General features: G+C 41.7%; 5 protein-coding genes across 14 annotated transcripts in view; 1 reads left to right on the top strand and 4 right to left on the bottom strand.

Moving 5' to 3' along the window:
• The window catches only part of trpm6 (transient receptor potential cation channel, subfamily M, member 6), a 118,893-nt gene extending 44,145 nt beyond the window's left edge, over positions 1 to 74,748 (bottom strand). Inside the window, exons 1-24 of the mRNA XM_078396261.1 lie at positions 74,712 to 74,748; positions 69,813 to 69,892; positions 68,510 to 68,548; positions 56,620 to 56,800; positions 54,941 to 55,154; positions 53,610 to 53,734; positions 51,344 to 51,515; positions 50,222 to 50,396; positions 48,987 to 49,110; positions 46,698 to 46,770; positions 46,509 to 46,609; positions 41,612 to 41,746; positions 40,747 to 40,800; positions 38,580 to 38,720; positions 32,086 to 32,220; positions 29,663 to 29,943; positions 25,118 to 25,346; positions 20,770 to 20,925; positions 16,059 to 16,202; positions 15,507 to 15,635; positions 9,074 to 9,325; positions 7,455 to 7,629; positions 5,525 to 5,639; positions 2,906 to 3,105 (exon numbers count right to left, since the gene is read on the bottom strand). Coding sequence (XP_078252387.1) covers positions 2,906 to 3,105; positions 5,525 to 5,639; positions 7,455 to 7,629; positions 9,074 to 9,325; positions 15,507 to 15,635; positions 16,059 to 16,202; positions 20,770 to 20,925; positions 25,118 to 25,346; positions 29,663 to 29,943; positions 32,086 to 32,220; positions 38,580 to 38,720; positions 40,747 to 40,800; positions 41,612 to 41,746; positions 46,509 to 46,609; positions 46,698 to 46,770; positions 48,987 to 49,110; positions 50,222 to 50,396; positions 51,344 to 51,515; positions 53,610 to 53,734; positions 54,941 to 55,154; positions 56,620 to 56,800; positions 68,510 to 68,548; positions 69,813 to 69,892; positions 74,712 to 74,714 — 3,433 coding nt within the window. The 5' untranslated portion in view covers positions 74,715 to 74,748. The remainder of the gene's footprint in view (positions 1 to 2,905; positions 3,106 to 5,524; positions 5,640 to 7,454; positions 7,630 to 9,073; positions 9,326 to 15,506; positions 15,636 to 16,058; positions 16,203 to 20,769; positions 20,926 to 25,117; positions 25,347 to 29,662; positions 29,944 to 32,085; positions 32,221 to 38,579; positions 38,721 to 40,746; positions 40,801 to 41,611; positions 41,747 to 46,508; positions 46,610 to 46,697; positions 46,771 to 48,986; positions 49,111 to 50,221; positions 50,397 to 51,343; positions 51,516 to 53,609; positions 53,735 to 54,940; positions 55,155 to 56,619; positions 56,801 to 68,509; positions 68,549 to 69,812; positions 69,893 to 74,711) is intronic.
• A 26,387-nt stretch (positions 74,749 to 101,135) lies between these two features.
• On the bottom strand, positions 101,136 to 107,772 carry LOC144592416 (uncharacterized). The gene is made up of 2 exons (XM_078396994.1): positions 107,318 to 107,772; positions 101,136 to 102,759 (listed from the first exon to the last, which is right to left on the bottom strand). The coding sequence occupies exons 1-2, from the start codon at positions 107,660 to 107,662 to the stop codon at positions 102,583 to 102,585; spliced, it is 522 nt and encodes a 173-aa protein (XP_078253120.1). The 5' UTR covers positions 107,663 to 107,772; the 3' UTR covers positions 101,136 to 102,582.
• Positions 107,773 to 115,674: 7,902 nt separating this feature from the next.
• Positions 115,675 to 167,242, bottom strand: carnmt1 (carnosine N-methyltransferase 1). Of its 2 annotated transcripts, none has more exons than XM_078396249.1 (8): positions 167,073 to 167,242; positions 158,714 to 158,918; positions 156,667 to 156,833; positions 148,778 to 148,918; positions 148,037 to 148,215; positions 143,021 to 143,134; positions 127,940 to 128,043; positions 115,675 to 120,840 (listed from the first exon to the last, which is right to left on the bottom strand). In XM_078396249.1, exons 1-8 carry the CDS (start codon positions 167,198 to 167,200, stop codon positions 120,700 to 120,702), a joined length of 1,179 nt encoding a protein of 392 aa, XP_078252375.1. In that variant the 5' UTR covers positions 167,201 to 167,242; the 3' UTR covers positions 115,675 to 120,699. The 2 variants fall into 2 exon arrangements, with proteins under 2 accessions (XP_078252375.1, XP_078252376.1); XM_078396250.1 differs by lacking the exon at positions 115,675 to 120,840 and adding an exon at positions 142,495 to 142,556 and having other exon boundaries at positions 127,938 to 128,043.
• A 9,263-nt stretch (positions 167,243 to 176,505) lies between these two features.
• On the bottom strand, positions 176,506 to 212,675 carry LOC144592039 (nicotinamide riboside kinase 1-like). Of its 9 annotated transcripts, XM_078396260.1 has the most exons (10): positions 212,213 to 212,532; positions 202,920 to 202,966; positions 197,644 to 197,737; positions 190,164 to 190,254; positions 187,805 to 187,853; positions 187,226 to 187,373; positions 186,772 to 186,843; positions 185,563 to 185,669; positions 185,360 to 185,442; positions 176,506 to 177,317 (listed from the first exon to the last, which is right to left on the bottom strand). In XM_078396260.1, exons 3-10 carry the CDS (start codon positions 197,670 to 197,672, stop codon positions 177,303 to 177,305), a joined length of 594 nt encoding a protein of 197 aa, XP_078252386.1. In that variant the 5' UTR covers positions 197,673 to 197,737; positions 202,920 to 202,966; positions 212,213 to 212,532; the 3' UTR covers positions 176,506 to 177,302. The 9 variants fall into 9 exon arrangements, with proteins under 9 accessions (XP_078252386.1, XP_078252384.1, XP_078252385.1 ...); XM_078396258.1 differs by lacking the exon at positions 176,506 to 177,317 and having other exon boundaries at positions 184,917 to 185,442; XM_078396259.1 differs by lacking the exons at positions 176,506 to 177,317; positions 202,920 to 202,966; positions 212,213 to 212,532 and adding an exon at positions 212,542 to 212,675 and having other exon boundaries at positions 184,917 to 185,442.
• A 120-nt stretch (positions 212,676 to 212,795) lies between these two features.
• On the top strand, positions 212,796 to 287,546 carry ostf1 (osteoclast stimulating factor 1). The gene is made up of 10 exons (XM_078396993.1): positions 212,796 to 212,967; positions 241,328 to 241,374; positions 258,273 to 258,323; positions 258,419 to 258,482; positions 262,830 to 262,883; positions 263,614 to 263,721; positions 266,331 to 266,380; positions 268,375 to 268,453; positions 270,179 to 270,277; positions 285,525 to 287,546. Exons 1-10 carry the CDS (start codon positions 212,934 to 212,936, stop codon positions 285,581 to 285,583), a joined length of 645 nt encoding a protein of 214 aa, XP_078253119.1. The 5' UTR covers positions 212,796 to 212,933; the 3' UTR covers positions 285,584 to 287,546.
• Positions 287,547 to 288,358: the final 812 nt, after the last annotated feature.

The raw sequence follows: 288,358 nt of genomic DNA, 5'->3' as shown, positions 1-288,358 counted from the left end.
ACCTCACATGCACAAAAATTCCCATTTTCAGCACCACATAAACCTTGATGTCTTATGTGATGTTCGATATCTCTATCAAGAAGTGGAATGTCCCATGGCCAGTTTTGGCATTACCTCCAACATTGAACTCTATCCCACTTTGATTTGGCCATAAGTATACTGATGTTAAAGTGAGCTCAATGCAAAAGACAGCATCATTCAAAGTCACAAGTTTTCTCTCTCTTTAATTGATATATTTAGATATCTTTGAGATTCTATGCAGTCTAAATAATCATCAATCAACAAATTGGGGGAAAAGGATTTCGATATTTCCAGGTTATGTTTTTACACAGACCCATCCATTCATGAAATATCCAGTGGAGGGCAGCAAAGTATCATAACTGGTGAAGCAGTGGATTGGCAAAACCTTTCAGAATTCTTTAAACATTTCAATTAAACATTAGAATCACAGGTCAAAAATATTTGCAGTATCCTCTTGATGAACTTCCATGGAAATCTTACTATTAGTTTAGAGATACAGCGTAGAAACAGGCCCTTTGGTCTATCGAGTCAATGCCGACATCAATCACACCATACACTAGTTCCATGTTATCCCATCTTCGCATCCAACACACACCAGGAGCAATTTACAGAAGCCAATTGATCTACAAACTCACAAGGTAACAGGGTCAAAGTCCACACAGATGACAGCTCAGGTCAGGATCGAACTCGGGTCCCTGGCGCTGTGAGGCAGCAACTCTACCCGTTGTGCCACTGTGCTGCCCATCTGACCTGAAGAAGCAGTCCAAAATGTGGCCTATCCATTCCCTCCACACATGCTGATAAGTTACTTCAGCGCTCAAGTTGTTCAAGATGCCTAAACACAACAGGTTCCACCCTCACCCAGAAATACCTGCGATAGTCTTATGTGGGAGAACTATATCATCACATGCCACACCACATGACCACCATATACCAAGTCTATAAGGAACCCAGCAGCAGATTGGGGGAGATGTATTTGGTTAAAAACTGCTCAGTCTCATGCTTCATATGTGATAGGAGCAGATTAGACCATTCAGCCTTTCAAGTCTACTCCGCCATTCAATCATGGTTGATCTACCTTTCCCTCTCAACCCCATTCTCCTGCCTTCTCCCCATAACCCCTTACACCCAAACTAATCAAGTATCTATCTATCTCTGCCTTAAAAATATCCATTGACTTAGCCTCCACAACCCTCTGTGGCAATGAATTCCACAGATTCACCACCCACTGACTAAAGAAATTCCTCCTCATCACCTTCCTAAAATAACATCCTTTTATTCTGAGACTATGACCTCTGGTCCTAGACTATCCCATAAGTGGAAACATCCTTACCACATCTACTCTTTTCAGGCTCTGCACTATTCGGTAAGTTTCAATGAGGTGTCCCCTGATCCTGCTAAACTCCAACAAGTAGAGGCCAGTGCCGTCAAATGCCCATCATATGTTAATCCACTCATTCCTGGGATCATTCTATCATTCTCGTATACCTCCCCTGGACCCTCTCCAGCACTAGCACATCCTTCCTCAGATATGGGGCCCAAAATTGTTCACAACGCTTGTAGCCTGGTCAGGGACCAGTTGTGGTCTGAGAATATGATCATAATTTGGGCCCTCAAAATATTTTTGAAAGCTAAAATCAGATTTACGAACAGGGACAAGAGGGACAGATGTGATCATCTCTGGCTAGGACCCAGGTACTCTTCCTTCCCGAGGTGAAGCTTTCTTTGGGGTGAGGCTCCTGCTCTTTGCCTAGCACCTCCCTGCAGAATCATGGGTGTGACTTGCACACTGGAGGAAGCTGCTGGCTGGGGATTGTCCACCTGATATTCCTCTCCAATGTTGCAACATTCACAGGTCAATGCCATAATGCAGCATTTCACATACTGTACACTGTGGTGTGTACACCATTGGTTCTATTTACTAGTTATGTACATCTGCACTTGATGTTTAGTTCAATTTAGAGGCTCAGCATGGAAACAGGCTCTTCGGCCCACCGTCCACATTGACTATCGATCACCTGTTCACACAGGTTCTATGTTAATCACATCCACTCCTGACAAGGGGAAAAGGGCAATGTACAGCGGTCAATTAACCTACAAGCCTGCTCGTCTTTGGAATATGGGAGGAAACAGGAGCACCTGGAGGAAACCTATGCGGTCACAAAGAGCATGCAAACTCCACACAGACAGCACCCGACATCAGGATCGAACTTAGGTCTCTGGTGCCGTGAGACAACAGCTCTACCAGCCGTGACTATCATTTTATTTCATGATCCCAAGGCCACCTTCAAACCAGAATGCAGACCGGATTGAACTCATTATGAACCCTGTAATTATTCATGCTGCACTGCATGTGAAACATTATCAAGACTCCAACTGCTGTGATGGGAAAAGAAGCATTGAATGCACTTTACTGCCAATGCAGAGAAAAGCACTGCGCGTTCTCAAAAGTAAATTTAAAATTGTCATCGTCCTCAGCATAACACATGGCAACCGTAAAAAGTAACCTGTGCCGTAGCTCACCCATGGAAACCACATTATGCAAACCACTAAATGCTTTCACTAAAGAAAGACACAAAATGCTGGAGTAACAGAGAGACAGGCAGCATCTCTGGAGAGAAGGAATGGGTGACGTTTTGGGTTGAGACCTTTCTTCAGACTGAGTAAAGTTTAAAGTTCCCTCAGTCTGAAGAAGGGTCTCGACCCGAAACGCCACCCATTCCTTTTCTCCAGAGATGCTGCCAGTCCTGCTGAGTTACTCCAGCGTTTTGTGTCAATCTTCAGTGTAAACCAGCATCTGCAGTTCCTTCCTACACAAATGCTTTCACTAGTCGTATTATTCGTGTTGTATCGTTGAAGCTGGAAGAAGAACACATTTACTCACTTAAACCAAAGGCTTCTTCCTCTTGATCCACCTCAGTTTTTGCTCGATGTTGATAAATTCGACTCAAAAGCAAAGCCACATGACTGAAGATAATAAGTGGCGGCGGCAGCCATGGCTTTTCACGATAAGTCATAATGTAGCGGTAGCGATTATATTTCCACAGTTTATTCGATATGGATTTTATTTCGTAATACACATTGCTGTAAAGAAGAAAATAACTTCAACTCTTAATGCTATTAAAATGAAAGTCTGCCCCAACTACCCCATCCCCCCAGCCATTTCTTAACCCCTGCTTATCCTTCCGTGGAAACCATTGACAGACTAATTCTTGCCCCAAGCTTCGGTCTCTGTCAAAATTGTAAAGTTTTTACAAAACTTCTGTACGTCCTTTAAATATAAAGTAATTTAAAAAACACTGAAAATGGATTGAACAATTTTTAAAAATTAAATATTAAATATTTAAGGGAAAAAATCAAGTCAACGCTGAAAAAATAATTAATAATTATGTAACAATTGACTACTGATGTAGAATTTGAGAGCATTGTGGTTAAGTTTAAATTTTAAAGTTGGAGTTTAAATCCCACCATAATAACAAAAAGTTTTAAATCCAAGTAGAGTCATATGGAAATGAAGCACAGAAATAGGTCCTTTGACCCAATGAGTCTGCACCGATTATCATTCATTTACACTAATGAATTTGCACCCATGTACACTTAATCCTATTTTATAAAATTCTCCCCATATTACCATTAGAAGACTATAAAATCATGAGGGGAATACATAGGGTAAAGTTACGAGTCTTTTACCCAGAGTAAAGGTAAAAAGAACCAAAAGACAGTGTTAAGGTAAGAGTGAAAAAATTTAATAGGAACCTTCGGGTCAAATTTTTTTGTGATAGGTGATAGTTATTGTGAGGGTGATAGTTATATGGAACGAGCTGTCGGAGGAGGTAATTGAGGCAGGTACTAGAACAACATTTAAAAGACATTTGGACAGGACAGGAGAGATTTAGAGGGATATAGGCCTAATTCGGGCGGGTGGGACTAATGTTGATTAGGCATCTTGGTCAGCATGGGCTAGTTGTGCCAAAGGGCCTGTTTCCATGGGCTAGTTGTGCCAAAGGGCCTGTTTCCATGGGCTAGTTGTGCCAAAGGGCCTGTTTCCATGGGCTAGTTGTGCCAAAGGGCCTGTTTCCATGGGCTAGTTGTGCCAAAGGGCCTGTTTCCATGGGCTAGTTGTGCCAAAGGGCCTGTTTCCATGCCGTATGACTGTATAACTACCCCAGATTCCAACAGTCAACTACATGCAAGAAGCAATGTATAGCAGCCAATTAACTTACCCAACTGCACTCCTTTGAAACATGGAATGCTTAATAAAGTGACCATACAGTCACCCAGAGATCATGCAAACCCCAGCCACACTTAACAAAGGTCAGGATTGAAGCTGGGGCTCTGACACTGTGAGGCCATAGCTCTACTAGTTGTGCTGCTATGATTCCATTAAGTTGTGTGGAACTAAAGTGTGGAACTAAAACTTTATATGAGTGGTGACCAATGAACTTTTGGATTGCTGTAAAATTGATTAGTTTGGCTTTCAATAAAGGAATCCTGCTGCCTTTGGCTAATGTGGTTTACTTCACTACCCCGTTATACAGTCTACCAAGCAATTAGTTTCAGAATAATCAGGGATGGGCAGGTTTGTTATGATCATATCTTCATAAGTTCATGTGCTAGGGGCAGAATTAGGCAATTCGGCCCATCAAGTCCACTTTGCCGTTAAATCATGGCTGATCTATATTTACCTCTCAACTCCATCCTCCTGCCTTCTCACCATAACCCCTGACACCCGTACTAATCAAGAATTTGTCAATCTCCGCTTTAAAAATATCCACTGACTTGGCCTCCACAGCCAACTGTGGCAATGAAATTCACAGGTTCACCACACTCTGACTAAAGAAATCCATCCTCATCTCCTTTCTAAAGGTACGTCCCTTTATTCTGAGGCTGTGGCCTCTGGTCCTAGACTGTCCCACTAGTGGAAAGATCCTCTCCACATTCACTCGATTTAGGCCTTTCACTATTCGATAATTCACTTGTAAAAGTCATTTTTGCCAGAATTTTCAGAACCAACATCTACGTTATGCACTAGATGGCGTATAATGGCAGAAGGACCTCAGCTATCATAGACTATTCTCATCCTTGCCAGATTACTAAAACAAGAGATACTTGTCAACCACAAGATTGTCAAAACCTTTTCACAAGGAACTACAGAAGCTGGTTTACTAAAAAAAAAACAAAGTGCTGGAATAACTCAGTGGGTCAGGCAGCATCTCTGGAAGATATGGATAGACGAAGTACTCCACCCACCTCTTGCCAGGCTATGTCGTTTACAGCTATCTCTCCCCCTGCTAAAATCAGTCTGAAGAGGGGTCCCGACTCGAAACATCACCTATCCATGTCCTCCAGAGAAGCTGCCTGACCCACTGAGTTACTCCAGCACTTTGAGTGTTTTATTATCAAAATGTTTTATTGCATTTTAAGATGTTCTCTATAAATTAGTAAGCTCTTCAATTTTACAGAAGAGGGAATGTAGTACATCCTCTTATAAAAAGGTTCTTACTTGAAGAAAGCGATGAGTAGATTGACCAGTATAATGTATTGTACAAACAGGTAGACTGCCTGAAGAAATGGATTAAGAAATGAACCAGGAGGACAATCTGTACTTTCTTCACAAGCTGCAATCAAAACAGAACAGCAGTTAAAGATAAATCAGAATATGCAAAGCCTTTTGCTGCTGATATAAAGTTAATTAATTGGACCTTGAGAGTTTACCATCATAATACATATTACCGGTTACATATAATAATAGAATGCAATCTTTCATTGGGCGGCTTACAACCTAGTGGAACCTAGTGGAAGCAAAGAGTGAGGATAAATGGGTCCCTTTCGGAATGGCAGGCAGTGACCAGTGGGGTACCGCAAGGTTCGGTGCTGGGACCCCAGCTATTTACGATATACGTTAATGACTTAGATGAAGGGATTAAAAGTACCATTAGCAAATTTGCAGATGATACTAAGCTGGGGGGTAGTGTGAATTGTGAGGAAGATGCAATAAGGCTGCAGGGTGACTTGGACAGGTTGTGTGAGTGGGCGGATACATGGCAGATGCAGTTTAATGTGAGGTTATTCACTTTGGAAGTAAGAATAGAAAGGCAGATTATTATCTGAATGGTGTCAAGTTAGGAAGAGGGGATGTTCAACGAGATCTGGGTGTCCTAGTGCATCAGTCACTGAAAGGAAGCATGCAGGTACAGCAGGCAGTGAAGAAAGCCAATGGAATGTTGGCCTTCGTAACAAGAGGAGTTGAGTATAGGAGCAAAGAGGTCCTTCTACAGTTGTACCGGGCCCTGGTGAGACCGCACCTGGAGTACTGTGTGCAGTTTTGGTCTCCAAATTTGAGGAAGGATATTCTTGCTATTGAGGGCGTGCAGCGTAGGTTCACTAGGTTGATTCCCGGAATGGCGGGACTGTCGTATGTTGAAAGGCTGGAGCAATTAGGCTTGTATACACTGGAATTTAGAAGGATGAGGGGGGATCTTATTGAAACATATAAGATAATTAGGGGATTGGACACATTAGAGGCAGGAAACATGTTCCCAATGTTGGGGGAGTCCAGAACAAGGGGCCACAGTTTAAGAATAAGGGGTAGGCCATTTAGAACGGAGATGAGGAAGAACTTTTTCAGTCAGAGAGTGGTGAAGGTGTGGAATTCTCTGCCTCAGAAGGCAGTGGAGGCCAGTTCGTTGGATGCTTTCAAGAGAGAGCTGGATAGAGCTCTTAAGGATAGCGGAGTGAGGGGGTATGGGGAGAAGGCAGGAACGGGGTACTGATTGAGAGTGATCAGCCATGATCGCATTGAATGGCGGTGCTGGCTCGAAGGGCTGAATGGCCTACTCCTGCACCTATTGTCTATTGTCTATTGTCTATTGTCTATAATATTGACGTCTAACTTCAAGTAACCCTTCCTCTCCATTCCTCCCGTCTTCCCTGTTCTCCAATCAGGCTGACTGTCCTCGATTACACTTTATCTCTATTTGCTTTGTTGTTACCTTCTCTTAACTAACAATGATCTATTTTACATTTTCCTTGAACTTCATCCCCTTTGTCTCATTTTCACACCTTACATTTCCTTATCTCTGTATCTCCCTCTCCCCTGACAGTCTGAAGAAGGGTCTTGACCAGAAACATCACCCATTCCTTCTATCCAGAGAAGTCCCGCTGATTTACTCCAGCATTTTGTGTCTATCTTCAACAAATGTATTTATTATTCCTGTAGAGTCCAAGAGGAGCATTCAATATCTGCTAGACTGCATAAACCATAATCCCACACTTTTTTCTTAGCACTTTTGTTGTTATTTTACATGGTAAAAATGGATAGAGGATGCACAGCGCAACATCATCTTTGTGGGTTGTGAATCTTTGTAATTTTCTATCCAAGACAATTTGAGGGTGGTGTTATTGAATATAAATGTAAGTTTTTGAATACATACGATCAATTTCACTAGCGTAGACTTCGCCAAATATCATCCAGTAAGGCTGGAACACTATATCCCGAGCAAGACGCCAGGAAGGTTGTTCTGATGGAGAAAGTATAGCCTTTCTTGATACCCCAAAGCTCAAGAGGACGATTGCCATCAGTATCACTATATAGAACATGTTAGCTGTCTAAAGAAAAATACAATATATTTATATTCATAAAACTCTTACATATATAAAATCTGGAATGGGTTTCTAGTTAGTGTAAGCCTAAAACTAAAGGAGACAAAATTTTCGATAATCTTGTTATTTTACATAATTATCAAGAATTTTAATTTCATTTATAGAAAAATGTTGCAGTGGAGTCAGATTATTTATTCAGGAGTCAGGTTCCAAATTAAGATCCCTGTTGGCATAGCAGAATGCTCCTGTAATCCAATGCAGATATGTGTGGTGCACAATTATGGGGCTTCACTCAAGTGTAACCTTACTATAGGTAAACACAGGATATCTGTTTCTTCAAAGTGTTGATGTGCAGGTGTGAATTTCTGGGAGGAAAGCTGCAAAAGTGCTCCCATAATTACAGTGATACTGAAGTGTCCAAGCTATAATTATAAACAAGAACAATTCCAATTCTCATTACAATTTTTTTTTAAGTGTTAGTTTTAGTTTCAAAAGATAATGTGAATTTGTAATAATCAAATATCTCCCTTTTCACAGTTTTTGGGTTAAGCCTCTTTCATAACAGATTCTGAGAGGTTGAGTCACCTTCTTGAACTATTATAATAGAGGTCAAGTCAGGATGGTGCATAACTTGAAGTGAAATGTACAAAATGCAGTGTTCCATGCTTGCCGCCCTTGTCCTTGGATATGGTGGAGGTCGCAGGATTGCAAAGCCCTACCAGAGTAATCTTGGCAGCTTGTTGCAGTTCATTTTGCATATGGCATAGGTACTGCAATTACAGTGTCCTAATTGTTGAGGGAGTGAGCTTTTAGGATGATGTATCAGGTATTGATCATGCACCCAACTTTGATCTTAATGGTGTCGAGTTTCTTGTGTTATTGGAGCTACACTCAGAGGCAAATGGAGTATTTTCAGTCACATGTGGGACTTGTTCCTTGTAGATAAAGGGACATTTTGGGGCAACAGGAGGTCAATGCCTGTCACAGAATACCTAATCTGCAACTAACTTGAATATTCACTGCAAGCTTAAAACTAAAGGAGATGAAATTGACACTAATATTGTTACTTTGCATAATTATCAGGAATGTAGTCCAAGCCCAACAAGGCAGAATATTCATGCAGCTGCAAAAAACACAACCTGTTAGAGGAACTGAATAAGTTAAAGCAGCATCTGTGCGGGCAAAAGGATAATTAAGGAAGACCCATATGAGATTCTGGTCAACGTAGATGTCTAGCCCTTTAACCCAATTAGACTATGATTTATTTAATATTCTAGCTACTGTAGAAAATTGTAATGAAACATGATAAAAATGTCTATTTTGTGATATAAACAAAACAGCTGGCATAATTGCAGGCATAATATAATGTTTGCATTATATCTACTTAACACTAAAAGATCACATTTATTTGTAAGTAGAAATCACACAAAAATAGATTTTTAAAACTTACCATTTTTCCAATCATTGTCAAGTACGGTCCTGCATGCTGATTAACTGCAAAGAAATCCAGAAGCCTCACAAACCAAAATATAATATCTAAGGAGTATATAATCCTTCCAGCAATTTGCAATGGCTGGTTAGCCCAACGTAAACCAAATCCAACAGCAAACAGAATTATAGCCACAGAATCATTAAAGTTCCAGTATTCTTGGATCCAAACTTTAATCTTCCGGCTGAATTTTCCTGGTTCTGATATTAAGATCTGTGTAAGCAAAATCAAAGATGAAGATGAGGTCAGGCAAGTTCAATACTACCTTTTAATAAAGTTAATCCTTGCAGACAATTTATCTCTTTCTTTGGAATTAAAGTGCTGCCGTCAACAAGGAATCAGTCAGAGGTAGATATCAAAAACCTATCATATGTAAACACTACTTTATTGAGCAGGCAAAATCCTTTTGTAAATGTTTTAATAATTATTAACACAGAGAGTATTAGGACAAAGAAAAACTTCAATATATTGCCCGAACAACAATTCAAGGATGTAATTAATCACAACAGAAGGTTATTTATTCTGAAGAACTCGTTGGCCTTTCTGCATCAATTTAGTTGTACTGACAAATTGATTCAGAGTAGGTCAATTAACATTTATGAGCTGTGAATTCCCATTAGATTTGATGGCTGCAATAAGTAAAGCAAAATTATGCAAACTGCAGACAGCAATGTTGAAAAGGCAGAAATAGCACATGAAAAAATGGTGATTACCGCTGAGAAATATTGTTGATGGTTCATGGATAAACATAAGGGTTGTAATAAGGGATGAGTGGAAAATAACTGGAGAAAGTCCGTTTCCTTAATTTAAAAAAGATAAATATTAACTCTCTGGAACGCTAGTCATTTAATTATTGTCATCTACCATCTGAATATTATGTTTCCCATACTTCTCTAATAAACGTGTTCTCATTATTCCCTTGTGCTACAGAAACGTGAAATCATGGCATACTTGATCACTGTTGCAGGGAACTATTTTACATTGTAAAGGTCAACTCAGCCTCCATCACTCTACTCCTGTGGTGTAACATCTCAGCCAACAGCAGGAGCAACTAAAGACCATTCTTATAGTCTGCAGAGCCATCGATAAAGGCAAGGTCTACAAATGTAACTGGTTCTGGACTCGGACTTATCTTTTCTTGTCAGGCAAAGGAATTTGAGCTCAGTGAATCTTACATTTTCATAAATCTATACACTAAAACTTGCGTTTGTTTGTTTGTTCCTGAACTACAGCCAAATTGGTACACGATAGCGCGTGAATTGTAGTCCCACCTTACTCACCCGTCATCCCGTGGACCTATGGAAGAAGTTTCAATGAAATCCGTGTTATATTTTTAAAGTTATTCACATTTTAAAGTTTTTAAAACCACGCATGCGCAGTTGGGGCCCGTTGATCTCGGGACGAGCAGGGTTCGGCCGCCTGTCTCTTGGGGGCGGGTTTGCCGGCTCTGAAGCGGCGGGAGAGCCAGGCCTGGTTCCGGTGGAAGTAGCCTGGGCCTGGGCCTGGACGTGACCGGCTAACAGCGAGCCTGAGGTGGGCCATGGGGAAAGGCAGCAGCAGCAGCGGTGAGGCCGGGCGTTGGCATTGGTGGAGGTGGAAGCTGAGGCCTGGGTCTGGCACTGAGCCTGCCCGCGGCTTCCCCGTCTCTCCTCGGCCTCCTCTCTCCGGCCAGTTCAGCGCCTTCCCCACGCCACCCAGAGTCCAGCGGCATCAGTGGCCGTCCGGGCCGGGAGGTGGGGGGGGGAGGGGAAGGGGGGATGGGGGAGGGGGGGATGGGGGATGGGGGAGCGATTAAAATGATATTTGACTCTCGGTCAGATTTAGGAAATGCAAGTGAAGAATCTAAATTTTTTTCTCATCAATTATACCCATTATATCACTCCACTTTTAATTCTTTTAATTTAGAATATTTCTTTCTAAATCTGCAATACTTTCCATATCTATTGCACTCCAAGATCTTTGCTGGTCTCCAATTCTGGCCTCTCAATGATCCCAAAATTAAATTTAATGGCCTTTGCAAGTTCAGAAGTTCAGATGTTTGGAAATTTTAAGAGCAGGACTAGGCCATTCGGCCCATAGAGACTACTCTGCCATTCAATCTTTCTATCGATCTATCTTTCCCAGTCAATCCCATTTTCATGCCTTTACCCGTTTGGTTTGATTGTATTTATGTATAGATTATCTGATATGATTGGATAGCATGCAAAATAAAGCTCTTCACTGTACCTCAGTACACGTGACAATAATAAACCTAAACCTAAACCGAGGACACAAATCATCTGCCCAATGGTGTTCGGTTTGGAAAAACCCACTTGTGACTCCCTTCCCCATCCCTGGAAACACTAACATGCCCATCTCACATTGGCAACATTGGCAGCACTAGTAGTGATGGAAAAAGCGAGAATTTTATGTGAGATACAAATTTCTTCAAGTCAGCATTAGAGCCAGAGGAAATGTGTGGGAAAGAACTACAGACGCTGTTTTTTACCGAAGATAGACACAAAAAGCTGGAGTGACTCAGTAGGACAGGCAGCATCTCTGGAGAGAAGGAATGGGTGATGTTTCGGGTCGAGACCCTTCTTCAGAGGACTACAAAGAGGTGACGGTGAGCTTCACTGCACAGCCCACACATACATAGGGGACAAAATGGGAGGAATTCAAAAGTGAACAATTGGCACATCAAGCAGTCGAGGGCTTAGAGGTTGCAGAGCATGAGTCAATGCAATGTTAAAACTGCAATATAATTGGCCAATTAATGTCACAGTGGTTTATTCCTACTTCAATTATGAATACTAAGGACAATTTAGTCCTACAAGCCCATGAGAGAACATTTGCAGGTTCAGTGAGCAAATGTGGCGTTAACATTGATGACCCTCTTCTGTACCCTTGAAACAAGGTGAACAACCCCTAATTTAGTAGCTAAATGCACGATTGAGTTGAGCAGGAGCCTAAAGGTGTACCATTACACACCATTTGCAACTCAAAGGCATTTGATAGCAACAACATGAACACATCTATATGTGTCTAGCCAGAAAGCAGCAGTTACAAGGCAACAAAATGTGAGGGACCTCAAGTCATCCACAGCTGCTGGCATCAGGCCACTATCCTCAGGGTATTCCTGCTCATTGTATACAGTAATAAAATATACTTTTCTCATTGTGCCTTAGAGTGCAAATACCAGGATCTCGTAAAGAACCTCTGAGAAAAATGTCCTTTCACAGCACATCTGCTGAAAATATTCCATTCCTACACAAAAGGTCAGTTGGAGCATTTTTAGTTGAATCAAAACCAATTGGGATATGTAGACAGAAGCTGGATGAGCAAGGAACAGGATTAAATGAAGAGTGGCAAGATGTTTTTCCATCTGGATAGAAGTGTATAATGATGTTTGCCAGGGATTAGTGCTAGGTCTATTAATTTCTTCAATATATATTAATAGCCTAAAGACAGAGCATAATTTCAACATTCAAAGGTTGCATTGAATGTGTAAATGTTGTAAGAAGGGTGGGCAATAATAGCAGACAATAACTAGGAGATGTAGATGTAAATCAGTCTGAAGTAGGGACTCGACCTGAAACGTCACCCATTCCTTCTTTCCAGAGATGCTGCCTACCCCACTGAGTTACTCCAGCATTTTGTGTCTACGGGAGATGTAGATTGATGAGATTGTTCGACTCAAGGTGGATGGAAATTTACTATATTGGAGTGAAAAAATACACTTTGGAATAATTCAAATTAAATAATAAGAACTTTATAAAGAGATCACAAGAATAAAGGCCCGAGGGTTAACAAACATAAACTTTTGAAGGTAATAGTATGTAATCGAGGTGTTCACAACTACGATACAGAGAATTGATTTTACTGAAGGATAACAGGCCATAGAATTAAGATCATTGGTGAAAATGTAAAGAAAAGTTGGTTTATTTAACAAGCTGTTATCATCTAACATATATTATCTTAAAAAAAGTCGGGGAAGTATTGTCAAGGTTAAAATTTTGAGACCAATATTTAATTTAGTTTATTTTAATTTAGTTTAGAGATACAGCGCGGAAACAGCACTGACCGGCGATCCCCGCATATTAACACTATCCTACACACACGAGGGCCAATTTTTACATTTACCAAGCCAATTTACATACATATCTGTTCGTCTTTGGAGTGTGGGTGGAAGGCAAAGATCTCGGAGAAAACCCACGTGGTCACGGGAAGAACGTACAAATTTCGTACAGACAGCACCCATAGTCAGGATCAAAACCAGGCCTCCGGTGCTGCAAGTGCTGTAAGACCGCAACTCTACCGCCGTGCCATCGTGCCGCTCTTAGTTTAGCTCAGAGATGCAACATTGAAACAGGCTCTCTGACCCATGGAGTTCACGTCAACTATTGATCTCCTGTTCAGACTAGTTCTATGTTATCATGCTTTCTCATCCACTCCCTACACATTAAGAGCCTTTTTTTACAGAGGCCAATTAACTTGCAAGCCCTCACGTCTTTGGGATGTAACCAAAGCAACCAAAGGAAACCCAGATGGTCACAAACTCCACACAGACAGCATCTGAGGTTAAGATCAAAGCCGGGCCTCTGGTGTTGTGAGGAATCAACTCTACCAGCTGTGCCACCGCGGAGTCTGAGACCGATAGAATAAGAGCACCAATGACATGCGAGCAAGTTCACCTTAGTAGTTTCGGGAGAAGGGTCTCGACCCAAAATGTCACCCATTCCTTCTCTCCAGAGATGTTGCCTGTCCTGCTGAGTTACTCCAGCTTTTTGTGTCTATCTTCTATCTATCAATTGGGCATTGTCCTTCCCCCACCTCTTCAATGAGTCTGAAGAAGGGTCCCAACCTGTAATGTCATCTATCCATTCCCTCCCATAGCTGCCGCATGACCACTGAGTTATTCCAGCACTGTGTTTTGTTCAAGATTCCAGCATCTGCAGTTCTTTGTGTCTCCATAATTAACCTAATGCTGAGGTCAATTGTTATTTCTTAAGGACCCAATTGAGATCAACAAACCCAATAATGACAAAGGACTAGATATGAACATTTTCTTCACACTATTTTAATCGTTCATTAGTGTCAATAGACAATAGACAATAGACAATAGGTGCAGGAGTAGGCCATTCAGCCCTTCGAGCCAGTACCGCCATTCAATGTGATCATGGCTGGTCATTCTCAATCAGTACCCCGTTCCTGCCTTCTCCCCATACCCCCTCACTCCACTATCCTTAAGAGCTCTATCCAGCTCTCTCTTGAAAGCATCCAACGAATTGGCCTCCACTGCCTTCTGAGGCAGAGAATTCCACACCTTCACCACTCTCTGACTGAAAAAGTTCTTCCTCATCTCCGTTCTAAATGGCCTAAAAGGCATGTCAGATAAGGAACCAAAGAGGATTCTATATATAGAGAAAAGGCTAATTAACCAAGTTTGAAGAAGGGTCCTGACCCAAAATGTCACCTATCCGTGTTCTCCTGAGAAGCTGCCTGACCCGCTGAGTTACTCCAGTACCTTGTGTATTTTTAAAACTTTACTCCGAGCTTTAGAAAACATAAATCATATAGAATAAATGCAGTTTTGGTCTCCAAATTTGAGGAAGGATATTCTTGCTATTGAGGGCGTGCAGCGTAGGTTCACTAGGTTAATTCCCGGAATGGCGGGACTGTCGTATGTTGAAAGGCTGGAGCAATTAGGCTTGTATACACTGGAATTTAGAAGGATGAGGGAGGATCTTATTGAAACATATAAGATAATTAGGGGATTGGACACATTAGAGGCAGGAAACATGTTCCCAATGTTGGGGGAGTCCAGAACAAGGGGCCACAGTTTAAGAATAAGGGGTAGGCCATTTAGAACGGAGATGAGGAAGAACTTTTTCAGTCAGAGAGTGGTGAAGGTGTGGAATTCTCTGCCTCAGAAGGCAGTGGAGGCCAGTTCATTGGATGCTTTCAAGAGAGAGCTGAATAGAGCTCTTAAGGATAGCGGAGTGAGGGGGTATGGGGAGAAGGCAGGAACGGGGTACTGATTGAGAGTGATCAGCCATGATCGCATTGAATGGCGGTGCTGGCTCGAAGGGCTGAATGGCCTATTCCTGCACCTATTGTCTATTGTCTATTGTCTATCTCTTTTTCATCTCTAGCCTTTGACACTTCACCCATTTGCCAATCAAACCCCGTCACCTGTACCCATCTATCACTTACCTGATTTTGTCCTACGTCCACCTCTTATCCAGCTTTCTCCCCGCTAGTTCAATGTCTGAAGAAAGGTTCCCACCCAAAATGTCACCTATCCATTCACTCCACAGAGGAAACCACTGAGTTACTCCAATGCTTTGTGTTTTATTCAAGATTCAAGCATCTGCAGTTCCTTTCTTCAAGAAGTAAATTAACCCTTGTTCACCTCTCTGCCTTTCTCCACAGCAGTTGTGAAAATGTAAATGATGACCATCCATTCTTGGACACTAGGCACAGGTTCCATTTTCACCAACACTGCATAGGTGAACAGCATTAGGAATATCAAGTAGGCAATCTGCAACAATGAGATGGAAAAAAAATCTTATCCTCTGAAATATTACCAAAACATTTCACGCTAAAATATTTTTTGCTGCAATTTTCAATTGTTTTCCTCTAACAAAGGGGAAAATACACCTAAATTAAACTTAATGCTGTGATATCAGCTAAAAATAATGTGCAGATGTATTTATCATATTCATATCTGTTTCATGTTTTCTGTGGCAGTGAGAAAGTTCAGAATTTTTTTTTAGATGAAAAACATTTCAAATGCAATGAACACAACATTGTATTTAAAGAACCAAAGTTCTCACAAGGTGAAATGACAGGTCACCAAGTCCATTGTTATTGTGAGTGAAGGAATGTTTAAACCTCACCCATTCACGTCAGTCAGCATTGTTGAATGGCTTAATTGCAAAATAATTAGTAAAATATAGCAAACCGTGTGGAACCAGAACTTGACTATTGGTGCGTTGTAAAATTCATTGGCTTTTCTCGTCCAAGGCAGACCCCTTTGTCTTGTACCAATGGTCTCATCTCGACTTCCTTTGGATTGTTCTGTTCCTTTTTCTGGGTCATAATCCATCTTTAAAAAAAAAAAATTAAAAACCACTCTTAAAAAAAGCCTATTGTTGACTAATGAATAGATATTAAAGATATCGGACTGATACACCTCAAAGTGTAAACAAGGAACTGCAAATACTGGTTAACAAAAAAAGATACAAAGTGCTGGAGTAACTAAGCAGATTCCAGGAATACTGCCTGACCCGCTGAGTTACTCGAGCACTTTATTTCTTGCTATATAAACTAGATACTTGCTTAGATGGTTGATTACATTGTGGCGCGTCGAAAAAGCTCGAAATAAAGGCGAGGAGCCGGGTATTTCGGGAGCGATGTGTTTAATGGGTTCTCTAGATCGGTCGAGTCTGCCAGTTAGCGATCGCGCCTAAAACCCTGCCCTTTATACCCGTAGCTAAGGGCCGCCTCCCTGGACCGGTCCATTCCCGTGCCGTGGGGTCGGTAGTGGTATGGCCCGACCCTTGGGAGCCGCCACAGGACCCCCCCCCCTCCCCCAGAACCAGAGGCACGAAACGCACTGGCGGTCGCACAACCCGGTCGGACGAATATCGGCGGATAGAGGGGCCGGCGTAGGCGCAGTTGGAGGGACAGGTGGTGGGACAGGTGGAGGGACCCGCAAAGGGGGGTGACCTCGCGGACGAGGCTGGACAACCCGCACTGGTTGGTCGATGTCCAGGTGCGCCGGCTTTAAGCGGTCAATTGACATGGCCTCCGGCCGGCCCCCCAATGTCCAAGACAAAGGTTGTCTGCCCGTGCTCCAGCACCCAGTACGGGCTCTCATATGGCCTCTGGAGCGGCGTCCGATGGGCGTCACGGCGCAGGAACACGTAGGCGCAGTCCCGGAGGGCCGATGGCACGTGCAGGCGGAATGTCCCATGGCGGGTCGTCGGCACGGGTGCGAGCTTGCCAACACGATGGCAAAGGCGCTGTAGGGCAGACGAGGGTGGTTCCTCCTGCCCTGGCGACGAGGGCACGAACTCCCCGGGCACCGTGAGCGGTGACCCGTACACGAGCTCCGCTGAAGATGAGGCCAGGTCCTCCTTAGGCGCAGTCCGGATGCCCAGCAAGACCCACGGTAGTGCATCCATCCAGTCCGGGCCGGAGAGTCGCGGAGAGTCGCGCCATCAGCGCTGCCTTCAGCTGCCGGTGGAACCTCTCCACCAGGCCGTTTGCCTGCGGGTGATAGGCCGTGGTGTGGTGCAGCCGCATGCCCAACAGGTGAGCCATGGCCGACCACAGCTCAGAGGTGAACTGTGGCCCCCGGTCCGATGAGATGACCACCGGCACCCCAGAGCGAGCGTTCCAGTGCATGGCCAACGCACGAGTGCATGTAGCTGTGGGCTGTGTCGGCCAGTGGTATGGCCTCCGGCCACCGCGTGAAGCAGTCCACAACCGTGAGGAGGTGGGTGATGCCCCGGGATGGCGGGAGAGGGCCCACAATGTCCACGTGCAGGTGGTCGAAACGCCGGGCGCCGATCTCCTGGAGTGGCGCCCGGACGTGGCGTCTGATTTTTGCCGTCTGGCACGGAATGCAGGTGCAGGCCCAGTGGCCAACCTGCTTGCGCAGACCGTGCCACATGAACCGCACAGCTACCAGTGCGGTCGTCGCCCGGATGGATGGGGGAGCCAGCCCGTGGATCACGTCGAACACCCTCCGGCGCCACGCGGCCGGGACGATGGGGCGCGGCTGACCTGCCGACACATCGCACAGTATCGTCGCTCCTCCGGGGCCGAGGGGGACATCCTCAAGGCGGGGGCCAGAGATGGCAGTCCGGTAGGCGGGCATCTCCCCGTACGTTAGCTGGGCCTCCGCTAGGGCAGAATAATCAATGCCGGGCGCCACTTCGAAAACGGCATTGAAGGCGGGGCGAGACACCGCGTCGGCCACCCAGTTTTCCTTCCCCTCGACGAAGCGAATGAGATGGTGTATTCAGCTCTACGCCAACTGGCGCTGCTGTTGGGCGGACCACGGGTCGGAATCCTTTGCCAAGGCGAACGTGAGCAGCTTGTGGTCCGTGTACGCGGTAAACGGGCGGCCCTCCAGGAAATAGCGAAAGTGGCGCATCGACAGGTACAGAGCTAGGAGCTCACGGTCGAATGCGTTGTATTTCCTTTGGGCGTTGTTGAGGTGCCGGCTGAAGAAGGCGCCAACCCCCGTCTGTCAGTTGCTCCAGTACGGCACCAACCACCGACTCTGAGGCGTCCACCGTAAGGGCTGTCGGGGCATCCTCCCGTGGGTGAACCAGCAGCACAGCCCGAGCCAGGGCCTCCTTTGCGCCGTCAATGGCTGTTACCGCCTCATCGGTCCACACAACGTCCTCATGTCTACCCGCCAGCAGCTCGTATAGCGGCCGCATGATGTGGGCCGCGGATGGCAGGAACCGGTGATAAAAAGCCACCATGCCGACAAATTCCTGCAGGCCACGCACCGAGGATGGACGGGGAAACCGGTGGATGACGTCGACTTTGTCCGGCAGGGGAACCGCGCCCTGCGAAGTCACTCGGTGGCCAAGAAAGTCAATCGTGGTCACACCAAAGCGCCACTTGGCGAGGTTGATAGCCAACCCGTGCTCGCTGAGCCGCTGGAAGGGCTGCCGGAGGTGGGCACAGTGCTCCTGCCGCGAGCGGCTGGCTACCAAGATGTTGTTGAGGTAAACGAACAGGAAATCAAGCCCGCGACACACGCCGTCCATCAACCGTTGGAATGCCTGCGCGGCGTTCTTAAGGCCGAACGGCATCCATACAAACTCGTACAGTCCGAACGGCGTGATGATTGCCTTCTTGGGCACATCCTCCAGGTGGACCGGGATCTGGTTATAGCCCCGCACCAGATCCACTTCCGAGAATATTGTAGCCCTGGCCAACTGGGCATTGAAGTCCTGGATGTGGGGCACGGGGTATCGGTCTGCGGCGGTAGCGACGTTCAGCCGCCGATAATCCCCGCAAGGTCTCCAGCCCCCATTTGCCTTGGGGACCATGTGGAGTGGGGACGCCCATGGGCTGTTGGAAGGGCGGACGATCCCCAAGGACTCCATCGTGCGGAACCTCTGCCGTGTCAGACGTAGCTTATCGGGCGGCAGTCGGCGTGCTCGTGTGTGGAGGGGTGGGCGCTGCTGGAGTGACGTCATTCCGGCGCGCCATCCACAGCGCGTCCGCGCGCCTGCCGAGGGCCCGGGTGTCATCAAAGGAGGCATCGGTGAGCTGCAGGCGGATGTTGGCCAGCAGCAGGTGCAGGTACGTATACTCAAACCTCAGGCACGGCCTGTGCCTGTCGAGTAGCGCGACTATTTCCTCCAGGAGGCTTGATGGACGCCGGTCGCCTAGGCCCTGCATATGGAGGAGCCTTTCAGCTCGTTCCATTCTGGTAAGACCATACGTTTGGAGCAGCAGCTCCTTAAGGGCTTTATACTTATCGCGGGCCGGGAGGTCCTTGAGGAACTCTGTGACCTCTTCGGCCGTGTTCTGGTCAAGGGCTCCCACCAGGTGGAAAAAGCGGGTGTCCTCCGTCGTGATGCCCCGCAGATGGAACTGAGCCTCCGCTTGGTGAATCCAAACACGAGGCCGGGTGGTCCAGAATGTCGGCAGTGTGATGGAAACCGCGTCGTCAGATGGGGCCTGGTCGGCCTGTGAGGCAGACGAATGGTCGGCTTTCCATCTTGCGTCCATTATATCAGCAATGGACCGTCAGGGGTCACTAATTGTGGCGCGTCGAAAAAGCTCGAAATAAAGGCGAGGAGCCGGGTATTTCGGGGGCGATGTGTTTGATGGGTTCTCTAGATCAATCGAGTCTGCCAGAGAGCGATCGCGCCTAAAACCCCGCCCTTTATACCCGTAGCTAAGGGCCGCCCCCCTGGACTGGTCCATTCCCGTGCCGAGGGGTCGGTAGTGGTATGGCCCGACCCTTGGGAGCCGCCACAACATCTAGTTTTGGTACACCTAATTAGGTCCCCTTTGTTTAAAAAAAAGTTAAAAAGCTCCTTATGCAAATCTCCTAGGATGTAAATATTCAGTCTGAATTGTTCAGTAACACTGGTGGTTTGGGAAATTATTTAAGAAAACTTTTGTTAAGATTATTTCTCAATATTTTTTCAATTTTGGTAACCAGATGAAATTTTACTCGTGTCGCTAAAAACAGGTTTATCTTTAGGTAAACACATTTTATTTGATAATGTCTATAAATTTGTGATAGATGGAAAATTGAGATGGATACAATTATTAGTTAGAGTAGTGAGAAGATCCAGAGCACAAATAGATTTTAAAGCTTTTAAAAGACGTTAGGTAGCACTTAAAAGTGATAACTTTAAAAATGTATTTTTAGTGGCTTGCTAATAGCACATTTATCAGTAAATCACCAAGATGAGTATTTCAATTAGAGGCATAAACAATTTTGGGGTAAGAATGGATTCCAACATAATGTTTTCAACCAATACAAAATGGCCGCACTGGATGTGTATGGAGCTTGAAATTCTACAATATTTTGCAATGGTTTGTTAATAACAGTTGAAATGAGTAGCAAAGTTCGATACAACCCAACAGAAATTCAAAGCCAAGGTGAAGATAACCCATTAACTTACAGGAGGCTGTTCGTCCTTGCCAGAAGTGGAGTTTTGAAAACTGTACTGCCGAGCGAACTGGTGCGATTCCTGAGACTGGGGGATGTGGGACATTTCAGCCCTGCTCTTAAACTCCAACATCAGTATGCTGGGAGGCAGAAGAATGCTCAGAATGACCTGACAATTAAAGAAGTCACATTAGAAGCATAACACCACAAAATAACCCCTGCATGGTTTGCCATCAAACCCATAGTTACTGGAATTTACTCTTTATTTGATAAATCGGTAATGTCAGCTTTGTTGGAGTGCAGCTAACATGTGTGAAAGCAGACACATCATCAATATCACAGATTAAAAAGAACACATTTTGCATATTGGGGATATTTGCATTCAATCATTATTTTTTTTATCATTAAGTGTATAGTAAATGTTAATAGTTTACTGATTCAACAAAATGAAACAACATCGTTAGAGGCCATTTAACCGATCTTATTGAGTATTAAATTTCCTTACCATTTCCATAATAACATTTAAAACAATATCACACGTAGCCATAGAGTCACAGTCATAGAGTGATACAATGTGGAAACTTGCCCATACCGGCCAACAATGTCCAGCTAAAGACGTACAGGTATGTAGGTTAATTGGCTGGGTAAATGTAAAAATTGTCCCTAGTGGGTGTAGGATAGTGTTAATGTACGGGGATCACTGGGCGGCACGGACTTGGAGGGCCGAAAAGGCCTGTTTCCGGCTGTAGATATATGATATGATATATGATGATACAATGGTCCCACCTGCCTGCACTTGGTCCATATCCCTCCAAACCTGTCCTATCCATGTACCTGTCTAACTCTTTCTTAAACGTCCCAGCCTCAACTATCTCCTCTGGCAGTTTGTTCCATACACCCATCACCCTATAAAAAATTATCTATAAAAAGTTATCTCCTTGACCATAATAGTGGTTCAGATCACATATTACTATATTTTAATTAAAATAAAGAGCATATATGGTTACATAAAATATGAACCATCATAAAAGCATCTGCCAGGAGAATCACAATGTAACCAAAAATCTATGTGAGCTTTAGGCTAATTTATCATTCTGAAGTACATTTATGAAGTACATCAGTGCAATCACTCAGCTATTATGTGACTTTAACTCCAATGGACTAATTTGCATTCTGACATGTATGAGGCAAATAAATGTTATTTGTCTTTAATTTAGTAAGAGCAGCACACAATCGTCAAATCACAGAAAACACATCACAAAAGGAGGCCATCCAGTCATCATGCCATCACCGAATAAAAGATGAACTACCCAGACAAATTCTGCTTTCCAACACAAGGTCGTGACCTCGAAGGCTATGACTCTTCAAGTGCTTTTAAATGTGAAAAGAGTTTCTGCCTCTACCATCCTTTCAGGCAGTGAGAAGGTATTTCTTCTTCTCTAATCCTACTTCATCCATATTTACATTCATGCCACTTTTTTTCTAAACCGCTCAGCTCAGGGAAAGTTTTTTCCATTTACTCCGTCCAAGCCCCCTCCATTAAGTAATTTGTTGTCATAAACACAAGAATTGTGAGGTACTGATACAAGGAAAATCCTGCTTGCAGCAGCAACATAAGCACATAGACTCAGACAACACACAGAAGCATACATTATACATAAATTATACATACGTTACACATAAATTCTACAAAACAACGAAAATAAAAAGACACAAAAAAACAAGACTTTTATGTAAAAATACATTTGGTAAACATCCATGGTAGTGCAAAAGGTCTCTGTAGTGTTCCGTTGTTGAGGTAGAATTAGGCTTGTGCAGGTCGGTTGTAGGAAAGTAGCTGTTCCTGAACCTGGTGGTGTGGGATTTCAACCTTCCGTATCTCATGCCCAATGGTAGCGATGGGAAAAGGCATGGTCTGGATGGTGGAAATTCCCAATGGTAGTGCTTTCTTGAGGGAGCACTTCGTATAGATGGCTTTGATGTGGGGAGGACTATGCCTGTGATGGATTGGGCTAAGCCCACTTCCCTCTGCAACCTGTTGCATTCCAGTGCATTGAAATTGCCGTCCAAGTGCATCTATAAAAGTTTGTTAGAGTATTCTAGAGAAGTTTGTTAGAGTGAGTATTCATTGAGTATTCATTGACTTGCTGTATCTCTTTAAACTTCTAACAAAGATGGAGAGGTACTTGTGCCCCTCAACCTCCTCAGTACCAAAGCAAATAACCGTGCCCTTCCAAATCTTTCCTCATAGCTACAACCTTTCTGTCCTGGCAATATTTGTAAATCCCATCTGCACCCTCTCTAGTCTGAGCAAATCGTCAGTGTGATAGTGAATCTCTCACTATTTCCAGCCAGCTCATCAGCTCTCTCCGTGATTTATTGGATTTGACTTTGTTTTGGTTTTGTTTCGACCTTTTTATCATTTTAGATGCTCAACCTCTTGAATCACGGACACAATCCCACGATTCAATATTTGTTTAAAAACAATGGCCTCCTCAGTATTAAACAGACGTGTGAGGGAAATAATATGGCAGAATAGTTTAGAGCATCAGTAGCTATTAAGATCCGAGGTATGGGACCTCTGATTTGGAACAATGTGTGAAACCAAGGTAAACAAAATTGCTTAAAACTTATCACAATAGTTATGCGTAAATATTTAAGTAAACTCGGCAAAATGGAAGACATCCAAATGGTAAAAGACATTTGGACAGGTACATGGATAAGAAAGGTTTAGAGGGATATGGGCCAAATGCAGCCTGACAAGACTAGAGTAGATGGGGCTTCTTGGTCAACGTGGCAAGTTGGGCCAAAGGCCCTCTTCCATGCTGTGTGACTCTATAGTAATATAAGAAAATTAAAGGGGAAATAGTGAGGAAGAAGCCGCTACAGACATTCTTCACAACTAAATACTGTGTAGAAACACAAGATTGGAAAATTCCCAATGTTTTATCAGATTAAATTAGAAGCATTATCCTGGAAAAAAAATGGCAGATTAGTTTCTTCACAAGGTAAAATATGGAGCACCTTTAGAAAGGTAATAAGTTCTTGAACATTATATGACAGTCTCTTGGAGTCTTTAGACTTTAGAAATACAGCGCAGAAACAGGTCCTTCAGCCCATCCAGTGAGCAGGGAACATCGATCAACCATACACTAACCTACACACATGAGGGACAATTTATACAACTTTACCAAAACCAATTAACCTACAAACCTGGATGTCTTGGGAGTGTGGGAGGAAATCAGAGCACTCAGAGAAAACCCACACGGTCACAAGGAAAACATACAAACTCGGTATAGACAGCACCCATAGTCAGGATCGAACCCGGGTCTCTGGAGCTGTTAGGTATCAACTCTACCATTGTGCCAGTGTGCCACCCAAAAGTCCTCTGGGTTAATAATAATAATAATAATAATAAACATTTATTTTATATAGCGATTTTCCAAGTGCTCAAATACGCTTTACAAAAACAGTCATGACATAAAAACAAACAGACGAACTGTCCTGACGGAGAAGCGACGAACAAATAGCGCCAGCGTCCTCTCACGTCAGGGTCCGGCAGTAGACAATAAAAACACAAGTCATACAATTACAATTTTAACACAAACAACCATCACAGTGATTGCTCCAGGCACACCCTCACTGTGATGGAAGGCAAAGAAAAGTCTTATCTCCTCCTCATTCTTCTCCCGTGGTGCCACGAGGCGATCGAGGCTCCCGACTTTTGAAGCCCCCATCGGGCGATGGAAAGTCCCAGGGCCGAGCCGAGCAGGCCGTTGAAGGTCCTGAGCCCCTACCGGGCGATGGAAAGTGCCGCGGCCAGGCCACGCAGGGCGATGAAGGGCCTGCGAGCGGGTCGATCAAACCTCGCGCTCCGGGGCGGTCGAAGCTGCTACAGCTGGAGCTCCCGAAAGCCGGTCGCCAGCCAGGGACCTGCGAACTCCAGATGTTGCGGTCTACAGGGCCCACGGCCGAAGCCTCCGAGATGGTAAGTCCAGGCCCTGCGACCGGAGTCTTCAAGGTCGATCCCAGCTGGAGGCCGCCGACTCCACGGTGTTAGGCCATAGCACGAACGGAGATACGACACGATAAAGGTCGCATCTCCGTTGAGGAGGAGATTAGAAAAAAAGGTTTCCCCCACCCCCCCACCACCCCCCACATATACAGAGCTAAAAATAAATCAAAACATACATTTAAACGATAACAAAAGACAAAAAAAAAAAAAAAAGACAGAGAGACTGCCGGTGAGCCGCAGCTGCAGAACGCAGCCACGCCCCCTTCGAAATGAGGCTATTTTAACAATATGGTGGACTTCTTTGAGTCTACAAGGCACAACACTAGGCATAAAGAGCAACCTTTACCTTAAACCATGAGTTCTTTCTCATGTTCAGGCGTCCCATCCAGATATCAGTTAGGAGCATTTGAGTGCAGGTGTGGGAAACAAAGGGCCGAAGCCCCGACGACACGGCCAGCTTCAAACAAGTGGAGTTGCTCCAATTCTTCAGCTCGTAGGTCAGCAACTTCATGGCCATCCGCTCATTCTGTTTAAATGCATGGTCTAAAACGTCCACAGCAAGTTGGCCGAATTCCCTAATAGGTGAAGACATTCCCACGAGAAAGAAAATAATAAGTAATTTCATTGCAGCAATTATAAATATTTGCGTCTCTGAAAAGCAATGCAGTCTTTAGAAAAAAGTTAGCATAACACTATTCATGCATTTTTGGCAATATTACCATGAAGGTTTCTTGAAAATAAACAGAGTGTGCAAGACATCACAAGATGGACAAGGATTCTCTGAACGCTTTGCAGTGTTGTTGATGTTTAATATGCTGGCATGGTAGCGCAGCAGTAGAGTCGCTGTCTTACAGCGCCAGACTACAGGTGCTGTCTGTACAGAGTTTGCACGTTCTCCACGTGACCGCGTGGGTTATCTCTGGGTGCTCCGGTTTCCTCACACATTCCAAAACGTGCAGGTTTGTAGGTTAATTGGCTTTGGTAAAATTGTGAATTGTCTCTTGTGTGTAGGATAGTGCTGGTGTACGGGATGATGCTGGTCGGTGTAAACTCGGTGGGCCGAAAGGCCTGTTTCCGCACTGCATCTCTAAAATTGTGCTGGCGTACTTGCTTCCCAACAACTAGCAGGTGAGGAAACTGAAGTCACTCGTCTCAAGATTTTAATCCTATTCTGACATTTTAGGGTTGTCCTGTCAGCTGGAGCTCAGCCTGGAGCTGCAAGACAATGTCATTTCTACTTGTGTAGGATGGAACAGCAGATGCTGGTTTAAACCGAAGATAGGCACAAAAAGCTGGAGTAACTCAGCATCTCTGGAGAGAAGGAATGGCCAACCCTCCGGGTCGAGACCCTTCTTTCTACTTAGAGTCATAGAGTGATCATATATATATATATACAGCCGGAAACAGGCCTTTTCGGCCCTCCAAGTCCGTGCCGCCCAGCGATCCCCGTACATTAACACTATCCTACACCCACTAGGGACAATTTTTTTTTTTTTACATTTACCCAGCCAATTAACCTACATACCTGTACGTCTTTGGAGTGTGGGAGGAAACCGAAGATCTCGGAGAAAACCCACGCAGGTCACGGGGAGAACGTACAAACTCCTTACAGTGCAGCACCCGTAGTCAGGATCGAACCTGAGTCTCCGGCGCTGCATTCGCTGTAAAGCAGCAACTCTACCGCTGCGCTACCGTGCCGCCCCTACTGTGTGGAAACAGGCCCTTCAGCCCAACTCGCCCACACCGGCCAACAATGTCCCAGCTACACTAGTCCCACTTGCCTGTGCTTGTTCCACATCCCTCCAAACCTGTCCTACCCATATACCTGTCTAACTGTTAAATGATGTGATAGTCCCAGCCTCAACTACCTCCTCTGGCAACTTGTTCCATACACCCACCACCCTTTGTGTGAAAAAATGACCCCTCGGATTCCTATTAAATTCTTTTCCCCTTCACCTTGAACCTATGTCCTCTGGTCCTCAATACTCTGACCGATGAAGGTCAAAGTGCCAAAAGCTTTTTTGACCACCTTATCTACCTGCGACTCAACCCTCAAGGAACCATGCACCTGTACTCCTTGATCCCTCTGCTCTACAACACTACCCAGAGGCGTAGCATTTACTGTGTAGGTCCTGCCCTTGTTCAACGTCCCAAAATGCAACACCTCACGCTTCTCTGTAGTAAATTCCATCAACCATTCCTCCGCCCACTAACTTTTGTATCATCAGCAAACTTGCTAATCTTGCCCTGTATGTTCTCATCCAAATCATTGACATAGATGACAAACAGTAACAGGCCCAGCACCGAACCCAGAGGCACACCACTAGTCACAGGCATCCAGTCTGAGAAGCAACCTTCCACCATCACCCTCTGCTACCTTCCATGGAGCATCCTGGCTCCCAAACAGGATTGACTGAAGGGCAAGCCTTCTCCAGCTCTGAACTAACCCAAGGGACCTGAGGGGTTCAGAACTGAATGACAATCACTTTGAATTCAAATGAGGAAACAGACTAGGATCAACGACACAGAAACAGCGAGCAAACTATCGTGATCCAGGAGTATGGCCTTTGCATTCTAATTATAAGCATTGATAAAAAGGGCAAGAAACTGGTAATGTAACCTTCTGAAAGATAGACACAGGATGCTGGAGTAATTCAACAGGTCAGGCAGAATCTCTGGAGAAAATGGATGGGTGACATTTCAGGTTGCGACTTCAGCTAATCTCCATCCTTCAAAGCTGAAGAACGGTCACTACCCGAATCGTCACCTATCCATTTTCTCTAGAGATGCTTCCTGATCGTCGAGTTACTCGAGTATTTTGTGTCTATCTTTGATATAAACTCGCATCTGCAGTTCCTTTTTATTAGTTCAGTTTAGTTTATTTCCACACGGAAAGGATGGGATTGAATCCGGGACTCTGGAGCTGTGAGGCAGCAGCTCTACCAGCTGTGCCACTATGCAGCCCCTTCTCATAATTTCATTATGAACTGCAGCAACGCCAGAAAAATTAGGTCAAGGTATCAGGTGCCCTTCATGTAGATAAGACCTAAGGTTACGTGTTCACGTTGAACTCTAGAGTACTTTAGTGGGACTGCAGGACCAGAGATGCAATCATAATTTAAGATGTTAGATTGAGGCATAATGTTAAGCATGGCACCATTCAATTAAGAGCGGGGCAGTCTTTCCTAGTATTAGTTAAAATCAGTGTTTTTCAGACTTTTAGACTTTTAATACGGAAACAAGCCCTTCGGCCCAATGAGTCCACGCTGACCAGTGATTACCCCATGCACTAGCACTATCTTACTATGCACGAGGGACAATTTACATTTTTTTGCCAATTAACCTAGAAACCTGAGTATCTTTGAAGTGTTGGAAACTGGAGCATCCAGAGAAAACCCACATGGCCACAGGGAAAATGTACAAACTCCATACAGACAGCAACAATAGTCAGGATCGAACCCCGCTGAGTTACTATAGCATTTTGTGTCTAACTTCGGTATAAACCAGCATCTGCAGTTCCTTCCTACACAAATAAAATCCAAGTATTTTATCTATTTCAGATGGGACATAAACTAACTCTGAGGAGACAAGAGACTGCAGATACTAGAATCTGGACCAAAAAAACAAACTGCTAGAGGAACTCTGGGAGTAGAACAGCATCTGTTCATGGGGCAATGAAGCTATCAATGTTTCGGGTCAAGAGACTACATTTGGATAATTTGTCCTGGTGCAGGGTCTTGACCCAAAACATCAGCAATTCCTCCCCCCACAGATGTTGCTCGACTCTGTGAATTTCTCCATCCATTTGTGGGTTTTTTTGTGTTAACCTAACTCCGATGCTGATATTTAGGGGGGAAAAAGATTATGGTCCCAGCTGTTGCAAATTTAACAATCACAGAGGAACCCAGTGAGCTCCAGCTCCATCATTGGGCTTCAGAGGACAAAGAGCTCATCATGGAGCTCATCCAATCTGTTTGAGATTTGCGCAATCGTGCAGCAACCTCAAATCTGTGAGCAATTATGGGGGCAACGCATGGAATTAGAACTTAGAAAAGCTTAGCACGGGAGCAGGCCCTTCATCCACCATGTCTGCTCCGTACATGATCCCAAGCTAAACTAACCTCCCCTGCCTGCACATGATCCATGTTCCCCCATTCCCTGCACACCTATGTGCCTATCTGAAAGCTTCTTAAACATCACCATCCTATCCACTACCACCCCCAACTGTGCGTTCCAGTCATCCACCACCCTCTGTGCAAAAAAAACCCTGCTCCGCGCTTCTCCTTGAAACTTTGTCCCTTTCACTATAATGCTATGCCCCCTGTTCATTAATATTTCCACCATAGTAGACAGTGAGACAGAGTCCCATGTGCCTGGTTGACTACCCTACCTATGCCTTTCATTTTATGTGTTTCTATTGGGTCTCCCTCAGCCTCCAATGAGAGATAACACTGGCATAATGCAAGTTCCTTCTGGATCTTCATCTTAATTCATAGCCATTTCATTACATTAGTCGAGTTGAGTTTAGTTTCTTGTCAGTATCACAAAATGCTGGAGTAACTCAGCAGGTCAGACAGCATCTAGGAGAGAGGGAATGGGTGACGGTTCGGATCGAGACCCTTCTTCAGATTATTGTCACATGTACTGAGTTACAGTGAAAAGCTTTACCTCAGTACACGTGACAATAAACTAAACTGAACTCAACTAATGCAATGAAATGGCTATGAATTAAGATGAAGGAGTACAAGAAGGAACTTGTGTTATTCCAGTGTTATCTCACATCAGAAGCTGAGGGGAGACCTAACAGAAACATATAAAAATATTAATGGCATAGGTAGTGTAGTCAATCATTGAAGCTGTTAAAGATGAAAGTAAAAGAGAATAATCTTACTTGGAATATTGCTTTAGCAGTTCTGAGCTATCCTCCATCATGGTACTCTGCTTAGCCTCATGAGCCATTGTTCTGTACAGTTTGCAGGCCACCAATGCCTTTGCCATGGCTTCTTCACCATGTTGCCAGAAGAACAAGGCCATCCTCTGCCGTTTCATCAGCACTGCCCACACCAGCAGGTCATTATAGGGGTAAATGAAGCTTGCAGAATCGTGATCCTCTGAAACACTTAGATCAACCTTTTGCTTCCTTTTCGACTTACAAAGCGAAACAGATTTATCCTGTAAAAGCCAACATGGCAGCGACAATAAATAAAACTCAGCAAGTTCAGCTGTTGGTAAGGACACAGTTGAAGTACTGCGTAAATTCTGGATCCCTGTTAAGTTCTGGTTATCCTGAAGTTAAAAAAATGTGATTAATCAGAGTTTCTGATACCTCCCTGTTAAACTAAACTAATCAAAAGATGTGGCAGGATTTCTGTAGACGACATATTATTCAATTTGGAACAAAATCCATAGATGTGTTCCTGTTGTTCAAATGCCCAGTAGTAAAAATTTGTTGTCTCTATTTCCAACCTGCTTTTTAATTCAAGATCAGTGGCAATTAATAACAATGATGATTAATAACAATGTAATCTCAGTTGTATGATTGCAGCACTGGTCAGCTGCTCATTAAGCACATAAGTTCTTTCTTTTTTGACCCCTGCAAGCTTGTCCAAAATTTTCCAATTTTTCACTGTACAAATCCAAAATCAGGACCCAGGAATGGCCCAGGATTGATTTCTCTTTCCAGTATTCCAATCATATACTTCACACAAGCATCCAAGTTATTGAGCTTCTCGAGGCAGTGCTGAAAAAAATAATTAGGCACTGCTTCCTCTCAGCTGGCCCATCATGTTCTGGGTGGACAGAGGTTCAAATGTAATTAGGCCCCAGACAACTTTTTGTAGGTGTCTGTACACTTTAGACATTGGAGATACAGCAAGGAAACAGGTCCTTCAGCCCACCGTGGCCACGCCGACCAGCGATCCCCTTAGCCAACCAGCAATATCCTCCAGACAAGGGACAATTTACAATTTTGCGGAAGTCAATTAACCTACAAACCTGTATATCTTTGGAGTGTGGGAGTAAACTTGAGCACCCAAGGAAAACCCAAGTGGTCATAGGGAGAACGTACAAACTCCATTCAGACAGCACCCGTAATCAGGTTCAAACTCAGGTCTCTGGCGCTGTAAGGCAGCAACTTTACCACTGTGCCACTGTGCCACCCCAATTTATCACTACCGAATTCCAGCCCATTTCTTTGGAGGGCATAGTGAACTGCTAACTGACATATGCAAGAAGTAGCTCACTGGCCCAATGAAAATTCATGCACTCTCCATAGATTTAATATCCCAACAGGTTGAAACAGGTGGAAAGCTATAGGGCCAGCTTCAGAAAAACATGTTGCTGATGAAGAGCCTTGCCTATCAAGAGCCTTGCCCAGCAAGCAGTTGCAGAGGGGCTAATAACAATGCATTCAGGACTTTTACACCTATTTAACACTAGCCCAAGACATAACTTTACATGAAGTCAAGGAAGCATAACAGAGAAAATGTTGATAGACACAAAATGCTGGAGTAACTCAGCGAGACAGGCAGCATCTCTGGATAGAAGGAATGGGTGACGTTTCGGGTCGAGACCCTACTTCAGACTGAGCGTCAGCGGAGATGGAGTTACAGAGATAAGGAAGTGTAAGAGATCAGAATGTTGATGTATCCACAACGATTTAACTATTGATATCTGATTTTGTATTTCATAAAAGCATTATGAACACCAGTAGGGTTTGAACTGCACTTGACAAGCGACGGAATTATTAGATATCTGTACGGAATTTGTACGTTTTCCTTTTGACCACGTGGGTTTTCTCCAGGTGCTCCAGTTTACACCCACATTCCAAAGGGATGCAAGTTTACAGGTTATTTGGCTTCTGTAATTTATCCCTAATGTGTAGGATAGACCTAGCGTATACATGATCGCTGGTTGGCGAGTACACGTAAGCCTATTTCCACATTGTATCTCGAAACTAAACTAAAACATGTACTAAATTCACAGGAATGGCCAAATTGATAACGAGCATTTCCATAAAGCAAAGGTTTTACAAAGAACAATGACTCAGTCAAAATTGTCAAGAACACAAAAATCTCTTTACAGATTTTGTTTATGTGATAAAATGCTAACGAACATATTGTCGGAGTTAACGACTTTCTCATTTATCCATTCTATGTCCTACATGAAGATTAAAACTTAAGGAAATAAATGAATTAAAAGATATCCTGAATATTATGATCATTAGCTGCTTATTTACAATTGGAGAAAATTTGCATCTTCATCACAAACACACCCCATAACATGCTTCGAAGTATGATTAAAGAACCGTTGTACCTTGCGTTTGTATGGTTGGGCTGTTCTAATGAACTGGGAGTGTAGCCTCTGCTCACCACTGCCCATTCTGGAAGCTTGTTCTCTGTTCAGGCTCCAGCTTTGAGTGAAGCTGGTTACACCAATCCGGCCAACTCGCTATGGAAAATGTTAATGTGTATTAGTAAGGTTTCTGCAAATAAACTGACATTATTTTTCCACTTTTGAGGGACTTAATGGCTATAACAATTTCCTCCTTAGTTGGTGATTCAGTGCTAATATCTAGGTCATCCTCTGCTTGTTGGGTTTTAGCCTCTATTATGGGTGGTGTTCTATTCAATACTTCATTAAAGTGTTCCACCCAGCGGGCTTCTTGTTCTGTTTCTATTGTTAGGAGTCGGCCCTTTTTATCTACAATTGGTGTCTCAGTGGTTCAACAATGTTTGCCACAGATTAGATTTAGATTTTTTTTTTAGATTTAGAGATACAGCGCGGAAACAGGCCCTTCGGCCCACCGAGTCCGTGCCGCCCAGCAATCCCCGCACATTAACACTATCCTACACACACTAGGGACAATTTTTACATTTACCCAGTCAATTAACCTACATACCTGTACGTCTTTGGAGTGTGGGAGGAAACCGAAGATCTCGGAGAAAACCCACGCAGGTCACGGGGAGAACGTACAAACACCGTACAGATGGCGCCCGTAGTCAGGATCGAACCTGAGTCTCCGGCACTGCATTTGCTGTAAGGCAGCAACTCTACCGCTGCGCCACCGAGCCGCCCTTATTTTGGTTATTTTGGTTATCTTGTAGACTTTCCCTTGCTCTCCTTTCTTATTTGCATTTTCTGCTTGATTGGTTAGATCTTCCAGGTATGCCCATTTGTCAGCTTTGGCTTTCCTCTGAACTGCTTTGTGGAAAAGCCCCTGGCCAAGATAACCTCAATGCAGAACTGTTTAAGGCAGACCCAGAACTTGCAGCCAAAGTATTTGTACCACTTTTCCCAGCTATTTGGGAAAGAAAAAAGATACCTGACATCTGGTCAGAAGGAGTCATCATTAGGATACCAAAGAAAGGCAACTTAAGAGAGTGTAACAATTGGAGAGGGATCACTCTTCTATCAATTCCAAGCAAGATTCTGGCAAAGATTATAATACAACGTACCTCAGAAGCAGTAGACAAACAGCTCAGGAAAGATCAAGCAGGATTTCATGGTGGGAGGGGATGCATTGACCAGATATTTGCCCTGCATAACATTATAGAACAGTGCACAGAGTGGCAGAGACAGATATGCATCAACTTTGTTGATTTCGAGAAAGCATTTGACAGCATCCACCGGGACAGTCTCTGGGGCATATTACGAATGTATGGGATCCCACAGCACATAGTTGAAGTACTTAAGAGCTTCTACGCCAACTTCTCTTGCAGAGTAGGGAATAGTAACCACACATTCCAGGTGAAGACAGGAGTTCAACAAGGGTGTATGATGTCAGCGCTACTCTTCAATATTGCTATTGACTGGGTGATGCGTCAGACAACCGAAGATCAAGCAAGAGGCATACGATGGACCCTCTTCTCAACATTGGAAGATCTCGATTTTGCTGATGACATAGCTCTGGTCTCCCACACTCACAAACACATGCAGGAAATAACATCCCGTCTCAGTGACTTTGCACAACAAATTGGCTTGAAGATAAACCAGAAAAAAATCTGAATTAATGACACTAAACATCCAAAACCCCTTACCAATCCAAATGAATGGAAACGACCTTCCCATAGCTGAGGAGTTTATGTATCTTGGTAGAAAAGTCAGATACGATGGCGGAGCACAAAATTACATTAAGAACCGGCTAAACAAGGCTAGGAATGTTTTCAGAATGCTAAACAATGTATGGAGGTCCCAACAACACAGCACTAAGACCAAACTGAAGATATACGGGAGCTGTGTCCTCTCTACCCTCTTATATGGCTCGGAATGCTGGGGAATGACAGTGAGTGACATCAAGCAGCTGTCAGTCTTCCATACTAAGAACCTGAGAAGAATTCTTAGAATATTTTGGCCAAACACCATATCCAACCAAGATCTACTTGCTCAATGCCAGCAAGAGAGTATGGATCCCATCATCATGAGAAAGCGCTGGAACTGGATTGGCCATATACTGAGAAGAGAACCAGACAGCATCCTAAGAATAGCTCTGCACTGGACACCAGAAGGGAAAAGGAAAAGAGGGAGACCCAAAACCACATGGCGTCGGACTGTAGAGGAGGAAATGAAAACTATGGAATTGACCTGGGGTAATGTCCAGAAACTAGCCCAGAACAGACAGGAGTGGAGGACCTACATGCCAGGAGACATAATGGGCAGTAAGTAATTAGTAAGGTTTCTGCAAATAAACCGACAATATTCATTGACTATATTACTTCCACTTGTAATTTAAGGAAGAAATATTAAAAGCCTATCCTTACTTATGAATTCATTGTTAGTCCCATCTGCAGATTGGGAGGTAGGAATGATGAGAGAATAAATAGATATTCACAGTGATTTCCTCACAAAACTGATACAATTGCGAGTCAGGAGATTGAGTCTCCATAGTCAGTAGACTAAGGGGAAAATCCTGAAGTGGGCACTTTGATTCAATGTTGCCAGTTGCAATCCAAGTTTAAATTCAAATCAAGGAGGCCAATGAACTTGACTTATTGTTTTTATGTGTATGTATGTGCTGTATGTGTACATACTCTATTGAGTTAATTTAGCTTATTATGATCACGTGTGTGCGGTACAGTGAAAAACATTTTTTTGCGTGCTATCCAATCAAAGAAAAGACTACACATGATTACAATCAAACCATATATATATATATATATATATATATATATATATATATATACATATATACATATATACACACACACACACAATTAACTTTTTTGTTGTTTATTACATTGTTACCAAAATACTATGTTCACATCTAAAGCATGTTTACTGTGTTTACATATTCCGTTTTGTTGCTGCAAGTAAGAATTTCATTATTCTACCTGTGACATCTGACAATAAAAACACTCTTGTTTCTTGACCTGCTCACAGGTTTTGCAAGGAGCATTTTCATACTAAGGATATCAATTCAAGAGGATGGTCTGACACACTCAGGCAGTAGCTTTCAAAACGTTTGACAATTTTAAAAGACTTTTCAATTCATTTCAAGTCTTATTTTTAAACTCACTCTTATAAATTGTTAATTTAGTTTGGTGTTAAATAATTGAGCGTTTGGAAAAGTGTTTTTAGCAAGGTTTGAGAGTTTGGGAAAGTTTCCAAATAGAGAATGTTCAGCAGGTCAGGCAACGTCTGGTGAAGGGTGGACAGAGTTATTTTTTTGGTTAGATGCCTTTATCTTTCTTATTGAGAAAGTGAAGGAATTGTACATCGTTAAATTGCAGAGAGGGGAAGGATGGAGAGAGCGTCAAATGTCGGTGAAATGTGACTAAGTGATGCAAGTGGTCACCCCCCTAGGTGTGAGGGGATGATGATGACACCACATTAATCAAAACTGTAAGTAGAAGATGAATGAAAACAGGAAGAAAGTGAGAGAAAAATAAAGTGGAAGAAAACAGTGGATGGTAATTCAGTTTAGTTTAATGTCACATGTACAGAGGTACAGTGAAAAGCTTTTGTTACATGCTTAACCAGTCAGCAGAAAGACAATATATGATTACACCAATCCATTTACAGTGTAGGATTTACATTAATAGGTGTAAACTGAAGAATCAAAACCGAGATGCAGGAAATATTAAATAAAACTGGCAATGCTGAAAATGCTCAACATATCAGGCTTTATATATGTGGTAGAGAAAACCAGAGTTAATACTGATTAATTCTGATATAAATGAGAAAGATTGATTTTCTGAAGTTGTTGAATTCAGCTACATTTGATTTATGGAAGATGGAATGCCATGTTTCGAGATGCAGCATGGAAACAGGCCAATCAGCCAACTGAAACCGCACCGACAAATGATTACCCGTACACTAGTTCTATCCTACATTCTAGGGATGATTTTAAAAAAACAATTAACCTACAAATATGCACGTCTTTGGAATGTGGATGGAGACCAGAGCACCCAGGGAAAACCCTCGCGTTCACGAGCAGAATGTACAAACTCAGCACAGACAGAACCCAGAGTCAGGATCGAACCTGAGGCTCTGGCTCTGTTAGGCCACAACTTCACCGTTGCGCCACTGTGCCACCCATGTCTTCAGCTTACATTGTGTTTCATTAGAATAATGTAAGCACTGAACGTCAAGGAAGTTAGTTTAGTTTAGTTCATTATTATTGTTACATGTATCGAGGTACAGTGAAAAACTTTTTTGTTGTGTGCTATTTAGTCAGTGAAAAGACTATACATGATTACCTCCATGCCACCCACAGTTTACTGATAGAGGATAAAGGGAATAGCATTTAGTGCAAGATAAAGACCTGTAAAGTCCAATTAAAGATCAGCTGCGGGCTGGAAAATCACATTCTGTTTTAATACACATTTACAGTATGCTCTTGACCTCTCTTTCTTCCTAACAGCACAAAATTACTCTGTTCTGGTGCACAGCTTCACTTCATCCATCACTGGCACTTCAACAAACAATGTTTTTGTTCCTTTTAGTACTCAACAACACTTCTACTTCTCCCACGCTTTCTCCTTTACACTTTTCTTAACCATCTCTCTTGCAAGCTACATCCCCTTATATAGCATTTACTCCCCCTTCTATTCTTCCCCTCTCCAATCCATCATCACCTTAATAAATGTTAAATTAGGCTCAAGTGACTACCAGCCTATTCCAGTTGACTGTAGTTACAGGGTCACATCATTAGGTACTAAATAATCCAAGTAATTATCTTTTAGAAAACAAAATAGAAAAGGTTAGACCTATAAATACATGCAAACTCAAAGAGTTCATAGCATAGAAAATCAGAATGTAGAATCAGTATATGTAGAACAACAAATAACAATAGATAATAATGTTTTCTAGGTCAAATGACTGCAATCATAAGGTGGCACAGTGGCGCAGCGGTAGAGTTGCTGTCTTACAGTGCTAGAGACCCGGGTTCGATCCTGACTGGATCAAAAAAAATCAATAAATCCCCAGAACTTGATAGCTTTCATCATTGGGTTTTCAAGAGTTTGATATGGACATCTGTACAGGTACTGGAATTGCAAAGATATAGAATGCCAAGGACCAAATGTGAATGAATGTGACTAGCTTTGATAAGTATAAAGGTAAATGGTGGATCAAAGAGCCTTTTTCTGTGCTGTATCATCACGCAGCTAAATGACTATAATTAATAATTTGATTTTGGTTCTCTTATCATATTCAAAGTGGCAAAATGCGACTTATGAAAGCGACATGCATCAATGTTTGACCCTCAGCTACTTACAATCATTTCTCAACCTTAGTCAAATAGGTTGAAAGTAATATATTAAAGTTTACTGATAATACAAAGCTAGGTGGATAAGTATATTTATGAATGAAAGAGGTCAGGGAGATACATAGAGTTAATGAGTGATGGGTCAGATCATATGAGGAGAAGAAGGGAAGAATATAAAAGCATGATGCCAAATGGAGAAAGATTAATAAAATTAATGTAGGTAAAATATTCAAAGAGCTTCATCCAAAACATTATCAAAGTACTTGGGTGAAAGGGTTATTCCATGGGGATTATTGATTTAAGGTCTAATATTCTCTGGGGATTTAAAAAATAGGAGGTGATCTCATTGAAACATGTAACATTTTTAAAGGAATTCACAGGTATACTGAGAAACTGATTATTGAAGCTTGAGAGTCAAAATAAAGGTCATAGCTGTTTGGTTACTTTGGTGACAAAATTGTCTTTGCTCAAAGGTTGTGAGTTTACAGAGTTTACTACTTCTCATGTTTGTGAAGGGTTAATAATTGAATATATGCAATTAAGAGAGTTCTGGATACTAATGGAATAAATTTCTAGAAGAATTTGCAAATCTTCAACCACAATGTAGCTGACCTTTGAAGCAAATTCAAAGAAATCTCATTGCCCTTTCCTAGGACATCAAAACTCCTTTAATTTTATCACTAATTTATTAACAATCCCCTGGAATAGTTGTAATTAATATTGTCAGATTTGTAATCTCTCACTGTTGAATCTTTGATTGTGCATTCAAACCCAAATACACAGTTCAAATGTGTAAATTGAAATACGTTGACACACCAATCACTTGCAGTGTGACAGAAAAGTCAACATGAACATTACCAACACTCAGGAAGTCACTTCCCCTCCACAATAGTGAGGAAAATGGTTTGATTAAATGTCAAAAGATTTGATTGCAAAAATAGATATTTATAGTTTTAAAGTTATTTTTCTTTCTCCCCTTCTAGAATGAACCACCCCATAGTTATTAAAAAAATTGCTTAACACAACATTAACAGTAATCAATTGATTTGATGCGAGCATTATTACAACAGAACATCCCCACAAAAGTGATGGATTAATTAACCTTGTGTTGTCTGTAGAGGCTGTTATAGAGGAGTCTGAAGGATTTCCGTGTATAGCTGCTTCTGTATGCCCCACCGACCAGATATTCCATCACCAAACCAATATCGATCAAGGTAATCTTGTAACCGGGTGGTAGGTTGCTCTGCAAACAAAAGTTCGTATTCAAATTCTCAATAAAATCTGCATAGTTTTATTGATGCTGCAAATTTCTCTTCAATCATCTCATTGCCTGTAGATGTGATCTACTTAATTTTTATTGGCAGCTCAGCGGCACAGCTGATAGAACTGCTGTCTCACAGTGCTAAAGACCAGAGTCCAATTTTGACCTTGGACGTGCTGTCTGTGTTGAATTTGCACCTTCTTCCTGTGAACATGTGGGTTACCTCAGGGTGCTCTAGTTGCCACATGCATTCCAAAAACATGCGGGTATGTAGGTTATTTGGCCTCTGTAAATTGCCCCAAGTGAGTAGGGAGTGGATGTGAAAGTGGAATAGTGCAGACCTAGTATAGACCTAGTGTGAATTGGTAACAGATGATTGGCCTGGATGGATTCCCTGGGCCAAAGGGCATGTTCCAATGCTGTATCTTTCAATCAATCAATCAACTCCCCCAACCCTAGTGGAATTCTATGCTGGGTGCAAGAAACCCCCAGCGGAAATTCAGCAGGGTTCCGCTGGGAAGGTCACAAAGTCTGCTGTGACCAGCAAGACATAGCTTCTGGGATACGTCAGTGGACACCACGCTTCTGCCTACTCCTGTCAGATGGGGAGTTGGGGCTCAAGCTAGAAACGCTTTCATTCACGAGCCAGCCGTTGAGTCCTGACATGGGATCAATATGACCCACCTGGTCATATCTCACAGACAAGGGGGTAGTGCCTTTCCGCTTACCTGACCAACAGAAGGCAGATGCCGAAGGGTGGTGAATCTGTGGAATTCTTTGCCACAGAAGGTTGTGGAGGCAAAGTCAGTGGATATATTTAAGGCAGAGATAGATAGATTATTGATCAGTACGGGTGTGAGAGGTTATGGGGAGACCGCAGAAGTAGGCAGGAGAATGGGGTTAGGAGGGAGAGATAGATCAGCCATGATTGAATGGTGGAGTAGACTTGATGGGCTGAATAGCCTCATTCTGCTCATATCACTTATGATCGTATGGTGATCTTATGACTTTGCCGTGAGCAGTCACCCTCTTCCCAGCCCAGGTAACTTCAGTGAATGGGAACATCACAAATGGTGTTCCCTAAAGAGTCAAACATCCTCTGGGCATACCTCTTCCTTGTTGACTTATTCCTCATATATTCATCTGTTGTTTTATCTGACCAGTGTCCCAGCAAATGCCAGAATAACCCAAAATTGTGCCTGTCCATTCCTTCCACCTTGTGTTTCATTCCCAACAAATGAAGTGTTTTAAGCAATGCTTTTTTCTCTTCACGTCCGTACATCAATAAGATTTTAGGTATAACAATGACATCCTCCTATTTCCTCAAGAATTCCTTCCCAGTTTCACTCCTGGAAGAAATTTATGGCGACAAAGTGGCGCAGCGGTGGAGTTGCAGCTTTACAGCGCCAGAGACCCAAGTTCAATCCTGACTCCGGGTGCTTTATAATTTAGTTTAGTTTAGTGATACAGTACGTAAACATGCCCTTTGCCCCACCGAGTCCGCACCGCCAGCGATCACCTTGTACACTAGCACTATCCTACAAAATAGGGAACTTTTTTTAAACAAAGCCAATTAACCTAACATCTTTGGAGCGTGGGAGGAAACTGGAGCACACGGAGAAAAACCATGCGGTCACGGGGAGAACGTACAAACTCCATACAGATGGCACCCGTAATCAGGACTGAATCCGGGTCTCTGCTGCTGTCTTTACGGAGTTTGTACACTCTCTCTGTGAGCGCATGGGTATTTTCCGGGTCCTCTGGTTTCCTCCCACATTCCAAAGATGTGCAGGTTTGTAGGTTAATTGGCTTCTGTAAATTATCCCTAATGTGTAGGATGAAACTAGTGTATGGGTGATTGCAGGTTGATGTGGACGCAATGGGCCGAATGGCCTGTTTCCACGTTGTATCACTAAAACTAAACTAAAACTAAGATTTAGGCTTTCATCAAGCACGAGTCACTGAACACTAATTTCTACTGAACTAATTGTCTTTAACCCAACTTTACCTGCTTCATGTCTCGAACCAAGTGATGCAATAAAACTTTAGTTGGCCCTTGTTTCTGTGGAGTAAATTAGTAATATTAGAATTTTTTACATTAGAATGCAATACAAATTAATTTCACATATTGACTATCATCTCAGCACAGATCAATAATTAATGGAGCGATTCAATGACCAAAGATTCCTTGCTCACGGGCTCAAGATAGGATTACAATGAATCCCTCACTTGCCCTTGTGTGCAATTACCACAACAGTGTAAACATTGGCCATCAGCCAAACTGAGCAGATCAATTGACCAGCGGCTGAAAAAAACCCGTCCCTGAATCCGGAGGTTACATCTTCACACTTCTGTACCTCATGCCTGATGGGAAAGGGAAGAAGGGGGAGTGACCAGGGTGAGACTCATCCTTGCTTATGCTGGTGGCCTTACTGAGGGAGCGTGAAGCGTAAATGGAGTCATTGGAAGAGAGGTTGGTTTGTGTGATGGTCTGGACTGCATCTACAATCCTGACTCGGTTTCCTGTTAGTTAATCAATTCTTTACCCATGTCAATATATTGCTGCTAACCTTATGTTGTCTTATCTGGTGAACTGAACGATTATACTGAATACCTTCTGGAATTCCTAATACACAACTTCTACCAATTGCACTTTATCCATCCTGTTTATTACATCTCCAAAGAACCCTTGAAAATTTTTCAAACAGAATTTCCTTTTTAAGTAATTATTTCAAGACAGCTGCTGGGTCAGCCAGGCATGTACAACAGCCATTAATTGCCACTCTGCTTTCTAGTGTGGCTACCCTCTAAAAAAGTCTGAAAGTGTGAAAAAAAAGCAGTATGCATTCAAAGAATATAAGAGGTTTGCAGACCATGTTGTAGAGTTCCTCGAGCCTGAAGATGGTGAGGAATCGATGCATGCTCACTCCACTCTCAATCAATAGTTTCACAAAGTCCACCCGGTCCATTAACAAAGCATCAAGCATGGCCTGTTCCAGTGAACCCACCTACACACAATCAATGCAAAATAACATTATCAGGGGTTAAATATCTCAATAGAACTCCAAACCCAACAATTACACCATTACGATTTCCAATTAAAACTGCAAATTGCTTTATTGGTGTAAATCTGAGCTTTCATATAAATCCAGTGCAGACATAATAATATGCAAGAATGATGTGCTTTATAAACTTCTGATTCATGTTGGCAGGAAAAGTGTAAAACGCCTGCATCAAACCCACTTTCAGTTTAGTACCGATCTATCCATGAATCCCTGAACCTAATCTCATTCAGTTAGAGTAATAAAGAAAGCATACGACATGCTTGCATTCATCAGTCGGCACATTGACTAAAAGAGCCAGAAGGTCATGTTGCAAATCATATACTCTACAACACATTCCAGTAGGTCAGAAGATACAACATCACAACTTCACAATGTTAGCAACAGATTACACGGAGAAAAGAAGCTTATTTGTCCATTCAATGGTTGTCCAGCATGTCACCCTTTCCTTTAATTCCACCCATTGCCCTCCCCTCCTTCTCTGTTACTTAGACTAATTTGTTTTCTCTCTTTCACAGTACTGATCAAGGATCTTCAACCTGGTATGCAAACTGGTTTCATAAGTTCATAAGTTAAAGGAGCAGAATTCGGCCATTCGGCCCATCAAGTCTACTCGAAAATTCAATCATGACTGATCTATATTTCCCTCTCAATCCTATTCGCCTTCTCCCCATAATCCCTGACACCCATACTAATCAAGAATCTGTGAATCTCCACCTAAATATCCATTGACATGGCCTCCACAGCTGTCTGTGGGTTTCTCTTCCCACAGATGCTGCTAATCTGTCTTATTCCATTCACTGTATCCATTCTTATTTCAATGGAATACACACCATTTGGAGGTGACCTTTCTCCAGTCATCCTTTCCAATAAAAGAGAAGACCCAGTTGCCAAACATTTTTAACTCCCCTTCCCATTCCCATACTGACCTTTCTGTCCTAGGTCTCCTCCATTGTCAGAGTGAAGCCAAACACAAATTGGAGGAACAATGCCTCATATTTCACTTGGGCAGCTTACAACCCAGCGGTATATTGATTTCTAGAACTTCAATTAATCCTTGCATCCCTTCGCTCTGCGTTCCTCCCCCACCCTAGTCGTCATACTAGTTTTTTTGTCGTCCTTTTGAGTTTCAGTGTTTGTATAACTCATTTTCACCTAGCCCACAGCCAACAATGGACCATTGTGGGCTCCACCTTTCCTTGATCATCGTTACTTTTTGCATATCTTTCATTCATTTGTTTTATATCTCTCTATATCACCATCTATATCTCTCGTTTCCCTTTCCCCTGACTCTCAGTCTGAAGAAGGGTCCGGATCTGAAAGGTCACCTATTCCTCTTCTCCAGAGATGCTGCCTGCCTCGCTGAGTTACTCCAGCTTTTTGTGTCAGAAAATAACTACAGATGCTGGTACAAATCGAAGGTAGTTATTCACAAAATGCTGGAATAACTCAGCAGGTCAGGCAGCATCTCAGGAGAGAAGGAATGGGTGACGTTTCGGGTCGAGATCCTTCTTCAGACTGGTCAGGGGGGCGGGACAAAGGAAGGATATAGGTGGAGACAGGAAGACAGTGGGAGATCTGGGAAGAGGGGGAAGAGAGGGACAGAGGAACTATCTAAAGTTGGAGAAGTCAATGTTCATACCACTGGGCTGCAAGCTGCCCAGACGAAATATGAGGTGCTGTTCCTCCAACCTGCGTTTGGTTTCGCCGATGTAAGGAAGTTGACATCTAGAGCAGCGGATGCAATAGATGAGGTTGGAGGAGGTGCAGGTGAACCTCTGTCTCACCTGGAAACCAAACGCGAAACATCGGCGAAACCAAAAGCAGGCTCGGCGATCGCTTCACTCAACACCTTCGCTCAGTCCACCTTAACCAACCTGATCTCCCGGTGGCTGAGCACTACAATTCCCCCTCCCACTCCCAGTCTGACCTTTCTGTCATGGGCCTCCTCCAGTGCCATAGTGAGGCCCACCAGAAATTGGAGAAACAGCACCTCATATTTCACCTGGGCAGCTTGCAGCCCAGTGGTATGAACATTGACTTCTCCAACTTTAGATAGTTCCTTTGTCCCTCTCTTCCCCTCCCCCTTCCCAGATCTCCCACTGTCTTCCTGTCTCCACCTATATCCTTCCTTTGTCCCGCCCCCCTGACATCAGTCTGAAGAAGGGTCTCGACCCGAAACGTCACCCATTCCTTCTCCTGAGATGCTGCCTGACCTGCTGAGTTACTCCAGCATTTTGTGAATAAATACCAGCTTTTTGTGTCTATCTTCAGTTTAAACCAGCATCTGCTGTTCCTTCCTACACAAAGGAATGAGCATGCAGATGGAAATTCCAGACGTAGAAGAGATCTACGAAATCTCACTCATGAATTTTCTCACCACAAGTAAACATAAGTGAAATGTTACATGAAAAACAAAGGCTGTTGTGGAAACATAACATGCCACAATTAGCTCTTTCAATTAGTCTAGTCAAGTCAAGTCAATTTATTTGTATAGCACATTTAAAAACAACCCACGTTGACCAAAGTGCTGCACATCTGACCAGGAAAAAAAAGAAACATACAGTGGCAGGCAGCCAAACACAACGGCGCGGCCATCTTGAACAAAATGTTAATTCAATCACCCACAGTCCAACAATAAAAGCACTAAACAGGCACCCAAAATTACCCAACCCCAAAAACCCCCCAAAACACAGTCCAACAATAAAAGCATTAAATAGGCATTCAAATCACACACCCCAAAACCCCCAAAAACACAGTCCAACAATAAAAGCATCAAACAGGCACTCAAACCACCCAACCCCAAAAACACACAAAAAAAGAAACATCCATCTCCTCTAGGAGGAGATAATGATAATAATAATAATAATAATGCATTATATTTATATAGCGCTTTTCTAAACACTCAAAGACGCTTTACAGGGTTTACTAAAACATAGAAAATAAAATAAATAGATAAATAAGTAAACAAACAGAAAAAGGAAAAAGAAGGTGAGGTGACGGTCAGTGATTGAAGGCAGTGCTGAACAGGTGAGACTTCAGTGATGTTTTGAATGAGGTGAGTGAGGAGGATGATGGGGGTGAGAAGTTGGAAATCCAGTCACAATGCTTCAGAGATCCCTATAATTTTGGAAATCCTCTTGATCTTCTCAGTGCAAATCGTCATGGAAGTAACTTTAGTCAGTTTAGAAAGCAAGGATCTCTCGAGAGGGAAAGGGAGGAGAAGAAACAATTTACAGATCTTGGCTAAAATTTCTGAATCGTATTACAAAATCCCTTTGAGGGGTTGATCACATCAGAACTAAAATTAACAAGTTATAAAAACTGATTTTAACTTTCTTGATAAAAAGAATAAAATTGATAAAACAGGTTGTATCTGCAGTGTGCGTTAACAGAGCAGATGTCTCTCCAAAGGTGCTCATTGTTTAAATATAACCTCTGAGGCAGTGAGGGGGAAACTACTGATCCATTGTACGATAATGTCTGGATGTAACAGATTTCCACAAAGACTGGAGTTGTTCAATTAGCATAGTACAGATTGTTCTCAGGAGACTTCAGAGTCAAGACATTTTCTTACAACTGAATGCTTTTTACTGAAAGTGATTAGTTTAGATTCTGCAGGTGTGCTACTTTGAATGGGAATATTCGAGCAATTGTGTGCTTGGAGATTTTTTTTTTTTTTTTTTAAACACACTGACAACCACCAGTATTTGTGAAAATATCTCACAGGAAATTTGCTTACGCTCTCTGTATCATCAACTTAGAAGATTTACTTCACATCACATGATATCCCAAAGCCCTTTATATACTTTATATATATATTGAATTACTGCAGAATTGCTACTACAGTCCTTAATAGAAACTGTAATTACATTTTGCATAGAGCAAAACTTCATAATGCATGAGTGACCAGTCAATCTACTCTTGAGAATGTTGGTCACAGGAAGCAGATTGCCTGGACAACACCATGTTCTTCTTTGCAAACTACTATGACATAAATTGTCCACCTGAAAGGTGGCAACCTGGGAGGCAACACAAACTCACCGAGAAGATGGCATCTCCTACACCACAGCAGTAGCTCACTGGTTTATTGCATCAAAGGGAGATGCTGACCTAATTTGTTTATAGTTTCTGGATCTTGAGAATCACAGAAAAATAGAGCAAAAGGAGAATCACTCAGGCCACGTGAATCTGCCAATGTTCAAAGCAACATCCCAATTAGTGCTACTTCTGTACCTTAACTCAAAGGTTCTGCACCTACTTCCTCAAGTATTTATCTAAACAGTTCTCTGCCTTGTCTGTGCAACTTCTGTCTGTAGAAAACAGAGTTATGGCAAGTGACCAAATTGCAGGTTGTAGATGTTTGGTGAAATATAGATTTTCAAAACCAGCTGTCCTTCGGATCTTAATATGAAGATATTAAAATATTGAAGGCCCTTCAATAATCCAAAAGCAAAAACTGCTGATGTTGGAAATCTGTAATAAAAATTGTTGGAGATACTCAACAAGTCAGGCAGAAATTATGTCTATAATTTATAGAAATCATTATTATCCCCCTACTTTCAGTCTGAAGAAGGATCCTGCCCCAAAACGTCACCCATCTTTTTTTCTCTGGAGATGCTGACTGACCCGCTGAGTTACTCCAGTATCTATCTTTGGTATAAACCAGCATCTGCAGTTCTTTGTTTCTAAAAAAGATGTAGAATACCTTCCAGTGTTGCCCATAAACCAAAATGTTTCTCTTGGCAATGTCCACTCTATCCCATGCCAGTGCCAAACTTAACTGGTCTGATGCAGAAGTATTTGTACCTTCAAAAAAAAAAGAAAAAAGATTTTACTTTAGGATTTGATGAATTTAGGCACAATGCACTTCAAGGAAGCAATTAAACATTAATACCTTTGAGGAGAGCAGTTAAGATTGCCAGGTCAATATCCTGCTGTTCCTCTGAATCTGCATCAAAGATTGTAATCTGTGTTCACAAGAGAAGATGGAGCTGTTATCCTTTCATAAACGAACTTAATAAACTTTATTTATCCGAATCTTATCATTTACTTTCCCTTATGAGGCTATTTTATTCCTACCCATTTCATCTCTAATTCATCCTTCTGATTTATTACTGTTGTTCTTCCATTCTAGGTTTATGGAATGAGCTGCCAAAGGAAGTGATTAAGGCAAGTAAAATCACCATGTTTAGAAGAAAACCGGACAGGTGCATGGATAGGAAAAGTTTTAGGGATAGAGGCAAGCAAATGGGACCAGCTCAGGAAGATATCTTGGTTGGCATGGATGGTGGGCCAAGGAGCTTCTTTCTAAACTGCACAACTCTATGACTTTAGGTTTGATGTTGCTTTCAGAGTCCAGGTTGTCTCTCCTCTTGCCTGAGCCTTGATAATGAACGTTAGTTATAGGACCATCAATGTGAAGTCATCAGTCACCATCAGAAGCTAAACAGTAATTAACAATTTGACTTGCTCATAGGAGCTAAAGCAGACCATTCTGAACCTTCAACCCGGTCTGATGTTCTGCTACACCTTGGCCAATCTATGCTCAGATCTTCTTATCCTCCTTTAAATGACATCCTTTGATACCATTATCAGTTAAAAAATCTGTCACCACAAGACTAGTAATTTCAATTAACGTAGTCTCCACATCCCTCAAAGGGAGAGAATTCCCCATTCACTTTGCCCTTTGTCTGAAATATTCTTTCCAGATTTAAGGCTTAAATGACCTACCTCTAAATTCACTGTCAAACCTCACACTTTTAATATCTCCACAAATAACTTTTTTGAAGTTAGTACTGCTGAAGCTTTATTTTCCCTCTAAATGTGTGAAATAAATCACCTCTTAACCTTCGACACTGAAATGAATATAACTCAAGTTTTGGTCATCTGCTTTGTAACCTAGTGCTTTAAGCACTGATATCTTTTTGTTGTTTCTGAACCCAGTTCATTGCCACTGGGATGCGGTGCTTGTATCTCCTCTTGCCAGCTTCTCTGCAGTTTTGCATCTGATTACTACCTAGGATCTTCCATTGATGTGGTGAATGACACTAAAGATGGTATAATTTCCCACACCAGTGCATGATGACTCACAATTCAAATGTGATGATTTAATTTTATGTCCCATTTTAATAACTCTTCAATTGCAAACATTGTTTAATTATTTTAGTAATATAGTGCACATATCCCATCTTTGCATTGAACACTGAACTACAAATATTTTATTTCTACATATTTAATCTTTGCTTTGGCACTGTCTCAGACAGATATATTTTAATTCATTTAATATTTTAGTTACTACTAATACGATTAAAAAAATAGTGCTCAGAGATGGAGCAAATCAGAGGGCGCACACTTAGAGAAGGGAAGGATCACTTGTCAGCAGCAGCAGATATTGACTCTCCTTCCAAAAGTACAAGCAGGGCACCATATTTGGATGTAGGCAAAGTCAATGTTTCTTGTAGTTAAGACATTAGATTTAAGAGATACAGTGTGGAAATAGGTCCATTGGCCCACCGAGTCCACGCCGACCAGCAATCACCCTGTACACTAACACTATCCTACAAACTAGAGACAATTTACAATTTACAGAAGCCAATTAACCGGTACAGCGTGTAAGGAAACTGGAGCACCCAGAGAAAACCCACGCAATCACAGTGAGAATGTACAAACATAGTAAAGACACCACCTGTAGTTGGGATGAAACCCAGGTCTCTGGCGCTGCAAGACAGCAATTCTACTGCTGTGCCACTGTGCCAGCTCTTGATATACTTTTGTCAACCTTGATCCTACAGAAATCTCCTGTGCACATCAGATACTACACTGTGGTCACAAGTTCAAATCTATTCATACAACTAAACATGGATGAAGTTGCATGTATGCAATTAGTTATTTCCTATTCACAAAGACTGCAATCCATAGCAACATAAAATCCTTCTTTCCTAAATTATTATTTTTTTTAACATAATTTCAATTAAAAAAATAGATAAATATTCCCTTTACTGACATTAACCTTCTATTAATTATTACAAACTCGCCCACAAAAGTATAAACTGAAGTCTCATTTCAACAGAATCCTTTAAAATGTGCTGAACTCCATTCTACTGAAGCACTTGCACTAACATCTTCATAATGTCTTTGGAAAACCTTAGTTCCCACTTTGTGCAGGTGTCTTGAACATACTCACCGATTCTCTGTGCTCCATACATTCCATGAGAATTTTAAATAAATGATCAGATTGCTTCTGTCCAAAATTAAAAGTCTTCTGGATCATCAATATTAGTTCAACTTCTAAACCAGGATACAATTTCCTGCCATAAACGAAAGATTGTGTTTAACTGACAGCTGCCAGTAGATCTGTGCTATATTAATAAATGCTAGAGTCTTGATACATGTAAAGCTGATTGTTAGCACATGCTCTCGTTCTGCAAATAATGAGAAATGTTCTTTGATAAATGGAACTTTGGAAGTTGTGCTACCAAGTGGCCTCCAAAATTTGTCACCAGGAGTGCACAATCATACATGGCCCTGAAATCTAGCACATTTAACAGTTTGCATTGGAAGCTACTTTATCAGAGGGCTTTGTACAGGAGGCAGAGAGGAGAAGGAATGTTCTTTTCCAGTTAGTCAGGCAGGCCTCCAGGTAAATTGCCAGACCGTGTGGGAGAAGGAATCAGCAGTGTTCCATTCCACCTTCACCAGCTATTGAGCCTCAATGACCTAGATGCAGTGTTGGAAAACATCCCATGATTGATGAAGACCAGTGAATACATCCTTAAATCCCATTAGTTATGCCTGCGGTGTCAAACATTGTTCAACGTTTCACATCTCCTTTAATCACTGGCTGTCTCAGTCAATCTAGACTGTCACCCAATATTTATATTCTTCATCTCATTGGAAGCTCTCAACAACATCTCACACCCTGCACACAACATCAGCTATTTAGTCATGACATGCACATGACGATCACTTGTGCAATTTACATTAAAATACATCTATTCTTCTTGCACACTATATCACTGCAGGCAGCAGTAGCTGAGCAATTAGGAAGCACAGTTACATCACCTTCCCCCACTGCTGCCTGACCCGCTGAGTTACCCAGTTGGACTATCTAGTCTGTGTCTGACCTATTCGAGTCCTCTCAATCTGGCATTAGCTCCTTTATAACAGAAATATTGCTGTAGCCATTTTTCGTAAAATTTATTTTCTCCAGGTGTCACTGCCAAGGCTGGCACTTATTGTTCAATTCTAAACTTCCATTGAATTGGGGAGGCAGCTAAGGCTCAACCACATTGGTGGGACTGTAGTAATGCACACAGTAAACCTTTTTGGTTACTTCCATGAAAGATACTAGTGAACCAGACGGCATTCCTTGCATCCAACAATTCACTAAATGTAAGAATAGGTGAGCAAGGAACGTACCCACCATCCGCTGTGTGTTTATGGGTAAACGCCAGGAGATCAGCTGCCCTGCCTGTTCCTTCACACACAACAACAGGCACAGGAGGAGCTTCCCTTACGTATTCCCACACCATCAGGATGACATTTGGATCCCCTTCAATCACCAGCCCCACCACAGGCACTCCTTGGCCCATTCCTAAAATGAAAACCAAAAGGATCAAATGGGGGTTGGTAACATCAAAAGAAAACATTTGCCGAACCATCTTGTGGCTAACCTTGGGACTTTAGTGATTGAAGTGGCAGCTCAAGTCATTGAGCAACCCTGCAAAAGGGTATTTAATGAACATTGTAGCCGAAAGTGATCCAGGGGACTCATTCATGTTGGTGTCGTGTTTCACGGTGCACTGTCCATTGCCACAAGAAAATTAGGTAAGAACTAGGAACATTCAACACCCACATTTTCTATCTCATCTTAAGCTAGAAATGGTACAGCGAAGATTTACGAGGATGTTGCCAGGTCTCGAGGGCCTGAGCTGTAGGAGAGGTTGAGCGGGCGAGGACTCAAGAACAGGAAGATGAGGGATGATATTATAGACGTGTACAAAATCATGAGAGTAATACATTGGTTTGATGCACCGTCTAAAGTGAGGGGGGGAAAGATTTAATAGGAACCTGAGAGGTAACTTTTTCACACAAAGGGTGGTGGATGTATGGAACGAGCTGCCAGAGGAGGTAGTTGACTCAGGTACTATTGCAACATTTAAGAAACATTTAGACAGATATGTGGATAGGATAGGTGTAGAGTGTAGAGGGATATGTGTCCAATGCAGGCAGGTGGGACTAGTGTAGATGGGACATGTTGGTCGGTGTGGGCCTGTTTCCACGCTGTAAGATTCTATGACTCGATCTACTCCCACTGTCACAGAAAAATCTGCAAAATTCTGCTGTAACAGAAATTGAACATGGATGGTGCAAGAAAATATATTTTTAGTTTTTGCATCCAAGGAGCTGGGAGCTGGGAGCTGGGAGCTGGGAGCTGGGAGCTCCTTGGGGCTCAGAATGTTGAGCAGCTATACAAATGTAATCCACATAAATTGGAAGAGGAGCAAGTTACAAACACAATAATTGCCCATCTGTACTTACGAGAATGGATTTTCTGCAGTGCAATGTATTGTTCCAGCTTTCTTCGAAGCTTCACTTCATTGCCATACTTCCCAACAGTCCCATCATCTACCAGGATGAAATGTGAATGCTTGCTATTTAAACTGGTCAACTTGCTCAAAGGATTGCCAAGCATTTGATAGGGACATACCACCTTAAGAAATAAATTATAGAAAACTAGTTTAAGACATCGCAGACCTCTATTTTGCTACATATAAATTATCCATGTGCCTGTACTAAGGAGATTTTTATTATGACATATTGATACTTGCTAAATTATAAATATTTCAATCTAAAAATATAGGGATAACTGATAATGTATTCATTCATTGGCATCCCGGTAAAATTGGTAAAATTATCAAAATTAATCAAGAGTTGTGCACCAGTGTGTTTACAAAATTATCACTTTAAATCTAGAACAATTTACTTTGAACACACATTAATAAATTTGTTTGAATTGATTTTCAGGTTTAAAGGTCTATCTTTGCATAGTCTGAAGCCAAAATAGGTCAGTCTATATTGTTTAGTTGGCTCCACAAATACCAATCATCACTCTCATAAACTGCAAAAGATGCTTGTATTTTCTACCACGTTAAATGTTTAATACAATTTCCTTGTGTATGCCAACCAGTGGGAAACAAAATCACATGCAAATTTAGCAAATCAGTTAATTATGCAGATTTCATAAGCCATTATGCACCTTGATAGGATGCTTTCTTTGGCACATTACAGACGTTAGTAAGATTTGTTGGAGACATGCCGAACTTCAGGCATGCTGAACTTCAATAGTTTTCTGAGAAAGTAGGGGAGTTGGTATACTTTCTTAACTCTAACTTCAGGACAAATTGTTGGTGAAGGTGGTGGACCAATCATACTTATTTAAATTTATTTTTGATCAATAATTTTCAGATGCTTTCATCAATCTGCACCAAGTTATCATTCTTAAATATATTCCGCTTAGGGAAAAATTGCCACATTATCAGGATGGAATTATTACCAGTTATTTAGACTCTGAGGAGTAAGCGAATAAGTTAGAACTGCTCCTTTTGAGAAAGGGAAGATTAAGCAGTGATGTGATAAAGGTTTATAATTTTCTATTATTCATTTACGAGATGTGGGCCATTGCCAGCAGTCAATCTTTCATCCCAGCTGAGAAAGTGATAATGAGCTGCCAATTTAAACTACTTGAAGGTATTTCCATTATGTTGTTGGGTGAGGAGTTCCAGGAAATGGACCCAGAGATGATGAAGATACAGTAGTATAGAATTGAAGAAGAAATTCTGCTCTTGATCTTCTCAGTAGTAGAGATTTGACTAGTGTAGATGCAGAAAAATCTGCCCTCTGGTAACTGAAAAACGGTTGATTCAAAGCCATTGCAAAAAAAGTCTACAGGAAGATGTGAGACATGTTTTATCTCAAAGTTTGGTTAGGAACTGGAATACTCTGAGAAAGCAGCAGAAGCTAATTTCATGAATAATTTTAAAAATGATTGGAACAGGCACTTGGAAAATGCCATACAAAATTCTTTCAAGAATCATCCTGGTCACAGCTTGCCAGCTAACTTCATTCTTTGCAGAGGCGTCTCAGTCAGAGTGGTGAAGGTGTGGAATTCTCTGCCTCAGAAGGCAGTGGAGGCCAGTTCGTTGGATGCTTTCAAGAGAGAGCTGGATAGAGCTCTTAAGGATAGCGGAGTGAGGGGGTATTGGGAGAAGGCAGGAACGGGGTACTGATTGAGAGTGATCAGCCATGATCGCATTGAATGGCGGTGCTGGTTCGAAGGGCTGAATGGCCTACTCCTGCACCTATTGTCTATTGTCTATTGTCTATAATAAGTATCAGGAGACACATGAAAAATACATTTTTCAAATGTTTGCAATTATATGCACAATTTAAACCTTTATTATCCATAGCACACAAAGCAGACAGTCTGCATTTGGGCTCATTACAATATGTGATTTGCAATTAAATGTAATGCAATGGTTGATAAACTACATATTGCAGTGGATGGACACAAAGTGCTGGAGTAACTCAGTTGGTCAGACAGCATCTCTGGAGAAAACTAGCATCTACAGTTCTTTGTTTTTACATGTTACAGTACATTGTTCATTTTACTTGAGGGTGACATATGTGGCAACTGTTATTACAAAGATATTAAATTACATTAATCATGGTTAAGTAGAATTATTGTCACAAGCGCAGTTTGATTATCACATAGAATGGCTCTATTGATCAGACACAGTTTACTTACATCTTTTCCTATCAAATCTCTGTGGTTTTCGATGACTCCCCAAGGAGTAATTCCTAATATACAGATCTTCCGTAAATATGGAGAAGTATGATCTCTTACGGCATCACCAACATGTTTGGAAGTCCCTAAATTAAAACCAGAACATGCTGACCTCGGGTAACGTTAAAAAACATAAGTCTTGTTTCATTTAAATACAATATTTGATCAGGCAACAGCAGCAAAACTATCACCTTTCATGTAGCATCACTCTGCAAAAATGTTGTCAAACTAAATTTGACATTGTTTCATAAAGAAAGATTGGAAGACATAACAAGAAGTTTAGTCGAGTAGCCAAGTACTGAGGAGCAAAATAATGGAAGAAAGAGAGGTAAAGTGGTCTAGTAAGCCAAATCCAAGCTCGGGGCCAGGGTAATTGAAGGCATTAGCAAAAGGAGTGAAATTATTAAAGTCATTGAGGTACAAGAGACCAGAATTGGAGGAATACGGCCAGAGGATTAAAGAGATAAGGAGGGACTAAACACTGCGAATTAAAGTTCAATTCCAAGGTGCTTCAACCATAGATTTTCCAAGGAATCAATGGAATTAAGACAGGAGAATACTTAGAAGATTTAGCCATTCAGTCTGAGAAGAAACCGATAAGATTTACAGTGATTTCCCCATGTCCCCTTCATGCTGCACAATGATCTCACCTGTTTTAACACCCAGGAGTTCTGAAAGATCCTTTACGTTAGAGCTTTCTAAACCTTTGACAACAGGTTATCTGAGTGCATGTCAAGATCACACATAGAATTGGCCTTAATTTTCATCTCCTCAAATTGGTGCTAAACTCCCGTTTCCAACCCCAAACTGAACTAGCTGTCCTCGGCCTTCTCCACTGCCATGTGGAGCCCAAATGCTAATTAGAAGAACAGCATCTCATTCCTTTTGGGAATGAACGTTGAGTTTTCCAGCTTCAAATAATCCACACACCCCTTTTCTCCTCTCACCAGTCCACCCAGTGTACCTCTCCCATTATTCACCATTCCATCCCCGCCCAGCTTGTTACCAAGAATCATCACCATCCCCCACCTGGTTCCTCCTGCCCATCACCCACATACTCTCTACTCGAGCTTCTTCTTCCTTGCTTCACCTTTCCTAGCTGTTCCCCCACCCCTGGTTCTATCCACCCATTGTTCCTCCCTTATCTGATTCCATCTACCACCTACCATCCTCTTTTCCCTTCTCAAAAGGTCTTTAGGTTATGAATTCTGATCCACATCTGTTAATCAGTTCAGGGAACTCAGCCTTTCAATAATCTGCTCTTTAAGTGTGATCAATACAACCAAACCTACCTGTGTTGATGCCCTCGGTAACTATCCATGCTCCTGTGGTCTCTGCTGCTTTGATAAGTCCCTTGCCAAAGAGTTGTTGGACTTTTGAAGGAAGTTTAAAGTTCTGACTACCTCCATGGACAGATATCAGCAGTTTTGGTAGTTCCATCAGCCATTCCTTCAACATCAGATGGAGCAACTGATGCAGCTCCGTATCATATGAGACTCTGATATACTGAAGAGAAGTTATTATGAATGCAAAATAATGTTGAAGGCATTTGCTACAAACTTCCTCTGGGTATTATTTGATATTATTGCAACAAGACATTAGCAGCAGCTATGACAAAATAGCAATCACATCAAGAAAACCATTTAAAGCCAGTGAATGGCGGTGAAAGTTATTTTTTTACTTTCCAAACGCAGCCTTCCATTGTTTGTCCACTTTGTACAGAAAATAAATCACAAGAAACCGATATAATGGTAAGAGATGGAGAGAGAGAAATTGGCCCCAAACTCCAACAGTTATATTTGGCAACACTCACATAGCTGAAAAGCCCGAAGAACGTCTTGGACAATTCTATTGTTAATGGTCCAGGTTGTGAATCTGTCAGTGCATTGAGCCATTGCAATGGCATTGTAGTTTTATAACTGTGGCGTTCATTTTTTTCTAGTCAAACTTTAATTTTTTTTCTGCTCTGATGGGTTGGAGAGGATAAATTGCTCACCTGCTGTAACATACAGCACTGCACAACACCTTATCTTTCTCATCACATATTGAAGAATTAGCATCATTTAACCTTACAGAGGGTGTAGGAAGATGACTTAAGAAGGCAGCCATGTGGGATGGTAAGGAGGAGAAGCAGGAATAGAAAAGCAGAAATTGGTTGCCTGCAAGGTTACAAGATTGCTGTGGATGTTATGATCACTGTGGACATTGGCATTAGAGTAACTCTTTTCCAAGCATCATCTTACATCACCTGTTCCTTATCAACACGAATGCTGTAAATCTTTGACATGCTGGTAAGTCAGAAACAATAATAGTAACAAATAAAAACAGGCATTTCAAACATACTCAGTAAATCAAGCATGTAGACACAAAGTGCTAGAGTAACCCATTGCTTGGCAATGCAGCTTAATTCCAAATGTACATCAGTGGTACCATAGGACTCTATTCTGGGAGAACAAAGCAATTTATCTTGTTTGTTCCTATATATTCCCCCCTATATTCCTCTCCTCAAAATGTCAGATAATAAAAACAAATAAGGGGACTTCCAACAAAAGAGAACCAAGAATTTATCTTGGGCCCATAAGAAAATGTGCAATTAAATTAAAAAAATTATCTAACTGCATTTCTCCAAGCCCACAGTCTCTACGGGTTTAGCCTGCAAGGGAAGCTGTCTTTCTTTGTCCATTTGGGCCGCCAACTAGAATTGCAGCTCGGTCTCAATGTCTGCAGAAAGACCTTGAGGTGTCACCTGCACCGAAGAGCAGGTTAACGTGAACAATGTTAGAAAGATGATAGGATCAGAGATCCTGCATTTGAACCCCCTCCCAGAACAAACCGGGCAGGGAAATTTTAATTAAAACAGATTACATTATTGCAACATTTATACGCAGTTTGAAATGGGAGCAAAAATTACTTTAATAGGAAGCAGTGTTAGCAGGTTGATTTATTTTTTGAACTATTAAATGGAACCAACCTTAGCTCGATAGGAATAAGCTCCATCCTGAAAATCTATGGTACCAAAGGCATCTGTTGGACTCGCAACTGTGTGATTCTCAACACACCACTCCTCCTTCTCATCATTACGAGCTGATAAATAGATTGGCAATTTGTTGTCCAAGCCAGAGTGGTCCCCAACCAGTCGCCCACAGCAACATCTGCATTCAAAGTACAAAGATCAAAGTCAATTTTAAAGTTGCAGTCTTTCAGTTCATCTACAGGGCAGATTATATAAATCATTTTATGAATTACCCGCGTATTTACCTCGTGGTCTTTTTAACAAATTGGCAACTTGATGCATACTGAAAATGGACCGTGTTCAGTAAGGCTGATTTACTGTATTTGCAACCAATGTTCAATTTTGTAGTAAATCATAAATGTCTGAATTTTATTATTTGCCCAGAGAAGAGAATTAAATTATCCTCAATAGGGATCTTTTTGGCATTAACGAGATGGAGAAGCACTATAAATAGCAACATTTCTTCGTTATCATTTTGCTGAAATAAGTGGCTGTTTCTGAGAATGTTTGTGTTTTTTAGTTTACCTGTAGCTTCCACCTACATCACACAGTGACAGTGATGTATGGGCATACTCTCCCACTCTTTTATTTGCAGAGAGGTGATATCGGAACTACAGCTATTCAATTTCCTTCAGGGATACCCACATTTCTTTAATTCCACCAGTTGCAATCCAGTGAAGATACCTAGAATGTTTCTGACAAAGCTCTCCGTACATATATAATATGATAAGGGGAGAGCATGGAATACAAAACTATAGTACAGCTAAGAACCAAGGGAAATGGCAAACGTGCAGGCAAAATATGCTTGATAGCCAGAAATGTATTGTCATGGAAATAAAAGTTAAAATCAAAACTACCATTGTAACATAGCACAGTACAGCACAGAAACAGTGCTGTATTGTCTTTGGTTCCCAATGTCCATGCTGAACATAAAGCCAAATTAAACTAACCTCCTCTGCCTGCACATGATTCATGTCCATCCATTCCCCCCAAGTGCCTCTCCAAAAACCTCTCAAAAGGCTACTGTCATATCTGCATCCATCATCACCAACCCTGGCAGTGCTTTCCAGGCTCCAAACACTTTTTGTGTAAATAATTTGCCCGCATATCTCCTTTAAACTGCGCCTCTCACCTTAAAGGTGTGCTCTCTAGTCTTTGGCATTTCCACCTTGGGTACAAGGTTCTGATGTCTACCCTATTTATCCCGCTCATTTTATATGCTTCTCTCAGATCTTCCCTCAGCCTCTGTGCCCCACAGAAATAATTTCAAGTTTGTCCAACCTTTCCTTACAGCTATAAGAATCTATGAATTTTAAAATGGATGAACGAATTTAAAGATTAAGGAGAATATTTCAAAATTCATGTTTATGAATCACCGAATCAGGTAAAGTCTTGAAAGTTTATAATTAACTTTTCCACCATATACAATAATCTTTCAGAAAATGCTGATTGTTTTTCTCATTGGAAAAAAGGTTAAGAAAACATTTGATAAAGGCACACAAGATCCTGATTGGTTTGTGATATGATAAATAAAGGGAAGCATTCTTCATTTACACAAAATGTATAAAAAAGCTACAGGATGGAGATTTAACATCCTGGCCAATTAGTAAAGTACAGAAATTGGCCCCTCGGACCTGCATTCTCTCCATATCCACATGCCTATAAAAAAGTATCTTAAATCGTATCTGCTTCCCCCGCCACATTCCAGGCTCTGCATAAAAAGCATGCCCTGCATAATCTCCTTTAAATTTCGCCTTGCTCACCAAGCTATGCCCTCTGGTATTTGACATTTCCATCTTGTGAAAAAAATTCTGACTACCCTAGTTATGCCTCTCATAATTTCATATACTTCTATCAGGTCCTCACTTGACCTCCAGTATTCCAGAGAAAACAATCCAAATATGTCCAACCTCTTACTGTAGTTAATACCCCCTAATCCAGGTATCATTCTCTCCTTTGAACCAATAGACAATAGACAATAGACAATATGTGCCAGCACCGCCAATCAATGTGATCATGGCTGATCATTCTCAATCAGTACCCTGTTCCTGCCTTCTCCCCATACCCCCTGACTCCGCTATCCTTAAGAGCTCTATCTAGCTCTCTCTTGAATGCATTCACAGAATTGGACTACACTGCCTTCAGAGGCAGAGAATTCCACAGATTCACAACTCTCTGACTGAAAAAGTTTTTCCTCATCTCAGTTCTAAATGACCTACCCCTTATTCTTAAACTGTGGCCCCTTGTTCTGGACTCCCCCAACATTGGGAACATGTTTCCTGCCTCTAACGTGTCCAACCCCTTAATAATCTTATACGTTTCGATAAGATCTCCTCTCATCCTTCTAAATTCCAGTGTATACAAGCCTAGTTGCTCCAGTCTTTCAACATATGACAGTCCCGCCATTCCGGGAATTAACCTAGTAAACCTACGCTGCCGCCCTTTACAAAGGCTCCACATCCTTCCTGTATTGCGATTACCAGAACTGCCACAAAATACTCCAAATGAAGCTCAACTAAAGTTCTCTTAGGCTGCATCATGATTTCCTGGCTCTAAAATTTAGTGTCCCAACCAATGAAGACAGATATACCATATGCCTTCTTTACTTGCGTTGTCAGTTTCATGGAGTTAAGGATTTGGATCCCAAGATCTCTCTGTACGGTCTTGCCATTAATTGTAAATTTTTACCTTACATTCCACTTCCCAAAGTGTAACACCTCAGATTTGTTCAGATTAAAATCCAATTGTCATCTCTCCACAGATTTCTGTAACTGATGTGCATCTCACTGTATACGTTTACAACCTTCCTCACAGTCCACAACCCTAGCAATCTTGGTGTGATCAACCTATTAACCAATCCATCTACCTGACCTTGAACAAATACACCTCAGACCACAATACGATTAAGTCTACAATGAAAGAGTTATTCAGGCTGGTGGAAGGAAATTACCTCTATTAAACCCAAGAATAAAGTTGAAAAAGAAAAATATGGAAAAGAAGACATTTGACAAGTGTTTCAATTGGAGCCATTTGGAATTATTAACTTTAAAAACATGTTCCATGAAGCTACAGAATTAAAAGAGGTAGTAACTAGTCACTGAAAGGAAGCATGCAGGTACAGCAGGCAGTGAAGAAGGCCAATGGAATGTTGGCCTTCATAACAAGAGGAGTTGAGTATAGGAGCAAAGAGGTCCTTCTGCAGTTGTACAGGGCCCTAGTGAGACCGCACCTGATGTACTGTGTGCAGTTTTGGTCTCCAAATTTGAGGAAGGATATTCTTGCTATTGAGGGAGTGCAGCGTAGGTTTACTAGGTTAATTCCCGGAATGGCGGGACTGTCATATGTTGAAAGACTGGAGCAACTAGGCTTGTATACACTGGAATTTAGAAGGATGAGAGGAGATCTTATTAACATATAAGATTATTAAGGGTTTGGACATGTTAGAGGCAGGAAATATGTTCTCAATGTTGGGGGAGTCCAGAACCAGGGGCCCCATTTTAAGAATAAGGGGTAGGCCATTTAGAACAGAGATGAGGAAAAACTTGTTCAGTCAGAGAGTTGTCAATCTGTGGAATTCTCTGCCTCAGAAGGCAGTGGAGGCCAATTCTCAGAATGCTTTCAAGAGAGAGCTAGACAGAGCTCTTAAGGATAGCGGAGTCAGGGGGTATGGGGAGGGGGCAGGAACGGGGTACTGATTGAGAATGATCAGCCATGATCACATTGAATGGTGGTGCTGGCTCGAAGGGCCGGAATGGCTTACTCCAGCACCTATTGTCTATTGTCTATTGAATGGAGTAGAGAAGTGAGATAGGCATGGATGAGCATCATGACAGCCTTGGACAAGGTGGGCCGATAGGGCCTATAACTACGCTATAAGAATCTATCATTCTACAATTTTAGCATAAGCATGATCTTCTGAATTTCCCATCTGGGGAACTAGCAAGTGAATTCTGCATGACTTGATATAAATTTCCAACAAATAACTCAGCACCAGAAACATATTTATAAAATTACCCAAAGTGTAAAAGTGCCAAAAGATGGCAGAGCCAAAGTGGAGTTAATGAACAGGGCTACTCTGTGTTCTAAAAATCTAAAGGTGTAACTAGTAGAATGGATAAATGGAAAGCAGTGGGCCTGGTATACCTTGCTTTGCAACACCATTTTTTTGTCACATGAGGTTAACGTTTTTGGGAATAGGGTGGTAAATTAGCGCAAGAGTGGAGTGACAGACAGGAAAGAGGTTAAACAGAAGTTTGTCTTTTCAAGAGGGGTAGGATATAACTAGTGAAATGCTGCAAGGATAGGTTAGAGGAACAAGAAGGAATAAGGTTTTTGGCTGAGTTTGGAGCTTGTGAAGATGTTGTAAGTGGTGGGGAGAGGGCCACTGCTATTCAATGAAATTCTACTCCAGATTTAAAGATTATCAAGGATGATGCCTTTCTGGTAGTTTGACTTATTGCTAATACCACACTAACCAGCAAATATAGGTGCATTCTGGTAAATAGATAGTTATGGTTTCTCCCCACTGATTACATTCATTATTAAGATGCTTTCTCTGACTTAATGAAAGGATACATTTTTGAAAAAAAATCATAATTAAACAGAGATACAAGAAACTGCAACTGCTGGAATCTTGAGCGAATCATAAAGTGATGGAAGAACTCAGCATTGGAGAGAATGGACAGATGATTTTTCAGGTCGGGATCCTTCATCAGAATGATGGAGTAGAGGCGAGAAAGCTGGAAAAGTCCTGGGGGTGGGGCAAAGCCTGGCAAATGATAAGTTGGCCTGGTGTGATCAGCAGATGAGTAGAGATAGTGACGAAGGCTGCAGGAGCAAAGGAGACAAAAGGATGTCAGATAAGGAAAGAAATGGAGTGAACTGTGAAGTCAGAGGGAGGGATATGGGTGGAAGAGTATAGGGAGAGAGGAAAGAGGAGATAAAAAGAAATGTGGGACAAGGGAATGAGAGAGGACGTATGGGAGGGAGTAAGGAGCAGAGTGACTGGAGTGGTGGGAAATGGCGATGGAGATGGGTGTGCAGGGTGAGGACATTAAAAGAGGTAATAACTTTTTCAGCTTCATCTAAAAATAGATCAAAGACAGAGTATTGTGTACAGTTCTTGTCACCACACTACAGAAATGATGTACAAATGATAGAACAGACAAGAGACTCACCAAGATGTTGCTGAAATGGAGGTTTGTAGTAATAAAAGATTGGGTTTATTCTCGCTGGAACATGGGAGGGCAAGGGGTGACCTTATGGAGGTTGAGACTGTTAGGTTGTAAGGTACCCAAGAGGAATGTGAAGTGATGTTCTTCCTGTTTACATGTGGCATCGCAAGGAGAAAATCCATTCCCTCCACAGATGCTGCTTGACCTGCAGTTCTTCCAGCACACTGTTTCCTCATAATTAGAAGTGTATTCCTGTTTCATCAAGAAAACTACATTCTTTCCTTCAAAATCCCTTGTAAAACAAGGCTTATTTTAAAATAATCAATTAGATTCTACAAGGCTCATTTTAAAATAAATAGATTTGTAGTGTTGTGATCGAAAAGGGAAAAAATAATGTGAAAGGAACATTATTTTGCTGGAATGCAGCACAAATAATAGTGGCTCCCTGTAGGCCTTAACTTTCAAGAAAATCCCAATTTAACATTGTGAAGTGTGATACTGCTATTAATTTGTTCACTATCATGAAGCTAATTACACTGAAAAGCAATTAAAAGGTTTTAATTTTGTGTAATTGATCATTGATCTGACAAGTTAGTCAGATCAATTACTTTCAAGTTAAACTTAGAGCACAACCACATTCCATCAAAATCATTTTTACTTAGTTCCTTAGGATCAAATATGACTTGCTTCTGCTCAGATTTTGTGTGTCCAACAGTAACTCATGAGGGCAACACATAAATCGCAAATGTGGGGTAATGGTGCCCATTGAGATGGGAGAGTGGGAGGTTTATGTATGGGTCACTCCAGCCATTTACACATGTAAACTGTGTGCTCCTGAGACATGGATCTAAACATCATCCCAAAGACGACTCCTCCATTTCGACCAGTCATGATTCCAAATAATCACAGATACCAAGGTTCCTGTGATTCATAGAATTGGCACTGATGTTGCAATTCCTCAGGAAGCCTTTGAACACAATCTTGAATGTTTTATCTGTCCATCTGGTAATTTGTTCCTGAGGTACAGCTTAGAATGGAATATCTGTATCATGAATCAGGTGTTGATCATGCAAACATCGTGGCCTGCCTATATTACCAAATAAGTGTAATTAAGGCCTCAATGCTGGGGAAGTTGACCTGGAAAAGGACACTGTCATAGTTTCATCCTTCCAGTGAATTCAGAGGATTTTGCAGATACAACTTTGGTGATATTTTTCCAGTGCCTTGGGATGCCTGCTATAGATAGTTCAGGTCTAAGAAGCATAAAGGAGGACAGGGATCACATCGGTCTGGTTGACCAAGAGCTTTGAGTTATGATGGAGATCCTAATCTTCAAATATGTCTTTCCTCAACTGGTCAAAGTGATGTTCGTGCATTGAAGGCAATGATGAATTTCATCATCAACGTTTGCCTTTGTTGAGAGTCAGCTGCCAAGATATTGTAAATGGTCCACATTGTAAACCTTTAGTGTCGGAGGGCAGTATTGCAGTGAGGCCAAGATGGTAGAGGAATCATCTTCTTGTACTTTCAGTGAACAAGTTAATGATGATTATATAGATTCTGAGTTCATCCCTCAGTGAACACAAATGGCCACAGCACTTGGCCGCTCTGTTTTGCCTGACCTTGGTCCTGGAGTGTGATTGCAAAAAGTTGACTAATCTCCTGTTAGTTCTGAATATTAGCTCCAATCCCACGAACGGTTTGTTAGAGCATTATGGTAAGAGAAAGCGTTACAGCCATGATGCAACCTTGTTTGACACCATATTCACGGTGATTGGCTCTGTTGTAGACATGCTGATCATGATCAAGACTTGCATGCCACCTGGAAGTAAATTCAAGGTGGAGTCAAAGATTTCAGCGATGTCAAAAATACCATATATAGTGCTAGTGCTGCTCCCTGCAGTTTTTTTCAGTTGTTATATGGTGAATATGTCTGTTGTATTGCTAGGTGGATCAAAACCACTAGATTGCTATTTAGTTTGTAAAACTGCACGAAAAATCAAAACTCAAAAAACCCTTAATGGTCATGTGAGAATGTATAAGCTGTCAAGGTACTGGAAACTAAGGAGGGATGGGGTGGAACTGATGAGGTTGCTCTATTGAAAACCAATATGGACCTGGTGGGTCAAAAAGCCTCCTTTGGTAATATTAAATGTACCCCATTCCTCCTTCCTTACCAGTTGAGACTTCTCAGAGGTAGCATCCCTTTCCACTTTGGTGTTGAGATTACCCAGGAGGATCGGGTTGGGATAAGTTCCAGGATATTTTAAGGTTGGAGCAGATATCTTCTTTAAACTTATTTAAAGATTACAAGGTCAGGAGCATGGGCACTTATGTGGGTTCTGTGTTAGAGTCAGTCAAAGATCATTGGGTGTTATATCAGGGTGGAGTCGCTGAGATGCCGGACCAGGTCATTCTTGATGGTGAAGCTCTCTCCATAAAAACAGTGTTAATCTTCTCATTTTACCCCCCTCCCCACTCAAAAGAAAGTATACCAACCACATTGACCTTTAAATAAATGATCTCCTGTAGATTACATCTGATTTGGGCTGGCAACTGCTATGTCAAGGGGGGGGGGGGGGCATGATGCAGAGATCTGAACTATAGACTGTCACTTTCAAGAAAAATAAGGAAATTTCCTGATAGCAGTAATTTTGGGAAAGGAAAATAAGGTCAAAATTACTGACCTCCCATAACCTGTACAATACTCGATTCCTCTCTTCAGTCTAATTCCAAACTCCTGCTGGGACAATTCTGAAAAGCCGTGAAGCAGTGTAGGAAGGAACTACAGATGCTGTTTTTTACCGAAGATAGACACGAAAAGCTGGAGTAACTCAGTAGGACAGGCAGCATCTCTGGAGAGAAGGAATGGGTGATGTTTCGTGTCAAGACCCTTCTTCAGAGGACTACAAAGAGGTGACGGTGAGCTTCACTGCACAGCCCACACATACATAGGGGACAAAATGGGAGGAATTCAAAAGTGGACAATTGGCACATCAAGCAGTCAAGGGCTCAGAGGTTGCAGGGCATGAGTCAATGCAATGTTAAAACTGCAATATAATTGGTCAATTAATGTCACAGTGGTTTATTCCTACAATTATGAATACTAAGGACAATTTAGTCCTACAAGCCCATGAGAGAACATTTGCAGGTTCAGTGAGCAAATGTGGCGTTAACATTGATGACCCTCTTATGTACCCTTGAAACAAGGTGAACAACCCCTAATTTAGTAGCTAAATGCACGATTGAGTTGAGCAGGAGCCTAAAGGTGTACCATTACACACCATTTGCAACTGGGCTGGCAACTGCTATGTCATGGGGGGGGGGCATGATGCAGAGATCTGAACTGTAGACTGTCACTTTCAAGGAAAATAAGGAAAATTACTGACAGCAGTAATAGCAGTAATTTTGGGAAAGGAAAATAAGGTCAAAATTACTGACCTCCCATAACCTGTACAATACTCGATTCCTCTCTTCAGTCTAATTCCAAACTCCTGCTGGGACAATTCTGAAAAGCCGTGAAGCAGTGTAGGAAGGAACTACAGATGCTGGTTTATACCGAAGATAGACACAAAGTGCTGCATCACCCATCTTTTTTCTCCAGAGATGCTGCCTGACCCACCGAGTTGCTGCAACACTTTGTGTCTAGCCGAAGCAGAATGATTTGGCTGCCCATAGCAAATGAGGGAATACAACTTTGAAATACCACATGAAGGGGAAGGCCACACCACATTAAATAAGTGATTTATTTTCAAATATGCGATGATTCAACAATGGCTTCTAAGAAGAAACTGAGTAGATAATTACAAGATCTGCCTTCTCTTCCGGGAGGGCCAGCAGTAAATCAGACTGGGCTTGACATAATTGTCTTTCTTCACTTCAGGTTAACATACTATGATCTAACTCACATAAAACAATAAACAGGATGAATAAAATAACATATTCAGAGATTGGTTGACTTTAGCACACAGCACAGCACACTGATAGCAAGTCACCTCCCACAACCTATACAATCCTTCTTCCTCTCTTTGGTTTAACTCCAAAGCCTTACTGTGACAAACCTGAAAGGCCTTGAAGCAGATTGATATTACCGTCCATAACAAAGGAGGGAGATACCTCTTACTGTTTATTTATCCCCCAGGAGTCTCCCTCCAGTGACACGATCAAAGGACTTTTCAAGACTGAATAAGATGTATTTGGGGATTCTAACAAAAGCATTTTCAAATACCACGCTAATCAACTATAGTTTAGTTTAGAGATACAGAGGCCTACCGGGTCCACGTCGACCAGCGATCCCCGCACATTAACAATAACCCCACTAGGGACAATTTTTACATTTACCAAGCCAATTAACCTACATCTTTGGAGTGTGGGAGGAAACCGAAGATCTCAGAGAAAACCCACGCAAGTCACGAGGTACAAACTCCGTACATTCAGCACCCGTAGTGGGGATCAAACCCGGGTCTCCGGCGCTGCATTCGTTGTAAGGCAGCAACTCTACCGCTGTGCCACCGTGTCTGTGGCTTTTGCATAACTTTAAAATACTTTTGTATATTTGTGTAGTGCAGTGGCGCAGTGGTTAGGCCTGCTGCCCCAGTTCGATCCTGACCACGGGTGCTGTTTGTGAAGAGTTTTTAACAATCTTCCTGTGACCGCGTGGGTTTTCTCCGGGAGCTCCGGCTTCCTCCTATATTACAAAGACTTGTAGGTTAATTGACTTTTCATCCATTTCAACTGTTAGGTGCCACTAACCTATTGATTCTCCAAGCATTTGCTCAGAAGAAAGTGCTTAAATAGTTCTGCCAGGGAGAAAATTGAATGTCAGACAAATAGAAGACCACCAACATCATAAGGATTTGGGAGTGAGTGGAAGGTCTCCTTCCGCTGGATTTTCCATGGCTCCTGCCTCCTTTCAATCCATCAGATCGAATATTGGAGTTGCATGTCGGCAAGTTAAACCAGGCCAGGACGTACACTGTAAATGGTAGGGCCTGTAGAACTGAGAGCTCAGGAGGAACATGTACATCATTTCCTGGAAGTGGTAACACAGGTAGAGAGGGTAGTGCAGCAGACATTTGGCTTCATTGGTCAGGGCATTGAATGCAGGACCTGGGATGTCATGTTAAGACAATATATTGGTGAGACCACACTTGAAATATTGTGCATACTTTGAATCTCTCAGCTGTTGAAAGGATGTCATTAAGGTGGAAAGGATGCAAAAATGATTCACAAGGAAGTTACAGGGACTGGAGAGCTTTAGTTATAAAGAGAGACTTGGCAGGCTGGGACTTTTTCCTGAATCTACGTGTACTCTGAGGGGTGACCTAATCGAGATATATAAAATCATGATGGCCATAGATAAGGTGGATAGTCACAGTCATTTTCCCCTGGGGTAGAGGAGTCTAAAGCTAAAGGACATAGATTTAGGGGGAGAGGGGGAAGATTTAAAGTGGGCCTGAGGGGTAACCTTTACACACAGAGGGTGGTGGGTGTATGGAACGTGCACCCAAAGAAAGCTGTAGAGCCGGGTACAATTACAATGTTTGAAAGACATTTGTACAACTACATGGATAGAAAAGGTGCCACATAATCTATGACATTATAACTGGAAGACATCACAATGTAACCTAAGGCAGGGAATAAGGTGGAGCTGAATGTAGTGTTTTGAAGTTGTTTTCTCACACAAAGTTGATGCCCTGAAGATTGTAAATGGATTGAAAACATTTGCATTTCTAGACCATTATTAAGGTCAGCGGTGCCACTTTGCTTCTCCCACACAGCCAACAGTTGATCATAGATTCATCTTCCATACTCCTGCACCCTCCCAGAATCCACTCAAAGTGCCTGCATGGAGGCTGACTATCATTATCACGGCCCTGATCTCCAGCAGAATGGTCAGCAGCAGAATATCCATCCCACTCTGCAGAGCAGCACAAGACAATAGACAATAGACAATAGACAATAGACAATAGGTGCAGGAGTAGGCCATTCAGCCCTTCGAGCCAGCACCGCCATTCAATGCGATCATGGCTGATCACTCTCAATCAGTACCCCGTTCCTGCCTTCTCCCCATACCCCCTCACTCCGCTATCCTTAAGAGCTCTATCCAGCTCTCTCTTGAAAGCATCCAACGAACTGGCCCCCACTGCCTTCTGAGGCAGAGAATTCCACACCTTCACCACTCTCTGACTGAAAAAGTTCTTCCTCATCTCCGTTCTAAATGGCCTACCCCTTATTCTTAAACTGTGGCCCCTTGTTCTGGACTCCCCCAACATTGGGAACATGTTTCCTGCCTCTAATGTGTCCAATCCCCTAATTATCTTATATGTTTCTGACCTGAGAATCTATGGCATCTTTACTTGCAAAACATTTTTACTCAGAGAGTTGTAAATCTGTGGAATTCCCTGCCTCAGAAGGCAGTGGATGCCAATTCTCTGGATGCTTTCAAGAGAGAGTTAGATAGAGCTCTTAATGATAGCGGAGTCAGGGGGTATGGAGAGAGGGCAGGAACGGGGTACTGATTGCAGATGATCAGCCATGATCACATTGAATAGCGGTGCTGGCTCGAATTGCCGAATGGCCTACTCCTGCACCTATTGTCTATAAATTCAGACTCCGTGTATTGCTCTTAAAGTCATAAAAGACAGAAAGACAGTGATATCTCATGTACGTACCGCACCAGGTTCTGGCAAATCTGGCATCCCGGAAGACATCTGCCAAAAAAGAAGATTTTAATTTCACTTTCTTGTACAATCTGCCCGAACGCTATCGAAAATCAATGCCAATCATATACTAGTTTTCTGTATCTACCATGTTCTATCTCCAAAGTTGCAGAAGCTTCCATTTCACTCAAAGACCTAATGCTATGACCAAGTGTTCCCGCATTAGATAATACACACTCAGCTGCAAGATACACACTCCACAATGATCCTGAGCCTTGCATCTTAAACTCATTCCCCAACACCACAGTACCATTCCTAACATCAATAACCTGACGGCAGATGCACTGCCAACATTTGCTGATTGGAAATCACTTTTCTGAATTTAGTTCCAATTGATCCTGAACTCTGGATGCACAATTTATTTTTTATGTAAGCATATTACAAACAAAAGGATGCCTTTGATACTAACGGGCTAGATTAAATAAAATAAACACTAACTTCTGAACCACATGAATATATGTGGTAAGAATAGAAAGGCGAACTACTATTTAAATGTCTATTGTTGGTGTTCAGAGGAACCTATGCATGACTGAAAGATGACGTAAATAATTCTTGCAAGTAGAAAAGAAAATGTATGTTGGCCTTTATTGCAAGAGGATTTAAACACATCAGTAAAGGTATCTCAGATCCCATGTTAATCCCAGAATCTAGCTCACTTAAGTATTTATTTATCAGCAAACAAAGAATATCTCTGAGTTTACAATAGATCACATGCTGCCAGGGGAGGTGGGAAAAGCAGAAATGATTGAAACAAGGAAGGTCTGAAGAAGGATCCGGACCCAAAACGTCACCTATCCATGTTCTCCAGAGATGCTGCCTGACCTGTTGAATTACTCCAGCACTTTGTGTCCTTTTAAGCAGATATGATAGTTACGTTTAAGAGGCATTTAGACAGACACATGAACAGACAGGGAATAGAGGGATATCGTCCATGTGCAGCAGATAGGATTAGTTTAACGGCACCAGGGTTGGCTCATAGATGGTAGGCAGAAGGTCCTATTCCTGTGCTGTTCCTTTCTATGTTCTATCAAACTCAATATGTCTTACACTTTTCACTGCATTCCCACACTTATTTTTAAATGATTGTAGAACCTATATTCACTCTGCTCGGCCCAATAGTTATAAAATGTTGAGTAAAAGGTGATTAAACGAGTTAATAGTAAATTGTGATAAATGTACTTGCTTCATGCTCCATGCTACTCAGAATGTTGGACTAGTTCCTATAAATTTTATAAAGAAGTCTGAGGCATCTAACCTGTGTGAATCCCTTGAACTGGTTATAATTTTTCCACATTCTCGCTTACAGAAAACCCCTTCAATCCACGACTTCTGGGTCTGAAAAGGAAGAGAAAGATCTAATTAATAATATTTTTTGCAGCATGTCCATGTATTCAAATAGACTGGATGGTTTATTGAATGAACATCAAAAGCACAATGCTACTTTTAAGTCTGGATAGAGCTTGCAAATGGCAACCAGGATTCATCTTGCTCCAATGGGCAGCCTATTGGCACCGACATTGCATTACTTTGATAAGGAATACATGAATAGGAAAGGTTCAGAGGGATTTGGGCTAAATGCGATTAGCTTGGATTCGGCATCTTGGTCGGCGTGAACAGGTTGGGCCATGCTGCATGACTCTATGGCTCCATGGCTCCGATTTCTGCACCAGAGCTGAGAATGACCCCTTCCCTATTGCCAGGTAATTCCTCAATGTCCACTTCAAAAATTGAGACAGGCTGAAGGTACTCCATCTCTGAAAGCATATTAAAGGATATAGATGAAACACAAAATGCTGGAGTAACTCAGCAGGCCCAGCAGCATCTGTGGTGTTTCGGGTCAGGACCCTTCTTCAGAGGAAATCTGATGAAGAATCACAACTCGAAACCTCACCTCTCCATTCCCTCCACAGATGCTGCCTGACCTGCTGAGTTACTCCAGCACTTGTAGGAAAATAACTGCAGATGCTGGTACAAATCAAAGGTATTTATTCACAACATGCTGGAGTAACTAAGCAGGTCAGGCAGCATCTCAGGAGAGAAGGAATGGGTGACGTTTCGGGTCGAGACCCTTCTTCAGACTGATGTCAGGGGGGCAGGACAAAGAAAGGATGTAGGTGGAGACAGGAAGATAGAGGGAGAACTGGGAAGGGGGAGGGGAAGAGAGGGACAGAGGAACTATCTAAAGTTGGAGAAGTCAATGTTCATACCACTGGGCTGCAAGCTGCCCAAGCAAAATATGAGGTGCTGTTCCTCCAATTTGGCCTCGCTATGGCACTGGAGGAGGCCCATGACAGAAAGGTCAGACTGGGAGTGGGATGGGGAGTTGAAGTGCTCAGCCACCGGGAGATCAGGTTGGTTAAGGCGGTCGAGCGAAGGTGTTGAGCGAAACGATCGGCGAGCCTGCGTTTGGTTTCACTGATGTACTCCAGCACTTTGTATTTTACACCAGATTTCAGCATCTGCATTTTCTTTGTGTCTCGTTAAAGGATATGGGGCTGTATTCCTTCAATCAGCAAAGTGGTGCAGTGATTTGATGAAAGTGTTTCACAATCATGAAGTGTTCCAGGCATAGTAAATAAAGAGGTACAGTTCTACTGCCGGAGGGGCTGAGAGCCAGAGCACATAGATTCAAGGTGATGAGCAGAGCACTCATGAGGAAAAAAACTTCTTCACACTGCAAGGGGTTAAGATGGAAAGGGTAGTTTGAAAAGTTGATGCAAACAGATTCATGTCTCATGAGAAGGAATTGGATTAGTACTTGAAAGGGCAAAAAATGTCCGAGCTACAGAGAAAGAGATTGAGAACACAACTACATGGATTTTATAAAGCAATATGGGCTAAATATGGGGAGAGGGCATGAACGGGGTACAGATTGTGAATGATCAGCCATGATCACATTGAATGGCGGTGCTGACTCGAAGGGCCGAATGGCTTACTCCTGCACCTATTGTCTATTGTCTAAATGAATTAAAGAGTCTCTTTTGGTAAGAATTATACATTCCAATAATTTGTGTTTTGGAATCTTGCTCATCCAGTCAAGATACATTCATATGTGCAGGTTGAGGCTTTCTGTAGTATTATCTAAACATGCTCATGAAGAAGTATAGCTACGTTTAAGACTTGTTTGGGAGAGTTTTTGTTCCAAAATGCTGCACAGTGAATCAGAGTTTTAAAATGTTTGAAATAATGCTGCACAGTTGAAACCTGCAGAATTCTGCTCAGCTATAAACTTGCTTGGCAAAGTGCTCCCTGCTCTCAAATGATTTAGACTATTCGACTTTTGAGGTACAGCACGGAATCAGGCCCTTCGGCCCAACGAGTCCATGCCAACCAGCGATCACCCTGTAAACTCACACTATCCTACACACTAGGGACAATTTACAATTTTTACAGAAGCAAATTAACCTACAAACCTGTACGTCTTTGGAGTGAGGGAGGAAACCGGAGCACCCAGAGAAAACCAACACGGTCACAGGAGGAACATACAGACAGCACCCGTAGTCTGGATTGAACCCGGGCCTCTGGTGCTATAAGGCAGCAGCTCTACCGCTGCGCCACTGAGCCACCCCCAAGTGTTAAGGCCCTGTCCCAGTTAGGCATTTTTTAAGGCGACTGCCGGCGACTGTCATAGTCGTAGCAGGTCACCGAAAAAACGGTGACTGTGACAAGCTACAACAACCTACCACCTAGTCAACGTCAAGCTACGGCAAGCTACCGAAAACCGGCGACCCAATCGTCGCAAGTAGAACATCCACCTACGACCGCACCTACGACAACCTACCACCACAGAGGTGACAACCTACGACAACCGAAGTCAACCTACGTCCACCCGCGACAAGCTACGACAAGATATGACCCTGAAGACTGACAACTGAAGACAATTCACGTTTCACCCACTTTCCCTATAAAAGGGGGTGTACGATAAGGCTTCCAATCATTCTGCATCGTGACTATTTGAAAGTGATGCCATGAGAAACTACTCTGAAATACAATAACTTCATACATCAATTTTCTGTCAAAATTTCAAGAATTTCCTTTATTGATATACATTTTTTTTTAACAATGTTGGTAAGAACATACAACAGTGCATACCAAAATATTTTAATAAACTTCAATAAATTTCAATAAACTTCAAACTTCAAACTTTAAAATTCAAACTTTAAACAGAATACAAGTGCAAAAACATACAAAACCTAACATCATTTATGGACACATTACACTGATGGATGATCAGATCAAGTTCACACTTGGAATTCGCCGAAGTCAGCACCGGCGACAACCTTAAACACCTGGCGACAACCTGGCGACAACCTACTTCACCAGGCGACAACCTGGCAACAACCTACGACAGCGCCCACGTCAGGACACGTCAAGCTACGCTCATTGGCGTCAAACCAACAGTTGCCGAAGAATTTCAAGCCTTCACAAAATCCAGCGACGACCAGAAAAATGGTACAACTCTTTGGAGACTACTCACGGCCATGGCGACCGTGCAGTGACAGCCTAGTTGCCTGTAGTCGCCTAAAAAATTGCCGAACTGGGACAGGGCTTTTATGGTGCTCAATGTTATGTCAGTCCTGGATAATAGACATCCTGGACTTCAGTATTTAAGGTTAGTCTCAAGATGGCTCTCTTGCACCATTTCCCATTGCTTGTTCACCACTTCTACCTGCCCAAACTTTGAAGAAGTCAAATACATCTATGGCACTAGCACAGGTGGATGATAACAAACTAGTAGTCACTTTTTTAGCCCACCACACTTTTCCATTGAGATTGGTGGAAAATTAAGTGGGCTTTAAACAGGGCTGACAAAGTTATTGTGTCAATTGCTTGATAGTCCTTTTTATCACCCAGTGTTTTTTTTATGTTATACCATCTACAGTAATCAACATGCCACCTTATTCTTAACTTTGCCAACAACTACACCAGAGCTTTAATTTTTAATGAAGTCTGAAAGGAAGGTGAAATGAGATGGGATGAGATTTTCACTTACTCCATCCATCTGCCAATCACTGTACCCCCCTCACCTGTATCCACCTATCACTTGCCTGAAAAAAGGTCTGAAGCTAGGGCTCAACCCAAAAAGTCACCTATTCCTTTTTTCCAGAGATGCTGCCTGACCCAGTAAGTTACTCCAGCTTTTTGTGTCTATCTTCGGATTAAAATTGCATCTGCAGTTCCGTCCTACACTTTGTCCCACCCACATTTTCTTTGTCACCTTTCTTCCCCTTGCTCCATCAGTCTGAAGAAAGTTCCCAATCCCAAACATCAGACATTGCCTGACCTACTAATTTTTTCCAGTCCTTTTGTTTTTTGCTCAAGATTCTAGCGTCTGCAGTCTGCTGTGTCCACAGCAGCTAATGTAAACACATCACACACCAATGAGATGAATGACCAGATAAATGATTTATTTAAAGTATAAATTAAAAGAGGTTTATTGACTGGGGCGATAGGTTAACACAGGTTCTTCATCAAGTGATACCAACTGCCCTTGGATTAACATTTCATTCAGTGGGACAGTATCTTTTAACAATGCAGCATTTCAACAGCACTAAAGTACTACATGAATTATGCGTTCTTAGTCTGGTTTAAGGTTGAATACACTGACTTCAGTCCCAGATGGTTAACCCATCACAAGGTTACTATTAAAAGCAGTTTTACTCAGTTTAATACTTGCGCTGAAGGAAGAGAAATCTTATTTCCTCTCCTGAAAATGCAAAACTAAATAATTGCAGGTATTTCTATGGAGAACAGTTAAAATACTTCAGGCTATAATAATGACCCTTAAGTGTCAGAGGTAAACACTGCCATTTACAGCAATGTAATTAGAAGCTAGAAGTGATTGCGTTAAGTAAATATGGTATTAGCTTAGTTAACTACACTATTAAGTAAACACACAATAACATACAATTTAAAAATCACTAATAGAACTTCCGCAAGGCTGGTGGGAATAAATTGCACTGAATCTGTACCAGGCATTTAGGGCAGTGTTTATTTTAAAATTCCAACTACAATACTTTTAGTTTCAACATAAAAGCTGTATTCGTTATCTCTGAGTATACAGTTAGAATTAACAATTGCGTTAATGAAACATACATGAATACAAATTGATGATCAACAACAATATTTATTTCATAAAAATAAGGTGACTTACCATATTTAAAAATCAGTTTTATTCATTCTTGAAGAAGTAAGCTTTTTAAAAAGATGTGTGCTCCAGAGGGTGAATACAAAACTCTGCAGTACTGCAGAAATACTAAGGCATGCCTTCGCTAGGATTTAACACCTATGAGCACAGAGCTACAAAAGAGGATGTGGTCTGGAACAGAAAAATACAAATCATTTATAAAAGACTCCGCCTTTCTCTTACATAGAAATAGTTCTCGGAGAAATTATATAGCCATTAGCAGTAAAACAAAGAACAGCTTTACCTACCATTAAATCCACAAGACCTTTTTCAAAAGTACATGTGTCAGACATATCCAATGGTATGCTTTAACCCTTCCAGAACTTAGATATACATCCATTGGTTTACCAAGGCACCCCAGTTTTGTACTCAGCTGTTTCTCTCTTTCTGTATCCCATTTGTATTTTGTAATATCTATCATTAAAAAGAAACTGAGATGCTTTGACAACGTTTGCAAATGCAGAGGTGACTTACTTGTTTAAAACCAGCAAAGGGCAGCAAGTATACAAAAGGTTAAAACTCCCTCCCTCCACCAAACTACAGCACCCTGGGGATTGGGACGTAAATACAGGTATATCTGCATTCCTCAACTTACATAACAATAACCAGAATAAACTTGTTTGTTTTACATACATTTTATTGAAATTATTTATAGAGCTTTAATATGAACATGAGCAAACAGCCTGAAATAATATCTGTGACTTTATTCAAGTTGTCATATTTTGTATTCTGTGCAATATTAGCATTCGCAGCTGAAAAGAAAGAAAATGGTGAATATGTTTAAAGAAATTAAGGTTAGACCTTTATTGTGATGTTGACATGTCCAAATGGCTTGCAGATAGATTAGTTGAAGTTCTACAAAAGGACCTTCAAATAAAATGAATTTATTTTAATTAGTAGGAATTTAATTAAATAGAAAATAAAAACTAAATGAGCTAATTGAAAAAATATTTAGAGCAACAAAATGAAAGCTGTTAATTGATGCATAAATATCTGACTGATTGGGAACAATTATGATATAAGAAAATAACTGCAGATGCTGGTACAAATCGAAGGTGTTTATTCACAAAATGCTGGAGTAACTCAGCAGGTCAGGCAGCATCTCAGGAGACAAGGAATGGGTGACGTTTTGGGTCGAGACCCTTCCTCAGACCGATGTGGGTCTGAGAAAGGGTCTTGACCTGAAACGTCACCCATTCCTTCTCTCCTGAGAGGCTGCCTGACCTGCTGAGTTACTCCAGCATTTTGGGAACAATTATGAAATCCCCAGTTTCCACCTGAAATATGACAAGGAGAGGATAATTAAGGTTAGTTCAAGTTATGCCATTTATGTAATGTATGCCACTGATGCCACAAATTATGCCACTATTATGCCACTGAAGATCTTGGAATCTCTTTCATTGATTAAAGAATGTGGAGATTGCAGGCAAGGTTATAATTTTTTGCCAAGCCACAAATAGCATTGCTGAACTTTATACTGTGAGTGTCCTGAAATCACCATTGAAATTTAACACTGAGTAGTGGTTGCAAAAGCAGATCAAAGGCTAGGAGTCCTGCAGAGAGCATCACTCCTCCAGACCTCAAAGCCTTTCCACCAGTTGCAAAGCTCAAGTCAGGAGCCTGATGGAACTCCCTGCATTTAACTGGATGAGAGCATCTTCAATCATCCAGAACAACTCACTCGATTGACACCACATCTACCACCTGCAGCATGCACACCTTCGCCTCTGGTGCATGATAATAGTAATGTGTGTCATGTAACACATGGCACACATTATTTGCAAACTAGCCCAGATTTATTTTGAACCCACAGCCTTTCACGCCATGGTTTGGAGGGGGATATCATCACCCGTGAGCTCCTCTTCAAACCATATTCCACGCTGACTTAGAAATTTATAATTGCTCCTTCCTCAATGCTGTAAATCCTGGAGCCCTCAATCTAACAACACATTAGGATGAGTGTGAAAGGGTATTTAATGGATGGCTTGGACGATGAGCCAAAGGGCCTATTTCTATGCTACATGACTCTGTCAATGAAGTTTAAAACTGCAACTCCAATGATGGGTTTATAATCAATATCTATGCATCATTCATTTGAGAATTACTAGATTGGTAAGGAAACACTTTCCAGACATACCCAAATCTGAGTCTTGGATATGGGAGTGAATGATTGCTACCACAAGTGCTTGAGAAGACAGCGGTGAGCTGAGTTCTTGAACTCTGAAGTCCTTCTGGTGAAGGCATTCTCACCATGCTGCTAGGTAGATAGTTCCAGGAATTATACCCAGCAACAAAGAAGGTCCGATTATATATTTCCAGTTCTGGATGGTGTACAACTTAAAGGGGAATCTGCACACAGCAATGTTTCTATGCATCTGTTGCCTTGTCCTTGGTAGAATTTTGAGAGTTGTAAGCTGCAAGCCAGAGTAGCCTGCAAATGAATGCTGGTGAATTGAGCACTGGTCCTTAGGTCTGCTTACTTCAGGAAAGTTACAAGTTTTCCATTCGGCTCTTGATTTATTTTCAGATGGAGTAAAGGCCATGGGGAATCAGGGGCTGCGTCACTCATCATAGCCTCTGACCTGTTTTCATTGCTGGGAATATATAGGTGGCTGGTCCACTTGCGTTTCTGGTCAATAATGAACCTCATTGACGGTGAAAGACTCAATAATATTAATTCCATTGATTTTCAAAGGTAGCTGGTTCAGCTCCATTGTTTGAGGTAGACTTTGTTGGTACAAATGTTACTTTCCATTTGTCAGGCCATTCCTGAATGTTGTCTAAGTCTTGCTGCATGCAGGAATTGTCTGCTTCATTTGCTGAGAAATTATGAATGAAATTGAACATTGTACAATCATCGATCAACATCCCACCTTGTGACATTACAGTGGAAGAAACATAATTGCTGAAGCATCTAAAGATTATTGGAGAAGGAGTCTGCCCCAAGGAATTCCAGCTGTGATGTCCTGTGGCTAGGATGACTGACCACCAAAAAACACATCCACCTTCCTTTATGGAAGGGAATGTTGTCCATTGGAGTAGTTTCCTTATGATGCCCATTATTGTCAATCTTGCTCAAATGCTGCCTTGATATCAACATCAATCATACCTCACCTCTAAGATTCTACTTTAGTTTTTAGTTTTAGAGATACAGCACGGAAAGAGGCCCACCAAGTCTGTGCCAACCAGCAATCACCCAGGGACCAGTTCTATCCAAAACACCAGGGATAATTTACAGAAGCTAATTGACCTACAAACCTGCACATCTTTGCAATGTGGGAGGAAACTGGAGCACTCGGAGAAAACCCATGTGGTCACAGGGAGAATGTGTGAAACATCGCACAGACTGCACCTGTCGTCGGGATTGAACCTGGGTCTCTGGCTCTGTAAGGCAGCAGATCTAACCACTCAGGATTAAATCCGGGTCTCTGGCGCTATAAGCATCCAGAAACACTATACACGTTGGACTGCATTTGGACAAAGGCTGTAATTAAGTATGAAACCAAGTGGTCCAGGCTCGGCATTGGTGACTTGGCAGCATGTGCCACTTGGCAGCACTTGGCAGCATGTGCCACTTGGCAGCACTGTCAATGGTACTTTCCATTTTAACACTGATGATTAATGGGCATTAATGAACTGTATTGGACTTGTACTTTTTGTGAATAAAAGATATCTGGGCAATTGTCTATATTGTCAGATAGATATAAGTGTTGTAACTGAGCTGAAACAGCTTGGTTAAAGGCAAAGCTCGTTTTGGAATGTGGGTGTTCTGAGCTGAACATTGCAGTATCCAGCGCTATCAATCATTTCTTGCTATCACGTGGAGAAAATCGGATTGTAAGCTTGCAAAGTAACAAAGTAACAAAGTAACTTGCTTAATTACTTTTACTGCTGAGCCTGGGCTCATTTACTGTAAATATATGCAGAAACAAAGTTTAATTTTTAAAAGTTTCACCTTCAGGTCCCTTGACCTCTCAAATAGCTGAAAGTAAATGCCAACCCCAATATCCTACCCCACATTCCAGCCCCATGCATCCAGAAAGACATTGCATTACTTAAATTAAGTGAAAAATGTTCTTGATATTGTGAACAATTTTTCCTAGAATCTACATCAAGGATTTGAATTTAACAGGATTTCTTTTAACCAAAGGCATGGGACTCTCTGGAAATGGAGTGTCACTGTAGCATTATGACATTTTACTGGCAATCGTTTATTTGTAACATAGCCCTCATTCCCAAACTCCCACCTCACATCAAGTAAAGTTACAATAATAACAGGCCTGGTGAGCAGTACGATAGAGAACTTGATTTTTCATTGCCATTATCTTTGAGAGTGCCTTACAGAATGATATGGAATTGAAGTCAGACTTTTTATTGCTTAATATAGTCGTAGTCTTACAGCGTGGAAACGGGCCCTTAGGCTCAACTTGCCCACACCAGCCAACATGTTCCATCTACACTAGTCCCACCTGCCTGCATTTGGCCCATCCCCCTCTAAATCTGTCCTATCCATGTACCTGTCTAAATATTTCATAAACATTGGAATAGTACTTGCCTTAACCACCTCCTCGGGCAGCCTCCACCATTTTTGTGAAAAGGTTACCCCTCAGGTTCCGATTAAATCTTTCTCCCCTCACTTAAACCTATGTCCTCTGATTCTTGATTCCTCCACTCTGGTCATGAGACTATGTGCGTCTACCCGATCTATTCCTCTCATGATTTTGTACACTTCTATAAGATCACCCCTCATCCTCCTGCACTCCAAGGAATAGAGTCCTAGCCTGCTCAAGCTCTCCCTTTAGCTCAGGTCCTCAAGTCCTGGCAACATCCTCGTAAATCTTTTCTGCACCCTTTCCACTTTGACAACATCCTTCCTATGACATGGTGTCCAAAACTGAACATAATATTCTAAAAAAGATAGACACAAAAAGCTGGAATAATTCAGCGGGACAGGCAGCATCTCTGGAGAGAAGGAATAGATGACATTTCGGGTCGAGACCCTTCTTCAGAAATGTTGTCTGTCCCGCTGAGTTACTCCAGCTTTTTGTGTCTATCTTCAGTTTAAACCAGCATCTGCTGTTCCTTCTTACACAATATTCTAAATGCAGCCTCACCAACGTCTTATACAACTGCTACATGACCTCCTAACTTCTATACTTAATGCTCTGACTGATGAAGGCCAATGTGCCAAAAGCCATTTTGAACACCCTACCCACCTGTGATGCCACTTTCAATGAACTATGTACCTGTACTCCGAGATCCCTCTGCTCTACAACACTCCACAGGGCTCTACCATTCAATGTGTAGGTCCTGCCCATGTTAGACTTCCCAAAATGCAACACCGCACATTTCTCTGTATTAAACTCCATCAACCATTCCTCTGCCCAACAGCTCAACCAATCAAGATCCTGCTGCAATTTTTGACAACCAGCTTCACTATCGACAAAACCACCCATTTGTTGTGTCATCTGCAACCTTGCTAATCATGCCATGTACGTTCTCATCCAAATCATTTATATATTCTTTATTTGAATCACTTCAGCTACTGCTCTGACATAATATTAAGCTCTAATTAATTGGTAATCAGGCAACTGTAACTGGATAGTTGCAACTAAGGCAGGATCTATATCATAGTTAATGCAAAATGGAGATTATTGTGTATTTTTAAAGTGGAGATTGGTAGGTTCTTGATTTGTATGGGTGTCAAAGGTTACAGGGCAGGAGACAGGAGAATGGGATTGCGAGGAAAAATAGTTCAGCCATGATTGCATTGCGGAGCAAACTCAATAGGCCAAATGACCTAATTCTGCTCCGATGTCTATGGTCTTTTCTGAGCTAAATCTTCGGGTTTTTTCTTTGATTAAAGGAGTTCAACGGCATCACAAAGGAATGTAAATCAATGGCAGTTTTTCTAAAAGCTCTACTGCAGTGTATTGACATTTAGTTGTTGAGTATCAGGAAAAGCTGTGATCGTTTTCCACAGGGGTAACAAAAATGATAAGGCAATTAGGAGTTAATTCAATTAAGGGCCTATGGCTGAGTATTGGTTTAGTTGGGAATTTGCTGTGATTTACCATTAGCTAATTTAGCATCAAAATCAGCGATAGAGAGTACTGGACACTCACCCCCAAAATTGTCCATTGATTTACAGAACATCCATTTCAATGTACTTATCAGTACTTTAATCATCCTGCAGTGTTGAGTTCTTTATTAAATGAGAAGGCCACCTTACCCACAACTTTAAACACTTATCAAAACAATCCCGCTGCATTGCTCAGTTAACCGTTTAAACCTACTCATGGGAAATAAAAAATGTTGGGGTGCAAATGTTTCAATGAGTCACTAGAAATAATGGACACCTAGAATTAATTCAACTACTGATTTAAGCAAAATTATACAAAACAATTTACAAATGCTGAACGTAATATGTTTTTCAAGGCCTGAATCATGACTTAATTAGTAATCATGACTTAATTAGGTAACGGCCTGAATTAGGTAAAGGCCTGAATCATGACTTAATTAGGTAAGCGAAACACGTAGAGTAGTGATGGAAACCATGAGGATCAAAGAAGAGGAGGTACGGACACTTTTAAAAAATATAAAAGTGGATAAGTCTCCAGGTCCTGACAGGATATTCCCTAGGACATTGAGGGAAGTTAGTGCAGAAATAGCAGGGGCTATGACGGAAATATTTCAAACTCATTAGAAACGGGGATGGTGCCGGAAGATTGGCGCATTGCGCATGTTGTGCCCTTGTTTAAAAAAGGTTCTAAAAGTAAACCTAGCAATTATAGACCTGTTAGTTTGACGTCTGTGGTGGGAAAATTAATGGAAAAGATACTTAGGGACAATATATATAAACATATGGATAAACAAGGCCTGATTAGGAACAGTCAACATGGATTTGTGCCTGGAAGGTCATGTTTGACTAATCTTCTTGAATTTTTTGAAGAGGTTACCAGGGAAATTGATGAGGGCAAGGCTGTGGATGTTGTCTATATGGACTTCAGTAAGGCATTTGACAAAGTTCCACATGGAAGGTTGATTAAGAAGGTTAAATCGTTGGGTATTAATAGTGAAGTTGCAAGATGGATTCAACAATGGCTGAATGGGAGATACCAGAGGGTAATGGTTGACAACTGTATGTCAGGCTGGAGGCCAGTGTCTAGTGGAGTACCCCAAGGATCTGTGTTGGGTCCGCTGTTGTTTGTCATTTACATCAATGATCTGGATGATGGTGTGGCAAATTGGATTAGTAAGTATGCAGATGATACTAAGATAGGTGGTGTAGTTAATAATGAAGTAGATTTTCAAAGTCTACAGAGAGACTTGGGCCTTTTGGAAGGGTGGGCTGAAAGATGGCAGATGGAGTTTAAAGCTGATAAGTGTGAGGTGCTGCATTTTGGTAGGACAAATCAAAATAGGACGTACAGGGTAAATGGTAGGGAATTGAGGAATGCAGTGGGATCTGGGAATAACTGTGCATTGTTCCCTGAAGGTGGAATCTCATGTGGATAGGGTGGTGAAGAAGGCATTTGGTATGCTTGCCTTTATAAATCAGAGCATCGAATATAGAAGTTGGGACGTAATGTTAAAATTGTACAAGGCATTGGTGAGGCAGAATCTGGAATATGGTGTGCAGTTCTGGTCGCCAAATTATAGGAAGGATGTCAACAAAATAGAGAGAGTACAGAGGAGATTTACTAGAATGTTGCCTGGGTTTCAGCACTTAAGCTACAGAGAGAGATTGAACAGGTTGGGTCTTTATTCTTTGGAGCGCAGAATGTTAAGGGGGGACTTGATAGAGGTTTTAAGAGGGACGGACAGAGTTGACGTGGGTAAGCTTTTCCCTTTGAGAGTGGGGAAGATTCCAACAAGGGAACATAACTTCAGAATTAAGGGACAAAAGTTTAGGGGTAACATGAGGGGTAACTTTTTTACTCAGAGGGTGGTGGCTGTATGGAATGAGCTTCCGGTGGAAGTGGTGGCGGCAGGCTCGATTTTATTATTTAAGAGTAAATTAGATAGGTATATGGATGGGAAGGGATTGGAGGGTTATCATATACATACAGCCGGAAACATGCCCTTTCGGCCCTCCAAGTCCGTGCCGTCCAGCGATCCCCGTATATTAACACTATCCTACACCCACTAGGGACAATTTTTACATTTACCCAGCCAATTAACCTACATACTTGTACGTCTTATGGTCTGAGAGCAGGTAGATGGGACTAGGTCGGAGAAAATGTTCGGCATGGACTAGAAGGTCCAAACTGGCCTGTTTCCGTGCTGTAATTGTTAAATGGTTATATGGTTATATGGTTATATGGTTAATTTATGTTTACAAACTTGATACCTTGCAGGTAAATATAAGTAAATATAAGGTGTGAAGAAGGGTCTCGACCCAAAACGTCACCCATGCCTTCTCTCCAGAGATGCTGTCTGACCCGCTGAGTTACTCCAGCATTTTGTGTCTACCTATAAGAATCCCAATGTGATTAATCTGTTAGTTTATTTTTTGAGCCCTTGAAATGGACCTACTAACAATTGAACAAAGCAGTACGGATACCCTGCTTTGCTGCTCTCCCTGCTGTCTTCCACTCGTCAAGCTTATATTCTGAGTTATTTTTCCATTTGTGTGGCCATTTAACTCCATTAGAGTTGTGAAATGAATATTGTTGCGGGACAGTCTTCATTAACCAGGTATCCAACAGTAAGGGAGGACCGATCGGCCGCTGTAAAATACTCAGAAGTGTAGGTAAATGGAAGAGTCAATCCAAGTGGACGCAAAAGCATGATATTAAGTAGGAAAGGGGCTGATCTGAGATCTGGCAGAGACGTGATGAACCAAACGGCCTTCTTCTGCGCTGTGAAAAAATATGCAAAAATGAAAAGAAGACTATTGAATGAAGACACTGAGTGGAAAGGATTGAGGATTTCTGGTTTCTAGCTTGAATAGGAACAAAAATCCAAGACCATCGTCCAGTGCCACTAGTTACCAAACATTTTTCCAAGTCGAAGAAGGGTCTCGACCCAAAATGTCTCCATTCCCTCTATCCAGAGATGCTGCCTGCCCCGTTGAGTTACTCCAGCATTTTGTGTCTATTCTCAATAAATAGTTTGGAGCATAAACAACCTCTTCTTTGACTAGGTAGAGGGACAAACAGCACAATAAACTATCAAAATTGTAATCAATCTGTAAGCAGCTTGAACAAAGTGTAAAATATTTTAAATGTATAAACCTATTTAAAGTGTTCCTGAAATGTCTCAGTGTTTTATTATTGCATCGGCAATGAGACAGTGTAGTCAAGATTGTTAAAGCAAATAGAAGATTTATACTGGACAAAAAATAGTGCAGCATCGACTAGCAAAGCATGATGGTCAGTTAAGTCAGAAAGAACGGTACTAACAATATGTGATGAAACATAAATTGAAATCGTGCAAGAATGTGAAAGTCAAAGAACAATTTCAGATTGTGGTACTGCGATGTTATATTTGAAGGAGATAGATAGCTTGTGTCAGAACAACTATATTAAACCTGGTTTAATAATAATTTTTTACTATGATTTATAAATAATATGTACACCTGTACCTACAACCTACTTACATACCTCTAACTATCTTGTTGGAGAGTCATAGTCACAGAGTCATACAGTGAGGAACAGGCCCTTCGGCTCAACTTGCCCACACTGACCAACACTAGTCCCACCTGCCCGGGTTTGGTCCATATCCTTCTAAACCTGCCCTGTCCAGGTACCTGTCTAAATGTTTCTTAAACATTGCGATAGTATCTGCAAAAAAAATCATAAAATCCTTGTTGTAGTTACAAACAAACCTTAAGTTAAAGTATGTTTGAATTGGCAAAATGTACACATGCTTTAATTCAACGTATAAGTTAAGTGGCCATTCATACAAATTTCTACTAAATTACTTTACGCTTCTGAAAGCATTGTCTAAATTTGAAGTTTATGGCAATAAAGGAAACGATATCGTAAAAGAAGGTGAAAAATATCAACATGTTTATGGAGCACAATTTGTATCGTTTACCAATGTTCCAAGTATTTTACATTCAATAAAATCCTTGTGTGTTCAGTTATTTTTGTGATGTAGGAAATGGACTATATTTGTGAATGGCACTTTCCTTCAAAGAACAATATAATGATAATCAAATAACCTCTTCTGTTGTGTAGGAAGGAACTGCAGATGCTGGTTTAAACGTGTTCTGGTGATCTTCAGTAAGGAATAAATATTGAACAAGGCACGTTCCTTCTGCTCTTTGAAATAGTGATCTGTACGCTTTACGCCCACTGCAGATAGGGACTGTTTGGACATTTAGAGTTATAGAGTAATATAGCATGGAAACAGGACCTTCAGTCCAACTTGCCCATGTCAACCAAATTAAGCATGCAGGTACAGCAAGCAGTGAAGAAAGCTAATGGCATGCTGACCTTCATTGCGAGAGGATTTGAATATAGGAGTAAAGAGGTCCTTCTGCAGTTGTACAGGGCCCTAGTGAGACCGCACCTGGAGTATTGTGTGCAGTTTTGTTCTCCAAATTTGAGTAAGGATATTCTTGCTATTGAGGGAGTGCAGCTTAGGTTCACAAGGTTAATTCCCGGGATGGCGGGATTGTCGTATGTTGAGAGACTGGAGCGACTGGGCTTGTATACACTGGAATTTAGGATGAGAGGGGATCTTATCAAAACATATAAGATTATTAAGGGATTGGACACGCTAGAGGCGGGAAACATGTTCCTGATGTTGGGGGAGTTCAGAACCAGGGCCACAGTTTAAGAATAAGGGGTAGCCCATTTAGAACGGAGATGAGGAAACACTTTTTCATTCAGAGAGTTGTGAATCTGTGGAATTCTCTGCCTCAGAAGGCAGTGGAGGCCAATTCACTGGATGCTTTCAAGAGTTAGATAGAGCTCTTAAAGGTAGCGGAGTCAAGGGATATGGGGAGAAGGCAGGAACGGGGTACTGATTATGGATGATCAGCCATGATCACAGTGAATGGTGGTGCTGGCTCCTGCACCTATGATCTATTATCTATAACCAAGATGCCCCATCTATGCTAGTCCCGCCTGCACATGTTCAGCTTATATCGCTATAAAAATTTCCTTTCCATGTACTTGTCTAAATATCTTTTCAATGTTGTCATAGTACTTGCCTCAACTTCCTCCTCTAGCAACTCGTTCCATATAACCACCACTCTCTGTATGAAAAGGTTGCTCCTCGGGTTCCTTTTAAATCTTTCCCCTCTCACTTTAACCTTCTGTCCTCTGGTTCTTGATTCCGCTACTCTGGGTAAAATAGTGTCTGCATCCACCCTTATCTATTCCCCTCATGATTTTGTACACCTCTATAAGATCACCCCTCAGCCTCCTGCACTCCAAGGAATATAGTCCTCGCCTGCCAAACCTCTCCCTGCAGCTTATGCCCCCAAGTCCTGACAACATCCTCAGAAATATTCTCTGCGCTATTTTGAACTTAATGGTATCCTTCCATCGGGCAGACGATACAAGGCCTTCTACGCCCGCACCTCCAGACTCAGGAACAGCTTCATCCCCAGGGCCATAGCTGCTATGAACCGGTCCTGCTGAGCCGGATGGTCACATCGCACAGTGATCCGGCACAGATCTATTTGCACTTTATTCTGTCTTAAAACTGTTACAATTTGTTTCGTTGGGTTGCTGTTGTTTAAACTAACTAAATTGTTGCATTGTATGGGAGGCGCATTCCCAATCTCGTTGTACCCCTGTACAATAACAATAAAGATATATTGTATTGTATTGTATTGTATCCGTCCTAAATTGAACAAAATACACCAAATGTAGCCTCACCAATACCTGATACAACTGTAACATAACATCCCAATTTTTATACTCAATGGTATATGGGTGCCGGCATTGACCTCCAAAAGGAGGAATAGGGCATAGTGGAGCAATAAATACAAAGAGAACATGTTTAGCATTTTGCATCTTTAAAAATGGATAAATCACCCGCCCAGGTAAAATACACCCCTGGCTTTTAAACTAAGCAATGGAAGGAATAATGCAGGCACTGTGATTTGTTTTTTCCTATCTTCGTTGATTGGAGGGTTGGAAGAATGATTATGACGTACCAACGTTTATCTAAAAGTGAGTGACAAGACAACTGCAGCTTAACATCATTCACGGGCGAATCATACACCATCATTCACGAGAATTAGTGAAACACGATCATTGAACAGTGCGAAGAAGGGTCCGAACCCCAATGCAATCTAACCATGTTTTGCAGGGACGCTGCCTGGCCCGCTGAGTTACTCCAACACTTTGTGTCTCGTTCTAAATAATAGAACCAGAGTTTAATCATGGGTAATTAGCGTGGTCCGGGTAAACTGACTTGACTGAAATGTTCTGAGGAGCTAACAAGCAATGCGGAGTTCAGCAAGACTTTTGACAAAGTCCCACGTACCAGATTGGTCGGTAAAATAAAAAGACCAAAAGGAAACTGGAAACTCGATTAAAATTGGCTCAGAGGAAGAAAGCAACGGATAATAGCCAGTATAAATGACTGGGAAGTTGTATGCAAGATACTTCTTCGAGGGGTGCGCTCGAGATTTAAACGTAGAGACCACGATGGAGTAATTTACTGAGATTGGCACTGTGACTGAAAGTGATGGGGGCGATTTGACGTGCAGGGTTTTTCCCATATTTTGCTAAGAATGAAGGCAAAAACAAAACCATTTAGGTACAATATTCCAACCCACTTATGCGTCCACTTGCATGATTAAAGCACTGATCAGTTAGGGGGAAAAATATCCTATATAAAAATACTACTGTTGAGTTGTTTCCGCCCACTTGCTCAAAAACCACAAAATAAAGCAATCGTACTCTTTTCAAGACACTGAGGAATCAATTTATTTGATCACAAATAAAGATAATTTCCACACATCCCAAAACATCTTGCAGCAACAATTGGTTGCCGTGATCGTTCCTTTGCACTGCTGCGCCCTGCGTGTGAAATGAGGCCAAGAGCAGTTCTTGAAACAAGAAATGAACTTTGGAATCACAGGAGGTGAAAGTATGTAGATTAAGTATTAAACAGGATGCGTGGGCTTGTTCGTGAAGCTTTCTACAAACATTGTGAACTCGTACCCACTAAACACTGCTCCACTATCACACCGAAGATAGACACACAAAGCTGGAAACATCACCCATTCCTTCTCTCCAGATTTGCTGCCTGTCCCGCTGAGTTACTCCAGCTTTTTGTGTCTATATTCGGTCTAAACCAGTTCCTTCTTACAGGTCTGCAGTTCCTTCTTACACATTTCGTCCACTATTACACAGCCGGTTAACACGGGTATAAGGATGGACAATAAATGCCGGCACCGTCCCCCGGCCGAACATGGAAATGAATCAGATTGGGTTCGAGATTGCTGGCATAGACGAGGAACGTGTTCTGGCTTTCCAGTCCATGACAAACACACATTACCTTAAACTGAACCTTCATTGATGCCCGCTTCTTCTGCTTTGAGTGGCCGAGAGATATCTTTGGATGGCCTTACAGTCAAACTAATAGCTGGACCAGATCCTTGGTGTTGACGTGGAGGAATCTCTCCGGGGATCCCAAGCCACACGGTGCCACCATTACACTGTTACATGATTGCGAGATTAAATGAACCGTTCTGACCCTTGAACACCGGGGATGGTCGGTTGATGGCTCTGATGCAAAACTGGATTATGACTCCGCTGACTGACAATCAACATGAAAGACTCAACAGGTGTTTTATGGCCCCAAATGATCGTTGTGTTCCTAACGATTTCAAATACACTTGCACTATCGCCTTCGCTTTTAACATAGAAGTGCGAGCACAACGTCTGCTTGAGCTTCCAACACACATCGTACATGCCTTCAGGGAGCTTGAAGCACTCACAATGTTTGTTGCTGTTTCCAACAGGGCGTCTAATTTCTGGCAAAAATTTTAAAAAGCAGTGGACACATACAGATTGCAGATGCTGGAATCTTGAACAAGACGCAGAGTCAGGACAATAGCCTCCTCTTGAATGTCACTAAAACAAAGGAGCTGATTGTGGACTTCAGAAGGGCTAAACATCCAAGGACGTACACGCCACTGGAGATAAATGGGTCTATTGTGGATAGGGTGAGCAGTTTCAAATACTTGGGAGTCCGCATCGCAGAGGATCTGACGTGGGCAACGCACATTGCCGCACTGGTGGGTAAGGCTAAGCAGTGCCTTTACCACCTTAGACAACTGAGGAAATTCAGAGTGTCGCTGAGGATCCTTCATTGCTTCTACTCTGGGGCTGTAGAGAGCATCCTGTCCGCAACATTACAGTCTGGTTTGGGAACAGCTCTGCCCAGGACAGGATGGCCCTGCAGAGAGTAGTGCGTTCGGCAGAACGCACCATGGGAACTACACTCGTCCCCCTGCAGGACCTATACATCAGGAGGTGCAGATCCAGAGCAAGCAAGATCATGAGGGACCCCTGCCACCCCAGTAACGGACTGTTCCAGATGCTACGGTCAGGCAAACGCCTCCGCTGTCACGCTGTGAAAACGGAGAGGATGAGACGGAGCTTCTTCCCACAGGCCATCAGGACTGTCAACTTTGATAACCCCAGAGACTAAATTTTTGTCGACACTTTTTGTGCTATGTTTAGTAACTTATTAACTTTATTTATATGCTGTAACTGTAATTATTTTTGTGCACAACCCGCAGGCATTGCCACTTTCATTTCACTGCACATCGAGTATGTGTATGTGACAAATAAATTTGACTTGACTTGACTTGAGTGCTGGAGGAACTCAAGTCAAGTCAAGTCAAGTTTATTTGTCACATACACATACACGATGTGCAGTGAAATGAAAGTGGCAATGCCTGCGGATTGTGCACCAAAAAGAATTACAGTTACAGCATATAAATAAAGTTAATAAGTTACTATAGTGTAGACAAAAATTTAGTCTCTGGAGTTATAAAAGTTGACAGTCCTGATGGCCTGTGGGAAGAAACTCCGTCTCATCCTCTCCGTTTTCACAGCGTGACAGCGGAGGCGTTTGCCTGACCGTAGCATCTGGAACTGTCCGTTACTGGGGTGGCAGGGGTCCCTCAGGATCAGGTTGGGTTGTGGGGGGAATGGACAGACATTTCTGTCGAGACACTACAGTAGACTCAAGAACTCCGACTCAGTCTCGGGTCTGAAGAGGATCCCGACCAGAAAAGTTGCCCTTCCATTACCTCCCCAGATGCTGCCTGACCCGCCGAGCACTTTGGGTTGAGCTCAGTTTAGAGATACAGCGCGGAAGCAAACCCTTCGGCCCATCGAGTCCGCGCCGACCAGCGATCCCCAGACCGTAGGGACAACTAGGGACAATGTACATGTGTTTTTTTTTACCAAAGCCAATTAACCTACAAACCTGAAGGTCTTCGGAGTGGTGGAGGAGAGAAACCAGATGCGGTTACTGGGAGAACATGCAAACTCCGAACAGACAACATCAGTAGGTCAGGATGGAACCTGGGTTGCTGGGGCTGGACGGCAGCAACTCTACCGCTGCACCGCCTTGTTCTGCTAAGAAAGAAAGCAGTTTAATTTTTTCGGAGTTAAATATAGTTGATGTAAAAAATTGTATTGTACTAAACTATATCTCACATTAATAGTATTTTTCATACTTTCTAAACACAATCTTTCCCAACTTGGTTCATCCCAACTTGGTTCATCAATGCTAATATTCAGATCTGTTTCCCATCTTTGTCTTGATTTTTGAATTCCTGTCTTTGGACTAGATTTTTGTAACAATTTATACATTGAAGATATAAATTTTTTAGTTCCCTTGCACTGAATTAAACAATTTAAATCCAAATTTACCTGAAATTTGTTTTAGATGCAACCAGGATGTGGGTACTTTTTTACACTCCACATGGGCATGTCCTAAGGTAACTCCTTTTTGGAAAGACCTAAAAAACTTTTTGGAACAATTGATGAATAAGACCATACCATTGGATTCAAGGTTGTTTTTATTGGGAGATACTAAAGGAATATTACCAAGATTAATTTTAGATAAATATCAGGAAAGATTTCTCAAAATAGCAATAGCAATAGCAAAAAAATGTGTGGCGGTCACTTGGAAAGATCACAATGAAATAAGAATTGCAAGATGGTATGCAGAAATGCGTAGTTGTATCCCATTAGAAAAAGCTACTTATAATCTGAGAAATAAATATGATTTCTTTTTGAAACTTTGGAACCCATTCACTTTAAAACTAGGATTAAGAATTGGAAATATTTAATTTTAGGATTGTTTTGATACCCCTAAAAAGAATTTAATAAGAAATTAGCCGGAAGTGTTTCCTTCTTGTCTCCAGGTTTCCTTCTTTCTTCTTTCTTTCTTTCTTTCTTTCCTTTTTTATTTTTTAGCTCTTTATCTTTCTTCTTCTCCTTTTTCCTCTTTTTTCTAACTGGGGGGATGGGGGGGAGGGGGGTTGTGGGTGGGGAGATAATACAGAACAATACAGGTATAATCGAATTTAAAACGTATAATCAAATTTATAATGTAGGTACCATTGCGTACTATGAGTTCATACATGTATTTGTTTTGTTAAAATTTAAATAAAATTAATTTTTTTTAAAAAGAAAGAAAGCAGTTGCTTCCAATAATGAGGGTACTCCGGGCAGATAGCCCGTTTAGGTAACCCAACTTGGCCGGCATGGGCGACGTGAGCCGACGGGCCTATTTCCGTGCCTCTGATTCTCAAACGCAAAACTTGGAGAGCAATGCATGGGAAAGGTCACGGATTCTCGGGTTCCTGCGATTTCAAATAGAAACAAATTAATACGTTAGGAAGAGAAGCAATGAAAAAAAAAGTACTAATACCCAAATCTATGTTCATTAGCCAGGAAAGGGCCTCGACCCGAAACGTCACCCATTCCTTCCCCAGTTACTTCAGCATTTCGTGTCTACCAGAACTACCCACAGTTTCCGACTGTCACCGGTTGTGGGAGGCGACAGTTTATGTAAGTGTTCCTTTCACGCAGAAGGCGGTTAAGAGGGAATTAGTGGAGACTTATAGTGTGCTCAGGTGAATAAATATGAAGGAAGGAATTGCAGATGCCCGTTTCAACCGAAGATAGAGACACAAAAAGCTGGAGTAGCTCAGCATCTCTGGAGAGAAGGAATGGGTGATGTTTCGGGTCGAGACCCTTCTTCAGACTGGTTGAGGATAAGACTGTTTGATCTCACAATCTCCATCACAAGAAATAGACTATTGACTGACGTCTATTACAAACCCACTAACTCCCATTCGATTACACTTCTTCCCACCCTGCTTCCTGCAAAGACTCTATCCCCTACTCTCAATTCCTCCGTCTACGCCACATCTGCGCCCAAGATGACGTGTTTCATACTAAAACATCCGAGATGTCCTCATTCTTTCGGGAACGGCGGTTCCCCGCTCCCATCATAGATAAGGCCCTCCCTCCTGTCTCCTTGGTACCCCGCAGCTCCGCCCTTGCTCCCTCTCCCCCTAGTCGCAACTGATACAGACTCCCCCAAGTCCTTACCTTCCACCCCAATCAACTGTCACATAAACACATAATCCTCCGAAATTTCCGCCACCACCAACGGGATCCCACCACTAGCCACATTTCCCCACCTCCACCCCTTTTTACCTTCCGCAGAGTCTGTCCCCTCCACAACTCTGTGGTTAACTCATCCCTTCCCACCCAAACCACCTCCTCCCCAGGTACCTTCCCCTGCAACCGCAGAAGATGCAACACCTGTCCCTATACCTCCTCCCTTGAGGGACCCCAACAATCCTTTCAGGTTAGGCAGAGGTTGACTTGCACCTCCTCCAATCTCATCTATTGTATCCATTGTTCAAGATGTGGACTCTTATACATCAGCGAGACCAAATGCAGACTGGGCGATCGTTTCGTGGAACACCTTCGCTCAGCCCGCGTGAACCAACTTGATCTCCTGGTTGCTGGACACTTTAATTCTCCTTCCCATTCCTACACAGACCTTTCTGTCCTCGGTCTCCTCCATTGTCAGGGTGAGGCTAGACGCAAATTGGAGGAACAGCATCTCATATTTCGCTTGGGCAGCTCACAGCCGAGTGGTATGAATATTGATTTCTCTCACTTCAGGTAGCCCTGTCATTCCCTCTCTCAATTCCCCCCCCCCCCCCCACCTAAGTTGCACTAGTTTCTCATTTTCACCCTACAAACAGCAGCCATTGCCTGTTTCCTTTATCATCATTACTTTTTTGCATATCTTTAATTCATTGTTCTTTATCTCTCCACATCACCGTCAACATCTCTCGTTTCCCTTATCCCTAATCAATCTGAAGAAGGGTCTCGACCCGAAACGTCACCCATTCCTTCTCTCCAGAGATGTGCCTGACCTGCTGAGTTACGCCAGCATTTTGTGTCTATCTTCGGTTTAAACCAGCATCTGCAGTTCCTTCTTATACAAAGCATTCTTCTCATTGGCAATCGGAAGTGATATTCCGGGTTAGTGTGAAGAAAGCGACGCAGTGTAACTTTCTGCTGTTAATGAATTCCCTCCTGGATTCATTACTTTAGAATGATTGTATTCAATTTCACCTGAAATCTATGAGCTCTTTCCATTTATCCACGTCAATAGACAATAGACAATAGGTGCAGGAGTAGGCCATTCGGCCCTTCGAGCCAGCACCACCATTCAATGTGATCATGGCTGATCATTCTCAATCAGTACCCCGTTCCTGCCTTCTCCCCATACCCCCTGACTCCGCTATCCTTGAGCTCTATCTAGCTCTCTCTTGAAGTCATTGAATGAACATAGAATAGTACAGCAGAGGAATAGGCCCTTCGCCCCCGATGGCAGCGCTGCCCTAGCAGCTGCGGCTTACCTGCGGTCTATTTGTCTTTGTGTGTTTTTGTTGTTTTTTGTCTGAATTGTAGTGTTTAGATATGTAGTGTTTGTTTGTTTAGATATGTAGTGTGCTATGTGTGGAGGGGGGGGGGGGGGGGGGGGGACTGTAAAATTGTCTCTTCCCAGCGGAGACGCGACCTTTTATCTTCTGGGCCGTGTCTCCGTTCCCGCTGCGGCCTACCATCGGCCAAACACTTGGAGCTGGCGGCCTCCACCTGGGACCACCTGGGGCTCTGGTTCGCAGAGCCCGTGGACCGGACTCACCATCTGTGGAGCTGGCTGCCTTCGGAGGCTGCGGGAGCGGCTGCGACTCGCCTTCGGAGGCTTCGGCGCGGGCCGCGTGGACGTCAGAAGCCCGCAGCCCCTGGGTGGCGGCCGACATCAGGAGCTCTGGCAGCGGCAGTGTCTTCGCCCACCCCAGATCGCGGGGCTTGGGTCGGCCCGCTGCGGACCTTTCACCGTCCGGCGCGGCCTGAAATAGGCCACTGGATTTTTCTCTGCCCGGCGGGGGCTTCAATGTTGGGAGTCACGACCACACCGATGTGCAGCGGCAGCGCCTTTGCTCACCCCAGATTGCAGGGCTTGGGTCGGCCCGCTGCGGACCTTTCACCGTCCGGCGCGGCCTGGAACGTGGCAACTTCAATAGCCTGACCGCGGGAGAAGACGGCAGGGGAAGAGAAAAGACATTCTGACCTTCCATCACATTGAGGAGGTGACTGGAGGAGACTCACTGTGATGGATGTTTCTTTTTATTGTTTTGTGTTAGTTTGTGATTGTGTGTGTAATTGCTTATTTTTATTGCTCTTATCGTTCGACTGTGGGTGACAAAATCTCGTCCAAAAGACTTGTTTTTTTTGGATGACAATAAAGGTTATTCTGATTCTGATTCTGATGTCCGTGCCTAACATGCTGCTAAATTAAACTAATCGCCTCTGCCTGCATGTGTTCCACACTTCAATTTCCTGCATATGCAGGTGCCAATTTTCTCTTTCTTCCTGTCCAATAATCAAGTTTTTAATTAATAGAATGTTTCTAAGATAAGTTACCACTTCACCTTGTATTTGTCTATCTCTTATCTTGCTTCGTGCATTACAAAATAAATAGCTGTAGCTAACCTGATTGCCATAACAGTGTGGTGAGAAAAGAAAACTGGGAGAAATTTTGTAATGCTGTGGTATTTCATTATGATTTAATAACTTTCAATTTTGGCCACCATGTCACAGGTTGGTACCCTTATTTACGGAAACACTCACATACAATTTTTTTTATACCTAATTGCTAATAATGTGTCGTGAACGAAGTTCGTCGCAAATTAAGCGCAGAACATTTTGACAATCTATCAACATATTATGGGCTCGATATTATTATGCAATTATATATTAAATCCTATGCGTAATAGTGGAAATCACAACACTTACATTTCTATCAAAATGCTGAAACTCTCTATGAAAGTGAACAAAAAGTTTAAAACTCACCACATGTTTAACTCCACATACACCTAATATCAAATACGAGTCTGCACTGGTCATTACATTTGAATGTTTAATGTTTCTCTGAATCACACATCCAACTTCTCCAAGGTAGTAATTCCAGCATTACGCAGAATAATGCGTTGAATTTAATATGAGCACACAGCAAAAGATTCCTCAACTCTTAAGACTGCAATCCATCAAATATGACGGCCGATTTTCATGACATGGGCAAGTTACTTAGATTTCTGCCTCGATGCCAGAAGGCTTTTCCAGGAACCAACATCGTGAAGGTGACGAGATTCGGTATTTACTTGATGCCACCTGGAGACTGCAAGTTGAATCACACCAGAGAGGGTCTACAACGCCGATGGTGCAGTGCCATAAAACAAAAGTTTCAATTCATTAAAGCAAATCCAATTAATAACACGCGCTATCTCAAATAAACGGCAAATTTAAGTTTGGCAAAGGCTTAAGAAACTACAGCAGAACAGCCAGTGGTCGCTCAGTTTTGGATAGAACAAATAAGCAAAAGTCCTTCCTAGCAGTGTTATATCTGTAAAAAACTCCCCTTACAATTAATGACGCAGGAATAAGAATGTTACAATAGCATTTCCAAATGGAATTAGCAAAACGTGGTATATACTTATAAATGGATTCTGGCACATATTCCTTGAATTGTGCTGTGAACACTAAACGAGAAATATGGAGGATCATTGCTTTGTACATACCACTTTATCAGAATCATGTATTAGCACCAAGGTAGACAGTAGTGCTAAATCTAATTTGCCAACATCTTTGATGAGACTGGTGAAGCACAGATGATGGTGATGAGGCAAATAACAGAGCAAGGTGGAAATGCTCAGCTGGTCAGGAGAGTATGTGGGTAGAAGATTTCATGAAAGACCCTTATTCAGAACCAGGAAAAATACCCCCTCCAGTCTGAAGAAGGGCCCCCACCCGAAACGTCACCCATCCTTTCTCTCCAGAGATGATGCCTGACCCGCTGAGTTACTCCAGCCTTTTGTGTCTATCTTCTAAAAGAGAAAATAAGTTAGTTCAAAACTAGGAAAAAGAGCAAACAAATTAGTTTTAAGGAAACGAGGGTGGGGATGAGAGTGAATAGGACAAGGGAGCTTTCTCTGAGACCAGGATTGCCTTGGGGATAAGTTGTAGATGATATTCATTGATTATGATGAGAGTTTTACTTGACTGTGCATACTTTGAATTTATAATACATTGTCAATTTTCATAAATAACAAATTCTGAATCAAACTTTACATCATTAGATTCTTTACAACCACTGACATAATGGAAATCCAATATTGGAATTATCCAATTTTCTAATGTCACCAGAACATCTGTTTAAAAAAAAGCTTATTATTTATTCTTGACTTAAAGATAAATCCAATGAAGGCATTCATCTTTTACACAAGAAAAAAAATGGCATGCCTGTTAACAAAGACCTCCAATCCAGGCATCATACAATGAGATATTTGATTATTGAGAAAGCAAGAATAAATTTGTTATAGAGCCTGAGTTAGTAAGTATATGCAGCAAAAAGTCACAGAATACTGAAATGCTCAATCTATACACAAGGTGAAAACTTACAATTTATTGTGTTGAAACATAACCCAGAAATATGAAGATGTTTCTGAAAATATGATGATCTGAAAGATCTGAAGATATGAAAAATAGGATGTTTGATATAAGCTTATACAAGCAGGTGGAAAGATGATGTCTCGGAACAATAGTACAGAGAATAACAGTCAACATCAAGATGAAATGGAAATGAATGTACAAGGATTTGGAGCAGTGGAATTAGGATGCCCATTGACCATTCTCTAATTGAATGCTTTGAGTGTTTAAATGCACTGCTTGTCATGGATGAACATTGGGTACTATTGATTATGCTACATAGCTGAATTCATGTAGGAGACAGGCTTATCAGTGCAGAATGCTGCTGATGGTGTGTAATGTGTCAGCAGAAACAAACAAAAGGATAGGGACCCCTGTCACCGATTCCGACACAGCACAATAAATGCAATACCATATTTTAGTGTTGTGCCAATGAAATACAATTAAGGAATGGGGAAATGTATTAAATCCCCTTGGTGTTTTGGTAACATTATTTTAACAAAAGGTGGTGTTGGATTCTCTGTTGATCTCCCCTTAATTCTTGAATTCCGGTGACCACCAGGCAATGTAGAAGATGGCTGGTGGTGCAGGAGTCCTTTTGTGTCTTCCCTTCTCAAGTAGATAAACCATCTTAGACACTGTTGAGGGGAATATCTTCTCAAGGCAAGTCAAAGTGTGGCAGCGGGGTGGTTCAGCTCCACAGGGAGGGCAGCTAAATGAATAGGTCAGCAATTGTGATGGGTCATTCAATTGGAAGGGAAATGGACAGGGGTTTCTGTGGTGACAAACATGACTCTAGGCTGGTATGGTGGCTCCCTGATTTTAGGGAGTGGCTGCAGCGCTGCCTGGGGGTGTTGTGGGTGGTTAACAACCAGTGATTGTGTTCTTTACCAATACCAATAACATAAAGATAAAAAACAAAGCTCTGACATCTGAATCTTCGAGGGAGTTAGGAGATAAAATAGGAATTTAAAGGTGATACTCTCAGGATAACCCCCAGCAAAATAAAAACAGAAAATGCTGGAAATAGTCAATAGGTTAGGCTGCATCCGTGGAACGAGAAACAGATCTGACATTTTAGGTCGAAGACCCATTGTAGGAGCCATTTTGTATTTATTAGCTATTTTAGCATTTTATATTATTTTGTATCCTGCTGTATTATTTTTGGACACCAGGGGTTGTCGTGAGATACTAGGCTTACATATATGGACAGGGGGGAGCCATGGGAGGGGCCAGAATTATGAGTCTAATTCGCCCAGCACTGACGTAATGCTTCAGCTACATTAGGCGCCTGCTAAGGTTTTAGCAAGTTAATAACAGGATACAAAGGAGTGACGGTGAGATATTAAGTTCCTACCAGAAGTTAACGATGGGAGTTATACTAATTTATTTTGTATTGTTACTTCAATAAAGGACTAACTAAACTGCAACGTCGTGAAGATCTCTCTGTTGGTGTTATTTGCGTCAGGAAATATCGCTCCACCTCCTTCGTCAACGGTGAGCTTTGGGACTTTATTGGGAAGACTAAAGTTGCCGCTACACCCATTTCAGAACTGGGTAGGAGACAAAAGAAGCTTGCTGAGTTGTATGGATGAAGAAGGGAGTTATATCTGATGGGGTAAAACCAGGGTGAATATAAGGATGTTATAGATCAGGTTGCCTTGTCAATGAATGGCAGGCGCAAGAACACGGACAAAGAAAATGCAAGAGAAAGTGAAAGTTACGAAAATAGAACAGGAAGTGGTCCCAGCCGGTCGAGATGGGAGAGGATAGTGTCAAGAGCAAAAACATCAGATAGACAAGATGAATGCGTGACTAAAAGAATTGTGTAGGAGGGTGGGATTTAGATTTCTGAAGCTTAGGGACCAATGGGGAAGGTGGGCCCAGTATAAGGTGAATAGGCTACATCCAGGCAGGTTATTATCCTCAGTGCTGCTTGCAGGTGCTGTTGGAGATGATTTAGACTGGTATGTCTGAGGATGGAGTTAGAGAAAACTAAAAGGATAGAAATAAAAAAGGAATTAAAAGAAGGCAGGAAAAGGAATAAGAAGCAAATTGAGCCATATTTGATCCAATGGATCGGGTAACATGAGGAAAGGTAACAAAATGTCACTTATCTAAATACCCATAGTATCTAAAACAAAATCAATGAATCAACAGCAAAAATGGAAATAAACAGGTTTGATTTGGTATTATTTTTTGTAGACTGGTTTCAAGCAGAATAAAGCTGGGAACTTCAGGGGTATTTGACTCACAGGAAGGACAGATAGGACAGATGGTGGGGTCACTCTAACAAGGGATAAATTGGTCAGTGAGACAATCCAGCCTTAGAAGATGTCATGGAGGAATTAAAGAATATCACCAGAGAATTAATATTACACAACTGGGCTAAGTCCCCAAAACCAGATGGCTTATATCTTAAAAGTGGTTCCAGAGATAATGGATGCATTTATTATAATCTTTTAACAGTCCTTAGCTTCTGGAGAAGTACCAAAGCATTGGAAAGCTGCCAATGTGATATCCTTATTCAAAAAGGTTGTATCAGTCATAATGCTGTTGAATGGTACGACAGAATCAAAGTGCTGAATGGCCTACTTCTTGTTCTGTGTTTCTGGCTGTAAGGGCTTTATTATAGTGCACACACTGGTTATTTCTGCCACTTACTACAGTAATGGCCAATATCTAGAGTTGGATTCATCCAATACTTTGCATCCTTTGATACAACATATTTAGTAAACACTGTTAAACAAACTGTTAAAATTGAATCACTTGACCATTGTCCTTGACCGTTGGCCATTTTAATAATTTTAATCCAGTTCCCTTTCCTATGACAATTGCAAAAGTTTAATCTGTAAACTGGGGTTTAAGCTGGTACTAACTCTGGGGCAACTACCTGATTTACAATTGCATGCACATCTGGTGAACCAACATCACAATAAAAAGTCTTAAGGCCATCACTCTTGGATGTGATTACATTATGAGAAAATACTTTCTCCGCAGAAACCATGTCATCAAATAAATATTCTCATTTTAAAGGTTGAAGGGGTCTCATCACTTATAAAACTGTGCAAAGTCCTTAAGTGACTAAAGGATTTGACAATCTCATGGGTCTCAACTAAATTCTCACGTCCAAAAAGTATTCAAATCATGGCATTATCACTTTCAAAGATTGTAGATCTACAAATTCCAGAGAGTATGTAGTACTTAGTATATTGGGCAGATACATCTGAAACGTACTTCAGTGAATGCACATTTGCTGTCTAAAGACTTCCCACTATTACGATTGCATTTTACATAACTAGGAAAGGTAAAACATTTAAAATAAATTAGACTTGAGAGCAACTAATTAAAAACATATAATCTTGAAGATTTTATTCATTTCAAAACACAGAGCCCCAAAAGGGTACAAAACTGAAGATACTAACAATACTAAAAATTGGAAAGATAAAAAGTTAACTTATCAGAATTTGAAATGCCTGAGTTATCACTGCATTTATAAAGAAATTAAATAAATAATCAATGAAGAACAGTGTAGAACTGCAAACATGTCAGTAGGACAAAACAGATTTGATTTTGTTCAGATTTTTTAAATGCAAATTAAATCGATCATTTCTAGAACAGATAAAGCACTCACATTTCCATCACTAACAAAAAATTATCACAGTCACCACAGATTATTCAGATAGTTTACTATTGGTGTTGATTTTAGTAGTTTCTGAGCTATATGAAACTCTTGCCTGTTGGGTTAAACTTAGTTAAAACTGGGATAGAACATGTAAATGATTAAAGAGCATATAGCTAGGTTTCTATTTTCCGAATGCTTGAGTCATTAAGCTTTAGGTATTTTCAAAAGGTTGTCTAGTTGTTTCTGTTATAATTGGAGATTGGCAGTTTATTACTGGTTTTATCTCTTGTTGCCATACATCAAAATAGTATGTTTCAAATTGAATTAATTCTGCAACGGAAATTATTATTCCAATGGGATTGAGAATCAAATTACCTACTTTCCTTTTTTTAAATCAATGGAATAATTAATTTGATTCTGAATCCAAGCTCCCTCATACAAAAGATTGAGATATGGGATGGAGGAGGGTTGCATGGAGAACAAAAATAAAAAGATTTTGGCAAATAAGATTTCAAACACTAGGAATTATTTTAGTAGAAATTCAGTTTTTCCAATTTGTAATTAGAAAATATATACTGAAAAAGAAATTATTGTAATTGCATTTTCTCTCACACATACAACTCAAAAATAGACTTCTCCACCTCCAGGTATTTATTCACAAAATGCTGGAGTAACTCAGCAGGTCAGGCAGCATCTCAGGAGAGAAGGAATGGGTGACGTTTTGGGGTGAGACCCGAAACGTCACCCATTCCTTTTCTCCTGAGATGCTGCCTGACCTGCTGAGTTACTCCAGCATTTTGTGAATAAATACCTTCGATTTGTACCAGCATCTGCAGTTATTTTCTTACTTCTCCACCTCCAAGTATGTTCTATTATTCTTAAGCACTTTGACAAAATAATTAGTTGTATGTCTGTCAACCATATATTTCTGAGGCATGAGAGAGGAAGGAATAATTGTTTTTATTCAAATTCTCTCTTTTGTGGAGTATATTAAAGGCCTCATGAAAAAAAGTTTAAAAAAATTAATTTGCATACTAGTTGAAGCTAACATTCTTCTTAGTAGCTCCACTGACATTAGGAAGATTTCACCCACATCCACCAGCACAATTCCACAGAGCAGGCAGAATTACCTTGGAGCCACCCACCTGGTGTCTAAATTGCAATGCCAGCCTATTAGATGATTTCACCGAGATCCCAGGGTTCTCATGGCTTGAGCCTATTATTTCTGATGAAGTTGTTTTAACAACGCAGAGTGCATCACGACAGCTTGGCGGATATATTCAAGATGAAAAAGAATTATATTGGTGCATTCTGGTATCAAAGGAATTCAAAAATTTATGCAAAAGTATCTGTGGAATTCTCTGCCTCAGAAGGCAGTGGAGGCCAATTCTCTGAATGCATTCAAGAGAGAGCTAGATAGAGCTCTTAAGGATAGCGGAGTCAGGGGGTATGGGGAGAAGGCAGGGACGGGGTACTGACTGAGAATGATCAGCCATGATCACATTGAATGGCGGTGCTGGCTCGAAGGGCCGAATGGCCTCCTCCTGCACCTATTGTCCATTGTCTACTTTGAACATAAAGTACTCTCCCAAAACTGTCGGTTCAAAGCTTAACGTCAGTTTAACATACTCGTATTTGATGCCTCATCAGGAATCTAGCGAGGCTCAAATATAAAGATTGATATTTTGATGAGATGCTGGAGGATGCTAGTGTCAAAACTAGAAAAAAGAAATAAGAAAAGATCACGATACACCAAGAAACGATACACCGATTCTTGCATTTGTTTTAGTATTAGTATTTCAACTGCAAATTAAAACTAACATAAATAAATCCTACTGACAGTCTGAAGTCTGCTGCCTTCCTGAACAAGGTGTAATTGAAATGAAATCTATAACTCCAATCATTTCAATTTCTGAATCAGATACGAAAACGCATTTATTTATAATTTTACGGTAGTATTACATGTATCCTTGCACAGTTCAGTTCCTTTAAAAGCTTGAATTCCGTTAATATTCTCCCCAAACCTTGTGAAGCACAAGACATGCTGTACACAAAAACAGTTTGTCAGTCATAAGAATGAACATTTTTACAAAAAACATAAGGTGCCTATGGCATCTTTTCCTTTTCCCTAGGGAAAACTCTTAGCATTACAATGTATGGAAACAGTTTTATTTTTAAACATTTCATGACAATCTCAGTTTTGGAGTTCCACCTCCATTTCTGCTGCCTCTTCTGGAACGTCACAATTCATTTCTTCGGGTATCTTTGTTTGCCCAACATCTTTGATCTCAGCTATTTCAATTTTAGGCAAAGGAACTCTCCAAAACTGAAATGAATTGTACCCACAAGGTACTTCATTCCATGGTGCATTCTAGGAGGAAAATAATACACATTATTTTAAAAGAATGTCAAGTCCCAGCTAACAAATACGAAACAATGATCATCCAAATACAATGCCTTGGCCTATCCATTTCGAACAGATCCATCTTGCCACACAACTGATATCAATGTTCAAAGAATTCAAAACTTCCATCTTGCCAGCTATATGATAACCTGATCATTTCTATTCCCAGAAGCGCATGGGTTTGACTCTGATCCCAAAACATCAACTCTTAGATATTATTTCTTAGCTTCTTAACCCCGACTGCAATACTCACCAATTTAATTCTCTATACCGATGGCTCCAACATGCACCGCAATGTTTGGCTCTTCCGCATTTCTCTGCAGCAGGGCCTGAACCCTTACCTTGATAAGCTCAGTCTCCAAGAAGGCAATACACTATACCGTCCTCTCTCTGGTTACTGAATCACTTATCTATATACTAAAACTCCTGAACTATAGCCAAAACGGTACACGATAGCGCAACAATTTTGGCCCACCTTACTCACCGTCGTCCCTTTGGTCCTATTGGAAGAAGTTTAATTTAAATCGGTGTTATTTATTTAAAGTTATTCGCATTCTTAAGTTTAAATTTATCTCCTAGGGAGGGAGGGGGTGGACGGGAGGGAGGATAAGGGGGGTTGAGGGGGATGGAGTGTGCGGGGAGGGAAAGGGGGGAGGGGAGGGGGAGGAGGAGAGGGAGGAAGGAGGGAGGGGAGAGGTCGAGAGAGGGGGAAGGGAGGGAGGATAAAGGGGGGGTTGAGGGATATGGAGTGGGGAGGGGAAGGGGGGAAGCGGAGGGGTAGGGGAGGGAGGGCAAAGGAGGGAGGGGGGAGAGGGAGGAGAAGGGAGGGGGAGGGGGAGGAGAGGGTGCTGCACCAATGCAGGTTTGGGCCCAACGGATCCACGGTCTAGTTATTATTACTATATTTTTACACTTTACCCATTGCACCTAAGTTTTCTATTCATTCTCAGGATGTACGTTTTTCTGCCAATGGGTGATACTTACTTCTCATCTCTAATTCAATTTTTTTTTACAGTTGCAGGCAATTAAGAACTAACAGCATTGATGGGAGTAGAATTACATAAAGGTCAGACCAGACAAAGATGTTAGATTTTCTTCTCAGAAGGATTTTCTTCTCGGCTTACTAAATTGATCCACTTTTTGGAGGAGGTGACAAAGGTGATCTTTCAGCGTAGGACGGTGGATGCTGTCTATATGGATTTTAATAAGGCATTTGATAAAGTCTCCAATGGTAGGCTGATTCAGAAGATTAAACAATTGAACCATTGAAGATGTACAGGATTATCAGTGACTTGGTCATATTGATTCAGAACTGGCTTACTGATAGAAGACAGAGGGTTGTGGTGGAAGGATAATATTCAGGCTGGAGGCATGTGGCCAGTGGAGGTCCGCAGGGATCTGTGCTGGGACCTTTGGTCTTTGTTATATATAAATGACTTGGACAAAAATGAGCCAGTTAGTAAGTTTGCAGATGACACCAAGATTGTTTGGGTTGCAGACTGTGAGGAAGGCTGTCAAAGTATACAGCGGGATATAGTTCAGCTACAGAAATGGACGGAAAAATGGTAGATGTTGTTTAAGCCAAGCAAGTGTGAGGGTGATGCGCTCCGGGGTGGTCAAATGTAAGGGGAAAATATACAATGCATTGATGTACAAGGAATGTGGGTCCAAACTCATAACACCCTGAAAGAGGCAACACAAGTAGATAGAGTGGTAAAGAAGGCATGCTTGCCTTCATATAGGTTGGGGCATTGATGCTATTTTATAGGACTTTAGTTAGGCTGCATTTGGAGTATTGCATGCAGTTCCAGCCCCATTACAGGAAGGATGTGGAGGCTTTGGAAAGGGTAGAGGACATTCATTAATCCAGATTTTTTTTAAACAAATCCAGTAGTTGGATGACACTAAAATTTTAATTGCAGATTTATTCTATTCTATTCTAAAAAAAATCTATTCTATCCTATTCTAAAAAAAAAATCCATTCTATTCTATTCTAATTACTCAAAAGTGAATTTCCCATCAGCAGTGATCTGAATAATCCTAGGCAATGCTTTTTATGTGGACAAAAAGATGCCGGCAAGCACCAATTAAAAATTGAGCTCCCATTATCAATAATTATTTTCCATCAATATATCCCCCACTCCGTTTTGATTTTGTGACCAATCCACCTAAATTAAACTAATAACAAAAAAGTATAAAATCAAATTAAATGTCTATAAAAGAGAATAAGTTTTAAAAACTATTTTGAGGTGCCAGCACACCAAATCGGCACGTACCGTCATAAAAAAACAATGGCTCCAGGCTTCTGTAAACTAAAGGGGTAAAGATGTTGCTAATGTTGTGGCAAATGTAGAGCTATCGTACACAGTGCTTAATTACCCCATTTTCGGAGTTCCATGGCCTCAGGAGATTCCTACCATGCTTTGCTCTCCCCTCTCTTCCAGTGACAACCCAATTCGTATTCTTCTAAAAACCAAAGTCCACTTCAACAAAATGTGATCATCCTTAACGTGTGGCTTGGGTTGATACTCCACTGAAAAAGTAATTAATGACTGTACTCATACAGAAGTGATCTCAGTATTCCTGCTCAGTCTGAAGAAGGGTCTCGACCTGAAACGCCACCCATTCCTTCTCTCCTGAGATGCTGCCTGACTTGCTGAGTTACTCCAGCTTTTTGTGATACCAGTATTCCTGAAGTGCTTTACTGTCAAAACCAATAAAGTGTTTATCAGCTTTGGCAGTAGCCAATGCAACAGGATTGGAGATCTCGGGGGAAAAAAGGATTAGTTTAAGAATAGTGCAAGAGACAGAGGTTCCATGGATTAAAAGGCAATTTTTTAACTCCTGCATACACAGCTAGTGTGTTGCATGGCTGAGCACTGAAATGCCACACTCTGTTAAGGCCAGGCAGCTGGAGGTTCAGGGATTTTGGTTAGGCTGCAGGATGATAGACTGACACCAGAATAAGGTGTATCATTTGAGGGAAGCATATAGAAGCCCAGCATAAATGGCAGCAGGAGTACACTACTTCCCAAACTACCCTCTCCTTCAACATACCACACTAAGTCCCTCTCTCCTATTGCAGAGGCTGTGGATCCCATTTTTGGCTTCATTGGCCATCTTAGAATTGGAGTGGCAACCAAGTCATCCATGACCCCAAGGAACTTCCTTAGAGAGTTAGGCAATTAAATACTTTTGAAGTGCAGACACTGTTGTGCTGTTGGAAACATGGCAGAACATTTGCACACAGCAAGTTCCCACAGTGGCTCCTAGTGGAATTATACACCATACACAGTGCTGGAATGAGCTCCCAGATGGAAAGTGTTTGACTGGAAAGGGTACAGAGCTGGAAAAGGGACAGAGAAGATTTATGAGGATGTTGCCAGGAAAAGAGGGTCTGAGCTATAGGGAGGTTGAGTAGGCTGAGACTCTATTCCTTGGAGCACAGGAGGATGAGGGGTGATCTTATTGAGGTGTATGAAATCATGAGAACAGATCGGGTAGATGCACAGTCTTTTGCCCAGAGTAGGTGAATCGAGGACCATAGGACATATGTTTAAGGTAAAGAGGAAAAGATATAATAGGAATCTGAGACCCCAACAAGGGGCAGTGGGTGTATGAAACAAGCTTCCAGTGGAGGTCGTTGAAGCAGGGACTATCCCAATGTTTAAGAAATAGTTAGGCAGATACTTGGATAGGACAGTTTGGGGATATGGAGCAAACGTAGGGAGGTGGGACCATTGTAGCTGGGACATGTTGGCCGGTGTGGGCAAGTTGGCCCGAAGGGCTTGTTTCCATACTGTATCATTCTATGACTTAATCATGGAGAGATGTGCCCACTCTTACAATTCAGTTTCCCTTGGTGAAACTAGTCATGCTGCAACCTGTGAAGATGGGACATACAAACCAACCATTTCTCCCATGCCAAATGTAGCCTTTTATTGAGCAAATGGCTGTTTTGGATAAAATAATTAAAGTGTTTTCCATTTCAATCGGTCTGTTCATTGAAACAATAGACATACACTTCCTCTGGTATCATACAATAATGATTAGGACCGGTTTGCCCCACAATAGATGGCACTGAAAAAAATGATCGATTCCTTAAGTGTACACTAAATATGCATGGAGAACGTTGTCGAGCTGCATTCAACAATTCCTTTCTGCCACAATACAAAAGTGATTCCAACCAAACCCCTATATTTGTAAGAAGGAATTGCAGATGTCGGTTTAAACCGAAGATAAGAAACAAAAGGCTTGGTAAATGTAAAAATTGTCCCTAGTGGGTGTAGGATAGTGTTAATGTACGGGGATCGCTGGGCGGCGCGGACTTGGTGGGCCGAAAAGGCCTGTTTCCGGCTGTATATATATGATATGATATGATACGAAGGAGGGTCTCGACCCGAAACGTCACCCATTCTTCCTTCTCTCCAGACCCGCTGAGTTACTCCAGTATTTTGTGTCTATCTTCCCAATATCTGTAAAGCAACATCTGCTTAAAGTAGAAGGGTTTGCGAACGCGACTCACCGGCGGCGGTGCATGTGGCGGTGGTGCAGAGCGGGTGGGAGCGGTGCTGGTGTCCCGCTGCTGCAGCGCACCCGCTTGCTGCACGCCCTGCGGCCGGGCACGGGCGCCGCCGCCGCCGCGGTCCCTGGGGCTCGCGCTGGGGCTCGCGCCGTGCCTCGCCCCCTCCGCCCGCTTGCACTCAGGCTGCAGCCGACCCGGATCCTGCTCGGCCGCGTGCAGTTTCCTCTTGGCGCGGCGCTCGGGGTTGGGCAGCGGCTCCACGCTCTTGCAATCCACAAACAAGGAGATGAAGCGTTTGCTGACGGGACAACACGACACTATATCTTCGGCTTTCCTTTTCGACATCAGCTGGCGCTTCAAGTTGCACTGCCTTTCGCTCCACTAAATTCAAACCGCCTCCGACTCAATTAACCTTTCAACCAGTGCTGCGACAAGCAGACTTCCCCTTGCAACAAGGAACAAAAAAACACTGCAATGCCCCCCGGAGACTGGAGGCCAAAACTGTCAAAGTAAATCAAGAAATATTTAAAAAATACGGGATATGCCCAGTACGTCAGGTATCTAAAACAAAGTCAACGTTTCTGATGCATTTGCAGGTCACAGATCAGTCCCATATAATACCTTGTGGGCTAACCAGACACAATATCAGAGGCTCCCGAGATGAGGCTTTCCACTCTAGGACATCCAAGGTGTCTCTTTTCTTCAGGAAACGTGTTTCCCCCCCTGCTGTTGTGGATGGAGATCTTAACCTTGTGTCAGTGCTCCTATTTCTGTTCTCACTCCCCCTCCTCCCAGATGGAACAACAATAGAGTCCAGCTGATCCTCAACTTTCACTCCATCAACCCCATCTGGCATTTCCACAGCCTTCAACGTGATCCCACCATCTATCACATCTTGTAGTCCCCATTCGGGTTTCCGTAGAGACTGCTCACTCCACAACACATTAATTTGCTCATCACTTCCAACCCAACCCATCCCCAACCCAGGTACTTTGCCCCACAATCATGAGATGTATCACCTGTCACTGCGCCTCATCGCCTATGTCCATCCAGAGACCCCAGCAGCCACGTAAGACAGAGGTTGCACTGATTGGTTGAATTTTTTGAAGATGTAACCAGAAATATTGATGAGGGCAGAGCTGTAGACGCTGTATATATATGGATTTCAGCAAGGCATTTGACAACGTTCTGCATGGTAGGCTACTCTAGAATGTTAGATCACATGGGACCCAAGGAGAGATAGCGGACTGGATAGAAAATTGGCATAATTGAAAGAAACAGAGGATGGAGGTAGGTTTGGACTGGGGGCCTGTGACTAGTGGTGTGCATCGGGGTTTGGGACTGGGCCCATTACTGTTTGTCAACTATATCAATGATTTAGATGAGAATATACAAGGCATGATTAGCAAGTTTGCAGATGACATTAAAGTGGGTGGTAGTGAATATGGTTATCAAAAGTTGAAGCAGAATTTTGATCGGTTGGACAGGTGGGCTGATGGATTTTAATATAGAGAAATGCGAGGTGTTGTATTTGGGGGAAGTCTAACAAGGGCAGGACCTACACAGTGAATCATAGGGCCCTGGGGAGTATTGTAGAGCAGAGAAATCTAGGAGTTCAGGTACATAGTTCTTTGACAGTGGCATTGCAGGTAGATAGGGTGGTCAAAAAGACTTTGGCCTTCATCAATCAGAGTATTAAGAATAGAAGTAGGGAGATCATCTTACAGTTGTTGAAGACATTGGCGTGGTCACATTTAGGGTATTGTGTTCAGTTTTGGTCACCTTGTTATAGAAAAGATGTTGTTAAGCTGGAAAGGATGCAGAGAACATTAATGAGGATGTTTCCAGGACTCGAGGGCCTGAGCTATCAGGAGAGGTTGAGTAGACTAGGACTTTATTCTTTAGAGTGCAGGAGGATGAGGGATGATCTTATAAAGATGTACATCATGAGGGAATACATAGGGGAAATGCAGAGTCTTTTGCCCAGAGTAGGGGAATCAAGAACATAGGTGTAAAGGTGAGGGGGAAAGATTTACACATTGACACAAAGGGTGGTGGGTATAAAGAACGAGCTGCCAGAGGTAGTTGAGGCAGGTACTATCATAACATTTAACAGACATTTGGACAGGTACATGGATAGGATCAGTTTAGAGAGCTATGGGTGTGCACACATTTCCCCCACCCCATCTCTTGTTCTTTTCTCCTCCTTAAGCTGGTCTGCCATCCCCATCCCACAATTTCCTTTTATCCTCCCTCTTTTCCCTTCCCGCCCCACGCCTTCCACCAATGTTCCTCCCTTTGGATTTACATTTCACTCCTCTCCTTATCCGACATCCTTTTGTCTCCTTTCACCTCTAACCTTTGTCACCTACTCTACCCATCAGCCAATCACCCTCTTCATGAGTTGAGTTGAGCTTAGTTTCATTGGTACAATGAAAAGCTTTTTGGCGTGCTAACCAGCAGCGGAAAGCCAATACATGATCACAGTCGAGCCATTTATGGTGCACAGATACATGATAAAGGCAATAATATCAAAAACGTTTAATGCAAGATAAAGCCAGTAAAGTCCGATCAAAGATAGTCCGAGGGTTTCCAATGAAGTAGATAGTAGTTCAGGACTGCTCTCTAATTGTGGTAGGATTGTGGTAGGATTGTTCAGCTGCCTGATAACAGCTGGGAAAAAGACTGTACCTGAATCTGGAGGTGTGCGTTTTCACACTTCTATACCTTTTGCCCGATGGGAGTATCAACCTTTTATTTACCAGGGTTTGTTCCACATCAGCATCTCCTTTCCAGATTTCTCTCTACTTTCCTGTCAGTCTGCAGGATCTTGACCCCAAATGTCATCTATTTATTCCCTCTACAGATGATACCTGGTCCACTTCAGCAGTACCTCCAGCAGTTTGTTTTTTGCTAGGACCCCTTCATCCTCGGGTTGAGTTGTGAAATGGGTGTATGTGTGAACTTCCAGTATGGAGCCTTCCCCAACACAGGGGCTGGAGGGAATTGCCTCCTCTCAAGTGCAAACTGTCTTCATCCTTTCTCCCCATCCACCTGTGCTTTGGTTGTTTTAATCAGCACCCAATTGCATGAATGTCCCAGAAAACCTCTGGATTGTGTGTTGTGGGCTCCGGTTCAGTTTCTGGGTTGGCCTTGTTATGCCAGACAGATATCTTTTCATCTTTCATCAAAGATAGAGTTGGAAATTTACAGGACCAATAGGTAGGGAGTTCCAGGCTCTAGACCCAAGAACAACAAAGGTGCAGATTGTTGGAGGGAGTTGTGTATTGGACCAGTACCCTGAATCTGGCATTCACGTGGCGTCCAATCACATTCTTAATTACGACTCAGATTGGCACAGCACACAAAGATATAGAGTAGAGCAAAGACATAGAGTAGTGGTGAGTTTCTCAAACAAGTTAGTTTGTTCAAGTCATAGCAGCATATACTGGGAAGCACTCTGAGAGGACTCAGTGCTTTACTGACTCACAACACCCACAGCAATTATCTACTTTTCACGATAGAATGGTTACAAGCAGATTTTACATTTTTGAAATAATTCACAGTAATCAATGTTTCTTTGTAATTTTTCATCCTTTTAAAATTTCTGCTGTCATTGTCTGTAACTAACTGACAGCTGGGACATTTGTTTGTTAATTAGAAAAAGCATTCTCCCATTGACATGTAAAATGAGTGTCAAAAAGTGACTCCTCTAATCTCATGATCAGGTTTATTGCTTTCGGCCTGGTTACAACATCCTTTGTTTATCTTTACTTCCTGAATATATTTATTGTCTCTCCTCACATGACCTTTAAGTTACCATCACGATGTCGGCCTCTTTTCCCATCACGCTTTGCTGTTGAGATAAACATATTACAAACTGGGGGACCAACATTCTGGCAGGCAGGTTTGCTGGTGCTACACAGTTGGGTTTAAACTAAATAGCGGGGGGAGGGGTTGACAAATTGGGACGGTCAGGTGAAATAGGAACCGGTGTGAGAGGGGAGGTGAAGACCAAGTTAAAAGTGTTATATATGAATGCGCAAAGTATAAGAAATAAAGTGGATGAGCTTGAAGCTCAGTTAGAAATTGGTAAGTATAATTTTGTGGGAATAACAGACATGGCTGCAAGAGGATCAGAGCTGGGAACTGAATATTCAGGGGTATACGTTCTATCGAAAAGACAGACAGGTGGGCAGAGGGGGTGGGGTGGCTCTGTTGATACGGAATGAAATTCAGTCCCTTGTGAGGGGTGACATGGAATCAGATGTGGAGTCATTGTGAATCGAACTGAGAAATTGTAAGGGTAAAAAGACCCTAATGGGAGTTACCTACAGGCCCCCAAACAGTAGCCTGGAGATAGGGTGCAAGTTGCATCAGCAGTTAAAATTATCATGTAACAAAGGTAATGCTACAGTGGTTATGGGAGATTTCAACATGCAGATAGATTAGGAAAATCAGGTTGGTACTGGGCCCCAAGAAAGGGAGTTTGTAGTGGCTCCGAGATGGATTCTTAGAGCAACTTGTACTGGAGCCTAGCAGGGAGAAGGCAATTGAAGGAAATTCACATCAGCCAAGAAATGGTGTAGGGTAGACTGATGGGACTGAAGGCTGATAAATCCCCAGGGCCTGATGGTCTGCATCCTAGGGTACTCAAGGAGGTGGCTCTAGAAATCATGGACGCATTGATGACAATTTTCCAATGTTCCATAGATTCTGGATCAATTCCTGTGGATTGGAGGGTAGCTAATGTTATCCCACTTTTTAAGAAAGGAGGGAGAGAGAAAACAGGGAATTATTGACCAGTTAGCTTGACATCAGGGGTGGGGAAGATGCTGGAGTCTATTATTAAAGATGCAATAACAGCACATTTGGATAGCAGTAACAGGATCGGTCCAAGTCAGCATGGATTTACGAAGGGGAAATCATGCTTGACAAATCTTCTGGAATTTTTGAGGATGTAACAAGTAAAATGGACAAGGAAGAGCCAGTGGATGCAGTGTACCTAGACTTTCAGAAAGCCTTTGATAAGGTCCCACATAGGAGATTAGTGGGCAAGATTAGAACACATGGTATTGGGGGTCGGGTATTGACATGGATAGAAAATTGGTTGGCAGACAGGAAACAAAGAGTAGGGATTAATGAGTCCCTTTCAGAATGGCAGGCAGTGCCTAGTGGGGTACCGCAAGGCTCGGTGCTGGGACCGCAGCTATTTACAATATATATCAATGATTTAAATGAAGGAATTAAAAGCAACTTTAGCAAATTCGCAGATGACACAAAGCTGGGTGGCAGTGTGAACTGTGACGAGGATGCTATGAGGATGCAGGGTGACGTATAGGTTGGGTGAGTGGGCAGATGCAGTATAATGTGGATAAATGCGAGGTTATCCACTTTGGTGGCAAGAATAGGAAGGCAGATTATTATCTGAATTATCAGGTTAGGAAATGGGGAAGTACAACGAGACCTGGGTGTCCTTGTACATTAGTCACTGAAAGTAAGCATGCAAGTACAGCAAGCAGTGAAGAAAGCTAATGGCATGTTGGCCTTCATAACGAGAGGAGTTTAGTATCGGAGCAAAGAGGTCCTTCTGCAGTTGTACAGGGCCTGGTGAGACCACACCTGGAGTATTGCGTGCAGTTTTGGTCTCCGAATTTGAGGAAGGACATTCTTGCTATTGAGGGAGTGCGGCATAGGTTCACAAGGTTATTTCCCAGGATGGCAGGACTGTCATATGATGAATGAATGGAGCGACTGGGCTTGCATTCACTGGAATTAAGAAGGATGAGAGGGGATCTTATAGAAACATAAAAAATTATTAAAGGATTGGACACGCTAGATGCAGGAAACATGTTCCCGATGTTGGGGGAGTCCAGAACCAGGGGCCAGTTTCAGAATAAGGGGTGGGCCATTTAGAACTGAGATGAGGAAAAACATTTTCACAGAGTTGTGAATTTGTGGAATTCTCTGCCTCAGAAGGCAGTGGAGGCTGATTCACTGGATGCATTCAAGAGTTACTGCAGATGAAGCTCTGAGGCCTAGCGGAATCAAGCGATATGGGGAGAAGGCAGGAACATGGTACTGATTGTGGATGATCAGCCATCATCACATTGAATGGTGGTGCTGGCTCGAAAGGTCAAATGGCCTATTCCTGCACCCATTGTTTATGTTTCAAGGTAAACTGGCCTGTTTTTAAAAATAATTTCCAGAAATTCCTACTGATACCTTTCCGAGTCTGGATGGTGTGCAGCTTGAAATAGACCAGGCAAAGGTGTTCTCATTGATGCTTTGTCCTTTTTGGTGATCGAGGACAGAGTTTGGGAGATGCTGACAGGTGAGTAACTGCACTGCATGTGAGAGCTAGCTCACATTAGTCACTGTGCACCAATGATGGAATTAATATTTAGGGTGATTGATGGAATACACCCAGCATCTGACCTACTTTTGTAGGCATAAGATATGGCTAGTCCAATTTAATTTCTAATGACTAATTACCTCCAGGTACTCAGTAATTCTAATGCCTTTGAATGTCAAGGCTTGATGATTCGGTTCACTCTAGTTGGAGATGACCATTTGTGAAGCAGCTGAATATGGTTAGATCTGGGACACTGCCTTGAAGAATTCCTGCCGTGGTGTGCTCAGCTTGGGATGATTGATCTGGAGCAACCACAACCGGTTTTCTTTGCGCATGTTATAATTTAAAACATTAAACAGCATTTTTATCCCAGCTGATCTGTTGCCCAAATCCCACCAAAAGTACTTTTGTTACATCTGAACTTGATTTCCAATGATCTCCTGGCTGGCCAACATATTACATCTTATATAAGCTTAATGTGATCCAACATTCTGTTAGCCAAATTTGAAACCACCGATTTTCGTTCATGCTCATTAACTTGATGATCTCCAAAGAGATGAGCAGCCAATGATTGAATTTTTAAATTCTTTTCCAGGTTTTCAGATTCTTCTGCCTCTCGCTAAATTTTGAATTTTCCCCCATCCTTATCCTTTCTCCTGTGCTGATATCTATGCCTTTACCTACCAGTGATTGACCACTGGCAATTGTTCCCAAAAAGTTCCTAGGTGTAAATATCACCAAAAAATTGTCCTGTACCAACAAGTGAAGCTAAAGCCAAAAAAGTGCATCAATGCCTCAACCTCCTCAGAATAAGGAAGTTCAACATGTCTCCAATGACTCTGACTAACTTCTACAGAAGCACCATTGAAAATATCCTATTGGGATGTATCACATCTTGGTATGGCAACAGCTCTGCCCAAGACTCCAAAACAAGTGCAGAGTTGTGGATGTAGCACAGTCCATCACACAAACCAGGCTCCCGCTCCCGCCCGCCCGCCCCCCCCCCCCCCCCCCCCCCCTCCTCCAGTTGACTCCAACTACACTTCACTCTGCCTCAGGGAAGTAGCCAACATAATCAAGGATGATTTACACCCTGGTCATTCCCTCTCCCCCTCGGGCAGAAGACACAAGAGTCTGATAATAACTACAATCACATCCAGGTTCATCCCTGCTCTTATCAGACTACCGAACAATTCTCCCATAAGCTGAGGGTAAAGTCCCGATCTCCCAACCTACCTCATTCAGTCCTTGTACTCTCATTTTATCTTGGCACCGATGACATAGGTAGGAAAAGGACTGAGATTCTGCAGAGTGAATATAGCGAGTTAAGCTAAAGGTTAAAAAGCAGGATATCAAGGGAAGTGATCTTTGGAGTATTCCCAGTGCCACGTGGTAGTGAGGATAGGAATTTGCATTAAACATACTCAAACACCTCAGCTTTCACAGCTGTTTTGAAATTGATTATTTCCCATCCAGTTCATTCCAATTGCTACAACAACATTACTAACCTTCATCCTGACTTTAGTTTCCCCACTCCTGTATCTGGATGATGCATTTAGCAACTGTATACTGGTTATTAGTATCACACTGTGAAAGGGAATGCCAATTTGGTCCATCTTATATCATCCAGACTTTTAGATTCTTTCTGCTGCAGCGTTAAATTGTTAATCAAATCTAAGAATGTTTTGCATTTAGAAAACCTATCCATTTGCAGATACAATCACTGGAGTAGGTTTTGACTCTGCAACTGCATTTGAAAATGTTTTGTTCACCCCACCCCATTTCCCCTGATTTAATTTGTGCAATAAGAATGCAGAAAGACGACCCAATGTTCTAGGTATACATTTCTTAAAAGATCCCAAGTGATGAAACTTCATTTTCATTATAAAGGCAGACATGGTAAATAGTACATTGATGACAATATTCTATGTTTAAAATTAGAATAGAATATAGAGAAACAGATATATTAACAAAATAGTTTATTGGTATTTTTTACTCTTGGTTTTGCAAAACTCGTTTACAGAAATGGAGTTACTCCAGTAGGCATCTACACTGTGCTTATTATAATTGTAATTATTGGTTCAAAATACTGTACTTTGAATAGTGTATGCAGGAGAATAAAATCATGTTCAGCATTAAGCCATCAAGAAACAGAGGCAATGCCTCAAATCATTTTGCTGAATCATTTATCAGTTGTTTTACAAAACTGCTTTAAAAGTGTTAACTTTGTTGTGAAACACTTACATCTAGAATTTTTAGATTTCGCATTCTTATTTTCCAAATACTTATGACCCTTGCTCCCCTCAAACATCAAGCCTCACAACATGCAAGTTTGTTACACTCTCTAAACCTCTTGAACATGCTTGATTTTAATCATTCCTTCACTGGCAGTTGTACCTTCACTTTTACCTGCTTCATAAACCTCTGCAAATCACTTTCCTCCTTTAATATGGGTCCAAAAAACCCAAATTATTTCTGCTCTAACTTTGCCGATTTGGCTCAATAGTGATTTTTTTTGCAGAACACTGTAATGAATTTTTAATATCTACAAGATACAATATGTAAACAATTTGTTATAGTTGCAAATTACATAACAGTAAAACTCCGATGATCTGCTATCTGACAATTCAGAAATCCTGATGGTTCAGCATCTGTCTCACTTGGTAATGATTGCTGCATTCCCTTTCTGCTCATCCAGGCCCAGTTTACAAACTTCCTTCCACATCCCCCGGGCCTGTTTTACACTCACTTTCTACGTTCCTCTGGGCCTGCGCTCTCTTTCAACTATCGTATATCTTCTGCCAAAAAGTTAATTAAGAAATGTTGAGATGTTAACAAAAATAGTATCTGATAGTCCAGAAAATCTACCTGTCTAGCAGCACCAATGTCCCAAGCATGTTGTGTTATCGGGTGTTTTACTGCTTTCAAGTATTTTGTCTTTATCTCTTTTCTGTTCAAGTGTCTGGTCAATGTAGCCAGGAAAAAAAAGACATGGTTAACAATGGTTTAATGTCCAGTGGTAAACGGCCAAAATAATGCAAACATGAAGGAAAAAAGTACCACAGGCATTGGAATCTGAAAGCAGAACTTGGCAATATTAGGAGGGCAGAGCATTTGTGGTGAGAAACGGAGTTAATATACAGGTCATTGTCCTTTTCAGTTAAACTACTTGCACTCATCCTTCGAGCACAATCATTAATGGAAAATGTAAACAATGGCTCCAGTTTTCAGATCTAATACAGTTTCATTAGAATTTCTAGTAGTACTTTTAACAATTTAATCTCAATATTCTAAAGGATTGATGGAAATACATTTTTTGGTGATTTATATTTGAGACAGGCAATTTGCTTCAATTGTTGTATGATTTTTAAGCAACCATGTTGACTCTTGCACACTTAGTGGTGGAAAAGTTTCCAAGATATCTAAGAAATGAAACTGGCTAGAAGTCAATCATTTTACCTCTTACAGCTAATACTAAGATGCTTCGTTTTAACAGTACACTAGACAGCTGAAAACAGACAGGCTAACTGAAATTCTAGAGTTAGCAACATGCTATCAATTCACCAATTGCACTCAGAATTACATGTCTATTGTTATTCAACTATATTTGCTTAATCTTGCTAGTATCTTAGTAGGAGCCTTTGTCACTGCACCAAAGACAATTGAGTTGCTATAATGTATAATCTTAAATACAACTGAACAGAAAAAGAGCGATGTAAATTAAATTTGATGTTGTGTACAAAGGTCTTGCTTACAAATCTGTCAGAAGAATGCATTTGCTGAAATTGAGATTAACAGAATTGCTTGCCTATTGAATTAATTTTACAAATACAGGGTGGCATCTTTCTTTTGCATATTAACTGGGTTTACGTTGACTATCACCCTCAAAATAAAATTAAACTAAAATGCAAATTCATTTTGAAGCCAAATTAATTCTTAAATTGTTTAAAATACTTTCTTGTATTATAACAATATATTGCAGAATGACATTGATCCAAGGAGAAGATAGATGTTTTTAACCAATTCATCAACATAATAGGCACAAGGTTTGGGAAAAGCATTTGGCGATCATGTATGTTTAAAGGCGGCATATTGTATGTTTGATGCATATTTGTTTCAAACAAAATTGAATATATCTAAACAAGTCGAAAAACACTTTTGAAAAACATTTGTAAACCAAAGGCAAATGTTCTGCAGGTAAAAATAATAGGTTTGAACAAATCCCTCCATCCATCCACCAAAGAATTTGTATTAATCTGCATGAAACTCTTCAAAGACAAATCAGTAAAACTGGAAGTTGTTTAACAAATACATAATAATACGTAGATAATATTTGTGTTCAGACCTACCTGGTCTAATTAAACATCGTAACATGAAAATGGCCTTTTGAGTCATTGCCACAATGGTTCAACTAATGACAATTTCAACATTGATCATACTTTAAATAAAACTGAATTAATAATTGTCAGAAGATCACATGGAACAAGTGCCTTCAAAACCTTTGAAGATACTTGAACTGTGATACCCTGAATAGTAGAAAACATAATAGTTTCCAACAAAATAAATATACTTTTCTGGTGATGAGGTACAGTCAGCTTTTGACATTTTGATAAAATTTTCAGCACCCAGCAAATATGGAATTTCCCAAAAGTTTTAGAATCATATCAATGCCCTTCATCTTTCTTAGAGGAAGGAGCATGTGAAATTCAAGAGGAAAATAAAAGATGAAATTTGAATCCAAAAACATGGTCGATTTTAATCTGGGACAGCACTTGGATTTATTTGTTTGGAGTGTAATTGAAGTTTAAGAATTAAGAAAGCAATATATTTCCCTGAAGCCCAATGATTAACCAGAATAGAAAACTTACTGAGGGGAGGAAGAAGTGGGGATTTTTATAAAGCTCGTCATTGGCATTGGTTAATGTCATAGTTATCTTTTTAAATTAACTGCTCAAAGACAACTTGTTTGTGAAAACCTCCATACATATTTGTACTTTTTCACAGATTGGGAGAACTGGAGGCAATAGCCAACAATTCCAATTTTAGTCATTTGTTACTGTACATTTTCAAGTTTGGAAATACTGACAAATCAACAGGAATGTTGATTACTTTTAACTATTGTCTTGAGGTTATAAAAATAACTTAATAATTTTATTTTGCTTCAAAATGTTTAATATTCAGGAATTCCAGTTGCAAAAGCCTGAACATACTAATTAAAATTATTTTGTTTAACCTTATTTTAGATGCAAACATTTCAAGGAATTGAACTGTGTTTGTATCTTTGGCAGATGTGTGTTAAAATAATCACATTTTGAATAAATTAATCAATATTACAGCTTTAAAAGTTGGTATTTTTTTGCTTTTTTGTTTTATTGAAACTAGATTGTTTTAAGGGCCATATAACGTAAAATGTCATTCAAAAGTAGGTGATCTGCAGATTACCCATGTGCATTTCACAAAACAACATATTCTGAATTAGAGCTATCATACTGATTGGTGTAAGTAGTTCTTAAATGAAAAATTAAGCGATTTTCTGAATACCCTAGAGATGAACGCACTCACTGACAACAGATATTATGCTGTACTCGCAACACTGAATATTGAATATAGTGACCAATACCTACTTTTGTCATGGAAGTTCAATTATGAGACTACACTATCAGATCCTTTGTATTATCATGGGAATTATTAAATTGCAGCAATTGTTGACAAATGGGGTAATTTTTTGCTTCATGAAGTCATGTGAGATTGTATCATATAGACTACAATTTGTTTCATGAGAATACATTAAAAATGTACACTGGAACAAAGAATGAGCTAGGAAAATAATTCTGAAATAACATTCTCAATATCTGCTAATCTGTATGTTTTGATGGAAATTACGTTTATGAGGATAATTATATTCTAATTGCAAGATTTTTAAAAGTGGGGATTGTTTGACAGAGCTATAGTAAGATATCTGCAATTAAATCACATGATTTGGGTGGTTTGACATTGAACTTCACCCCATGCCACAAGGAACGGTTATAATACACGGAATGGTGAAAAGTGCGAGGAGTTAAGAAAGGCGTTATTGGTTTTAACGGCTGCATGTGTTTTGGCATGATGCAAAGCTAGAAGCTGAAGCTGTTTTTTTCCAAACAAATAAAACCCCATATATGTATAATTCATTTCAATATTTTTCATAGATTTTGTTTTAAATGATGTTATATTAGAAACAATACTCCACCAATAAATTAAGTAGAACCATACTGATTAACCTCTTCCGTAAGAACAGCAGATAATGAGTTTAAAGAACAGCGACAACAAAGTCCAGCAATGCACAAGAAGGCTAATGCTGAAAAGTCAGTCAAGACATATGGCATATTTTGAGCATTTTACATCGATGCTACAAACTTGTTTTAAGTACATCACGGCCGGAAGAGATCCCCGTAACTTAATTCAAATCAGAGTGCAAATCCCTCATTCCAGCTTTTAGAAAACTACACAGTAAAAGTGGAAAACTTATTCAGTTGTAACAAAAATGGTATCCAGCTAAAATAACAATCACACAAAATATTCAACAAGCTCAAAAGTCTACAAAAACATATACAATCCATTAACATTCTGATTTCAACAATGTGGCAAAACATGAAGGATGATGATACAATGTGTCAAGGTTCAGAACGTATGGAGGGAGTGCATGCATGGGGGCACAGCAATAGCCAAAAAGAGAGACAAGGGTGTGCTTACAAATACCAACATGGTAACATCAGCACAAAATAATAGAATATCATATCCTATTTTTTCTTTCTTCAATGTTGCTTCATTCGCCAATTTTATGGATAATTATTTCATTGCACATTTCTGGTTGTCCAAAATCACCACTGCAATAGTTTGGAATTCCTGAAGATAATTTAACATGAAAAAGGCACTATTAGAGTACGGTGATCTCCTGAGTCATTGGATTGTCCAGACTCTGAGTAACTCCCTTCTCCATTTTATAATCTAAAGTCTGTCATCACAGAAAAACTGAACTGTTCCATTCTCAACTGTTTATTGGTGCAAAGCCATTTAGAGGTGATGCATATGCAGGCTTTCTGGCAACAAAGAAGACACAGTCATAAAGGTATTTTAACATGGATTGGTCATTTTCTGTGTATGTTGATGGTACAGAGTTTTTTTCCACCTGCAAGAGAAAAAATAATTTTATCACCACAGAATTTAATGAAATTAATGAAATAATCTCTTTCCAACTACAACATTGAAACTCATGTTTCTTCCCACATGTCAAAATATTTTGCTTCATATATGGTTACTTTGAGTTATTTTATAGTACAAGGTATTATTCTAAATGGGTTTTACTTTAGATTTTCAAATAAAGCTTTGTTTGTTTTACACTTTTTGTCCACTGTTTTCTGTTTTCGATCTTCCAATTCATTTTATAATTGTTGTTCATTTATTTTAATTCTTCACATTCCTCTCCCAACACAAAATATGTTCTTTTTGCACTTTCCACCATACCCAGCATACTCACCAGAATTTGTGCCAGATTTGAAAAGCGGAAATGAAAAACAGGTATGATACTCAGAGCTCACTGAGAATACATGGCAGGCAGCACCATATACCAACCATAATAAATCAAAGTTTGAAATGATCTCACACCTATACGTAAAAATAAAGTAGCGGGTGAGTATTCTTACATACCTCTTTACACCTCTTATTCTGAATTTGACATCTCTCAGTCTTTTGACGTTTGTGCTTAAAGGGTAATAAAAAATGAGGTATAGCTCTATTGATGACTATTGAAGCAAAAATTATATCTATGTTCAAATTATGCTTCCTGAGAAACAGTGAATTGAGTGAGCGATGTCCAAACTGGCCAAAGTGCTAATCAACTTACTCCCATTTCCAAACTTTTAGTTCATATTCTTCTTCTACAGCATCAAAATGTTTACTGCTTCCAGCTTCAGATATAAAAGCCATCCCCTACAACAGTCAAGCCCAGATCATGAGGGCTGAGGGTGCATTAAGAACCATTTTGAGCCAACAGAACCAAATGACGAATTCATTTGTGCTTCCTTCCAAGGTCCACAACATCACTGAAGTTCGTTCCTGTCAAAATTGTACGGTGAAGAAATGCTTCAGAGCATTTGATTCAGCAATAGCTATATGTTCAAACAATCGTGTGGATATAGCATTTGAGGCTTGTGCATCAAAATTTGCTGAGCCTGGCCTCTCACCATACTGTTTTAATTAGTGACATCGACCCGACAAGGTACAAATTTTTAAAACTATGTCCTTTCCAAAAAAATTAATTCAATCCATGTAAGTGCAACTGCATTTATATTATTTTAATATTTCATTATGACACATTAGACGTTCCGGTCAATGCAAATTCTCAGAGCAATTCCATGAATGTCATTCTCCCACATTCTCAATAGACTAAAAAATGCTTAGAATTCAGTGAATTTGCACAAACCACTTGATTTCAGAGCTTATTACAGTGTTGGCTATATGTGGCCAAAATAGTGGAGCAGAGATAAGTTGGGAATAAGTGCATTTGAATAACAAGAACTTGAATGAGTGTGGCTACAAAACCTAAACCAATAGGACGCAAGGGAGAAATTCACCAACTTTTGGAATCATGCCTTTAATGAAGAAAGATGGCTTTGGTTGTTGTAAATTAACCTTTCAAAATTAACCATGGCGGCGGCGGTGCACAGAGGAGAGGAGCGCTATCAGTGAGTGGGCTGGGGGCTTGCCTTCTACACCATCAGAGAGACTTTGGATGGTCGAACGTCGGGTGTGGGAGTTCACGGGACACGGGACTGGAGGCTGAAGTGTGTGTGTGAGTGTGTGTGGCGAGGGACGGGTTGTTCGCCGATTGACATATCTGGATCGTTGTGTTTGTGCAGTGGATCGCTGGAGGCCTGACAGCAACCTAGGGTTTGATTAGATTGGGAGCCGTTCCAACTGGCCGAGCATATGGATTGGAAGTAGCCTGCAACAGCTCGGAGTGACGGTGCAGCAATGGAGGGCATCGACAACATTGCTTGGCCAGGTTGACCCCCCTACAATTCTGACCCAGTGTCACCGCCAAGACAACAGGCCTTTATGACCAAGTTAAGACTGACATTTTTAACTTTGAACTTGATGGGTACAAGATGGAGCCGGAAACGCCATGACTCGGACGAGGGAATTGAATGCAATATCTCTAAGTTTGTGGATGACACAAAGCTGGGTGGCAGTGTTAGCTGCGAGGAGGATGCTAGGAGGCTGCAGAGTGACTTGGATAGATTAGGAGTGGGCAAATGCATGGCAGATGCAATATAATGTGGATAAATGTGAGGTTATCCATTTTGGCGGCAAGAACAGGAAAGCAGAATATTACCTGAATGGTGGCCAATTGGGAAAAGGGGAGATGCAATGTGACCTGGGTGTCATGGTGCACCAGTCATTGAAAGCAAGCGTGCAGATGCAGCAGGCAGTGAAGAAAGCGAATGGTATGTTAGCATTCATAGCAAGAGGATTTGAGTATAGGAGCAGGGAGGTTCTGCTGCAGTTGTACAGGGCCTTGGTGAGACCGCATCTGGAGTATTGTGTACAGTTTTGGTCTCCTAATCTGAGGAAAGACGTTCTTGCCTTAGAGGGAGTACAAAGAAGGTTCACCAGATTGATCCCTGGGATGGCAGGACTTTCATATGAAGAAAGACTGGATAGACTAGGCTTATACTCGCTGGAATTTAGAAGACTGAGGGGGGATCTTATAGAAACATATAAAATTCTTAAGGGGTTGGAGAGGCTAGATGCGGGAAGAAGGGTCTCGACCCGAAACGTCACCCATTCCTTCTCTCCCGAGATGCTGCCTGACCTGCTGAGTTACTCCAGCATTTTGTGGAGTCTGAAGAAGGGTCTCGACCCGAAACGTCACCCATTCCTTCTCTCCCGAGATGCTGCCTGACCTGCTGAGTTACTCCAGCATTTTGTGAATAATAAGATTGTTCCCGATGTTGGGGAAGTCCAGAACCAGGGGTCACAGCTTAAGGATAAGGGGGAAGTCTTTTAGGACCGAGATGAGAAAACATTTCTTCACACAGAGTGGTGAGTCTGTGGAATTCTCTGCCACAGAAGGTAGTTGAGGCCAGTCCATTGGCTATATTTAAGAGGGAGTTAGATGTGGCCCTTGTGGCTAAAGGGATCAGGGGGTATGGAGAGAAGGCAGGTACAGGTTACTGAGCTGGATGATCAGCCATGATCATATTGAATGGCTGTGCAGGCTCGAAGGGCCGAATGGCCTACTCCTGCACCTATTTTCTATGTTTCTATGACTCTTGTGTGCTGTCTCAGTATAATCTACTATTCCTACATTCTTGCATTTGAGTATGATTGTGCCTATGTATTGTAAGATTTTTACTGAACTATATGCAAAAAAGGGATTTCATTGTACACTAGATACAATGGGCAGCAATGGCACAAGGGTAGAGTTGCTGCCTTATCCGGGCAGCGACTGCCAGAGACCCGGGTTCAAAGATTATGGATGCTGTCTGTACGGAGTATGTACATTCTCCCCATGACCGTGTGGGTTTTCTCTGGGTGCTCCGGTTTCCTCCCACAGTCCAAAAGATGTACAGGTTTGTAGGTTAATTGGTTTTGATAAGTTGTAAAATTGTTCCTAGCGTGTGCAGGTTAGTGCATGGGGTGATTGCTCATCAGCACGCTGAAGGGCCTGTTTCCACTCTAAAGTAATGTCTGGGTACAGAAGACAATAAAGTACCATTGAACCATTGATCATCCCAATCTAGGATATCACTGTGGGATGTAACAGCACCACCTTCTCAAAAGCAATTAAGACTTAAGATTCAATAAGACTCAAATACAGGCAATGATAGTGTAGCCATAACCCTTAAATGGATTTGAAAAGGCTAATTTTTACTTGCCTCCTTATTAGCCACTTTTGCCTTGTTCCAACATTCTATTTGTCAGTTAATCTCTTATGTTTTTCGCTCCATAACAAGCCTTCCTTTTGTTCTTTCCTTCCCTCCCTACATATCCTGAATATTAAAAATAAACTTGTTACATGTTGAACTGATCGAACTGATTGTTGATTTCAGGAAAAGCAGAGGATTCATGACCATGTTCATTATCAAAATGGCAACAAGGAGAGTCAACAATCAGTTGATTAGTACAGGTGTCAGTAGTTATAGGGAGAAGGCAGGAGAATGGGGTTAGGAGGAAGAGATAGATCAGCCATGATTTAATGGCGGAGTAGACTTGATCGGCAGAATGCCCTAATTCCTATCCCTTATGAAGATCTGTCCTGGGCTCAGCACATTGATGGAATCAATGATGGAATCTCAGCACATTGATGGAATCTAAGCCTCTACTTCCTTAGATTTAGGAGATTTGTCATGTTGCCGAATATTAGAGTCATACAGCATGGAAACAGGGCCTTCGGCCCAACTTATCCATGCCGACCAAGATGCCCTATGTACACTAGTCTGACCTGCCTGTAATTAGCCTATTTCCCTCAAAACCTTTCCTATCCATGTATCTGTCCAAATGTCTTTTAAATGTTGATATAGGACCTGCATCAACTACTTCTTCTGGCAACTCATTCCATACACCTACCACCCAGTGTGTTCTTTTGAACTTCTACAGGTGTATGGTAGAGAGCACAATGACTGGTTGCATCATGGCCTGGTTCGGAACTCAAATGTCTAGGAATGAAGGAGGTTGCAGAAAATAGAGGACAGTGTCAGGCCCATCATGGGTATTGACCTCTCCACCATCGAGGGGATCTACAGTAAACATTGCCTCAAAAAGGCAGCTAACATCAAAAATGTACTCCACTCTGGCCATCCTCTCATCTTGCTGTCACCATTGGGAAGGTGGTACAGGAGCAGAACCATGACGGCGAGGTTCAAGATGACTGCCAGGTTCAAGAACAGCTCTTCCATCAACCACCAGGGTCTTGAACCACACTGCATAACCCAAACTATAACCTTACCTCAGCAATAATCTGCTGTGGATTTTATTTTGGTTGCACTACTTACTTCGGTTTGTACTATTAGGTCTGGTTACTGATAGTACTGATAATCTATCATGTTATAGTACTGATAATTTATTGTGTTATTGATTATTGTATATTTATTTGTTGTGTCAATGGTATGGCACTTTATGGTACTTTATTTGTCACATGTACCGAGGAACAGTGAAATGTGCCTATAAAGCAGCAGTGTAAAGATGTTATTGTTGTTCCGAGTGCAAATGATAATGAAATACTCTTCAAGAATCAAGAATGTTTAATCAAAAACTATTTATCTGAAATATTTACCAATTATCAGTGGTCACTGGTTAATCAGCTGATTATTAAAGATAAATCTCTGGGCTGGAGAAAGGTGTGCAACCAAGCAAAGCAACAGTCAAAAAGGCACACAGAAGCCTCTATTTTCTCAGGAGATAAGTTCACCATGTATCCAACGACTCCTGCCAACCCACAGATGTCCTGTAGAAAGCATATTAGTGGGTTGTATCACAGCTTGGTTTGGGAACGGCTCTGCCCATGACTGCAAGAAATTATGGAGTGCTGTGAATGTAGTCAAGTCCATTACACAGACCAGACTCCCCACCACTGACTCCACCTGCACTTCACACTGTCTCAGGAAAGCAGCCAACATAATCAAGGACAATTTTCACCCCAATGATTCCCTCTTCTCCATTCTCCCGTCGGGCAGACAATACAAAAGGTTGTAAGCACATACCACGAGACTCACAAACAACTTCTACCCCTCTGTTATCAGACCACTGAACAGTCCTCCCATAAGCTAGAATGTAGTCCCGATCTTCCAACCTACCTCAATGTAAACATTGAACTTTTTGTCTGGAACTGTAACACTATAATGCTGTAAACTATATTCTGCATTGTGGTATTTTTCTCTCTGCATTACTTGCTGCACCTTTGTATGGCTTGATTATACGCATGTATAGTATAATCTGATTTAATTGGATAGCATGCAAACAAAAGCTTTTCACGGTACTGAAGTACACATGACAATAACTATACCATATTCAGTCTTGAGTCAACTGCAACCACTATGAAGGTGTAGTTGGCAACATGCAATAAATATGTCGAGGCAATTTTGAATTGCAGTCGTCTTTTAAATATTTTTTTTGGTTTTTGTAACACATTCTAGCGAAAATAACATAACTATCCCAAATGGTAAATCCTTACTTCCCAAGGTCATTGAATGATAGTTTCTAAATTTTCAAGCAAACTGTTGCAATATTTCTGGTATTTTAAATCTTAAGTAGGAGTTTACAACAATTAATCTTAATTGTGTATACAATAAATATGTTCTAAATACAACGAATATATTATGTATTCATTGCTCAAATTCCAATTTGTGCCCTTTATTTTTGCCTGTATATTCTATAGCGAATTACAGAATTTATGAATGCCCCAAAAATTTAATTTACTGGAAAAAATATTAAATGTACTTATGAATATCAGTGGTAATGCTTTGATATTTTTTTACTTTAGTTCTGTATGTGCTCAAACAATACAAATTCTCCAACAATTTTAATTCTACTGATTCTATATCAGAAGTCAATAGATCTTTAAAATATCAACTTGGATGATAAAATGAAGAAAAAATTGCAGCGTTGAACAAGTCAATATAATTTTGATTTAGACTGTGTAATCCAATATTGACATCCAGAGGCTCAAGACTTTGTTCCAATTCAAGGCCGAACAACAATATCCTTCAATTAATTTCTAATTACCATACCAGTGACTTTCATCTTTGGGTTTTACTAAGTATAGTAATGAAAAATTATACAAAGTAATGGCTATCATTAATCATGACAACATTTTCATCCATGCATGGGTTGCCTCATTCTCTCATTCTTGTGGAGGGTAATTAAATATAAAGGATAAAGTACAAACTGTAGTGCATAAATTAATCTAGACAAACGGTATTTATTCACAAAATGCTGGAGTAACTCAGCAGGTCAGGCAGTATCTCGGGAGAGAAGGAATGGGCGACGTTTCGGGTCGAGACCCTTCTTCAGACTGAAGAAGGGTCTTGATCCGAAACGTCACCCATTCCTTCTGTCCCGAGATGCTGCCTGACCTGCTGAGTTACTCCAGCATTTTGTGAATAAATACCTTTGATTCGTATCAGCATCTGCAGTTATCTTCTTACACAATCTAGACAACGGGATCGTCTTTTATATTCATAGTGGACTTATCTTTTCTTAAAATTATGTATGATCAAGGTTCTTACCTCCAAGTTGAATCCATATTCAAGTATACAATGCCTGATATCTTCATAACTCAGTTCAATTGATTTTTCATTTGCCATATTCTCAAAATGATAGAGCAATGGACCTAGGAAAAAATTGTTTGATTTAAGTTGTAATCGATCAATTAATTTACAAGGTAACAAATAAGATGACTCATGGCACCACAAACTTGCAGAGAAGTTTGCATATAAAGTGGTTAATAAAGGAGAGCTTTGTAATAGATTGGGGTATTATTTGTGATTTCTGTTATATTAGAAAAATGCATTAAAATTTGTCACACTGCTCTACTTAGAGTATGCTGAGATTCATCTTAAAAATTCTAATACATTTGATAAATAATTGAAACAAAGTTGGTATTTAGTGTTCGTGGATTAGTTACCTGCATTTACACAGCTCCCTGATCATTGCTTTTATTGTGACCTATTTAATTTTGTTTCTAAGTATAATCAGCATTTAACAATTAGCACGAACAATCAATCGATCCTTTAGATGTAAAGCAGCATCTGTGGTTCTTTGGGTCTGACAATCAAACACCAGTTTACGTCATTTTTTAGTGCTGAGGCTCCTTGGCATTCATTGTCTTTCTTTCCAATTAATTTTGATTAAAAATGTAAACCATTTGCAATATTCTACATGAATCCTGTGCAGACATTAAAAAAAAAGATTATTTAAAATATTATGGTTTGAATCTGAAGAATTGGCAATAGAATCAATATTGTCTGTGCTAATTCTACGATGTGCATGTATTCTGGGAGATGTTTACTTTTTCCAGAAAGCTGACTGCCAAAGTCAATATCAGTAGTAATGATAAGGAAAAAAAGATGTGCTTAGCTCAGGGATAGCATGAGAAAATTTGCAATTACATCCATTATGGATGTTTGATTTGATGGATCTATGAGCTTTAGAAGATCAGACGGAGGTCTCAGCTGATTTGGCATGTGGATATATAAATATTAATCGTAACATATATTGAGGAATATAATGTTGACCAATGAAATTAACACTTGGTTGTTTTGAAAATTGTTAAACATTGTTTAATTCTGTACAATTATAATCAGCTTATTGAAATATAAATTATCGCAGTGCTGTACACATCTTATATTACAGAATTTCACATTAAAATTGAAGTACCTATAACTTTGAAAGTATAGTATCATCATGCTTTTTTAGTTCTAGTACACTTGAAAGGCATCAGAATTTCACAGAAATCCTTTCTCATTGACATTGCTGGTACCCACAATTGTGAGTTATCATCTGTCTTCATTAACTAAGTTATTCATTTACAAATTCCATCCAGGTTTCCATAATTGGAGGTAGAAGGTAAACCTTCCAAAGATTTTAATTTATTCACGATATAAAGAATTTTGTGGGTAAACCAAGATAATCTTGACTTTGGATATCATTCCTATATTTGTTATTATATGAACCGAGAAACAAGTTAAGTATATTGTAATTGAATTAAAAACACTTGATATAACCCCTTCCTTGTAGATTGAGCACCAAAACATGAACTTTTTATGTGGCCTTTTATGACATCATGAACATTAAATCTTCAATATCTCTGATTTAACATTCAAAATATGTAACTTGTCATTTCAGTCAGACACACTGTACACTATTAAAACACAATAAAAGGTATCCTCACAAAGACCAAATATTAGTCCATCAATATTTATTTCCTTTATTAATGGCGAATGTTGGTTTTGGAGGAATGGTTGATGTTTGCAGATGAAATGAAGGGGTTGTGAAGTGAGCATGAGAAAAAATGCTAAGATTAAGAAAATGTGTTTATATTTGGAAAATTACATCTAATTTCAATAATCCTTTAAACTCTTCCTATCCATATATCTGTCCAAATGTTTTGTTCCAAACTTTTCTTTCAAAAAGTTGAAAACATTAGCACTCAGAACATAATTCTTAAGTGGTGTGATATGGAAACTGCAAATAGTTCAAAGGTTATTAAATGAACATTTAGCTGTAAACACTTGAATTCTTAACTTCACCATGCCAAGTTCTTTGTCTATTACTTCTGCATCCTCTTTCTTAGCCAGGACGCTTCTTCTGCACACCAGACCTTTTCTCTGATCTTCAGCATTCTCATTCCTGATAAGATTCTTACCCCATCTAAGCCTATTAATTGGAAAATGATGGCCATCAGCTTTACAGGGCATAGGTTAGACTGCATTTGGAGCACTGTATGCAGTTCTGGTTGCCTCATTATGGGAAGGATGGGAGGTATCTGAATGGATGTAGAAGACATTTATCAGAGTGCTGCCTGCATTAGAGAGGTTGGACAAACGGATTGTTTTCTCTGGAACATTGGAAGTTGAAGAGAGACCAGGCAGAAGTATGTACAATTATGAGGCATAGATAGGGTAGACAAATAGAAATTTTCCTCTCCCCCTCCCCCCCCAAGGTGGAAATTTCAAAAACTAGAGGGCACAGCTCTTATGTGAGAGGGGCAAAAGGTTAAATGTGCGTGCCAGCTTTAATACAGAGTGGCATGAGCCTGGAACAGCTTGCCTGGGGTGATGACAGAGGCAGATACGAAAATGGTATTTAAGAGACTTTTAAATAGGTACATGGATATGCAGGAATTGGAAGGATACGGATCACGTACAGGCATAGGAGACTATTTTAACAAAGCATCAGATTCGGCAAGGACATTGTGGGCTGAAGAGCTGGTTCCTGTGCTGTCCTGATCTATGTTCTAAGTGGTAAGTAGCCAGATTGGATTTTTCCAGTTTTGTCCATGGGTGGGATAACCTGCGTAATTATTCATAATGTTGCATCAGTGCTAATATTGATATTAGTGTATCAAATGTACTTTGATAGTTTGGCTGGATGCGTGACCAATTATGGGTTTGTTCCAAATCTGTCTCATTTTGTGCCAATCAATAATCTCCTTGGTGTAAACGGGCGATTCTGACTCTGCAAGAATTGGCATCGCTTACTTCTACTCATGCCCTCCTGGACAGATGTGTCAGCAACAATTAATTATGAGGACAAGATGAAGGAGTATTATCCTTCCTATTAATTCCAGTCTGGCAGGTGTGTTGCTCGGATCATAGCTATGCCGTCCAATCACCAAAACATTATTGAAGTTATCCTGCCTATAGTAGACATTGTGATTTTGTTGCTTAGTCTGCATCTTCCAAGTGTTGTTTAACATGGAAGAATACGGATTCATCAGCTGAGGGGAATAGTAGATGGTGATCGCATAGAATGTTTTCATGTCACTTTTTCATCTAATACCATTGGGACATGGTCAAGGGTCAATATTGACGATTTCCCTGGTTGCCACATCCTAATTTTATTCTACTATATCCAAAATTATCATGGATGATTCAGCAATATTGATTGGTAGGGTATATTAGTGTATTGCTGGATTAATCAATGGGACAGGTGTTGTAAAGAGGGCATTGCTGGATAAACTGGGCTAGGAGCAACACTGTTGTATCAGAACCTGAGCTGATAGTCATTTTTTTCTGGCTGAGCCGGGTTCAGAAAAAAAATAAAAATCAGTGGGGAACTAACAGGCTAAAATAATGGGTCTATTTGAAAGCTCCTGTATTGATCATTGGTAAGAGTTGGCATCAGTCAGTTTGGTGTTAGGGGGGGGGCGTGGCCAATGCTTGGCTGAGTAGACATAACTTTTCAGCATTCTCGAAAACAAAGCCCTAAACTGCTAAAAAAAGACAAACTAAAGGAAATCAAGTACTTTAAATTAAATCAGAAAGTATACAGAAAGTATACAGAACGTACGGATGCCTTCCAAGAAAGAAAAAAGAGGAGTACAACGGCCACAGAAGCAAGGAAATCCAACAAAGGAATCAAGAAAAAAAATCTAAGGTAGGCCCACAGCTCTGATGGAGCAGGGGACTGGATTTGGTGACCCCTCGGCAGGCGGTGAGCCTGGGGAGGGCTCCGGTACGAAGCTGGAGTCGGCTACTCCCAGCAAGCGCTCTTTGACTCGGGACAAAATACGAGGGGGTCACCGTGAGTTACCAAAAAGGCCCACTGTTTGCCGAGAGGCTGCTGAAGTCGAGTCTGGACTTTCAGACACGAGTGATGATGAGGTAACGGGAGACCCCACTAGCAGTGGAAGTGGAAATGAGGAAGAAGAAAATCAAGAAGATACAGAGACTAATATGAAAACAATGTTTCAAGAAATTATTAACAGGCTTAAGAAAATTGAAGGAGATAACAAATTAATGAGGAGAGATAACAAGAAATTGCATAAGACTGAAAAAAATGGAGGAGAATTTTCAAACAGTGACAAATAAAGTGGATAATATACAAATGGAAAATGAAATGTTAAAATCTAGAGTGGAAAAAAATGAAGACAGTATTACTGCTGCAGCAATTGAAAGCAAAAAGACGGCGGAGAAGTTGGATGCCTTGGAAAACTATAGCAGGAGAAATAATGTTAAAATTGTTGGTTTGTCAGAGGGAGTGGAGGGGGAACTTTACACTGCAGAGGAGATTCACTTTGGTGTGGTGACCAGAACAGAATACAATACCCCCAGTATTGTCTAATCAGCATTTTGAACATTTCCAAAATAACATTCTATGCTTCGACCTATGAAGGCAGTATGCCATATGGCTTTCCTCAACCCATCAACCTGTATTAACATTTTAATGGGACCATGAACTTGAACTCCAAAGTCTCTCTGTTTATCAACATTCCATAGTAACCTACAAGCCAAAATCGGGAGATCTCTGACAACGATGCATCACGGGACTGGTTCTAAAATTATGCGCCAATCACATGGCCACAGTCTTTGCCGATATCTTCAATCTCTCACTTCAACAGTCCACTGTCCCCATCTGCTTCAAGGAAACCTCCATCATTCTCATCCCCAAGAAAAGATAAATTGACCTGCATCAATGACCATCGCCCAGCAGTACAAATATCAACCATAATGAAATGCTCTAAAAGACTGATCAGAACCCTCATCTGCACCGATTATCCTGACAATCTAGACTGCTTGTAATTTGCATACAGGAGCAATAGATCTACAAAAGATGCCATCTCTCTTGTACATTCAGCTCTGGATCACCTTGACAGTAAGAATACTAATGTCAGGATTGCTATTAATTGACTGCAGCACAGTCTTCAACACCATAATACTGAGTAAGCTCATCTATGAACTCTGGGTCCTGGCCTTTGGACCTCCACCTGCAACTGGCTTCTGTACTTCTTCACCAGCAGATCTCAGATGGTTTGAAATGGTCATTAACATTTCCTCCACTCTGACCCTCAACACTGGTGTGTCAGGAATGTGAATTGAGTCCCTTGTTCCACACCCTGTACACCCATGATTGTGTGGCTAAGTACAACTCCAACTCAATCTTTAAATTTGACAATGATACTACTGTTGTCGGCCAGATCAACAACACCATGAGACGAAGAACAGGAAATAGATCGAGAACCTTGCACCATGGTGTCAGGACAATAACCTAGTTCCTAACACCAACAAGATGAAAAGGTTGGTTGTTGACCTAAGGGTTTGAGGGAATGAACAGAATCCTGTCTTCATCAATGGAGCTGCTGTAAAGATGGTAAACAGTGTCAGATTCCTAAGCATCCATATTACCAACACTCTAAACCTGGTCCCTTCACATTGATCAAGAAAGTGTCCCTGGTTATGGACTCCCCCAACATTGGGAGCATTTTTCCTGCATCTAGCTTGTACAGTCCTTTTATAATTTTGTATGTTTCTATAAGAACTCGTACTAAACTATAGTAAAAGCTTCTTTAGGTATGTGAAGAGAAAAAAAATAGTTAAGACAAATGTGGGTCTCTTGAAGACAGAAGCAGGTGAATTTATTATGGGGAACAAGGAAATGGCAGACGAGTTGATCAGGTACTTTGGATCTGCCTTCACTAAGGAAGACACAATCTCCCAGATGTACTTGTGGCCAGAGGTCCTAGGGTGACAGAGGAACTGAAGGAAATTCACATTAGGCAGGAAATGTTGTTGGGTCTGAAGGCCAATAAATCCCCAGGGCCTGATGGTCTGCATCCCAGGGTACGTAAGGAAGTGGCTCTAGAAATCGTGGACGCATTGGTGATCATTTTCCAATGTTCTATAGATTCAGGATCAGTTCCTGTGGACTGGAGGGTAGCTAGCTAATGTTATCCCACTTTTTAAGAAAGGAGGGAGAAAGGAGGGAGAGAGAAAACAGGAAATTATAGACCAGTAAGCCTGACATCAGTGGTGTGGAAGATGCTGGAGTCAATTATAAAAGAAGAAATAGCGGAACATTTGGATAGCAGTAACAGGATTGTTCCGAGTCCGCATGGATTTACAATGGGGGAAATCATGCTTGACTAATCTTCTGGAATTTTTTGAGAATGTAGCTAGGAAAATGGGCAAGGGAGAGCCAGTGGATGTAGTGTACCTGGACTTTCAGAAAGCCTTTGATAAGTTCCAACATAGGAGATTAATGGGCAAAATTAGAGCACATGGTATTGGGGGTAAGGTACTGACATTGATAGAAAATTGGTTGGCAGACAGGAAACAAAGTGTAGGGATTAACGGGTCCCTTTCAGAATGGCAGGCAGTGACGAGTGGGGTACCGCAAGGCTCAGTGCTGGGACCGCAGCTATTTACAATATACATTAATGACTTAGATGAAGGGATTAAAAGTAACATTTGCAAATTTGCAGGCGACACAAAGCTGGGTGGCAATGTGAACTGTGAGGAAGATGCTATGAGGTGGCAGGGTGACTTGGACAGGTTGTGTGAGTGGGCGGATGCATGGCAGATGCAGTTTAATGTGGATAAGTGTGAGGTTATCCACTTTGGTGGTAAGAACAGAAAGGTAGATTATTATCTGAATGGTGTCAAGTTAGGAAAAGGGGGAAGTACAACGAGATCTTGGTGTCCTAGTGCATCAGTCACTGAAAGGAAGCATGCAAGTACAGCAGGCAGTGAAGCAAGCCAATGGAATATTGGCCTTCATAACAAGGGGATTTGAGTATAGGAGCAAAGAGGTCCTTCTGCAGTTGTACAGGGCCCTAGTGAGACCACACCTAGTGTATTGTGTGCAGTTTTGGTCTCAACTTGAGGAAGGACATTCTTGCTATTGAAGGAATGCAACGTAGGTTCACGAGGCTAATTACCGGAATGGCGAGACTGTCGTACGTTGAAAGACTGGAGCGACTGGGCTTGTATACTCTGGAATTTAGAACAATGAGAGGGGATCTTATTGAAACATATAAGATCATTAAGGGATTGGACATGCTAGAGGCAGGAAACATCTTCCCGATGTTGGGGGAGTCCCGAACCAGGGGTCACAGTTTAAGAATAGGGGGTAGGCCATTTAGAACGAAGATGAGGAAGATTTTTTTCACTCAGGGTTGTGAAGCTGTGGAATTTTCTGCCTCAGAAGGCAGTGGAGGCCAATTCTCTGGATGCATTCAAGAGAGAGTTATAGAGCTCTTAATGATAGCGGAGTCAGGGATATGGGGAGAAGGCCGGAATGGGGTACTGATTGTGCATGATCTGCCATGATCACGGTGAATGGCGGTGCTCGCTTGAAGGGCCGAATGGCCTACTACTGCACCTATTGTCTATGGTCTAAAACCATTAATCTTGAACAATCAACATAAATTTGTCAAAGGAAGATTATGTCTGGCAATCTTGATTGAATTTTTTGGGAGGTAATGAGGATGGCACTTAATTTGAGTAGGGTTTTGACAAATGTGACAGGGTCGTTTAAATAAAAACATACCGGTGGAATCTAAGGGTGAATGTCTAGAACTGTACATGCCATTAGCTAAACTATTGTTTGAGTGCAGTGTGAAGTTTTTGTTACACCATTCCAGGAATTGTGTGATTGTGGTGGACAAGTTGCAAAGATGTTGCCGGGACTGGAAAGATTTAACTGAAGAAAGATTGGAAAGGCCTGTTCTTTGAACAAGAGAAGGCCAAGGCAATGTAATTGAGTTGCACTGAGTAAAATTTCCTTCAACAGAAGATTTAAAAATATTGGGGCATACTTTTATCGTAATTTCTAAATGCATGAGTTGGGAGATGAGCAAAATATGTGTGGAGCAAATGTTACATATAATTTTTCAGCCTGTTTCTGTTGTCCAGGTCTTGTTGTATACAGCCTTGGACAGCTCCAATGTCAAGGAATTGTATGTAGAGTTTCACGGTCGTAAGTAAAGGTCCCCACTTATAATTAATGTTATTCCTTTATTTAAGACGGGCAGCAGGGATAGGTCGGGTAACTACAGGCCAGCGAGCCTTCTGTCATTGGTCGGGTAATTATTGGAGTCAATCCTATGTTCATTTAGAATAGCAGGCGCTGATCAGGGATCGTCAGCATGGTTTTGTCTGGGTGAAATCTTCTGTCACTAATGTGAAGGTGATTTTTTGAGAAGGTAACTAAGGTGATCGATTAAGGTAGGGCACAGGATGTCATGTATGAAGACTTTAATAAAGTTTTTGATAAGATCCTGCATTGATAGCTAAGACAGTTGACATTCTTTATTTGAATTTTAATAAAGCGTTTAACAAGGTCCCGCTAGGGAGACTAATCCATGCTGGCTTAAGATACATGGGATCCATGATGAATTGGTAAATTAGATCTAAAATTGACCCGGACATAGAAGGCAGAGGGTAGTGGGAGAGGACTGTATTTCTGACTGAGGGTCTGTGACCTGTGGTTTTCTGTACAATCAGTGTTGGGACCTCTGCTTGTAATGAAAAAATGAAAATGAAGATAAAGTTGCAGGGACACAAACATTGGCGGAATTGTGCATAGCAAGCATGGTTTTTTCCACCAAATACTAGAGGGCATAGTGTTAAGGTGAGAAGGGGAAAGTTTAAAGGAAATTTGCCAGGCAAGTATTTTTACCAGCATAGGTGGTAGAAGCAGATATGAAAGCAATGTTTACGAGGAATTTATACAGACACATAAACAAACAGGGAATAGAGGGATATGGACCATTGAGATTCCGATTAGTGTCATATACACCAGTGTTCAATAGAATTTCTTGTTTACAAGATGCACACAGAGAAATCTGTACAAAACAATAATGATAAATACAATATATTGAAATGAAAAGTGCATTGCAGCAGAATGTTTGGTGCAAGATTGTCGTGCAAAACAATATTAAAGCACAGTAGCAGAATAACCAAGTGAGGTGGAGGTAAGAGTAAGGGGACATGGCAGCACGTCCAGGCAAAGGGTATGAAAGAAATGATTGGTTCAAGAGTCTGATAGCAGTGGGGAAGAAGCTGTTCTTAAGTGTGGAAGCCCAAACTTTCAAGCTCCCATACCTTCTCCCAGTATGTAGAATAGAGGAATGGGAAAGGCCACAGTGGTAGGCATCAATAGACAATAGGGTACAGGAGTAGGCCATTCGGCCCTTTGAGCCAGCACCGCTATTGACTGTGATCATGGCTGATCATCCACAATCAGTACCCCGTTCCTGCCTTCTCCCCAATTCACTTGACTCCCCTATCTTTAACTCTATCTAAATCTCTCTTGAAAGCATCCAGAGAATTGGCCTCCACTGCCTTCTGAGGCAGAGAATTCCACAGATTCACAACTCTGAGTGAAAAAGTTTTTCCTCGTCTCCATTGTAAATGGCCTACCCCTTATTCTTAAACTGTGACCCCTGGTTCTGGACTCCCCCAACATCGGGAACATGTTTCCTGCCTCTAGCGTGTCCAATCCCTTAATAATCTTATGTTTCAATAAGATCCCCTCTCATCCTTCTAAATTCCAGTGGAAACAAGCCCAGTCGCTCCAGTCTTTCAACATACGACAGTCCCGCCATCCCGGGAATTAACCTCGTGAACCTACGCTGCACTCCCTCTATAGCAAGAATGTCCTTCCTCAAATTTGGAGACCAAAACTACACAATACTCCAGGTGTGGTCTCACAAGGGCCCTGTACAACTGCAGAAGGACCTCTTTGCTCCTATACTCAACTCCCCTTGTTATGCAGGCCAAACATGCCATTAGCTTTCTTCACTGCCTGCTGTACCTGCATGCTTACTTTCAGTGACTGATGATCAAGGACACCCAGATCTCGTTGGACTTCCCCTTTTCCTAACACCATTCAGATAATCTGCCTTCCTGGTCTTGCCACCAAAGTGGATAACCTCACATTTATCCACATTTAAACTGCGTCTGCCATGCATCTGCCCACTCACAACCTGTCCAAGTCACCCTGCATCCTCCTCAAAGTTCACACTGCCACCCAGCTTGGTGTCATCTGCAAATTTGCTAATGTTACTTTTAATCCCTTCATCTAAGTCATTAATGTATATTGTAAATAGCTGCAGTCCCAGCACTGAGCCTTGCGGTACCCCACCCCCAATACCATGTGCTCTAATTTAGCCCACTAATCTCCTATGTGGGACCTTGTCGAAGGCTTTCTGAAAGCCACTACATCCACCGGCTCCCCCCTGTCCATTTTCCTAGTTACATCCTCAAAACATTCCAGAAGATTAGTCAAGCATGATTTCCCCTTCGTAAATCCATGCTGACTTGGAACAATCCTGTTACTGCTATCCAAATGCTCTGCAACTTCGTCTTTTATAATTGACTCCAGCATCTTCCCCATCCCCGATGTCAAACTAACTGGTCTATAATTTCCTGTTTTCTCTCTCCCTCCTTTCTTAAAAAGTGGGATAACATTAGCCACCCTCCAATCCACAGGAACTGATCCTGAATCTATAGAACATTCTAGTCCCATCAGTCTACCCAACACCATTTCCTGCCTAATGTCAATTTCCTTCCGTTCCTCCGTCACCCTAGGATCTCTGGCCACTAGAACATCTGGGAGATTGTTTGTGTCTTCCTTAGTGAAGACAGATCCAAAGTACTGGTTCAACTCGTCTGCCATTTCCTTGTTCCCCATAATAAATTCATCTGCTTCTGTCTTCAAGGGACCCACATTTGCCTTAACTATTTTTTTCCTCTTCACGTACCTAAAGAAGCTTTTACTATCCTCCTTTATATTATTGGCTAGTTTACCTTCGTACCTCATCTTTTCTCCCCTTACTGCCTTTTTAGTTATCTTCTGTTGCTCTTTAAAAGAGTCCCAATCCTCTGGCTTCCCGCTCTTCTTTGCTATGTTATACTTCTTCTCTTTTATTTTGTTATCCTTTTTGCCCATTAAAAATAACATCACAATCTTCATAAGTTAATTCGGCCCATCAAGCCTACTCTGCTATTCTGCCATCTTCTAATACTCTGCTGCCACTCTTGTAGCTAAGGACAGTGAAAATTGAAGCAAAGTCCTCCACATTTTTTCTTGGTCATTTATAGTTTATCCAGGCCTGGCAATTTGCTTTCTTCCCAAATCACTTAATCTCTCAATACTTCTCCAACTGTGTTAATCTGTCTAATACTTCACGCTAATTTTCCTTATCTGCAACCTCAGATTTATCCACTTCTTTGTGAAGATAGCTCAAAACTATTCATTAGAAACCTACCCACATAATATACCGCAACATGTTATCCTTTTTGGTCTGTAATAATCCCTTCTCTTTCACTTCCTGGTTGAGCAATCACTCTGCTAAACACCTCTCTACAGAATGTAAGCTTGATCCTGAGCTTCGGATTGCTAGCCATTTTAATTTATGTCTTTCTGGTTTTACTCTAACCTCAGTCTCTTGCATTGTTCCAAAGAAGCTTAGCAGAAGCTGGAGGATCAGTATCTCATTTTCACAGACTCAAAGAACTTAATAATTCCAGGTCTACTGCTCTTATTTGATTTGGACAAATTGGACAAATATTCCACCACATCCCTTTTGCCTTGTACATTCATGCATTTTGCCATTCAAATAACCCCTTCCACCCCATCACACAGCTTCCCTCATCTTCCAATCTGTTTTCTACAGCAGTGCTTTCTTTAAGATCTATTGCAACAGCAATATTTTCCAGTTCTGAGCAAAGGTCGTGGACCTGTGTTGCTCCACACACATGTTGCCTCCTCACCTGTTGAGTTGTTTCCAATATTTTATTATACCGTAGCCAGAGAAGTGAGAAGTTTACAAAATCTAGTTGTACAAAGATGATGCAATAGAGATATTTAAAATAATTAAAGAACTAATGCTATACAAGGCTACATAGCAAATTATATCAATTAGATGGGCTAGATTAAATTGGACCGTATATCCATTGTACATTGCTTAAAGTAGGTTAGATGTTTGGAAACTCTTTTTTCAGGTGACTGCACAATCACTGAATATGCTTCGGGCCCAGGTTGTATACCGATTGAATACCTAAAAAAAAAATAGCTTGACAAGTTCATGACTCTGGTGGAACTATTGGTGCGATTGTAAACAAGATAGCTCCTGATCAATGATGCCTTTTAGAATACTTCTTATCACTTAAGGTAGTTGTAAGGGATAATTCCCCCTCTGCCTGTAATGACTATTTTCTTTGCAAATTATTTTTCTTTCCATTAGGAGAGCACAGCTGCTAGTGAATAAAGCAACCGTGAATCAAATTAATAAAATAATCACAGCAGGTTCAATGGATGGATAATCCACAATTTTTACACATACAAAATGAATATATTAGGTTACTTGAATATTAATAGCATTAAACATATAGTATTAAACCTTGATATTTAGGTTTGCATGAGACACAGTGGCAGAGAAAAGCAAGACTTATAGGCATTCAGAAATAATACAACAACCCTATATGAATGGCATCATAATCAATGGTGGCTTAATCCTAGAAATAATCAGTTTGGCTTTGCATCTTTATCTAAAGCAATAGATTTATTGTATATATAATAATGTTACTCTTCAAATGAAAGTTCAGGCTGAAAGGGAAGGTAAACTTCAATTTCATTTCTGGTGCAAAATTTCTTAGTGTTAAGAATGTATTTTAGGAATTTAGGAAACTAGAATCTTTTACAACATTGTTAATTTGTTTTAACATCTACAAAACAATGCCTGAATTCCAAAATGCAGATTTTGGTAAGAACCACACAGCAACAGGATTGAAGATAGGAAATTTGAACTCAATTTTAGAACATTTTTCTTTGCTCACAAATGTAATTAAAAGTTTAAATCAAAGAAAATATTTGCTATTCCTGTTTAATGTTCTTTCCAGAAATACAGCAATTTTGATATACATTTCAAACAATATACACATTGTTTTGTTTCCCATGCTCACTATGTTAAAACAAATGTGATATTTAAAAATATTGATATTAATAGAATGGCATTTAAACTGATACTAAAATGTTATTTCCACTTTCAATGTGAAATCTGGCTTCTGATATATCAGATTGAAAAATGATTTTATTTTCAGTCAACTGCTCAGCTTTTGTTAATAGAACAGTCTGTATGGAAATAAAATGCAATCATGTGGCAATGCATCTGAAAATGTCTCAACACATCAAAAAACACTTTAATCCAATTAGATTCATTAAATAACATTTAAAAGTCCTGTACTCTGTCTCAATGGAGACCAATGCAATAAAGACAATTTAGAGAAGAGTAACAAATGTTAAGATACTTCAAATTATGAAGGCATCTCAGAAAAAAACGTTTATGAATAAGTGTTGTTCACAAGATAAAAAGGGAGACATGATCAAGATCTATAAAATGCTTAATGATTAAGATAATTTTATGATAAAACGGCAATTTAGTTTGGGGGAGAAATGCAGAATTCAAGAGTAAAATTAACAAAACAAGGAAATGGGAAGAGATTTTCCCGCTTACTAATAGAGCAAAGCAAAGTTGTATGAATAACTTTAAAAGATTGGCAAAGAGGAGTTAAAATAAAAGAGAATAGAGAAAAGCATGGAATAAAATGATTTCTGCAGTACTGGAACCACAAAAATACTTACAAAAAACGATTGCCCAATAATGAATAATATGGGTTAAAAATTAGACAGATATCAGAAGAGTCATAGGCAGTAAAGGAAAAAATAAATAAATTTAGTTAGCATAATGTATGGAAAAACAGCCTTGTTGTGCAAGGATATTTTTCATCTATGCATTCTTAGGAAAGCTTATTAAAATAATGATAGTTCTACCTTTAATACAAATGCATATATTTAATACAATCTACAGCACAAAACATTAATTTGAATATTTAGTTCTCGCCCATCGAAAACAAAATAGATTATGTTGGGAAAAATGTATAAGAATATATAATTTGAATGTAAACAATTTAAAATTGAATAGTGCACATTTTCTTAGTTACATATTTTACATTTCTCTAATATATTTCTGCAATATATTTTCAATGTAAACCTTGGCGTTAAAAAATGATTACTTTGATGTAAACATCTGAGCAAACTGTATTTCTATTGTAGCCTGAAGCTGCCCCACTAATATACCCCAGAATTCCTTTTAGGAGAATAAGACGCATTATCTCCTTTCTTCTCCATTCAAATCATTAAAATTTTCATAAATGAGCATTCATCCTGAAGATATACAGTTTGGTTTATGTCACTTCTCTAATCTGCTTAGTTTATTTATAAAATTAAAAATTAAAAAAATTAAAATAAAACAATCTGCAGAATAATGGTCACCTACAAAGAGTCTTCAAGGTGCTTTCCTTATCAGGTTTTGCATTTTGCACGAAGTATTTGTGTTGTCTATATAAGGAAATAGGTGGAAAAACATCAGAGGAACATAATTTAAAATACCACTAGTGCTCTGTTACATTTAATATTGTTGTAGTACATTTATGCAGATACCATTATGTTCACAATTTACTTTGTTATGGCTAACCCTCAAGGAATCAAGGCAGTTGTGATCATTATTTCTGGAGAAAACAGAACAAGGCATACAAAAAGAATGATTTCGACAGTAACTACATTCATGATTTGTTAGCATTAATTTATACACAAGAGGTTTAAGAATGGAAATGTGTTAAAACAACTAACGCTACTATAGTATTTTTTAATTAATCCCAGAGACTCATTCAAATATTAAAACATTAGTCTAAAACCTGAGATATATGCTCATTTGCAATGTAACATTCATTGACTATTCGTTTAGATGGTTACCAAAAAGCAAACAATATTAATGGTTAACAGGTTATTCAGACAGTACATACCAAGATTTATCCATATTCCTCCAAGTTTCAGAATCTTCCATATTGTTTCAATGTAGTCAACAACATTATGGGCTGTGTCAATAAAAAAACATGTTGCTACACAATCCCATGAATCTGTTGATAAAATAATGATAGTGAGCCTCCATTTGTAAAATAAGAAACCTCAAGCAAATATTTCCTTCACTTTTATAAAAATATCTAATACTCAGAAAATATAGGTTATAAAACTTTGGATCAGTTGCACCAAGGCAGTTGCTGTGATTTATATTGCTAAATCATGTCTCTAACATAGGAAAACCTGTGCATAGACAAAGAAGAGACAACCGGAAAACTAAATTAGCACATTATACAAGACCATACCGAAGAAGTTGCTGCCAAAATCTCAATGGAATATGTGGAAGTAGACAACTACAAAGTCATATTGTTACATCACACTGGATAGTGCAAAAATTGGTATGGAGGTGCAAGAAAGGCTAGCAATGCTTTAAGTAAACAAGTATTTGATCTAGATGCACAAGAAACTGTAGGTGCTAGAATCTTGAGCAAAACACTAAGTGCTGAGGAACTTAACTGCTTTTTTTTGTTTCGAGATACAGCATGGAAACAAGCCCTTTCAGCTCACAGGGTCCGCGCCGACCAGCGATCCCTACGCACTAACACTATCCTACACCCATTAGGGACAATTTTTACAGGAATGAATGAATGAATGAATGAATAAATAAGTTAATTGGCCAAGTATGTGCATATACAAGGAATGTGCCTTGATGCTCCGCTCACAAATGACAACACAAACATACAGTTAACAATTAAGAATAAAGCATAAACACATCAGAACAATAAGGAACAATAACATTATGGTCTAAACATGTGGGTGAAAATAACCCAGAGCAAAAAAGAGACAACAGACTTTGGTTATTGAGTATAAGAAAATAACTGCAGATGCTGGTACAAATCGAAGGTATTTATTCACAAAATGCTGGAGTAACTCAGCAGGTCAGGCAGCATCTCAGGAGAGAAGAAATGGGTGACGTTTCCGGTCGAGACCCTTCTTCAGACTGATGTCAGGGGGGCGGGATAAAGGAAGGATATAGGTGGATACAGGAAGATAGAGGGAGATCTGGGAAGGAGGAGGGGAAGAGAGGGACAGAGGAACTATCTAAAGTTGGAGAAGTCGATGTTCATACCACTGGGCTGCAAGCTGCCCAGGTGAAATATGAGGTGCTGTTCCTCCAATTTCCAGTGGGCCTCACTATGGCACTGGAGGAAGCCCATGACAGAAAGGTCAGACTGGGAATGAGAGGGGGAGTTGAAATGCTCGGCCACTGGGAGATCAGTTTGGCCAACGCGGACCGAGCGCAGGTGTTGAGCGAAGCGATCGCCGAGCCTGCGCTTGGTTTCGCCGATGTAAAGAAGTTGACATCTAGAGCAGCGGATGCAATAGATGAGGTTGGAGGAGGTGCAGGTGAACCTCTGTCTCACCTGGAAAGACTGTTTGGGTCCTTGGATGAAGTTGAGGGGGGAGGTAAAGGGGCAGGTGTTGCATCTCGTGCGGTTGCAGGGGAAAGTGCCCGGGGATGGGGTGTTTTGGGTAGGAAGGGACGAGTGGACCAGGGAGTTACGGAGAGAACGGTCTCTGCGGAACGCAGAGAGGGGAGGGGATGGTAAGATAATGGCCAGTGGTGGGGGTCCCGTTGTAGGTGACGGAAATGTTGACGGATGATTTGTTGGATCCGCTGGCTGGTGGGGTGGAAGGTGAGAACGAGGGGGATTCTGTCCTTGTTGTGAGTGGGGGGAGGGGGAGCAAGAGCAGAGCTGCGGGATGTAGAAGAGACCCTAGTGAGAGCCTCATCTATAATGGAAGAGGGGAAGCTCCATTTCCTGAAGAATGAGGACATCTCTGACGCCCTAGTGTGAAACACCTCATCCCGGGCGCAAATGCGGTGTAGACGGAGGAATTGGGAGTAGGGAATAGACTTTTTGCAGGGAACCGGGTGGGAAGAAGTGTAGTCCAGATAGCTGTGCGAGTCAGTGGATTTATAGTAAATGTCCGTCACTAGTCTGTTTCCTGTGATGGAGATGGTGAGGTCCAGAAACGGGAGGGAGATGTCGGAGATAGTCCAGGTATATTTAAGGGCAGGATGGAAATTGGAAGTGAAGTGTATGAAGTCAGTGAGTTCTACATGGGTACAAGAGGTAGCACCAATGCAGTCGTCGATGTAGCGGAGGTAGAGTTCGGGGATGGGGCCGGTGTACGCCCGGAACAGGGATTGTTCGACGTACCCGACAAAGAGGCAGGCGTAGCTAGGGTCCATGCGAGTGCCCATAGCTAAGCCTCTGGTTTGGAGGAAGTGGGATGAGTCAAAGGAGAAGTTGTTAAGGGTAAGAACCAGCTCTGCTAGGCGGAGGAGAGTGTTGGTAGATGGGGATTGGCTGGTTCTACGGTCGAGGAAGAAACGGAGGGCTTTGAGACCATCCTTGTGGGGGATGGAAGTGTATTGAGTAGATCTACTACTTGTGGAAAAAAGCTGTTTTTATGTCTGGCTGTGGCTGCTTTGTCACCTTCCAGAGGGAAGTGCTTCAAAGATTTTGTGGCCAGGGTGAGAGGGGTCAGAGATGATCTTGCCCGCACGCTTCCTGGCCCTTGCAGTGTACAGTTCGTCAATGGGGGGGAAGGTTGCAGCCAACAACCTTCTCAGCTGTGTGAATGATCCGTTGCAGCCTCCGGATATCGTGCTTGGTGGCTGAGCCAAACCAGACCATGATGGAGAAGGCGAGGGCGGACTCAATGATAGCAGTATAGAATTGGACAATCATTGCCTGTGGTAGATTGTGTTTCCTCAGTTGCCGCAGGAAGTACATCCACTGTTGGGCCTTTTTGACTGTGGAGTCGATGGTGGCCCCCCATTTAAGGTCCCTGGAGATGATGGTTCCAAGTAACTTAAATGACTCCACAGATGAGACTGTGGTGTTGTTGATGGTGAGTGGGGGAGGGGAGGAGGAGCTCTTCGAAAGTCTACAATTAGTTCCACTGTCTTAAGAGCATTGAGCTCCAGGTTGTTGTGATGGCACCAAGACCCGTCTGTAGGCAGATTCCGCCCCATCCTGGATCAGTCCAATCAATAGACAATAGGTGCAGGAGGAGGCCATTCGGCCCTTCGAGCCAGCACCGCCATTCATTGTGATCATGGCTGATCATTCTCAATCAGTACCCTGTTCCTGCCTTCTCCCCATACTCCCCGACTCCGCTATCCTTAAGAGCTCTATCTAGCTCTCTCTTGAATGCATTCAGAGAATTGGCCTCCACTGCCTTCTGAGGCAGAGAATTCCACAGATTCACAACTCTCTGACTGAAAAAGTTTTTCCTCATCCCAGTTCTAAATGGCCAACCCATTATTCTTAAACTGTGGTCTCTTGTTCTGGACTCCCCCAACATTGGGAACATGTTTCCTGCCTCTAACGTGTCCAACCCCTTAATAATCTTATACGTTTCGATAAGATCTCCTCTCATCCTTCTAAATTCCAGTGTATACAAGCTTAGTCGCTCCAGTCTTTCAACATATGACAGTCCCGCCATTCCAGGAATTAACCTAGCAAACCTACGCTGCACGCCCTCAATAGCAGGAATATCCTTCCTCAAATTTGGAGACCAAAACTGCACACAGTACTCCAGGTGCTGTCTCACTAGGGCCCTGTACAACTGCAGAAGGACCTCTTTGCACCTATACTCAACTCCTCTTGTTATGAAGGCCAACATTCCATTGGCTGTCTCCACTGCCTGCTGTACTTGCATGCTTCCTTTCAGTGACTGATGCACTAGGACACCCAGATCTCGTTGTACGTCCCCTTTTCCTAACTTGACACCATTCAGATAATACTCTGCCTTCCTATTCTTACCACCAAAGTGGATAACCTAACACTTATCCACATTAAATTGCATCTGCCATGCATCCGCCCACTCACACAACCAGTCCAAGTCACCCTGCAACCTCATAGCATCTTCCTCACAGTTAACACTACCACCCAGCTTTGTATCATCTGCAAATTTGCTAATGGTACTTTTAATCTTGCCTTAAAATCTTTGCCATCTAGTATTTGATTTTTCCATTTTGGGAAAAAGGTTCTGACTGTCTGCCCTACCGATGCCTCATAATTTTATATATATGCATTCAAGAGAAAACAATCCAAGTCTATCCAACCTCTCCCTGCAATTACTACCACCTAATCCAGGCATTATTCTCGTAAACCTCCTCAGCACCTATTCCTCATCCTTCCTGTAATGGGGTGACCAGAACTGCACATGATACTCCAAATGCGGTCCAACCAATGTCCTATAAAGTTGCATCATGATTTCCTCACGCTTACACTTAATACCCTGAACAATGAAGGCAAGCATACCGAATGCCTTCTTTACCACTCTATTTTATTTATTGATCGTTAATTTGTATATTTTTTCCCTTACATTCGACCTCCCAAAGTGCAACAGCTCACACTTGCTTGGTTTAAACTCCATCAGCTATTTCTTTGCCCATTCCTATAGCTGACCCCTCTGCATACATTTGACAGCCTTCCTCAGTCTGCGACCCCAGCAATCTTGGTATCACCTGCAAACTTGCTGTCACATGATGTCATCAAAATGCTTATCTTTATGTATTTATCTAATTTTCCTTTGAAAGTTAATACATATGTTTCCATCATCCTTTGACAAAACATTTGAGATCACGTAAGCGTGAGGAAATCACAATAAACTGTCGTGAGGCCTCATTGCTGACCAGTCCTGAAGATATCGAAGGCCAGTGAACTTGGTTCTCCAAATTCAGATCAGATAAGTATCAACTTGATCGAGGTCAGTAAGTATTAAAAATATAGCAATTATTTTTACCACCATTAAAATGACATGTATAATAATTAAGGTTTCTAAATATAATTGATCGACAGTCCATTAGTAGATTTGAGTTATAAATACACCAGAACAACAAATAACAATGTTCACCGCGATCCAATAACTGATAAGCTTACTTGGTTCTGTATATATCTCCTGAAAATCTCCCGCTGTCATAGAAAAGTTAGCATAAGATGGTAGACTGTGCGAATCAACATCAGGAAAATAGACAGGTCGAATCTGATCAGCTGAACGCTTGTTGTTACTAAATTGATGGATCCATGGATAGATTGCCATTGTATTAATTCCAGAACATCTAAAAAAAAGTGCATTGTCAAATTAAATTAAGGTATTTAATGAGGCATTGCTCGCAGAAAATTTCTGCACAATTGTATCAGAATGTCCTTATTTGTGTATGCCAATGACCTATCAATAAAATATAACATTCCATTTACCTTCTTAACTGCTTGGGGGTTTTTTTTCAGTTAAGAATCACCAAACCAAGATCCACACACCAGCATTTATTCATTTCTTAAACCTTAAAAAAACGCTTTTCTATTCTTACTTGACGTTTTGCTCACATTATATTCCAACTTAATATACTTGCTTAACCTGCCTATGCTACTTTGCACACGCTTGTCGTCTTTTGTGGTGCTTTATATCATCAGTAAATTTATGGAGAAAACATAAAGTAACATTGGCATAATCTAGATGAAAGAGCTGTATATCTTTTTTTCTTTACTTAAATAATGATATTTTATGCATGTCAGCAACTTTTGTTTCCAAAACAAATCCTGTTTGATAATTTCAAATTAGAATATTTAAAAATCATGCACTGTAAAAACAAACATCAACCAAGTTCTGACGTCATACTCTACCTGTTGAGTATAAAATGTGAACAGAAGAGCATATACAGACTCCATTCATTACCCTGGCAACTATAACCAAGTCGAGCAATCTCCCAGGCCAGTCTTCCAAGTCCTGCCCCTGGTACAAGTATGTTCAAATTAGCAGAATTCCTGTATTGAGAAGAAATAAAACAACTATTTTTATGTGAAAGTGTTTTGAGATGCGAGATGTAAATTTATCATTAGCATTTTACGGAATAAGTCAAAAGATTTGCATGGATTGTACTCCAACCTTCCTTTCATATATAATGTTTTGTTTGACAATTTCTACTCCAATAGACTTCAAGGCAAGTTTATTGTCATATGCACAAGTATTGTAAGGTACAGATGCAATGAAAATCTTGCTTGCAGCGGCGTCCTAGACTTTTAGACACAGACCACGTACAAAATATAAATTATACATAATTTATGTATTTTAAGTTATCCACTCTGTATCTGGGCAACATATATTTCATATAAGAGTTCCACCTGGAAGTGGCAGTTGCTCAATTTTACTTCAATGTAGTTTTGGTCATAAGATTGGAAATTTTGAATCACCAGTAAAAATCAGCGAATATTTATTGGGCACCAGTTTACATACAGTGCCCTCCATAATGTTTGAGACAAAGACTCATCATTTATTTATTTGCCTCTGTATTCCACAATTTAAGATTTGTAATAGAAAAAATCACATGTGGTTAAAGTGCACATTGTCAGATTTTATTAAAGGGTATTTTTTACATTTTGGTTTCACCATGTAGGAATTGCAGCAGTGTTTATACATAGTCCCCCATTTCAGGGCACCATAATGTTTGGGACACAGCAATGTCATGTAAATAAAAGTAGTTATGATTAGTATTTAAAATAGTGTAAGAAAATAACTGCAGATGCTGGTACAAATCGATTTATTCACAAAATGCTGGGTCTTCAGACTGAAGAAAGGTCTCGACCCGAAACGTCACCCATTCCTTCTCTCCCGAGATGGTGCCTGACCTGCTGAGTTACTCCAGCATTTTGTGAATAATATGATTAGTATTTTGATGCATATCCTTTGCATGCAATGACTGCTTGAAGTCTGCGATTCATGGACATCACCAGCTGCTGGGTGTCTTCGCTGGTGATGCTCTGCCAGGCCTGTATTGCAGCCATCTTTAGCTTATGCCTGTTTTGAGGCCTCGTCCACTTCAGCTTTCTCTTCAGCATATAAAAGGCATGCTCAATTGGGTTCAGATTGGGTGATTGACTAGGCCAGTCAAGAATTGACCATTTTTTAGCCTTGAAAAACTCCTTTGTTGCTTTAGCAATATGTTTGGGATCATTGTCTCGATGTAGAATGAAACGCCGGCCAATGAGTTTTGAGGCATTTGTTTGAACTTGAGCAGAGAGGATGTGTCTATACACTTCAGAATTCATTATGCTACTACCATCAGCAGTTGTTTCATCAATGAAGATAAGTGAGCCAGTACCTTCAACAGCCATACATGCCCAGGCCATAACACCTCCATCATCGTGTTTCACAGATGAGGTGGTATGCTTTAGATCTTGGGCAGTTCCTTCTCTCCTCCATATTTTGCTCTTGCCATCACTCTGATATAAGTTAGTCTTCATCTCATCTGTCCACACGACCCTTTTTCAGAACTGTGGTTGCTCATTTAAGTACTTATTGGCAAACGGTAACCTGGAGATCCTATTTTTGCAGCTAACCAGTGGTTTGCATCTTGCCGTGTAGCCTCTGTATTTCTGTTCATTAAGTCTTCTGCGGATAGTGGTCATTGACAAATCCACACCTGACTCCTGAAGAATGTTTCTGATCTGTCGGACAGATGTTTGGGGATTTTTCTTCATTGTAGAGAGAATTCCTGTCATCAGCTGTGGAGGTCTTCCTTGGCCTGCCAGTCCCTTTGCGATTAGTAATCTCACCAGTGCTCTCTTTCTTCTTAATGACGTTGAAACGGTTGATTTTGGTAAGCCTAAGGTTTGGCTGATGTTCTCTTGTTTTATTCTTGTTTCTCAGTCTCATAATGACTTCTTTGACTTTCATTGGCCCAACTTTAGTCCCCATGTTGATAAACAGCAATAAAAGTTTCCAAACTTGATGGACTTTTCGTTTCATGTCATGACCCACATCCCATATCTACCGGTAGTTATAACATATTGTGTAAAAATATTATAGAAATTATATCTGAAACATGTCAAGAACAAAACCTGCACATATTTTTTAAATATGGAAAAAACCTCCAAAATCGTGTCAATTTTCCGAGTAGTAATTGTCCAAAGCACATTTGTCATTGAGCTGGATGCCAATTGTCCAATCACGCGCTTTGTCTCAGACTAGCTAGGCAGGGAGCCCACTGGGATCATGGCGGAGAGTATTTTGTCTATCTTTGGTTTAAACCAGTATCTACAGTTCCTTCCTACACACCAGCACAAAGGAAGATGGTTGTGGTTGACTGGAGGTCACCTCAGCCACAGAACATCTCTGCAGGAGTTTCTCAGCTTCGTGTCCAGGGCTCAGCCACATTCAGCTTCTTCATCAATTACCTTTCTTCAGTCGTAAGGTCAGAAGGAGGGATGTGCGCTGATGATTGCACAATGTTCAGCACCATTTATGACTCCACAGATACTGAAGCCATTCTACGTCCAAATGCCGAAAGACCTGAACCATGTCTAATAATAGGCTGATAGGCGGCAAGTAAGATTAACGCGCACAACTGCCAGGCTGTGAAAAAAAACCCGAGAAAATCCAACTATCATCCCCTGACATTCACTGGGATTTACTTAACCGATTTATTTATTTTTATTTATAATGAATGATCTCTTGCTATCCACTTTGCTGCTGTAATACTGCAAATTTCCCTGGTGTTGGACAAATAAAGGAATATATATATTCCTTATATATATATACAAATGGAGAGTATTCCATCACGCTCCTGACGAGCTTTGTCGATGGGGGACAGGTTTTGGGGAGTTATATATATATATATATATATATAGCAACTCCCCTCCTAACTCCCCAAAACCTGTCCCCCATCGACAAAGCTCAAGTCAGGAGCGTGATGGAATACTCTCCATTTGTCCAGATGAGCACATCTTCAACAATATTCAAGAGCCTTGATACCAAACAGGACACAGTGGTTCCCTTAATTGACACCCATTCACATTCATCCACTCACCCCACCCCTGACACAGAGCGGCAGCAGTTTGCATCATCTACAGGATGCTCTGGAGCAAGACATTGAAACTCTTGGGAAGGCATCTTCCAAATCCATAAGGAGGACTAGGGCAACCAAAGCATGGGGACACAATCACCTGCTAGCCAGACACCATCCCCACTTGGAAACATGTTGCTGTTCCTTCACTGTTGATGGGTCAAAGTCCTGGAACTCACTCACTCTCAAACAACACAAGGATTGCAGTGATTCAAGAAGGCAGCTCACCTGCACCTTCTCAAGGGCAGCTAGAGATGAGTAATTCAATGCTGGCACAGCCTGGGATGCTCACATCCCTTGAATGAATGTTTTAAATAAAGGGTGCATTCACTGATACCAATTTAAGAACACAAATTCACAGATTAAGAAGTTCTTTGTCCAATTCAGTTTTCATATCAACACAAACAGAATATCTCTGCAGTAAATCCTGGCAAAACCCTGCAATGCGTGTTCACAATTCTCTGATCTCCCGGAAAGCCGCAGAGAAGCTGGGACCAGAGCAGGCCAGAGCAGCTGACTTTTTCTAATTAGCTTCATTAATTAGTGTGCAACCTTTTGCACTGACGAGTTATGAATTCCTTCTCAATGATTTTTAAACTAAATCTGTGCCAAATTTCAAGTAGATACCAGAGATGGGTCACGAAAGTCAAAATCAAGACACATTTTCAACGTTCGGCCCGTGGTCTATAGGTACTTAGAGCTCTTTTATACCTGCATTAAGGTGGCAATTAAACACACCTGAGCAATTACAGACACCTGTGAAGCCATGTGTCCCAAACATTATGGTGCCCTGAAATGGGGGGGACTATGTACAAACTGCTGTAATTTCTACATGGCGAAACTAAAAACTATAAAAATTGCCTTTATTAAAATCTGACAATGTGCACTTTAACCACATGTGATTATTTTCTATTATAAATCTCAAATTGTGGAGTACAGAGGCAAATAAATAAATGATGGGTCTTTGTCCCAAACATTATGGAGGGCATTGTAGAAGCACCAAGACAAATTCTGTTAATGTCATTCTACTAGAATGAGCTAGAGCCTTTACATGACACCATGGCACATTTTCCATTCTCTACAATGCAACGCAAAAGTAACACAGAGACATAGGATAGGGCATATTAAATTTGGGGATTCCTATGACAGTTCTCACCTTAGTAAAAGTGATAAATGGCAAGAACTGAAAGCAAGATGCTCATTTCTTTTAGCTATAAAAAAGGTGGTCTGGTTGAAGGATGGGAGTTTCAGGAAAGAATAAGAGCAGATATGCTCACATCTTGGCATGTTCAAACATTGTTCAAACACAGCCACTTTCCAGAGTAATTGTTGAAATACACCATAATCAATAAAAAGCCACCTCAGACACTTAATTAATCTCTTCAAAACCATTTGCATAAGTCAAACTTTAAATGCCACAGTGCTTTTGAATCCACTGCTACTTCAAGATTTTATTCCAGTGATTACTCTGCTAATTTGATTCCAGAAGGAATCCAGACCATTATTATGTTCACACAAGCAATTTCTGAAATGCATAGTTAATTCACTAATCCATTTGGCAAAAATGGGCTATATATTTGTACGTCTTAATTGTAAGCATTATTTGCACAAAATTATTCTGAAAGCAGTATAACATACACACAATTATTTTCAGTTTAATTGATGTAATTAAACTCAAGAACTAGGCTCTCACTAGGGTCTCCTCAATATCCCGCAGCTCCGCTCTTGCTCCCCCTTACCCTATTCCTAACAAGGATAGAGTCCCCCTTGTCCTCACCTTCCACACTATCAGCCGTCGCATACACCAAATTATCCTCCAACATTTCCGCCACCTCCAACGGGATCCCACCACTGGCCACATCTTCCCATCTCAACCCCTTTCTGCTTTCCGCAGAGACCTTTCCCTCCGAAACTCCCTGGTCTATTCGTCCCTCCCACCCAAACCGCCCCCTCCCCATGTACGTTCCCCTGCAACCGCAGGAGATGCAACACCTGTCCCTTTACCTCCCCCCCTCGACTCCATCCAAGGACGCAAACAGTCTCACCAGGTGAGACGGAGGTTCACCTGCATGTCCCCCAACCTCATCTATTGTATCCGCTGTTCCAGATGTCAACTTCTCTACATCGGCGAGACCAAACGCAGGCTTGGGGATCGTTTAGTCGAAAACCTCCACTCAGTCCGTCTCAACCAACCTGATCTCCGGGTGGCTCAGCACTTCAACTCCCACTCCCATTCCCAGTCTGACTTTTCTGTCCTGGGCCTCCTCCATTGTCAGAGTGAGGCCTAGCGCAAATTGTAGGAACAGCACATTGTATTTCGCTTGTGCAGTTTACAATCCAGCGGTTTGAACATTGACTTCTCTCACTTCAGTCCCTGCTTCCCCTCTCTATCCCCTCCCCTTCCCAGTTCTCCGACTAGTCTTCCTGCCTCCAACTACATCCTATCTTTGTCCCACCCCCTCCCCTGACATCAGTCTGAAGAAGGGTCTCGAACCGAAACGTCACCCATGCCTTCTCTCTTGAGATGCTGCCTGACCCGCTGAGTTACTCCAGCATTTTGTGTCTAGTCAATTACAAATGTAGTTAGGTAGAAACATAGAAAATAGGTGCAGGAGTAGGCCATTCGGCCCTTCGAGCCTGCACCGCCATTCAATATGATCATGGCTGATCATCCAGCTCAGTAAACTGTACCTGCCATCTCTCCATACCCCCTGATCCCTTTAGCCACAAGGGCCACATCTAACTCCCTCTTAAATATAGCAAATGAACTGGCCTCAACTACCTTCTGTGGTAGAGAATTCCACAGACTCACCACTCTCTGTGTGAAGAAATGTTTTCTCATCTCAGTCCTAAAAGACTTCCCCCTTATCCTTAAGCTGTGACCCCTAGTTCTGGACTTCCCCAACATCGGGAACAATCTTCCCGCATCTAGCCTCTCCAACCCCTTAAGAATTTTATATGTTTCTATAAGATCCCCCCATAGTCTTCTAAATTCCAGCGAGTATAAGCCTAGTCTATCCAGTCTTTCTTCATATGAAAGTCCTGCCATCCCAGGGATCAATCTGGTGAACCTTCTCTGTACTCCCTCTAAGGCTAGAATGTCTTTCCTCAGATTAGGAGACTAAAACTGTACAAAATACTCCAGGTGCGGTCTCACCAAGGCCCTGTACAACTGCAGCAGAACCTCCCGGCTGAACAGATATTTTACAGTAATTCTACAATACACCCTAATTTGATTCATTCTAATTATGGAAAGAAAAATTTTGGCGGCTTATTTTGCCAGTTTCTTCTATTGATGCAAGCAAATACTTTAGTTTCAAAATTTTGTATGGTTTATGCATTGCCTTTCTTCCCTGGAGTCATTAAGAGTAATTCAACACGGAAACAGGTTCTTCGGCCAAATCATCCATGCCGATCAATCCTCCCATTTGTCTGCATTCGGCCCATATCCCTCTAAACTTTTTCTATCCATGAACCTGTACAAGTATCTTTAGATCCTGTTATAGTACATGAATCACCTACCTTCTCTGAGAGCTTGTTACATTTACCCACCACCCTCTGAATGGAAAAAGTTCTAAAGATAATGATTCTTGCTGGGTTATTGATCCATAGGAAATCAGTAGCCTGGCAGTACCCTGCCAAATAAAGATTTTCTTTGTGAAATTGTGGCTGTAATTAAACGTTTTTCAGCTATTGCTGAATGCTGTCCGCACTCGACATACACTGTCTTTACAACAAAGTCACTGAAAGGAAGCATGCAGGTACTGTAGGCAGTGAAGAAAGCCAATGGAATGTTGGCCTTCATAACAACAGGAGTTGAGTATAGGAGCAAAGAGGTCCTTCTGCAGTTGTATAGGGCCCTAGTGAGACCGCACCTGGAGTAGTGTGTGCAGTTTTGGTCTCCAAATTTGAGGAAGGATATTCTTGCTATTGAGGACGTGCAGCGTAGGTTTACTAGGTTAATTTCCGGAATGGCGGGACTGTCATATGTTGAAAGACTGGAGCGGCTAGGCTTGTATACACTGGAATTTAGAAGGATGAGAGGGGATCTTATCGAAACATAAGATTATTAAGGGGTTGGACACGTTAGAGGCAGGAAACATGTTCCCTATGTTGGGGGAGTCCAGAACCAGGGGGCCACAGTTTAAGAATAAGGGGTAGGCCATTTAGAACAGAGATGAGGAAAAACTTTTTCAGTCAGAGAGTTGTAAATCTGTGGAATTCACTGCCTCAGAAGGCAGTGGAGGCCAATTCTCTGGATGCTTTCAAGAGAGCTAGATAGAGCTCTTAAAGATAGTGGAGTCAGGGGGGTATGGGGAGAAGGCAGGAACGGGGTACTGATTGAGAATGATCAGCCATGATCACATTGAATGGTGGTGCTGGCTCGAAGGGCCAAGTGGCCTACTCCTGCACCTATTGTCTATAAGATCATGAAATTAATCAAGAACTCTGCCTAGTGCTTCCCTTCTGACCGAGGACAAAGGTCAACTAGACTGCTTAATTGCTGCCATAACTAAAACTCGCTAATTCAATATAAAACACATTGAATATTACAACATCAGTTGTAATCTTATGCTGAACAGTGCCAAGATGCAAAACGTTTATACATGGACAAAACAAAATGATATTTATCCCATATTCAAAATTCAACACATGAAATGAATAACATACCATTCATCTTGAGGAAATTGTTTTAAAATTTCGTCAATGATTGGCTGATAACAAGCATCGCGCTCAGACATGCCATCTTCACTCCAATCTCTAACAAACTGCTTAATAGTGGATTTCAGTTTGTCCATATCAAAGGTGGATGCTGGTTTTAATCGTCCCAGGTCAGACTGTAATGGCCAAAAATAATCATTGATTACCAAATAAGAGACTAGTTGACATGAATAACCCTTTCAAGAAGACCTTCTCCAAAATATTTGTACTTTGAAAACAATTCCAGTTCATTATGTAAATTGCATAACATTACATTAAAGTTATAATATAAAAATGAGTGCATCCTGATCAGCCATTTCATGCATCTCTCAAATGGGTTTTTGCCCTATATACTTGTGTCTGCTTCATTTCAACATCTCTATTTTATTCTACTTCATATACCCATTGAACTTATCCTAAATCCTGACATAGCTTCTACTTTAATTGTTAATGCCAGTCGTGCATTCCATCACTTCAAGAATCAAAGCAAGAAGAAACAAAAACTGTTTTTGATATGAATTAATGCTGGATTCTTCTTTGAAATGTAGAATCAGTACTGCTTCTGAGATGAGAAACACTGCTTCCATAGCACTGAGTTTAAGTCTGTTATCTAATTTAAGAGTTTGGATATCACAATGCACAATCTTACATGCTCTATATGCAGCAAAATTGTAAAGGACAGAGATGACCAATTTAATGTTGGAAAATTATATCAACCAACTCAAGTAGAAATAACAAAACAAAATACTGTGTCACAAAGAGGAAATATCTTAAATAAAATCAGGAAAGGTTATACTCAGCTTGTCAGACAGCATCTGTGGAGAAAGTTAAAGTTCCAGGCTGATGACCTTTCATTTGCACTTTTATCAGAGAGTTCTGATGACAGGCCATTGATCGGAAACATTAATTCTGTATCTCTCAGGTAGGGTCCCGGAGAGTGTTGTAGAGCAGAGGGATCTAGGAGCACAGGTACATAGTTCACTGAAAGTGGTATCACAGGTAGAGAGGGTGGTCAAGAAGGCCTTTGGTACATTAGCCTTCATCAGTCAAGGTATTAAGCATAGAAGTTATGTTATAGTTGTATAAGACGACGATGAGGCCATACATGGACTACTGTATTCAGTTTTCTTCACCCTGCTAAAGGTAGGATGACATAAAGCTGGAAAGAATGCAGAAAAGATTTATAACGATGTTGCCAGGATTTGAGTGGCTGAGCTATAGGGAGAGATTGGGTAAGCTAGGACTTTATCCTTGGAGTGCAGGAGACTGAGGGGTGATCTTATAGAGGTGCGTAAGATCATGAGGGCAATACCTAGGGTGAATGCACAGGTAGAGGAATTAAAAGCAAGAGGACATATGTTTGATTTGAGAGGGACAAGATTTAATACAAATCTGAGGGGCAGCTTTCCACTCTGAAGGTGGTGGGTAGATGGAACAATCTGCCAGAGAAGGTAGTTGACAATAGGTGCAGGAGTAGGCCTTCGGCCCTTTGAGCCAGCCCATTCAATGTGATCATGTCTGATCATCCACAATCAGTACCCCTTTCCTGCCCTCTCCCCATACCCCCTGACTCCGCTATCATTAAGAGCTCCATCTAACTCTCATGAGTGTATATCCTAGTTGAGGCAGATATTATAATAGGATTTAAAAGACAGTTGGACAGGAACATGGATAGGAAAGTTTTACGAGGAGATGGGCAAAAAGGGGACAGATGGCACTTGCTTAGATAGGGCATCTTGGACGAGTTAGGCCAAAGGACCTGTTTCCCTTCTGTGTGACTATAACTTTTCATAGATGCTACTGAACACCCGAGTATTTCCAGTATATCCTGTTTTTATATCAAGATATTATGTTTATTTTGCAAGGACAGTTTTGAACACAGTACCAAAATACATAAATTTACTTAGACCTATATGGAATACTGGATGGTTGCGAGTTAAAAAATGCATGCAATTCCAGTTGTTTAGAGCCAAAGTGGATCTGAGTTTTCAAAAAGTAACATTTATATTTCACTTACCTCCATGTCAATGAATCCATATTCCTTATTTTCAAACATATGATTGCAGTTGTTAATAATTTCTTTTAGAATTTCATAGTTATGTTCAATACATTCTCTTAGTTTTCTCACATGAGGAAGAAAATTAGGAAGCAGCTTCTGATGAGCTGCTGGAAGTGATTGGAATTGCTTTTCAGAACGCGTTACCCTCTCATGAGCGTATATCCTGTAAAGTGAAATTGCATTGAAAGGTACGATGAAACAATTTGATCACATTTTCAGAGCAAAATGACTGAACTTACAAATTAAAATCAAGTAACTTGCATTAAGATATTTAATATTAATGAAATCTGCATTTATAGCGCTCATTGTATCTATAATTTTATATTTTAAAAAGGCTATAATTTTTTTTAATTGGAAGCTTAGTGCAAATTAAGCATCAACTGCTGTGTAGTACAGAACAGATGTAAGTGGAAGACAAATTCCAAACTAATCAGCCATTAGGTGTTGGAATCAAGTATCAGTGACAGCCTTTACTAAACCCATATATCAACTTCTCAAGGCATGGCAGTAAATAAGAAAAACAATGCTGAAGAATGTGAATCTCACATTTTCATCGAAAGATTGACAACAGGCAAATAATGTGAATCTCACATTTTCATCGAATGATTGACAACAGGCAAATAAGCTGGAAGGCACAATTCCAAAACAGAGCAAACTGTGGATATAAATATGTTATATTGTTTGTTGAAAATATGCCAGAAAGTGGTTACAAAAAAGCAAGTAAAGATCCTGATTTCCCAAAAAGAAACAGAGTGTACATGAACAAGGAAGTTATAGCAAATTGTATAAACTCAAGCACTGTTTACAGTCTAGGCACTATATTTTAGAAAAGGTATACTAGTTTTGGAGAAGGGCCAGAAAACAGGATAGACTTGACAGGCTGCGTTTGTTTTATTTGGACCAGATGCGGTTGTGAGGAGATCCTACATAAGTCATAAAGTTATAAAGCCATACAGCATGGAAACAGGCCCTTCGGCCCAACTTGCCCCCTCTGACAAACATGTCGCATCTGCACTAGTCCCACCTGCCTGTGTTTGGTTCATATCCCTCCAACCCTGTCCTATCCATACAATCCATGCACCTGTCTAATTGTTTCATAAATGTTGCAATAGTCCCTGCCTCAACTACCTCATCTGGCAGCTCGTTCCATACACCCCAGATGTTACCCCTCAGATTCCTATTAAAACTTCTCCCCTTCACCTTAAGGTCTTTACATTCATGAAGGGTAGAACAGAATAGAGCCTGTACCCATTGCTGGGACAATAAAAAAATGATTGACTTAGAATAAAACAAGTTCCAAAAAAAACCCAACCCAAAACTGACATGAGAAGACTGTTTTCCGACAAAGTAAGTCATGGAGACAAGGCATGGATAGAGGCACCTTGACCCACTGAACTCATGCAAACAATCAACCACCCATTGAAAACTAATCCTAATTAATTCTATGGTAGACACAAAATGCTGGAGTAACTCAGCGGGTCAGGCAGCACCTCAGGAGAGAAGGAATGGGTGACGTTTCGGGTCGAGACGTCAGTCTGAAGACCCGAAACGTCACCCATTCCGTCTCTCCTGAGATGCTGCCTGACCCGCTGAGTTACTCCAGCATTTTGTGTCTACCTTCGATTTAAACCAGCATCTGCAGTTTTTTTTCCTACTAATTAATTCTATTTTCATTTCTTTATCAGACTCATTAACTTCCCTTAGCTTCTAGCACTACCCTGCAAACTAGGGGAAATTTACAATGGCCAATTAACCCACTAACTCACATGTCTTTACGACCTGGGAGAAAACTAGAGCATCCGGAGAAAACCTATGTGGTCATAGGGACAACATGCAAACTACAGCCAAGACCTTCCATCAGGATCGATTCCAGGTCTTTGATGCTGTGAAGCAATGAGTATACTGTTCCTAGTGTGTTGCACAGTAAGTGGTCAAGATCTATAATATATTGCCTGAGATAGCAATGGGGATTCAAATGTTACATAAATATCTGAAAGGTAAGAATCTAGTTTAGTAAATATTCTTCCTTTCAGATACTTCTGTAACTGTGGACAGAACTAAAGGGAAAGTGGGACGGGATATGATTCTGTAAGTTTGTTTTAGAATAAGCAAAGTAATACTGTAACAGACAGAAAAAGGTCACTGAATCTAGAACAGAAGAACAAAATTGTGTCAAAGACCCATCATCAATCCATTACTGGTTTTGAAGACTGTTCTCATTCCACACTGATTAAAATAAAATGACTATAAGAAAATAACTGCAGATGCTGGTACGAAGAATGGTCTCGACCCAAAACGTCACCCATTCCTTCTCTTCCGAGATGCTGCCTGACCTGCTGAGTTACTCCAGCATTTTGTGAAAAAATAAAATGACTGAATCATGCATTGATGTTCTGAAATTTTTGCCTTGGATATCTGTCCGTCACCACAGGATAACCTACAGGCATGTGCTATATTCCCATTCAGTTTGGATGAATAGAAAGTATCTACACAATATTGGCCAAGAGACCAAAAGATTGCAGGTACTTACTAAATTTGATAAAGTAATAATGTGGATCTATGTACAAGTTAATATAAGGAAAAAATATATTTATCTCATACAATTAGATTGTGATTTTTTTTTGTTTGGTTTAAACTGACTATAAAACCCTCAACACTGTCAAAATTAATTAAGGAAAATTTGTATAGGAAGGAACTGCAGATGCTGGTTTATACCGAAGATAGACACAAAATGCTGGAGTAACTCAGCAAGACAAGCAGCATTTCTGCATAGAAGGAATGGGTGACCTTTCGGGTCGAGACCTTTCTTCTCCAAACTGAGTCAAAGGGTGACGCTTTGGGTCGAGAGCCTTCTTCAGAATGAGAGTCGCATTTTGAAGAAGGCTCTTGACCCAAACATCACCCATTCCATCTATCCAGATATGTACAGGTATGTAGGTTAATTGGCTGGGTAAATGTAAAAATTGTCCCTAGTGGGTGTAGGATAGTGTTAGTGTACGGGGATCGCTGGGCGGCACGGACTTGGTGGGCCGAAAAGGCCTGTTTCCGGCTGTATATATATGATATGATATGCTCCCTGTCCCGCTCAGTAGAAAATGTGTTTGGTTTTCACTGGCAAAACTGTGTTGGCAGCATATTTTACATAGTCAACCATGTATTTTGTTTTAAGAATGTATAGATATCATTCACAGATTAATACCAATTTCATGTTTGCGCACACAGTTAAAAACGCTAGTCAGTAATGTAATCAGGGTTTGATTCAACCTCTTTGGAAACCAAAGCACCTCTCACAAATCTTCTTGAGCCTTCTTTGCTGTAAGGGAAGGAACTCTAATTTTTTCACTCTGTTTAACTGTAACCCTTCTTCCTTGGAACCATTCATGTTCCATACCTCAGTATCCTCGCCAAAGCCTTTACTTATTTCCAAATATATGGTGCCCAAAACTGGTGTAATACTAAAATTTTACATAAGTTTAGCTTAAGACACAGGCAAATCTCAGCAGCGGAGGGGAAGAGACTTGCGAAGCTGATCAGGAAGGCCAGCTCTGTCCTGGGTTGCCCCCTCGACTCAGTATAGGCGGTGGGAGAGGAGAATGATGGCAAAGATAACATCGCTACTGGACAACGACTCCCACCCCATGCAGGACACTGTCACTGCACTGAGTAGCTCCTTCAGTGACAGACTCCTTCACCCCAAGTGTGTGAAGGAGAGATATCGGAGGTCCTTCCTTCTCGCTGCTGTGAGACTGCACAACCAGCACTACTCCCAGCAGACCAGTCAACAGACCAGTTAACAGTAACAGTTAAAAAAAGCACCGTAAATGACAATTATCCTTATCTTATTTTTATTTATAATGAATGTCTCTTGCTATCCACTTTGCTGCTGTAACACTGCAAATTTCCCCGGTGTGGGACAAATAAAGGAATATATTATTATTAAATCTGAACAGAATGCTTTGCCACATCTTTGATGATAAAAATTGTCAATCCATCTGCTCAAAGTTTTCAAATTTTTAATAAAAATTCTGCTACCTAACAGGAAACATTTGCCATAACTAAATGAAATCCAAATTCACTGCCTGAAATGTCCACATGAAATTATATTTCATCATGGTGACATTCACAATGAACAGACAATTTCAGTTAAATTTTCAAAGAGCCAACTTATTTCTGGAATTCAGCCTCCTGGTATCTATTATTTCTAAAATATTCCTTCTTAGCACATTTCCATCTTAAAAACAAAAACAAATGTATCTCTTGCTGAACAAACAGGTGGCACATGAATTTTGATACATACAATTTTGATACACAAATTGTAAATAGTTAAACAAATCCCAATGCAAGGAATACTGATCAGCTTTCCCATAAGGCTACAATAATAATAACTACAAAGTTGGCTAACCTATAAAGATGGAATGGTTCTTCAATGGGTAGCTTTTCTAATCTAATAAATAATTTCAAATTTTACTGTAAAAAACATGAGCGAGATAATGATAATCAGGTTGAAAGCAACAGCATATGGCTTTGAAAACAGCACATTCAACAAGAAAAGTTCCTTTCCTTGAATAAAAAACTCAAATATATCTAAAATGATAAAGAAATATATCAAGTAGTTGAAGTTAAACTACATGAAATTCAGTACCATTGTTTAATTTTGCCTAAGAATTATTTAATAGAAACATTTTAAAGCGCTGTATTTAACAGTAAATGGCCCAGGACACTTAAGAAAGGGGCAGTCTAGGAAATGTCAGTGAAGGTAGACACAAAATACTGGAGTAACTTAGCAGGACAGGCAGCATCTCTGGAGAGAAGGAATGGGTGACGTTTTGGGTCGAGACCTTATGTCAGTAAAGCATTGGTGATCTGAGTGCAGTCAGGGGAGGTCAATTGATTGTGCTTTCCTGTCACATAATGCTGCGGGATTGCTAGGACTCTCAGCACAATATACATCACCTTATTACCAGCTAAATGCACCATGTAAATAAATAACTTTCATTTTTGAAAGTGTGATTAAAATATAAATAAACTGTAAGTATTACACAAAATACAGATAATATTATGTTTTGGGAGGATTTATAGAACAATTTCAATCAAGATCTCAAATAAGTTAAAGTTTATCTCCTTTCTAAAAATTTCCATTTTCAGTAACAACTTACATCACTTTCACCAATTACATAACAAGAGAAATATAAAATTCCTGTTAATGTATCCACATAGATTACAGCAGACACTGGACCATACTACTGGATGTTATCCAATTGCCAAATGTTAAAATCACAGGAGTGATCTGTATAATTTCTAATTAAATCAGCACATTTTTCATCCACAGATTGTGATCCATGATTCAACTTTCCCAATTATTTTAACTGCTATAGTCCCCACTGTTTAAATGGATTAAAGTCATTTTGGAAAGAGGTCACTATTATAGAAAAGTAGTGAGCAGATCCAACCACTGCAATTTATCAAGTAAACAATTTCAGCCTCACTTCAAGTAGGCTCATTGCAGTGTATTTGTAATATCTTATGTATGGCTTCTTGCAATGTGGTAATGCCATATTATTTAATTAAACCTGTTGTTTTGATTTTAAGGGGGCGGATAATTGGACCACAGCTTTGCAAGGGTCTCTTTTGCTTTATACCAATTTCCCTTTGGAACTTAATTCCATTTGAACTCTAGCTTAGCACAGCTCTTTTCTCCGCCGCGCCGCATCCCTTCCCCCCCCCCCCACACACCCTCTTTTCTCCGCCGCGCCCCCCCCCCCATCCCCCCCCCCACACACACACACACACACACACACCACTTCTCTCAATCTCTGGTGTATGTTGTATATAACTTTTCAAAGTTCTGATAAAAGATCCAAACATAAATCATAGCAAATTTACAAGCCAAAAGATGACCAACTGGTCCATCCCAGATAAAGTAGATGAACAAACTCATCCTAGAACTTCTTAAATGTAATGAATTAGTCTTCCTCAATCACCTATTTAGCCAGTATGTACTAAACGTTATCAATTCTTAAGGTGATTTTTATTTTCATATCTACTCCAACTCTTTAGCAATTACTTCAAGTCAATGTTCCCTTATTTCCTAAGCCATGACAAGGGGCTAACAAAAGACTACAGACGGCTGGAGGAACTCTTAGTGGGTCATGCAGGACCTGTTGCAGGAAATGGACCGTCAATGTTTCAGTCAAGATCCTTCCTCCAGTCTAGAGGAAGGGGCTTGACCCAAAATGTCAACCAAACATTTCCCTCCATAGATGCTGCCTGACTTCTGTGTTCTCCAGCAGTCTGTTCTTGCTCCATGAGAAGAGAAATGTTATTTTATTTCTCTGCAATTAAAAACTCACCTATCCAATCATTCCTCTTGGCTAAATGTTTCCATTGTTGGAATACCCATGTAAATATCTTCTAATCCTCTCCAATGTACCGACATTCTAACCGCCATGCGACGATTATAATGGTACATCGTTATCAAGTTGTGGTCTGTGATCTGCAACTCTGGGATATTCCACAGCACAGACTTCTCTAAATTATATTCAATTAGTTGCTTTACTGCCCTATTCTAGTTACTTTTACCTTAGCTGTGTTTTTCTGTCCTCAGATAGTGCCTGATCTGTTCTAACGTTTTCAAATTCACTGTTCATACTTTTGAAGGAGCACTGTCAATCTGGAACTACCATTCCAGATTTAATCATTCAGTTTTAAAATGTATACATTTAAGAATTCTTAAGATTATTGATAGGTTAAAAAAAAAAGGGATTTATATGTAATTTCATTACAGACATTGTTTAGTTTGCATATCAGCATCCATAAAAATACTTATTATTTATATAATGTTCTCCAAATAGCTCTCTCCACATATATATGAAACTTAAGGTCACAGGTATCACAAAATGCTGGAGTAACTCAGCAGGCCAGGCAGCATCTAGGAGAGAGGGAATGGGTGACTTTTCGGGTCGAGACCCTTCTTCAGATACCTTTGATTTGTACCAACATCTGCAGTTATTTTCCTACAAAACTTAAGGTCACAGATCAGCCTCAAATGAACTAAGTTACAAAACAAAACACAAACTGTTGGAGGAAGGCTGCAGGTCAGGCAGCATCTGTGGAAGGAAATGGACTGACGACTGAATAACATTCCTGATTCAAAATGTCGTCTGTCCATTTCCCTCCGCATATTTTGCCTGACCTATTTAGTTCATCCAGTAGTTTATTTTTTTACTCAAGTTTTGAGCATCCTCAGTCTCCTGTGCCTTGAGCTAAATGACAGAACAAGCTCAAACAGCCCAATCTTACATTTGTATTAATTGCACCAGATATCATCATTGATACTTTAAGAAAATAATGACGGTCCATGACAAAATATGCAGGATACAACCCTCCTAATTTTGAAACATTTGATTTGGGAACCATTTTAAGAAAAGGTAGGTTAAGGGTAAATGAGTACACAGTAGGTTTCAATGCTAACAGACTGAAAGCCAATCATTCAGTGCTGTTGTTTAATTCTGTGACACTGTGTAAGCGCCACAAAATGTAAAATAAAGTAAATCTGAAGCTTGAAAGATTAAAAAAGCAAAGAAACAATTGGAAATTATATATTTTATTTCATTAAACAGTTAATTTATAAATATATAAATATTCTAAATAACATGCGAAGAGTTCCAAACTGGATCTCCAAGTTCAGACTGAACACTGAAATCACAGCTTTTCTGAAAGGGACCATTCATTATTCTGCTAAATGTTCTGCTAAACCTCCCACATGCAATAGGCGAGTAGATGGGCAGTTACTATTAGTTATATAAATTGTCTAAAGTCCTATCCTAAAACAGTTTGAACAACAGCAGATGATACCAACAAAGTATGGCAATACTTAAGTCACAGAAAATAAACTTCCACTGATAAATCCTTAGGGGAATCTAAGACGTTGTAATATTCTTCTCTGCCTTCCCATCTCCGCATTGGTGTACACCGCATTTACGTGGTGAGATAAACCATTGGGGTATCATTAAACCATTATGTTTAAACCAAGGCACCGACTGCCCAGGCGGCCTGTAAACATTTCTGAATGATGTATTCCAGGGAAGCTCGCTCATCCTGAAACGAGGTGATGAACAGCTGTTTTAAAAAATTTAAAAAGGCAAGGACAGACCTTCAGGTTATAAACAATGTCGGAGCAGACCCGGGTTGCGTGTTGCCAGTCAGGCCCCGAGACTGATGGTCAGGCCCCGAGACCGGCGCCCAGGCCTGAGCTGGATTCACCACCCTCCCACCCTCCCAGTCAGTCGATTGCCGGCTGTTTTATTCACAGGTTTACCTATAATATTTAAAAACATTAATGATTTTCCAGAAGTGCTCTTTCTCCAGCCGCTCCTCATCATCCTCCTCCTGCTTTGCCCCCTCCTTCTCCTCCATGGGGCAGTGATGGTCTTGCTCGTTCTCCATCTTCTCCTCCCCGCCGCCGCCGGGGCAACCGGCTCCCTCTCAGCCGCACCACCGCGCAGCGCCACGGCACAAACGCGCCGCCCTCCCGACGCAGCGCCACCAGCGGCCCGGAGGATGCACCGTCTGTCTGTCTGTCCACGCCCCCGCCCCGGTGCCGAGGCATCGGCGAGTCTTTGTACGACAGCGACGCTCCCCACATGACCATAAAACAAGGAGAACGGGAGGATACACCTGCTAAAATGCACCCATTTTGAAACACAGCTCCTTTTAAGAATAAGCACAGCCAACAACGTTTTATCTATTTCACTCAACCCTAACAATTGGTCGTAGAAATAAGGAACTGTAGATACTGGTTTACAAAAATAAAGACACAAAGTGTTGGAATAACCCAGGGGTCAGGCAACATCTCTGCAGAACACAGACAGGTGACGTTTCGGATCGGGACCTATCTTCAGATACTTCAGTCTGATGAAGGGACCCCACCCGAAACGTCACCTATCCATGTTCTGCAGTCGCTGCCTGGCCGCCTGAGTTACTCCAGGTCATAAGGTCATCTGATAGGAGCAGAATTGGATTATTCGGCCCATCAAGTCTACTCCGCCATCAATCATGGCTGATCTCTCTCCTAACCCCATTCTCCTGCCTTCTCCCTATAGCCCCTGACACCAATTGGTGGAAGCATCAATTACATCAAGTTCAAGATTATTGTCATATGCACAACTTCAGAGGTACAGGTGATGATCCAGATCAGTTAAATGCCCAGGTACAAAAGTAGGAAGTGCAGTGAAGTTAGAGGAGGCAGTCCAGAAATTACACAAAAAGATGTTCCCCTTGTTACATACAAACTTTAATTTTTGCCCTCTGCATCCTTTGTTTTGATTAAATTCTAGATTACAAATCTAATGGCCTGGATTAACAAACCAGAGATGTCAAAATTAAATAGTTCATAATCTAGAATTCCATTTTTTTAAAGTGATTTTTGCAATAACACATTTGATTGACAAGTGTACTCCATGGAAGTGTACTTCTATTGCCCATACTTACAGCAACATAGTTGACCATTGAAATGGATTAGCAAGCAAGCTTTTCAAGTCAAGTCAAGTCAAGTCAATTTATTTGTATAGCACATTTAAAAACAACCCACGTTGACCAAAGTGCTGCACATCTGACTAGGAAAAAAAGAAACATACAGTGGCAGGCAGCCAAACACAACGGCGCGGCCATCTTGAACAAAATGTTAATTCAATCACCCACAGTCCAACAATAAAAGCACTAAACAGGCACCCAAATTACCCAACCCCAAAAAACCCCCCAAAACACAGTCCAACAATAGAAGCATTAAATAGGCATTCAAATCACACACCCCAAAACCCCCAAAAACACAGTCCAACAATAAAAGCATCAAACAGGCACTCTACTGTGCTAAAACAGTGGTGGGATAAACCATACAGAACACCTGACTCCAGCTGATGCACCAAATCTGGGAATAGCCCAGTTAACCTTACGAGGATGTTGCCATGACTCGCGGGCCTGAGTTCTTGCCAAGTCTGGTGGCACCGCAGAAGCCTGGAATGGTTCCTTATTTGTGTTGGTGTTGACTATGCAGCAACGCCGACCCCCAAAATAGTCCGTGGTCATCTAACGGACAAGCATAATGTGTATAATTGAGCGTCGAGTGCGATGGTGTCACATTATACGGTTGAGTTACGCCGCCTTGCGGAACATTTAGTATGCGACTTTTGGCAACAGCAAGGTTTATTGCATTTTCCATGCCAGATCTGCAAAGAGACCATTTTCTCTGTTCACTGTTGAACTGTGCTTGGCAGGAGAAAACATCCTCTTGAACATCGACACCAGGGGTGCCATAACTCTAATGAGTCTCCGTGGAAAAAGCGTTGGAAAGGAAACACACCCACCCTTTGGGACATTGCAGTCATCCAGCATTGCAGTCATCCAGGTAACGTTGCGGAATTTTAAAATAATGCACGGTGCCCTTATCACACAACAACCAAACCGTGCAGCGCAAGCTCCTGGTGGCGAAAAGGGCAGGGCTGAACATACTTGGTCACAAACGGCTGATATTTTAAGCTCAACTGGCAGGACGCATACAAACTGAGCGATAATGATCATGTGCAAAATGGCATCACTGAGTACGCGGATCAGTTCAAACCGGAACAGTTCTCCCAAGGGCGTTGAGATTGAACTTGACATCGACTAGGATGCATTGTGGAATTTCATGAAAGCTTCCAAAAGCTTGTCCAGTGTCGATTGATCCTAGAGATTGTTTGATCGCCTACCAGGTGGCATTCCTGAGACTATTCAGTACTATTATCTCCATTGTCACGTCTGATGGTAGCATAAAAATGTGCACGGATTAAAGGATGACGGTGAATACCATGGCTCTTTCCGACACCTACTCGATTACGCGAATAGACGACTTAGTCACAAAGCTAATGAATGGGAAGCAATTCACCACACTTGACCTGTCACACGCTTATTAGTAGTTGGTTTTGTTGCCCAAATCTCACAAACTTGTCATGATCAACGTCCACTGTGTGTTGTTTTGCTATATGCGACTTTCGTTTGGCATTTCCACTGTGCCCTCAGTCTTCCAGCGGACAATGGAAAGCCTTCTTGCCAGAATCCCATGGGCACCTGCCCATGCTTGGCCCATAACCCTCTAAACCTATATTATCCATTTACCTGTCCAAGTGTCTCTTAAATGTTATGATTGTACCTGCCTCAACTACCTCCTCTGGCAGCTCGTTCTATATCAGAATCAGAACAACCTTTATTTTCATCCAAAAAAACAAGTCTTTTGGACGAAATTCCTTTACCCACAGTCCAACAATACGAGCAATACAAATAAGCAATAACACACACAATCACAAACCAACACAAAACAAAAAAAAGAAACATCCATCATAGTGAGTCTCCTCCAGTCACCTCCTCACTGTGATGGAAGGCCAGAATGTCTTTTCTCTTCCCCTGCCGTCTTCTCCTGCGGCCAGGCTGTTGAACTTGCCATGTCGGGGCGGTCGGTGCTCCCGGGGCTCCCGACATTGAAGCCCCCACCGGGCGGAGAAAATCCCGTGGCTTATTTACGGCCGTGCTGGACGGTGAAACAGCCGCAGTGGTCCAACCCAAGCCCCACGATTCGGGGCGGGCGAAGACGCTGCCGCTGCACATCGGGGCAGTTGGGGCTCCCAACAATGAAGCTCACGCCGGGCGGAAAAAATCCCGCGGCCTATTTCCGGCCGTGCTGGATGGTGAAAGAGCCGCAGCAGACCGACCTAAGCCCCGCACTGCCGCTGCCGAAGCTCCCGAGGTCGGCCCCCACCCAGGGGCCTGCGAGCTTCCGATATCCACACAGCCTGCAGCCGAAGCCTCCGAAGGTGAGTCACTGCCGCAATCGCCGCGTCACCACAGCCTCCGAAGGCAGCCAGCTCCGCAGGTGGTGAGTACAGTCCGCGGGCTCTGCGAACCAGAGCCCAGGTGGTCCCAACTGGAGACCGCCAGCTCCAGGTGTTTGGCCGATGGTAGGCCGCAGCGTGAACGGAGACACGGCCCAGAAAAAAGGTTGGGTCTCCGTTCAGAAGAGACAGTTTTACAGCTCCCCCCCCCCCCCCCCCACACATAACACACAAAAAACACTACATCACATCTAAACACTACAATTAGGACAAAAAACAACAAAAAACACTAAAGACAAATGGACTGCAGGTGAGCCGCAGCTGCTGTGCAGTGCCGCCACCACCCTTTGGGTAAAAAAAGGTACTCATTCGATTCCTATTACATCCTTCCCCTCTCCTCTTAAACCTATGCCCTTTGTTCTTAATTCCCCTACTTTGGACAAAAGACTCTGTTTATTAACCCAATCTATTCACACGTTACACCTCTATAAGATCACCCCTCATCCTGCGCCTCAAGGAATAAAGTCCTAACCTTCTCAACCTCTCCAAATAATGGGTGGTCAAGAAGGTTTTCGGCACGTTGGCCTTCATCAGTCACAGTATTGAGTACAGAAGTTGTGAAGGTTATGGTGCAGTTATAGAAGTTGGTCAGGCCACATTTAGAGTTGTGGGCATCATGTTATAGGAAAGATGTTGTCAAGCTGGAAAGGGTGCAGAGAAAATTTACGAGAATATTGGCGAGAATATTTACGAGAATATGGGGGAGGTTGAGCAGGCTACTATCTATTCCTTGAAGCGCAGGAGGATGAGGGGTGATCTTATAGAGGTGTACAAAATCATGAGAGGAATAGATCTTGTAAACGCAGGGGAATCGAGAACCAGAGGTCAGAGGTTTAAGGTGAGCAGAGAAAGATTTAATAGGAACCTGAGAGATAACTTTATTTTACATAGAGTTGTGGGTGTATGGAATGAGATGCCGGAGGAAGTAGTTGAGGCAGGTACTATTGCAGTGTTCACGAAACATTTAGACAGGTACATGGATGGGATAAGCTTAGATATGGGCCAAGGCAGACATTTTCCAAATTCTCCTGAAGATAAAGCACATAGGTTGTTTAGTTTAGTTAGTTTATTGTCACGTGCACCGAGGTACAGTGAAATGTTTTTGTTGCATGCTAACAGCGGAAAAAGTCAAGTCAAGTCAAGTCAAATTTATTTGTCACATACACATACACGATGTGCAGTGAAATGAAAGTGGCAATGCCTGCGGGTTGTGCACAAAAAGAATTACAGTTACAGCATATAAATAAAGTTAATAAGTTACTATTAGTGTCGACAAAAATTTCGTCTCTGGGGTTATAAAAGTTGACAGTCCTGATGGCCTGTGGGAAGAAGCTCCGTCTCATCCTCTCCGTTTTCACAGCGTGACAGCGGAGGCGTTTGCCTGATCGTAGCATCTGGAACAGTCCGTTACTGGGGTGGCAGGGGTCCCTCATGATCTTGCTTGCTCTGGATCTGCACCTCCTGATGTATAGGTCCTGCAGGGGAACGAGTGTAGTTCCCATGGTGCGCTCTGCCGAATGCACTACTATCTGCAGGGCCATCCTGTCCTGGGCAAAGCTGTTCCCAAACCAGACTGTAATGTTGCCGGACAGGATGCTCTCTACAGCCCCAGAGTAGAAGCAATGAAGGATCCTCAGAGACACTCTGAATTTCCTCAGTTGTCTAAGGTGGTAAAGGCGCTGCTTAGCCTTACCCACCAGTGCGGCAATGTGCGTTGCCCACGTCAGATCCTCTGCGATGCGGACTCCCAAGTATTTAAAACTGCTCACCCTATCCACAATAGACCCATTTATCTCCAGTGGCGTGTACGTCCTTGGATATTTAGCCCTTCTGAAGTCCACAATCAGCTCCTTTGTTTTAGTGACATTCAAGAGGAGGCTATTGTCCTGACACCAGGGTGCCAGATCAGCCACCTCCTCCCGGTAGGCCTTCTCATCGTTGTTGGAGATCCGGCCCACCACCACAGTGTCATCAGCAAACTTGATGATGGAGTTTGAGCTGAACCTGGCCCCACAGTCATGTGTGCACAGGGAGTACAGTAGGGGGCTAAGGACGCAGCCCTGGGGGGATCCTATGTTCAGGGTGAGGGAGCTAGATGTGTGTTCCCCCATCCTGACCACTTGGGGCCTGGCAGTGAGAAAGTCCAGGACCCAGGCACACAGAGGGGTGCTAAGCCCCAGTTCCAGCAGCTTCACAACCAGTCTGCTGGGGACTATTGTGTTGAATGCTGAACTAAAGTCAATGAACAGCATCCTCACATAGCCCCCCTGGCTGTCCAGATGAGAGAGAGCGGTGTGTAGAACCTGGGAGATCGCATCATCCGTGGACCTGTTCGGACGGTATGCGAACTGTAGTGGGTCCATGTTGCGAGGAAGGAGGGCGCAGATGTGCTTCTTGACTAGCCTCTCAAAGCATTTCATGACAACCGAGGTGAGGGCCACCGGTCGGTAGTCATTTAAACATGCTGGAGAGGCATTCTTTGGCACCGGTACAATGATGGATCTTTTGAAGCATGCAGGGACCACGGACTTTGCCAAGGAGAGGTTTAATATTGTGGTGAGCACTGGAGCAAGCTGAGTAGCACAAGACTTTAGTACTCGCCCAGATATACCATCTGGGCCTCCAGCTTTCCTCGTGTTCACACGCGTCAGAGCCCACCTCACCTCATGCTCGGACACCGAGAATGTGTGCACATCCCCGGCGGTGGATCCCCCTCCAGCCTCGCTAGCCAGCGCCCCTTTGGTGCTGTGGTGTTACCCGTCTCAAACCGTGCATAAAAAGAGTTCAGATCATCAGCTAAGGAGGAGCCGGCACTTCCGGTTGAGGGGGTGCTGGACCTGTAGCTAGTTATAGTCCGTAGCCCCTGCCAAAGGCGCCTGGTGTCCTGCTGCTCCATCTGTGACTCCATCTTGTCCCGGTACCTCCTTTTTGCATCCTTCACTGCCCTTCGCAGTCGGTAGGACTCTCCCTTGTAGTCGTCCATGTTGCCGGATGCCAGGCCACGCGAATAGACCTGTCCACCCAGGGTTTTTGGTTAGGGAAGATACTGACCCTTACCGTGGGGATGATGGTATCGGCTATTGTGGCAATGAAGTCCGTAACCGCTTCCGCAAACTCATTTTCGTCTCTGGAACTGGCTTGGAACATGTTCCAGTCGACTTCGCTCAGTGCATCTTGCAGCATGGCCTCTGAATGGTCAGCCCACCGCTTTACGTCCCTCGTCACTGTCGCTTCCCGTACTATCCGTTGTTTGTACTCCGGCAGCAGGAAAATGGCAGCGTGGTCAGATTTCCCAAAAGGAGGGAGAGAAACGGCCTTGTAGCCTTTCCTGAACGGCGTGTAGCAGTGGTCCAAAGTTCTTTCCCCCCTGGTGACACACGTGACGTGTTGGTAGAAGTTGGGCATGGCCTTTTTGAGATTTCCCCTATTGAAGTCTCCAGCCACCAGCACAGCCGCATCAGGGTTCTTGTTTTGGTGTTGACACAACACATCGTGTAGGGTGGACAGTGCCACGTCGGTGTCCGCATGCGGTGGGATATAGACGGCTGTGATGATCACCGAGCTGAACTCCCGCGGTAGGTAGAATGGTCGGCATGAGATAGTTAGATGTTCCAGGTCCGGCGAGCAGGAACGAGAAAGCGTCTTAAAATTTCCAGGATTACACCAGTTATTATTGGTCAAGAAGCAGACTCCTCCGCCCTTGGATTTCCCGGATTCTTCCGTTCTGTCTGCCCGGAAAACAGTGAAGGACTCGGATGGGCAGATCACCTGGTCAGGCACCAGCGGGGTCAGCCATGTTTCAGTCAGACAAAGGATGTTACAGTTCTTTATGTCCCTCTGGAATCTGATCCTTGCCCTCAGGTCATCCAGCTTGTTCTCCAGGGACTGGACGTTGGCCAGAAGTATGCTGGGCAGAGGTGGACGTAAGGCTTGGGTTCTCAGCCTGTTCCGAATCCCCCCTCGCTTCCCTCGGTGTTTTTTCCGACTTTCCCACTGACCTGCGCTCCCACTGCTGCTGCCCCGGTGCGCTCCTTTGATGATCTCTATCGGTATATCGGTGAGTAGTTTTCTGTTTAATAGTGCTCCGGTAGCGCTCGAGTTTAATTTTACGAGTGTTTCCCGGTCGTACATTGGTTAATGCTAAGTGCTAGCACACGCTAGAGCACTTAGGGATAATTTTAAAGTAAACATACCAGTTTAAAACGCACAGTTCCCGCAGAGCTACTACGACGGCGACTGGACTGGACCGCGCCATCTTCGATTACAATCGAACCATTCACAGTGTACAAATAGTCGATAAGGGAATAACGTTTAGTGCAAGATAAAGCCAGTAAACTCCGACGCGAGATATAAGGTAACGCGAGATGTAAATTGAGTCAATGGAAGGGAGGTTGGTTTGTGTGAGGGTCTGGGCTGCGTCCATAATTTTCTGCAATTTCTGCGGTCTTGGACGGAGCTGTTCCCAAACGAAGCTATAATGCATCCCGATAAAATGCTTTTTACAGCATATCTGCATGTTGGTGAGAGTTGTTGGGGTCATGCCAAACATCCTAAGCCTTCTAAGGAAGTAGAGGCGTTGTTGTACTTTTGTGGTTGTCGCTTCCATATGGGTGGTCCAGAAGTTGTTGGTGATATTTGCTCCTAGGAATTTAAGTTTTCAACCATCTCTATTTCGGCACCGTCAATGCAAACTGGGGTATGTGTACAACTTCGCTTCCTGAAGTCAATCACTATCTACTTTGTCTTGCTGACTTTGAGAGAAAGGTTGTTGTCTTGCATCAGAACACGAGGTTCTCAATCTCCTTCCGGTACTTCGTCTCATCATTATTTGATATCCTGCCCACAATGGTGGTGTCATCTACAAATTTGTAAACCGAGTTAGATTTGTACATGGGAGGCACATTCGTGGGTGTACAAGGAGTAAACAAGGGGACTGAGAACCTTGCAGAGCACCAGTGTTGAGAATTATCGTAGAAGATGATTTGTCCCCTATCCTCACTGATTGGGGTCTGTTGGTCAGGAAGTCGAGGATCCAGTTGCAGGGATGAGTTCTGACTCCAAGTCTCGTGAGTTTGGTGAAAAGCTTGGATGGTATAATGGTGTTAAAGGCAGAGGTGTAGTCTATGAATGGGAACCTGACGTAGGTGTCTCTCTTATCCAAGTGTTCCTGCAATGAGTGTAGGCCAAGGCATTGTTGTGGCGGTAGGTGAACTGCAGTGGATCAAGGTCGCTTGGTAGAATGGATTTAATGCGTTCCATAACTAGCCTCTCAAAACATTTCATGATGGTGGATGTCAAGGCAACTGGACTGTAGTCGTTTAGGTATAATGAGGTCTTGCTTTTATTCAGCACCGGCATTATGGTGGTCTTCTTGAAGCAAGTGGGTACCTCAGAACAGAGGAGAGATTAAAGCTGTCCGTTAACACTCCCGCTAGATGGTCCGCTCAGCTACTAATGACACGGCCAGGAACTCCAACTGGGCCTGTTGCTTAACTAGGGCCAGTTGCTTGCTGACATAACCTCTGCAATAGTAACTCAGGGAAGAGGCACATTCTGTATACTAAAACTCTCGTTTGTTTATTCGTTTGTTCCTGAACTAGAGCCAAAACGGTGCACAATAGCACAACAATTTTTGGCCCACCTTACTCATCGTCGTCCCTTTGGTACTAATGGAAGAAGTTTCATTGAAATCGGTGTTGTATTTTTACAGTTATTCACATTTTAAAGTTTAAATCTATCTTCGAGGGAGGGGGAGGGAGGGGGGTAGAGGGAGGATAAGGGGTGTTGAGGGGGATGGAGTGGCGGGGGGGAGGGAGCTGGGGGGTGGGAGGGAGCTGGGGGGTTGGAGAAGAGGGAGGGGGGAAGGGAGGAGGGGGGGAAGGGGGAAGGGAGGAGGGGGGGAGCTGGGGAGAGGGAGGGGAGGGGCGGGAGGAGAGGGTGCTGAACCAATGCAGGAGAGGTTTGGGCCCAACGGGTCCCTTTGGTCTAGTTTGAGTCTAAAGGGCTAGGTGTCACCACCCTGTTGACCTTCTGCTCAAAGTGAGCATAAAAAGTATTCAATTCATCAGGTGGGGTCGCATTAACACCAATGATGTTGCTTGACCTTGCTTTGCAGCCAGTTATCTTATTCAGACCATGCCATATTCTCCGTGTGACTTCAGTTTGTCCCGGTATTGTCTCTTGGAATCCTTTATGTCTTTGCAGAGATCATAGCGGGCCTTCTCGTTATTTAACTGGTAAACCTACCTGACATTCTGAGGTAAGGACTGAAGGAGGAAACATCACATTATAATCCAGTCCATCACATCATAATCATAATTTGCTGGGCATTGAATGCACAGCTTGATACAATATAAATTGGTAGATGAAGGTTAAAAGAAATAAAGATAGGGAATTGCCATGATTCATACTGACACAATAATAAAATAAAGCATTATTTGAAAGATGTTAAGGTAGAAATCAAACTTTTGGGGATAAGCAGTCTCTGTAGGAAAGTTTATCAATGATTAGATTGCTTCCAAGCTTTGGTTATGTGCATTCCAATGGCGTCTCTAGATTTCCACATGATTTTCTTCAGGTAAAGCGAGCTCAGTGCTGTAAGCCTTTGTTCACTTGAATTATCAGCAACATTAGTCAGCAGCTGTCTAAGAGACAACCATTACATACAATTATTCATATTCTATTAACCATAGCAGAGAAATGTGACATTTACAGAACAGCAAGTTTCTATTGTATTTTTTCTTGAATAGTAAGGGTGAGGGTGTCAGGGGTTATGGGGAGAAAGCAGGAGAATGGGGTTGAGAGGGAAAGCTAGATAAGCCGTGATTGAATGGCGGAGTGTTCTTGATGTGCCAAAAGGGCCTAATTCTGCTCTTAGAACTTATGAACCTATTACATCAAATGGAATACATACAAGACAAGCTGGTTAAGTAAATTTATACTTTTGATCAGTGCAATGAGATGCTTTATTAATGTAAAAAATACCAAAATATTGTTTAGTAACAAAATTGGTGGGAATATTCACATGAAAGGTGATTGTGTTATATCATTTAAAAAATACCATGCCATAACATACGATGTGATATTTTAAAAACCGCATAGTCCTTCCCAAGTCCAGTTGGTAGAAAAGAAGGTCACATTTTACAATGAAAACAGAAGATTGAGAATGGCATATCCATTTATTTTTTGATTTAGGGATGCACAGATAACTGTGCAAAAATGGCTGCCCTAGTTCTTTCAAAGAATGATCTAATTAGTGCAAATGACTAAAACAAAATTTCAAATATTTATGTAATTAATTCCCTGTAAAGGTTTCTGTTGAATTTTCTTTCATCACCACTTCAAACAATGTGGTTAAGTATGGAAAAATAAACTAATTTCAGTTTTGTTCCTCTGCCAATTAAATATGTTTCACCAGTTACCTGTCTTACAGCTATTTGAGTCTATCTATTTACAGCTATTGAACATAGTTTCTTATTACTCCACCAAAAACCATCATAGTTTATAAAATATTGTTAAATCTTCCCCTAACTTCCTGTTCCCTAAGATCTAAATCACTCCACATCCTACACAACTCGTATCACCAGTTTGCTCTCCGAGGTCTTGATATCTTTCCTTAAGTGTGGCAGTCAGAAATTAACACAATACCAGTTGGTAAAAGGGTCCCGACCCGAAACGTCACCCATCCCTTTTCTCCAGAAATGCTGCCTGACCCGCTGAGTTACTCCAGCACGTTGTGTCTATCTTTGGTATAAACCAACACCTGCAGTACCTTTCTACACACTCCAGAAAAACTAATAGCTTATGCGCAAGTTCATTGCTATTACTATTTTCCTTTTGTTTCAACCTAGGGACCCCATGCGTCTTAGTGGCTGTCATAACAAAGTTGCTGGTCTCTCTTTTGCTGAATCCTCTTTAAAATGGTACAATTTTTGCTTGCATTGTCTCCCCTTGTTCCCAAATTAAATTGTATGCATTTGCTTAGTTTGATCACTCGGAAATTATTATTTTCTCATTTTTTGCCATACTTTCGAGTTTTATGTCACTTGCAAATGTTCACATTGTGTTCTGCACACCAAATGTAAAAATAAATTCTAAAGGTAATGGTATCCTAATTCCATTCCATGTATACTTCCCTCTAGTGGGTAAAATAAATGTTCACAACCATTCTGTTTTCCACCTAGCTATTTTTGCATCTAGATTACAACTGTTCCATTGTTGCCATGGGATTTAACTTTAGAAACATCTATTATGTGCCAGAGAGTCACACAGCGTGGAAACAGGCCCTTCGGCCCAACTTGCCCACATCGGTCAACATGCCCCTACTACACTTGCCCCACCTCCCGCATTTGGCCCATATCCCCCAAACCTGTCATATCCATGTATCTGTCTAACTGTTTCTTAAATGTTGTGATTATCCCCGCCTCAACTCCCACCTCTGGCAGCTTGTTCCATATACCCACCAGCCTGTGTGCGAAATAGTTGCCCCTCAGATTCCTATTAAATCTTTTCCACTTCACTTTAAATGTATGTCCTCTGGTTCTCCCCTACTCTGGGCAAGAAACTCTGTGCATCTACCCGATCTATTCCTCTCATGATTTTATACACCTCTATATGATCACCCCTCATCCTCCTGCGCTCCAAGGAATAGTCCCAGCCTACTCAACCTTTCCCTATTGCTCAGAACCCTTGAGTCCCAAGCAACAACCTCGTAAATCTTCTCTGTACCCTTTCCAGCTTGACAACATCTTTCCTATAACATGGTGCCCAGAACTAAACACAATACTCTAAATGCGGCCTCACCAACCTCTTATATAACTGCAACATGACCTTCCAACTTCTATACTCAATACTCTGACTGATGAAGGCCAACGTGCCAAAAGCATTTTTGACCACCCTATCTACCTGCGACGCCACCTTCAAGGAACTATGTACTTGCATACCTGTACTCCTTGGTCCCTCTGCACAATAACATTCCCCAGAGCCCTTCCACGTAGGTCCTGCCTATGTTAGATTTTCCAAAATGCCTCACATTTCTCTGTATTAAATTCCATCAACCATTCCTCACCCTAACTGATCAAGATTCTGCTGCAATTTTTCACAACCATCTTCACTATCTGCAATACCGCCAACTTTTGTATCATCTGCAAGCTTCCAATTGAATCATAGAGTGCAGCACAGAAATAGGGCCTTCGGACCGTCACGTCCATGCCAAACTTTGTGCCAATCCACACTAGTCGCATGTGCCCAAAATAGGTGCATATCTTTCTATGACTTGTCCTATCAGGTGGCTGAAAACGTCACTTCAATGATTGTGTCCGATTTCGCTACCTCCTGGCAGCAAGTTTCCGATATCAACCATTCACTATGTAAAAACCATTTCCTTCAAACCCCTTTAAAACTTCTTCCACTCATCTTAAATATCTGCCCTCTTGTTTTTGATACCTATGCCATGGGAAAATGATTCTGACTGTCTACTCCTTTTAATATTACATACCTCTTTCAGGTCACATCTCAACCTCCTTCACTCCAGGGAAAACAACTTATCCAACTTCTCCTCATAACTAAAGTCTTCCAACTCAGGCAATTCCTTGGTGAATCTCCTCTAAATTCTACCAACACAACCACATCTTTCCTCAGTGTTCTAATCAGAAGTACACACATTATCCCAAGTACAGTCTAACCATGAGTATGTCTTCCTCACCACCATATCTACCGGTGTTGCCACTTTCAGGGAATTATGGACTTCAACCACAAAATCCCTCTGTTCAGCATCATTTCTTGGCGTCCTACCTTTTAATGCATATGTTTTATCCCTACTTAACTTCCAAAAGTGCATCACCTTGCAATTATCGGGATTAAATACCATCTGCCCAACTTTCAATAGACAATAGACAATAGGTGCAGGAGTAGGCCATTCGGCCCTTCGAGCCAGCACCGCCATTCAATGTGATCATGGCTGATCATTCTCAATCAGTACCCCGTTCCTGCCTTCTCCCCATAACCCCTCACTCCGCTATCCTTAAGAGCTCTATCCAGCTCTCTCTTGAAAGCATCCAACGAACTGGCCTCCACTGCCCTCTGAGGCAGAGAATTCCACACCTTCACCACTCTCTGACTGAAAAAGTTCTTCCTCATCTCCGTTCTAAATGGCCTACCCCTTATTCTTAAACTGTGGCCCCTTGTTCTGGACTCCCCCAACATTGGGAACATGTTTCCTACCTCTAATGTGTCCAATCCCCTAATTATCTTATATGTTTCAATAAGATCCCCCCTCATCCTTCTAAATTCCAGTGTATACAAGCCTAATTGCTCCAGCCTTTCAACATACGACAGTCCCGCCATTCCGGGAATTTCACCTAGTGAACCTACGCTGCACGCCCTCAATAGCAAGAATATCCTTCCTCAAATTTGGAGACCAGAACTGCACACAGTACTCCAGGTGCAGTCTCACCAGGGCCCGGTACAACTGTAGAAGGACCTCTTTGCTCCTATACTCAACTCCTCTTGTTATGAAGGCCAACATTCCATTGGCTTTCTTCACTGCCTGCTGTACCTGCATGCTTCCTTTCAGTGACTGATGCACTAGGACACCCAGATCTCGTTGAACATCCCCTCTTCCTAACTTGACACCATTCAGATAATAATCTGCCTTTCTAGTCTTACTTCCAAAGTGAATAACCTCACACTTATCTACATTAAACTGCATCTGTCATGTATCCGCCCACTCACACAACCTGTCCAAGTCATCCTGCAGCCTTATTGCATCTTCCTCACAATTCACACTACCCCCCAGCTTAGTATCATCTGCAAATTTGCTAATGGTACTTTTAATCCCTTCATCTAAGTCATTAATGTATATCGTAAATAGCTGGGGTCCCAGCACCGAACCTTGCGGTACCCCACTGGTCACTGCCTGCCATTCCGAAAGGGACCCATTTATCCCCACTCTTTGCTTTCTGTCTGTCAACCAATTTTCTATCCATGTCAGTACCCTACCTCCAATACCATGTGCTCTAATTTTGCCCACTAATCTCCTATGTGGGACCTTGTCGAAGGCTTTCTGAAAGTCGAGGTACACCACATCCACCGACTCTCCCCTGTCAATTTTCCTAGTTACATCCTCAAAAAATTCCAGTAGATTTGTCAAGCATGATTTCCCCTTCGTAAATCCATGCTGACTCGGAATGATCCTGTTACTGCTATCCAAATGCTCAGCAATTTCGTCTTTTATAATTGACTCCAGCATCTTCCCCACCACTGATGGCAGACTAACTGGTCTATAATTACCCGTTTTCTCTCTCCCTCCTTTCTTAAAAAGTGGGATAACATTTGCTATCCTCCAATCCACAGGAACTGATCCTGAATCTATAGAACATTGAAAAATGATCTCCAATGCTTCCACTATTTCTAGAGCCACCTCCTTAAGTACCCTGGGATGCAGACCATCAGGCCCTGGGGATTTATCAGCCTTCAGTCCCATCAGTCTACCCAAAACCATTTCCTGCCTAATGTGGATTTCCTACAGTTCCTCCATCACCCTAGGTTCTCCGGCCCCTAGAACATTTGGGAGATTGTGTGTATCTTCCTCAGTGAAGACAGATCCAAAGTAACGGTTTAACTCGTCTGCCATTTCTTTGTTCCCCATAATAAATTCCCCTGCTTCTGTCTTCAAGGGACCCACATTTGCCTTGACTATTTTTTTCCTCTTCACGTACCTAAAAAAACTTTTGCTATCCTCCTTTATATTATTGGCTAGTTTACCCTCGTACCTCATCTTTTCTCCCCGTATTGCCTTTTTAGTTAACTTTTGTTGCTCTTTAAAAGAGTCCCAATCCTCTGTCTTCCCACTCTTCCATTTGATCCAACTTTCCTATAGATTAATTTCCATTTATCTATAAGATGCTGTAGCCTGAGATAACCTTCCTTGCTATCTACAACACCACCAATTTTCATGTAATCTGTAAACCTACTAATCATACCTCCTTAATCATTAAACCCGCTGACAAGGGAGGGGCTGTGGTAGTCTGGCGTGCTGACCTCTACCGGACCGAGGCCAGACGACAACTATCAGACACCTCTTCCTACCTATCCCTGGACCATGACCCCACCGACAAACACCAGACCTTTATCAGCAGCACCATCACGGACCTCATCATCTCCGACGATCTACCCCCCAGTGCCTCCAATCTCATAGTTCCCCAGCCCCGCACGGCCCGATTCTACCTCCTACCCAATATCCACAAACAGAACTGTCCCGGCAGACCCATTGTCTCTGCCTGCTCATGCCCCACCGAACTTATCTCTACCTTCCTCGACTCCATCCTATCCCCCCTGGTTAAATCCCTCCCCACCTACGCCAAGACACCTCACACGCTCTCCATCTCCTCGATAACTTCCGGTTCCCAGGCCCCCACTCCCTCATCCCTCATCTTCACCATGGATGTCGAGTCACTCTACACTTCCATCCCCCACAAAGATGGTCTCGAAGCCCTCCGTTTCTTCCTCGACCGTAGAACCAGCCAATCCCCATCGACCAACACTCTCCTCCGCCTAGCAGAGCTGGTTCTTACCCTCAACAACTTCTCCTTTGACTCCTCCCACTTCCTCCAAACCAGAGGCGTAGCTATGGGCACTCGCATGGGCCCTAGCTACGCCTGCCTCTTTGTCGGGTACGTCGAACAATCCCTGTTCCAGACGTACACTGGCCCCATCCCCGAACTCTACCTCCGCTACATCGATGACGGCATTGGTGCTACCTCTTGCACCCATGCAGAACTCACTGACTTCATACACTTCACCTCCAATTTCCATCCTGCCCTTAAATATACCTGGACTATCTCCGACATCTCCCTCCCGTTTCTGGACCTCACCATCTCCATCACAGGAGACAGACTAGTGACGGACATCTACTATAAACCCATTGACTCGCATAGCTATCTGGACTACACTTCGGTCCCCTGCAAAAAGTCTATCCCCTACTCCCAATTCCTCCGTCTACGCCGCATCTGTGCCCGGGATGAGGTGTTTCACACTAGGGCTTCCGAGATGTCCTCGTTCTTCAGGAAATGGGGCTTTCCCTCCTCCATTATAGATGAGGCTCTCACTAGGGTCTCTTCTACATCCCGCACCTCCGCTCTTGCTCCCCCTCCCCCCACTCGCAACAAGGACAGAATCCCCCTCGTTCTCACCTTCCACCCCACCAGCCAACGGATCCAACATATCATCCACCAACATTTCCGTCACCTACAACGGGACCCCACCACTGGCCATATCTTCCCATCCCCTCCCCTCCCCTCTCTGCGTTCCACAGAGACCGTTCCCTCCGTAACTCCCTGGTCCACTCGTCCCTTCCTACCCAAACCACCCCAACCCCGGGCACTTTCCCCTGCAACTGCAAGAGATGCAACACCTGTCCCTTTACCTCCCCCCTCAACTCCATCCAAGGACCCAAACAGTCTTTCCGGGTGAGACAAAGGTTCACCTGCACCTCCTCCAACCTCATCTATTGCATCCGCTGCTCTAGATGTCAACTTCTTTACATCGGCGAAACCAAGCGCAGGCTCGGCGATCGCTTCGCTCAACACCTGCGCTCGGTCCGCATTAACAAAACTGATCTCCCGGTGGCCGAGCACTTCAACTCCCCCTCCCATTCCCAGTCTGACCTTTCTGTCATGGGCCTCCTCCAGTGCCATAATGAGGCCCACCGGAAGTTGGAGGAACAGCACCTCATATTTCGCCTGGGCAGTTTGCAGCCCAGTGGTATGAACGTCGACTTCTCCAACTTTAGATAGTTCCTCTGTCCCTCCCGTCCCCTCCTCCTTCCCAGATCTCCCCCTATCTTCCTGTCTCGCCCCCCTGACATCAGTCTGAAGAAGGGTCTCGACCCGAAACGTCACCCATTCCTTCTCTCCCGAGATGCTGCCTGACCCGCTAAGTTACTCCAGCATTTTGTGAATAAATCGATTTGTACCAGCATCTGCAGTTATTTTCTTATACCTCCTACATTGTTGATATACCTCACAAGCAGCATGCCACTGGTCACGAAATTCCAATCAGAAAAGTATTTTTCCATCACCACCCTCTGCATCTAACCACCAATCCAATGTTTGATCTAATTAGCTACCTCACCTTGGGATCTCATGTGTCTTAACCTTCCGAATCAGCCTATTTTGTGATCTTTTAGGATTTTCATAAGTGAATGGCCTAATAAAGTCCACATAGACAATGCCTATTGCCCTACCTTCATCAATCTTCTCAGTAACCTCCTCAAAAATCTCAATCAAATTAGTGAGCATTCCCCTGACATAAATATCCTTAATCAGCCCTTCCCTTTCCAAATGGACATTTGAGACAGATACGATAACAACATTTAAAAGACATTTGAGAAGGTACACGAATAATAAAGATTTAGAAGCACATGGACCAAATGCTGGCAAATGAGACATTTGGGCATCTTGGTGACATGGAAGAACATGTCTCTATGACATGCTCCAGACCACACAATCGCAATGAATGTATTTTAATAGAGTTTTACCCATATTTTTTTTAATACTTGAATTCAAACCAACAAACCATGTACAATATTACTCATCAAAGTTATTTTTAAACTGAATGTAGTGGACTGAGAGTAATTAGTGTTGAATCTTCATTTAAAGAGACATGAGCCATGAGAGAAAAAACACACCTTGAGTTTCTGAACTTCCCTTAAAATATCTTCATACACTTGAGTAAACAGTTCTTCTGGGGATTTTGTTCCATCCAAGTAAACTGAGGGGAAAGAACACATACATTTTCATACATTCTGCCTTTAAAAATTATAATTAACAGCATTCTAACAATCATGATTAGGTAAATAAACAATTATAAACAAAAATAATCAATGCTTACTTATATTGTCTGCTATCTCTTCCATTTCTTTTTTGTTTTTGAGGTACATTGGCCACACATGTCCATCAAAATATCCAGGTGGGTCTGGTGGTTCATAAGTTCTTAAACTAGATAAATAGAAACATAGAAAATAGGTCAAGGAGTAGGTCATTCCGCCCTTCGAGCCAGCACCACCATTCAATATGATCATGGCTGGTCATTCACAATCAGTACCCCGTTCCTGCCCTCTCCCCATACCTCCCGACTCCGCTGTCTTTAAGAGCTTTATCTAGCTTTCTCTTGAAAGCATCCAGTGAATTGGCCTCCAGTGCCTTCTGTGGCAGAGAATTCTGCAGATTCACAACTCTCTGGGTGAAAAGTTTTTTCATCATCTCAATCCTAAATGGTCTACCCCTTATTCTTAAACTGTGACCCCAGGTTCTGGACTCCCCCAATATCGGGAATATTTTTTCTGCATCTAGCCTGTCCAATCCCTTAAGAATTTTAAATGTTTCTATAAGGTTTCCACTCATCCTTCTAAATTCCAGTGAATACAAGCCCAGTCGATCCATTCTTTCATCATATGTCATTCCCGCCATCCCGGGAATTAACCTCGTGAACCTACGCTGCACTCCTTCAATAGCAAGAATGTCCTTCCTCAAATTAGGAGACCAAAATTGCACACATTACTCCAGGTGTGGTCTCACCAGGGCCCTATACAACTGCAGTAGGACCTTCTTGCTCATATATTCAAATCCTCTCGCTATGAAGGCCAACATGCAATTTGCTTTCTTCACTGCCTGCTTTACCCACATGCTCACTTTCAGTGACTGATGTACAAGGACACCCAGGTCTCGATGCAACCCCCCTTTTCCTAATCTAACACCATTCAGATAATAATCTGCCTTTTTGTTCTTGCCACCAAAGTGGATAACCTCACATTTATCCACATTATACTACATCTGCCTTGCATTTGCCCACTCACCCAACCTATTCAAGTTACCCTGCAGCCTCATCGCATCCTCCTAGCAGTTCACACTGCCACTCAGCTTTGTGTCATCCACAAACTTGGAGATGTTACATTTAATTCCTTTGTCTAAATCATTAATATATATTGTAAATGGCTGAGGTCCTAGCACTGAGCCTTGCAGTAGTTCTGAAATAAAATTTAGCTTACAGTTTCAGATAATTAGATTATAATATTCCATTATATTTTAAACTTCTAATTACCATCTTCGTCTCTTGCACTCCTCATACGGAATGGAGATATAATAGCGCTGATTAAAAACATCATTCAATGGCCTAAAAACAAATGAGAGCATGTATGCCATGTTACAAATTCAATGATATGCATCAACACATTCAAATAGTTATTAAACTGTGACTGAAGACCAATTCCATAAAATTTTGATTAGTACAATTTAACACCTATATCATCCTTTGGACCTTTAATTACTGCTGTGCTTCAGGAGGTGCAAAGCAAATTAAAAGCAGGGCTGCACAGAGTTATGACACAATGAACTTCTCCTCCCTTGGGCCAGCCACAGCTTGTTCATATTTTGACTATTTTCTTTCCAACCCTTGTTAATGTATAGATTTGACACAATAATCTAATAAAAATATGACATAATATTTATAAACAATTATGATATTACTGAATCTTTAAAAGATATAGGAAACATACTTATAATTGTAAAGAAGGAACCCTTCTATTATTAGGATGCCGAGGTCATTGTACTCTGGAGCTACTTCTTCCTTACGGAAAGCAGCTATATTCTTCACCCTGCCATATACTGCATTCATCATTGCTTCCATATCTAAAGCTGTAATGACTAAACAAAAATTATTAAAATTATTAAATACCTATTAAATTTTGAAATAAAATATAAATGCATCAATGCACACATAGTAGTAGAGGTTTTCCTTTGTTAATGTTGTCTTTAGTAGAGGTCTAACCATTTCATGGTGGTTTGAATTTCTAGACGAAAACACTCGATCAGAAGCAGGTCAGTTTGTAATGAGTAAAAGTAAAGATTCCATTCTGTTGGAGGACATCAATTTCGCGGGGAAGCAGGGGGAGGAGGGTGTAGAACATTCAACATTCTTTGCATGTTACTATAAGGTCTTATAAAGTCAAAGTATGGGAGGAGAAATGTAATGACAGTTTTGTAAAAAGGCAGTGTTATTCTAAAGCAAAATCTCTGACCACCCTTTTATAATCATTGCATTAAAAAGCCTTTGCCTGAAATTAAATAAATCTCACCATCATACTGCTGAAAGCCATCTTCTCCAAACTCCACATCAGCAGACTCCTGAAGATAACATAGAACCATATTAGTTACAAATACAATCCAAAAAACATTTTTTGATTCACAGTGCAAAACATTGGCTTCAATGTCAGATGTATAAGATTTGAGGTTGCTGAAAGTTTAGGCCTTAAGCAATCCTGCTGCCATGTTTCCAGAAGACTGGTGTAGCGAAAAGGATTAAGGAACTGCATGGGTTTTGTTGCATTGCACAAAGGAGATGAAATCCTTCTTAAAAAGGAACAAAATATTCATAAATCTAATGAGGAAAAAAATGTGACGTGAAAATTATATCAATTTCATACTTAATTGCAATACTTAAGGCAGAGATTTAAGTCTTTCAGAAAACAAATTACATAAAAACAGATTGGAACAAAAAATTCAGAGAGTGAAAATAAATTTGTAAAGGTCAATAATTGAACATAAACAGTCTCTTGCAATTGTTTTCATACTAACCATTCTAGCACATTCAGTTTGGATTTTGGAATATTAGGCTTAGACACTCCAGGACTCCATTGCCCTTGCTCAGCTTCAGAGGCTGGAATGGTTCCAGTTTATTTACTGTACACTAGTCAAATTCTGTCCTTCCATATCAATACTATTTGCAAAAGATTGCAAATCTTAAACATTGACCGTTTCTCTTTCCGCAGATGTTGCTTGATCTGTTGGATTCTTGCCCAGGGTTTTCTGTTTTTGTGTAAGATTTCCAGCACTTGTGATTGTTATACTTTATTTTTCAATGCTGAATCTTTCTGGATTTCATCTGCAATTATATGGGCCAAATCCAGACAAATTGGCCTACCTCAGATAAAAAGCTTGGTCTGCATGGATCAGTTGGGTCGGAGGGCCTGTTTCCATGCTGTACAACTCTATGGATGGAAACGTGTGAACAATGTCACAAGATCTGGAATGAATCTTACTTAATACTGCACTATCCCTCGAATAACTGAAAAGCACTGCAATATTTATAATGTTTGCAAAATTGGCTATGGCTCCATCTTTTACTTTGTTGGTCGTAGATTATTGACATCAGTTTTGAAACCAACGTGTTCAACCACTCATTGCAAAGATGTGCATTTGTTTTCCTTCAGCTTTACATGGTTACTCATGTAATCTCTTAAACCAGGGGCCTCCAAACCTTTCAGCATGAGGGCCACATGATATATTTGGCACATTTTGGCCTCAGATAAAATTATTTATAAAACAGAAAAAATACAATGACCACCAGTGGGCATGCAGACACTATAGAAATATATGGTATAATGGCGGAGTGACCACATGTGTCACCGTTGCAGTGACTCACGAGTGGGCACTCCGCTAAGAAATTATTAAAATGTAAAATTATTAAGTTGGCAGCTGCATACATGCCCTCAACTTGATAGCCTACCTGACGTGTAAGTTTGGAAACTGCCGCCGAGATCGGCCCTGAAGACCGGAGAACCGAGAAGGGAGCTGCTGGCGATGACGGACGGGGCCAGTAGGAGAGGGGTAATGCCTCCAGCGCCTGCAAGGTGGGTTGCAGAAGGCGTTTCCCCCGGGACACACAGGCGGTCGGTCGGGCAAGGAGAGGTACGTCGATCGACGGGTCGTGCCAGTCGAGGGCGACGGAGGAGGCCCTGCAGCAGCCTGGGGCTCGTCTGGATCGAGACCCGCTCCAGTACATCCAGCGTGCTGACCCGACTTTGGACTTTTTGTAAACGGCGCCAAAATAAGGTGGTGACTTGTGCACATGTGATCTATGCTAAAATAATTCCACTGTGCAGTGCACACGTGACAATAAACCACCATTCATATAGGCACCTAAAAAAACGTTCCCACGCTACCACAGAACCCGCAGCATGGAACGTGCTTTCTGCGGGCCGGATAAAATCTTGTGGCGGGCGGGCCGCAGGCCACAGTTTGGAGACCGCTGTCTTAAACAGATTGCAACAATAGCATAACTATGTTAACGCAGTTGGTGTTAATTAGCACTTTCAGTGGAAGTCCTTTGACAGCATTTACAGCATAGATACTGTATAATGACACTTCCTCATTATCTGAATGAACTTTCAATTTTTTCTTCATGTTAAATGGACTACCAAAATGCTAATTATTGTTACATAATGACTTGTTGCATTTCCTCAAATAGCCATTAGAATTTATTTTGAGAAGTTAATAGAAGAGGAAAAAAAGTATGATATTGAGCAATATAATTTGGATGGGTCACTGAAACGTTACTGATCTTCAATAAAAAAAACTGCTGAATGAATGAAAATACAGGAATAATACCTACAATTCTTATTCAATAAAAATATTTAGAGTAGATTATATCTTTACCTTGAAAAATGTATCTTGACTTATTAAAGAGCTGTTTGAAAGTGCTTTCTTGAGACTGCATGCAATTGTGGTTTTTCCACCATTTGTCATGCTGAATTAAAGAAAGAGAACTACATTTATACTTGTAATCGGCAAAGATAATATATCACAGCATATTCAGAAAAAGGTGTTAGCAATGTTCTATTGTTACAATGTTCTAGGTGTTAGCATATTCCATTAAAATAACTTGAAAAGAACACTATTACATTTCTAAATCCCTTGGGGTTAATCTAGATTTTATTTTCTCCCCAGAATATTGGGGCATATATTCAAGAATATTGCAGCAAATGTTATGGAAAGAGAAATGTAGAACACAGTTTTAACATAAACATTGGGAAATAGGTTCAGAATAATAGGAGATAAATTAAGGCTCACTAGTGTTCTTTGAAGCAGAGGTATGGCAAAAATTGCAAATTTGAAATAAAAAACTATAAAGTCCTTACAATGCACGACAATGATATTCTAATTAATGGTATTTTAACTTTTGGTTTCTCATTTGAGATGCTAATAATTATGTTTTAGGTTTACCTGAATGATGCTTGGATTAAAGGATATTATTAACTATAAAGAGAGGTTGAACAGACTTGGATTGGTTAAGTTAATAGGGCAAGATATGGATTAGATAAGAGTAGAGAGTCACAAGCCTTTCCCAAGGTGGAAATATCAAATACTACAGGGCATAGCTTTAAGGTGACAGGGGCAAGATTTAAAAGAGATGTGAGGGTGGTGTGTGCCTGGAATGCACAGTGGGGGTGGTGGTGGAAGCACATACGATAGTGGCTTTTAAGAGGTTGTTGGATAGGCACATGAATATGCAGGGAATCAAGGGGTGTTATTCATGTGTAGGCAGATGAGGTTAGTTTATCTTCGCATTATATTCGGCACAGACATTGTTGGACGAGGGGCTTTTTCCTGTGCTGTACTTCTCCATGATCTATGTTCCCTAACTGCTCCCATCCACCCTGATTTTATCCTGTGATAGATATATCCCAACAATTTCTTTGTCTCTTTCCCAGTTTTGACAAATTAATGAACTGAAATATTACCTGTTTCCCTTTCAACAGATGTGCTCTAATCCAATGAGTATTTCCACCATTTTCTATTTTCATTTTAGATTTCAATCTACGTTTTTTTTTAAAACATGCAAAACTGGCTGTTGCCTGCTAATGGCTAAAGATAACTTTCTTTCATTTTGATATGCTCACAATTTAAGCAATCACGTTAAATTGGATATAAATTTGCAAAGCTAAATTGTGACAGATTTAGTGTTACATTAAATCAAAAATGTGTGTGAATATGTGTGATATGCTAATAAGATTGTCATGAATATAAACAAACATTTTCACTACAAACAGACCAGCAGTTTAAATCTTTTTGAAGTACACCAGCAAAAAATGAATATGGTGACAATTAAAATAGATGGGGAGACAATTGATACATTAATCAATTTTAAAGCACCAAATGTCTTGTCCGAGTGGATCAGATGCATACCCCAAATATTAAGGACCAATGGCAAATGAACTAACTAACAGAAAACAAATGACTTTCCTGTGTATTCTATATGAGTAGCAGAAATCCTTATAACTTGTTATGTCATTTAACAAGATCAAAGTTGATGCAACTTCATATCTCATTCAGCATGCAGATGACATTTGTGCTTGTGCGCGGTTGGAGAATGAGCTCCGGAGCCATTCTAATCTGAGCACTGCCATAGCAAGAGGTCTCTGCTAAACAAAGAAAACGCTTCATATAGGTTCTCAAAGTTTCCTCAAAAAGTGACAACTTTACTGATTCATGGGAATCTCTATTCAGTCAGAGACAGGTGAATTTATAATGGGAAACAAGAAAATGGCAGAACAGTTAAACGAGTACTTTGGTTCTGTCTTCACTAAGGTAGACACAAACAATCTCCCAGAAATACTTGGGGACCGAGGATCTAGTGGGAGGGAGGAACTGAAGGGAATCCACATTAGTCAGGAAATGGCGTTTGGTAAACTGTTGGGACTGAAGGCAGATAAATCCCCAGGGCCTGACGGTTTGCATCCCAGAGTACCCAAGGAGGTGGCCCGAGAAATCGTGGATGCATTGGTGATCATTTTCCAATGTTCTCCCGACCCTGGATCAGTTCCTGTGGATTGAAGGGTCGTCAATGTAACTCCACTTTTTAAGAAAGGAGAGAGGAAACAGGGAATTATAGACTAGTTAGCCTTACATCAGTCATGGGGAAGATGCTTGAGTCGATTGTTAAAGATGTTATAGCAGCGCATTTGGAAAACAGTGACAGGATCGATTAAAGTCAGCATGGATTTATGAAGGGGAAATCATGCTTGACTAATCTTCTGGAATTTTTTGAGGATGTAACAAATAGAATGAAAAAGGGGGAGCCAGTGGATGTGGTGTATCTAGACTTTCAAAAAGCCTTTGACAAGGTCCCACACAAGAGATTAGTGTGCAAAATTAGAGCACATGGTATGGGGGTAGGGTATTGACGTGGATAGAGAATTGGGTGGCAGACAGGAAGCAAAGAGTAGGAATTAACACGTCCTTTTCAGAATGGCAGGCAGTGACTAGTGGGTGCCGCAAGGCTCAGTGCTGGGACCCCAGTTATTTACTATATAAACGATTTAGACAAAGAAATTAAATGTGACATCTCCAAGTTTGCGGATGACACAAAGCTGGGTGGCAATGTGAGCTGCGAACTGAATATTCAGGGTTATACGTCCTATAGAAAGGACAGGCAGGTGGGCAGATGAGGTAGGGTAGCTCTGTTGGTGAGGGATGAAATTCAGTCCCTTGCGAGGGGTAACATAGGGACTGACGATGTAGTCACTATGGATAGAGTTGGGGAATTGTAAAGGTAAGAAGACATTAATGGGAGTTATCTATAGGCCCGCAAACAGTAGCCCGGACATAGGGTGAAAGTTGCAGCAAGAGTTAATACTGGCATGTAACAAAGGTAATGCCACTGTGGTTATGGGGGATTTCAATATGCAGATAGACTGGGAAAATCAGGTTGGTTCTGGACCCCAAAAAAGGCAGTTTGTAGAGTGCCTCCAAGATGGATTCTTAGAGCAGCTTGTACTGGAGCCTACCAGAGAGAAGGCAATTCTGGATTTAGTGTTGTCCAATGAACCAGATTTAATAAGGGAATTCAAGGTAAAGGAACCGCTTGAAGGTAGTGAACATAATATGATTTGTTTTTATCTGCAATTTGAGAGGGAGAAGGTTAAATCAGAAATGTCAGTGTTGCAGTTGAACAAAGGGGACTATAAAGGCATGAGAGAGGCCCTGGCCAAGGTCGAATGGAAAAGGATCCTAGCATGAATGATGGTGGAACAGCAATGGCAGGAATTTCTGGGACTAATCCAGAAGATGCAGGATCATTTCATTCCAAAGAGGAAGAAAGATTCTAAGGGGAGTAAGAGGCAACTGTGGCTGATAAAGGAAGTTAGGGATGGAAAAATACTAAAAGAAAAGATGTATAACATAGCAAAGAGTAGTGGGAAGCCAGAGGATTGGGCAACTTTCAAAGGACAACAGAAGGTAGCAAAAAGAGCAATATGGGCTGAAAAGATGAAGTATGAAGGGAAGCTGGTCAAGAATATAAAGAAGGACAGTAAAAGCTTCTTTAGGTATGTTAAGAGAAAAAGATTAGTAAAGACAAATGTGGGTCCCTTGAAGGCAGAAACGGATGAAATTATTATGGGTAACAAGGAAATGGCAGAAGAGTTGAACAGGTACTTCGGAACTGTCTTCACTAAGGAAGACACAATCTCCCAGATGTACTAGAGGACAGAGGATCTAGGGAGACAGAGGAACTGAAAGAAATTTGCATTAGATGAGAAATAGTATCGGGTAGACTGATGGGACTGAAGGCATTTAATAATAATAATAATAATATATTCCTTTATTCGTCCCACACCGGGGAAATTTACAGTGTTACAGCAGCAAAGTGGATAGCAAGAGAGCAAGAGATCATTCATTATAAATAAAAGATACATAAATAGTCAACAGTTTTCTGTGTGTTCTTAGCTGTTATTGTTGACTCGTCTGCTGGGAGCAGTGGTGGTTCATTATAAATAAAAGATACATAAATAGTCAACAGTTTTCTGTGTGTTCTTAGCTGTTATTGTTGACTCGTCTGCTGGGAGCAGTGGTGGTTGTGCAGTCTCACAGCAGTGGGAAGGAAGGACCTCCTATATCTCTCCTTCACGCACGGGGTGGAGTCTGCCACTGAAGGAGCTACTTAGTGCAGTGACAGTGTCCTGCATGGGGTGGGAGTCGTTGTCCAGCAGCGATGTTAGCTTTGCCATCATCCTCCTCTCTCGCACCACCTGCTCTGAGTCGAGGGGGCAACCCAGGACTGAGCTGGCCTTCCTGACCAGCTTGTCGAGTCTCTTCCCTTCCGCCACTGAGATGCTGCTGCTCCAGCAGACCACTCCATAGAAAATGACCAATGCAACCACCGTGTTGAAGAAGGTCCTTAGGAATGCCCCCTGCACTCCAAAGGACCTGAGTCTCCTTAGCAGATAAAGTCTGCTCTAGCTCTTTCTGTATAGCGCATCGGTGTTTTCAGTCCAGTCCAGTTTATTGTTGAGGTGGACACCCAGGTACTTATAAGAATCCACCCTCTCCATGTCCATTCCTTGGATGTTCACCGATGTCGGGGGGACCTGGCTGCGCCTGCGGAAATCTACCACCATCTCCCTGGTTTTCCCCGCGTTGATCCGGAGGCAGTACTGCTGGCACCAGTCCACAAACTCCTTGATCAGTTCTCTGTACGCCCTGTCCTCGTTGCCCGTGATGAGGCCGATAATGGCAGAGTCGTCAGATAACTTCTGTAGGAGTCTGCAGAGCTGTGCCTGAAGTCCACAGTGTACAGGGTGAACAAGAATGGAGCAAGCACTGTTCCCTGCGGTGTTGCAGACCACCCTGTCCGAGCCCCGGTCCTTTGTCCTCACATACTGTGGTCGATTGGTGATATAGTCCAGAATCCAGGATGTGAGGTGGTGATCAACTCCTGTGCGCTCCAGCTTGCCCCCCTGAAGCCCCGGCTGGATGGTGTTGAATGCACTGGAGAAATCAAAGAACATGATTCTCACAGTGCTATCTGGCTTCTCCAGGTGTGAAAGAACTCTGTTCCGTAGGTAGATGATGGTGTCCTCCACCCCGATGCGAGTCTGGTAGGCGAACTGCAGCGGATCCATTGATGGTCTCACCAGGGGGCGGAGATGGGCGAGGACCAGACGCTCCAGTGTCTTCATCAGGTGTGATGTCAGTGCCACCGGCTGTAGCTGTTGAGTTCCTTCAGGTGCGGCGTCTTTGGTACCGGTACCACACAGGACGTTTTCCACAGCTGTGGAACTCTTCCCAGTTTCAGGCTCAGATTGAAGACGTGCTCCACTATTCCGCACAGCTGGTCTGCACAGGCCTTGAAGAGCCTCAAGCTGATGCCGTCCGGACCGGCCGCCTTCCTCGCATTGATCTTCCTGAGCGCATTTCTCACCTGGTCTGTGGAGAAAGACAGATTGGAGCACAGGGGCTGAGTGCTCAAGAGTGTGAGAGGAGGAGGGGGTGGGGTGGAGGGGAGCAGGTGGGGGTGGTGGGGTTGGGGCAGGAGAAGCAGAAAAATGATTGGTCCAAGTCAGCATGGCTTTATGAAGGGGAAATCCTACTTGACTAATCTTCTGGAATTTTTTGAGGATGTGACAAGTAAAATGGATGAAGGAGAGAGCCAGTGGATGTAGTGTATCTAGACTTTCAGAAAGCCTTTGATAAGGTCCCACACAGGGGGTTGGTGAGTAGAATTGGGGGGTAGGGGATGGACATGGATAGAGAATTGGTCGGCAGACAGGAAGCAAAGAGTAGGAATAAACGGATCCTTTACAGAATGGCAGGCAGTGGCGAGTGGAGTGCCGCAAGGCTCGGTGCTGGGGCCGCAACTATTTACAATATATATTAATGATTTGGATGATCGAATTAGAAGTAACACTAGCAAGTTTGCAGATGACACAAAGCTGGGTGGCAGTGTGAACTGCGAACAGGATGTTAGGAGGTTGCAGGGTTACTTGGACAGGTTGAGTGAGTGGGCAGATGAATGGCAGATGCAGTATAATCTAGATAAATGCGAGGTTATCCACTTTGGCGGCAAAAACAAGGAGGCAGATTATTATCTCAATGGTGTCAGATTAGGTAAAGGGGAAGTGCAACGAGACCTGGGTGTCCTTGTACACCAGTCACTGAAAGCAAGCGTGTAGGTATAGCAAGCAGTGAAGAAAGCGATTTGAGTGTAGAGGATTTGAGTGTAGGAGCAAAGAGTCCCTTCTGCAGTTGTATAGGGCCTTGGTGAGATCACATCTGGAGTATTGTGTACAGTTTTGGTCTCCTAATTTGAGGAAGGAAGTCCTTGCTATTGAGGCAGTGCAGGAAGTCCTTGCTATGGAGGCAGTGCCCTGGGATGGCGGGACTGTCATATGAGGAAAGATTGGAAAGACTGGGCTTGTCTTCACTGGCGTATAGAAAGATGAGAGGGGATCTTATAGAGACGTATAAAATTAGAAAAGGACTAGACAAGCTAGATGCAGGAAAAATGTTCCCAATGTTGGGGGAGTCCCGAACCAGGGGCCACAGTCTAAGAATAAAGGGGAGGCCATTTAATACTGAGGTGCGATGAAACTTTTTCACCCAGAGAATTGTGCATTTGTGGAATTCTCTGCCATAGCAGGCAGTGGAGGCCAGTTCACTGGATGAATTTAAAAGAGAGCCAGATAGAGCTCTGGGGACTAGTGGGATCAAGGGATATGGGGAGAAGGCAGGCACAGGTTACTGATTGTGGATGATTAGCCATGATCATAATGAATGGCGGTGCTGGCTTGAAGGACCAAATGGCCTCCTCCTGCACCTATTTTCTATGTTTTCTATGTTTATCACTCTAAATGGATGAGGAGCATCCCTGGAGGCACCAAGCAACTCCAATCTCTATGACGGTAGTGTCCAGAGGACCAGTGTAAACAGCATAAGCGACTACAATAGTCTAAACATCTGCTCCAGCATATGAGGAAACCTTGTGTAAGACCCTGCAGTCACTTTATCTACTTAAAACTGAAGTGTATACCAATCAGTACCAATCCTGAGGGAATTCTTGCGAAGAACACACCCAGATATGAAAATAAAATTTAAATTTGTTCTCAATCTTAGGAACAAAATTATGTAAAGCAGACTCAACAATATATGCAGATGGAGAAACAAGGAACTGCAGATTCTGATTCACCAAGAATAAACACAAAATGATGGAGTAACTCAGTTGGTCAGGCGGCATCTCTGGGGTAAAAGGATAGGTGACCCGAAACGTGACCTAGCAATGTTCTCCAACGTGTACATATTATTTCCTTGAGAACAGGAATAACATCCACAACTGTAACCTAAATTTACTGATACTTACCCTCCAATTCCAACAATGATTTTTTTCATTTTTGCCCTTGTGAAACGTAGCTGCTGATTTCAGGAACTGATGAAACCGAATTTCCCTTTCACACCTAAAAGAAACCCAAATATAATTACTTGTTACTGTGTTCATTATGTTGAATCAATTAGATTGTTAAATCTGCACCTGTACGTCCCTTTTCCAATCCATTTACCTTTGAGTACTCAGATCAATGGTAAAGCCACTTTTTTAAAAGTATAGCGAAAATAGCATTGGCTAAAAGAGTAATATAACCTGGTACTGGTCATCTAATGCATCTTATTTAATCATTTCATTTAACAACTGTGTATTTGATATTCATATATTTCACCCAAGATCCATTGTAAATGTACATGTTCATGCAATTCAGCCTTTTACTTACTAGTCAGAATAGTTCAGAAACAGATTTTTACATGTAAGAAAATACCACAATAGCTTTTATGTTAGTCTCAATGTAACTGGGATAAACATAGTATAATTTTCACATCTGTAGTCACTATAGAAGCAGGAATGATGCAACATGACAAAATCTTATGACAACTTACGACATAATTTATGAACTTATAAACCAAAATTCTTATAATTTGCCGTCTGATTGTTCAGAAGTACCAATGGTTCCACATCTTTAAGTTTAGGTTTATTATAATTGTCACGTGTACCAAGGAACAGTGAAATTCTTTGTTTTGCGTGCTATCCAAATAGATCAGATATAACATACATTAATACAATCAGATCAAACTCAAGTCCAATAGATAATGCGAATGGGAAGATAAAGAATATAGAAAGAACATAGTTTGAATATAGTTCTCGACATTGTGGCGCATCAGTTCCACAGACAGAGTCCAATGTCCACAAAGGGGAAGAAATACCCTGGCTTGTTGAAAGACCTTACAGAAGTCAGATAAGAGAAGAAGTTGATCACGAGTCTGGTGCTGCACACGTTCAAGCTTCGGTCCCTCAGCTAAATGGGAGAAAGGAGAAGGAGGAATGACCAGAGTAGGATGTCTTCGATTATGTTGGCTGTTTTTCCAAGGCAGTGTGAAGTGTAGAATTAGTTAATGTTGCGAAGTCTGGTCTGTGTGATGGACTGCGCTACATCTAAAACTGTCTGCAATTTCCTTGCGGTCTTCGGCAATTTAAAATATTACCTATCCACGTTCTCCAGAGATGCTGCCTGATCTGCTGAGTTCCTCCAGCACTTTTGTGTCTTTTTTTGTAAACCAGCACCTGCAGCTCCTTGTTACTGGGTGTCTTGGTTCCTGCCCTCCCTTTACATTCCTCAAGACCCCAGTTTCTACGCTGCCTTTAAACTTACCCAGGACCCAAATTCCCAAATCCCTGCGGTTAAAAGACCACTGAACGGCCCTCCCATAAACTAGGGTGTAATCCTGATCCTCCCTCCTCGTTGCACTATCTGTTGTACTTGTGTATGACTTTATTGTACTCATGTATGGTATGATTTGACTGGATAGTATGCAAACGTTTTTTACACTATCTTGGTACACATGCCAATTATAAACCAATACCAATAGAAACTTACTCTAGTTCCCGAGAAAATGTATTATACCATATGCACTGTGAATTTAAAAAAAGTCTTGGAATATTAAATGGAATGACATGCAATATTTCAGGTAATCTGTCACCCAGCACCACCAAAAATTCAAGACTTCTGGATTAATGAAGCTTCTCAACATCGGAGGAGCATGGGTGAGTGCATAAGCCTCCCATTACCACCGGGAGCAAGTTGACATTTGGCACTTTGGATTTCTAACATCTTGTCCTGTGTATTTCGAAACAATACTATACTTGAGAGTTTCTAAAGGATTAGTTCTTCGTAGTTTGAAGACAACTCTGTCACTTCATATATTTCTTGTTCATGTCCCCAATCTTCTGAGAACCAGATCTCGGGTCTGTCGATGCAGATTCCTACAAGAAGTCCAGATATGTTAAGGCCAGCAAAAAAGTTAAAAGGGACTTTTGCTCTAAACTGATGGATGAGACAGCCGTTTGGCTTGCCCGCCATCACTTACTACAAGGCAAAACCAGGGGGCAGCTCAACCAACAGCAAAGCACCACTCCCAGACTGTTCAATGCATTATATGCACACTTTGACAGGGAGAACATTGATGTGCCATGCCAGGCCACCACAGCCCCTGATGGTATTATCTCAGTCACAGAGGTAGACGTCAGAAAATCACCAATTGGTGGTGGCCAGTGTCATCTTCTTCACTGTCGTGTGCTGGGGCAACAGGCCGTAGGCCGCAGACGCCAACAAGCTTATCAGGAAGGCTGGGGGCGGAATTTTGATTCATGGGAGGTTCCACTAAGATGCAGTACAGAACACCACAGGAGATCCTTTTTCCCTGCGGCTATCAAACTATACAACTCCTCCCCCATCTGCTGTGGGGTAGACTGACTTTCCCCCTCCCCCCGCTCCCCACCCCCCCCCCCCCACCCCCCATCCCAATCTTTGTGGATCCCCAATCCTTTGAATGAGGAATGATTAGTAGAATTTAATAGAGAAATGTGAAGTGTTGCATTTTGGGAAGTCTAACATGGGCAGGACCTATACAGTGAATGGTAGAGCTCTGGTAAGTGTTGTAGAGCAGAGGAATCTAGGAGTGCAGCTACAGGGTTCCTTGAAGGTGGCATCGCAGGTAAATAAAGTTGTCATAAAGGCTTTTGGCACATTGGCCTTCATCAGTCAGAGTATTGAATACAGAAGTTGGGAGGTCATGTTGTAATTATATAAGACATTGGTGAGGCCACATTTAGAGTATTGTATTCAATTCTGGGTGCCCTGCTATAGGAAAGATGTTGTAAAGTTGGAAACGGTGCGAAGAGGAATTATAAGGATGTTGTCAGGAATCGAGGGTCTGAGCTACAGAGAGAGCTTGAGCAGACCGGAACTTTATTCATTGGAGCACAGGAGGATGAGGGGTGATCTTATAGAGGTGTATAAAATCATGTGAGGAATAGATTGGGTAGACACAGTCTCTTGCCCAGAATAGGGGAACCGAGAACCAGAGGACATAGGTTAAAGGTGAAGTAGAAAAGATTTAATAGGAATCTGAGGGGTAATTTTTACACACAAAGGATGGAAGGTGTATGGAATGAGCTGCCAGAGGAGCTAGTTGAGGCAGTGACTAGACTTAGTGGACCCGTTGGGCCCATTTCTCGCAGAGGGAGAACAGGGAAAGGGAGAGAGTGTCACTGAGTGAGCCGTGGACCCAAAGCCTCTCCTGTATTAGTGTAGCACCCTCAACCCCCCACCCAATCCCCCTTATCCCCCCCTCCTCCCCCCATAGACCCACTCCATCCCCCCTACCCACCCCCACTTGCACCTCTATGACTATGAGAGAAACTTTTTCACTCAGTTATGAAGCTGTGGAATCCTCTCCCTCAGAAGGCAGTGGAGGCCAATTCTCTGGATGCTTTCAATAGAGTTAGATAGAGGTCTTAATGATAGTGGAGTCAAGGGATATGGTTTGAAGGCAGGAACAGGGTACTGATTGTGCATGATCAGCCATGATCACAGTGAATGGCGGTACTGGCTCAAAGGGCTGAAAGGCCTACTCCTGCACCTATTGTCTATTGACTCTAGGCAGAATGTGGCAAATCTGTGGATTTCATTGCCAGACGATGCCAAGTCGCCAGGTATTTTTAAATATTTGACAGGTTGTTGATTATAACATATAACATATAACAACTACAGCATGGAAACAGGCCTGTCCGGCCCTACCAGTCCACGCCGACCATTCTCCCTGACCTAGTCTCATCTACCTGCACTCAGACCATAACCCTCTAATCCCCTCTTATCCATATACCTATCCAATTTACTCTTAAATAATAAAATCGAGCCAACCTCCACCACTTCCACCGGAAGCCCATTCCATACAGCCACAACCCTCTGAGTAAAGAAGTTCCCCCTCATGTTACCCCTAAACCTTTGTCCCTCAATTCTGAAGCTATGTCCCCTTGTTGGAATCTTCCCCACTCTCAAAGGGAAAAGCCTACCCACCTCAACTCTGTCCGTCCCTCTCAAAATTTTAAAAACCTCTATCAAGTCCCCCCTCAACCTTCTACGCTCCAAAGAATAAAGACCCAACCTGTTCAACCTCTCTCTGTAGCCTAAGTGCTGAAACCCAGGCAACATTCCAGTAAATCACCTCTGTACCCTCTCCATTTTGTCGACATCCTTCCTATAATTTGGCGACCAGAACTGCACACCATACTCCAGATTCGGCCTCACCAATGCCCTGTACAATTTCAACATTACATCCCAACTTCTCTCCTCCATACTTAGCTCTTGCCATCACTCTGATATAAGTTAATCTCCATCTCATCAGTCCACAAGACCTTTTTCCAGAACTGTGGTAGCCCTTTTAAGTACTTCTTGGCAAACTGTAACCTGGCCATCCTATTTTTGCAGCTAACCAGTGGTTTGCATCTTGCAGTGTAGCCTCTGTATTTCTGTTCATGAAGTCTTCTGCGGACAGTGGTCATTGATAAATCCACACCTGACTCCTGAAGAGTGTTTCTGATCTGTCGAACAGGTGTTTGGGGATTTTTCTTTATTATAGAGAGAATTCTTCTGTCATCAGCTATGGAGGTCATCCTTGGCCTGCCAGTCCTTTTTCGTTTAGTAAGCTCACCAGTGCTCTCTTTCTTCTTAATGATGTTCCAAACTGTTGATTTTGGTAAGCCTAAGGTTTGGCTGATGTCTCTAACAGTTTAATTCTTGTTTCCCAGTCCCATAATGGCTTCTTTGACTTTCACTGGTACAACCTTGGTCCTCATGTTGATAAACAGCAATAAAAGTTTCCAAAGGTGATTGAAAGACTGGAGGAAAGACTAGTTGCTGAGAGCTCTCTTATACCTGCATTAAGGAGGCATTTAAACACACCTGTGCAATTACAAACACCTGTGAAGCCATGTGTCCCAAACATTACAGCCCCCCCCCCCCCATTTCAGGGCACCATGTATAAACACAGCTGTAATTTCTACATGGTGAAACCAAAATGTATAAAAATACCCTTTAATAAAATCTGACAATGTGCACTTTAACCACATGTGATTTTTTCTATTACAAATCTCAAATTGCGGAGCACAGAGGCAAATAAATAAATGATGGGTCTTTGTCCCAAACATTATGGAGGGCACTGAACATGCAAATATAAATTCTAATTATTTCTGGATCTTTGTACCACACACAAATCAGCTGTTGTTTTTAGAAGCAAAATCAATGTACTTACTGTTCTGGGCTCAAATGCAAACAAAGCTCTGTAAACTTTCACCTGGCCTGAAAAATAAGAAAAAAACAATGACCACATTTTATTCAGACATGCAGTGCAAAGATGCTGTCTTGATATGAGGAACATTTAAGCTTTTATGACATTTATTTATAAAAAGCTCTTGATTACATTGAACGACATTTTCTGAATCATGACGTTGTTTTCACACATTGTATGGTAAAATAGGATGGGGGATGGGGGGTGTGTCAAAAATAGCTTTTAATCAGACAGGATATGTCTGAACCTTACCTAACCACAGTAATAATCAAGTCAAGTCAAATTTATTTGTCACATACACATACACGATGTGCAGTGAAATGAAATGATCACAGATGACCATAAAAGCAGTTTCATGACTGGCTTTCTTTATATTTTACAATTAGAAACATTTTTTCATTTGCTTACACAGCAAACAAACTGTGATCTGAAAGTCTAAAACTATGAACACAATAAACATAACTGTGGCAACATTCTCAGATTCACTTTGGTATGATCATATCCAGCAGGATGCAATGAAATTCAATGGTTCACTGGTTTACATGAAGCTCTTAGAATAAATAAAAAGTAAGTTCACAATAAAAACAATGTATGCAAGAACAATAGATTGCTGTGCAAACTGTCGTACAACAAAAATAATGAAGGCCAATAACTGAATATGGTAGAGTTAAGGGCCTGTCCCAGTTACGCAATTTTTAAGGCGACTGCCACCGACTGTCAAAGTTGTAGCAGTTTTTTTTAACCCTATGATAATGTCTACGACAATGTCTACGTCAATGATCACGACAATGTCGAGTCAGGTTAGCACCTGGCTAAAAGATTAAACCGTCTCCGGAAACATCGCTGAATTCCCACGCTTACCTGACTGTCAAACTGTCGCCTCCAATCTACCTGTCAAATGTCCTGATGGTAAATAAATTGGTTAAACAAAACTATCTTCTGGTATATTCAAATGCCTTTTCTTAATTTTAGTATTACGTGCTTCTAAATGCATCTGGGACAAGGGTTTTTCAGTGAACCTCCAGCAGAACCAATGCGTTCCCATGGGTGACTTGGAATCTGGTTTTAACGTGACGTTCGGAACTTTTCCGAAAGACAACGAGAACCCGACTGCCAATACAGTTGTCCCCACTGTCTTTGTATCAGCCCCACCGGTATCAACATCTTTTACTTATCCAGTCCCGCTGAAAATCCCACGGCCACTCTTCCTCCCACTGTTGGGAGATCCGATTCCTTGTAACTTGCTGCAGGCAGGTCAAAGAAAATAGACACTAAAAAGCTGGAGTAGCTCAGCGGGACAGGCAGCATCTCTGGAGAGAAGGAATGGGTGACGTTTGGGGTCGAGACCCTTTCTTCAGACTGAGTCAGGGGAGAGGGGAAACGATAGAACCCTGGACGTTGGTAAGGAACAAATTAATGAAAGATGAGTTGCTCCAGTTTTTTGTGTTTATCTTCGGTTTAAATCAGCATCTTAAGGCAGGGTGAATGTACGAAGGTCCCTGACCAGAGACAACTCTCTGCTATCCTAATTACCAATTGTTAAACCACAAAAGAACCTACTCTGCCGGTGTTTACACTGTCACACGATCACTCGACAATCCCCTGCCGTTACAGTACGGTCGACAGTTTATCAGGATACCGGAACAGAATCATTTGACCAAATAGTTATTGACTGAAAGCAAGTTTATATAGTTAAGCATTCGATAATAATCGCTCTATTGTTTAAAATCGACCAATTACTGGTGTCACTAAACTGCAACTTATTTAATTATAATGGAGGAGAGACAGCATCGTGGTCTCCACCCCCATTCCACAGCTGGCTGTTGCAGCTGCACTTTTGTCAGCTGTCAAAACGGGTTTTGACAGTTCCTGTCGGACCTTGTCTTCTCCTGATCCCGGTACCTGTCTCCAATTGACATTGGTAGTCGACAATGAAATTCATCCGTCCTCAGTACCGGCGACAACCTAACAAACCTGGGGACAACATGCCACAGCGCCTGCAATAAGCTACGATACTTGGCGACGAGCCAGCTGTCGCCGAACAATTTTGGACAGGTAACTTTTTCCACGATGCACCGAAATCCGCTATGATTCATTGAAGACTGCTCACGATCATGCCCGCGACACCCCGACGAACGTGCGGCAACATCCTAGTCGCCTTAAAATCGCCTAACTGGGACAGGCCCTTTAAGAATATGTGTATGTGGCAACACCGGCGGAAAGGGAGTGTGAAAGAGCTGACAGTTCACGAGTCTCACAGCCATGGGAAAGAAGATGTTCTTAAGACTGAATGATTGCACATTCAAGTTCCTTTACGCGAGGAATAGATTGGATAGACAGTCTCTATCTACCCTAGATAAAGGTATAGATGCACTGGAAATAAGACCATTTGCCCATTTCCGAGAATGTGACTTTGCCAGTAAGATTTGGAACAGATGCCACAGCGTTTATTATGATTTTTCCCCAAATTACTGCATTAGACAGGACCTAAAATGGCGCCTGTCTGTGGCGACATGTTGCCAGCAGCACAGCAGAAAACCATCAAATATAGTGGTTCTCAGCTTACGTGTAAAAAAGAAATAGCAGAAACCAGCGCTGTAAACGCACCTGGAACATCTGGCGGTGAAGTGCTGCCCCATTTGGATTGCACCTTAACAGGTGGGGGACCAGCATTCACGCGGGCAGGTTTGCCACTGCTACACGGGTGGTTTTAAACTAAATAAGTGGGGGGGGGGCTGTCAAATGGGATAGTCAAGGATGGAGTTAAAGCAAAAGAGAGTAAAGGAATAGTTAATGACCCCAGAATTAACAGGAAAGAAAGCTCACAAAGGGATAGGAGAGTATGGCCAAGTGTAATAGGGATCGATGTGAAGGGTGAGATGAGTAAGAAATTAAAAGTATTGTATATGAATGCGCGAAGTATAAGAGGTAAAGTAGATGAGCTTGAGGCTCAGTTAGAGGTTGGTAGATATGACATTGTGGGGATTACAGAGACGTGGCTGCAGGAGGAACAGGCCTGGGAACTTAATATTCAGGGTTATACATCCGATAGAAAGGACAGGCAGGTGGACAGAGGCAGTGGGGTAGCTCTGCTGGTGAGGGACGAAATTCAGTCCCTTGCGAGGGAAGACATAGGGACTGACGAGGGAGAGTCACTGTGGATTGAGTTGAGGAATTGTAAAGGCAAGAAGTCACTAATTGGTGTTATCTACAGACCCCCAAATAGTAGCCCGGATGTAGGGTGTAAGATGCAGCAGGAGTTAAAACTGGCATGTAAGAAAGGTAATGCCACTGTGGTGATGGGCGATTTCAATATGCAGGTAGACTGGGAAAATCAGGTTGGTTCTGGACCCCAAGAAAGAGAGTTTGTAGAGTGTCTCCGAGATGGATTCTTAGAGCAGCTTGTACTGGAGCCGACCAGAGAAAAGGCAATTCTGGATTTAGTGTTGTCCAATGAACCAGATTTGATAAGGGAACTCAAGGTAAAGGAGGTAGTGATCATAAAATGATTAGTTTTAATCTGCAATTTGAGAAGGAGAAGGTTAAATCGGTAGTGTCAGTGTTGCAGTTGAACAAAGGGGACTATGAAGGCATGAGAGAGGAGCTGGCCAAGGTAGACTGGAAAGGGATCCTAGCAGGATTGATGGTGGAACAGCAATGGCAGGAATTTCTGGGCATAATCCGGAAGACGCAGGATCATTTCATTCCAAAAAGGAAGAAAGATTCTAAGGGGAGTAGGAGGCAACCGTGGCTGACAAGGGAAGTTAGATGAAATAAAACTAAAAGAAAAGATGTGTAACACAGCAAAGAGTAGCCGGAAGCCAGAGGATTGGGAAACTTTCATAGGACAACAGAAGGTAAAAAAACGGGCAATACGGGCTGAAAAAATGAACTACGAGGGGAAGCTGGCCAAGAATATAAAGGACAGTAAAAGCTTCTTTAGATATGTTAAGAGAAAAAGAGTAGCAAAGTCAAATGTGGGTCACTTGAAAGCAGACATGGGTGAAATTATTATGGGTAACAAGGAAATAGCAGAAGAGTTGAACAGGTACTTCGGATCTGTCTTCACTAAGGAAGACACAAACAATCTCCCAGATGTACTGGAGGACAGAGGATCTAGGAGGGTAGAGGAACTGGAAGAAATTTTCATTAGGCGAGAAACAGTATTGGGTAGACTAATGGGACTGAAGGATGATAAATCCCCTGGGCCTGATGGTCTGCATCCCAGGGTCCTCAGGGAGGTGAGTCTAGAAATAGTGGACGCATTGATGATCATTTTCCAATGTTTAATAGATTCAGGATCAGTTCCTGTGGATTGAAGGATAGCTAATGTTATCCCACTTTTCAAGAAAGTAGCGAGAGAGAAAACGGGGAATTACAAACCAGTTAGCCTGACTTCAGTGGTGGGAAAGATGCTGGAGTCAATTATTAAAGAGGTAATAAGGGTGCGTTTAACAATATAACAATATAACAACTACAGCATGGAAACAGGCCTGTCCGGCCCTACCAGTCCACGCCGACCATTCTCCCTGACCTAGTCTCATCTACCTGCACTCAGACCATAACCCTCCAATCCCCTCCTATCCATATACCTATCCAATTTACTCTTAAATAATAAAATCGAGCCAGCCTCCACCACTTCCACCGGAAGCCCATTCCATACAGCCACAACCCTCTGAGTAAAGAAGTTCCCCCTCATGTTACCCCTAAACCTTTGTCCCTCAATTCTGAAGCTATGTCCCCTTGTTGGAATCTTCCCCACTCTCAAAGGGAAAAGCCTACCCACGTCAACTCTGTCCGTCCCTCTCAAAATTTTTAAAACCTCTATCAAGTCCCCCCTCAACCTTCTACGCTCCAAAGAATAAAGACCCAACCTGTTCAACCTCTCTCTGTAGCCTAAGTGCTGAAACCCAGGCAACATTCTAGTAAATCTCCTCTGTACCCTCTCCATTTTGTCGACATCCTTCCTATAATTTGGCGACCAGAACTGCACACCATACTCCAGATTCGGCCTCACCAATGCCCTGTACAATTTCAACATTACATCCCAACTTCTATACTCGATGCTCTGATTTATAAAGGCAAGCATACCAAACGCCTTCTTCACCACCCTATCCACATGAGATTCCACCTTCAGGGAACAATGCACAGTTATTCCCAGATCCCTCTGTTCCACTGCATTCCTCAATTCCCTACCATTTACCCTGTACGTCCTATTTTGATTTGTCCTACCAAAATGCAGCACCTCACACTTATCAGCATTAAACTCCATCTGCCATCTTTCAGCCCACCCTTCCAAAAGGCCCAAGTCTCTCTGTAGACTTTGAAAATCTACCTCACTATCAACTACTCCACCTATCTTAGTATCATCTGCATATTTACTAATCCAATTTGCCACACCATCATCCAGATCATTAATGTAAATGACAAACAACAGTGGACCCAACACAGATCCTTGGGGCACTCCACTAGACACTGGCCTCCAACCTGACATACAATTGTCAACCGTTACCCTCTGGTATCTCCCATTCAGCCATTGTTGAATCCATCTTGCAACCTCACTATTAATACCCAACGATTTAACCTTCTTAATCAACCTTCCATGTGGAACCTTGTCAAATGCCTTACTGAAGTCCATATAGACAACATCCACAGCCTTGCCCTTATCAATTTCCCTGGTAACCTCTTCAAAAAATTCAAGAAGATTAGTCAAACATGACCTTCCAGGCACAAATCCATGTTGACTGTTTCTAATCAGGCCTTGATTATCCAAATAATTATATATATTGTCCCTAAGTATCTTTTCCATTAATTTTCCCACCACAGACGTCAAACTAATAGGTCTATAATTGCTAGGTTTACTTTTAGAACCTTTTTTAAACAAAGGCACAACATGCGCAATGCGCCAATCTTCCGGCACCATCCCTGTTTCTAATGACGTTTGAAATATTTCCGTCATAGCCCCTGCTAATTCTGCACTAACTTCCCTCAATGTCCTAGGGAATATCCTATCAGGACCTGGAGACTTATCCACTTTTATATTCTTCAAAAGTGTCCGTACCTCCTCTTCTTTAATCCTCCTAATTTCCATCACTACTCTACTTGTTTCGCTTACCTCACATAATTCAATATCCTTCTCCTCGGTAAATACCGAAGAAAAGAAATTGTTTAATATCTCCCCCATTTCTTCCGGCTCAGCACATAGCTGTCCACTCTGACTCTCTAATGGACCAATTTTATCCCTCACTATCCTTTTGCTATTGACATATCTGTAGAACCCCTTGGGGTTTACTTTTACATTACTTGCCAAAGCAGCCTCATATCTTTTTTTCGCTTTTCTAATTTCCTTTTTAAGATTCCTTTTACATTCTTTATATTCCTCAAGAACCTCATTTACTCCCTGCCGCTTATATTTATTGTATATCTCCCTCTTTTTCCGAACCAAGTGTCCAATTTCCCTGGAAAACCACGGCTCTTTCAAATTATTATTCTTTCCTTTCCACCGAACAGGGACATAAAGACTCTGTACTCTCAAAATTTCACCTTTAAATATCCTCCATTTCTCTATTATATCCTTTTCATAAAACAACAATTTCCATTTCACTCCTTTTAAATCCTTTCTCATCTCCTCAAAATTAGCCTTTCTCCAATCCAAAATCTCAACCCTTGGTCCAGATTTGACCTTCTCCATAATGATATTGAAACTAATGGCATTATGATCACTAGACCCAAAGTGCTCCTCAACACATACCTCCGTCACCTGACCCATCTCATTTCCTAACAGGAGGTCCAACACTGCCCCTTCTCTGGTAGGCACCTCTACGTATTGCTGCAAAAAACTATCCTGCACACATTTTACAAACTCCAAACCATCCAGCCCTTTAACAGAATGTGATTCCCAGTCTATATATGGAAAATTGAAATCACCCACAATCACCACTCTGTGCTTACTACTAATATCTGCTATCTCCTTACATATTTGCTCTTCCAATTCTCGTTCCCTATTTGGCGGTCTATAATACACCCCTATAAGTGTTGCTAAACCTTTCTCATTTCTGAGTTCCACCCAAACAGCCTCCTTAATCGAGCCTTCTAGTCTGTCCTGCCAAAGCACTGCTGTGATATCCTCCCTGACAAGCAATGCAACACCCCCACCTCTTGCCCCTCCAATTCTATCACATCTGAAACAATGAAATCCTGGAATATTTAATTGCCAATCGCAACCCTCCTGCAACCATGTTTCACTGATCGCCACAACATCATACTTCCAGATGTCAATCCAGGCTCTAAGCTCATCCACCTTTCTTACAATGCTCCTAGCATTAAAATATACACATTTAAGGGACCCATCATTTCTTATTCTCAGTTTATTTCTTTTCCCTTCTTTCTCTCCTACATATTGAGTCTGAGTGTTTCCTTTTTCTGCCTCCTGCCTCACACACTGCCTATTAGCTATCTGTGTTTGAGTCCCTCCCCCCAACCGTACTAGTTTAAAGTCTCCGCAGTTATTTTAGCAAATCTCCCCGCCAGGATATTGGTTCCCCTCGGGTTCAGATGCAACCCGTCCTTTTTGTACAGGTCATACTTCCCCCAGAAGAGGTCCCAATGATCCAGAAACTTGAAACCCTGCTCCCTGCACCAGTTCCTCAGCCACGTATTTATCCTCCACCTCACTCCATTCCTATTCTCACTATCGCGTGGCACATGCAGTAAGCCTGAGATTATTACTTTGGAAGTCCTTTTTTTTAACTCTCTTCCTAGCCCCCTGAATTCTCCTTTCAGGACCTCTTCCCTTATCCTACCTATATTGTTGGTACCTATATGTACCACGACCTCTGGCTCCTCTCCCTCCCCTTTCAGGATATCCTGGACACGCTCAGACACATCCCGGACACCGGCACCAGGGAGGCAAACCACCATCCGGGTCTCCCGACTGCGTCCACAGAAACGCCTATCTGACCCCCTCACTATAGAGTCCCCTATTACTACTGCTCTCCTCTTCCTTTCCCTACCCTTCTGAGCCAGAGGCCCGGGCACCGTCGTTGCCCCCAGGTAGGCTGTCCCCCCCAACAGTACTTAAACAGGAGTACTTATTTCCAAGGGGTACAGCCACCGGGGTACTCCCTAGTCCCTGCCTCTGTTCCTTGCCCCCCCTAACAGTGACCCACTTGTCTACCTCCCGTGGTCTAGGAGTGACCACCTCTCTGTAACTCCTATCTATAACCTCCTCACTCTCCCTGATCAGACGGAGGTCATCAATCTGCCGCTCCAGGTTCCTAATACGGTCCCTTAGGAGCCCCATCTCGTCACACCTGGCGCAGATGTGGATGTCTGGAAGACTATCAGACTCCCAGATTCCCCACATCCGACACCCAGAACAAAAAACTGCCCTGGCAGTCATACTCTCCAAACAAAGCCCCGCGCTCGGTTACTAAACCTACCGCCCGGCCGCTACTCCAACCGCTCCAACCGCCCACCCAAAAGAACTGAGTGATCTCCTGGGAGAGGCGAAAAACCGGATAAAAAACCCATGCCAATTTGGGAAAAAATCCGGGAAATTCCTCTCCGACCCCAAGCTAGGCGATCGAAACTAGTCCGGGAGATCACACAGGTCTTACTCCTTACTATCTCCTTACAATCCCCACACAATCCCCACACACTACTTCCCAAGCAACACAGCTTGGTGCTGCTTGCTACTGCTGATTGCTGCTGCTGCTACTGCTGATTGCTGCTGCTGCTACTGCTGATTGCTGCTGCTACTACTGCTGATTGCTGCTGCTGCTACTGCTGATTGCTGCTGCTGCTACTGCTGATTGCTGCTGCTATGCTGATTGCTGCTGCTTAGTAAGGGTGTCAAGGGTTTCGGGGAGAAGATGGGACAATGGAGTTGAGAGGGAAAGATAAATCAGCCATGATTGAATGGCAGCATAGAATCGATGGGGCGGACGGCCCAATTCCATTTCTATGACTTATGAAACTAGTTAACAAGCTCAGGGAACCAAATCTCTGCACATCCCCCTTTAACTGGATCCTCAACATCCTCATCAACAGACCACAATCAGTACAAATTGGCAGCAACGCTTCTTGCTCAGGAACTGTCAGTATAGGAGAGAGCGCAGCTCAGCTCAGCTCAGCCCCCTGCTCTCCGCACCCTCGACCCATGACTGAGCGGCCAGACGCACTTCCAATTCCATCTTTAAATTCGCCGGCGACGCCACCGTTGTTGGATGAATTGGGGATGAGTGAGTCGGAGTCACCTGCCATTCCGCCACCCAGCAGACGTCTCCTTGTGCTCCCCACTCCTCTGCAACATGTTGGATTTCCATCTTCTCCTCGTTGTGTTGAAAGGTTAGTAACCTGAGTTAGTAATCTGTTCCTCCGCCGCTGCCCGACCTGCAGGGTATTTACCGCCGCCATCTACCTGTCTCTGTCTGTCTGCCCTCCCTCCTGCAGTGCCATGATACCTCTGCCAATCCCGTGACCCGCGGCTAGGCTCCGGGGCCGGATCTCCGGGGCCGGATGGGTTGACGACCGGGAGACAGCGGCGACGACGCCGCGGGGCCCGGGCACGAGTGGAGCCCGTTACCTGAGCGACGCTGAAGCCTCAGCGCATGCGGCCAAACCAGCAGGATGGCCGCGCGGTGACGTCCTGGGTTGGGCGGTGTGGCGTCACTCCTCTTGGTGGGACGGGGTGCGTTCGCCGCGACGTCTGTCCGCCCGGGGGGTGGGGACGTCAGCCCGCTGGGCGGAACGTGGCCTGGCGTCTGCGCTGTGACGTCATGCGCCGGGCGGATCAGTTCGATGACGCAACTCCTCTGCGTCATCACGCCCGACGCGCCGTTCTTCCTGGTTCCCCCCTCCGCCCGCTCGGAGCGCGTCCCTGCTGCAACTTCCTCAACCCCGGAACCCAGATAATCCTCGCGTTTGCTGCGATAGTATCACATTTTATAAAATAATTGCAAGCTAACTGAGACAGCAATGTCAAAACCGCCACCTAAACCAGCCAAGCCAGGTAAGGTGCCTGCGTTTAATTGCATTTGATTGTCATACATGGAGCAGCGAGTTCAGACCCAAGCCAAGGAGAACTTGTTAAACTCTGATGAAGTTTCCTTTTAAGGTGTCAGCGCTACTTGTATTAATCTATTTTATTCAATCACCGATGTCACATTATTCGCCATGTGTTTGGCAGGAAACGTATTGGTTGACATCCAGGCAAGGTTTTGTATTCATAAACCCCTTTTAACGTTGCAAAATGACCGAAATGGCTTTACTGGTGAATTGTCAGGCACATTTTGACATAGAAATATAAATCACTAATAAATTGGTCTCTTAAAGGTGGAAAGAGAGGTGCGGAGGATTCGCAAGAGAAATTCAGGACATCGGGCCTCGGTACTATGGCGTATCCGCTAATGGGGAAACAAATAAATAGTGGGACCGTGAGAAGATAAAGGTGTATGTAGTAGGCGCTCCCCATCTCACGGCTGGAAATCAAATCAAGTGAACCAGACCAATTAAATTCTTACTTGCTAAGGTCAACAACAACAATTGGACGACAAATTATCAGTTATTCCTGGTAAAGTAGACCATGATAATGCAAAAAAAAGGTAGAATAACCATTGTTTATTGGACGTAACCAAAGTCTGGAGTGGTTCCGTAGAGTTGAGGTGTTTGATATGATTGTGGTTAGGATTGTGTAGAGGGTTCATGAACTTGATGGTTGATAGGAACAAGTTGTTCTTGACCCTGGAAGTACCAGTTCTCAGGTTCCTATATCATCTTCCCAATGGTAGAAATGAGAAGAGAGTGTGTCCACGGTGGCGTAGGTCTTTGATGATATTAGCTGTCTTCTTGAGTCGGCGTTCACCATATGTCCATTTTGATGGTGGAGAGGTCTGTAAGCAATTGTAATTAATTTATTAGCCAAGTATGTAAAAATATACAAAGAATTTGATTTGCCATAGAGTCATACCAAAAAAGCACTGACACACAACTACATAAAAATTAACATAAACATCCACCACAGCGCACTGTGATGGAAGGCAATAACGTATCATCTTCTTCCCTCCTTTTCTCCCGCGATCGGAGCAGTTGAACCATCTGCAGTCGGGGCGATCGAAGTTCCCACAGCTGGCGATCGAAGCTCCCGTGTCGTGACGGTCGAAGCTTCTGTGGTTGGAGCTCCCGAAGTCGATCCCAAACCAAGGGACCGCGAGCTCCATGATGTTAAGTTCGCAGGCTCCCGAGGTTGGAGCTTCCGAGGTTGGAGCTCCCTAAGTCGATCCCCAGCAAAGGGACCGCCAGCTCCACGATGTTAGGCCCCAGTGGGAAGGAGATACAATACGGAAAAAGTCGCATCTCCGTCGAGGAAAGAGATAAACAATGTTTCCTCCACCCCCCCCACATAATACAAAATTAAAGATACACTAAAACATACATTTAACAACAGACTAAAAACAACAAAAGAAAAGGACGAGTCAGACTGTTGGCGAGGCTGCCATTGTACGGTGCCACCCGGTGGAATGATGGATCACTTTCAACAGCTTCCTTCATTTGTGAGCATTCAAATTATTGAACGAGACAGCAATGCAACCAGTCAGTATGCTCTCTACTGTGCGCCTGTGGAAGTCCACCAAAATAGTCGGGGCTTGCAGAATCTCCTTTCAACCTCGGAGGAAGTAGAAGTGTTGATGAGCTATCTTAATGATTGCATCATTTTGCTGGGGCCAGGACAGATCATCAAAGATGTGCACACTCAGGTACTTGAAGCCGTTTGCTCTCTCCACAGCCACCCCACCAATGAAGACAGGTACATTGTCCCTCACCTTTCCCTTTCTGAATTGAATAATCAGTTCCTTGATCTTAGAGTCAGAGTTGCCAAGTTGGCATATTGGACTAGTCCTGTGTGCCTGCATTTGGCCCATATCCCTCTAAACCCATCCACTCCAAATGCTTTTAAAAAATCATAAGTTTATCCACTTCTATAGGTTCCTTTAATAGCTCATTCCAGATACAGACTACCCTCTGAGTGAAAAAAATGTCCATGAAGTCCCTCTTAAATCACTCCATTCTCACCTTAATTCGATGCAGTCTTGTTTTTGAATACTCTACTCTGGCCGAAAAAAAACCAGGGAACATTCACCTTATCCATGCTTGCACACCTCAATAATATCAACCCTCGGCCTCCATGCACTAAAGAAATAAAACCTCAGCCTATCCAACCTATCTCTTTAACTCAAGCCTGCAAGCCCTGATAATATCCTAGGATATCGCTTTTGCATCCTTTTTAACTTAATGACAACCTTACTATCTACTCTTGCTAATCTTGTGAGCAATAGACAATAGGTGCAGGAGGAGGCCATTCGGCCCTTTGAGCCAGCACCGCCATTCAATGTGATCATGGCTGATCATTCTCAATCCGTACCCCGTTCCTGCCTTCTCCCCATACCCCCTGACACCGCTATCCTTAAGAGCTCTTTCTAGCTCTCTCTTGAATGCATTCAGAGAATTAGCCTCCACTGCCTTCTGAGGCAGAGAATTCCACAGATTCACAACTCTCGGACTGAAAACGTTTTTCCTCATCTCAGTTCTAAATGGCCTACCCCTTATTCGTAAACTGTGGCCCCTTGTTCTGGACTCCCCCAACATTGGGAACATGTTTCCTGCCTCTAACGTGTCCAACCCCTTAATAATCTTATACGTTTCGATAAGATCTCCTCTCATCCTTCTAAATTCCAGTGTATACAAGCCTAGTCGCTCCAGTCTTTCAACATATGATTGTTGTTCTGGCACTGCTCAACTGATCTCCATCTTGCACTTTAACTTGTTATTACCCTTTATTTGTCCAATAATGGTGGTAAAGTCAGAGAATTCAAAGATGGCATTGCAGCTGTGTCTGCCTCACCCACTTAGTTAGTCCAGCTCTCTGAAACTAGCAACACAAGGAGATAGCGGTAAAGAAGGCATGTAATATGTTTGTTTTCACTGGTTGGTGCATTGTGTATAATTAACAATGTCATGATACATCTTTCTAGGCCTTTAGCTTGGCCATATTTGGGGTATTGCATACAGTTCCTGTTGTCCCATTATAATAAGGATGAAGAAGCTTTGGGTGGAGGAGAGGTTTACCTGAATGCTGCCTGGAATAGAAGGTATGAGCGATAAAGAAGGTTGGTCAACCTGGCATTATATTTTTTGGCAGTCGAGAGGTTGAAGTGAGACCTGATGGAATTATATAAAATGATGAGGGGTGTAGACAGGGTAGACAGTCGGAACCTTTTCCTCCAGCGTGAAAATGTCAAAGACGAGAGGGCATAGCTTTCAGGTGAAAGGGCAAAATTTAAGGGCGATGTGTGAGGCAATCTTTTTACACAGAGGGTAATGGGCACCTGAAACATGCTGCCAGGGACAGATATGACTGTGGTGTTTAAGAGGTTTTAAGTTAGGCACATGGATATGGAGGGGTATGGATTATGTACAAACAGATGAGATTAATTTAGTTCGGCATCATGTTCAGTACAGACATTGTGTGTCAAAGGGCCTGTTCCTGTGCTGTACATTTCTATGTTTTATGTATCCGGTCATGAGTATAGAGTCGAGAAGGAGACTGAACATGCAGCGTTGAGGTGTCCCTTATACTGATGGTCATGGAGGAGGAGGTGTTGTTGCCAATTTGTACTGATTGAAGTCCGTTGAGGAAGTTAAAGATCCAGTTGCACTGGGATGAGCAGAGTCGCTGCTCCTTGAATTTGAATGCAAACGCAAGCCATGTTCACACCCGGCAGAAGATGCCAGCAGCCCTGCAGCAGCTGGCAAATCCATCCCGTTGGTCAACCAAACATATCATATCATCATATCATCATATCATATATATACAGCCGGAAACAGGCCTTTTCGGCCCTCCAAGTATATGTTTGTATGTAGGGGCTGCATATCACTCAGGTGTTTGTAAACCAACGACAACGGGTATCTCTGAAGGTTGGAGGGCCACAGAAAACCACTAAAATTGATTGGGATGTGGGGTGCTGCAAGCCTCTTGCGGCAGTGATGGGGTTTCCAATTGTTACAGACTCGCTAATCTCTATTTTCCAGCAAAACAAAAATATAACATAAATATGGGGAAATTTATAGGAGGCAACAGCCTCCTTCCTCTATGGTTCACCCTGAAAAATCATCAATAAACTCCAATACATCCAGAACTCCGCTGCCCGTCTACTCACCCACTCCCTGATCCGTGACCATATCACCCCCGTCCTTTACAAGCTCCACTGGCTCCCCATCCCCCAGAGAATCCAGTACAAAATCCTCCTCATGACCTACAAAGCCCTCCATAACCTGGCCCCATCCTACCTGACTGACCTCCTCCACAGACACACTCCAACCCGTAACCTCCGCTCTGCTGCTGCTAACCTCCTGTCCCCCCCATCCGGACCAAACTCAGATCCTGGGGGGACAGGGCTTTCTCCATTGCTGCTCCCACACTCTGGAACTCACTACCCCAAACCGTCAGAGACTCCTCCTCACTCACCACATTCAAAACATCACTGAAGTCTCACCTGTTCAGCACTGCCTTCAATCACTGACCGTCACCTCACCTTCTTTTTCCTTTTCTGTTCGTTTACTTATTTATCTATTTACTTTCTTTTCTATGTTTTAGTAAACCCTGTAAAGCGTCTTTGAGTGTTTAGAAAAGCGCTATATAAATGTAATGCATTATGATTGTTATTATTTTCCAGCAAAACAAAAATATAATATAAATATGGGGAAATTTCATAGTTTAAATTGTTTGTTTAATTCTCTGTGTAAGTAAGCCTGCGGCATGGTGGCGCAGCAGTAGAGTTGCTGTCTAACAGCGTTTGCAGCGCTGGAGACCTGGGTTCGGTCCCGACTACGTGTGCTGCCTATATGGAGTTTGTACGTTCTCCCCATGGCCGTGTGGGTTTCCTCCGAGATCTTCGGTTTCCTCCCAAACTCCAAAGACGTACAGGTTTGTAGGTTAATTGGCTTGGTATAAGTGTTAATTGTCCCGAGTGTGTGCAGGATAGTGTTTGTGAGCGGTGATCACTAATCAGTGAGGACTCGGTGGGCCGAAGGGCCTATTTCCGCACTGTATCTCTAAACTAAGCTAAGGGATATGAGCTCTACATTTGCAAATGGCAAATTCACTCCATGTATCAGTTTCACGGCTGTCATATTTGTTAATAAAATATTGAATATTTTCCAAACTTTGAGGTATATCACTCATTACCTTTTAATCCCAAGTTATGACCTCATGTCCACAAACAAAACAACTATGTACATTGAACGAGTCTGTAACAAGTTTTTTCAAACATTGGTTTTCATTTCTTTTGTGTGTGCACTACAATTATTTGTGGATTGTCACAGCAACCATAATTATGATGTTTTGTGTAAATCATGGAGTAATTTAACTCCATGATTTACATAAGTATTTGTTTATCACTTATGTTCTGTGTTACAACTGAAAGCTGCCTTTGCGTAATTTAATTTGGACGCTAATCAGATTTTGTGGGTTAAAAAAACACCAATATTTATGACTTCAACAAAAAATAAAATTTGATGCTATCTAAAACCACTTCTTGAATCATATAAAAAGCATTATTAGTCTATCAGCATTCCAGCCTGCCCCATCCTGTGGCCTCTGCTGGTTTACGCTGTTCCATTGACCACAGTTGAGTCCCTCGAAAGGAAGATCAGTGGCTTTCTCCGCAAGTGGCTTGGCCTTCCCCGCAGCCTCAACAATGCAGCACTGTTTGGGGCCAGTAACATCTTGCAGCTCCCATTCAGTGGCCTCACTGAAGAGTTTATGGTGGCACGGACAAGAGAAGCCCGACAGTACAGGGACTCCAAGGACCAGAAAGTGTCATCAGCTGGCATTGAGGTGAGAACAGGGAGGAGATGGAGGGCGGAGAAAGCAGTGGAGGTGGCAGAGTCACGCCTAAGGCAAAAGGCATTGGTGGGAGTCATGGCAACTGGCAGAGCGGGCTTGGGATACTTCCCTAAGACCCATGTTGGCAAGGCCCAGGGCAAGGAGAGACACCATCTCATCCAGGAAGAGGTCCAAGGAGGTGTGAAGGAAGAGCGTGTGAGCAGGAGGGTGGGGTTCAGGCAGCAGGGAGCGTGGACAAGGTGGGAGAGCGTACCGCAGCGCAGGATTACCTGATCAAACATCATGCAGGCAGACTTCCATGCGTCCGGTTCCTTGTCCAAGCTGTCTACGATGCCCTACCAAGCCCAGCAAACCTCCACGTCTGGGAGACACCTTCCTGCCCACTTTGCTCTGGAAGAGGATCATTAGAACATCTCCTCAGCAGCTGCCCAAAGTCCCTTGGGGAAGGTCGCTATCGGTGGCGCCATGACCAGGTGCTTAAGGTGGTTGCTGAGAGCATAGCAACTGCCATCAGTAACAGCAAACACCACCATGCCCCAAAGAAATCAATCACTTTTGTCAAAGCTGGGGAGAAGCCTCGATCACAACCAAAAACAAGGGCGGGCCTCCTCTACACGGCCACTGACTGGCAGCTGCATATCAATCTGGGCAAACAGCTGAAATTTCCACAGCACATCACAGCAACATCACTCCGGTCAGACATTGATCATCATCCCCGAAGTGGCAAAACAGCTGATCATTCTGGAGCATACAGTGCCCTGGGAAGAGCGTATTGAAGAAGCTAACGAGAGGAAACGCACAAAGTACCAGGAACTGGTGGAGATGTGCCAGGACAGAGGCTGGAAGACACGCTATGAACCCATAGAGGCTTTGCAGGACACTCACTCTGCAAAGTCCTCAACCAATTGGGCATTACGGGGCTGGCAAAGAAGAGGGCCATTCAATCCGCAAGCGAAGCCACAGAGAAAGCCACTAGATGGCTTTGGATTAAGAGGGCTGATCCGTGGGCGGTTGCTGCTGGGACGCAAGTTGGGGCCTGATCAACCCCAGCTGGGTCGCCTGGGCGAGGGTATCTGATGGCGTGAGACCCGAAACACCCGATGATCCCAGGTCACATCACCGAGGATGCGTCCCAGTGCATCCAGAAGATGTATCTTTCACATTAGTCACTTCTGAATCTACGCAAATCATTATATCTGGGATCAGCATCACCAGACAGTTCATGTATAGGTAACTCACTTGCTACAGTAGCTTATAGCTCAGGATCTAGATAAATAATGTATGGTGTTGGAAAATGACTTTAGAGGTGATTCCTTTCTCCTTCTGGAGGGACCATAGTGACCATTGTAATGAAATACACCCAGTTTAAAGCCAGCAAACTTGCTTGCTTCATTTAAATGAATAGGACGCTATTTTCTGTGGCGGCGGAAAAAGTCACGCACGTTTTGTGACTGAAATAGTTCATCTTATTAGTGTAATTTATCAGCTGCAAATAAAATTAGCACCTCATCAAATGCCACCACTATCATCCTTCTTTGTGGCTTGAAACCAGCTTCACTTACGTTGCATTTGTAGCTTGTAGACATGATATAAATAAAAGTGTGCTGCCCTACCAGAGTAATATAGAAACATAGAAAAATAGGTGCAGGAGTAGGTTCTTCGAGCCAGCACCGCCATTCAATATGATCATGGCTGATCATCCAAAATCAGTACTGCGTTCCTGCTTTTTCCCCATATCCCTTGATTCCTTTTGCCTTGAGCTAAATTTAACTCTCTCTTGAAAACATCCAGTGAATTGGCCTCCACTGCCTTGTGGCAGAGAATTCCACAGATTCACCATTCTCTGGGTGAAAAGCTGTTTCCTCATCTCAGTCCTAAATGGCCTACCCCTTAATGTGACCCCTGGTTCTGGACTCCCCCAACATCGGGAACTATTTTTCCTGCATCTCGCCTGTCCAATCTTTGAAGAACTTTATGTTTCTATAAGACTCCCTCTCATCCTTCTAAATTCCAGTGAATACAAGCCCAGTCGACCCATTCTTTCATCATATGTCAGTCCTGCCATTCTGGGAATTAACCTGGTGAACCTATGCTGCACTCCCTCAATAGCAATAATGTCATTCCTCAAATTAGGAGACCAAAATTGCACACAATACTCCAGGTGCTGTCTCACCAGGACCCTGTACAACTGCAGTAGGACCTCCTTGCTCCTAAACTCAAATCCTCTCACAATGAAGGCCAACATGCCATTAGCTTTCTTCACTGCCTGATGTATCTGCATGTTTACTTTCAGTGACTGATGTACAAGGACACCCAGACCTTGTTGTACTTCCCCGTTTCCTAATCTGCCACCATTCAGATAATAATCTGCCTTCCTGTTCTTGCCACCAAAGTGGATAACTTCACATTTATCCACATTATACTACATCTGCCATGCATCTGCCCATTCACCCAACCTCAACCTATCCAAGTCACCCTGCAGCCTCATAGCATCCTCCTCGCAGCTCACACTGCCACCCAGCAAACTTGGAGATGTCACATTTAATTCCCTCGTCTAAATCATTAATATATATTGTAAATAACTGGGGTCCCAGCACCGAGCCTTGCGGTACCCCACTAGTCACTGCCTGTCATTCTGAAAAGGACCCGTAAATTCCTACTCTTTGCTTCCTGTCTGCGATCCAGTTCTCTATCCATGTCAATACCATACCCCCAATACCATGTGCTCTAATTTTGCACACTAATCTCTTGTGTGGGACATTGTCAAAGGCATTTTGAAAGTCCAGATACACCACATCCACTGGCTCTCCTTTATCCATTCTACTTGTTACATCCTGAAAAAATTCCAGAAGATCAGTCAAGCATGATTTCCCCTTCATAAATCCATGCTGACTGATCCTGTCACTGTTTTCCAAATGCGCTGCTATAACATCTATAACGATCGACTCAAGCATCTTCCCCACTACCGATGTAAGGCTAACTGGTCTAAAATTCCCCGTTTTCTCTATCCTTCCTTTCATAAAAAGTCGAGTTACTCCAAAGCTAGTAAATTAAGCCAAATATCTCTCACTAAATGGTTATGTAATACTGTTTTGCCAGATGCTCTGGTTAAAGCACTGGATTGTTAACTTTTGTGCCCCTATTTCTTTGCCAGCAGTATCTCACGTGAAAAATGTCCTGAAGGTCGGAAACCTGCAGTGGAGATATTTTGGTATTTGGTACTATGAAGACGAGGGACGTTAATCTTGTAGATCTGCAACTCAGTGCTGATCTGTTATAGTACATCAATTAACTCATAAAATTTAACAATATCAGGAGTGACGTCTATTTAATAATGTACATTTAACATCGCGAAGAAGAAAAACCCAAAATATAGTTTACACCTGTATTTGCAACAGTATTAAACACTGAGCCACATACGGAATGTTACGACCGACAATAATAAACATGAAAAAAGGTTGGTGTGAGGTATGGCCTGGGAGGAAAAAAGAGGCTGAAAGGTGCAGAGGTTTAAGAAAGAGTATCCAGTGATCTCTGCTCTGGAGCTGAAGACACAACAGCAAATGGTTTAGTGCTGACAATTGTGAATATGCATTAAACCAAGGCCCGTGTGCTCTTTCAAGCTGATGTAAAAGATACGGCTCAAATTGAAGAAGTACAGCGGAGTTATTTTTGGTGCCGATCCAATATTTATCCTTCACTCAACTTCACTAAAATAGATAATTTGGTCATTGTTATGTTGCTGTTTTGGAAGCTTTGCAATGTGCAAATTCTATGACTGTCACTGTGCTTCGGGTGGATTAAAAAAAAAGTAAGAACTCAAAATAAATGTACATTTTAATTTCTTTTGCTCCAGATGAATGTTTGCAGCAAATACACATGTGTCAGCAAAGGAGAAATATGAAAACAGGGAGAGTATTTTTGATGAAATTTAGTGTTACAATTTAGATCCAGTTTTTATAGAAAGCCATTACTACTCTAAACTATGTCATGCTAAGGAAGATTGTGAAGAAATGAAGGAAACTGAGTTTATTAGTTTTCTTTTGCATTTCTATTTTGTTTGAATCATCATAATGATCCATGAAAGGAACTAAGACAAAATACTGTGTATTGTATTAATAGCAATTAGAGATGAGTACATCATGAGTGAAATGGAACTTGCAAAAGACTTGTGATTTTTAATTTGCTAAATATTCTGTTCATCTGTGATAAGGAGTGTGAATCCTGCATTTTAATCTATTTGATATTAAGAGGATTTTGCAGTGGTTTGTGTTTTTGTTAGCGATGGTAGGTACGATTAAACTTGAAACTGGTAACTCCGAAAGAGGGACACTATGACATTGAAGCTTTAGAAAAATTTGGTTAAGCTGCATTTTGAGTATTGTGTGTGGGTCTGGTCATCCCAGTACAGGATGGATGCTTGATTCTTTGGGGAGGGAAATGTTGCTTGGATTAGTGAGTATAAGCTATAAAGAGAGGTTGGACAAACTTGGATTATCCTCTGGAGCATCGAAGGCTGAGGGGACACCCTACAGAAGTACATAAAATTATGGGAGCCATCGGTAAGATAGACTATCAAAGCCTTTTTCCCAGGGTGGAAATGTCAAAGCCCAGAGGGCATAGCTTTTAGGTGAGAGGGGCAACGTTTAAAGGAGATGTGCTGGGCAAGTTTTTTTTAGCACAGAGTGGTGGGTGCCTGGAACATGCTGCCGTGGATAGTGGTGGAAGCATGTAAAATATTGATATTTAAGAGGCTTTCAGGTAGGCACATGGATATACAGAGAATGGCGTAATGTGGATCACGTACGTGCAGGCAGAAATTTGTTTAACTTGGTATCATGTTCGGCACAAACATTGTAGGTTGAACGGCCTGTTCCTCTGCTGTACTATTCTTTGTTTTATCATTACCAAATATTGCGTGAAGCTTTGGGTCTGGACCTTCTTCAACCCTTCTTCAGTCTGAAGAAGGGTCCCAACACAAAACATCACCCATCCTTTTTCCCCAGAGATGCTGCCTGACTGGCTGAGTTACTCCAGCACTTTGTGTCTATCTTTGGTATAAACTAGCTCTGCAGTTCCTTGTTTCTACATTACAAAATACTGACTAGGTCTTTGACACAGTTTTCAAAATTGTACTTTTTGGTCAATCATGATGGTTCATCGAGTTGCATGTTTTTCAAATGCACACCCACCATTTACAGATGATTTTCATTTAGTGCTTAACACAGCATGAAAAATAATTTGTGGAAGCTGACTGGGGCTTCAACAGCAGAATAGTTTAATCCTCACCAGAGAATTTAGCGAAGGATCAAGGATGAGCATTTGTGTTTTTCTCTTATTTTTCTCTTGAAGTTAAAATGAATCTGTAATAAGGCAACTGGAGTCGGCAGATTCTACCAACATAATATATGAGAAACAATGGACCCAGAACATGTGGTCAGCAGTGAACCACTCAACTACAAAAAAAGATTGCATTTATCTTGTCCATTACCAAGGGCAAATATTTGGTGAGTGCCTGTTCCAAGCTTGATGACAGAGCCCTGTGCAGTAGCTCGATTTCTTGATTATTTTCAATTTCTTGAATAGTACGGGTGTCAGGTTATGGGGAGAAGGCAGGAGAATGGGGTTAGGAGGGAGAGTTAGATCAGGCATGTTTGAATGGTGGAGTAGACCTGTTGGGCGAATGACCTAATTCTGCTCCTATCACATGAGCACGGCCTTCCATTGCTAAATTTGGTCATGTTAGGATAAAACGATGTTCTATTCATGAAACAGTGAGAAAAATCTGCTGACTAAGACTGCAACCAGCCGTCGAAACACTGACACAAAGTACTGGAGTAACTCAGCGGGACAGGCAGCATCTTTGGAGAACATGGTTTGTTGACATTTCAGGTCAGGTCTGAAGAAGGTCACAATCTGATACGTCAGCCAACCACTTTCTCCAGAGCCACTCCTTGACCCGCTGAATTATTCCAGCATTTTGTGTCTTCCTTTAGACTAAACCAGCATCTGCAGTTCCTTGTTATTACAGACAAACCTTGATGGTATTTTATATGTCTATAAGAAAGTAGGAGCAGGGGTAACACCTCCAGCCATTCAACATCATCACGAGTTGATCAGCCTCATCTCTTCTGCTATATAACTCCCCAGAGCCTTCAATCCCCTACCTCCCTAAAGTAAGATATATGTTGGTCCATTGCAGTGCTTGACTTAAATGCTTTTATTGTCCCATTAAAGATCAAAATCCCATTGCTGGGGATATGTTATGAATAGTCACTTGTTAAAAAATCAAAGTATGGTATTGAGTTTGATGTTGTGCAACAAAGATTTCTAATGAGTTCACAGATGCAAGATCTGATGAGAGGAGTGATTGTTAACACTGAACTGAAGATGATCTATTGTGGTCATGTCAATTTATAACAATCAACCACAAAGAATGAAAATTGCATGTTCAGTACAATTACCAAACAATTCGTAATTAAATCCCAGCGGCCACTTTCCTGGCAAAACAAAATCCAGCAGATTGAGTGCATCATTGCTGGCAGTGAGAAGAGAGCCATCCAGATGCTCCAGGCAATTGAGAGGTCCACAGCATTTAAATAGAGTGTTTCAACGGGAATAGCTACGAGAACATAGAACAGGACAGCATAGGAATGGTCCCTTCAACCCACAATGTATGTGCTGAACATGATGCCGAGCTGAACTGATCTCATCTGCCTGCACATGATCCATATCTCTTTATTCTCTGCACTTCCATGTGCCTATCCAAAAGCCTCATTAATGCAACTATTGTATCTGCCTCCACCACCACCCCTGGCAATGTGTTCCAGGCCCCCACCACCCTCTGTGTTTCAAAAAAACTTACCCTGCACATCTCCATTAAACTTTCCCCCTCTCGCCTTATAGCTATGCATTCTAATGTTGGACATTTCCACCCTGAAAAAAAGGTTCTGACTGTCTATCCTATCTGTGCCTCATAATTTTATATATTTCTATTGTCTCCCCTCAACCTCTGACATTCCAGAGAAAACAATTTGCGTTTATCCAATCTCTCCCTGTAGCTGAAACCCTCTAATCCAGGCAGCATTCTGGTAAACCTCCTCAGCACCCTGTCCAAAGCTTCCACATATTGACTGTAATGGGCTGACCAGAACTGCATGCAATATTCCAAATGCAGCCTAACCAAAGTCCTATAGAGCTGCATCATGACTATTGTACTCAATGCCCCTGACAATGAAGGTAAGCATACCATAAGCCTTCTTTACCACCCTATCTACTTGTGTTATCACCTTTCATGAGCTTTGAACTTGGACTCCAAGATCCCTCTGCACATCAATGCTGTTAAGGGTCTTGCCATTAACTGTATACTCTCTCCTTTATGTTCAATCTCCCAAAGTGTACCTCATACTTGCTTGGGTTAAATTCCATCTCCCATTTTCCACAATTTATGCAGCTGATCAATGTTCCACTGTATCTTCTGAGAAATAAAGGCATATCTTTCCCTTGCTCTTGGTTGGCCTGAGAATTTGTGATTATCTGCTATTTGAATTGCTGCACTTCTGACGATGATTGTAATGGAGGATGGACCTGGCAACAAAAGTGAAGTTGTAATCAGATTCATGAAAAATTCATTAAGAGGAGGAAAGAAAAGAAAGTCTTGGAAAAATAGTTGTGGTTTTCTTAGAAAAATTTAGTGAGTACTTTAAATTGTGAAAGAATCAGAATAAGGAGCGGTAGAAACACCGAACTGCATATTCTGTTTAAAAGAAAAAAAGACATAAATTGCTAGAGTAACTTAACGGGTCAGGCACATCTGTTGAGAACATGGATAGGCGAAGTTTGTGTTGGAACCCTTCTTCAGAATAAGTAGAGGAACTTTTTTCATTGAATCACCATCTGTGAATAAGGAGATGGAGATGCAGAATCCTAAATAGGACATTTATGGCAGAGTGGGAAGAAAATCTTCCAACAGTGAATTATAAAGTTGAAAGCACGATAAAAGTTAGCGACATTAGCTTTTGAGAATAGGTTAAAGAATATTCGAGTTAAAGGGGAGGGAGGGAGGGGGGAGTGAGGGAGGAGGGAGTGAGGAAGGAGGATAAGGGGGGTTGAGGGGGATGTAGTGGGAGGGAGGAGGGAGAGGGAGGGGAGGAGGGAGAGGGGAGGGGCATGTGGGAGAGGGAGGGAGGGGGAGGAGGGATGATAAGGGGGTTGAGGGGGATGTAGTGGGGGGGAGGGGGGGTGGTGGTGGGGGAGGAGAAGGAGGGAGGGAGGGGAGGGGAAGGAGGCAGAGAGGGAGGAGAGGGGAGGGGGAGTGGGGAAGGGGAGTGGGGGGAGGGGGAGTAGAGGGTGCTGCACCAATGCAGGTTTGGGCCAATCGGGTCCACTTGGTCTAGTTAACTCTAAAAGTGCTTTTAACCTCATAATATACTGTTGAAAGATTTGTCCTACATCCTGCCATAAATGTCCTAGAAAAGATACTGTTTCTCTGTCACCTTGCTCACACTAAGTACGCAGATGCATAGATATTAGTGTTTTTTTCAATTCAAATTCAGTACTACAGCTGTTATATTGTCTAGTCTCATTGCGCTTTCTGTATTTCAAAGTTCCCAACCATTTCTTAGAGTGAATCAAATTGTCTGGAATCTTTAGTAGGAGGGTGGTGAATCTGTGGAATTCTTTGCCACAGAAGGTTGTCGATAACAAGTCAATTAATATTTTTAAGGCAGAGAAAGATAGATTTTTGATTAGCACAGATGTCTGAGGTTATGGGGAGAAGGCAGGAGAATGGGGTTAGGAGTGAGAGATAGATCAGCCATGATTGAATGGCGGAGTAGACTTGATGGGCCGAATGGCCTAATTCTACTCCCAGCACGTATGACCTTATGTCCTTGTGAATCTGGCTTCTGCAGTGGTGAAGATGTCAGGGGGAAGCAAAAATAAGTCATGTTCATGGCACTTCTGCTTAAACATGGCCATGAATGCTTCTGCTTTTTGTTAAAGCACTCGCTTTCTGGGCCTCCAGCATTGAAGTTGGGAATGTTTGGTTTAGTTTATTGATGCAGTGTGAAAGCAAGCCCTTCAGCCTACCGAGTCCACGCCAACGGGCGATCACCCATACACAAATTCTATCCTACACACGAGGGAACATTTAAAGAAGCCAATTAACCTACAAATCTGTAGGTCTTTTGAGTGTGGGAGGAAGTCAGAGAAAACCCACGTAGTCACAGGGAGAACATACAAACTCCATACAGACAGCACCCGTAGTCAGGATTGAACCCGGGTCTCTGGCGCTGTAAGGCAGCAACTCTTCTGCTGTGCCACTGTGCCGCCCCTAAATGTTATGGAGTTGAATGTTCTTGACACCTCCTATTTGTTTAATTGTTGAACACCATTCGGGACACGATAGGAGTCCAGAGCTCCAATCAATTGTGTGATCATTTAACTCTTTTCATTGTACAATGTTGTTTTGTTGTTTAGCTTCACTTGGCTGGCACCTAATCATTTTATTTACACTCACCTGATGCTCCTCCCAGTTTGCACTTCAGCACTCTCAGCAGCCAATTACTCCAGCACTCCAGTAAAACTGGTCATTGGCCGTCAAGAAGAAATCTTTACAGTGGCTGTAGTCAAATTTCACGTAAAGAAAGGTGGTTGTAGGCATTGGATAATTGTCCCAGCCCCTCAGAGAGAGTTCCTCAGGACAGTGTCATGGACGATATTTGGCTGCTTCATGAGACCGACTGTGTTTGTTCAGGAAGATGACTTGCTTCTACATACCCAAGGGAATTTAGAGAAGGACAATCAATGCTGGACTTGCCACTAATGCCCAGATCCTAAAATATTTACAAAAAACATTATATTGATGCCCTACTTGGGGATTTTTAAACAGTTGTTTAGTATACTTCAAATTTGAGCTGCACAAGTTGAGCCAAGCTGATGTTTCATGAGGAAGATTAAACAGGTAATGTTAGAAAAGGGTAAGAAAATAACTGCAGATGCTGGTACAAATCGAAGGTATTTATTCACAAAATGCTGGAGTAACTCAGCAGGTCAGGCAGCACCTCAGGAGAGAAGGAATGGGTGACGTTTCGGGTCGAGACCCATCTTCAGACTGATGTCAGTGGGACAAAGGAAGGATATAGGTGGAGACAGGAAGATAGAGGGAGAACTGGGAAGGGGGAGGGGAAGAGAGGGACAGAGGAACTATCTAAAGTTGGAGAAGTCAATGTTCATACCGCTGGGCTGCAAGCTGCCCAAGCGGAATATGAGGTGCAGTTCCTCCAATTTCCGGTGGGCCTCACTATGGCACTGGAGGAGGCCCATGACAGAAAGGTCAGACTGGGAGTGTGAGGGGGAGTTGAAGTGCTCAGCCACTGGGAGATCAGGTTGGTTAAGGCGGACTGAGCGAAGGTGTTGAGAGAAACGATCGCCGAGCCTGCGTTTGGTTTCGCCGATGTAACGAAGTTGACATCTAGAGCAACTGCCTGACTGCTTAGTATCCCCAGCATTTTCTATTTTTACTCCCAAATTCCAAGCTGGGCAAATTAGTAAATATTTTTTTACGGTTTGTAAAATCATTTTAGCTTTAGCAGGATATTTATTGTTCAACCTGGAACAATATTGTTGACATCAAAAATCATTGGGATAGATTAGCTTCATGAGATATGATACTAAAATTCCCATTTGTCTTTGAGCAATTATAAATGTTGGCAGCAACAAAAGTATTAATGTGAGACACAAATTATCTGGATCCTGAAATGGCCATTCTCCCTTTATCTCTGCCAAAATTTTGATTAAAGTTACAAGACCAAGAAGTATTGAGGAATCGAGTCACTCAGTAAAAGGTTTCAAAGGCCTTTCATTGTCACATGTACCAATTAAGTGATATGCGAATTACCGTACAGCCATATGAAAAAAAAGCAACATGACACACAATTACATAAAAGTTAACATAAACATCCACCATAGCGGATTCCCCACATTCCTCACTGTGATGGAAGGCAAAAATGTCCAAACTTCTTCCTCTTTATTTCCCCCTTGGGGTGGTGTTGGAGGCAGTAATAGCATTTGAGGTTTTTAGATTGGCATGTGGATGTGCAAATATAGCGAGAAATGGATCGTGTACAAGAGTCAAGAATGTTTTATTGTCATATGTCCCATAGTGGAACAATGAGATCAGTTTAACGGCATCATGTTCAGCCAAACATTGTTGGGTTGTTCCTATTTGTACCATTCTATAAATCCCTTTCAAAGGCTAGATTTGTAGAGAGATACATAATGGAAATAGGCCCTTCGGTCCATTGAGTCAGCATTCACCATCAACTGCCCACTTATATTAAACCTACATTAATCTAGCATTCATATTATTACCCCCAGATTTAATCACTCACCTACACATGAGGCACATTATACAGTAGCCAATTTACCTTCCATCCCATACATATTTGGAATGTGGGAGGAAACTGGAGCACTGGGAGGAAACCTCTGTGGCAAGGGAGAGAACGTACAAACTCACACAGACTGCCCTTGGGTCAGGATTGAACCTGTGTCCCTTCCGCTTCAAGGCAGTAGCTCTGCTAGCGATGACACTTAACTGCCTTGGAAGGGATTAGTAGTGACCCAGAAAGACGGCGAGCTGGATCACGAGCGGAATTTGGACTGCCAGCATCTAACACATGAATTCTTCACAGAGCAACTCCAAAGAATAATAAACAGATCAACTGAAAAAAAGGCAGAATATGGAAGAAAAAGTAGGAAAATAATTATGACAGGAAGCCAAGTATTTGAAGTAAAATTGACGACGTCTCCAATCTCCAGGAAACTGAGAACAATGACACAAAAGGCAAAGTTCGTCAATCCCGGGAAAACAGAGTTGGAGCAGCAGCCAAGGCATCTCACCTCTGGGAATTATGGAACAACACTGTGAAGGCCGGGAGCAGTGTTGAGAAAACTGCAGATGCAGATTTGCAGATACTGTAATCTGGAACTACAAATAAAATATTGTGGGAAAACTACAGGCCAGTCAGCGACTAAGGAAGGAAACGGACAGACGATGTCTCAGGTTGAACCCTTTAGTCTGAAGCTTCCTGACACGCTAAGCTCTTCCAGCAGTTTGTTTCTTTGGAGGAATAAAGAACCCCACCTCTAGGAATTCTGGAACAGTAAGCAAAACTGGAGGAAGCTTCAACGGTCAAATTTGTCCTGCCTTAACAACATCTGCTTCTCTCTCTCATCATTCAAATCAGATCAAGACTCGGTCTGCACCCTGGACAAATGCAGCCATACTTGCACACTGTGAGCATGCTGGATAAAGAAACTAATCACTGTATTTTATCATTAAAAATTGGTTTTACATTTTTGTTTCCCTTATCCCTAACCAGTCTAAAGAAGGGTCTCGACCCGAAACATCACCCATTCCTTCTATCTAGTGATGCTGCCTGTCCTGCTGAGTTATTCCAGCATTTTGTGTCTATCTGTGATGTATTGCAACATTCATTTACTTTGCCAAGGTCAAAGCTGACCTGCTATTTTACTGCACCTCAACAGCAATTAAACATGGGAGAAAAAAGCCACAAAATGCTGAGTAACTCAGCGGGTCAGGCAGCATCTCTGGAGAACATGATAGGTGATGTTTTGGGTTGGGCCCCTTCCAGCACTTTGAGTCTATTTTTTTAAAATAAACTAGTATCTGCAGTTCCTTTTATCTCTAACTATTTACAGTAGTTAGAGTGGTGTCCCACAAACATTCAATATTTTTGGGAGGCAACCCATTAGTTTCAGAATTATGCGGCAGGAAAACTACCATCAATTAAACCAGAGAAGAGATTGTGGAGTTTTGTTTTGTTGCAACTGTATGAAAACAACTCCATTCTGTCCCGAAGATAGATACAAAATGCCGGAGTAACTCAGCGAGAGAGGCAGCATCTCTGGAGAGAAGGAATGGGTGACGTTTTGGGTCGAGACCCTTGTTCAGACTGAGTCAGGGGAGGGGAAGATACGGAGATAAGGAAGTGTAAGGTGTGAGAATGAGACTTCAGAGAGGGTGGAGATCAAGGAAAATGTAGAATATATCATTGTTACCTTGGAGAAGGTAACAACAAAGCAAACAGGGATAAAATGTAATCGGGGACAGTCAGACTGGTCGGAGAACTGGGATGGGGAGGGATGGAGAGCGAGGGAAAGCAAGAGTTACTTGAAGTTAGAGAAGTCAATAGTCATACCGCTGGCTGAAAGCTGCCCAAGTGAAATATGAGGTGCTGTTCTGCCAATTTGTGCTGGGCCTCACTCTGACGATGGAGGAGGCCCAGGACATTCTGGCCCATCAGTTTCACTGTAAGGAATGAAAATGTTGGCCATTTTACTGAAGCTTCCACTGCTGTTGACAAAAGCCTTTATTGAGGCTGCATTGCAGTCAATGCATCAGATTTAATGCCACACCCAAAGCCTAGATTGCAGCAATGAAATGTGCAAATTTGTGCAATGTGTGCAGCAATCCTGCAGATGCATTGGTCCATTGCAGATTAGATTTTCTTTCATGACCAAAAGATTCATATCATCAGACCTCAGTAATGAGAGGTTGAAAATGTCTGCAAAAACCAGCCAGTTGGTTTGCACAGGTTTTAAGAACTCAACCGGGTATACCATCAGGTCCAGACGCTTTCCGAGGGTTCACCCCCCTGAAGGATCTTCTGGAGTTGGCCCCTGACTGTGACTGTAAGGCACATCAGTGTTCTCCCTATCAAAGTGTGCACAGAACGCATTGAGCTCGTCAGGGAGTGATGCTTCGCTGTCGCTTGAGCTGCCTCCTGGTTTCGCCTTCTAGGAGGTGATGACATTCAAGCCCTGCCACAGATGCTGAACATCCGCTTCCTCCAGCTTTGAGCGGAAGTCCCTTTTTGCCTTTTTGATGGCTTTGTCAAGGTCGTATCTGGACTTCTTATCGACCTCTGCGTCACCAGACCTGAATGCCCGGGATCTGGTCCTCAGAAGAATGCAGATCTCCTGGTTCATCCAAGGCTTCTGGTTAGGAAACACTCAGAAGGTTTTTGTAGGAACATGGTCCTTCACACATTTCCTTATGAAGGCTGTAATGACTGTGGCGGATTCATTCAGGTCCATGGCCGAATCTTTAAACATTGCCCAGTCTACTGACTCCATGCATTCCCGTAGTTGTTCCTCTGCCTCCCCTGACCAGCTCTGTGTAGTCCCCATTCCTGGGGGTGAAATCTTAGTTGTTGCCTGTTTGCAGCAAGAAGCAGCACCGCTGAATGGTCGGATTTCCCGAAGTGAGGGCGAGGGATGGAGCGATAGGCATCTCTGATGGTTGTGTAGCAGTAGTCAAGGGTGTTTAATCCTCTGGTGCTGCAGGAGACATGGTGGTAGTACGGGAGAGATCTTTTCAGGTTGGCTTTGTTGAAGTCCCCGGCTATGGTGGTAAAGGTTTCGGGGTATGCTGACTGGCGCTTGTTGACCACGGCGTGCAGCTCCTCCAGTGCTAGACGGACATCTGCCTGGGGTGGGATGTAGACCACAGTCAGGATGATGGAGGTGAATTCCCACGGGAGGTAGAACATAGAAACATAGAAAATAAGTACAGGAGGAGGGCATTCGGCCCTTCGAGCCAGCACCGCTATTCATTGTGATCATAGCTGATCGTCCCCAATCAATAACCCGTGCCTGCCTTCTCCCCATATCCCTTGATTCCACTAGCCCCTAGAGCTCTATCTAACTCTCTCTTAAATCCATCCAGTGATTTGGCTTCCACTGCCCTCTGTGGCAGAGAATTCCACAAATTCACAACTCTCTGGGTGAAAAAGTTTTTTTCTCACCTCAGTTTTAAATGGTCTCCCCTTTATTCTAAGACTGTGGCTCCTGGTTCTGGACTCGCCCAACATTGGGAACATTTTTCCTGCATCTAGCTTGTCCAGTCCTTTTATAATTTAATATGTTTCTATAAGATCCCCTCTCATCCTTCTAAACTCCAGTGAATACAAGCCCAGTCTTTTCAATCTTTCCTTATATGTCAGTCACGCCATCCCAGGGATCAACCTCGTGAACCTACGCTGCACTGCCTCAATTACAAGGACGTCCTTCCTCAAATTAGGAGACCAAAACTGTACACAATACTCCAGATGTGGTCTTACCAGGGCCCTATACAACTGCAGAAGAACCTCTTTACTCCTATACTGAAATCCTCGTGTTATAAAGGCCATTAGCTTTCTTCACTGCCTGCTGTACGTGCACGCCAACTTTCAATGACTGGTGTACAAGGACACCAAGGTCTCGCTGCACCTCCCCCTTACCTAACCAAACTCCATTGAGATAATAATCTGCCTCGTTTCTCCGCCAAAGTAGATAACCTCACATTTATCTATATTATACTGCATCTGCCACGAGTCTGCAAACTCACTCAACCTGTCCAGGTCACCCTGCAACCTCCTAACATCCTCTTCACAGTTTACACCGCCACCCAGCTTTGTGTCATCCGCAAACTTGCTAGTGTTGCTTCTAATTCCCTCTTCCAAATCATTAATATATATGGTAAACAGTTGAGGCCCCAACACCGAGCCTTGCAGCACTCCACTCGTCATTGCCTGCCATTCTGAAAAGGACCCGTTTACTCCTACTCTTTGTTTCCTGTCTGCCAACCAATTTTCTATCCATGTCAACTCCATGTGCTCTAATTTTAGTCACCAATCTCCCGTGCGGGACCTCATCAAAGGCTTTCTGGAAGTCTAGATACACTACATCCACTGGCTCCCTTCATCCATTTTACTTGTCACGTCCTCACAAAATTCCAGAAGATTAGTCAAGCATGATTTCCCTTTCATAAATCCATGCTGACTTGAGGAGATGAGAAAGGATTTAAAAGGAGTGAAATGGAAATTGTTGTTTTATGAAAAGGATATAATAGAGAAATGGAGGATATTTAAAGGTGAAATTTTGAGAGTACAGAGTCTTTATGTCCCTGTTGGGTGGAAAGGAAAGAATAATAATTTGAAAGAGCCGTGGTTTTCCAGGGAAATTGGACACTTGGTTTGGAAAAAGAGGGAGATATACAATAAATATAAGCGGCAGGGAGTAAATGAGGTTCTTGAGGAATATAAAGAATGTAAAAGGAATCTTAAAAAGGAAATCAGAAAAGCGAAAAAAAGATATGAGGCTGCTTTGGCAAGTAATGTAAAAGTAAACCCCAAGGGGTTCTACAGATATGTCAATAGCAAAAGGATAGTGAGGGATAAAATTGGTCCATTAGAGAGTCAGAGTGGACAGCTATGTGCTGAGCCGGAAGAAATGGGGGAGATATTAAACAATTTCTTTTCTTCGGTATTTACCGAGGAGAAGGATATTGAATTATGTGAGGTAAGCGAAACAAGTAGAGTAGTGATGGAAATTAGGAGGATTAAAGAAGAGGAGGTACGGACACTTTTGAAGAATATAAAAGTGGATAAGTCTCCAGGTCCTGATAGGATATTCCCTAGGACATTGAGGGAAGTTAGTGCAGAATTAGCAGGGGCTATGACGGAAATATTTCAAACGTCATTAGAAACAGGGATGGTGCCGGAAGATTGGCGCATTGCGCATGTTGTGCCTTTGTTTAAAAAAGGTTCTAAAAGTAAACCTAGCAATTATAGACCTATTAGTTTGACGTCTGTGGTGGGAAAATTAATGGAAAAGATACTTGGGGACAATATATATAATTATTTGGATAATCAAGGCCTGATTAGAAACAGTCAACATGGATTTGTGCCTGGAAGGTCATGTTTGACTAATCTTCTTGAATTTTTTGAAGAGGTTACCAGGGAAATTGATAAGGGCAAGGCTGTGGATGTTGTCTATATGGACTTCAGTAAGGCATTTGACAAGGTTCCACATGGAAGGTTGATTAAGAAGGTTAAATCGTTGGGTATTAATAGTGAGGTTGCAAGATGGATTCAACAATGGCTGAATAGGAGATACCAGAGGGTAACGGTTGACAATTGTATGTCAGGTTGGAGGCCAGTGTCTAGTGGAGTGCCCCAAGGATCTGTGTTGGGTCCACTGTTGTTTGTCATTTACATTAATGATCTGGATGATGGTGTGGCAAATTGGATTAGTAAATATGCAGATGATACTAAGATAGGTGGAGTAGTTGATAGTGAGGTAGATTTTCAAAGTCTACAGAGAGACTTGGGCCTTTTGGAAGGGTGGGCTGAAAGATGGCAGATGGAGTTTAATGCTGATAAGTGTGAGGTGCTGCATTTTGGTAGGACAAATCAAAATAGGACGTACAGGGTAAATGGTAGGGAATTGAGGAATGCAGTGGAACAGAGGGATCTGGGAATAACTGTGCATTGTTCCCTGAAGGTGGAATCTCATGTGGATAGGGTGGTGAAGAAGGCGTTTGGTATGCTTGCCTTTATAAATCAGAGCATCGAGTATAGAAGTTGGGATGTAATGTTGAAATTGTACAGGGCATTGGTGAGGCCGAATCTGGAGTATGGTGTGCAGTTCTGGTCGCCAAATTATAGGAAGGATGTCGACAAAATGGAGAGGGTACAGAGGAGATTTACTAGAATGTTGCCTGGGTTTCAGCACTTAGGCTACAGAGAGAGGTTGAACAGGTTGGGTCTTTATTCTTTGGAGCGTAGAAGGTTGAGGGGGGACTTGATAGAGGTTTTTAAAATTTTGAGAGGGACGGACAGAGTTGACGTGGGTAGGCTTTTCCCTTTGAGAGTGGGGAAGATTCCAACAAGGGGACATAGCTTCAGAATTGAGGGACAAAGGTTTAGGGGTAACATGAGGGGGAACTTCTTTACTCAGAGGGTTGTGGCTGTATGGAATGGGCTTCCGGTGGAAGTGGTGGAGGCTGGCTCGATTTTATTATTTAAGAGTAAATTGGATAGGTATATGGATAGGAGGGGATTGGAGGGTTATGGTCTGAGTGCAGGTAGATGAGACTAGGTCAGGGAGAATGGTCGGCGTGGACTGGTAGGGCCGGACAGGCCTGTTTCCATGCTGTAGTTGTTATATTGTTATATTGTTAAACGCACCCTTATTACCTCTTTAATAATTGACTCCAGCATCTTTCCCACCACTGAAGTCAGGCTAACTGGTTTGTAATTCCCCGTTTTCTCTCTCGCTACTTTCTTGAAAAGTGGGATAACATTAGCTATCCTTCAATCCACAGGAACTGATCCTGAATCTATTAAACATTGGAAAATGATCATCAATGCGTCCACTATTTCTAGACTCACCTCCCTGAGGACCCTGGGATGCAGACCATCAGGCCCAGGGGATTTATCATCCTTCAGTCCCATTAGTCTACCCAATACTGTTTCTCGCCTAATGAAAATTTCTTCCAGTTCCTCTACCCTCCTAGATCCTCTGTCCTCCAGTACATCTGGGAGATTGTTTGTGTCTTCCTTAGTGAAGACAGATCCGAAGTACCTGTTCAACTCTTCTGCTATTTCCTTGTTACCCATAATAATTTCACCCATGTCTGCTTTCAAGTGACCCACATTTGACTTTGCTACTCTTTTTCTCTTAACATATCTAAAGAAGCTTTTACTGTCCTTTATATTCTTGGCCAGCTTCCCCTCGTAGTTCATTTTTTCAGCCCGTATTGCCCGTTTTTTTACCTTCTGTTGTCCTATGAAAGTTTCCCAATCCTCTGGCTTCCGGCTACTCTTTGCTGTGTTACACATCTTTTCTTTTAGTTTTATTTCATCTAACTTCCCTTGTCAGCCACGGTTGCCTCCTACTCCCCTTAGAATCTTTCTTCCTTTTTGGAATGAAATGATCCTGCGTCTTCCGGATTATGCCCAGAAATTCCTGCCATTGCTGTTCCACCATCAATCCTGCTAGGATCCCTTTCCAGTCTACCTTGGCCAGCTCCTCTCTCATGCCTTCATAGTCCCCTTTGTTCAACTGCAACACTGACACTACCGATTTAACCTTCTCCTTCTCAAATTGCAGATTAAAACTAATCATTTTATGATCACTACCTCCTTTACCTTGAGTTCCCTTATCAAATCTGGTTCATTGGACAACACTAAATCCAGAATTGCCTTTTCTCTGGTAGGCTCCAGTACAAGCTGCTCTAAGAATCCATCTCGGAGACACTCTACAAACTCTCTTTCTTGGGGTCCAGAACCAACCTGATTTTCCCAGTCTACCTGCATATTGAAATCGCCCATCACCACAGTGGCATTACCTTTCTTACATGCCAGTTTTAACTCCTGCTGCATCTTACACCCTACATCCGGGCTACTATTTGGGGGTCTGTAGATAACACCAATTAGTGACTTCTTGCCTTTACAATTCCTCAACTCAATCCACAGTGACTCTCCCTCGTCAGTCCCTATGTCTTCCCTCGCAAGGGACTGAATTTTGTCCCTCACCAGCAGAGCTACCCCACTGCCTCTGTCCACCTGCCTGTCCTTTCTATCGGATGTATAACCCTGAATATTAAGTTCCCAGGCCTGTTCCTCCTGCAGCCACGTCTCTGTAATCCCCACAATGTCATATCTACCAACCTCTAACTGAGCCTCAAGCTCATCTACTTTACCTCTTATACTTCGCGCATTCATATACAATACTTTTAATTTCTTACTCATCTCACCCTTCACATCGATCCCTATTACACTTGGCCATACTCTCCTATCCCTTTGTGAGCTTTCTTTCCTGTTAATTCTGGGGTCATTAACTATTCCTTTACTCTCTTTTGCTTTAACTCCATCCTTGACTATCCCATTTGACAGCCCCCCCCCCACTTATTTAGTTTAAAACCACCCGTGTAGCAGTGGCAAACCTGCCCGCGTGAATGCTGGTCCCCCACCTGTTAAGGTGCAATCCAAAGGGGCAGCACTTCACCGCCAGATGTTCCAGGTGCGTTTACAGCGCTGGTTTCTGCTATTTCTTTTTTACACGTAAGCTGAGAACCACTATATTTGATGGTTTTCTGCTGTGCTGCTGGCAACATGTCGCCACAGACAGGCGCCATTTTAGGTCCTGTCTAATGCAGTAATTTGGGGAAAAATCATAATAAACGCTGTGGCATCTGTTCCAAATCTTACTGGCAAAGTCACATTCTCGGAAATGGGCAAATGGTCTTATTTCCAGTGCATCTATACCTTTATCTAGGGTAGATAGAGACTGTCTATCCAATCTATTCCTCGCGTAAAGGAACTTGAATGTGCAATCATTCAGTCTTAAGAACATCTTCTTTCCCATGGCTGTGAGACTCGTGAACTGTCAGCTCTTTCACACTCCCTTTCCGCCGGTGTTGCCACATACACATATTCTTAAAGGGCCTGTCCCAGTTAGGCGATTTTAAGGCGACTAGGATGTTGCCGCACGTTCGTCGGGGTGTCGCGGGCATGATCGTGAGCAGTCTTCAATGAATCATAGCGGATTTCGGTGCATCGTGGAAAAAGTTACCTGTCCAAAATTGTTCGGCGACAGCTGGCTCGTCGCCAAGTATCGTAGCTTATTGCAGGCGCTGTGGCATGTTGTCCCCAGGTTTGTTAGGTTGTCGCCGGTACTGAGGACGGATGAATTTCATTGTCGACTACCAATGTCAATTGGAGACAGGTACCGGGATCAGGAGAAGACAAGGTCCGACAGGAACTGTCAAAACCCGTTTTGACAGCTGACAAAAGTGCAGCTGCAACAGCCAGCTGTGGAATGGGGGTGGAGACCACGATGCTGTCTCTCCTCCATTATAATTAAATAAGTTGCAGTTTAGTGACACCAGTAATTGGTCGATTTTAAACCATAGAGCGATTATTATCGAATGCTTAACTATATAAACTTGCTTTCAGTCAATAACTATTTGGTCAAATGATTCTGTTCCGGTATCCTGATAAACTGTCGACCGTACTGTAACGGCAGGGGATTGTCGAGTGATCGTGTGACAGTGTAAACACCGGCAGAGTAGGTTCTTTTGTGGTTTAACAATTAGTAATTAGGATAGCAGAGAGTTGTCTCTGGTCAGGGACCTTCGTACATTCACCCTGCCTTAAGATGCTGATTTAAACCGAAGATAAACACAAAAAACTGGAGCAACTCATCTTTCATTAATTTGTTCCTTACCAACGTCCAGGGTTCTATCGTTTCCCCTCTCCCCTGACTCAGTCTGAAGAAAGGGTCTCGACCCCAAACGTCACCCATTCCTTCTCTCCAGAGATGCTGCCTGTCCCGCTGAGCTACTCCAGCTTTTTAGTGTCTATTTTCTTTGACCTGCCTGCAGCAAGTTACAAGGAATCGGATCTCCCAACAGTGGGAGGAAGAGTGGCCGTGGGATTTTCAGCGGGACTGGATAAGTAAAAGATGTTGATACCGGTGGGGCTGATACAAAGACAGTGGGGACAACTGTATTGGCAGTCGGGTTCTCGTTGTCTTTCGGAAAAGTTCCGAACGTCACGTTAAAACCAGATTCCAAGTCACCCATGGGAACGCATTGGTTCTGCTGGAGGTTCACTGAAAAACCCTTGTCCCAGATGCATTTAGAAGCACGTAATACTAAAATTAAGAAAAGGCATTTGAAGATACCAGAAGATAGTTTTGTTTAACCAATTTATTTACCATCAGGACATTTGACAGGTAGATTGGAGGCGACAGTTTGACAGTCAGGTAAGCGTGGGAATTCAGCGATGTTTCCGGAGACGGTGTAATCTTTTAGCCAGGTGCTAACCTGACTCGACATTGTCGTGGTCATTGACGTAGACATTGTCGTAGACATTATCATAGGGTTAAAAAAAACTGCTACAACTTTGACAGTCGGTGGCAGTCGCCTTAAAAATTGCGTAACTGGGACAGGCCCTTAACTCTACCATATTCAGTTATTGGCCTTCATTATTTTTGTTGTACGACAGTTTGCACAGCAATCTGTTGTTCTTGCATACATTGTTTTTATTGTGAACTTACTTTTTATTTATTCTAAGAGCTTCATGTAAACCAGTGAACCATTGAATTTCATTGCATCCTGCTGGATATGATCATACCAAAGTGAATCTGAGAATGTTGCCACAGTTATGTTTATTGTGTTCATAGTTTTAGACTTTCAGATCACAGTTTGTTTGCTGTGTAAGCAAATGAAAAAATGTTTCTAATTGTAAAATATAAAGAAAGCCAGTCATGAAACTGCTTTTATGGTCATCTGTGATCATTTCATTTCACTGCACATCGTGTATGTGTATGTGACAAATAAATTTGACTTGACTTGATTATTACTGTGGTTAGGTAAGGTTCAGACATATCCTGTCTGATTAAAAGCTATTTTTGACACACCCCCCATCCCCCATCCTATTTTACCATACAATGTGTGAAAACAACGTCATGATTCAGAAAATGTCGTTCAATGTAATCAAGAGCTTTTTATAAATAAATGTCATAAAAGCTTAAATGTTCCTCATATCAAGACAGCATCTTTGCACTGCATGTCTGAATAAAATGTGGTCATTGTTTTTTTCTTATTTTTCAGGCCAGGTGAAAGTTTACAGAGCTTTGTTTGCATTTGAGCCCAGAACAGTAAGTACATTGATTTTGCTTCTAAAAACAACAGCTGATTTGTGTGTGGTACAAAGATCCAGAAATAATTAGAATTTATATTTGCATGTTCAGTGCCCTCCATAATGTTTGGGACAAAGACCCATCATTTATTTATTTGCCTCTGTGCTCCGCAATTTGAGATTTGTAATAGAAAAAATCACATGTGGTTAAAGTGCACATTGTCAGATTTTATTAAAGGGTATTTTTATACATTTTGGTTTCACCATGTAGAAATTACAGCTGTGTTTATACATGGTGCCCTGAAATGGGGGGGGGGGGGGGGGGCTGTAATGTTTGGGACACATGGCTTCACAGGTGTTTGTAATTGCACAGGTGTGTTTAAATGCCTCCTTAATGCAGGTATAAGAGAGCTCTCAGCAACTAGTCTTTCCTCCAGTCTTTCAATCACCTTTGGAAACTTTTATTGCTGTTTATCAACATGAGGACCAAGGTTGTACCAGTGAAAGTCAAAGAAGCCATTATGGGACTGGGAAACAAGAATTAAACTGTTAGAGACATCAGCCAAACCTTAGGCTTACCAAAATCAACAGTTTGGAACATCATTAAGAAGAAAGAGAGCACTGGTGAGCTTACTAAACGAAAAAGGACTGGCAGGCCAAGGATGACCTCCATAGCTGATGACAGAGGAATTCTCTCTATAATAAAGAAAAATCCCCAAACACCTGTTCGACAGATCAGAAACACTCTTCAGGAGTCAGGTGTGGATTTATCAATGACCACTGTCCGCAGAAGACTTCATGAACAGAAATACAGAGGCTACACTGCAAGATGCAAACCACTGGTTAGCTGCAAAAATAGGATGGCCGGGTTACAGTTTGCCAAGAAGTACTTAAAAGGGCTACCACAGTTCTGGAAAAAGGTCTTGTGGACTGATGAGATGGAGATTAACTTATATCAGAGTGATGGCAAGAGCTAAGTATGGAGGAGAGAAGGAACTGCCCAAGATCCAAAGCATACCACCTCATCTGTGAAACACGGTGGTGGGGATGTTATGGCCTGGGCATGTATGGCTGCTGAAGGTACTGACTCATTTGTCTTCATTGATGGTACAACTGCTGATGGTAGTAGCATAATGAATTCTGAAGTGTATAGACGTATCCTATCTGCTCAAGTTCAAACAAATGCCTCGAAACTCATTGGCCGGCAGTTCATTCTACAGCAAGACAATGATCCCAAACATAATGCTAAAACACCAAAGGTGTTTTTCAAAGCTAAAAAATGGTCAACTCTTGAGTGGACAAGTCAATCACCCAATCTGAACCCAATTGAGCATGCCTTTTATATGCCGAAGGGATAACTGAAGGGGACTAGCCCCTAAAACAAGCTTATGCTAAAGATGGCTGCAATACAGGCCTGGCAGAGCATCACCAGGGAAGACACCCAGCAACTGGTGATGTCCATGAATTGCAGACTTCAAGCAGTCATTGCATGCAAAGGATATGCCACAAAATACTGAACATGACTACTTTCATTTACATGACATTGTGTGTCCCAAATATTATGATGCCCTGACATGGGGGGACTATGTATAAACACTGCTGTAATTTCTACATGGTGAAACCAAAATGTATAAAAATACCCTTTATTAAAATCTGACAATGTGCACTTCAACCCCATGTGATTTTTTTTGTATTACAAATCTCAAATTGTGTACAGAGGCAAATAAATAAATGATGGGTCTTTGTCTCAAACATTATGGAGGGCACTGTAAGTGCTTTGTTTCGGATTATACAAATTCCGGCACTGTAAAACACACATTCGAACGGTGTTGAATCCTCAAGTTCTTAAAAATGTATGAATTGAGTCTTACATTGTTTAGCATAACCATGAAAGCAAGTTTGTAGGGAAAACCATATCATACAAAGTAAAACGTATATATAAGTCAAAGGAATATTAGGGTGGGGAGGGAAGTGATAAAAGGAGAAAAACAAGTTTAAGAAAATAAACTATACAGCAAATCCTCATTATAACAGACCATGGGGGGAGAGGGGAGATGATATGTTGTCCGTTATTGCCGATTGACCATTTGTTGTGGAAATTGACAGAGGAAAATTAAAGGAAAAATGGAGACTTCGAGTTTTGCTTCAGGAGCATGTTAGCATGGCAAGATGACGGCAGTTAACTGCTCACGTTCTCTGTCTTTGCAGCAGAATTAGCCGAATACAGTAGAATACAGTGCAGTTAACAATTTTTGTTTTTGTTAGATACAATAATATGAAAACCCACCTCATCCTTGGCTATATGTTTTCCTGTTGTTACTATCTACTACATGGGTATTAATTATTTCATTAGTCATAATATATATTTTCATGTTAATATTCAATAACCGATGGTTAATACAAGTTAAACATAATACAAGGGCATTGTGACATTATGCTACCTCATCTTTCTTTTTTTTTTTAAATATTTTTATTTTTGAAAAGCATATGTACAAATAGAAATAAAAGACAAATTTGTTACAAAGTTCTTACATAGCTTCAATTTAAAAAAATTTAAGGAGAGAAAAAAAAAAAGAAGAAAAAAAACTATAAACTATTGGAAAGAGAGAATAAGAAAATTTAAAAAAAGGTATAACTATAAAAATTAAAGGGGGTAGATCCGGGAGACAATAACCACAGTTGTACACCCAACCCTAAACTCAAGTTTCAACTTTTAATTTTAAATTTTTATTTTAGTCCTGTGCTTAAACCCATTTACTTTTCTAAAAATTTAATAAATGGAGACCATATTTTAAAAAATAACTCAGGTTTGTCAATTAAGGCAAATCTTATTTTTTCCAAATGCAGGGTCTCTGTCATTTCCGTAGTCCACATTTTAATTGTGGGGGTTATTGGTTTTTTCCAAAATTTAAGTATTAATTTTTTCGCAGTTATTAAACTGTAATCAAGAAAATGTACCTGACTTGTTGTAAAGTTTGTAGTATGTTCTGATAATCCTAATATAATTAATTTTGGATCCATATCCAATTGCTTGTTGATAACTTTAGAAACTATTTTAAAAATCTCCAACCAGAAATTTTGCATTTTTGTGCAAGTTACGAAAATATGAGTTAAATTAGCTTCTTGAAATTGACATTTATCACAAGTAGGAGAGATACTAGGAAAAATCCTATTTAATTTCGTCTTCGAGTAGTGTAATCTATGTATTATTTTAAATTGTATTAAGGAATGTCTAGTATTTAATGAACATTGGTGTATATGTTGTAAACTTTCATCCCATATATCTTGCATTATAAGTTGATTCAATTCGTCCTCCCATGCTCGTCTATAAGATTCTGATGATGGAATGTCAGTATCTAGGAGAGTATTATAAATAAAGGATATTAATTTATTTGAATTATAATGTCGATTCAGGCATACATCAAGAGTTTCTGGACCTCTAAACTTATATTCTTGCATGTGTACTTTTACATAATCTCTAAGTTGTAAATATCTAAAATAATTATTAACATGTAATCCGTACTTCTGCTGTAAATCCTTAAAAGAAAGAAAAGTTCCCTTATGATAAAGATCTCCCACCCTTTTAATTCCATAACCTTTCCATTGAGCAAATCCTCTATCTAAGACAGACGGTTTAAAAGAAGGGTTATTCGCAATAGGGAGGAAAGCAGATAATTTATTCAGTTTTAACGTAAGATTTAATTGTTTCCAGGTACGGATAACACTGTGTATAATGGGATTACCTCCATATGTTTTTTTATTTAAATTTATTGGGGCTAAGAGGATCGCACCAATATCAAATGGTAAACAATCCTCTTTCTCCATCTTTAACCAATCCGGTTGTTGATCAGTGTCATCCAACCAGCAGGTTATATTTTTAATATTAACCGCCCAATAATAAAATAGGAAGTTAGGTAAGGCAATTCCTCCATTAGTTTTAGACTTACATAGATGTCTTTTATTTATTCTATGAGTCTTGTAGTCCCAAATAAAATTAGTAATAATTGAATCAATTTTTAAAAAAAACTTTTTTGGAAGATAGATCGGAATTGCTTGAAATAAGTATAGTAGCTGTGGGAGAAAGATCATCTTTATAGCATTACTACGACCAACTAATGATATAGGAAGTGTTTTCCAAAATTGGATATTTCTGTGTAATTTAGTGAGTAAAGGAGGAAAATTTAATTTAAATAAAGAAGTATATTTCCTAGTCACGTAAATTCCAAGATATTTAAACTTTTCATAGGCAATTTTAAAAGGAAATTGTTGAAGTATGGCCGGATTGTGCTCAAATATTGGCATAATTTCACTTTTGTACCAGTTAATTCTATAACCTGAAAATTAACCAAATTGAGTTATGAGATTTAATAAATTCGGAATGCTAATTTCTGGTTTTGTAATGTATATTAATACATCATCCGCATATAAAGAAATTTTATTGGTTGTATGTTTAGTATTATAGCCATGAATATCTGAATTTGATCTAATACTCTCAGCAAGTGGTTCTATAATAAGGGCAAATAGAAGCGGGGATAGTGGGCATCCTTGTCTACAACCCCTAAATAAATGAAATTTGGATGACAGCATTTGATTAGTTAATATTCTAGCTGTTGGGGATGTATATAAAAGTTTCACCCATGAACAAAAATTTTCACCTAATTGAAATGTTTCCATCACTGAGAAAAGATAGGGCCATTCTACTTGATCAAATGCTTTTTCAGCATCTAGCGAGATGATTGCTAAATCTTCATTTAATAGTCTATTTGAATATATTATATTGAACAAGCGTCTCAAATTGAAAAATGAATATCGTTTAGCTATAAAGCCTGATTGATCGGGGTGTATCAATTTATCTATAACTAGACTTAATCTATGAGCTAAGATTTTCGCTAATATCTTCTGATCAGTATTTAAAAGAGCTATCGCTCTATACGAACCAGGGTCTTCAGAATCCTTATCTTTTTTAGGAATAAGTATTATTGTTGATTCAGTCAGAGTTTGTGGTAATCTCTGTTGTTTAAAGGCGTGACTATATACAGTTTGCAAACGTGGAGAGATCAAATCGCTAAATTTTTTATAAAATTCATTATTTAAGCCGTCAGGGCCAGGAGTCTTCCCATTTTTCATGGATTTAATGGTCTCTTCAACGTCTTTCATAGTTATTTCTGCGCCCAGTGAATTTCTGTCACTCACATTCAAACCAGGAAGGTTACATTCCTGCAAAAAGTTTTGCATCTGCGCAGAGCTATCTGTTATTTTTGATGAATATAATGACTGATAAAATTGCAAAAATCGCTGATTAATATCCTTGGGTAGTTTAAGCAAATCTCCGTTTTCTGATCTAATTTTATGAATTGTAGAATCATCTTCTAATTTACGGAGTTGACGTGCTAGCAATTTCTGTGGTTTATCTCCAAATTCAAAATGTTTTTGTTTAGTATATTGAAAAAGCCTTAAAATATGAGCTGAGAGTATATAATTTAACTTATATTTGAGAGCTGCGATTTTATTATGTATTTCAATAGAGGGAGCGATGGCATTTGTTATGTCTAACTGTTTTATCTGACTTTCTAGGTCATGTTGTTCAACCCGCTTCTTCTTGTTTTGAGACGCTTGAAAGGCAATAATACATCCTCTCACAAACGCTTTAAATGTTTCCCAAAGCAGGGACGCAGGTGTTTCAGGGAGGTCATTTGCGTAAAAAAAAGTTTCAAATTGCGATTTAAGATAGTCATAACATGCTTTTTCATTTAAAATTTGAGGATTAAATCTCCAATTGGTCTGTTTCCCCGTTACTCCTTGGAGTTTTACCCTAAATGTTAAAGGGGCATGATCGGATATAATAATATTATGATATTTTGAATTATACGTATAAGGAATAAGTTTGGAGTCCACCAAGAAATAGTCAATTCTTGAATAAGTTTTATGCACTGGTGAATAAAATGAATACTCTCGGCCTGAAGGGTTTTCAATTCTCCAAACATCTTTTATATTTGCACTATTTATATAAGAGTTTAATAATTCACAAGACTTGGATTTTGTTTTCCTTTGAGTTGACGATCTATCCAAATAAGGATCTAATGTACAATTTAAATCTCCTCCAATTATCAAGTTATATTGTCCAAATTCTGGAATGGTATTAAAAAATTTTTTTTTAAATAACGGATTATCAAAATTTGGTGCATAGACATTCACCAATATCAATTTTGTAGAATATAGTTCTCCCACTAATATAACATATCTACCTTCAGTGTCGACTATAGAGGAAGTATGTATAAATGGTATACCCTTACGAATTAAAATGGCAACACCTCTTGATTTAAAGGGAAATGATGAGTGAAATAATTTATCAATCCATTTGCTTTTCAATCTATTATGTGCTACATTTTTGAGATGAGTTTCCTGAAGGAACATTATATCAGCATCAATAGATTTTAAATGTGAAAGTACTTTACCTCTTTTAATTGGTTCATTAATACCCTTGACATTCCAACTACAAAATGTAATACCTTTACCCCCTGTTTTCCTAGTAGTATCTTGCATCTTAACCGATAAATAGTCTATAATAAAGCAAATGGCCTGGCACCCGAACTACAACATTTTTTTTGAATGAAGGGTGGATGATCTTTTGTACTACGTAGAATGTCTCCCGGAAATATCTCCCAAAGGTATATAAATTCTGAAAAATGACATAATAATAAAAATTGAATCTAAAAAAAAAATCAATATATAAAAGGTTAAAAGAGTGCAGTCAAGCAGACCGCACCACTGCTCCCTCCCCGAGCCGATCATAAGCCCCCATTGTCTGCAACCTTTCTGCACTACTAGCGGCAGGGGGCTCGGGTGGTCTACCCAACAATTCACCAATGCTACGCTTTCCCATAGAATGGCCTGAGAAAGGCTATGCTCCCAGACAAAAAGATATAGGTGCGAGATAACGTATCTGAAACTTGTTTTGCAAGATCTTCTCTGCAGCTGGTCAACGAGAGATGCCATTTGCCACAACCCTTTCGTTACCTTATTTAACTCCAACCATAATTAAGTATCTGGAGATTTTAATGTTTCGTCTACACCATTATAACCAAGTATGGTATTGTGTGCAGTTGAACTAAAGGACTGCAGATGCTGATTAATGCAGACAACCGACACAAAGTGTTGTAGTAACTTAGCGGGTCAGGCAGCATCTATGGAGAACAAGGATAGGTAACGTTGGGATCCTTCTTCAGACTGATTCAGTTACTCCAGCACTTTGTGTCATTTCACCTAAGAACTAGATGCCCATGCTGCTAGTCTACCCCAGCCCTTCTTCACCAGCGACTGCAACGTCCGGTTGAAGCGACTTGTTGCGGCTCATGTTGTAGCCCCTGGGGACAGTACCTCAGGCAGCCCCCACTGACAGGACGCACTCGGTCACTGTGGGGGATCCCTCCCCGCCTCCCTACTGCGGCTTCATCCTATCAGCCTGTCGCTTTTATCAGCTCCCCACTACACCGCAGCCATCTCCTGTTGCTCTGTCCACTCAGCCTCTTCTGTCTTCCCCCACTCCACCGCCACCTCCTTCTACTTCTCCCCCGCAGTTGCCGGCCGACATATCCGGGGGGGGGGGGGGGGGGGGGGGGGGAGAGGGGTGAGGGCGAGTGGGTGGAACAATGGGAGGAGAAGGAGGAGGCGGTGGAATAGGGAGCAGACAAAGCAATAGGCCGACAGGTAGAAGCAACAGGAGGTGGGAGTGGAGGGATCCCCTCGGTGACAGAGCGCGCCCAGTCGTTGGTGGCGGCCTGAAGAAAACACTGTCCCCTAGGGCAGCAACGTGAGCCACAACAACAGCCATGTCAACTGGACCATGCAGTGGGTGAAGAAGAGCTCGCTGGTGCATCTTGCGAGCTGGGGGTGGCATCAGCATGTTCAGTACATTATAACCAAACAACCACTCTTACAAAGGGGTCTGTAACATCGAGGGCTTACTGTATTGTCTTCAAATACAATCCATTGATTTTTTATGCACTTTGAGACATCAGAGGATATGTCCATGCAATACAAATTTGGTTCTTGGTGAAATCTTTTATTTTAGTGTTGTGTAAATGTGTATGGCAAGTTGTGTTCATTGCTTTGTTTACTAATTTAATATTTTCTAGTTTTTTGATCAAATTCACAGTGGTCATTATTTCTTCACCTACAATGTGTTATTGTTTAATGATTCCTTTGTTGTTTTGTCAATTGACATTTTTACAACAGAGCACCACGAGTTTGAATCTTGATATCTGAAATTTTGTCTGTGTTTTTATTCCCCACTCTCATTTAGCATACTATTGAAGCTGCTAATATTTTTACATGTGCAGGACCTGTATACAATGAATGCTGCAACTGTGTTCATTTCAACAGAATAGACTTGAAAATCAGCTTTCCTCTCTCTTCGTTTAACTTTAGCAAAATATGTGGCTACGGCAATGAAGAAGCAATACCTAAAGGGAGTGTGCTTATCATTTTAAATGGTTCCCCATTTTGTTAAATAAAATATTGTTGAGACTAAAATTGTACTGTAAGCTGTTTTGAAATAGATGTTAGTTTGTTACAAAAATGACTGTTTCCCCTCACGTGAGGCTACTATGATGTTACTAGTATCTTCAATGGGAAATTATATGTGTTGGCTGAATGCAGCTGGGGAGCTCAATTGCTTTTGAGGGATGGAGGAATTGCCCTTCAAATAAATTTGGATCAAATTTGAATACAGACCTTGCAAAAAAAATGTTTTTGTTCTTGCAAACAGAATTTCTAGATCAGTGTCAATGTTAGTTTCAAAATATGACTAATATTTCCAATAGAAGTTCTTTGAATTGGTGATATTACTGGAGTACTCTTAAGCCCAATATAACCCATGATCTGCTCTTCCAATCTCCTCACCCATTTCCTGTCCTATGGCACTTTCTTATGCCAGTGGAGTAGATGCATTACCTGCCTTTTCACTTTTTCCTTCCCTACCATCATGAGATGCAAGTATTCTTTCCAAGGGAAGTGTCCGAGAGTCCGTAGAGTGAAGTGTATTTAATTGTCAAACGTATCAGCAATAGAACAATGAAATTCTTACTTGCAGCAGCATAATAGGCCTATATACAGAATACTCATAAATAAACCAAAATTCAATAACAATAACCACAATAGTGAAAAAATAATAATTTGATGCAACCAAAGGCAGTCCATAGACAATAGGTGCAGGAGTAGGCCATTCGTCCCTTCGAGCCAGCACCACCATTCAATGTGATCATGGCTGATCATTCTCAATCAGTACCCCGTTCCTGCCTTCTCCCCATACCCCCTGACTCCGTTATCCTTAAGAGCTCTATCTAACTCTCTCTTGAATGCATTCAGAGAACTGGCCTCCACTGCCTTCTGAGGCAGAGAATTCCACAGATTTACCACTCTGACTGAAAAAGTTTTTCCTCATCTCCGTTCTAAATGGCCTACCCCTTATTCTTAAACTGTGGCCCCTGGTTCTGAATCTGTGGAATTCTCTGTCACAGAAGGCAGTGGAACCCAATTCACTGGATGTATTGAAGAGAGAGTTCGATATAGGTCTTGGGGCTAATGGGATCAAGGTCTTGGGGCTAATGGGATCTGGAAAAAGCAGGAACGGGGTACTGATTTTGGATGATCAACCATGATCATATTGAATGCGGGTGCTGGCTCGAAGGGCTGAATGGCCTGCTCCTACACCTATTCTGTATCGTAGCTGATCACTTCCACTGTAATTCATCCAACGATTATATTGGCTCAAAGAAAGACATTGATTCATCTTATTTTTTATTTTCACTCTCTTCATTAACGCATTATGACCTGCTTTTTGTAACACATCATACTTCTTTGTCGTTCCTTAACTACTCCCATTTACAACTCATCCCTACAACCCACACCTCAACCTATCATAGATGTTCACTTTGTCCCAACCTTCCTCCATCTGCAACTTGCATTGAACATTTTTTTTCGCTCTTACCCAGCTCTCATGAAGGTTCTTTAATCTGAAACTGATTGTGTTACTTTTCATAGATGCTGCCCGACCTGCTGAATGTTTCCTTTTCTTCTTTTGTTCCAATGTTACTGCATACGATCAAGCTAATAGGCAATAAAGCAGAACATAATTTAAAATTGCACAAATGGAAGGAAGTCTCAATTAATTAAGCAAGGTTAAAGTTAACTTGAATTTTATTGGAATCAAACAACTTTGTGTAAAATTGCTTGTCTAATAATTTTTGTACTACTCTCCTACATTGCTGTCAACTATGTTTTTCATTCAGCGTATTCGACATCACTATTTATTTGTTCATGCAATGATCATTTAATCCAAGCAAATGTTGAACTGTCATTGCTCTTAAAAGGAAAATTTGGCAATCGACTTTGAAGAGGAAATGTTTCAAACCAACTGGGATCTTAAGATGTTCGGCCATCATATAGCTGAGTATCGACGTAACTGAAAGCAGGATATGCTTTTTGTTGCAATCATTTCCTGTACCCAACATAACTGATGCAAGGAAGACTTGGTATCAAGTTTCAGTTCATTTTTGAGCTCATAGGGTGAGGTGAAATATTTGGGATCTGTTAGATAAGATGTGAGTTATAGTAAACGATGTAAAAATCAAATTCGACAAAGAATTGTCCAAGAGTGAGTTGTACAGCAGTGTAACTGTTAACGTTAAATAACTGGAGTTTTCCCCTGCTGAAGGACAGAGAGGGATTAGTAGACACATTTCCACATTGTCAAATTGAGCCTGAGTATTTTTCATGGGAAGATGTGTGGAAATTCAAGATTTATGGTCTCTGAGTCATAAAGCACAGAAACAGGCCCTTCAGCCCAACTTGCCCACGCTAACCAAGATGCCCCATCTACAATAGCCCCACCTGCCTGTGTTTGGCCCATATCCCTCTTAACCTTTGCTGTCCATGTACCTGTCGAAATGCCTTTGAAATGTTGCTGTAGTACCTACCTCAACTGGCAACTTGTTCCATATACCCACCATGCTATTAAATCTTTCCCCTCTCACCTTAAACCGCCTTGTGGTCATGCCCACTATCCTGTTCTCATTAGGGATGGAAGAAAATGAATTTCCAATTTGAATCACAGATCAAAGATAAAAGAAGAACACCATAAAGCCAGGTTCAGATTTTTAACAGCTGCAGCGTTTAGTATCTACCAGTCCAGCATTTTATTCAAAGGTAGACACAAAATGCTGGAGTAACTCAGCGGGTCAGGCAACATCTCGGGAGAGAAGGAATGGGTGACGTTTCAGGTCGAGACCCTTCTTCCGACTGATGTCAGGGGAGGGGGTGGGACAAAGATAAAATGTAGTCGGAGACAGGAAGACTCGCGGGAGAACTGGGAAGGGGGAGGGGATAGAGAGGGAAAGCAGGGACTATCTGAAGTTAGAGAAGTCAATGTTCATACCACTAGGGTGTAAACTACCCGAGCAAAATATGAGGTGCTGTTCCTTCAATTTGCGCTGGGCCTCACTCTGACAATGGAGGAGGCCCAGGACAGAAAGGTCAGATTGGGAGGGGGAGTTGAAGTGCTAAGCCACCAGGAGATCAAGTAGGTTAAGACGGACTGAGTGGAGGTGTTCAGCGAAACGATCACGGAGCCTGCATTTGGTCTCGCCGATGTAGAGAAGTTGACACCTGGAACAGCGTATACAGTAGATGAGGTTGGAGGACATGCAACACCTGTCCCTTTACCTCCCCCCTCGACTCCATCCAATGACCCAAACAGTCTTTCCAGGTGAGGCAGAGGTTCACCTGCACCTCACACTTGCTCAGCTTAAATTCCATCTACCATTTTTCCACCACTTTCTGTAGGTGATCTTATGTTCCACTGTATATTGTGACAGCTGTCCTCACAGTCTGCGACCCCAGCAATCTTGGCATCATCTGCAAACCTATCTTAACTAATCGATCTATGCTCATGTCCAAGTTATTTACATATATATCAAAACAACAGAAGTCCCAGTACAGATCTCTGTGGAACTCCGCTGGTCACTGACCAACTTAAATATTGTCTGTCAACCACAACCCTCTTCTATCAGTAAGCCAGTTATGAATCCATATAAGCAAGTCACTTAATCTTATGCATCTTGAGCTTCTGGAATAGCCTACCATGAAAGCCTAACTTGGACAGGTTAAGAGAGTGAGCAGAGAAGTGGCAGATGAAATTCAGTTTAGCAAAGTGCAGAGTCATGCATTTTGATAATAAGTATAAAGGCGTAGTTTATTTTCTAAATGGAGAGAGAATCCAGAAATCGGAGATGCATTGGGACTTGGGAAGGACTCCCAAGGTGTAGGACTCCCAAAAAGTTCATTTGCAAGTTGAATCAGTAGTAAGGAAGGCAGATTCAATGCAAGCATTTATATCAAGAGAACTAGAATACAAAAACAGATGTAATGCTGAGACTCTATAAGGCGCTGGTCAGGCCGCATTGGGAGTACTGTGAGCAAATGTGGGCCCCATATCTGAGGAAGGATGTGCTGGCTCTGGAGAGGATCCAGAGGAGGTTTACAAGAATGATTCTAGGAATGAGTAAGTTGTCATATGATGAGTGTTTGACAGCACTGGGCCTCTATTCATTGGAGTTTAGAAGGTTGAGGGGGGACTTTATTGAAACTTACAGAATAATGAAAGGCATAGATAGAGTGGATGTTAAAAGGATGTTTCCACTGGTGGGAGAGGCCAGAGGTCATAGCCTCAGAATTAAAGGGCGCTCTTTTAGAAAGGAGGTGAGGAGGAACTTCTTTAGTCAGAGGGTAGTTAATCTGTGGAACTCATTGCCACAGAGGGCTGTGGAGGCTGTCAGTGGATATTTTTAAGGCAGAGATAGACATATTCTTTATTAGAACAGGTGTCAAGAGTTATGGGGAAAAGGCAGGAAAATGGGATTAGGAGGCTGAGATCAGCCATGATTGAGGCGGAGTGGACTCAGTGGGCCAAATGACCTAATTGTACTTCGAAAACCTGTGAACTTATGAAATGCCTTTAAAATCTATGTAAACTGAGCTTGCCTGTAACGAGCTGCACATGATATTGGTCCTCTTGTGATCACTGAAACTAACCAGGTCAGTTAGTTAAAATCGCATATATCCTGTTTTGGCCTTTTTTTATTTTCAATATTTTTATCATCAAATTATTTTTGAACTCGGTTAATGAATTTATCTTGGTGGGATTTGAATATGACCCTAGCTTTTCTTCTGCGAAACCACAATGACTTGGTTACTGTCTTTGCATTTGTGACCTTATCAATACTACCTTGATGTTAAACTAGCTGATACCAGGTCATGGTGAGCTACAATTTTGTGCACTAATTTGGAAATCTGTGGCTTTTGCTTTTTGTTCCATCACGAGCTAATTGATCATTGATCGCCTTCCTCTACCCAAGATTTAACGGGCTGAAAAATACTGTTTGTAACCTTGGTATCCTATTTGTGATGGACGAAGAAGAGTTTTAAATCACCATGCTAAATATTCGCACCAATCTCAGTAGTGCACCCTGGCTGTAAAATATACCACCTACAAACAGCACTACAGGGCATGACAATGAATGCTATTCTTTGCAATGGCAAGCAGATCCTGAAAAATGAAAATACAAAACATTTCTGTGAACCGAACTAAATATTGTTTTTCATTCATGTTACCATGTGCACTTCATGGACTCAAACAGTTGACTGATCAAGGACAGAGGTGATTAATAAAAGCATTTTCAATTTGTGAGTTGCAAATTACTATGAGTGTAGTAGTCAAAATCAATTATTTTCATTGTTCAATCCACTTGTTCCGTCAAAATGAAAAAAGTTGCTAACCACAAGTTGTGTCTCTTTGATGCTTGTTTTGGCAGCAACTTTATTTCAGATTTTCACTGAATGCAGTGATTTTAGCTTTGAAATTTGGCTCTATCCCTTACATTAAAATCTTTATATAAAATCTGTCATATTATATTTCTTTATATAAAATCTTTCCATATTAATTTTTATTCTTTCAAGTGAGGGTACTTACTGGTCCAACTCTTTAATTCCAACCAAGATCCTATATCAAAGCTAGTCTCATTTGCCCACATCTGGCTCATAAATCACTCCTATCCATGTACCTGTCTTTTAAAAGCTGTTATAGTACCTGCCTCCACCACCTGCTCTGACAGCTTGTTCCTTATATCCACCACCCTCTGAGTGAATAGGTTGCCCCTTGGGTTCCTATGAAATCTTGACACTCTCATCTTCTGGTTCTTGATTCCCCTTCACTGGGTAAAATAGTCTGCATTCACCCTATCTATTCCCCTCATGTCAATGATATCTTCTAACAAAAATGTTTCTAAACTGTAAGACGAAATTTTCCGTAAATACCTTCAGATAATACCTTTATTAATAGAAAGGTTTCAATAGACAATAGTCAATAGGTGCTGGAGGAGGCCATTCGGCCCTTCGAGCCAGCACTGCCATTCAATGTGATCATGGCTGATCATTCTCAATCAGTACCCCGTTCCTGCCTTCTCCCCATACCCCCTGACTCCGCTATCCTTAAGAGCTCTATCCAGCTCTCTCTTGAACGCATTCAGAGAATTGTCCTCCACTGCCTTCTGAGGCAGAGAATTCCACAGATTCACAACTCTCTGACTGAAAATGATTTTCCTCATCTCAGTTCTAAATGGCCTACCCCTTATTCTTAAACTGTGGCCCCTTGTTCTGGACTCCCCCAACATTGGGAACATGTTTCCTGCCTCTAACGTGTCCAACCCCCTAATAATCTTATACGTTTCGATAAGATCTCCTCTCATCCTTCTAAATTCCAGTGTATACAAGCCTAGTCGCTCCAGTCTTTCAACATATGATAGTCCCGCCATTCCAGGAATTAACCTAGTAAACCTACGCTGCACGCCCTCAATAGCAAGAATATCCTTCCTCAAATTTGGAGACCAAAACTGCACACAGTACTCCAGGTGCGGTCCCACTAGGGCCCTGTACAACTGCAGAAGGACCTCTTTGCTCCTATACTCAACTCCTCTTGTTATGAAGGCCAACATTCCATTGGCTTTCTTCACTGCCTGCTGTACCTGCATGCTTCCTTTCAGTGACTGATGCACTAGGACACCCAGATCTCGTTGTACGTCCCCTGTTCCTAACTTGACACCATTCAGATAATACTCTGCCTTCCTATTCTTACCACCAAAGTGGATAACCTCACACTTATCCACATTAAACTGCATCTGCCATGCATCCGCCCACTCACACAACCTGTCCAAGTCACCCTGCAACCTCATAGCATCTTCCTCACAGTTTACACTACCACCCAGCTTTGTATCATCTGCAAATTTGCTAATGGTACTTTTAATCCCTTCATCCAAGTCATTAATGTATATTGTAAATAGCTGCGGTCCCAGCACCGAGCCTTGCGGTACCCCACTAGTTACTGCCTGCCATTCTGAAAGGGACCCATTTATCCCCACTCTTTGCTTTCTGTCTGTCAACCAATTTTCTATCCATGTCAGTACCCTACCTCCAATACCATGTGCTCTAATTTTGCCCACTAATCTCCTATGTGGAACCTTGTCAAAGGCTTTCTGAAAGTCAAGGTACACCACATCCACCGGCTCTCCCCTGTCAATTTTCCTGGTTACATCCTCAAAGAATTCCAGAAGATTAATCAAGCATCTATATGAACACTGGCTATTATTGATGGGATGACTATATAACTCTTGCTCCATCTGCTAAAATAGCCTTAATGCAGAACTTATAGCGTCGTGACTGTTTATTGTTTTTCCAAAATTATTTTGTTTTTCAGAACAATATTTCAATATTATTTAACCTAAAAAATATATTTCCATGAGGAGAGATATGATCTCAAACAATAGTAATATGATGGAAGCATTGGTTTTATTAATGTAGTAAAGTTACTGATATGGTGAATACTTCTTCCATTGTGGTTGTCAATTAATATACTTTGACTGCTTATTCTTTAACCTCCTGCACACGTTAGTATTGTGGGGCTTTTAGATTATTGTGTTTTTCTGGTAATTGAACAGTGAAGTTTGAAAGAAGATAGATGCAGGATTTATTATGGAGGGCATTACTCATTTCCTTTGGGACAAGATGCAACATTTAAACCAGAGTCATGTGGCCGAGTATCAATACTAAAATTATACTGGATGGGATGATAAAATCATGGATTTGGAGAAACATGGAAAACTGGGTGGTTAAATAAGATTACAGACCATCCCTGGGTTACAAGTACCTGACTTATGGATACCTGCACATTCAAACGAGTTCCAATAATATTAATAAATCCAAAAGTCTGGTGTCTGTACATAAGTTTATTCCAAAGAATAGTAGAATTAGTTTCCTCTCTCCAATTTTAATAGGTGCTCTTTCTTGACAGTCCTGTGTGTGTTATTATAGCATTCATTACAGTTCTGTGGAGTGCAATATTGAGTGGTTTTCCCAACTTGGAGACAAGTTGGACATCTATAAAAACTAAACCCGTGGGTTACCTAGTAACAACCTTACTTCCACATGTAGAGGATGAATACTAACACAGATTGGTTGAACTAAATCAACAAACAATCTGCCAGAGGGACTCAGCAAGTTGAGCAGTATCTGTGTGCACAGTAGGAGAAGGAACGTTTCAGGTTGAAATTCTACATCAGGACTTCTTTTCTCTCAGATGCTGCTCGACCACAGAGTTCCTCCAGCAGAAAGTTTGTTGCTCCACGTTTGAGTATCTAGAGTCTCAGACTGAATGGCTAATTCAATCTTCTGACCTTTTGTCTTGCTCTGTGGCTACATAACTATAAACCATTTGGGAGCTTACACTTGTGTTACCAGTTGGGTTCACTTTGTATTGCTCAGTTTATTTGCATTGAGATATTTTTTAATTTCTTTCTTTTTTTCTTTCAGCCAGATGAATTATATTTTGATGAAGGGGACATACTTTATATTTCAGATAATGTAAGTTTCTAATTGATTTGTATCATCTAGATTGATAAATCAAATTTTTTATGATCTTAATTAGATTTTTATTTAAACTATAATTTTGCTTTAAGAGTGATCCCAATTGGTGGAAAGGCACATGCAGAGGTCGAACAGGATTAATTCCAAGTAACTATGGTAAGCAGAGAATAGAGTTTTTATATTTGATTTAGCAGCAGACTAAAAATGTCTCGGATATTTATTGTTGAACTCTTTGAATAATACCAGTGAATCAGTGCTTTGTCTTGAATAATTTTGAGCCTATTGAAAGTAATTAAAAATAAAAAGAATAAGAATTAGACCATTCATCCTCTTGTGCTTGCTTTACCATTCAATAAGATCATGGCTGATCTTTACATCAGCACCACTTTGTGACTTTTAGTGTAGAGATACAGCATGGAAACAGGCCCTTCGGCCCACTGGATACACACCGACCAGTGATTCCCGCACATTAACACTGTCCTACACATACTAGGGACAAATTACATTTATACCAAGCCAATATACTTACAAACCTGTACGTCTTTGGAGTGTGGGAGGAAGTTGACGATCTTGGAGAAAACCCATGAAGGTCATGGGGATAGATACAAAATGCTGGAGTAACTTAGTGGGCAGCATCTCTGGAGAGAAGGAATGGGTGACGTTTCAGGCCAAGACCCTTCAGACTAATGTCAGGGGAGAGGGAGATACATAGATAAGGAAGTGAAAGGTAAAAATAGGATAAAGGAAAATGTAGAATAGATCATTGTTAGCTGGGAGAAGATAACAACAGAGCAAACAGAGCTGTGGTAGCGAGTCTGGGTTAAAACGTGGTCGTAGAGTCGGAGAGCAAGAGGAATCACAGGCGGAGCAGCAAGAGAGAATGATGCTGAACTTTCGTTGGAGAGAGGGGGAGAACTTCTTCAAAGTAGACATACATTGAGGAGATTTCGCAGTGGAGCGACAAAATGTGTAGGAAGAAACTGCAGATGCTGGTTTAAACCGAAGATAGACACAAAATGCTGGAGTAACTCAGCAGGACAGGCAGCATCTCTGGCGAGAAGGAATAGGTGACATTTCAGGTCGAGACCCTTTGTACAAACTCCGTCAGAATCAAACCCAGGTTCCTGGCGCTATAAGGCAGCAACTCTACCGCTGTGCCGCCCACTTCCTTGCATTAACATCCATTTCATTCAATAACATTCAATTCACTAAACATCCATTTGTATCTGATATTGTTTAAGGTTGACTTGTCATTCATTGTCATTACCTTTGTCATATTGTCTGATTATCAACATTGACTAGAAATTCAACTGGTTCAATCACATAAATAATGTGGTTCCAGGATAAATCACAGACTGGATGTCCTGATGCTCATGACACTCAACCATTTTCCGCCATCTATAAGGTAGAAATCAGTAGTGTGGTTGAATATTCTCGAATTGCCCAAATGACAGCAGCTCCAAAATTTCTGGGATGTTGAGGATATTTCTGGCAAGAACACCACCCACAGTTACTTTTGAAAAGGAGATGGTGAGTCACCTTGAACAGCTGTAGACAGTGGGTTTGTTTTTTGAGGAGAGATTAAACAGACAAAGGTTTATTGTTGTACCAAAATGGAACAATGAAATTCTTACTTGCAGCAGCACAGCAGTTTTGTAACACAGTACTCAATAGATAATATATGAAACAAATATTTAAAAAAGGATTTAATAAATTTTTTAAAACACAATATAATTCAAAGAACAAAACAAAGCCCGAAGTCCCTAGTTCAACAAAGGCAGTTCGTAATTCGGAGTTTAGTTGGAGTTTGTAGTGTTCATTAGCCTGATGGTTGTTGGGAAGAAGCTGTTCCTGAATCTAGATGTTACCGTTTACAGACTCCTATACCACCTTCCCGATGGCAGGAATGAAATGAGAGTGTGGCCATGATATTGTGGGTCCCTAATGATGCTGGCTGCCGTTTTGAGACAGTGGCCCCTATGGATGCCATTGATGGTATAGGTGATGCTGTACTGATGGGCTGTGTTCACCACTTTTTCTAATCTCCTTCGGTCCTGGGCGCACGAGTTGTTGAACCAGGCCATGATGCAACCGGTCAACATACCTTTTACCATACATCTGTAGAAGTTCAAGAGAGTATTCATTGACATACCAAGTCTCATATAATCATAGTCACAGAGCATGGAAACCGGCCCTTCGGCCCAATTTGCCCATGCCGACCAGATGCCTTAACTACACTACTCCCACCTGCCACCGTTTGGCCCATATCCCTTTAAACCTTTCCTACATGTATGTACCTGTCCATTGTCTTTAAAATGTTGTTATAGAATTGATTAAAACATATTTGTGGATCCTCGGCCTTCCTCTTCTAAAGTCAACCATCAGTTCCTTGCTTTTACTGACATTGAGAGCAAGATTGTTGTTCTGGCACCATTCAATCAGATGATCGATTTTCCCTCCTACACTCTAACTCTAATTATTTATAATTGTCCAATAACTGTGGTCTGATCAGCAAATTTGAAGATGGAGATGGAACTATATTCGAATACACAGTCATGGGTATAGAGTGGATAGAGCAGGGGCAGAGCCCACAGGCTTGAGGTGTGTCTGTGCTGATGGTTATCGAGGAGTAAGTGTCGTTGCCAGTTCATGCCGATTGTGTTCTGTTAATAAGGAAGTCGAGGATTCAGTTGCACAGGGGATGATGGTGTTGAACGCTGAGCTGTAGTCTACGAACAACAGCCTGATATATTTGTTTTTATTGTCCAAGTGGCCTATTGCAGAGTCGAGAGATGCATCCCCTGTTGATTGAGATCACATCCCCTGTTGATCTATTGTGGCAGTAGACAAAATGTAGTGAGTCCGGGCTCTTGTTGAGCAAGGAGTTGATATGCACCATGACCAACCCCTCAAAGCACTTCATTACCACAGCCGTTAGTGCCACCAGTCAGTAGTCATTGAGGCATTTCACCGTAGTATTCTTGGGCACCGGTATTATTGATACCCTTTTAAATCAGGTGGGAACCTCGGGAATGAGAGGTTGAAGATATCCACAAACACTCTAGCCAGTTGGTCGGTGTAGGTTCACACTCCTGAAGGATCATCTGATGTTGGCTTGCAGGCAGGTGGGACTGGGGTCGATGGGGCATGTTAGCCAGCATGGGCAAGTTGGGGCGAAGAACCTGTTTTCACTCTATGCCACTATGTGATTGTGATTGCAATACCATTGAGGTCTATGGGGACCCGGGAAGACACATCAAAGCCTGCAAAGAACGTATTGAGCTCAACTGGGAGTTATGCCTTGCTGTGGTTTGAGCTGCCGCTTGATTTTGTCATGTCATGGCGTGCAAGCCATGCCACAGCTGCCGAACATCTGCCTTGTCCTCCAGTTAAAAGTGAAAGTTCCATTTAGCCTTTTTGATTACCTTTATATGGAGTTTACCATGAGGCAATCATATTGAAATGTACACAGCAATTGTGGGGAGCTTGAAGAAGAGTTGATATTTCCCCTGACTCTGGTATCTAGCACATGACATACCAGTCTCAAAATGTGGGGATGATGATTCAAAATGGGGCTAAAGGACATTTCTTGACTGAGAGAGTAGTGAATCTTCGGAGAGTTGTCAAGGGCAGGGTGTTGAGTGTATTTCAGATGGAGATAGAAAGATTTTTGGATATTATTGAAGGATATTTTATTAATACAGTAAAGTGGTGCTGAGGAAAATGTCAACCATGATCTTATTGAATGGCAGAGGAAGCACAAGGGGCTAAATCATCTTCTGCTTTGTCGCTGTTTTTAGTTCCTTGCAAGAGACTCAACACTATTCAGGAAAAAGCAACCCACTCGATTGTCACCCCATCTACATTAAATACCCCCACCACTGGTGAACAGTGATTGCAAGTGTGTACCATCTATACAATGCATTGCGGTTTCCCGTTTTCGCTGTTCTGATAGTATCTTCGATCCAAGATAAAGACCAGCTGGCAAATGGGAATGCCACCACCTACAGGCTCACTTCCAAGTCGCACATCCGTCTGGCTTGGAGATATATTGCCATGACTTCATTGACATTTAGTCTGAATGTTTGAACTCCTTATCCAACAGTACTTCACCAAATGAACTGACAGTGCAAAAGGGTGGCTTACCATCCCTTTTGAAGGGCAATTGGGGGTGGTCAATAAATGCCAGCTTTTCCAGCCAAACCCACATGCATAAAGATAAGAGACTAGAAAGTCGATTTTGAAACCGAGCATCTTTAGTAATGGCACTGCTGCAATTGCAACCCTAATACCTTTTTCTTAAACTGATGGAACTAACAGAGTTGCGTAGTCCCCTCCCTGGTGATGATATTAAAGTTAAAGCCCATGATGGATTAATTATTCCCTATCAGCTAAATGTGTTCCGGAATTTTATGTGATGATTTAATACTTCTGTAAATTCCACGATTAAGAAAAATTAATACTGTTTTCATGAGAAAAGTAATTTCCAAGTTCTTTCTGCAGTTGCTGAACACGTAGAATCGATTGACAACCCTTTACATGAAGCTGCCAAACGCGGTGAGTCTAACTGCAAAACCAAACAAGCGAAACTTTCAACCAGCATGAAATGGAATCACCAAGAAGTACATTTAAGATCTATATTTTCAGTTCTTATTATTAAGCAAATCTTCTGAATATGTGCTTTTGGCCCTCTAGATTTCCATCAAATGTCACTAATTGCCCATGGAAATCATCAGACTATTTTAACAATTTGAAAGTATGCACATAATTGTGTTTTCTGATTACTTCAAGGTTTGATGGTGCAGGAAATGTATCTCCATGTAATATTACATCTATATTTAATAAATATTCTGGGGACATGCTTTTCAAACTAGTTATTGAGTAGGTTTTATTCCCCAGTGGGAGCCAAGAAGTGTAACAAATGTTTTGCCTCCTGGAGCTAATATTGGAGTTATGAGTATCAGAAGATAAGGATTTCCCTTAAACGTACTTATCTCAAATTGCGAACCTGATACAAAATCTACCCAACAAGAGAAATGTGGGTTTAAATATATTTGGATGGTCTGGGTGGTTATCACACTCTTGGTAATCATTGCTCTGGCCATACAGATTTCCCATGAATGCTGATGGCTAAGTATTTTTGTTTATTTTCACCACTGTCTGCAGTTAAGTAGATGTGCAGTATATTAAATAGCTTATTTATTGCTATTTTTCTATTTACTATTAAGATCACATCTTTTTTTTCAATGTGAAGTATGAAATTCTAGTGATGCTTTTGATATTTCAGGAAATGAAAGCTGGTTAAAGGAATGTTTAGATAACAGAGTGGCAGTGAATGCTTTGGATAAAGCTGGAAACACAGCTCTTTATTGGGGTTGTCATGGAGGACACCTGGGTAAGGGCTCTTCCTGCTTACAGTAAATTCATCATCTTTGTTTAGATGTTGCATTCTGGTTATTGTCATGGATGGGCGACATAAATTTGATCGAGGTTCTTTCTTGCTTGCAAATTCTTGGCAGTTCTTTTGCATAATTTAGTATTTAGGAGTTAAGAAACACTTCAAATTTCAAACAAGACTCCCTCAAACAACACTACCATATAGATTGATTAAATCTAAGCATGTTGAGTGATTTGGTTAGAGCCGTGTTTCATTAAGTCTACCTTAATTAAAGCTCATGGGGTAAAAACAAATGTTTTACAGCTATTTATTAACCTGTCTCTTCAAAGCAATGATCATCTGTAGGTTGCAAGTGTGTTTGGCAGACTGAAACCTATGAAATTAATAATACAAGGTGAACCATTTTAAGAATGATAAAAAGGATTTGTACATACATAAAAGGTAAACATTGCTTTTAGCATTATTTGGAGTTCAACATAGAACAGTACAGCAGAGCAACAGGCCCTTCGGCCCATAATGTCAGTACCACTCCATGATGCCAAGATAAAAAAATCTTACCTGCCAGCAGATGACCCATACCCCTCCGTATCCTGCATTTAATTATATTTTCCTGGATAGACAGTACATAATAATTTGCTTGCTCTGTCACATTATATTTCCTTCTTAAAATAATCTACATCAGTTTTTTTCTGTGGGAGTTAAAGCCACCATGTGATTTAATTGTAAGAACAAGCTAACCATTATGTATAAATTGAAAATAACACACAAAAAGAAAATCACTTTTCTTCCCCCCCCCCCTATTTATACACCGATGAGCTAAAACATTCTGACCACTGACAGGTGAAGTGAATAACATTGATTATCTTGTTACAATGGCACCTGTCAAGGGGTGGGATATATTAGGCAGCAAGTGAACAGTCAGTTCTTGAAGTTGATGTGTTGGATGCAGGAGAAAAGATCTGAGCGACTTTGACAAGGGCCAAATTGTCGTGGCCAGATGACTGGGTCAGAGCATCTATGAAACGGCAAGGCTTGTGGGGTGCTCCTGGTCAGCAGTGGTGAATACCTACCGACAGTGGTCCGAGGAGGGACAAACCACAAACCGGCCACAGGGTGTTGGGCACCCAAGGCTCATCGATGCGTGATGGCAACGAAGGCTGTCCCGTCTAGTCCTAACTGACAGTCTACTAGTCTACTGTGGCACAAGTCATAGAAAATTTTAATAGTGGTCACGGGAGGACTGTGTCACAATACACAGAGCATTGCACCCTGCTGCATATGGGGCTGCGTAGCCGCAGACCGGTCAGAGTGCCCATGATGACCCCTGACCACCGTCGAAAATGCTTAAATTGGGCATGTGAGCGTCAGAACTGGACCTTGCAGCAGTGGAAGAAGGTCGCCGTTTTCTTTTAGATCATGTGGATGGCCGTGTACGTGTGCGCCGTTTACCTGGGGAAGTGATGGCACCAGGATGCACTGTGTGAAGACGACAAGCCTGTGGAGGGAGTGTGATGCTCTGGGCAATGTTCTGCTGGGAAACCCTGGGTCCGGCCATTCATGTGGACGTCAATTTGACACGTGTCACCTACCTAAACATCGTTGCAGGCCAGATACACCCCTTCATGGCAATGATATTCCCTGATGGCAGTGGCCTCTTTCAGCAGGATAATGCGCCCTGCCACGCTGCATGCATTGTTCGGGAATGGTTTGAGGAACATGATGAAGTGTTCACAGTGTTGCCCTGGCCTCCAAATTCTCCAGATCTCAATCCGATTGAGCAACTGTGGGATGTGCTGGATCGACAAGTCCGATCCACGGCAGCTCCACCTCGCAACTTACAGGACTTGAAGGATCTGCTGCTAATGTTTTGGTGCCAGAAACCACAGGACACCTTCAGGGGTCGTGTCGAGTCCATGCCTTGGCGGCACATGGAGGCCCAACAGCATATCAGGCAGGTGGTCATAATGTTTTGGCTCATCAGTGTATTTACCTGAACCAAGGTTAGGCAGAAATTTTAGCCAACAAGTTGGTGATAGATATAGTATATAGCAGAGGTGATATGAACAAACATGCTTCATAGACTCTAAATATTCTTAACAACAGTCTAGGTAGGATAACCAAACCAGACTGGTTTTCAATAATCTAGAAATACAATGGTGACTGACTAGCTCGCTGAATTTGTCAGTAGAACCTGAAAGGGTAGTACTGCCACTCCAGCCTGCAGTTCTTCCAATGTATCATATAATTCTCCAATCCTCTACCCTACCCTAAGTCTGAAGAAGGGTCTCAACCCAAAACGACACCCATTTCTTCTCTCCAGCGATGCTGCCTGTCCCACTGAGATACTCCAGCTTTTTGTGTCTATCTCTACCCTACAAAGTTGGATGGCACCAACTGGCCAAGTTTGGCTTGTTCACTAGAACCCCTTGCTGTTAAGCTGTAGAATTGCATTTGTTTGTATCACAGCAGTACCCCGGTGCAAGGTTTCAAATGATAATGTTTCAGCTCTCTTGTTCAGCACCATGCTTTCCTGGATGAAGTTAAAAACTGAGAGCAATCATTTTAACTGTATTCTTGGTTAACTATTGGCTGTTTGTTTTATCTAGGAATAGTAAAGCTTCTGCTTTCCCAACCAAATATCGAATTAAATCAACAGGTATGTCAATTATTTAACTTGAGGTTTAGGTCTGAAATGATACGGGTTTTGATCAGTAAATCTCACAGTTTCTGCAGTGATGTTAACTCCATAAGTATATTTCAGAGCTTACTGATGTTACTGAGCTACAAATATCATGACCAATTTTTCACCAATTATAATGGCTTAATAGTAATGTAGGGAAAATCTGACTTTGTCCTTATTTGCTGTGGTCCTCGCCAATTGATTCAGCATTGAATTAACCACGATGGCTTGAACAAAAAGATGACTGAATAATTTGGGGGCTAGCTAGTACAAAGCCGAATGACAGTGTAACAAGTTTTTTGCAGTGTAACAAGTCATAATTACTGCAGGAATATAACTGCAGATGCTGGTTCAAATCGAAGGTAGACACAATATGATCAGTCTGAAGAAGAGTCTCGACCTGAAACGTCACCCATTCCTTCTCTCCTGAGATACTGCCTGACCCGCTGAGTTACTCCAGCATTTTGTGTCTACCTCCAAGTAATAATTACTTGTCTCTCTGCTCTAAAGCAAGGACTCTTAGAAGAATATGAGTTGTGAATTTAAAGATGTTTATTTTTTATTATGCCTGCTTTTCTTTCTTTGTCTCTTTCTTAATTCCATGTATACTTTGTGATCTTTATTCCATGTCCTGTTTTTACCTCCTGCTTTGCTGTGCCTCCCAGTGAACATTCTCCGGTGTGGTGGTATGAAGATGTTCACTGATGACCTTCCTACTCCCAGTCTGCACAGATCCCATTTAGAGAGACCTCATTAGATTAGTGCTTGATTGCTCGAAATCTTCACGGACCATCCCTTGAAAAAGTCACAGGATAACTGTAGGTGAGGTAAATGCTGATGGTTGTTCACAGCAAAATCCAGGCAGTTCAATCTACCATTACTCCATTTCTCAATTGAAAGTGAGAAGACAGGCGAAGGCTGGAAAATGGTCTATATCATGCTTACTTGTCGTCTGTGGAAATTTCTTATTTTCTCTAATTTTAATTCCCATATTTAGTTTTATCATTGTGGTGATGAATTAAAGTTAATTCTAAATTGTGTTTGTGATTTTATAGTAAGGTGTTGACTTACATTGGGTGGGTGGGGGGGGGGGGGGGGATTTTGTTTATAAGCTCTTTTTTTCTTAATTTTTTTTGCAAGATTTCTTGAAGCTTATATTGTAAAAGAGGGAGCTGAAACTTTGCTTTATAATTCCTCTGTTTTAGGGTGAAGTATTATCCATGTTTTCTTAAAGGGCTCTGATGTGTGAACTGATACTCTCATACCTGGGAGTATAGACTTAGTTTTGTTATCGCACTTAATCATTCTTTTGGTTTATGTTCCTAATCCCTATTAATTTATTTATCAGTAACATCATAGAGTAAATTATGCAGAGGTAACATCATGAACGAGAAAATTCAGTCCCCAAGATCAAAGTTACGCAATTGTGCTGTTTCCAGTTTTTGGGGGCGTGTTTTACATAAAGAGAAGCCTTTACATGACAATGAGCCTTTTAAAACAGGAAATTTATGCTGTCAAAACTTGTGCCTTCCTTTGTGGTTTTGAAAGGGCATTGACAAGCAGAATTTCAGAAATAGGAAGGGAAAAAATAAAATTAAGAATATCACATTAATGTAGAGCCTTCTTTAACATCAGCTGGAGTCATAGTTATACAGCATGGAAACAGACTAAACAGCCCAACTCATCCATGCTGACCAAGATGCCTGATCTAAGATACTCCCATTTGCCCACATTTGGCCCATATCTCTGTTATTTGCCAGTTTTTAAAAAATATCAAAGTGTTAATCTAGTGTTGGAAGAGTAATATTTTCCTGCTTTACCAAATGGCAAACCATAAAGGTTTCTAACTTGCTAATAATATTGTAGCTGAAATGGTCAGATTATTACTTCCTGGTGATACTCTTAAGATATGATTGACACCTTCAATTACATACGCTGGTGTAAATTCGAGTTGCTTTCCATTTGTATAGAATAAACTGGGAGATACGGTTGTGCACGCTGCCGCATGGAAGGGATATGAAGATATCCTCGAGTTATTACTTTTGAAAGGTAAGTCTCCTAGGAAATATCTTATAGTACAATGTTAATTGTTATTTTCATCAATGCTATCCTACATCCAACATTCATACATTACCTTTGCTTATCTGCTTTTTTTCAATCTTTAATAATCTTAGTCAATTCCAAAATGCTTTTCTTTGGTTCACTTGCCAACAGTAATGAACAGGTAATAGAATGTCATGCATTCAGCAGATAGAATTCAAAACTGTCGTTCTTTCAGAGTGGAAGTGATAATTAAAAGTCTTTACAGTGGAGTATTTTTGTCTCACTTTATTTTGCTTTCATTTAGGTTTAGATTTATTGTCATGTGTATCGAGACAGTGAAAAGGTTTGTTTAGCATGCCATCCAATCAAGTCAGATAATTCTGCAAATAGATAAAATGAAGCCCAACTCGAGTACAAAAGGTAGAGTGAAGGGAAAGTTACTGTGTGCAAAATATAGTTCTCAGCATTATTGTGCAACAGTTCCAGAGACAAAGTCCAATGTCTGCAATAAATCTACTGATTCTGCTGTAATAGAAAAAGTGACATAGATTTGGGAATCGGAATTGATTGGCATGCAGTGTGGATTGGGATACTAGAATCTTACAACTAGATAAATGGGGTAATAGTACATTGAAGGCTAAAATCATTTCCATTTTAAATGTGAAAATAAAAATTAATGACATAGAAGTTTAAAGTTTAATGAAAAACAATGATATAATAATAGAAAGTATTGCAGACAGGTTTTTATTATAAAAGCTCTTTATTCTGAATGCTGAAATGATATCGAAGCAAGAACAAAACTTAGGAGTTGAGTATAAGAGTCAGGCAATTATGTTGTCACTTTATAAAACTTTGGCCCGGCCACATTTGGAGTGCTGTGTGCAGTTCTGGCCGGCCCATTACAGGGAGAATATGGAGCCTTCAGAGAGAATGCAGGAGAGGTTTACCAGAATGCTGCCTAGATTAGATATAGACTGCAAGGAGACGTTGGGTAAGCTTGGATTGTTCTCTCTGGTTGTTCGGAGGCTGAGGGGTGACTTGAAAGAAGCTTATAAAATCGTGAGAGGTATAGATAGGGTAGATAGTCAGAAACTTTATCCCCTGTGGAAATGTCAAAGACTAGAGGACATAGCTTTGATATCAGAGGGAGAATGTTTACAGGTGATGTGTGGGGCGTTAATTTTTGCACGAGAACATGTTGGGTGCCTGGACCGCCCTACCAGAGATGGTGGTGGAACCAGATATGATTGTGGTAGATGAGAGGTTTTTAGATAGGCACATGAATAATCAGGGATATTGATCACGTGCAGGCAGAGGAGATTAGTTTAACCTCATCATATTCGGCATAAATGTTGTAGGCAAAAGGGCCTGTTCCTGTGCTGCACTGTTCTGTGTTGGCCTGACTGACAACATGATTAATTAATAGATACAGCATGGAAACGGGCCCTTTGGCCCACCATGCTGACCATTGATCACCCATTATCCCACTTTTGGATCCACTCCCTACACACTCGAGGCAATTTACTGAGTCCAATTAAGCTGCAAACTGGCACATCTTTGGAATGTGTGGAGAAACCAGAGCACCTGGAGGAAACCCATGTGGTCACAGGAAAACCTGCAAACTCCACAGACAGCACCCAAGATGAGGAATGAACCTGGTTCTCTGGCATTGAGCGGTAACAGCTCTCTCAGCTGTGCCACTGTGAATGATATAGTATATTTTGTCCACAGGTGCCAGAATAGATCTGAAAAACAATGAGAAAAAAGTGCCGCTTGATATGGCTATCAATCCACAATGTTCTTCTCTTCTTAAGAAGAAATCTGGACAAGGTAAGATAAGTCAATGTAACTCATTCAATACATAATGCTGTGATTGAAGACTCTGTATGTAAAATGCAAATTTGTGAAACCTATATACTCTGTCCAAACTTTTTCCTTGACGCAATAAAGGTTGAACTTCATTCAAGAGGCAACTGTAACAGTCAAATATTTCCAAGAATTTTAGTGTTGTCTAAAGAGTCCAAGTATAAAGCAAATTTTTTTTTTAATGAAAGGTGAAAGGAGGCTTTCTGACAAGAGACCTCACAAAGCTTGTGTATCTTATGCACGAAAGGAGTGCTTCAATCTTGACAACACCTCGACAACTTGTACCCAACTTCATTGATTCCTTGGTTCTTCAGCAGCTTCTGATTCTTGTCATAATTCCCACTGGCTTTGAATAAAAACTTATTTTATGGACAAGGTGGTTTTCTAAGATTAATTAGCATGGCTGTAAATGAAAAAAATAAAAGCATAGTAACTTTTGTAAGATTTTGTTTTAACATGTTATTTGAGTTTGATAATACTTTCAGCCACATCCGATTTTACCTTTTTTGGGGCGTCATGAATCTTCTTCAGAAATAAACTTTATGAAGATCTTCTAAAGTTGCTTGACAGTTTTCCACTGTTCTCTTGAGGACCTTGGCCAGTCAGAGTCTTTCTCTTTGAAAACCATAGGTCTGCTCATCAGAAGCTTGCTCTAGTATCCAAATTTGGTCATGAGACTGAGTTGAGTCGTTTTCCCAGAATGGTTTGTGGTTGCCTGAATTAGATTACCACAACCACGATTTTTTTATGAATGAAAATATCAGGACGTTTTTTGCTAAGGTATACTATCAGAAAGACCCACGCTATGCCAAGCAAATTCTTGTGGGCTACTCTCTGCTGAGTTTCAGTTTAGTTAACTGAAGTTCACCATTTAATTCCTTGGAAAGGCCAGTGAAGAAATAAAACTGTGTTGCATTTAAGCTGGACATTCCACCCGCAGTCCAGGCACATAAATGGCCAACTTCAGCTGCAAGGGATATATTGATTAATTGTTCTTATGATTCGTTGAGTTTAAACAAATGCTCAAGTTCTTTTAATGATTTAACTTTAATGTTTTCATTATTATGTTTTTAAGATTTACTTTTTTTTGATAGCTTACGAATGTTTCGGTAAGTTGGGTTACATTCAGTCTTATTCAAAGTTCTTGATTACTTTATTTAGAAAGTTTAGGGGATGGCATATTTAACTGCCCCAATTTTTTGAGTGAGTGTTTACTGCATGTTCTGCATATATCCAAATCCAGCCTTTTCCCCAGTGTATGATGGTGTTATCAGAATATAATGGCATATACCCCGGTGCTGGCTCGAAGGGCTGAATGGCCTCCTCCTGCACCTATTTTCTATTATGTGATGCAAGGCTAAGATGGTGCAGAAGGTCAGCATTGATGTACAGAAAGATATTAGGGCCCTAGTTGATGTCTCCCTTAAAGTGGCAAAACATGATGCCTGGATTGGCATACCAGAATGATGCCTGGATTGGGGCTATTCGTTTCAGGGATAGGTTGGACACACTTGGATTGTTTTATGCTTGAGTATTGAGTATGCTTGCTTTTATAGTATTGATGAAGGGCATTGAGTATAAGAGTCAGGAAGTCATGATGTAGCTTTCAAGGACTTTGGTTGGGATGCTTTTCGAGTATCAAGTGTAGTTCTGGTTACAGGAAGGATGTGGAGGCTTTGGAAAGGATGCAGAGGGTGCTTACCAGAATGATGCCTGGATTGGGGATATTCGCTACAGGGATAGGTTGGACACACTTGGATTGTTTTCCTCCCTAATTTTTTTTCCCCCTAGAGAATGGTGTGTGCCTGGAACGTGCTGCCAGGGGTGTTGGTTGACCCAAAGGAACAGTAGTATTTAAGATACTTCTGGATAGACATACGGATATGCAGGGAATGGAGGCATGTGGATTATGTGCAGGCAGATAAGAGTTGTCTTGGCATCATGTTTGAAATTGTGGGTGGAAGAGCTACTTCTGTGATCTATGTTTTATGAGTATTGCTTTATTTCTAGAGCTTGTCAGCGTGCTTTTGAAAATCCACAGAGACGCTTGCTCTTCTGTGCTGTAGAATGCTTCATGAACATTCTCATCTCCATTTCATTTTGGTTTGGAAGTGTAATGCAATGATTCTGTTCTAAAGTCTTATGCAAACTCAAATCATGTATCCATTATAATGACTTTTTCATTTCCTTCCACGTCTATTTATCCTGCTTTACATTCCAATTTTCTATTTTTATTTGTATAGTTGCATGTTATCGCTCATTCTTGTCATCTGATTTTGTAACTTTAATTTATTTTTCTTCTCTGCATTTCTCTTTAATACCTTTTGCATCACTTGTTTTGAAGAAGGGTCTCGACCCGAAACATCACCCATCCTTTTCCTCCAGCAATGTTGCCTGACCCACTGAGTTACTCCAGCATTTCGTGTCTATCTTTGGTATATACAACAGCATTGGCAGTTCCTTTCTACAAAATTGTTACTTTCTTAAGTCTCTCACTACTCCCAGATGTACTAGTGGACAGAGGTCCTAGGGTGACGGAGGAACTGAAGGAAATTCACATTAGGCAGGAAGTGGTGTTGGGTAGACTGATGGGACTGAAGGCTGATAAATCCCCAGGGCTTGATGGTCTGCATCCCAGGGTACTTAAGGGAGTGGCTCTAGAAATCGTGGACGCATTGGTGTTCATTTTCCAATGTTCTATAGATTCAGGATCAGTTCCTGTGGATTGGAGGGTAGCTAATGTTATCCCACATTTTAAGAAAGGAGGGAGAGAGAAAATGGGATATTATAGACCAGTTAGCCTGACATCAGTGGTGGGGAAGATGTTGGAGTCAACTATAAAAGAAGAAATTGCAGAACATTTGGATAGCAGTAACAGGATCGTTCCGAGTCAGCATGGATTTACGAAGGGGAAATCATGCTTGACTAATCTTCTAGAATTTTTGAGGATGTAACTAGGAAAATGGACAAGGGAGTGCCAGTGGATGTAGTGTATCTCGACTTTCAGAAAGCCTTTCATAAGGTCCCACATAGGAGAATAGTGGGCAAGATTAGAGCACATGGTATTGGGTGGGGGTAGGGTGCTGACATGGATAGAAAATTGGTTGGCAGGCAGGAAACAAAGAGTAGGGATTAACAAAACCCTTTCAGAATGGCAGTCAGTGACTAGTGGGGTACCGCAAGGTGCTGGGACCGTAGCTATTTACCATATACATTAATGACTTAGATGAAGGGATTAAAAGTAACATTAGCAAATTTGAGGATGACACAAAGCTGGGTGGCAGTGTGAACTGTGAGGAGGATGCTATGAGGATGCAGGGTGACTTGGACAGGTTGTGTGAGTGGGCAGATGCATGGCAGATGCAGTTTAATGTGGATAAATGTGAGGTTATCCACTTTGGTGGTAAGAACAGGAAGGCAGATTATTATCTGAATGGTGTCAAGTTAGGAAATGGGGAAGTACAAAGAGATCTGGGTGTCCTTGTTCATCAGTCACTTAAAGTTAGCATGCAGGTACAGCAGGCAGTGAAGAAAGCTAATGGCATGTTGGCCTTTATGTCATGAGGAGTTGAGTATAGGAGCAAATAGGTCCTTCCGCAGTTGTACAGGGCCTTGGTGAGACCGCACCTGGAGTACTGTGTGCAGTTTTGGTCTCCAAATTTGAGGAAGGACATTCTTGCTATTGGGGGCGTGCTGCGTAGGTTCACTAGATTCATTCTTGGAATGGCGGGACTGTCGTATGTTGAAAGACTGGAGCGATTAGGCTTGTATACACTGGAATTTAGAAGGATGAGAGGGAATCTTATTGAAACAGAAAAAGATTATTAAGGGATTGGACATGTTAGAGGCAGGAAACATGTTCCCAATGTTGGGGGAGTCCAGAACCAGGGGCCACAGTTTAAGAATAAGGGGTAGGCCATTTAGAACGGAGATGAGGAAAAGCTTTTTCAGTCAGAGAGTTGTAAATCTGTGGAATTCTCTGCTTCAGAAGGCGGTGGAGGCCAATTCTCTGGATGCTTTCAAGAGAGAGCTAGATAAAGCTCTTAAAGACAGTGGAGTCAGGGGGTTTGGGGAGAGGGTAGGAACGGGATACTGATTGTGAATGATCACCCATGATCACATTGAATGGCGGTGCTGGCTCAAAGGGCCAAATGGCCTACTCCTGCACCTATTGTCTATTGTCTATAATCTCCCTCACTTTTCCCTTTGATAGGACTTTCTTGCTTTGTGAGTCAGCCTTTTGCTGTGATTCTGATTGCAATAATTACACCTGTCCTTTTTATTCACAAAGGTGGATTTATCCCTATTCAATTCTGTTTAAATCCTGCTGATCTATTTTGATTCTTTAATTTGCAGTTTCCGTTTCAGTTCATGTGAAGTTCTCCCTTCTCCTGTACTCAAATATAACATATAACATATAACAACTACAGCATGGAAACAGGCCTGTCCGGCCCTACCAGTCCACGCCGACCATTCTCCCTGACACTAGTCTCATCTACCTGCACTCAGACCATAACCCTCTAAACCCCTCCTATCCATATACCTATCCAATTTATTCTTAAATAATAAAATCGAGCCAGCCTCCACCACTTTCACCGGAAGCCCATTCCATACAGCCACCACCCTCTGAGTAAAGAAGTTCCCCCTCATGTTACCCCTAAACCTTTGTCCCTCAATTCTGAAGCTATGTCCCCTTGTTGGAATCTTCCCCACTCTCAAAGGGAAAAGCCTACCCACGTCAACTCTGTCCATCCCTCTCAAAATTTTAAAAACCTCTATCAAGTCCCCCCTCAACCTTCTACGCTCCAAAGAATAAAGACCCAACCTGTTCAACCTCTCTCTGTAGCCTAAGTGCTGAAACCCAGGCAACATTCTAGTAAATCTCCTCTGTACCCTCTCCATTTTGTCGACATCCTTCCTATAATTTGGCGACCAGAACTGCACACCATACTCCAGATTCGGCCTCACCAATGCCCTGTACAATTTTAACATTACATCCCAACTTCTATACTCGATGCTCTGATTTATAAAGGCAAGCATACCAAACGCCTTCTTCACCACCCTATCCACATGAGATTCCACCTTCAGGGAACAATGCACAGTTATTCCCAGATCCCTCTGTTCCACTGCATTCCTCAATTCCCTACCATTTACCCTGTACGTCCTATTTTGATTTGTCCTACCAAAATGCAGCACCTCACACTTATCAGCATTAAACTCCATCTGCCATCTTTCAGCCCACCCTTCCAAAAGGCCCAAGTCTCTCTGTAGACTTTGAAAATCTACCTCACTATCAACTACTCCACCTATCTTAGTATCATCTGCATATTTACTAATCCAATTTGCCACACCATCATCCAGATCATTAATGTAAATGACAAACAACAGTGGACCCAACACAGATCCCTGGGGTACTCCACTAGACACTGGCCTCCAACCTGACATACAATTGTCAACCGTTACCCTCTGGTATCTCCCATTCAGCCATTGTTGAATCCATCTTGCAACCTCACTATTAATACCCAACGATTTAACCTTCTTAATCAACCTTCCATGTGGAACCTTGTCAAATGCCTTACTGAAGTCCATATAGACAACATCCACTGCCTTGCCCTTATCAATTTCCCTGGTAACCTCTTCAAAAAATTCAAGAAGATTAGTCAAACATGACCTTCCAGGCACAAATCCATGTTGACTGTTTCTAATCAGGCCTTGATTATCCAAATAATTATATATATTGTCCCTAAGTATCTTTTCCATTAATTTTCCCACCACAGACGTCAAACTAATAGGTCTATAATTGCTAGGTTTACTTTTAGAACCTTTTTTAAACAAGGGCACAACATGCGCAATGCGCCAATCTTCCGGCACCATCCCCGTTTCTAATGACGTTTGAAATATTTCCGTCATAGCCCCTGCTATTTCTGCACTAACTTCCCTCAATGTCCTAGGGAATATCCTATCAGGACCTGGAGACTTATCCACTTTTATATTTTTCAAAAGTGTCCGTACCTCCTCTTCTTTAATCCTCCTAATTTCCATCACTACTCTACTTGTTTCGCTTACCTCACATAATTCAATATCCTTCTCGGTAAATACCGAAGAAAAGAAATTGTTTAATATCTCCCCCATTTCTTTCGGCTCAGCACATAGCTGACCACTCTGACTCTCTAATGGACCAATTTTATCCCTCACTATCCTTTTGCTATTGACATATCTGTAGAACCCCTTGGGGTTTACTTTTACATTACTTGCCAAAGCAGCCTCATATCTTTTTTTCGCTTTTCTAATTTCCTTCTTAAGATTCCTTTTACATTCTTTATATTCCTCAAGAACCTCATTTACTCCCTGCCGCTTGTATTTATTGTATATCTCCCTCTTTTTCCGAACCAAGTGTCCAATTTCCCTGGAAAACCACGGCTCTTTCAAATTATTATTCTTTCCTTTCCACCCAACAGGGACATAAAGACTCTGTACTCTCAAAATTTCACCTTTAAATATCTTCCATTTCTCTATTATATCCTTTTCATAAAACAAAAATTTCCATTTCACTCCTTTTAAATCCTTTCTCATCTCCTCAAAATTAGCCTTTCTCCAATCCAAAATCTCAACCCTTGGTCCAGATTTGACCTTCTCCATAATGATATTAAAACTAATGGCATTGTGATCACTAGACCCAAAGTGCTCCTCAACACATACCGCCGTCACCTGACCCGTCTCATTTCCCAACAGGAGGTCCAACACTGCCCCTTCTCTGGTAGGCACCTCTACGTATTGCTGCAAAAAACTATCCTGCACACATTTTACAAACTCCAAACCATCCAGCCCTTTAACAGAATGCGATTCCCAGTCTATATACGGAAAATTGAAATCACCCACAATCACCACTCTGTGCTTACTACTAATATCTGCTATCTCCTTACATATTTGCTCTTCCAATTCTCGTTCCCTATTTGGCGGTCTATAATACACCCCTATAAGTGTTGCTAAACCTTTCTCATTTCTGAGTTCCACCCAAACAGCCTCCCTAATCGAGCCTTCTAGTCTGTCCTGCCAAAGCACTGCTGTGATATCCTCCCTGACAAGCAATGCAACACCCCCACCTCTTGCTCCTCCGATTCTATCACATCTGAAACAATGAAATCCTGGAATATTTAATTGCCAATCGCAACCCTCCTGCAACCATGTTTCACTGATCGCCACAACATCATACTTCCAGTTGTCAATCCAGGCTCTAAGCTCATCCACCTTTCTTACAATGCTCCTAGCATTAAAATATACACATTTAAGGGACCCATCATTTCTTATTCTCAGTTTATTTCTTTTCCCTTCTTTCTCTCCTACATATTGGGTCTGAGTGTTTCCCTTTTCTGCCTCCTGCCTCACACACTGCCTGTTAGCTATCTGTGTTTGAGTCCCTCCCCCCAACCGTACTAGTTTAAAGTCTCCGCAATTATTTTAGCAAATCTCCCCGCCAGCATATTGGTTCCCCTCAGGTTCAGATGCAACCCGTCCTTTTTGTACAGGTCATACTTCCCCCAGAAGAGGTCCCAATGATCCAGAAACTTGAAACCCTGCTCCCTGCACCAGTTCCTCAGCCACTTATTTATCCTCCACCTCACTCCATTCCTGTTCTCACTATCGCGTGGCACAGGCAGTAAGCCTGAGATTATTGCTTTGGAAGTCCTTTTTTTTAACTCTCTTCCTAGCCCCCTAAATTCTCCTTTCAGGACCTCTTCCCTTATCCTACCTATATTGTTGGTACCTATATGTACCACGACCTCTGGCTCCTCTCCCTCCCCTTTCAGGATATCCTGGACACGCTCAGACACATCCCGGACACCGGCACCAGGGAGGCAAACCACCATCCGGGTCTCCCGACTGCGTCCACAGAAACGCCTATCTGACCCCCTCACTAAAGAGTCCCCTATTACTATCGCTCTCCTCTTCCTTTCCCTACCCTTCTGAGAAACAGGGCCGGACTCCTTGCCAGAGGCCCGGGCACCGTCGCTGCCCCCAGGTAGGCTGTCCCCCCCAACAGTACTTAAACAGGAGTACTTATTTCCAAGGGGTACAGCCACCGGGGTACTCCCTAGTCCCTGCCTCTGCTCCTTGCCCCCCCTAACAGTGACCCACTTGTCTACCTCCCGTGGTCTAGGAGTGACCACCTCTCTGTAACTCCTATCTATAACCTCCTCACTCTCCCTGACCAGACGGAGGTCATCAATCTGCCGCTCCAGGTTCCTAATACGGTCCCTTAGGAGCCCCATCTCGTCGCACCTGGCGCAGATGTGGATGTCTGGAAGACTATCAGACTCCCAGATTCCCCACATCCGACACCCAGAACAAAAAACTGCCCTGGCACTCATACTCTCCAAACAAAGCCCCGCGCTCGGTTACTAAACCTACCGCCCGGCCGCTACTCCAACCGCTCCAACCGCCCACCCAAAAGAACTGAGTGATCTCCTGGGAGAGGCGAAAAACCGGATAAAAAACCCAGGCCAATTTGGGAAAAAATCCGGGAAATTCCTCTCCGACCCCAAGCTAGGCGATCGAAACTTGTCCGGGAGATCACACAGGTCTTACTCCTTACTATCCCCACACAATCCCCACACACTACTTCCCAAGCAACACTGCTTGCTGCTGCTTGCTGCTGCTGCTACTGTTGCTGATTGCTGCTGCTACTGCTGCTGATTGCTGCTGCTACTGCTAATCTTATAAATATACCAAGAAGTGAAACCTTCAGTCCACAGTTGCACTATGAATTCCAACAAGGGTCATACATTTCAACCCCCTTCCTTCCCAAAACTTTGCTTCATGATGTGTGTCACTGTGCCATCAGGGGGATCAAGGTATGGTTCAGTGTGTCTAACCTATGACCTAAAAACAAATTCAGAGCATGAAATGGTTTTTGTCATTACATGACCCCTATTCTAACTTTCACCCACTTGAGCACTTCTCTTGTTCCTCATTGCCACCCTGTAAATTGATACCACTGTCCTCGTACATATCCCTCGGGTACATTATTGGTTTGCTCCTCTTGTACTGCTTTTTGTTCTCTCTGGATAGCATCTAGTTTTACTCTGCTTCTTGGCTTTACCTTTTCCCATCCTGTACCTGTTACCGTTGGCTGTATGACTGCATTCACTGCTGTGCCTTTGTCCACACTACTACAGGGTGTGGTGACTTGTTACTCAACCTCCAAATATTTTCTGGACTATAGACCGTTTTCTAACTTGGTAAATGTGCTGCCCTAGAGATACTAAGGATGTTAAATGGTTCACATTTCCCCAAGTGCGCACATCTGAAGGATTTCTGTGAAATGTATTTTTCTTTGAGATTCTACCAATTTGAGATTCTTCCTCAGGATAAGGAAATTAACATCATTCACATCAATTACTACCTTCAAATAGATTACTGCCTCAGCATCAAATAATCCTATACAGCTCCTGGTATTGAAATTATATTTCTTAACAGAAGTATAGAAATTTTAATTTTATCTCGAGCATCCTGTTGTGGACGAATTCTGTACACCTCGTTGTCCACCTATCTCTCCCAGCTCAGTTATTGTTGTACCTCACATTCATAGTGCCAAACATGTGGAGATTCAGTACGGTATCACTGTCTCCTTTTCCTCCATGTTTTTCCTTTCCTCCTAAAACAAGTTGAGAAATGTGAGTGCCCGTCCTGTCATGTTCCTTGGAGTCCAACCCCATCCATTGAACCATTGTTTCCCGAAGGTTTAATTGGCAAAACCTGTTCTGGATGAAATCAAATCGCATTGGTATTATTTAACATTTTAGAGTAATTTAGCAGAAATATAATGATGGAATGGCTCGTGACTAGAAATGTAACGTTTTGTGCTCTGTTACTGTGACGTTGCTCACTGCAGAAGTAGATTACTTACCCATTCTAAACTGGCTTGCATCATTCTTCCATGTTTTGTGGCACATGAAATAATAAGCAGCAATTCTAGAAATGCTTTGTCTGTTTAGAAAATGGACGATAGATGCACGGAAAAAGAAAGATTAGTTTCTCAAAGCTATTTATTTTCATGAAAAGACCACCATTATTGGGTTTCTCTATTTAACGTTGCATTGAAATAGATTTTGTTGGTTTCAGCGCCGAGTTTCCTTTTGACTTGTTACAAGTTCTTGCGATTGTCAGCATGAAGCCCAGTAAATGTGATCCCTGCAGCCTGCTCTTAAAGAGGCACCCACAAGCAGTACTCTTCCAGCTACAGGACAATGTCACTGCAGAATGGATCTGCAGTAAAAAGGGGTGTGTTCCTTCTATGAGTGAGTGTAACCTGGGCATGTTGCTGAACAGCATGTTCTCTACGCAAGAGTGAAGGCAGTTGGAATTGGATGGGAAGTGGAATGGAGACTGACCAGGTCTGTCAACTAAGGCTCCCATATTGACATGAATGCAGTCTCTGAATGCAGCACTTGGGGAAGATTGCAATGCAGGCTAATCCCATTACATATATTCTGTAGTCACCAGCAACATGGAGTTGGGCTGACCTTCCTCAGGCAAGCTGCAAGAAATCAGAGGCTAGGAAGAGTACCTATGAACTTGATCTCCATAGGCAAAGAAGCCAGGACATATGTAATATATTTGAGATCAGGAGACACTGTGAAAGAGTAAAACTGCAGGTTGAGAGTTGACCCACTAAATAGCATGGTTTCAGAGGAAAATGATTAGTAAAACCTGTATTTTGCTTAAATTCTTTTTATTACTACTTTTAATATAATTTCAGGTCATTTTATGAATGAAAAGAAATTCAAAAATAAATGTAATTTCTGATGAAAAATTGATAGATGTATTTCTCATGTAGTATTACTGCACCCAGAAGTGTGTGGAGAAAAGTTCTATGATGTTCACCATATGTTTCCTCCAGCCTGCAACAGATATACAGCTCTGCTTTGTCTGTCTTGACATTTTAGTTAAAGCTTATTCTCATTCTTTTAATTTTATTTATTTAACAATTTTTGTTTAAACTGAAACTAAATTGTTGGCCCATCGTGAACAAAAGTAAAGGTTTTTCGATATTTCTGAAGTCTAATTAAGTTCACGCATGAGCCACGACTGAAGAAGCTTTAATCTCCTAAAACAATGCTTTTGGATTTTATTTGTTTTAGATAACAGGAATTGATGTCCAAAATGCCTAAGATTTTGGTCCCATTATTATCGATTCTCAATATATTGTACATGGAACAGTATAGCACAGGAACAGGCCCTCTGGCCCATAATGTCTATGCTGAACATGATGCCAAATCCAACTAATCTCATCTGCTTCACAGAAGCATCAGCGAGTGCACTTTCACAGTGAGCAACGTGAAGAAGTAGGGTAGATGACTAAAAGCTTAAAAGGGGTAAAGGGTCAGTCAGGCTTGGAGAGGAAATTGCAGAGCTTAAGATTTTGACACAAATACCATTGCAGAATAATTACATTTAAAGCTGATCAGAAAGTCCATATTAGAGTTGGTACGGATATAATGGTTATAGAGTTGAAAGATATTGGTGATCTATAAATTGGAGGAATATATCGAGGGAAGTGTCTGAAATCAAGAGAGAATTTTAAAGATCAAGGCATCGATTGATTGATTGCTTGAAAGATACAGCGCCGAATCAGGCCCTTCAGCCCACTGAGTCCATGCTGATCATCGATCATCCATTCACACTAGTTCTATGTTATCCCACTTTTGAATCCAGTACCTGCACACTAAAGGCAGTTAACCTATAAACCTGTACATCTTTGGAATCCGGGAGGAAACCAGAGCACCCGGAGAAAACCCATGTGTCACAGAGAGAATGTACAAACTCCGTACAGACAGCACCCGTAATCAGCATCGAACCCACGTCTCAGGCGCTGTAAGGCAGCAACTCCACTGCTGCGCCACTGTGTCGCCCATTGTCAAGTTCACACAAAATAGACCATGGGAGGCTGGCCACTGGAATAGTCTAAAGTAATAAAGTTCCAACACCATATGAGGCAATGTAGAAGTGGAGTTCCGTCATGTTACTAACGTGAGGATTGTTATCTTGAAAATTATGCAGATAAATGGCACAACATTTATTTAGAGGTCAGTTGTAGTACCAAACACAAACAGTCAGATTCAGATTTAGGCTTTGACTTTTTAACGAGAGGATTGAAGTATGTAACTGGGACCTAGGATATTGCCTCTGGTTTTCTCAGTGTTTTGACTGGAGTAAATATTTGATGCCATTTGAGCAGTTTGACACTTTGAAGAGAGAGAAGGAATTGAGAGAGATAATGGTAAAATAGTCTTGGATATTGTTGGCATGCTTGTGGAAACTGGCGTTATGTCTGGATGCTGGTGAATACCGAATAGATGGTGGTGGCACAGAGGTGCAGCTGATAGAGTTGCTGCCTCACAACGCCAGAGACCTGCACGATCTTATGGGTTTCTACTGCGTGCTTTGGTTTCCTCCCATATCCCCAAAACATGCAGGTTAATAGGCCACTGTGAATTGCCCCGAGTGTGCAGGGAGTGGATGCGAAAGTGGGGATAACATAGAACTTGTGTGAATGGGTGATCAGCATGGACTTGATGTGCCAAAGGGACTGTTCTCTACTGTATCTTTAAACTAAACGAAAATATACAGGAAGAACTGTGTCAAGTGTAGTCCCCACCCAGCTGAAGGAAGTGTTTAAGGAAAGTGGTTCTCTCAACCCTCTCAATAGCTGCAGACGAGTATAGATGGAATAATCTACCTTCAACACAATAACTTTGAAAGAGTACTTTGATATTCTGGCATGGCTGGAAATCTGATTGGAAAGACTCCAATGAGTAGATTGAAGAAAGGTTAGCATAAAATTACCAGCAACACACATTCAAAGAGCTGAGAGCTACAGTAATAAAGATTAGCGATGCGCTGATTTGCAAGGACAGCACTTTGAAAAGACTGGCAATAATGGCAGAGGAAAATGTCACAATGACCAACAGTTCTGAGCAATTTTGGCCAACGTTTAACTTGGTTTTGCCATTGTCAATTTCACACAAGATTTTTTTTTAAAGGCTTCTATCAAAGAAGAATGCAGCATTTTATTAAATCCATCTGCACATAAAAGAATTTGAATGTGGTGCCGACCTACATTCTACATAAACATGTGTGATTGTGTAAATATCTGCAAATTAGTTATTTAATTTAATGGGTATGAGAGTTAATAAGCACTTTGGCTCCTATCATTTGCATCTCCAGTTATTTGTCATCCCACAGTTTACAAGGTGGTAGATTTTATCTGGAGCCTTCAAAGTTGAGAACTATTTAGAGTTGCAATTAACTATCACAGTTTATAAGGAGCAAAGACTTGTCAACATGTTAACCTCATAACTAGCCATAAATTGCAAACTGATTTTGGATAAACTTCACTTGTAAAATGTATTTCAAATGTTTGAAAAAAGTGTTGCAGTTAACATTCATAGTTTATAAGGAGCAAAGAATAGTCAACATGGAAACCTCACAAGTTTAGCCATATATTTCAAACTGATTTCAGTTAAATTTCATTGGTAAAGTATATTTCAATTGTCTGAATTTAAAAAAAATTTAATGTGTTAAAAGTATCTGACAGAGAGAGATAATAAGAAACCTACTAATCAGAAAACTATCCTTTAATAGTTTGGAGAGCTAGCTAAACTAAGGGTTTTGGTTTGTCGGGTCACTCCATAATGCACCTCGGGGCTTTGGTTAAGTTAAGTTTGGGAGAGCAGTGATTATGTGTTGTGGGTTCTGCCAAAGAGAAAAGGGATGTGAAGTTATTTAGAACATAGAACAGTACAGCACAAGAACAGGCCCTTTGGCCCACAATATCTGTGCCAAACATGATGCCAAAACCATCTCTTTTCTACCTGCGTATAGTCTATATCCCTCCAATCCCAGCATATCCGTGCCTATTCAAAATTCTCCTAAACGCGACTTCCTGACCAATAGACCCCAATCAGTGAGGATAGGGGACAGATCATCCTCTACGATAATCCTCAACACAGGGACTCCGCAATATACGTTCAACAGCCCCTTCTTTACTCCTTGTACACCCACAACTGTAGACCCATGTACAAATCTAATACAATTTTCAAATTTGCAGACGACACCACCATTGTGGGCCAGATATCAAATAAGATGAGACAGAGTAGAGGAAGGAGATCGAGAACATGGTGTCAAGACAACAACCTTTCTCTCAATGTCAGCAAGACAAAGGAGATAGTGATCGATAATGGTGGTGCTGGATTAAAGGGCCGAATGGCCTACTCCTGCACCTATTGTTTATTGACTTCAGGAAGTGAAGCAGTACACATACCCCAGTTTGCATTGACGGTGCTAAAGTAGAGATTCCTAGGAGTCAATACCACCAACAACTTTTCCTGGACCACCTATATTGAAGAAAGCACACCAACGCCTCTACTTCCTTAGGAAGGTTTAGGAATTTTGGCATGTCCCCTACAACTCTCACTAACTTCTACAAATGCACCATAGAAAGCATTTTATCAGGATGCATCATTGCTTGGTTTGGGAACAGCTCCATCCAAGACCGCAAGAAATTACAGCGAATTGTGGACGCAGCCAAGACCATCACACAGACCAACCTCCTTTCTATTGACTCCATTTATACTTCGGCAAGGCCAACAGCATAATCAAGGACAAGTCACACTCTGGCCATTCCCTCTTCTCCCCTCTCCCATCAGGCAAAAGGTATAGCAGTGTGAACACGCACATCACCAGATTCAAGGACAGTTTCTTTCCAGCTGTTATCAGGCAACTGAATCATCCTACCACAGCAGTGCTGAACTACCCTCTACCTCTTTGGTGACCCTCGGACTGTCCTTGATCAGACTTTGCTGGCTTTACCTTACACTAAACGTTATTCCCTTATCATTTATCTCTTCACTGTAAATGGCTCGAACGTAATCATGTATTGTCTTTCTGCTGACTGGATAGCACGCAACAAAAACGTTTCACTGTACCTCGGAACACGTGTCAATAATAAACTATACTAAACAACCACCAACCCCTGCAGTGTGTTGCAGGTACTCGCCACCCTCTATATATTTTTTTTAAAGTTGGTTCGCACAGCTCCTTTAAACTTAATCCCTTTTTTAGTTACTTAAAGACAAGATGATATTTGTTCCCTATATTGGAACATTTTGACTACCTACAAACTTGTAACTTAAAGCACTTCTCCTTTCAGGTATCATAAGGGCTGCGAGTAATGCAGAGGAATATCTTGACGATGAGGACTCTGATTAAAACACATCCAAAGTTGGAGCATCAAACGTATCAATATTCCATTGGTTTGTATGTTGAGTATGTTTTGCTTGCAGTTTTATGATGACTATGGAGGACCAAAGTTCATGAATTTCAGGATAGAACTACATGATTATCATGGAATGATCACACGTTTGTGTTGCTCATCAGATTTCCATTTAGACAACCATTGTGATTTTTCTCAATGCTCACTAACTTCCCCTATCCCTACACCCCCAACCAAAGAGAAATGAGTTTGTATTGCAAGTTTTTTTTTTATTGGAAGAATTGGATTGAGAGCAATTGAATTCATTTTAAACATGTAACATATGGATTTAAAGCAAACTTTTAAAACAAAATTGACATACTGAATTCATTTTATTGGTGAATGCTTTTAAAAATAATATATGCAACCTGACAATCAAATAAATTTGTTTAAAACCCAGTTACTGTACTTTTTTCTTTGCAAGTTTCAATGCAGGTTTATGTACATATTTAATGCATTATGCTATAAAATTGTTCTCTGTCTAATCAGCACAAGGCACAAACCATAACAGTTATTTTCACCTACATAACCCGTAATGCTCTAACCCTAGCTGCAAAAAAATTGGATATGACTATTCTTTGTAAAACAACAAAAGCAGTTTAATGGATACTTTAAAGTATCATGGGATAACATTGGAATTAAATTTTCATACGCAACCCACTTCCAACAGCTGCCATAATTCTGCTCTGTTTGGAAATGTTACAGCAGTATTCTATATATCCTGAAAAGAATTGCCTTGCAACTACAAGTATGTTCTTAATGTATGAAATAAATATTTGTGGGGCTTCTTAATTTACTACTGATAGCCATATAAAGCTGATGCAAACAAAATGTTTTTATGCTACTGTGCTTTCTGAAAGTGGTGGACTGGCTGCTCAAATGATTTAGTGAAGAGTATTATAGCATATTTCATGCTCTTTGTACTTCCACCAAGTATTTTAATTCTGAAAAAATCTCATTGGGAATAAGTTAAAAAAATTAACTTTATGTGGCTTTTTTTTTGGTTTTCACAAGTCAGCTTTAACATTATATTGCTATTTTTTCCATAGTCATTATTAAAAAGATATAAATGTGTAAATATTTTTGAATACCCACATTTGGACTTGTAAAAATTAGTTGAAATATAAAATGAGCCATTACATTTGCCTATGGTTGGAATACTTTACTTTTACCTCATGATCATGTTCAATTTACATTATTGAAAAATTGTACTAAGGCTATATGTTTATTCTCCTCGTGCCTTGCTTTGGAACAAGGAGAAGCCCCAGTGGTAGATAAAATATAATTAGATGGTTTTGCCCAATTTCCAATCTGTTGAGTATGCAGGCACTTGCTAGAATTGGAACGTGAACAATGACACCACATGATTAGACCAATACTCTGACAGATTATATACTTGGCCTCGTTCAATAAAATAAATTTAAGAACTGGAATAATGGAAATATCTCCGATATCTCGATAAATAGAACTATACATCTGCCTTACACTGAAGTGTCCTGCCTATTAGTATCACTCAGATCTGTGTGTATCTTATAATTTGGTCATCACTGCGCATTTGTTACTTTTTACCTCTTTTAATTAGTTTCATCTGTTATGTGAGTTGGAATCATAAATGTAGAAACTTAAAGAATTACAAATCTGATCTCTGACAAAAGTTCAATTTACAAAGATGGCTTATTGACATGTGATTCAGTGTATTTCTAATTATTACACTTGGATCCAGTGAAAATTGTGCATTGTAACATTAAATATTAGATGTCAACATACCCTTTCTATAAATCTAAGATTTTGAGCCCTAAATGATCTTTGCCGATATTGAATTTCTGGTCAATGATCTGTTGCGTAAAAACTTTAAAGTGCAATTTTGAATATTTTGCAACATAATTTAAGAATTGTGATGTCAGTTCCTCATTCTTTTGCTCCGTATTTGGAATAAATTTTGAAGAAAATAACATTGGAGTTTTATTTATAACACAAAGTACAGCTGAACATGAAATGTTTCTTTCCTTTAGATCACTACATCCATCAATGACATTTAGAAATTATTTCAGCTTTGTAAAGAACTTAAGATATGTAAGCAGGATTAGGCATGTTTCCTGCTCTGCCATTACGTGAGATCATGACTAATCTTTTACCTCAGTGCACTTTGCCCCTTTCCATGAATTCCCTTAATATGTAAAAATCTGTGGATCCCAATTTTCAACATGTTTGACAACAAAACCTCCATATATTATAGTTCAATACTGTGCATCCTAATTTTGGTCAATTTATTTTTTGTATGACACTTCAATGGTACAATGGTGCTTTATTTGTCACATATTCAACTGCACAGTGATTTTTTTTAAAACATATTACACATGCTGGTGCTGCCATGTTTTGGCGCCATTATTCAAAGTCCAAAGTCTGGTCGGCATGCATGCTTGATGTACTGGAGCAATTCCTGCACACCAACATCCCTCCTCCCCTTGCCAAAAGCCTGCAGAAAGTCCAAATACACCATATCAATTGGTCCAGTTTGTCTATCTTGCTGGTTACGGAAATATTTCAGAAAAAAAATCCTACATGCTTTATTAATTTCATGATAATTTGGCTCAATTAGACCCACTCAATCTTTCTCCCATCCTCTCCCTGTTATTTCCAAGTGGCTTGTTGTAATTTCCTTAATGAATTCCAGCAATTTCCCCACTTTTGATGTCAAGTTAACTGGTCTATAGTTTCCTGTTTTTATTTCT

The sequence above is a fragment of the Rhinoraja longicauda genome, chromosome 3 (assembly GCF_053455715.1).
Source record: "Rhinoraja longicauda isolate Sanriku21f chromosome 3, sRhiLon1.1, whole genome shotgun sequence".
NCBI classification, from domain to species: domain Eukaryota; kingdom Metazoa; phylum Chordata; class Chondrichthyes; order Rajiformes; family Arhynchobatidae; genus Rhinoraja; species Rhinoraja longicauda.
Note: the sequence above shows the minus strand (reverse complement) of the source record. Positions and strands in the feature narration are given on the sequence as shown.

What these genes read in the sequence shown, in the direction of transcription:
- carnmt1 (XM_078396249.1), bottom strand. Translation starts at nt 167,200, where the DNA reads ATGGAGAACGAGCAAGACCATCACTGCCCCATGGAGGAGAAGGAGGGG. An exon ending in CAATTTCCTCAAGATGAATG is followed by an intron (nt 148,919 to 156,666) that starts GTATGTTATTCA and finishes TTCTCAATACAG; the next exon opens with GAATTCTGCTAATTTGAACA. An exon ending in TCACATTTTATACTCAACAG is followed by an intron (nt 148,216 to 148,777) that starts GTAGAGTATGAC and finishes ACTTTTTTTTAG; the next exon opens with ATGTTCTGGAATTAATACAA.
- ostf1 (XM_078396993.1), top strand. Translation starts at nt 212,934, where the DNA reads ATGTCAAAACCGCCACCTAAACCAGCCAAGCCAG. An exon ending in TTGCATTTGAGCCCAGAACA is followed by an intron (nt 241,375 to 258,272) that starts GTAAGTACATTG and finishes TTTTTCTTTCAG; the next exon opens with CCAGATGAATTATATTTTGA. An exon ending in ATATCGAATTAAATCAACAG is followed by an intron (nt 266,381 to 268,374) that starts GTATGTCAATTA and finishes CCATTTGTATAG; the next exon opens with AATAAACTGGGAGATACGGT.
- LOC144592416 (XM_078396994.1), bottom strand. Translation starts at nt 107,662, where the DNA reads ATGTCGAAAAGGAAAGCCGAAGATATAGTGTCGTGTTGTCCCGTCAGC. An exon ending in CGCCACATGCACCGCCGCCG is followed by an intron (nt 102,760 to 107,317) that starts GTGAGTCGCGTT and finishes TTTTCCTCCTAG; the next exon opens with AATGCACCATGGAATGAAGT.
- LOC144592039 (XM_078396255.1), bottom strand. Translation starts at nt 197,672, where the DNA reads ATGAAAAAAATCATTGTTGGAATTGGAGG. An exon ending in ATCATTGTTGGAATTGGAGG is followed by an intron (nt 195,714 to 197,643) that starts GTAAGTATCAGT and finishes CTTTCTCCACAG; the next exon opens with ACCAGGTGAGAAATGCGCTC.